Source organism: Rosa chinensis, chromosome 7 (assembly GCF_002994745.2).
Source record: "Rosa chinensis cultivar Old Blush chromosome 7, RchiOBHm-V2, whole genome shotgun sequence".
NCBI classification, from domain to species: Eukaryota; Viridiplantae; Streptophyta; class Magnoliopsida; order Rosales; family Rosaceae; genus Rosa; species Rosa chinensis.
The window spans coordinates 4,812,586-5,045,454 of NC_037094.1; the positions used below are offsets into that span (position 1 = coordinate 4,812,586).

General features: G+C 38.8%; 39 protein-coding genes, 1 long non-coding RNA gene and 1 pseudogene across 61 annotated transcripts in view; 22 read left to right on the forward strand and 19 right to left on the reverse strand.

Annotated features, from left to right (window-relative positions):
- Positions 1-2,411, forward strand: part of LOC112176153 (LAG1 longevity assurance homolog 3) — a 3,238-nt gene extending 827 nt beyond the window's left edge. The window contains exons 2-8 of one of the 11 annotated variants that reach the window (XR_002926827.2): positions 333-556; positions 687-842; positions 1,031-1,216; positions 1,547-1,731; positions 1,890-1,970; positions 2,051-2,113; positions 2,198-2,411. Coding sequence is in view for 4 of the 11 variants with exons in the window: in XM_024313978.2 (XP_024169746.1) it covers positions 333-556; positions 687-842; positions 1,031-1,216; positions 1,547-1,731; positions 1,890-1,924 (786 nt within the window). In the remaining 7 variants the exon portion in view is untranslated. Of the gene's footprint in view, positions 1-332; positions 557-686; positions 843-1,030; positions 1,217-1,546; positions 1,732-1,889 lie in introns of all 11 variants that reach the window. The other 10 variants (XR_002926829.2, XR_005803876.1, XR_005803877.1 and 7 more) reach the window with 10 other exon arrangements.
- Positions 2,412-3,046: 635 nt separating this feature from the next.
- On the reverse strand, positions 3,047-6,185 carry LOC112176152 (serine/threonine-protein kinase 16). Its single transcript, XM_024313976.2, has 6 exons — positions 5,819-6,185; positions 5,321-5,463; positions 4,850-4,993; positions 4,359-4,544; positions 3,935-4,059; positions 3,047-3,580 (listed from the first exon to the last, which is right to left on the reverse strand). Exons 1-6 carry the CDS (start codon positions 6,024-6,026, stop codon positions 3,355-3,357), a joined length of 1,032 nt encoding a protein of 343 aa, XP_024169744.1. The 5' UTR covers positions 6,027-6,185; the 3' UTR covers positions 3,047-3,354.
- Positions 6,186-7,576: 1,391 nt separating this feature from the next.
- On the reverse strand, positions 7,577-10,785 carry LOC112176151 (agmatine deiminase). The gene is made up of 10 exons (XM_024313974.2): positions 10,570-10,785; positions 10,123-10,236; positions 9,931-10,020; positions 9,761-9,842; positions 9,529-9,584; positions 9,339-9,417; positions 9,114-9,248; positions 8,769-9,001; positions 8,381-8,536; positions 7,577-8,013 (listed from the first exon to the last, which is right to left on the reverse strand). The coding sequence occupies exons 1-10, from the start codon at positions 10,654-10,656 to the stop codon at positions 7,918-7,920; spliced, it is 1,128 nt and encodes a 375-aa protein (XP_024169742.1). The 5' UTR covers positions 10,657-10,785; the 3' UTR covers positions 7,577-7,917.
- A 596-nt stretch (positions 10,786-11,381) lies between these two features.
- Positions 11,382-17,337, forward strand: LOC112176149 (inorganic pyrophosphatase TTM1). 5 transcript variants are annotated; one of them, XM_024313968.2, is made up of 12 exons: positions 11,382-11,559; positions 12,255-12,624; positions 12,880-12,994; positions 13,241-13,436; positions 13,545-13,658; positions 13,768-13,941; positions 14,929-15,123; positions 15,610-15,732; positions 15,800-15,912; positions 16,143-16,266; positions 16,368-16,640; positions 16,821-17,337. In XM_024313968.2, exons 2-12 carry the CDS (start codon positions 12,288-12,290, stop codon positions 17,034-17,036), a joined length of 1,980 nt encoding a protein of 659 aa, XP_024169736.1. In that variant the 5' UTR covers positions 11,382-11,559; positions 12,255-12,287; the 3' UTR covers positions 17,037-17,337. The 5 variants fall into 5 exon arrangements, with proteins under 5 accessions (XP_024169736.1, XP_024169739.1, XP_024169740.1 ...); XM_024313971.2 differs by having other exon boundaries at positions 11,388-11,559; positions 16,173-16,266; XM_024313969.2 differs by having other exon boundaries at positions 11,550-11,617.
- Positions 17,338-17,457: 120 nt separating this feature from the next.
- Positions 17,458-18,835, reverse strand: LOC112176155 (H/ACA ribonucleoprotein complex subunit 2-like protein). Its single transcript, XM_024313980.2, has 4 exons — positions 18,657-18,835; positions 18,501-18,570; positions 18,021-18,126; positions 17,458-17,823 (listed from the first exon to the last, which is right to left on the reverse strand). Exons 1-4 carry the CDS (start codon positions 18,790-18,792, stop codon positions 17,659-17,661), a joined length of 477 nt encoding a protein of 158 aa, XP_024169748.1. The 5' UTR covers positions 18,793-18,835; the 3' UTR covers positions 17,458-17,658.
- A 196-nt stretch (positions 18,836-19,031) lies between these two features.
- LOC112176150 (phenylalanine--tRNA ligase beta subunit, cytoplasmic) lies at positions 19,032-24,374 on the forward strand. The gene is made up of 19 exons (XM_024313973.2): positions 19,032-19,176; positions 19,280-19,374; positions 19,465-19,565; positions 19,873-20,002; positions 20,095-20,210; positions 20,353-20,419; positions 20,825-20,866; positions 21,280-21,321; positions 21,521-21,597; positions 21,730-21,856; positions 21,949-22,116; positions 22,361-22,489; positions 22,577-22,690; positions 22,816-23,025; positions 23,139-23,246; positions 23,539-23,634; positions 23,739-23,822; positions 23,947-24,022; positions 24,123-24,374. Exons 1-18 carry the CDS (start codon positions 19,119-19,121, stop codon positions 24,013-24,015), a joined length of 1,833 nt encoding a protein of 610 aa, XP_024169741.1. The 5' UTR covers positions 19,032-19,118; the 3' UTR covers positions 24,016-24,022; positions 24,123-24,374.
- LOC112176154 lies at positions 24,236-28,341 on the reverse strand (annotated as a pseudogene).
- An 11,539-nt stretch (positions 28,342-39,880) lies between these two features.
- LOC112177286 (F-box protein CPR1) lies at positions 39,881-41,047 on the forward strand. Its single transcript, XM_024315587.1, has one exon. The coding sequence runs from the start codon at positions 39,881-39,883 to the stop codon at positions 41,045-41,047; it is 1,167 nt and encodes a 388-aa protein (XP_024171355.1).
- An 8,067-nt stretch (positions 41,048-49,114) lies between these two features.
- Positions 49,115-51,743, reverse strand: LOC112179742 (protein MIS12 homolog). Its single transcript, XM_024318221.2, has 7 exons — positions 51,466-51,743; positions 51,283-51,340; positions 50,868-50,987; positions 50,606-50,701; positions 50,387-50,525; positions 49,484-49,621; positions 49,115-49,379 (listed from the first exon to the last, which is right to left on the reverse strand). Exons 1-7 carry the CDS (start codon positions 51,585-51,587, stop codon positions 49,318-49,320), a joined length of 735 nt encoding a protein of 244 aa, XP_024173989.1. The 5' UTR covers positions 51,588-51,743; the 3' UTR covers positions 49,115-49,317.
- A 601-nt stretch (positions 51,744-52,344) lies between these two features.
- On the forward strand, positions 52,345-54,919 carry LOC112177087 (plant cysteine oxidase 3). Its single transcript, XM_024315282.2, has 5 exons — positions 52,345-52,617; positions 53,342-53,490; positions 53,864-54,020; positions 54,170-54,370; positions 54,480-54,919. The coding sequence occupies exons 1-5, from the start codon at positions 52,419-52,421 to the stop codon at positions 54,593-54,595; spliced, it is 822 nt and encodes a 273-aa protein (XP_024171050.1). The 5' UTR covers positions 52,345-52,418; the 3' UTR covers positions 54,596-54,919.
- A 123-nt stretch (positions 54,920-55,042) lies between these two features.
- Positions 55,043-58,452, reverse strand: LOC112177086 (enolase 1, chloroplastic). The gene is made up of 7 exons (XM_024315281.2): positions 57,844-58,452; positions 57,095-57,402; positions 56,643-56,797; positions 56,238-56,555; positions 55,759-55,905; positions 55,621-55,671; positions 55,043-55,456 (listed from the first exon to the last, which is right to left on the reverse strand). Exons 1-7 carry the CDS (start codon positions 58,248-58,250, stop codon positions 55,391-55,393), a joined length of 1,452 nt encoding a protein of 483 aa, XP_024171049.1. The 5' UTR covers positions 58,251-58,452; the 3' UTR covers positions 55,043-55,390.
- Positions 58,453-62,790: 4,338 nt separating this feature from the next.
- On the forward strand, positions 62,791-64,932 carry LOC121050583. The gene is made up of 4 exons (XM_040511255.1): positions 62,791-62,831; positions 63,494-63,691; positions 63,793-63,848; positions 64,445-64,932. Exons 1-4 carry the CDS (start codon positions 62,791-62,793, stop codon positions 64,510-64,512), a joined length of 363 nt encoding a protein of 120 aa, XP_040367189.1. The 3' UTR covers positions 64,513-64,932.
- Positions 64,933-67,713: 2,781 nt separating this feature from the next.
- On the forward strand, positions 67,714-69,337 carry LOC112175993 (tetraspanin-11). The gene is made up of 2 exons (XM_024313790.2): positions 67,714-68,351; positions 69,020-69,337. The coding sequence occupies exons 1-2, from the start codon at positions 67,848-67,850 to the stop codon at positions 69,335-69,337; spliced, it is 822 nt and encodes a 273-aa protein (XP_024169558.1). The 5' UTR covers positions 67,714-67,847.
- A 433-nt stretch (positions 69,338-69,770) lies between these two features.
- LOC112176699 (protein CHAPERONE-LIKE PROTEIN OF POR1, chloroplastic) lies at positions 69,771-72,110 on the reverse strand. Its single transcript, XM_024314748.2, has 5 exons — positions 71,944-72,110; positions 71,787-71,866; positions 70,650-71,032; positions 70,206-70,282; positions 69,771-70,116 (listed from the first exon to the last, which is right to left on the reverse strand). Exons 1-5 carry the CDS (start codon positions 72,000-72,002, stop codon positions 69,966-69,968), a joined length of 750 nt encoding a protein of 249 aa, XP_024170516.1. The 5' UTR covers positions 72,003-72,110; the 3' UTR covers positions 69,771-69,965.
- Positions 72,111-72,308: 198 nt separating this feature from the next.
- Positions 72,309-78,108, reverse strand: LOC112176698 (probable acyl-activating enzyme 17, peroxisomal). 2 transcript variants are annotated; one of them, XM_024314746.2, is made up of 14 exons: positions 77,759-78,103; positions 77,177-77,306; positions 76,799-77,067; positions 76,475-76,679; positions 76,311-76,351; positions 76,102-76,227; positions 75,608-75,678; positions 74,682-74,902; positions 74,159-74,253; positions 73,765-73,981; positions 73,388-73,513; positions 73,214-73,312; positions 72,671-72,883; positions 72,309-72,568 (listed from the first exon to the last, which is right to left on the reverse strand). In XM_024314746.2, the coding sequence occupies exons 1-14, from the start codon at positions 78,010-78,012 to the stop codon at positions 72,458-72,460; spliced, it is 2,178 nt and encodes a 725-aa protein (XP_024170514.1). In that variant the 5' UTR covers positions 78,013-78,103; the 3' UTR covers positions 72,309-72,457. The 2 variants fall into 2 exon arrangements, with proteins under 2 accessions (XP_024170514.1, XP_024170515.1); XM_024314747.2 differs by lacking the exons at positions 72,309-72,568; positions 72,671-72,883 and adding an exon at positions 72,978-73,118 and having other exon boundaries at positions 77,759-78,108.
- Positions 78,109-80,655: 2,547 nt separating this feature from the next.
- Positions 80,656-83,175, reverse strand: LOC112175870 (calcium sensing receptor, chloroplastic). The gene is made up of 6 exons (XM_024313615.2): positions 82,787-83,175; positions 82,411-82,656; positions 81,770-81,962; positions 81,389-81,530; positions 81,167-81,298; positions 80,656-81,036 (listed from the first exon to the last, which is right to left on the reverse strand). The coding sequence occupies exons 1-6, from the start codon at positions 83,045-83,047 to the stop codon at positions 80,802-80,804; spliced, it is 1,209 nt and encodes a 402-aa protein (XP_024169383.1). The 5' UTR covers positions 83,048-83,175; the 3' UTR covers positions 80,656-80,801.
- A 276-nt stretch (positions 83,176-83,451) lies between these two features.
- Positions 83,452-88,727, forward strand: LOC112177287. The gene is made up of 4 exons (XM_040511256.1): positions 83,452-83,486; positions 87,488-87,982; positions 88,077-88,155; positions 88,500-88,727. The coding sequence occupies exons 1-4, from the start codon at positions 83,452-83,454 to the stop codon at positions 88,506-88,508; spliced, it is 618 nt and encodes a 205-aa protein (XP_040367190.1). The 3' UTR covers positions 88,509-88,727.
- A 5,229-nt stretch (positions 88,728-93,956) lies between these two features.
- Positions 93,957-94,779, forward strand: LOC112175871 (ethylene-responsive transcription factor ERN2). Its single transcript, XM_024313616.2, has one exon. It carries the CDS (start codon positions 94,027-94,029, stop codon positions 94,669-94,671), a length of 645 nt encoding a protein of 214 aa, XP_024169384.1. The 5' UTR covers positions 93,957-94,026; the 3' UTR covers positions 94,672-94,779.
- A 3,185-nt stretch (positions 94,780-97,964) lies between these two features.
- LOC112175872 lies at positions 97,965-99,765 on the reverse strand. The gene is made up of 2 exons (XR_002926686.2): positions 99,042-99,765; positions 97,965-98,223 (listed from the first exon to the last, which is right to left on the reverse strand). It is a non-coding gene; the product is annotated as an uncharacterized LOC112175872 (long non-coding RNA).
- A 1,790-nt stretch (positions 99,766-101,555) lies between these two features.
- On the forward strand, positions 101,556-102,320 carry LOC112175874 (probable calcium-binding protein CML15). The gene has a single exon (XM_024313619.2). It carries the CDS (start codon positions 101,796-101,798, stop codon positions 102,276-102,278), a length of 483 nt encoding a protein of 160 aa, XP_024169387.1. The 5' UTR covers positions 101,556-101,795; the 3' UTR covers positions 102,279-102,320.
- Positions 102,321-102,682: 362 nt separating this feature from the next.
- Positions 102,683-108,431, reverse strand: LOC112175873 (putative phospholipid-transporting ATPase 9). Of its 3 annotated transcripts, none has more exons than XM_024313618.2 (12): positions 108,209-108,431; positions 107,404-107,946; positions 105,882-107,233; positions 105,639-105,749; positions 105,248-105,524; positions 105,000-105,088; positions 104,793-104,901; positions 104,470-104,679; positions 104,218-104,343; positions 104,011-104,109; positions 103,692-103,883; positions 102,683-103,597 (listed from the first exon to the last, which is right to left on the reverse strand). In XM_024313618.2, the coding sequence occupies exons 2-12, from the start codon at positions 107,797-107,799 to the stop codon at positions 102,968-102,970; spliced, it is 3,591 nt and encodes a 1,196-aa protein (XP_024169386.1). In that variant the 5' UTR covers positions 107,800-107,946; positions 108,209-108,431; the 3' UTR covers positions 102,683-102,967. The 3 variants fall into 3 exon arrangements, with proteins under 3 accessions (XP_024169386.1, XP_040366456.1, XP_024169385.1); XM_040510522.1 differs by having other exon boundaries at positions 108,088-108,431; XM_024313617.2 differs by having other exon boundaries at positions 107,404-107,997; positions 108,088-108,431.
- A 2,069-nt stretch (positions 108,432-110,500) lies between these two features.
- LOC112175875 (G patch domain-containing protein TGH) lies at positions 110,501-118,696 on the reverse strand. Its single transcript, XM_024313621.2, has 16 exons — positions 118,325-118,696; positions 117,827-117,917; positions 117,626-117,720; positions 116,717-116,820; positions 116,569-116,630; positions 116,409-116,483; positions 115,856-116,007; positions 115,619-115,694; positions 115,443-115,529; positions 115,227-115,304; positions 114,405-114,549; positions 113,434-113,923; positions 112,962-113,222; positions 112,754-112,882; positions 112,365-112,583; positions 110,501-111,691 (listed from the first exon to the last, which is right to left on the reverse strand). Exons 1-16 carry the CDS (start codon positions 118,460-118,462, stop codon positions 110,927-110,929), a joined length of 2,967 nt encoding a protein of 988 aa, XP_024169389.1. The 5' UTR covers positions 118,463-118,696; the 3' UTR covers positions 110,501-110,926.
- Positions 118,697-124,507: 5,811 nt separating this feature from the next.
- Positions 124,508-127,455, forward strand: LOC112177114 (protein Dr1 homolog). Its single transcript, XM_024315320.2, has 6 exons — positions 124,508-124,692; positions 124,794-124,855; positions 125,496-125,585; positions 126,171-126,265; positions 126,825-126,893; positions 127,056-127,455. Exons 2-6 carry the CDS (start codon positions 124,801-124,803, stop codon positions 127,215-127,217), a joined length of 471 nt encoding a protein of 156 aa, XP_024171088.1. The 5' UTR covers positions 124,508-124,692; positions 124,794-124,800; the 3' UTR covers positions 127,218-127,455.
- Positions 127,456-127,620: 165 nt separating this feature from the next.
- LOC112177113 (protein MIZU-KUSSEI 1) lies at positions 127,621-129,475 on the forward strand. The gene has a single exon (XM_024315319.2). It carries the CDS (start codon positions 128,328-128,330, stop codon positions 129,168-129,170), a length of 843 nt encoding a protein of 280 aa, XP_024171087.1. The 5' UTR covers positions 127,621-128,327; the 3' UTR covers positions 129,171-129,475.
- A 3,657-nt stretch (positions 129,476-133,132) lies between these two features.
- Positions 133,133-137,968, reverse strand: LOC112175535 (kinesin-like protein KIN-8A). Of its 3 annotated transcripts, none has more exons than XM_024313211.2 (7): positions 136,852-137,968; positions 136,027-136,300; positions 135,505-135,555; positions 135,302-135,394; positions 134,849-135,214; positions 133,834-134,520; positions 133,133-133,645 (listed from the first exon to the last, which is right to left on the reverse strand). In XM_024313211.2, exons 1-7 carry the CDS (start codon positions 137,694-137,696, stop codon positions 133,550-133,552), a joined length of 2,412 nt encoding a protein of 803 aa, XP_024168979.1. In that variant the 5' UTR covers positions 137,697-137,968; the 3' UTR covers positions 133,133-133,549. The 3 variants fall into 3 exon arrangements, with proteins under 3 accessions (XP_024168979.1, XP_024168982.1, XP_024168981.1); XM_024313214.2 differs by having other exon boundaries at positions 133,133-133,579; positions 136,852-137,967; XM_024313213.2 differs by having other exon boundaries at positions 133,135-133,583; positions 136,852-137,965.
- Positions 137,969-139,553: 1,585 nt separating this feature from the next.
- Positions 139,554-143,874, forward strand: LOC112179988 (DEAD-box ATP-dependent RNA helicase 51). Its single transcript, XM_024318469.2, has 12 exons — positions 139,554-140,063; positions 140,153-140,338; positions 140,749-140,934; positions 141,180-141,263; positions 141,759-141,800; positions 142,016-142,087; positions 142,213-142,512; positions 142,674-142,712; positions 142,815-142,919; positions 143,055-143,123; positions 143,207-143,332; positions 143,464-143,874. Exons 1-12 carry the CDS (start codon positions 139,635-139,637, stop codon positions 143,647-143,649), a joined length of 1,824 nt encoding a protein of 607 aa, XP_024174237.1. The 5' UTR covers positions 139,554-139,634; the 3' UTR covers positions 143,650-143,874.
- Positions 143,875-144,026: 152 nt separating this feature from the next.
- LOC121048769 (mavicyanin-like) lies at positions 144,027-145,007 on the reverse strand. Its single transcript, XM_040511870.1, has 2 exons — positions 144,712-145,007; positions 144,027-144,599 (listed from the first exon to the last, which is right to left on the reverse strand). Exons 1-2 carry the CDS (start codon positions 144,884-144,886, stop codon positions 144,274-144,276), a joined length of 501 nt encoding a protein of 166 aa, XP_040367804.1. The 5' UTR covers positions 144,887-145,007; the 3' UTR covers positions 144,027-144,273.
- Positions 145,008-145,529: 522 nt separating this feature from the next.
- Positions 145,530-146,890, reverse strand: LOC112177289 (piriformospora indica-insensitive protein 2). The gene is made up of 2 exons (XM_040511868.1): positions 146,777-146,890; positions 145,530-146,681 (listed from the first exon to the last, which is right to left on the reverse strand). Exons 1-2 carry the CDS (start codon positions 146,885-146,887, stop codon positions 145,599-145,601), a joined length of 1,194 nt encoding a protein of 397 aa, XP_040367802.1. The 5' UTR covers positions 146,888-146,890; the 3' UTR covers positions 145,530-145,598.
- Positions 146,891-148,017: 1,127 nt separating this feature from the next.
- Positions 148,018-152,570, forward strand: LOC112176616. Its single transcript, XM_024314639.2, has 7 exons — positions 148,018-148,177; positions 148,388-148,601; positions 149,023-149,146; positions 149,267-149,604; positions 149,913-150,876; positions 151,415-151,593; positions 151,762-152,570. Exons 1-7 carry the CDS (start codon positions 148,092-148,094, stop codon positions 151,858-151,860), a joined length of 2,004 nt encoding a protein of 667 aa, XP_024170407.1. The 5' UTR covers positions 148,018-148,091; the 3' UTR covers positions 151,861-152,570.
- LOC112176617 (peptidyl-prolyl cis-trans isomerase CYP26-2, chloroplastic) lies at positions 152,073-153,662 on the reverse strand. The gene is made up of 2 exons (XM_024314640.2): positions 152,632-153,662; positions 152,073-152,321 (listed from the first exon to the last, which is right to left on the reverse strand). The coding sequence occupies exons 1-2, from the start codon at positions 153,522-153,524 to the stop codon at positions 152,219-152,221; spliced, it is 996 nt and encodes a 331-aa protein (XP_024170408.1). The 5' UTR covers positions 153,525-153,662; the 3' UTR covers positions 152,073-152,218.
- A 112-nt stretch (positions 153,663-153,774) lies between these two features.
- Positions 153,775-155,595, reverse strand: LOC112176618 (single-stranded DNA-binding protein, mitochondrial). Its single transcript, XM_024314643.2, has 4 exons — positions 155,278-155,595; positions 154,928-155,154; positions 154,102-154,202; positions 153,775-153,988 (listed from the first exon to the last, which is right to left on the reverse strand). Exons 1-4 carry the CDS (start codon positions 155,539-155,541, stop codon positions 153,912-153,914), a joined length of 669 nt encoding a protein of 222 aa, XP_024170411.1. The 5' UTR covers positions 155,542-155,595; the 3' UTR covers positions 153,775-153,911.
- A 2,390-nt stretch (positions 155,596-157,985) lies between these two features.
- Positions 157,986-163,249, forward strand: LOC112175909. 2 transcript variants are annotated; one of them, XR_005802733.1, is made up of 5 exons: positions 157,986-158,314; positions 158,449-158,570; positions 159,949-160,131; positions 160,355-160,882; positions 163,197-163,249. XR_005802733.1 is itself a non-coding variant. In XM_024313649.2 (4 exons), the coding sequence occupies exons 1-4, from the start codon at positions 158,093-158,095 to the stop codon at positions 160,446-160,448; spliced, it is 621 nt and encodes a 206-aa protein (XP_024169417.1). In that variant the 5' UTR covers positions 157,986-158,092; the 3' UTR covers positions 160,449-160,993. The 2 variants fall into 2 exon arrangements, 1 of the variants encoding a protein (XP_024169417.1); XM_024313649.2 differs by lacking the exon at positions 163,197-163,249 and having other exon boundaries at positions 160,355-160,993.
- Positions 163,250-163,577: 328 nt separating this feature from the next.
- On the forward strand, positions 163,578-166,718 carry LOC112175362 (zinc finger BED domain-containing protein DAYSLEEPER). Its single transcript, XM_024313034.2, has 4 exons — positions 163,578-164,084; positions 164,237-164,467; positions 164,558-165,414; positions 165,516-166,718. Exons 1-4 carry the CDS (start codon positions 164,045-164,047, stop codon positions 166,425-166,427), a joined length of 2,040 nt encoding a protein of 679 aa, XP_024168802.1. The 5' UTR covers positions 163,578-164,044; the 3' UTR covers positions 166,428-166,718.
- A 190-nt stretch (positions 166,719-166,908) lies between these two features.
- On the reverse strand, positions 166,909-170,884 carry LOC112175363 (translation initiation factor eIF-2B subunit delta). Its single transcript, XM_024313035.2, has 7 exons — positions 170,202-170,884; positions 169,921-170,055; positions 169,110-169,477; positions 167,853-168,597; positions 167,656-167,752; positions 167,519-167,573; positions 166,909-167,286 (listed from the first exon to the last, which is right to left on the reverse strand). The coding sequence occupies exons 1-7, from the start codon at positions 170,692-170,694 to the stop codon at positions 167,227-167,229; spliced, it is 1,953 nt and encodes a 650-aa protein (XP_024168803.1). The 5' UTR covers positions 170,695-170,884; the 3' UTR covers positions 166,909-167,226.
- Positions 170,885-171,791: 907 nt separating this feature from the next.
- Positions 171,792-174,129, forward strand: LOC112178821 (protein CHUP1, chloroplastic). 2 transcript variants are annotated; one of them, XM_040511619.1, is made up of 4 exons: positions 171,792-171,937; positions 172,017-172,133; positions 172,230-172,882; positions 173,121-174,129. In XM_040511619.1, exons 2-4 carry the CDS (start codon positions 172,022-172,024, stop codon positions 174,003-174,005), a joined length of 1,650 nt encoding a protein of 549 aa, XP_040367553.1. In that variant the 5' UTR covers positions 171,792-171,937; positions 172,017-172,021; the 3' UTR covers positions 174,006-174,129. The 2 variants fall into 2 exon arrangements, with proteins under 2 accessions (XP_040367553.1, XP_024172821.1); XM_024317053.2 differs by having other exon boundaries at positions 171,816-172,133.
- A 544-nt stretch (positions 174,130-174,673) lies between these two features.
- Positions 174,674-175,528, forward strand: LOC112178869 (oleosin G). The gene has a single exon (XM_024317120.2). It carries the CDS (start codon positions 174,717-174,719, stop codon positions 175,269-175,271), a length of 555 nt encoding a protein of 184 aa, XP_024172888.1. The 5' UTR covers positions 174,674-174,716; the 3' UTR covers positions 175,272-175,528.
- A 6,017-nt stretch (positions 175,529-181,545) lies between these two features.
- LOC112177290 lies at positions 181,546-182,802 on the forward strand. The gene has a single exon (XM_024315591.1). It carries the CDS (start codon positions 181,546-181,548, stop codon positions 182,800-182,802), a length of 1,257 nt encoding a protein of 418 aa, XP_024171359.1.
- Positions 182,803-185,854: 3,052 nt separating this feature from the next.
- Positions 185,855-187,282, forward strand: LOC112177291 (F-box/FBD/LRR-repeat protein At1g13570). Its single transcript, XM_024315592.1, has one exon. It carries the CDS (start codon positions 185,855-185,857, stop codon positions 187,280-187,282), a length of 1,428 nt encoding a protein of 475 aa, XP_024171360.1.
- A 16,879-nt stretch (positions 187,283-204,161) lies between these two features.
- On the forward strand, positions 204,162-207,084 carry LOC112180730. Its single transcript, XM_024319286.2, has 3 exons — positions 204,162-204,672; positions 205,359-205,458; positions 206,530-207,084. The coding sequence occupies exons 1-3, from the start codon at positions 204,457-204,459 to the stop codon at positions 206,589-206,591; spliced, it is 378 nt and encodes a 125-aa protein (XP_024175054.1). The 5' UTR covers positions 204,162-204,456; the 3' UTR covers positions 206,592-207,084.
- A 4,581-nt stretch (positions 207,085-211,665) lies between these two features.
- Positions 211,666-212,779, reverse strand: LOC112180696. The gene has a single exon (XM_024319257.2). The coding sequence runs from the start codon at positions 212,480-212,482 to the stop codon at positions 212,021-212,023; it is 462 nt and encodes a 153-aa protein (XP_024175025.1). The 5' UTR covers positions 212,483-212,779; the 3' UTR covers positions 211,666-212,020.
- A 5,468-nt stretch (positions 212,780-218,247) lies between these two features.
- LOC112179463 (protein DELETION OF SUV3 SUPPRESSOR 1(I)) lies at positions 218,248-218,800 on the forward strand. Its single transcript, XM_024317882.2, has one exon. It carries the CDS (start codon positions 218,318-218,320, stop codon positions 218,543-218,545), a length of 228 nt encoding a protein of 75 aa, XP_024173650.1. The 5' UTR covers positions 218,248-218,317; the 3' UTR covers positions 218,546-218,800.
- The last annotated feature ends 14,069 nt before the right edge of the window (positions 218,801-232,869 follow it).

Here is a 232,869-nt window from a genome sequence, read left to right on the forward strand (position 1 = left end):
TTCGAACCCCGAAGCTATCAAAATGGCCAAGCACTGTGCTGCAATGCACAGTTGGAGCATTTCACATGCGCCGAAGGGGTTTATCTTGGCCTAGGAAGCCTTTGCGTTTCCCTTGACAAAGTCAAAAAAAAAAAAAAGTTTGTTGTCATTTGGAAGTAATAAGCTATCATAACTTCTTTTCGTGGATAAGTAGACTAACTACTACTGGTCACACTGACTAGGAATGCAAATCTCAGCATTCTGAAGGTCTTCTCTGATGTGCATTTTGTGACAGACTTTTTTTAAAAAAAAGAGTGGTTTTAATCAATTTCAGTGGCATCTGTGTTTTGCAGAGATTAGCAAGATTGCTTATTGTTGGAAAGGGACAGAAGAAAGTTGAGACACATGATGAGCGGAAAAAAATTACTAAATTTAAAGAGTCGGCATGGAAATGCCTATACTTTTTTTCCGCAGAGGCTTTGGCGCTTTCCATAACATACAATGAGCCTTGGTTCTCAAAAACAAAACACTTTTGGGTAGGGCCTGGCGATCAGGTTTGGCCCGACCAGAAAACGAAGTTCGTCCCTTTACTCACTAGAAGAGATGTTTACTTTGATGTCTGATTCATGAGTATTCATTCTACAAGCAATTTATTTTTGCATATCATCTGGCTACACATAATTTGACAATTATTCCTTGATTGTCAGATTAAAATTGAAGGCACTCTACATGTATTCTGCTGGGTTTTACATGTACTCCAGCTTTGCTTTGGTGTTTTGGGAAACAAGGCGTTCTGACTTTTGGGTATCAATGGCTCATCATGTAGCAACAACAATATTGATTGTGTTCTCTTACACAGCGAGGCAAGTTTCTAAGGGTTTCTGCTTTTTTTTCTTGGTGTTCAGACTGCTTAGGAAGTATAGTATGAAATCCTCACATTTTTTCATGGTGCATGCTCATGATTCTCAAACAAAGGTTTGTTCAAATTTGGGCTAAAGCGCGAGATACCCTTTTATTCCCCGTGTTTTAATTTTCTGTTTCATCCCTGCAGGTTTTCCCGAGTTGGTTCAATCATTTTAGCCCTCCATGAAGGATCTGATGTGTTTTTAGAAATTGCGAAACTGTCAAAATATTGTGGCTTAGAACTGATTGCTAGCGTTTCTTTTGTTATCTTTGTTCTTTCTTGGACAGTTCTACGTCTTATTTACTTTCCCTTCTGGATAATTTGGAGTACCAGGTGAGTTTAATTTCCACAGATTTTTTATTTTTGTTTTTGTTGAAATCTGCACAGAGAATGTGACAATATAGTTGTTGGGTTTCCTCTTTAAACGATACAACATAGTTTCATAATCAACCCTGAATATGCATATCAGAACTTCAACAAAAAATTTACGAACATTAACATGCGAATAAGTAACAGATTCCTCTTTACCGCCCTTATTATCTGGTATATGAACAACTTAGCCCGTGTCTTATCTTTTGCCTCTTCCTTTTAAGCCCTGCTTTTGTTTACTTAGTACCATATACTACAATAAGATTCATCTTTGCTTTATTTTCTTATTGGCAGCTATGAATCTCTTTTGAATTTGGACAAGGAAAAGCACATGGTGGATGGATCTATATACTATTACTTGTTTAATACTCTTCTAATTTGCTTGCTCATTCTTCATATTTATTGGTGGAAGTTGATGGTTTGGATGCTCATAAAGCAAATCCGCTCATGGGGGAAACTTGATGATGATGTTCGATCTGGTAATTAGTTAAATTGTGTTGATTTTGTATTTATATATTATATCTTAAACTATAACTATAAAAACAGATGAAGGTTCTCACTTGTATGAAGAAACAGTTTCTGAAAGAAACATCATACATTGCTTTCCCTCTTACATGGTATTTTGTGTGGACTGCAGATTCCGAAAGTGATGATGATGAACACGATGATTGACATTAAGAAGATAGTTTTAAATGTGAGGCACCTCTGTATTCTCAAGGTTATAGTGAAACAACAATCACCATGCTTTCTAGCCTATTTAAGCGATATATACAGTGTTTTATTCCTTTCTCCATGCAGATTGAATATTTATACAGGCAAGTGTGTATATCCAGATTATATCCAAAATTCATACATACACAGGTTAGATTTGTTCAAAGACTTGCCCCGATAAAATACCATTGAGTTTCCTGAAATGGGATTGTATTATTGATGTCCATGGCACAGTTGCTTGAACAGGTAGGATCAGGCAGAGAAACTTAATTCATTATTCATTGCCCAAGCTTTGGGAAGCATAATAAACAGCCACCAAAAATATTGGTTATAGAACATTACTATTGCTTGAGGTGTCACTGAGCCTGTATTACATTGTTATTGTTGGTGTAAATTACAATATTTCTCTTTATTCATACTATCCGAGAAAGGTGAATCACTTGTTTCATTATATAGTCGCTGATTAAATGAACATAGACAATGGAGGCCTCTGACCTGATTTTTATTTCACTCTTCCTCATTTCTTGCCATGTTCAGCTTCAGGCACACTTGAATTTTAATTGTAAATTGTACTGCTACAAAATGTAATTTCAAGGTAAATCCTAAGCTGGGCAGTGATCCAGTTAGTTGCATGAAGCGAAACCTAAGCGGGTGTGGTGTGGTGGTCTTGGTCACTTCACCACTGGTGAAAATTGTTGCTATGCACACTTCTGCCTCTTGGGTTAGTAGCGCTCCCCACCCACAACAGGTGGGTTGCAAATCAGTGAACCACACGGAGTTGAAGGATAAGACTAAAAATGGTTTGTTATCCTCTTGAACAACTCTGGTCTTTTGTTGTTCTCTTCACAAAACGTCACGATTTATCCTCCATGGGAGTTCAACCCGCCTTGCTTTAGCAAAGGGAAACACAAAATGCACAAATAGCTTTTTGATCAGGTGGCATTGGATTGTAGACCGAAAGGATAGCAGCTACTGTTTACCTTTCTGAACTGAAAGATGCATGCAACACAATGAACTACCTTGTAAATGACGGGAAGAGAATGATAACTTTACAAGCTCTTGGAGTGAGAGACAGGATTGTGTATCACAATTATTGTATTGAAGTATTCATAGAAATCCAAGACAAGCGGAGACTAGGAGTTCCATAAATTACAAATACAAAATCGAATGGTTGAGACAGAAAAATGTATTAACAATAAACCAAATGCACAAACTGTCAAACCTAACCCAAACAGTACTGTGAAATAATGGAGGAGCTGCTATAAATTCAATTGCCCTATTGAGTCGGAAGTACAAAAGGAACGGTGTATGATAAACCGACTTTTAAGGAGTTTTGCTGGAATGTGCAAAGTCAGCACATGCAAAGAAAGTTCATTTCATTCTATATTATCTCATTGAGAGAACTTTGAAATCAACTTGTCCACATGTATTATGATATCGTCAATTCGTGGACGGACTGCAGCTTGTGGCTGAAGCATCCATGTAATAAACTGATGAAGAGCATCTGGATATGGAGGCTTAGGTCCAGCTGGCCACTTAATCTGCACATTGACTATTGCCAATTGTAGGCTTCCTCCAGATTCACCAAGCGCATATTCAAATGGAGATACTCCATACCTATAAAAAGATCAGGCATAAGTATTTGGGGTAAAATAGCTACAGATATGATGATGAGGAATTGAGGATAATGATGCTCATAATGATACTAATTGAGTATATCTGGCAGCAAACCATTAAAACATGAGGTAACACAGATGCTTTATATTGTGTAGTGTTTAGTTATGCAAAAATAAACCTTTGGTGTCACCTCTGAGCAAGGACACAACAAAGATGCCACATGCATGCCCGATACAGATATGCGTACATGTACTTACACAGTTTCTTAAACAATGCAACAGATGCATTCACTAGTGAAACAGAAGGCACACCCCATATGACACTCAAATGTAAGTAGTCAGGATCAGTACTCACAGTATGGCATACAAAGTGCATCCCAAAGACCATATATCCGTTCTCTCGTCAATATCTGCCTGGCTTGGGCAATCCCACAACTCTGGAGCTCGAAATGGTGCAGAACAATGCTCAGATGCCCATTCCTACATAACAAGCAAGAAAAGAAACACTTCACTAAATTTTCTTCTAAAATTTGCTGATAAGAGAAGAGCTCAGACCTCATATCAATCCCCACATATTGGTTGAGCACCTTCCCAATAGTGCAATTAACATGCAAAGGTCATTAAATGATAGAAATACATATGTTGCTTAAAGGTGTGTATTCTACATGCTGAAACATTTTGCAATTATTGCAAAAAAGAAAAAAAAATTGAAAAAAAGAGAAAGAAAAACACACACACACACATGCATGTAGAAACCAGAGGTGATAAAGAAGATATACCTGCAACTGCAGTGCCTCAGAACGAGTGCGAATTTGTTTCCTTGCAGGTCGAGCACTGCCAAAATCCATCAATATGGCTAGAGGTGGTTGCCCTTTTCTATGAGTAATCAGGACATTACCAGGTTTGATATCATTATGTGCATATGGTGGTTCAAAATTGTGCATGTGCTTGAGTCCTGCACAAAGCTGTGGCATTGATTTTTCTAAGTTAACATGTGTTTGTTGCTTCCAATCCTGTTCTAGTAACGAAGTAAATCTTGTGGGATGTGGAAGAACAGCTGGGGCATGGTATATCAATTACCCCAGAAGGGGAAAAATTAAAAGTTACCATTCTTTTAAACATGCATGTTGTGCATTTCAATTTATTTGCCTTGAGCAGATAACAGCAAAGTCTTTTAGTGTGATATCAGTCAATTAAAAGTTACCCTTTTTTAAAAAGAGAAATTGTATCAAATTAAAAGGGGGATCAATAGGATGAAATCTTCATTCACCTGCCGGAATATTTGAAGAACATCTGTGGTTGAATAGAACTCCTTTTTAGTTTTCATAACCTTTGCATTATCCAGTAAAGTTCCATCGAGATGAACTGGAAATAATAAATATGCTTCATGGTTCCAAGATTGGTCTTGTGTAGGCTGCCAAAGTAGATAGGATAGATGAATTAATGGCATCGAGTATTAAGAAAAAAACATAGGACACATGAAAATAGGAAAAATAAAGCTTCTAACGGGAAGTTACTGTCCTATAATAGAAGTTCATGGACAGAACATGCTACTGTAAGAGAAGTGGTTGGTACTACTGAAAATAAAGAAGCCTAGATCGTAATGATTTGAAGAAACCAAATTAAAGATATAACTTTGGAACTAATAATATGAAGCAGCGTAGTAATAATATGAAGCATCTCAACTCAAAGCAGGTAAATACTATGACCCAAGCAAAGTAAAGAATTTCAGGATGTCAACCTTAACGGAAATAATGGCATGATCAAGAAGGGGAAGCAGATTAGGATGAGTGAAAAGTGATGAAACTCGGATCTCCTCCTTGACCAACTCCAGCTGTTCGCTATTCTGAATGAGAACTTTTTTCATGGCATAAGTTCCATCATCTGCAAGAGAACAGTAAAAACAAAGCTGAACTCACGTCTATAGCTTAATTGCAAACCAAACCAGAACCAACAATCATCTCAAATCCGTAAACGTAATACAATATCCCATTCGAAAATCCAATACCACACGCAAAGAACAACAAAGCCAAACTCGACAAATCGTACAAACCCAACCAGATCACAAATTCCGAAACCAAAACCGGTCCGGCACAATAAGAACAAAGCTTTAACTAAATCACATTCATACAATACAAATTAACCATTTCAGATTCACATCTACAGGGACCAGATAGCAGAATCGAAAAGCAAAGCAGGGAAATTGAAATGAGGAGAGAGAGAGAGAGAGGAAGCAGACCAGAAAGGTGAGAAGGGTCCTTGAGTTTCTTGGCGAGAGAGGTAGAGGAGGAGGAGTCGGGGACGACCTCCTTGACCAAAAAGACAAAGGCGAAGCCACCCTCGCCGAGCTGCCTGACGATCTTGAACCGGTTCTCGTTGATCCACACGTCACCTCCGCCGTTAACGGCGTCGTACAGAGCGTTCAGACCAGAGAATGAACACCCCATCTTCTTTTCTCCAACAAGATCACCGAGCTGAGTTCATGTCAAGAGAGAGAGAGAGAGAGAGTGTGATTTGAGAATTAATAATATTATTACAAGGAAGGAAAGCAGCAGTATTTTTGGTGTTGGGAATTGGGATCTCTCAAATCTCAGCCAAACACATGGATCGTTTTTGGTATTGCTGGCTGGTTTTCAGGGACCGTCACTCTCACTTCTTCCCCCCACCTCCATTTTTTTAATTAATTAATTTTTTTGCATTTTTCAAGTTTTTTTTTTTTCTCTGAACGACAATATAACACTTCTAAATAAGATTTTATTTTTATTATATATAATACATATAATGTCTGTATTTTGCAATGAAGTGTCCTTAATTTCTATTTGAGGTTGAAAAATTTATATTTAGATAAGATCCCACACATATCATCATATAGGAGAATGATTTTAGTATTCTAAGTCCATATCTTACACATTGTATTTATAATTTTGGTATTATGTCAATTAAAACACAATCTAAATACCATACTTTACAAATACTGAGATTAATAAACAAGATAATTTGAATAAGAATGAGTTTTGCATGGTTTAATACGTTTGGGAGATGTCATAAGTGGTACTCATGGACTACAATGACATGCTGAAACATGTTGAACCTTATTAACACTACTTTTCATGCTACCCTTCCATCAAATTTGCTACTTTAGGCTTTCAAGATTAATAATTTTGATTCCCTAAATTTTCATAATTAGCCATTTGTTATCTTAAATTTTAAAAATTAATCAATGTTTGGATGGAGAAATTGACAAATTAATATGATGAAATGGTAGTAAATTGACTAATTTTGAAAACATAAAGATATCAAATTGGCATAGATAACACTTAGAGTAGTTGATTGACTAATTGTGAAAATCTAAGTTAGCAAATTTGTTAACATAAAACTTAGAGTAGTTGATTGACACTAATGTAAAACCGAGGACATCAAAACTGACTATTATGCCGAATATTAAACAAAAATTATTGATTTGATTACAAATACTTGTCCGAGGATTAGTACTTTATGTTCTCCTATAATCTTCTAGTTTTGTTTTCTGAGATGAAGTTGATTTTTGGTGTTGCATATGATTAAGCCCAACTTAGAAAATGTAATCCTTGATGCGAAGATCTTGATTTCAGGACCAATCATTTCATTGGACATGTCAAGGGGTTGGCGTCAAAGCATTTATACTTTATTGGGGTTATGGTCTCCCTCAAACTTTAGAGAGATAGGTGAGCTGTGCCTATATACCAATGGTGATCAGTCAACTCCAATGGTGAAAAAATCAACTTTCTCCTTTCTTCTCTTCTAGGTAAACATTGCAGCCAAACAACATTCCTACCATTGGTAAATCCAGTAAAAGATGGAATAGCTACTGTGAACTGTGAAGTTCACATCACTTCCAATCAGTTACTGTCAGTCAGTTTGCCAAACGGACTTGCAGGTAGCTAAACCAGCCAGGTATATGAAGAAGTTGAATACTGCTGACAATGCTTGATATAATGAATTCCATTAGCAGAACAGATTGCATGAGAAAACTCAAAAAGTGAGAAGGAATTGGATTTTCAGTTATAAGAGAACCTGCTCAAGTTAACCTAAAACGCAAGTGTATCAGACCAAAGATACGTTCAGCTGTTTCTGCAAAAACATTATGCAACTTGATAAACCTAGATTTCGTTAACAATTACCCACTGAAACTCAATTAACTAGCTCTATCGCAAAATCTCTGGTCTCTGTTGCAACAATGCCTGCATAAATTGGAGACTTTCCATCTCTGCTTGCGAGTGCCCTGGATCCGAAACAAATGGAACCGATAAAGTGAGCGATGAAATTTATGTCTTCGCTATGCTGCCTGCACCAATGTCATCATGGTTGGACAATACCGCGCGGTTGTTGCTGAGTTATGCAGTGTATGTTTCCACCCGCTAGAACAATCTCCCTAGCACCTTCAATTCTCACCACCTGAGCCAACAATACATTAACAGCTTGTTCACCAATATAAAAATAGTGCCAGAAATGAACAATCAATAAAGATAGAGAGTATGAATCCGTCTTGACCTTCAATTTTAATGCAATCGTCCTTTTTTGTTTACAATAGCATTGAGAACATCGAGACCATTCTGTTTTATATTTGATTCCAGTTAACAATCTATAATAAGCCTAGCACAGCACACACTAGTGATTGTTTGTATAGTAAAAGCAGCTCATAAGAATCACAATATCACAAAGTTCATGGTATGGAACGGCTTATAGGACACAAACTTTAGGACCATTGAACTTGATATCAATTATGAATTTATGATTATAAAAGTTAATAAGCTCAGCTTACTTCATGGTTCGGAAAGGCTTTCGATAGGACACGAACAGCCTCATCGTCCCATTTCTGGTCCCCAAATTGTGGTGCAATGATTGCTCCATTGGCAATGTAGAAATTCACATAAGAAGCTGCAAGTCTTGTGCCTGCAAGTCTCGGTTTAGCATCGTCCTGTAAAAACAATAAATCCCAGGATTGAGAAAACGTACCACACATTCTGAAATTTAATAGTTCTCCAATTTAACAATAAAAGGAGTAACTAGTCTATGTAGATACAAGTTTCAAGACCTGTAGCTAGGGGTTTAAACTTTCCTGATATAAGTAGCTCTCGAGTTGTATGTAGTTTGTACAGAAGAGTTGGTTTAAGTATTGTAAAAGTTGAATCTAGGTCTGCAGTGTTTACCTGAGAAACTCCAGCAGCCTCTTCCTCTGTCATGTATAGTGGGCCTGGCACATGAAGCTTAATCACTTCCAACTTTCTACCCTTGGCATCAGTAGTATTGCTGAGGACGGAAAGGGCTTCTACAGCTCGTTCATACTGAGGATCTGTTTCATCATCAGTCCAGGACAACAAAACCACACCAGGCTTCACAAAACAGCACATATTGTCGATGTGACCATTAGTATCATCATCTCCTGCCAAGCATGTTGGTACTCAGTTCAGGTTAAAGTAAAAAATAGGTGACCTAATTCCCCAAATGAAAGAAAGTAAACCAATCATTAGATAGTAGTCAAGTATAGTTCTTACCATATAATCCACGAGGCAACCAAATAATCTTCGTCACTCCAAGATATGCCTTAAGTTGATCCTCTATTTGCTCCTTGGTCAAATTAGGGTTCCTGTTTTTATTTAGGAGGCACTCCTCAGTAGTGAGGCAAGTCCCTAAAGGAAGAAAGCAATTTATGATAAACAAAATAAGATGACAACTGTGCTTGCACAGAGAATGAGCTTTCATAGTGTCTTCATTGTTACCTTCTCCATCTACATGGATGCTTCCACCTTCGAGAATCATGGTATGTGGAAACCTTGGAAGCTTCTCAATTGCCAGAATCTGCAGATTGCGAGTGTCAAGAAAACCTTTAAGCAGTGTCTCAGAAACACAAACGCACAAAGCACATATCCGATAAAATAAAAAAAATATGATCTGTTTAGTTCCTCCAACCTTCCGTGCCACAAGGAGGTCATGACTCCAGTCTGGATAACAACCATCATCAACACCTACAAATACCAAGATTAAGCATTAAATGTGATTATGCACCTTAAAACATAAAAAAGATGCCCTAACCACAAAAAGATTCTAGTGTTCTGTTGCTTGAAAGATTGAGCATACAGTTGATCTATAGAAAACGACAACTTCAATATAGACATCAGCTTTGCAAAACTATAGAGCGTACCTCCCCAACTGTTAAAATTCCAATCAATGCCAGCAACCTTTGGCTCTGGCTGAGAACATGATGCACTTCTTCCTATGACAATCTAAAAGAATAACAAGTTTTAATCAGATAGTATCCTACTAATGAATAATTTATCAGATTTCCAGAAATGAGTCAAAGAAGAAGCTCACCGTCGGGCCTGTATCACGAAACCAAGAATCATTCAAACTCATCTCGACAACCCTGACATTTTCTGGTAGCTGACTTCGTGCATTTGCCCACTGAGTGTAATGAATTCAAACTTAAATCTCTTCCGACACTGATAAAAAGACCAGTATGTACTAAAGACTCTGAGAGCCTCATCTCTTACAAATATTACTAACCTGAGCACCACTGGCACACACGGTGACAGGCTCAAACTTTGAGATTGCAGATGCTACCCTTGCAAACACCAACTGACCAGGCACTGCATTGTTTCTCCAGTTATCTGGGCGCTCCTATAACTCATCATGAAGATGAGATTGTAATCAGAGACTGAACTAAGTAGATTAAACCTTCTATATGACAAAACGTTAGAGAACTGAGTATCAGATTCAAAGTCCAATACATATCTCACTATTCTCTAAAAGCTCAAAATTTTCTGACACAAGCTTAATCACTTTGCTGTGTCAAAATTTGCCAAAAACCATCAATATAAGCTGGCTGTGTCACATAATCAAATATATTGGTTTCACATGATCTTGGGAATAGCAAAAAACACAGATTCCAAGAGACCCATCAACCTAAAGATGCAAAATTGATATAAATCTGATGAGAAAAAAGTGACTTACAGGCCATCCAATCCAGCACTGTGAATGAGGTTCCCACTCTGCAGGCATGTAGTATCCATGGAGACTCGGCGTGCCTTCCATATCCATAGCTCTCTCAATTCAGGCTCAAACCCTCTGAACTGAGAAAAAAGGCTACAATTTCTCAAACCCTCTGAACTGGGTCAGTTGTGTAGTGGGTTAGTTGGTCAAGTTAGTGTTGCCTGCAGAAGTCAGGGTTTCTAGCTTTTTTGGGCCACACAGCTGACTCGACTATGAACAAAAGGACAAGTGTGAAAAGCAAAACTATTAAAGTAGTGACAAACAAAGAAAGAACAATCAACAAATAACCGAAATTGGGTAATCCAATAATTGCAATTTATTATTTATGTGCTGCGAATCTGGTACAGAGTTTTATCCAAAATGCAATTTATGTGTCTGTCATGAAAAAGACCACAACTTTTTTTTTTGATAAAAAAAAAGACCACAACTTTGGGTTACCAAAAGAGTGAAAGGTTCCTTTCAAAAACAAAAAAACAAAAAAGAGTGAAAAGAGCAAGACCCACGCATCAAAAACAAGACCACACCTTTCATCAAGCTCTGTAATTTTTACACTAGTGTGCAGTAAAATTCATCGCCAAAAAGAATCTGGGCAAGCCTTTACCAACTTCCAGAAGATGCTATCAGGTAAAAGATAAAAAGAAGCAGAGCAAAAACTTACACAAACAGAATTTACATTATATGCCAAAATGGATCTGAACCAATGAAATGACCTACAGAAAGAGAGTCTTACTTAACACGAATTTTGCAGCAGATCTTTTCTCGCGCGTACGTCTTCAGACTTGACCAACCAGGCTGCACCATGTGTCACCGCTCTCACCATTCACAAGATGCCAAGAATCATAGCAGGAATGCGACCCCGTTAAACTTTTCCCGGAATCTACTAGCAAGTACGTCTTCAAGAAATTCAGAGATAAATTTGCGACTCTGGCTCAAGTTTCTCTATTGGGAAAGGTTTGGTCTTTGTGCCCCAACCACTATTTTCTTTGTTTTTAGATCACTGTTCCATCTGGTATCTCCTTTTTTCAGTTGTTTACATCAGAATGATGATTGTTAGTCTCTTGACTTTGATTTTTTTTTTTCTCTTTAGATTTCTGACTTTAGGGGATTGGAATGTTGACTTAGAACATGGAAATTTGTTAGTTACAGCATGACTACAGATGGTTAAAGTTCTGTAATTTCATTGCTGTTTGGTTCTTCTCTATATGAGCACATTCAAAAGTGTTGCTTTTGGTGTTTATAGAAAAATCTGCATGTATGTGCTTCTTGGGGAAATGGGCTCTTGATAGTTTTGTGATACTAATTTATGAATTAGTGTTTCTTGATGACTTGTTGTTCTGGGTACCTCCATTCCACTTATTATATTGAGAATGATGATAGTTGCTAGTTAAAGTTTCGTGTCTTTGTTAATTTCATTACTTTAGGAAGGGGAAAAGGAGTTTATGAATGCTGTCTGCGTGTTTATAATTTCGATAAACTCTTGGTTCTGGCATATGTACTTGATCTTCAAGCATGGATGTACTTGATCTTCAAGCAAGGACATTGATCCCTTAGGCAATCAAGAATTTAAATTCACACTTTAAAGTTCTGCAATTTTATTACTGTTTGATTCTTCTTTATGTAATGTTTCCTTTACTATGTGTGTACAGCGTACAAAGAATGATATAGACTTTTAGCACTAAATGGCTAAAGATACAAATGATGCTGAGTCGCCTAGGCCACGTTCTGGTCTATTGCGAGATCAGGTCCAACTAGTTAAAAGGAAGGACTGTGACCGATATGAAATTGCCCCCATTCCAGATATACTTTCGTTTGAGAAAGGTTTCTTTATAGTGATACGGGCATGCCAGTTGTTGGCTCAAAAGAATGATGGGATAGTACTCGTTGGAGTAGCAGGCCCATCTGGAGCAGGCAAGACTGTTTTCACGGAGAAGGTGCTGAACTTTATGCCCAGCATTGCTGTCATTACAATGGATAACTACAATGATGCTAGTCGTATCATTGACGGCAACTTCGATGGTAAGCAATCTCACTCTCACTTGGATCAACTATTAATTTCTCCAGTTTATCAACATCTACTTTTTATTTTATTAAATTTTTCTCCCTATGTGATGCATCATTCTTCAGTACCACTAATTGTTTATATTTTTCTCAAAACTGAAAGTGTAATTCTATTGTCTTCCTCCATCATATGTTTTCCTTTGTCGTCAATTAGTTCAATGAATGATTATAGATCAGAGCACTCACTGTAATGGTTGTAATGCTTTGAAACAGATCCACGCCTGACAGATTATGAGACATTTCTTGAAAACATACATGGCTTAAAAGCGGGGAAGGCTGTTGAGGTTCCAATATATGATTTCAAATCTAGCTCTCGCATAGGCTACAGGTAGTGCATTTGTGCATGATGTGGAAAATCCTTTGCCATGTTAACTTCCCATCCTCCTTAAATTCAATTTCTACTGTTGACTTGCTTATGTTATTGTTGATGTGATACGAAATTTAACTGACTCCTAGATGAGGCTCATCATGTCTAGACTTCTTCTTTTTGTGCCTTGTGAATAATTTTAGTTGCTCGTGTGTCTTCTGATATTGCTGTACTGTATATTCTTGGTCATTCGCATGCTTCTAACAGGACAGTGGAGGTCCCTAGCTCCCGAATTGTAATAATTGAGGGCATATATGCCTTAAATGAGAAATTGCGGCCTTTGCTGGATCTTCGTGTGTCTATAACTGGTGGAGTTCACTTTGACCTTGTCAAACGGGTTTTACGAGACATCCAACGTGCAGGCCAAGAGCCTGAAGAAATTATTCATCAAATCTCTGAAACGGTTACCCCTCTATCCTGTGCTACAATTTCTTTTTGTTTCTGTTCTGTAACATGTAATGATTGGCAAACAAAGGGTTTCTGGTGCTTGACATCTATATTTTTGATACAGGTGTATCCTATGTACAAGGCCTTTATTGAGCCAGATCTCCAGACAGCACATATTAAAATTACCAATAAATTTAATCCCTTCACTGGTTTTCAGAATCCGACTTATATATTAAAGGTTTGCCATAAATTTTTTTTGTTTAGGTCTTTCATTTTGCTCAGTTTGTATGCTTCAGGTAACACCTATTTATGCAAGCTATTTCTCTGTTCATTTTTCCTTATTACAGTCAAATAGGGCAGTGACAGTGGATCAAATCAAGGCTGTTGTTTTTGAAGAGCACAAAGAAACCAGAGAAGAAACTTATGACATATATCTTTTACCACCAGGTGAAGATCCTGAAGCATGTCAATCGTATCTAAGGATGAGGAACAGGGATGGCAAATACAATCTCATGTTTGAGGTTGGACATTTTTTAAACTAAAGATCCTTAAATTAATGTGTATTTGAGTTAATTCTACCAGCGTCCTAGGGTGTTTTCAGTAATTGATCAATACTAAATAAATCAATCAATTTATAAGGTTTATTTCAAATTTTCCTCACTATGAGAGGTGTCTCACACCTCATACTAATGTGCTCCTGTTCTAATGGACAGAGTTGTAATTATCATCATTATCTTACTTGATGCCCTAAGTGTTTGACTCTTCTTTGTCAGCCACCACTATGCATTACTAACTGCTGTAGATCCAAAAGAGAGCTGCAGTTCATGAGTGCTTTTTTACAATTTTTTTCTTGTGTACTTTACGTTAATGAACTATATGAAGTTAGCAATGCCTTGAAAACATCAGATATTCCTAACCTATAACTACTTGATTTGTTTAGTTCTACTCACTGGGTTTCAGTTCCTTATATTTATTGCTATAAGTTCTGTATACTAGTGGAGTTGAAAATTGTGGTAGTGAGGCTTAACCTATACGTCCTGAAATATACCGTCAGTCCTTAGTCGATTAAAGTGACAGTTTAAATGTGCCTATCCATTTCAAATTGGCAACTTGGTATTTTATTTAATGAAAGGAACTTTGGGTACATAGACACTACGGGAGAGGGATATACTCCTTGATTTTTGTAATTGCCGAAATTGTACGACGAACCTTTTTGTTCTTAGAAATACGCTTTGCTCCGCACTTGGATAATCAACTTTTTTTTAAGGCAAAGATTTGAAGATCGTGACTTAGGGAGTTTGATGGGAGCACTTTCTTACATGTCTGGAAAGTCATTAACAGCTTACATGGTTGTTTTTTCAGTTACATGGGGGTGCAGGTGAATATTTCCATAATTAGTGTTTAGGATTCTGATGATATGTGCTTGGTCCCAGATTAGACTTAGATATTAATCATATTATAGATAGTACCCAGAGAAGGATTTCTGACTAGTTTTACCTCTCTTTCAGGAGTGGGTTTCGGATAGTCCCTTCATAATATCACCAAGAATAACTTTTGTAGTTAGTGTGCGCCTTCTTGGAGGTCTCATGGCTCTGGGGTATACAATTGCAGCCATCCTAAAAAGAAGCAGTCATATTTTCAGTGATGATAGGGTCTGCGTGAAAACTGATTGGCTGGAGCAGCTTAATCGTCAATATGTTCAGGTATCATGACATGTTGTCCATTCAGTTGTTGAGATTGTTTTGGAATTCGTGGGATTTTTTTTTTTCATTTATAATATGTGATGTTTTGAAGTAGTCTGAGATGATCTTTGGTCTTCTGTAAAGGATGCAAGCATATATAATTGCTCACTTCAAGTTGGAAACACCAGTTCTAAGATTAACTGATTTTCATTTTTTCCTTTTTCTCCTGAATTTTTTTTTCTTCGAAATACCTATATTACGATTTACTGATATTGTGTACATTTCATACCAAAAAAAGAAGAAGAAGATTGTATACATTTGAGTTTTAGGGTAGTTATCACATTGGCTGTGCAGCTCAGCCCAATGATAGGGTAGTAATTTTAGTTCTATGGTCAGCTGTAAAATATTCTACATCATCAAGAAAAAGAAAACGAAAGACTACAAGTGTTTCATTTTCTGGGAGAATTTTGCAATGCTTAGTACTAATTCATTGAACTGGGTATGAAGGTACAAGGAAAGGATCGTCTATATGTTAAATATATCGCGGAGCAGCTGGGCCTGGAAGGTTCATATGTTCCCCGTACTTACATTGAACAAATTCAGCTGGAGAAACTTGTAAATGATGTTATGGTATGACTCTTTCAATTGATCATGCATTCTCCTACTCGTGGATGGTTCTAATGTGATCATTATTCAGGCCTTACCAGATGATTTGAAGACAAAGCTCAGCATAGATGATGATTTTGTTTCAAGCCCTAAAGAAGCCCTTTCCCGAGCCTCAGCAGATAGGAGAAGCAAGTATCTCAACCGGTACTTTTCATTAACAGCTATTTGCTCAGAATAGAAAGGAATTTAAAGTAAAAGGGAAGGAAGGGAAATGAGGTAAAAATGAAAAACCAAACTTACATAAAGAAAAGGAAGCCACACTGAATTAAACGGCTTTTTTTAAGTTGTCCTAATCAATAAATTATCATCCAGCTGATCATGGTTTGTTATGTACTGATTGGTTCATTTAACTGAACATTCTCTACACTGGGCAGCGATATGTCACGCTCTTTCTCAAATCACAGGGACAAGACTCTTTCCAAGTTAACAAGGCTTTCTGTTAACAATAGAATGTTTGATGGGAGAGCCCTGGAATCACCTGCTACAATTTCAAACCAGGTGTGTCAACTCTTCCTTGTGAATGGCTGTGATATGTGTAGAAATTCCATGTTAATATGGAATTGTTTGTCACCAAAAACTCCTGTCCTGTATTATTTTAGGGAGTTATCACCCAGCTTTCAGAACAGATATCTACGCTGAATGAGAGGATGGATGAGTTTACGTCTCGTGTTGAAGAGCTCAACTCCAAGGTCTTGGTCAGAAAAACTTCAGCTAGCCAGCAGAACTTGGCTTTGCAGGGTGAAGCGTGCAATGGACCTGCACCTACTTCACTTTTTGTTACTGGATTAAGCAACGGTGCGTTGACAGGATCCCTACTGCCAAGTTCTGCATCTTCTTCACAATTAGCCAAGGAATCTCCATTGATGGAAGAGGTATTTTCTGATGAATGACACACTCATAAAACTGGAGTAACAACTCTGCTGGACTGAAGCTACAATTTCCATACCAAAATACTGCATTTCATTGCGAAATACGTCCTGTCTGTGATTTTATCATATAAAACTGTCTGTCAGAGGTGGTTTGATCTGTTCTTTTCTCTAATTTTCTGACAGATACAAGCAATCACACGAAGCCAACGCCAGATCATGCACCAAATAGACAATTTGAGCAACCTTCTACGGGAGTACTCAGCCGAGAGACTTCGCCTAGGAAGAGCAGATAGTACTGGCCGAGTGAATGATATCAACTCCATTGGTCCAATTATACTTGCTTTGGCAATTGGTGGTGTAGGTGTCTTGTTCTTCAGGAGTTTGACCTCCCAAAAATAATGTATTGCCAAGCAGCTAACTTACAGCATAAAATCTGATACCAAAAGAATACATGACGGAAGAGCCAGGAGTTCTGCTTTTCAACAAGGGTGTAGCCCGCTTATGTGTCGAAGGGAGGCAAATATAGAGTTCTCTCATATTGTAAATGGTATAACTTGGGTAGCAGGTTCTGTTATCACTGTTTTACTCGCATTGTTTTGAATGCTTACAAGCATACAAGTGCAAGAGTTGTAGTTAAGCCAGTCAATCCGATCCATCTGCTTTTACTTGACAGATTCTTACACGGTGATTCTTAGTTTCATTTGGCAGTGCAAGTAACATATAAATCAATTCGTAGGTGTTCCTAGTACCGTATTTATAATGTTCAAAACCATATCTATGATGAAGCATTACCAAAAGAAAAAGGCTTCCACAAAGAAAATTAAGTAGTAAAACAAGGATCTCATATTCCATCGAGAAAAGCAAATCTGCTGATGTTCTACTCCAATAGGTACACAAACAAACACATTGTGTCTTAACATTTGCTGAAACAAACTACATAGCCCAGCACTCGAGGCACCAAAAAGGAAAAACCTCATACAAGATAGTCAGTAGTACAGGGACAAGTAAATTTTTCCAGCCTTCAGAAAAGAGTGGAGGAAAAAAGCTCAGAAACTTCTCCTGCAACCTGATCATAATCTGCCTTTAGTTTCTCTTGTTCTTCTTGTGCCAACTCACCCTTGGTCGGCTTGGTTATCACCAGAACGCAGCATGTTGGCCTCTTGGTTGCCCCCGCATTTGCAAGATCCTGAAGTACACATTAATTTTATTAAAATACTGCTTTTCTAATACTGAATGAAGAAAACTTCCAAAATTATGAGGAATTCAACAGATAAGTTCAATAAAATATGGTATTATGTTTGATTAATTAGTTGTTGATTTCTGTTTCCAACATGTACATACAAATATATGTATTGCACTTTTTTTTTTAAACCGAAAACTTACTTCTTTGGAGGACACATAAACATATGGAATTTCAGCCTCTTCACATAAGATTGGAACATGAGTGATCACATCGATAGGAGAAATGTTCCCAGCTATAACACATAATCTGCACTCACAATGAAAAAGTATACACGATCATTAAAAGTTCATCAAAAAGCCACAAAAGTAACTCCACTGCAGAACAATCTACACACGAAGCCGCTTCCATGAACTAGAGTTAAATTAAGTTCTTCTCGGCATAGGTGACTCGACTTCAAAAGGGCTTCCCTTGGAACCCGAAATATCATTTTCTTATACATTATTTATCAACTTAGAAATTCCGATTAATCTAAAAATGAACAAGCTGCATATATGACTGTGTCTCAGTGATTCTACTATCAAAGTTGGGCTCTTTCCTTTCTATTGAATCTTTTAAGGTCGCAAATGAATTTTCCCTTCCAAAATATCGAAAAGAAATAAAGAACAGAGTACAAAACTGACCCCTTTTGACCTCGCCTTATGCTTTTAACTACCTCCTTCACTCCTCTCTTCAAGCATTTGTGTTCAGCAGCTACAAGACACAGCATATACACATCAAAATCAAATTCCCCCACATTATTCCTAAAATCAGTGTATCAAATTCCCTCAAATTATTACCTCTGCGGACAAGCTTGAGAGTTCGCTTTCCGAGCTTCTTGCCGGCGAGGGGCTTCGCTATCGGAGCCAGAGCCTGTGTCTTCTTCCTCTCTCTCTCCTTCTGGTGCGACTTCTCTACTTCGCTATCGCTCCCCATCCCTCTCTTCTTTTACTCTCTGTGGAGACTAGGGTTTTTCTCTCTCGCTCGCGCCTCACACTAAGATTTAGGTCTTTTATTGGAAGGGTTTAAGAGTTACGGGCCTCGAATGGGCTTTGACCGACACTTGTAATCAACCCAAGCTAACTAAAGGCCCAATTAACTTTAGGTGTGTCCGCCTGGCATGGCCTTTTCCATCACACATATGATGCGACAAACCTAACTAAGGGCCCCCAATAAGAGTCGGTAAAAACCAGAGGAATATAACAAAACCCTACTCTGTGTTGCTGTGTGCGTTATCGGAGAAGGAAGAATCAGAGTCCACCATGCCGACCGTCAGCGTAGGACGGGATCGTCTGTTCGCAGCCCTAGGCAAAAGTTACAGTGAGCTCTCGATTTTCTCAATCCTCGCTCTCCGATTTTGATCCATGTATTTATTAACTGCGAAAAAAATTCACTGATGCTCTTTTTTAACTGAATCTGGCAGCTAAGGAAGAGCTGAAGAAGAAGGAAGTGAGTGAGAAAGCTGAGAAAGAGTTTGAAGATGAGTGCTTCCGTTTCGGAATTGAGCTAGACGACGTCGTAAGCACTTGGATTTCTCTAGTTTTGTGCAGTTTCGTCTGAAAATTTTTGTGTTAAAAACTGTGCTGATTATGAATGTGTGTGTTTTAGACAACTGAGAAAGCAATTATAAGGAAAGAAAAACATCTGGATGAAGAAGAAGGCGACGAAGATGAAGAAGTTATATACAAAATTGACATTCCTGCTAATAGGTATGGGAAACTTGTTTTTTCGTATAATGTAACGGTTAATGTAAGTTTCGATGAGGTGAATTTAGATTTTGATATCAACATAACCTGTAATTATATACAAAATCGACATTCCTGCTCATAGGTATGGAGCACTTGTTTTTTCGTATAATGCATCAGTTGATATTACTTTCGATGTGTTGAATTTAGATTTTGATATCAACATAAGCTGAAAATACAGAGTAGCAGGGTGTACCTTGAGGAACATGAGTAATTGTAATGTAATATCTATATAGAGCAGTGAAAGGATTCTGATTTAATTTAAATGCAGATACGATTTGCTTTGCCTTGAAGGACTTTCTCAAGCTCTCCGTATTTTCGAAAAGAAAGATGAGGTTCCTCAATATAAGTTGGCAAATGTTAGCAAGGAGTCTATGATGAAAATGCACGTGAAACCAGAGGTAGCTATGTTAGAGACTAAAAGGACTCCCTTAGGTGCTTTTTATATTTAGTGCTACAGTTGATTTTACAAAGAAATTTGTTCCACTTGCAGACATCTTTGATTCGACCTCATGTCGTTTGTGCTGTGTTAAGAGGGATGACTTTCACCGAAGCAAGCTATAACAGCTTTATTGACCTCCAAGACAAGCTCCATCAAAATATCTGCCGGTAATGTTTTCTAACTAAAATAGCCTGAAGTGCTTGTTTATGCAACTGTCCAACCCATGCATTCCTGATCTTCCGAGTCCTTATTTCTTTTCTGTGTCTTATGTATTAAAGTCCTTACATATATATACCATTTGTTTTACAGGCGACGAACCCTAGTTGCCATTGGGACTCATGACTTGGACACAATTCAAGCTCCTTTCTCATATGAGGTGGGCTTTTGTAATACTTGTTCTATTTGCTATTATATGTATTCTGCATTTTCTTATAGTATTTTGGATCATGTAAATTTATTTCAGTTGTTGAGACCCTCTGCTAAATTTGTTTCAGTTCTTCAAATCTTATATTGAAACTCTCGTCTTTAGGAATGAAAAAATGAAAATTTTCACCAATCCCGAAACCGTTTGCTTACCATATCAGTTCGGTGTCTTGTGATGGTTTTATACGCATTTGCAGAAAACCACTTTTGAAGGTTTTCTATGGTAATTAATGTTCACCTAAGTAGTTGCTTCTCAAGAACTCTCTACTCATTGTTTGCACTGAAATAGTTTGAATGCTAAGTTCTTTTTCAAGTGTAGTGTCAATACTACTGGTTACTTATATCTTTCTATTTTCAGGCTTTGCCACCCTCAAGCATAAGTTTTGTGCCACTGAAACAGGTAATCTGAATTTGCCTTTATTTGTTTAGTGATGAAGTGTTTTAATGTATGGTTCCACTTGGATGGGTTCTTTAACAAGGAATGTAGATTTCAAGATGTGACCTCTTTGGGTTGTTTTAAGATATGAGTCTTTCTCCTGTTAATTTAAATAATCTGCAAACTACTCAGAGTAGTAGTGTTGAGTTTTCAATCGGCCTATCTGAGGTGTATCCGGGAAAGTATGTTAGGTTTGGTTGCTTTTGATATTTGGTTCATCTACTTGTTTATACTGTAAACCAGTGAAGCATCTGCTGTTTCACTAGGGCATCATGTTCTATTGTCAAATTAGTAGTTTATGTGAATATATTTCTGCAAAATCTCTTTCTCAGTTTATAGATATCACTAATTTCATATTATTTTGATATCTTTATTAGACGAAGAACTTCAGAGCTGATGAACTCATGGAATTTTACAAAGTAAGTTCATTATAGTTTTTCTTTTCTTTTTCTTTTTCCCTTTCTGAGGAAGGGTTCAGACCAATAAGAATTTGGCATTTATTAGACCATCAGAATTGTTTACCAGTATCCTGTTTTATTGAGCTAGTAATTATGCAGCGCATGAAGACACGTGGTAAATATAGTAACTTGATCGCTTTTTCTCTTTTGCATCTTTTAGTCAGATTTGAAGCTGAAGAAGTTCTTGCATATAATAGAGAACTCCAAGGTTTTTCCTGTTATATATGATAACAACAGGTACAATATTTTTCTTTTCTTGTACATTTATTACTATGATAATTTCTATTTGTCTTTTGTACAGAGGAGTGCATGTATAATTGCCTGTCCATGTAATATAGCTCTATTGATAGGAATTCTTCAATTTGGCAGAACTGTTTTGTCGTTACCTCCAATTATAAATGGTGCTCATTCAGCAATCACTTTAAAGACGAAGAATGTTTTCATAGAATGTACAGCTACTGATTTGACAAAGGCCAAGATTGTTCTGAACACAATAGTAAGAAACTGAAATGAAACTTTGGGGTGCATTTATTTGCTAGTTATAGTTTTTTACTTTTTGGACCTGACATAATCTTTTACTGTTTTTAGGTGACAGCATTTTCATCATATTGTGAAAGAAAGTTTGAGATTGAACCTGTTGAAGTGTTATATCCTGATGGAAAGTCGTATGTGTATCCTGATTTATCAATCTACAACATGGACGTTTCGCTATCATACATTAATCGCAAAATTGGACTATCTTTAGGGGCTGATGAGGTATGTCAATGCACAAGTGCTAATAAATATTACTGCCCTAAAATATATAGCAGATATAGTTTATTCCGTGTTTTGAAAATTCCTCTCTGGTGTCATCTACTGGCCGATGCTTCCCCCACACCCAACAAAAAAAAGAACAGGAAAAAAGAAAAAGGTTGTTGGCAAAAGCACGGGTTAGGTGTGATTTATTTTATAACTTTATATATTGTAACTTTACTTTTCCTCATCATTTCTTACTTTGTAGGTCATTGATTTATTGAATAAGATGCAATTGGGGGCTCAGCAGTCTGTATCAGGCAATAAGCAGGACAATATCACTGTACTTATACCTCCAACAAGAAGTGACATCCTTCACCCTTGTGATGTCATGGAGGTAGAACTCAATTTTTCATATTGATCTTTCTGGCTTAGTACACCAAATCCTAGTGTTTCATTGACAAGGCATGTTCTTGCTTTCAAGGATGTTGCAATTGCATATGGATACAACAATATTCCGCGCACGAAGCCAGCATCTTTGCCTGGATCTTTGAAGCCACTTGTCTTGAATGAGCTTAGCGATGTCCTCAGATCTGAGGTATAGAACAAAAAATCGTCATTTAATATTTAAGATATCATGCTCTGTCCTTCCATTCTTAGTGATGGATGCATGGTTTTAAAATGCTTATTATTTTAATTTCTGACACCTCAAACTTGTCATAGATTGCAATGAATGGGTATACAGAGGTGTTGAATTTCATCTTGTGCTCGTGGCGAGAAAACTTTGACATGTTACGTCGTAGAGATGACAAATCAAAGGCCGTTGTTGTTGGAAATCCTCGCTCATCTGATTTTGAGCTTGTGCGAACCACTCTGATGCCTGGCATATTGAAATCCGTGGGTCACAACAAAGATCACCCAAAGCCCATAAAGGTATATGTTAGAATTTCATTTTGTTTCTAGTTTTTCATTATGTTTATACTAACATTTAATTTTCTTATAACCTCATTTGAAAATTATTGACCTTTATTCACTTCGCTATATAGGTTTTCGAAGTGGGTGATGTGACTATGTTGGATGAGAAAAAAGATGTTGGTGCAACGAACCGTCGCCAATTAGCAGCATTATACTGTGGGGCTAGCTCTGGATTTGAGGTACAAATACCAATTTCCTGGTGTACACAAGTTCATGTATAAGGAAATCTTTTGCTCAAGTAGTATACTATGTTTATTATTTGATTGTTAGTCTACTGCTACATGGGAGACCTCTAACTTAAATTGTTAGCTCAATATACTTACTGTCCAAGGTCTTAAATCTTGTATTCTGTCACAAGATCTATGAGATATATCATATACATGGTTGTTCTCCTTCTCTTATCAACTTAATTGTTGAAGAGGGTGTTAATGAGATAATATTTATCGGTTACATTCTGGTTTCTGATTGCAGTTGATTCATGGGCTGGTGGATAGAATCATGGAAGTACTTGGGGCTGCTTTTGTTCCTATTGGTGACAATGCAGGCTACTATTTACAACATGCAGAGGTGAGCATATTGGCTTGCTAGCTTTTTATAATATAGGGTTCTTTTTCACGGGCTTTTGTGGTTGGTATAAATGATGCACTCACCCATTTGTCATCCTACTGAAGGAGCCTGAGTTTCTGCCTGGTGTACAAGCAAGCATCTATTATAAAGGGAAGCAAATTGGAAATTTTGGTATTTTGCACCCTGAGGTATATATCACAACGCTATCTTCTGCTAAGATTAGGGTCTATATAGTTGCATCTGAAGCTTTTGTTCATGCTACTCTCATCTGCGCAATTATTTGATCAAATTGTGTTTTCACGTCTTTTCCAGGTCTTAAAGAACTTTGATATTCCTGATCCTTGCTCGTATGTGGAAATGAACATCGAGAGTTTCTTGTAGTTCTAATGTAAGATTCTTATCTTTTCAATTTGAAGATTTCTCATGTGAAAAGAATATAGTTATGATGACCATTGCTGATGCTCTACTTCAATTATGATAAATAATAGGTACACTTCTCAAGGGACTGCTGTAAGAGATGAAGAATTAGTGCTAGGCCTATAACTACCCAAAAAGAAATTGTGGAAACAACATATGGTGCATTTTAAAGAGGGTGCAATCATTTTATTGTTATTTTTTTTTCACTGTTTTGGAATTGCCTTCTCCAAGGAGAAAGTTATTGGTTTTGTTAATGAGAATCTGTAAGAGGGATGGTATTGCACAAATAATGCAAAGAAACAGTATCATTCAGGCATTTTTTTTAATTTGAACAGAAATACACCATCACATTTGCGAGTCAATCCAACTAATAAATTCTGTGCTTCTGTTTAAAAGTAAGAACAAAGAGAATGCGATATTTTTAGTCTCTTGAATCAAAACTTTGCTCCTGGGTTTGGCTTTGTTGACCTTGAGAGAGCTTCATAGTTTAGCTATGAACTTTTTCTCTGCCCTTGCGATGACTCCTAAGGAAGACCAAGCTTCCCCAGGTTGCTCGCGGACCCACCACTTGAGGAAGTAGATTTTCCTTTCGGCCTGCTTCAGCGTACTCCTAATTTCAGCTCTTCTTGATTTTCGTGGTTTCTCTGATTTCAGCTCGGTCTCCCCGGCCTGGACCATCCTCTGCAGATCACAAAGCAAGCACAGCAATGCGGTTCCTAATGTTAATAGGGTTATTACATCGTCTACGAGACCTAGTCCAAACTGCAAGCCACCCATCTGTCTGAAAGCTGGAGAGCAGGTCTGCTCCAAGCAATAAGATAGAGCTTCCAGGACAGTCTCCGGCTGCCCTCCTTGACCCAATACTGATGACACGGAGAGCACGACCATAGCTGAGCCTGTGGCATCTGATTGCCAATCACTATTGTAGAGACTAAGAGCGAAGCAGTAGCTGTATATAATGTCAACCAGATGAACAGCTAAGAATGGTGATGGCTTTGCGGAACTAAGCTTGCTGAGGGGAGGCAGTGGTGTCTCAGGACCTGGTGGAATCTCACTTGCTTGACTGCTTTCTTGATCATCTTCTGGTGACATTGGTTCGTCCTATTTGGCAAGCGGTTGGATTAGTTGGGTTCCTTCTTTGCTGAACGATATTGTCCTGGCAGACGGCTTCAACCACCAAGGATCCCAAGGCTTAATCGTCTTGCTCAGTTCTCCAGAAGCAACAGCTCTTTGGAATAGTTTCTTTTCTTCTGCAGATAGATAATCAAAACTAACTTCAGGTCCAGCCAGCACTTTTTGGATAGTCTCGTCAGACAGTGCAGAATCAGCATCCACATCCCCATCCATGCCATGAGCTTCTTCTTCAGAGTGAAAACTGCTTCTGGACGATGCGGGAAGGAGGGTCGAGAGGGGACGAGGTGGAGGGTTTCTCAGAGGTGATTATGGAGTCCGCCATGGCCGGAATCTATTGGGATTTCCGTATCAATCAAGCATTTATCAACTGCAAAAGTGATCTATTGACCATCCCTCTTTTATCTGGAATAGTTTCATGAGTATCTATAAGAGGGATGGTATTACACAAATAATGCAAAGAAAACAGTATTAATCAAGTATTTAAATAACTCTCGACAAGATCAAATTAAACGAAATTCTCAAAATTTACTCCAAACATCAAAATATCCTTGACGTCCATGCAAAAGTAGTCATAGCTTGGATCACACTCAAATTAAACAAAATTCTCAAAATTTTGCTCCAAATAAAAAAAGTCATAGCAGACAATTGGATCACAGATGAAGATGCACAAACAAAAACAAATAATCACGAAATGCTTCACAGCTTCACTGGAATCCTTATGTAGTCATAGCTTGGAACAAGGAGTTAAGCAAGGGCCAGGAGATTGATGGTAGAACCTGGCCGAAGTCTGGTCCTCTGAGAAGAATCTGCAACAAACAACACAATGTTTCTACTTAGATCGAAGCCTCAACAACAAAAGAAAAATACCAACACTGCATAAAAGCAGTAGCAAGGTTCCCAGGTAGAAAAATATTCTAACACCCACAGCACCCACATATACAGCACCAAAACTTCATGCACCGAAATTCAAACCAATCAACCAAATAAATATCAAACAATGTGCCAGGTATAAAAGTATTTGAAAATAAAATGAGAGGAAAAAAGAATAAAGCGGTACTCGTAAATTAGAGCCAGCAGAGAATCTAAAAGTATTCAATAGAGAACTACAGTAACAGTCTCATTGAAATAAAACAGAAATTGTGTACGTAATTATAACAAAATGATCAAATGTTCCTATAGTTATTAGCCTTCCATACTCGCAACAGAAAGCTTCTCTCCTAAATATCATTACTAAAATACCAGAAAATGGGATTTAAAACCATATCAGAGTGATGCTGAGGGAACACCAACATAAAGGAATTCATGCTGGTGTCACCAATAGTTCAATGCAATCTAACCCTACGATAGTCCCAAAAGGATCAGTCATATGGTACAAGAGTAATAAGCATTTTTTGATGGTACAACAAGCTGCTCTCCCAATAATATTTGCTCACCGAACAACCAACAATTCTATGTTTAACATCACTGGAATTGAGGAACTCGATATGACAGAATAACCTAGGACCTGTATACAACACCTCCCCCCACATGCTAAATTTTCAAAGAGCAACACTGAACTACTAATCCTAAACACTGTCCGAATCTTAAAGTCAAGTTAACCACTGTCGGCATCAATAAAATTGACTTGCAGATATATAACATATCTATTCGAATGCAAAAGACCCTGCAGTTTCTACATATGCATTTAGAGCTTCATCCAGATAAGATCCAAATGTGTTTTCGGCAGTGATTACCATGCCAATGAGTTCCTCAACTGAAACTATAAACCAGTATATGATTCGATATTCCATGCAGCCCACTCCTTCCGGTGTTAACTTAACACGTTAGACTAGAACTCTCATATCAAAAAAAAAATAAAACAACTTCTGGATCACATGTTCAGGCCTTCAGGGCTATGAACTTGAATTCAACATAATGTTGTCCATCAACAAAGTAAAGAAGTACTGTAGCTCGAGCGGAATGATAACTACAGATTTCATTATTCAAAGCAGTGAAACACACAAAGGAACAGAAAACTCTGCTAGACTATGACATACAACAGTTTCTATGTTTGGGAAAGAAATCGCATTATAAGAAATCCAAACTGGCATTGAAATTACCTCACACTTGATGACATTTGTCCATTGAAATGCTGTTTGCTTCGGCGAACTTGTGAATTGCAAGAACTAGCTCCTTGTCCTTGTCCAGGTCATGGCACTGGGCACGGGGTTTCAGAAACCCGGCCTTGGCCAATCGATCCACAATCAGGATATCGTCGAATCCCCTCACCTTCTGATAGAGGCGAGGGTGCCCCTCCCCATCCATGTAGCTTTCGGCATTCTCTTTAAGTCGGTAAAGCATCTCTGTCACATGAAAGATTGCGCATTTGAGGCTTGCGTTGGTGGAGTAGAATTCCACAGACGGCTCGAGCTCCTCAGAGGAGTTGACGTCTCCGGTGATGAAACTAAGCTGCAGGAGTTTGCAGAGCTCGGAGGAGAAGAACTCGGCCTTCTTGGCTTCATCCACAAGTTCCTGAAGAGGACTTGTGATGCTATGGACCAGTGCAAAAAAATTAACAAAGCGAAGTTTCGAAATTAAAAAATTAACAGAACGAAAAGTTTTCGAAATCAAAATTAGCAACGAGTACTCACACAGGAGCGGCAGGAGTGACCGGAGTGTTGGGAAGAGAACTCCTGCGGCTAGGGCGGAGATTATCTACAGCTGCAAGCACACTGGTGAGACTCTCGGCTATGGAGTCTATATGTGCTTCTTCCGCCTCGGAATTCGGGGTTTGCGGAAGAGTGACGGAGAGGTTGTTCTCGTCCATGGTGAAAATTGGAGAAAAGAAGAAGCAACAATGGGAAGAAGCAGGTGGGTGAAAATTGGGGAGCAAAGAAGAAGCAGTTGGAAGTGAGAGAAAGAGTAGGCGAGGGGTCTGAATTGAGAGTTCGGAATGCGAGAATATAGAGGCGTAGGCGGTTAGAGGGGAGTGGGACCCCACTCCCTCCCCCGACGCGCATCGCAGTGGTGGTGGACTGGTGGCTATGGAGTGAGAGCCTCGTGAGAGGGAGGGTTTTTTCTTTTCTGTTTTAATTTTTTTTTTCTCGCCTTCCGCACCGATACAAGTGTCGTGCTTGTTATCCAAAAAAGGAAAAAAAGAGTATCGTGACTATTCCTATTTATTTTGGGGGAGGTTCCCCTCCTGCACGATTCTTGGCTACGTGTCACGGGCCGAACTTTGCAATGCGCAAAGCGGACCGTGCGGCACTTGCTAGCAAACAAGTCAGCTAAGTGAGTACCTTGCAAGGAACAATGAAAGTCACACGATATTAAAATAGTGTTAGCAACAAGTAAGAACACAATTATATAAACGTTGGGCAACTGCGAAGAACAATGAATAATCAAAAGGAAAGATCAAAGGGCAATCTCACGAGACACAAATGATTGAATAATTCATCTTTTATTGATGGTAAGACGGCAAGAGAGGCAAAAGTACATGTGCTTACCTATACTAGTTCACTAGTCCAAACTATGCCGACTAGGAACTCCTCCCCAAAGAGCATATCGGCCTTACATGAACATGACAGGAGGAAACATGAAAAAGGCCGAGGAGACTAATGCTAAAATAAAATAAATTACATAATTTGTAAATTACCAAAACATTCCTAGCACACAAGCAAACCAACCAAAGGCTTGACTAATGACCTTGGACAAGGTTGCTTGCAGCATTACAAGTGTGGCCCCTAACATCCTCCCCCACTTAAACTGTCAGCATTCTCGACAACAACTTTGGCCTTGAAGTCTTCAATCTTCTGCTGGAACTTCTTCTTCAGGTCTTCAACATTCTCCCAACTGGTTTCTTCATCTCCAAGACCTTTCCACTTGACCAGGAACTGCTGGCATGGGCGCCTTGACACTCTGGTTACTCTCTCTGCTAGGATCTCCTCCACTTCTTTCGGCTTGGGTGGTCTGATGTCGACGTGCTCTCGAACAGGCTGGTTGCGTGCTTGATCTTCATGGTCTGGCTGGTGCGGCTTGAGGTTGCTGACATGGAAGACCGGGTGGACTCTCATCCGGGAGGGAATATCGACTTTGTAGGAGCATTTCCCCACTTTAGAAATGATGGGGAGCGGTCATTCATACTTCTGGAATAGTCGCTTGTCTCTAGAGCGCAGGAACCTGAGTTATTCCGGGAACAGCTTGACAAGGACCATGTCTCCTACTTTAAACTCCCTGGGCTTGCGGCCTTCATATGCCCATTTCTTCATTCTCCCCGCCGCTTTCTTTAGGTAGGCTTGAGCAATCTCGGCATTGGTCTTCCACTCTGAAGTTGAAAGCACGCGGATTCGCCCCTTTGTAGACTTCTTGCACAGTATGAGGCAAGAGAGGTTGTTGGCCAATGACAATTTCAAAAGCACTCTTGTTGGTGGATGAGCTCTTCTTCGAGTTGAAACAAAATTGTGCAACATCTAGCAATTGTGCCAATTCTGCTGATTGGCATGAACGAAATGGCGCAAGTATTCCTCCAACATCCCGTTGAACCTTTCTGTTTACCCACAAGTCTGTGGATGATAACTTGAAGATATGTTGAGCTCAGACCTGAGCAGCTTGAATAGCTCGGTCCAGAATGTTCCCGTGAACCTAGTGTCCCGATCACTGACAATGTTCTGAGGCACACCCCAATACTTCACCACATGTTTGAAGAAGAGGCTTGTTGTGTCTTCTGCCAAGCAATTAATACTTTGGAGTTGGCACAAAGGTGGCATACTTTGAAAACCTGTCAACCACTACCAGGATGTCTGATAAGTCTCCCACCTTTGGGAGGTTAGTAATAAAGTCAAGGGAGACACTCTCCCACGGACGAGTCAGATTGGATAGTGGTTCTAATAGCCCTGGAGTCTTTTGACGCTCAATCTTGTCTTGCTGGCATGTTAAGCAAGTCTTGGTGTATTCCGTGACATCGTCCCGCATCTGAGGCCAATAGTAACCCTGCTTGAGAAGTGCGTGGGTTCTTTGCCATCCTAGGTGACCTACCCACAGGGTGTCGTGACACTCCCTTATGAGCATTCTTCGTAGTCCGTCAGCTCGCGGAACAAACACTCGTCCTCCTTTGGCCATCAATATGTCATCCTCCATCCAAAACTGACGACTCTTCCCTTCCTTCACCATTTTTATGAGGGATTGCGCCATGAGATCCTTCTCTAAACTCTCCTTGATACGTTGCTTGATGTCTGTGGCAATGATACTGCTCGACAAAGCGGCCAACACCTTGAGGGTGGCAAGGTCTGCCTTGCGACTTAGAGCATCAGCAACTTGGTTTGTGTGCCCAGCCTTGTGTTCGAACTGGAAGTCGAACTCTGCAAGAAACTCCTGCCACCGAGCCTGCTTTGGAGTTAACTTTGGCTGGGTCAGGAAGTGGCTGACTGCAGAATTGTCTGTCTTCACAAGAAACTTTGACCCCAACAAATAGTGTCGCCACGTCCTCAAACAGTGAATCACGGCTAGCAACTCTTTCTCTTGAGCCGTGTACTTTCTCTCAGCTTCCAAGAGTTTATGACTTTCATACGCAACTGGATGCCCCCGTTGCAGCAGAACACCTCCTAAGGCGAAGTCAGAAGCATCTATCTGAACTTCAAACGGCTAATTCAGGTCAGGTAAGGTAAGGACCGGATCTTCCACCACGGCCTTCTTCAAATCTTGAAAGGTCTTCTCACAATCAATACTCCAGTCCTATGTCACTCCCTTCTTCAAGAGCTCTTTTAATGGGGTTGTCTTCTTTGAGTAGTTCTCAATGAAACGTCAGTAGTAATTAACCAACCCAAGAAAAGAACATAGCTCTTTCACATTCTTGGGGTTTTGCCACTCTTTTATGGCTTCTACTTTCTCCATATCCATCCTGATTTGACCCATTTCAATAACGTGACCTAGAAACTTAATGGTCAGTTGCGCGAAGGAGCACTTCTCGCGCTTGACATACAACTGGTTGTCCCGTAATCGTTGGAACACCAGCTTTAGGTGCTCTATGTGTTCTTCTAGGGTGGAGCTGTATACCACAATGTCATCCAGATAGACTACCACAAACTTATCCAAGTACTCGTGGAAGACTTGGTTCATCAAGGTGCATAATGTGGCTGGCGCGTTGGTCAACTTGAACTGCATCACCAGGAACTCAAAGGCTCCATAACGGGTGACGCACGCAGTCTTGGGTTCATCGCCTTCTGCAATGTGAACTTGATAGTACCCCGAGCGAAGATCTAGCTTTGTGAAATACTTGGCACCACTGAGTTGGTCAAACAGATCTGCAATCAGAGGGATCGGGTACTTGTTGCGCACAGTGACTTTGTTAAGAGCCCGATAGTCCACACACAATCTCCAACTTCCATCGTGCTTCTTTTGAAACAACACGGGTGCACCAAAGGGGGCTTTAGATGGCCTAATGAATCCTGCCTTGAGCAGGTCCTCAAGCTACTTTCAAAGTTCCGCCAGTTCTGGGGGAGCCATTTTGTAAGGCGCCTTTGCAGGCGGTCTGGCCCCCGGAAGCAGTTCAATCTCATGGTCCACACTCCTTCTCAGGGGTAATTCCTTAGGAAGTTCGGGAGGCATCACATCTACATAGCTCTCCAATACCCCCTCGATCTCCTTCGGAATCACTTCTCCTTTAATCTCATCCCTTATCAAGGGCATTAAGTGGTGGACGATTGTTGGAATCTCAAATCCAACGTAGTTGGCCATTCGTTTGTAATGACTCATCATAGAGTGCTATGGCAGCGCAATTAGCACATAAGTGGCACACTCAAAGATGCGTAAGTACGATACTTGTACCCAGTCTCTAGCTGTAACGCAGAGGTAGATTGAGTGTGGGTCGTAAACGAATTAGCATAGCTGCATGAAATATTGCATTACCCCAAGCGGATATAAGGAGATTGGTGCGCATTACCAATGTCTTGACTACCATTGTAGACATTTCCGCGAGACCATTTGGGTGTGTTCATGAGAATGTGATGTCCAACATCAGTCCCAATGCAATAACCATCAAAATTTTTCGATGTAAACTCGCTAGCATCGTCAAGTCCAATTGACGGAATAGGATGATCTGGGGAGTGAGCATGTTGTCATATGATATGTGTTAGGAGTGGAGCATAAGCAGCATTTAGAGGTGGACAATGGCACAACACGTGACCTGCGTGTTTGCGTGTCAACCAACATCATGAAATATTTAAACGTCCGCAGGTTGGTTGAAACAGTCCACAGAATCCCCACGGATTCTATGTAAGAATAGAATGAGTATTTTCATATCCTTTGCATAGGACGGTCGCAGTCCTAATTTTCCTAAGGAACGGGCTTTGTAAAATGAGCGAGAGGCTTTAGAAGAAACCAATGAGAATTTTGGTTAGGCCTGAGCGTCTGAAACGCTATTTGAAGCAAGTTGGTGATTCCAGCATCACATGGGGCGCCATCACCATGATGTACGCCATCCATGGGGTTATGGATAGGGACTGCGCCAGCCCTAGGCTGGTGGTGGACGGAGGCGGTGCCCTAAGCAGCTGGGTCGGTCACACTTAGTCCAGAAATCAATTTTTGATTCATGCTTCGTTTCGCTCGAAAGAAATGATGTCCATGTGAAGTCTTTAGTAGACGGATCATCATATCATGAGTAAGATGATATATCCTGTCGTGACAAAGCCAATATGTGTCTAAATCCAAGAGAGACACATAAACTTCTCTAAGATGCGCTTTCGTTCGCAATCATTAGAGGTATTGCAAAGGAGGTCATTTCCGTTCTCTACATGCATTTTCGCATGGAATCCGTTGGCTATTCATAGGTGTGATTCTCCCTAGAAGCGTAGAGAGTTTCTGTGACAGTAATTAAGGTGCCATTTGGCAAGTGGAACTTAGGCTATTCCATGTCCTTGAATTAATACTGATGGCCCAGCCATCGTAGTCACAAAAGTCATATGCTCAGAATCAAAATGGAGTCATAAAGAACTAGAAATTTTATTCATAAACCAATGGAGTTACATCTTTGTCTCTTTGACTAAACAAAATCTTATCCAAAATGATATCTAATGCAAAACAATGGTAGTCGTCTAACTTATTTCGGTAATTCCAAAATAAATGTGACCAGGTAAGTAGAGAGATGTCGGTGGAGTAAGGCTCGCTTAAGTACCACTAATCTCATAACCTTCCTAGACATCACTCTTACTTTGAGTGAGCCTACTTTGAAGAAAAGCTAAACCATTGGCATTTACTACAAAAATATATGGCAATTGCCTATTACATCTCTTGGAAAAATAAAGACTTACATAGAATTGGCGATCTATTGATCTCATCCAGATTTGTAATCTTTAACCCTTTACTCTAGATCATCTTCTTGATCTTCTTGTTCCGCATAGTGAGCTTCTCTTGCTTCACAATATGTTTTGTAGGCAGTGACAATTTCTTCACGAGCTCTACAAATGTGTGCCCAATGATTAGACACTCCACATCGAGAACATACATCTCTTTGCTCAAATTCCATGCATTGAGGCGCTTTGAAAGTGTCATTTAGATGGCTCTTAGCTAGTGTTGGTGGTGCCACCAACATGGCTAGAGGCGTTGCCTCCCTCTCTCTTTCCACGTTGACCTTTTCGGTTTCGTATTGGCCTATATTGGCTGTTACCTTCCCAAGTAGAGCTATTATATGGACAATATCCAGAAGTATCCCTAAGGTTAGGGTTTCGTTCTTGGCGCCTTCTCTTAGGGGCGCGACTATAATTGGATTCCGGAATATGCTCTATTTCCACGGATCTCTAATTATAGCTATTCACAAGGATGTTGTCATGCTTTTCAGCGACATTCATAGCTCCAATGAGCTCATGAAACCTTGTGATCCGTCATGTAGTAACAACGATTCAATATTTCTTAGCAACCATCAATGCAGAGATGGGGAAGGTAGAGAGAGTCTTCTCAATCAACATCGCATGTGTGATCTCTTTACCACGGAATTCCATTAAGCATTTAATGCGAAGTGCTTCTGAGTTGTAGTCAAGAACTGACTTGAAATCACAGAAGTGGAGGTTATGCCATCTCACTTCTAGGTCAGGAAGCAGAGAGTCATAGACGTTGCCAAATCTATCTTCGAGTGAGACCCACAGTCTTCTGTGGTTTTCTTCATTCATACACTCGTACTGGAGCGAATCATCCATATGGCCAGTCATTATGATGATGGCTTTCGCCTTATTTGCCTCTAAGGCTGCTCTATTTGCTTCCAAAGCTGGAGCTTGCTCAACAGTTAGCACGTCCTGGCTAGGCTCAAGAATCGTATCAAAGATTCTATCGGCCTTGAGATGCTAACGGACATCACGAACCCACCTGTGATATCCAGAGCCAGTTGTTCCCAATGAAGCAAAGTCTAATATGTTCAGGTTTCTCATCCTGAAAGAGAACAATAAATTAGGGTTAGTTTCGGAGCGAAAAAGGCTACCACGAAAACATATAAATTTTTTTAGCATAGTCGCTTCCAAGAAATTAGGAATTTCTGAACGTAATCGCTTCCAAGAAATTAAATTCCAAAAGGTATTGGATTAGATCGGAACAATGACGTAAGTGGTCGATCATAAATTCTCTACAAACTCTGAGTTTGGAGATCTCAACAAGCTCCAAGCTTGGAGTGAGCACGAACCCCCACTATTCTACTTAATTAGGTCTCCTCTATGATGAAGAAAGGGGGATAGAAGAAAGGATGTTGCAAGTCCCCGAGAAATAAGAGAAATTGAAAAAAAAACAGGAACGTTTAATAAAAAATACCTCGAAATAGGTTGCCGGAAAATTTGACAGAAAAAAGTGGTTGGAAAAAGTCGCCGGAAGGTGACCGGAAAGTTGCAGGAAAAGTCGTTGACCGGGGGTGCTGACGTGGCAATGGGTCCTACTGTTGATGTGTCAGTGGGTTCCTGTGCTGACGTGGCTGTGGGTCCTGCTGTTGATGTGTCAGTGGGTTCCTGTGCTGACGTGGCTGTGGGTCCTCCTGATGACGTGGCAGTGGGCCTGCGTCAGTGGGCCTCTGCCTTGGGCTTGGTCTTGGACTTCTTTTTCTTTCCCTTTTTTCTTTTCTTTTTTCTTTTCCTTCTGCTGGTTTTTTTGCAGGATTATGAGTCAGCCGGTTCAGCAAGTTTTGCACCGATTTTTGGACTTTTTATTCCGGTTCCTGAAATGTCAGATGAAGAGGCTTCTGCTACCAAAATTTGGTGAAAATTGGAGGTCCGGAAGATGGTGAACCGGTGGAATATTTGCTGCGAGTTGTATGGAGCTTCCGGTGGTCGGTTCGGTGGGTTTCCGGTCAGTTCTTAGGGTGGGGCCGCCGCTTCTGGACTCCTGGGATCGAGTTCTTCAAGGTTTGAGGTGGAGGCAGAAAAGGCTTCAAGGTTTTGTATTCGGATTCAAGGTTTTTAGCTTCTTGAATCAAGGTTTGGCTATTTGTTTCAGGTGCTAATAACATGTTTTAGGGAATCAAAAATTAAGAGAAATTTGTTGTGTATTCTCATTGATAATAGGGGCCTCTTTATATAGAGGATTACAGTGCATAGAATCTCAATCATACAAGGAAAATAATCGTACATTGAATAGGAATCTAGATCCTTCTAATTTAACCCTAGGATTAATTTCAGTTTACCCCCCTGAGGTTTGGGGGTGTCATCATTTCACCCCCTCTACTTTCAATTTTGAATTTTTACCCCCTAAACTTTCCAATTTCAATCAACCGTGTCCAATTTCTCTTATTCCGTCCAAAGTCAACGTTAACTTTGACTTTTGAGGGGCAAAATGGTCTTTTCAAGATAAAAAATATATTAAAAAAAAAATTCGTTTTTTTTTTCTATTTCTTCATTTTTTTTTGTCTTCAACCTATACACCAAAAGTTATAATAGGTTTATAAAAACAAAAAAATATTCTAGGTGGTTGAAAGCCGCTTGCTGGTCTACGATATTTGTGATATATCTCCGATAAAGTGAAGAATTTTAGGATATATCCCCAATAAAGTGAAGAAATATCTGTAAAAAATAATTTTACACTTTATCTAGAAATAAATATCTGTAAAAAAATAATTTTACACACTCGCTGGTCTACGATATTTGTGATATATCTCTGATAAAGTGAAGAATTTTAGGATTCCCTATTAAAGTGAAGAAATATCTGTAAAAAATTATTTTACACTTTATCTGTAAATAAATATCAGTATATTCCCAATAAAGTGAAGAAATATCTGTGTAAAATCATTTTTGGTCTACGATATTTGTGATATATCTCCAATAAAGTGAAAAAATTTAGGATATATCCCCAATAAAGTGAACCAATATCTGTAAAAATGATTTTACAATTTATCTGTAAATATCTGTATATCCCCAATAAAGTGAAGAAATATCTGTGTAAAATCATTTTTTACAGATATTTATTTACAGATAGTGTAAAATTAATTTTTACAGATATTTCTTCACTTTATCAGAGATATATCACAAATATCGTAGACCAGCGAGTGTGTAAAATCATTTTTTACAGATATTTATTTCTAGATAAAGTGTAAAATTATTTTTTACAGATATTTCTTCACTTTATTGGGGATATATCCTAAAATTCTTCACTTTATCGGAGATATATCACAAATATCGTAGACCAGCAAGCGGCTTTCAACCACCTAGGGTATTTTTTTTTGTTTTTATAAACCTATTATAACTTTTGGTGTATAGGTTGAAGACAAAAAAAATGAAGAAATAGAAAGAAAAAAAAAAAAAAACGAAGAAACAGAAAAAAAAAAAAAAAAAAAAACAGAAATTTTTTTATTTTATTTGTTTTATATATATTTTTTATCTTGAAAAGACCATTTTACCCTTCAAAAGTCAAAATTAACGTTGACTTTGGACGGAATAGGAGAAATTGGACACGGTTGATTGAAATTGGAAAGTTTAGGGGGTAAAAATTCAAAATTAAAAGTAGGGGGGTGAAATGATGACACCCCCAAACCTCAGGGGGTAAACTGAAATTAATCCTTAACCCTATTACCACTATGTCAAGTAACCTAGAGTTTTGGCCAAACACAAATTAGGGTTTACTTGAACATAAAGATCTTTTTGTTAATCCAAATCATATGTTTTCTTTTGGCAATATGGACAGTTGTGAAAAGAGATTTTTTTTTTTTGCACATCCTTATTTGTTTAATACACACCCCTTAATTTTTTTCGCAATTTTTTCTCCATTTTTTCCTTTATTACCCTTGGTTCTCTCTTCCTCCTCCTTTTATCTCTCCAACTTTCAAAGTCGAATTGCAATCCTTTTATCTTCCCGTCTGCAGCAACAACAATTGTCCTTAATTTCTTCTCTCTCTTTGGTAAACTGATTATGGGAGGAAGAACTTGATAGTATTAGGAAGACTACTAGATATCGTATATTCGATATGTATGAAGAATAAACCAAACTAAAGATGATTAAGTAATTTTGATGAAATGAAAGATATCATCATGTTTTGGCATCAACAAATCAATTGTAGTCAATAAATCCAATCTAAAAAAAAAGTGAGCTGAAACATTTTGAGTGTAACTCGTAGGTTATTGCTAATTATGCCTAATACTTAAACTTAAAATTGCAGGTTACTTGATTTATTATCAATCTTCACTTGCAGCAGAGACATCGGCGGATCCACATAAAGGCCAGCTTAGGAACTTGCCTAGACTGAATTTTTGAGTCTATACAAGTTTGGTATAAGTAAGGTCTGTGAAATTGACATAAATAGGGCACAATCAAGTGAATTGTTGAAGAAAATGGCAGAAATAGGGCAAAACCAGGGCAAAATTAGGGCAAACTTTTCACAATTGCCTCTAAAATCTCTCCAAAATCTTCACAATTGCCTCCAAAATCTATAGCTTCCCTCTAATTTTCCTTCCTTCCCATTTTCCTTCAACCTGCCATTGTCTTGCCTTACCTGAAAAAAATTTATGGATCCGCCACTGAGCAGAGATGTAGGTTTTTTTTTTTTTTTTTTTGGCTAGAAAAGAGGGAGAAAATAGGAATTATAAATTTTAAAAAGTGGGGTGTGTATTTAGAAAAATGACATGTGTAGATAAAATCTCTCTTACAAAAAAGAATTTGGTTCTTAAATAAATAAATAATATATAATATATTGATTAAATCTAATTAAAAGGAGTTGACCTTGGATCTTAATTGGTAATAACTATACCAAAATATTCAATGAATTTAGTTTAAGAAAATTCCAAGTTAGAACATTTTGTGTTAAATAATGGGGTCATGTATAGAAATTAATTATTTCTGAGTGCGGCTATTGCTACCTTACAATTTTTTTTGTTCACCCTACTAAGCCTACTTGCTCATTGCACCTATATTTTAATTTCAATTATTAAATTTACTTATCTAACCCATTTTTCTTTCTAGTAATATCCTTATATATTCAATTAAAAAAGATTCTTTTTCAGGGAAATGATGTAAAAAGTCACATTAGAGTGTGAAAAGATAAAAAAGTCACTTAGTTTCCCACTTGATAAAAATGTCCATTATAAATTGTTAGCAACATTAATTTAGTCCTTATTAATAATGAAGTGATGTTAAAAAAGGTCGGTTTACAAATTATAAAACTATATAGGCAATATAAGGAAATTTCAGAAAAAAAAAATTTTAATTGAATTGAATGTTATATTTGGGGGAGGTAAGAAGAGTAATTTTTTTCTCTCATTTTTCTCTCTTTGTTCATATTTGTCTTTTCATATAATTTGACAAAGTCTATTAATAATTGAAAAAATCGGAGACCCAAATATCAAATGTGGAGGTCCAACTAGAATCATCTAAAAAAGTAATAATAAAAAGCTTCTCAAACTACCCCGTCAATTTTCCATATTATCTTATAAAAGTGCAAGGCCACTCTCTAATAATTTTTTTTTTTTTCAAAACAAATAACTTACTCAAAACTAACAAATAATCCCGAGTCTTAGCATGGATGGAGCTTTAGTAGATGAAGCAAAGGTACTCTTAAGTCAGTTTCAGTCTGTTAGTTGGGGTTTTGTCCCTAGAGAGTGTAATAAGGCTGCTCATTGTGTGGCCAGAGCAGCGTTGTCACTATCCTACCTTACTTATTGGTGGATGATGGCGCCGGATTGGCTTGCTCAAATTTTAGTCAATGAGTCTGGTAGTTGAATGTTTGTGAAATGGAGTGTGGCACTCTTCCCAACCGATTGTGGTGGGTTTAATGAGGCCACTATATACTCCTTGATGTAGTTTTTTTTTTTTTTTTTTTGTTCCAAAAGGGGCAACAGCCCAGAAAAAACAAAACAAAAAGAAACTAGCCAGCATTGCTGGCATTGAAACTCCTAACTTTAGGGGCTCCAATAATGTCATCTAAAAGAGCTTCAGTGATCAAAGCTGGAGGATCATGTAGGATGCATATTCCTTTAGCATGACGCGTGCTATTCTTGGCCAGCAGATCAGCAACCATGTTGCGTTCACGAGGTTTCTTTGATTATCAATGAATCATTCTTTCGATCAAAAAAAAAAAAAATTCCCGAGCATTTTCCTATTTTGAAATTTAGAGCGAAGCGATAGGCATTTCCTTTTCCAAATTGATTAAGGATTAATGCTCTATAAAAGGTAGCACTAGCCTTTCATTTGATGCAATTAACCCTAATCACCTCCCCATCAACATTTCACTGTCGAAAATCTGTCAGAAGCTCTCAAACAGTCGTCAATGGAGTACCTCCCGCAGGACCTAATACATGAAATTGTTTTAAGACTCCCTGTGAAGTGTCTAATCCGATTTTCTTTCGTTTCAAAGCTATGGAAGGCTGTCATCCACAGCAAAGACTTCATTCGAAAGCATCGTCAACGCTTTAATCTCAACCACTTAAATGATTTTGCCCTCATTCGCCATCATGTTGAATCTGATCCTCATGATCACTTCTATTCAGTAACCTTTTCTGGTGATGATACCACGTTAGAAGAAGAACGATTGAAGCATCCATTATATTCCCTTGAAGAAAGTGATAGACTTGGGCTTCAATCTGGCATCGTTGCTTTTTGCAATGGATTGATTTTACTTCATGTTAGAAGTAAGAAATATGATCTTGGTCTCTTTTTATGGAACCCCATGATTTCAAAGCATAAAATTATACCCACCCCCTTCAAATGGGCACGAGGACAATTCTCGAATCGGATGTACGGATTGGGCTATCATTCTGCTGAAGATGACTTGAAGGTGTTGGTTCTTACCGAAGATCATGATAATAGGTCGCATTCTCTTTTTGGACAAATAAATTTGACGATGGATTTAAAAGTCTACAGCGTAGCATTAAACAGATGGAAAAGGATAGAAAAGCTTCCACCCAGTAATCTTCGAATTTATGTAAATCATCAATCGAATATGGTGTCAATGAACGATTCTCGTGTAGCTTGGCTTATGAGAGACAATGATCAATTAGATCTGTACATGGTTGTGACTTTTGATCTTGTGAAGGAGGAGTATCAGTTTTTTCGTGTTCCGATTCTTATTCGGGGTCCGGGAGTAGTAAAACTGATGGCATTCGGAGGCTTCTTATGCTTTTTGCGCTGTTATACAGGTGACTGTATAAATGTTTGGTTTACAAAAGATTGCGATTCTTGCTGGTCGTTGGAGCCTGTTGTGTTGAATTGCGAGCCTTTATTCTTTGATGGTGAGAGGTTTCTCTTGAACCATGATGGCAATGATAAACTGATTTGGTACAATATAAAGACACAAAAACATGATTATGGGACTGAAATTCGTTGGCATACTCGCAGCAATCGGTGTACAGAAACAACTCTATGTGTGGGAGACCTCAGTCTTCTACTTGATGCTGATCCTGATGGTCGTCGTAGCTACTTTGGCCATTTATTTTAGTTTTAATTCAATGTAACTAGGCTATATATAAAAGTTGTCCGATGCAGAATTAACCTTTGCTAGCTTATGTAATCGCAACGTACTCATAAGTGATTAAAGTCCCCATTTGTACTTAGATCCTTCAATCTCTAACAATTTCTACTGTCCGGCGTGGATTTGTTTTTTCAGGTGTTCTGAATAGAGTTATAATAATAATATGTACCTCTTTTTTATAGAATCTGGCGATTGCAAAGCACAGATTACGTACAGATACATATTCCATCCCATATTGTCAAGAGGAGAAGACCCGCTGACCCGCATTTTACGTATGGAATAGGTTATCATTGTGATGAAGATGACTTGAAGGTGTTGGTTTTGAAGGAATGAAGGTGCATGGCAAAAGGCCGCCATTGAAAATCTAATTAGTAGTTTACATCTTAGCATCGATCAATGGAAAAGGATAACAAAACTTCCACCTAGTAATCTTCGAGTTGATAAATTTTCTAAATCGGATATGGTCTCCTTGAGCGATTCTCGTGTAGCTTGGTTGATGAGAGACATGTTGATTACCTGGATCTGTGCCATGTTTTGACTTTTGACCTTCACTTTTGGGTTCCAATTCTTAATCGTGGTCTAGGGAAGATGACACTCATGGAATTGGAATTGAGAGGCTTCGTGTGCTTTTGGCACGGTAAAAATATGTGGTTCATGAAGGGTTCTTCTTGGACGACCGAGCCTATTACGTACGGTGAATTCCAGGTTCTTATTTAATGGTGAGAGGTTTCTGTTGAGCAGGTTTTCGGGAAATAATAATAAGCTCTTTTTTTTTTTTTTTTTTTGATATAATAATAATAAGCTCTTTCAGTACAACATAAAAGACACAAAATATGTGACACAAACTAATAATAGAACCAGCTCGAAGCGGTGGGGTACACTCACAGAGCTTTAATTTGTGGAGGAAACCTCAGTCTTCTCCTTGATGGTCAACCAACTAATCTGTTTTGCGTACTTATATCGTCCCTAAACCCTAGTTTCAAGTCTCGATCTCCTTGAATTATTGGGAAAAGCCCTAGCTAACTAATGGCTTCTGTTTTATGCAAATTTTTAATACACAAACTATGACCAAATCCAAATTTTGGTTGTTTTAATGCAACATATACATTTGATAATTGATACTTCCAGAACAAAGCGTGTGCTTGTTTTAATTACATAGTATTTATGCAAGTTTTTTTGTACGTTTAGTGATTTTTACTTTAGTGCAGTGTCTTGTTAGGGCTTAAATCCTAAATGTGAGTGGAAAATGTGAATTACGTACTCACATTCTTGTTGAACGTTGTAGTATTTTGCATGTATATTTAAGATTATACTCAATCCCTACATCTTTTATTGAAAACCATAACTATCAAATGAAATATTTCATTATTTTGATACTGTTTTAGGGAAACGAGAATTGAGAGAAATTAGCTGTGTATTCTCATTGATAATAGGGACCTCTATATATAGAGGATTACAATGCATAGAGTTAGAATCATACAAAGAAAGAGAATCTCTAGATTCTTCTAATTGAACCCTATTACCACTAGGTCAAGTAACCTAGAGTTTGGATTAAACACAAATAGAGATATCCTTAAACACTTCCCTTGTGTTGTCCAAACACGGTGCTTCTCTCGTTGCCTCGTTAAAAACCTTGCCGAGTAACAAAAACCCAGTGGGACAAAAATAACCTCAGTCGAAGGGGAAAAAGAGCACAACACACCCTTCACGATTCGATGTGAACATGTAGACATCTCACCCTGATGTCTGCGCCTCCCCCTGATGACTACGATCATGGGAGTTCAGATAATTTCCGCAAGTCAATTCTTGCCACATGTTTCTCGAACGTGGATTTGGGCAATGACTTAGTAAACAAGTCCGCCTCACTGTCCTCAGATTGAATCTAGTTCACTTTGATCTCGAGGAGAGTCTGTTGTTGCTGATTATGCTTGGTGTTGTCGCTTTTGATGTAGCCTTGCCTTATTTGTTCAAAACAAGCAGCATTATCCTAAATGCTCGTAGGCTTATCTGTGTTAGACTTCAAACCACAATTATTCGAACATGTGTAATTATGAATCCAATCCATATTCATTCACGAACCACTTCATGAAGAGCAATGATCTCTGCATTGTTCGAAGATATAGCGACGGTCTATTCTGTAGACCTCCAAGATATCATGGTCTTTTCCCATGGTGAACACTTAACCAGTTTGGAAGTGACCTTTGTGTGGGTCAGAGAGATACCCAACATCAGCAAAACCTTCCAAAACACATGTCGTTTTGGGATGGGGATAGAGAACGCAGGCCAGCGTTGGCGGCGTCCTGGTGTGTGATGGGTTTGAATCCATCATCTCTTTGTAGGGATAGAACAAGCCCATATCAATCGTACATCTCAAGTACTGAAAGATATCTTTTACACCAATCTAATGGCGTCGCGTTGGCGCAGAGCTATATCTTAGCTAATAAGTTCACAACATATGAGATGTCCGGTCTTGTGCATTGGGATAAGTACAATAATGCGCCTATTGTACTAAGTAAGGCACTTCTGCCTCTAGCACATCTTCGTCATCATCCTTTCGACGAAGGGGATCCTTTTCAGGATCAAGACTTCGGACGATCATGGGGGTGCTTGAAGGCTTGACCTTGTCAAAATGCATAAGCATCTATCGACACGATGCTCAAGTTCCAAACCGAGACATAATCGTGTTCTCCCAAAATCCTTCATCTCAAACTCGGATTTCAAGTGTTCAGCGGTTTCCCTTAACTCTTTAAGGGCTTCTAATGAAGATCATGTCCAACATGAACCGCGATAGAATCCGAAACTTGTTATAGAAACGCGTGGGCATATCCCTTCCCAATCAAGTAGTCACTTTAGTGAGCGTTTCAACCTTATTGTAAACGCGCTCCGTGGTCTAGAACCTCTTGACTTGGGTAAATGAATTTCGCCATGAACCTTCATGTATATTCCGTATCTAGATCCCTATAGAGATACGTAGTTACCACATTTGTAAGCTGCATGTTCAGTTATTCGGAAACTACCAAACTGACAGGGTAGTGGAGTGCAATGACATCCATTACGAGAGAATATGTCTCATCGTAGTCGATTCCAGGACATTTTGTGAGAAGCCTTGTGCCATAAGGCGAGATTACCATCTCTTTTTCTCACTACGCTTTCTAACGAAGCCCCATTAGTCAACAGGTTTTATGTTATGAGGTGTTGGCTTCTCTAGCTCTAAAACCTTCCTCTTCGTTAGAGAATCCATCTTAACCTGGATCGCATCTTTCCATTTGGGCCAAAAACTCTCTACATTGGCATTCATTTATCAACGGAGCGTGGTTCGATATCATCTGACTCAACAAACTCATGCGCAACGAAATACGCAACTACATCATCAATTATGATGGGATTTCTATCCCACGTCTCATGTACACTAGTGTAAGTTTCATAGAGCTCTATATTCTCAGGAATAGGTTCTGATGTTGAGGCGTCCCCGAACGATAACCATAACCCGGAAGATACTCATGAGACAGATTTTGAGTCTTGATGATCAAAGGATTGGAATGTGCCAAAGTATCATTCGAACCCACGGGCCTCCCACGCATCCTAGCTGGGGCCATGGCCTGTAACGCCAGAGTGCCACTCTCTTTGGCATTGGCGCCATGCCTACCTCCGTGTAGGGTGGCGCTACATCCTCTCGTAGGGACGTCCTTCCTTGCAAGCATGTTTGCAGCATATTTGTGTGATCTCATCACTTTAATAGGGATCGAGATGAGACATAGTGGGGACAGACCACGACAATTCCTGTCTTTCCTGTTGAACATCTGTGTTCTTATCTCCCCCGAACGACGGGAAGACTGTCTCATCAAAGTGACAACCCGCAAATCTAGCGGTAAAGAGATTGCCTTGCAAGGGCATTAAGTGGCAGACGATTGTTGGAGTCTCAAATCCAACGTAGTTGCCCATTCGTCTGTAAGGACCCATCATAGAGCGCTGTGGCGGCGCAATTGGCACATAAATGGCTCACTCAAATGTGCGTAAGTACAAAATACGTGTACCCAGTCACTAGCTGTAACGCAGAGGTACATTGAGTGGCAGTGGGTCGTAGACGAATTAGCATAGCTGCATGCGATATTGCATCACCCCAAGCGGATGTAAGAAGATTGGTGCTCATTACCAATGTCCGGACTACCATCGTAGTCATTTCCGCGAGACCAAATGGATGTGTACATGGGAATGTGATGTCCAACATCAGGCCCATTGCAATATCCATCGAAAGTCTTTCAATGTAAACTCTCTAGTATAGTCAAATCCAATTGACTGAATATGATGATTCGGGGAGTGAGTTCGTTGTCATATGATAAGTGCAAGGAGTGTAGCGTAAGTAACATTTATAGGTGGACAATGGCACAACACGTGACCAGCGTGTTTGCGTGTCAACCAACATCATGAAATATTTAAGCGTCCGCAAGTTGGTTGAATCAATCCACAAAATCCCTACGGATTCTTTGTAAGAACAGAATTAGTATTGTTATATCCTTTGCATAGGACTGTCTCAGTCCTAGTTTCCCTAAGGAACGGGCTTTGTAAAACGAGCGAGAGGCCTTAGAAGCAACCATTGAGTATTTTGGTTAGGCCTGAGCGTCTAAAACGCTATTCGAAGCAAGTTGGTGATTGCAACATCACCTGGGGCGCCATCACCATGATGGACGCCATCCATGGCGCCATGGATAGGGACTGCACCAGCCCTAGGCTGGTGGTGGACGGAGGCAGTGCCCTAGGCAGCTGCGTCGGTCATACTTAGTCCGGAAATCAATTTTTTGATTCATGCTTCTTTTCGCTCGAGAGAAAGGATGTCCATATGAAGTCTTTGTAGACGGATCATCATATCATGACCAGAATGACCTATCCTGTCGTGACAAAGCCAATATGTGTCTAAATCGAAGAGATCTTCTTTCGTAACTTTATTGGATTAATAGCTCGAATAGTGACATAGAATCCACTAGAGAGACACATAAACTTCTCTAAGATGCGCCTTTATTCGCAATCATTAGAGGAAATGCAAAGGAACTCATTTCCGTTCTCTACATGCATTTTCACATGGAATTCGTTGGCTATCCATAGGGTACGATTTGCCCTAAGAGCGTAGAGAGTTTATGTGACAGCTGTAATCAAGGTGTCATTTGGTAAGTAGAACTTGGGCTATTCCATGTCCTTGAATTAATACTGATGGCCCAGCCACCGTAGTCACAAAGTCATAAGTTCAAAATCAAAATTAAGTCATGAAAAGAACTCGAAATTTTATTCATAAGCCAATGGAGTACATCATTGTTTCTTTGATCAAAGAAAATCTAATTCAATAAAAAGTAATATGGCAATCGCCTACATCTCTTGGAAAATAAAAAGACTTAATCAAAATCGCCAGTTTTTGGGTCTTGATCCTTGTAGTCTTCCACCCTTAGATCTAGATCGCCATCTTGATCTTCTTGTTCCATGTAATTTGCTTCCCTTGCTTCACGATACAGATTGTATACGTTTGCAACATTCTGGGGTGTTGTACATGTTTTAGCCCAATGTTCAGTTGATCCACATCGAAAACAAACACCATTATGGTCAGGCTCCCTTGATCGAGGCGCCATTGGGGTGCTATTTGGACGACCCATGCTCTTGGTGGCGTTGCCACCATGGTCGGAGGCTCCGCCTCTGTCTCTCTTCACACGTTGACCTCCACGGTTCCGTGCACGCCTCTCTCGGCGATTTCCTTCCTCTTGAGGGCGAACATATGGACCAGAATGCCTAGAATTGTCCCTACTCTTAGGGTTTCGCTCCTTGCGTCCTCCATTCCGGGCGCGACTATGGTTAGACTCCGGAATAGGCTTAGTTCCCACGGGTCTAGCATTATAGTTCTTCACAAGAATATTGTCGTGCTTTTCAGCTACGTTCATGGCGCCAATGAGCTCATGAAACCTTGTGATACGTCCTGCATTTACATCAATCCGATAATTCTTTGAAATCATCAGTGTAGAGACAGGGAAGGTAGAGAGAGTCTTTTCGATCAACATCGTATCAGTTATGGTTTGGCCACAAAACTCCATTAGAGACTTGATACGAAGAGCTTCCGAGTTATAATCAAGCACAGACTTGAAATCACAAAAGCGGAGGCTATGCCATCACACTTCTAAATCAGGAAGCAGGGAGTCACGAACGTTGCCAAATCGCTGCTCAAGTTCTACCCATAGCTTTCTTGGGTCTTCCTCATTGAGGTATTCATCTTGGAGCGCGTCATTCATGTGCATTGTCATGAGAATTATGGCTTTAGCTTGTTTTTCTTCAAAAGCAGTAGCTTGCTCAATGGAGAGCACGTTCTCTCTTGGATGGCTTCCAGAAGTCCATCAGCCTTAAGATGTTGGCGCACATCTCGGACCCACCTATGGCATCATGCGCCAGTTGTCTCTAGTGGAACAAAGTTCAGCTTGTTCAGGTAACTCATCCTGAAAAACAACACAAGATTAGAGTTAGTTTCGGAGCGAAAAGGGCTACCACGAAAAACTATTAAATTTCTGAGCGTAGTCGTTTCCAAGAAATTAGGGATTTTTCTGAGCGTAGTCGCTTCCAAGAAAATCCGATTCCAAGAGGGGTTTTGGATTAGATCGAAATAATGATGTATGTGGTCGATCGTTTTCTTCTCAACAAACTCTAAGTTTGGAGGACTCTACAAGCTCCAAGCTTGGAGTGAGCACGAACCCCCACAGTTCGGCTTTTGGTCTCCCCTATAAATAAGAAAGGGGGGTAGAAGAAGGGATGTTGGAAGTCCCCGAGAAAAGAAGAAGAAATAAAAAAAAACTTCAAAAACGGGAACTTTTAGAAAAAATTACCTTAAAAAGATGGCTGGAAAACTTGACCGAAAGTTGGCCGGAAAGTGACGGAAAAGTGTTGACCGGCCGTTGATTGATCGTTGACCGGAGGTGCTGACGTGGCAGAGCAGTTTGGCGGATTGGCGGCTTGGATGGGGCCTGCTGCACGTGGGCTCAACTTTTGGGCTGCAGCAAGTGGGCTTGGGCTGCAACAAGTGGGCTGCACAGGATCTCCTCCCCCTTTTTTTTTTTTTTTTTTTTTTTTTTCTTTCTGCCGATTCAGGTTAGGAAGACCCCGGTGGCAGGTTCGGTGGAATTTTGGCCGGTTCCGGTGATGAAATTTCCGGTTCTAGGTTTCTGGGGTGGAGACGCTGCAGGTGGTCGAGTATGGCTGCAGGAGGTGGTGAGGAAGGCTTTGAACCAGGCAGAGGGACTTTTGCTACTTCCGGTGGCCGGTTCGGTGGTTTGCCCGCCGGTTCTGGGGGTGGGGCCGCCGGTTCTGGACTTCTGGAGTTGAGATCTTCAAGGTGGGCGGCGGTGGTTTCTGGGATTTGAAGGCTAAGAATTTAAGATTTCAGAGTTAGGGCTTCGTGCTGATAACGTGTTTTAGGGAAACGAGAATTGAGAGAAATTTGCTGTGTATTCTCATTGATAATAGGGACCTCTATATATAGAGGATTACAATGCATAGAGTTAGAATCATACAAGGAAAGAGAATCTCTAGATTCTTCTAATTGAACCTTATTACCACTAGGTCAAGTAACCTAGAATTTGGATTAAACACAAATAGAGATATCCTTAAACAAATCCCACTAAAAAAATAGGTTGTTGTGGAATTAAGATTTTTATTTCTTTTATTCCATTTCCTATAAATTTCTAACTTAAAATTATTTTTTAAATTTTTTTAAATGACAAACTTATCCTCACACATGACTAGTAGTCTTGCACTTATGAAAGTTTTTGCCAAAATTAACTTTTTGACCAACTTTGATCAATTTGCCAAATCACAACGGTAAACGTAAAACTAAACATTTTAAAATCCTATCGAGCAACATTCCAAATCACAAGAATCATTATAACTTTTACCTCTTCTTTTTTAGTTTCAGTGGAACGGTTGGTCGGAGAACTTCAACTCTCTTAAGAGTCGGACTAGACAGTTAAACACTAGAAGTATACACGTCTGTTGTAAATTCACCTTACAACATTGACCAAGCCAACAGAAGTATCATCAGTAGGCATTAGTGCATGACACAAGCTTAAGATTTTACAATCACAGTTATTCTCAGCAAATCAGCGTAAAATCCATGTTCAACATTGGCAGTTTGCTGAACTGGATGACAAACACTTACAACTGCCAAACTGTGCGAATTGGGAGCGCTGCAAGACTGAAGAAATTATATGGATAGTTCACATTGTTTTCATATTGTCTAAAAATTCTTGAAGATCTTCCAACTTTGCACCAGAGAGACCTGCAAAAGAGAGTATATTGTAACACAAACATGGAAATGCAATGTTTCCTGTTAAATTCCACTTGCAAAACCACCGACTATCATGAACATTTTATAGCTGTTACCATTGCTATCATTCATCACAGATGAATCTCTGTATCGATTGTAGATCTTATCTATCTTATTCTGTTTCGCTTCTTCAGCCTTTCTGGTCTTCAGCTTTGCTGTTTTCATCCTAAGTTGTGATGATGTTTTAACCATCTCTGCACAACACAATAATTTACAATGAGTTTTGATATAAAATATGTCAACAGATACTGCCACCCAACAACAAAAGACAGACACTCAAAACAACTTCAATATGTGGTAATTGTAAGGATTTTCCTATTCATTAGCCTTCAATCATGAAACCAGATAGAGTAAAATTGCACATAACAAAATATAAGCTTGTCTGTTCAACAAATATAATTGTAGAGGGCCAAAAGAAAGGAGAAGTAAATTATATCTCATGGGAGCCAAACAAACAATAATAGAGGACAAGAAGTCCTCAACCAAGCCTAAGAACACTCAACAGTAACAAGAAGAAAAAAACACTTCAAGATAACAACATTAGTCAAGTAATAGCAGTTTTCCAATCTTATGATAGGGCTGATAAGAAGTGATGTCTAAACTCTAGAGCGACTGATGCCCACAGAGCAGACCAAAAAATGATTCGATCCCAAAACATAACTACAAAAAGGAGTACTATTTAAAACTGATATAAGGTAAGTTCCAAAATGACAGGGAAGGAAGGATATGGGATAAGAATTGACTAAATATGAGGAAAAAACAGTTATTGAACTTATGGTGTATTCGTAAACACACATGCAAATCATTTCTGACTCACTAGTATATATCACAAATAATAAAAACCTTCATACATCTAAACCCATGCTTCCTAAATTAATATTATTCATTAGCAGCACTACAAATGGATGCTATAGCACTTAAAAATTGAATATAATTCGAAATTGTGTCTAGTTAATTACCCTGGAACATCTCATGAAAAGAGCTTCGGTCATATAACTGCAATGTCTCATTGACAAGCACAGATAAACGGTTACTAGAAGCAGACTGTTGTTCCAATAATTGGAGCTCTCGGTTCAGTGCAGCAGATTCCTCACCAACCTGTAATCACACTTCCATTAGAAGAAAAGTACAATTTCATGCAAACAAGAGATCCTTGCATCTTATAGGATTGCAATTACCTTGGTGAGTTTGTTCCTCAACGAATCCAACTTGGCATCCACTTCTGGATCACAGATTGCATTTTGACATACAGAACTATCAACAGGTGTTTCACCCTATAAAATCACTTGCTCAGATTATTAAGTTATCAATAGAGAATATAATTACTTCCTAAATCAAGTAACTTCTTTCACATTTTACTTCTTTGTACTTTACACTACCAGACTCCAAAACTGAAATAAAAGCAGAACAAGAAACATCAAATAACTGAAAGGGACCTACACTTTTGGGCAGCACAAACCCCTCTGGAACTTCAAAACAGTGGTCAAGACAGTACCGCTCCCACATAACCAGCCGCTTATCAACATTCGATTGAACCATTTTGCGAATGAGATTAACGCCCTGCAGATAAGTAAATAAACACCCGATATAAGGACTCAAATAAAAGCTACATTGCATCTTCCTACTATATGTCTATATCACAATCCTCAAGCCAATCATCCATCAGAATCTAATATTACAAAATACGAAAGCTAAATATTTCTTTTTCGCTAAGTTAAAAAAGAAATGCGTTCCCAGACACACACACACACTCGAAATCACAAAAGCAATACAGAAATTCATGGAGCCTGTATAAACTGAAACAAAGCAAATTGGGGGAAATCAATAGAAAAAGAAAATTAAGCAAAGATAGTACCTTGGCTAGATCTTGAGCTCTGTCAGTGCCTTCGACTTTCAAAGAGGTCGATGCTTCCCTGAAGATAAAATCACCACAGAAATTAACAATTTCGGGTTTGAAAAGTAAGATTTTTCAAAATTACAAATCTCACACATTAGTCTTTCATACAAGTACAGATCCGAAAGAGAGAAAGAGAGTTACTGCTGGAAGTAATCGAACGCATCGTCGACCAAATCGTCGACGGTGTTGATGACCTCGTTGATGAACAGCTGCGGATTCAGGTTCACCGAATCAAACACCGCCTCGCTTTCCCTCCCTTCCATTCCTCTCCCCCACTCAAAACCCTATCCCTCGCACACCACCAGAGCCGCTCGAATTTCAGATTAGGGTTTAGGGATTTTCCCGCGCAAAAATTGAGTTTGGGAAAGAGAAGGTCTTTGAATTTTGATTCTGGAAAATGAAAATAAAAAGTGCTAGTACCACACAGTAAAGGGGAACACGTGGTGAGATTCCGTTGTCTGCCACGTGTATGAGGATCAGACGGACGGCTAAAGTACCCATATTAGAAAACCAGGCGTTAATTTTTTTGTTTATTTTTTTCAAAACGTGGTAGACAAAACGCATCAAATTGAACGTCAAGAGGGCAAAGCTCTCAAACCCACCAAATATTTTGTATAATTCAAGAGATGAAGCAGCAACTTAGAAACCGTCGCAAGGTGCACACCAAAAAACACACCTACCTACGCATTGGGTTGAAGAAAGAAAATGTTAACGAGAGATCTTATTTATTTATAGTGTTAATAATATGACTGTGAGTTTTGGACTTAGTTCTAATTAATTCTTATTTATAATAGATAACAAATACAGAAATCTGATTGAAACATAAAGAATTCTTAATACATCACTAACGTAAAAACATGCGCCAACGGTTTCCCTTGATTTGATGCTTATCCAACGAACACAGTTTCTTTGAAATTTTGCTGTTGGGAAGTGAAAATAAAAGTAGTAATACTGCACATAGAGTCGTGGACATTTCATTGTCTGCCACGCGTATGAGGATCGGACGGCGATGAGTAGAGGTACTGGAAAACCAGGCTCTCTGGAATTTTTTTTTTTTTTTCTTCAGTGAGAAAGAAACAGTGGTTTTTCTGAGAATGTTACAAAAAGCTAGCGATAAGTTTCGGGTGTTTTTAGTGAAGAGAGTGCGTTTTGGTGTGTCGCGGAGCCAAACAAGCATGGCGAGGCAGAGCTCCAAAGTCGAGGCTATCTATGAACTCTGCAAAAAGACCTTTTCGCCCTCCGGGTCTCCTCCCCCTTCTGCTGAAGCTGTCAGCAAGCTTTCTTCTCTTTTGGGTATTACCCTGTTCGTTTTAGCTGGTTTATGATCAAGTTGTTTGTTTAAGTGTGTGAATTTTTGGGTTGGAAGTTTGTTTGAGCTAAGTTTGGTATGTGGGTTTTGCAAATTGTGATGAAACTTGAATTGGGTTTGCTTGTCTTGGTGCTGTTTTTAATAAAGAACTGGATGGTCTAGTTTTTGTAACTTACTGCTTTTGTAGTCTGGTTTTGGATTCAGGAATCTGAGCTCTTAAGTCTTAATAGAATATCCTGCATTGACAGTTAATTTGATAGTGAAGTGGTTTAGTAGGAAATATGTGAACTTGAAGTTACAGCAATTAAGGTTTATCCCAAGCATGCTTAAATCACATTTCTTTTCTTTCTGCTGTTTCTGGCGACTGGATTGATGGGGTTTTGTTCTTTATTGATGATACCATAGTAATGCAAACCGATGATAATTCTAATACAGATCCATGTGGTATGTGGGAACAGCTTGATTGAGTAATGTCGTCTGAGATTGGCTAAGTGTACAAAGATGTCTTTGCTTTTTGTCTTATTGTATGTCTGTTCAGAAATTAACTTAATAGAGGTTTATCTTTTCTTAATGATGATTCCTGTTTAAAGTTTACTCAATCCAAAAGGTAAGATCTTAAGAGTCTGAGTCAGAATGGTATGAAAGTTTCTGTTTCTTATAGTGACATTAGCATGACTTTACGTTTCTGATCTTGGTTGGAATTTACAGACGCAATCCATCCTGCTGATGTTGGACTTAAAGAGGAAAATCCAGATGATGATCGAGGGCTTGGATTTTTCAGAGACAATCTAAATAGAGTTTCTCGATGGACTCAACCAATAACATACTTAAATTTATATGAAGGTGATAGTTTTACGGTAAGCATTTAGCAGAAAGGACAGATATTTTTCCTTCAATACCATCACTTTACTGCCAAATAGAAATGCTAACTTTTTCTTTTTCTTCTTCCCTACTTGTTCTTATGGATTTTATATTGTGAAACTTTGAAGCAATCGTTGGTAACAGTGTTCTTACTGCCTTGACTGTGTATATGTGAATGTAAAATAAATCGAGTTTCTCTTAATGAACTTTTGATATTATGTAGATTATATTTTGTGTACTTCTCCATGATATGATTGTTGGAATCATCATTCATCTGAGTTGCCACTTAACAATTTATTAAGATTCTTGTTGTGTTAAAAAAGCTCTCATATATTATTACTAAATGATTAGGTAAATGGTTTTATGCAGATGTGTATATTCTGTTTTCCTACTTCCTCAGTCATTCCACTTCATGATCACCCTGGCATGACTGTTTTTAGCAAAGTTCTGTATGGTTCTTTGCATGTGAGAGCTTACGATTGGGTGGAGCCTTCTCAGGAAAGCAAGGGATCAAATTACTTTCCAGGTCTGCTTTCTCATTGAAATTTCAGCTTTTGCATGGTTTACGCTTCTTAACAAATAACTATTTTCATATTGCTCTTAGTTCCTAAACACAATGTTCTCATGATCTGAGGTCAAATTATGTGGTAACTGATGGTGTGCTCTCCAATGCAGTAAGATTGGCAAAGCTGGCAGCTGACAAAGTTGTAACGGCACCATGTGGGACATCAGTTTTGTACCCAAACAGTGGGGGGAATCTGCATTCTTTCACTGCAGTCACCCCGTGCGCTGTTCTTGACATTCTCACTCCACCTTACAGAGAAGATTTGGGCAGAAAATGCACATACTATTGTGACTACCCATATACTGCCTTCCGTAAGAACTTTCATTTCTTGTTATAGTTTTCTTTGCTTTGTGAATTTATTTGGATGGCAAGAAAAAGAGATAATAATAAGAGTGGTTTTGCTTGACCCATAAATTGCAGCTACAGAAATTAAGGTAGAGGAGGAAAAAGAAGAGGAATATGCATGGCTTGGTGAGACCGAACCTAATATCTACATGCGAGAGGGAAACTACACTGGACCGACTATTCAGATCTAATCTCCATCAATTGCCAGTGACAATCATTCAATGAGCCCTTGCTTATGGTATATGGTTAAGCATTGGATCCTATGAAGCATTTTATTTTGGTCGACTGCAGAAGCCTAATAGAGGTAACAAAGGTGCTGCAACCATGCAGAAAAGCTCTTTTATGAAGGCTTTCGTGATAAGCTTTCTTGCAAAGTTCGATAGATAGTTGAGTAGCTACAAATTAATATGATTGTACCCTCCCTCCAATTTCGATTTCCCAGTGGTGTTACGATCTCCTTTCGCCGTTCTGGCATTGCCCATGTGCAGGAATCTTATGCTTGCAATGACGTGTCATATCTTCCTTGTAGCCACTATTAAGTTAGAAGTTATGGTGGAGGAACACAGAACAACTAATTGATGTGCTTTTGATGGTCTTTCTGTGATAATCCATTATATCCGGCAGAGCTCATGCACACCCAAAAAGCACAATAATATAGTCTGAAAAGTATGGTGGAGGTGAAATGTAGAGGACATGGTACATTACATTCCGGTACAACATAACAACTATAAAGTTGGAACTGATGAGAAGGTCAGCAGTCGACAATTTGAAAGCATAACTTCGTTATTGACTGACAAACATTTCCAATAAAGATGAAGACTTGTTCCATCTTATTCCGGGCATTTCATTCCGGGCATTTCGGCAAATGGAATTATCCAATAACATCAAAAATTTCTGTAGATGTTCCCAGAAACCCAAGTTGGACTTGAAGCTCAGAAAACGTGATGAATGATTGATTGACGTATTCCTTAAACATGTAGAAGTACTTAAGGAGCTCTGAAAGCTTCACCAGCATAACGGACATTACCAAGTTCCTCTTCAATGCGCAGAAGCTGAAATCAAATGGGAACAGATATAAATAGATTAAAGGCTGGCTAATGATACTATTTCATCCACTTTACTTTTACAATTGTAAGTATTCATTCATTATCCGCATGTGGGAAAGCAAGACATAAGTGCACAGTAGGGAATAAAATGTTCTGGTACTTTTGCTTACCTGATTATACTTGGCCAAACGCTCACTTCGGCAGGGAGCTCCTGTCTTGATCTATATAAACAAAAAGCTAGTATCAAGTTTGTAGTTCCAACAAAAAAAATTGATAGAAAACAGAAATTTAGAAATCAGCTTATAAACCTGTCCACTGGCCAAGCCAACAGAAAGATCAGCAATGAAGTTATCCTCAGTTTCCCCACTCCGGTGACTAACCATCACACCCCAACCTGCAGCTTTTGAGTCAAGTGCTGCCTGAATAGATTCAGTGATAGTGCCAATCTGGTTAACCTGCAAGTCAAAGAAAGAAAATGAGCTCAATCAACACACATAATCGTATCTTTATTTTATTTTCCTACCAAATTCCATTATTAGCTATAAGCCTATAATATGTACAATACAAGCACGCATTACCTTACAACTACAGTTATTTCAGATCTACCAGAATGCGATAAAGAATAAATGATATTTATGTGTTTAGCATCTAAGTCTCTGGCATGCCCTGACAAATGGATAAAAATAGGCAAAACTTGAATGCTAATGAAATGTAAATCTCAACTCCGTTATATAAGATAAAATGAATTAAAAGAAAGAGCGAAAAAAAGAAAAGAAAAGATGCTTGCCTTTAAAAGTAAAGCATTGCACGCCTTCTTCCCAATGGCTTCAGAAATTTTCTTTGGATTTGTAACCAATAAGTCATCTCCTACAATTTGGATATCAACTGAAGATTGAAGTGAAGCCCACGAGCTCCAATCATCTTGGTCAAAGGGATCTTCAATGGACACAATAGGGAAATCTCTGATAAACTCCTTGTACAGGTCGCCAAGGCTCTGAGGTGAGCGCACATGTGCCCCGTCATTTGGTTGTTTCTTAAAGTTAAGATCATAATTCCCCTCCTTAGTGAGAAATTCCGAAGCAGCAACATCCATTCCGATTTTGATCTGCATGATTGTTTTGATTTCACGTCACACATTTGTTCAAACGAATTTGCAAGAGAACAATAATGCCAGGGTATACTGTGGTCCTACCTTGCCTGTATAACCAGCCTTTTCAATAGCATCAATGAGCAAAACCAGTCCTTCCCTGTTATCCTGTACGTTGGGAGCAAATCCCCCTTCATCTCCAACATTGCAAGCATCTTGTCCATACTTTTTCTTGATAATTCCCTTTAGCATGTGATAAACTGTTCAAGCAATGGAGAACAGTTATGGATTACCAATGATCCAAAAACTCCAGAAACATACTAAAGTATGACGATAGTTTGATAAAATTCAATTGTTTCTGGTCTATGTGATCTTAGATTCTCATGTCACTAAACTATATATTGGAAAATGTAGAATATCAAATTCAACCAACAACTTTGAATTCTGAAAATGATTCACAATCTCAATCCTTATTTTGAAGTAAAGTAATGAATTTAAGATAAATACACCGCATAAAAGAAACATCACTTTTATAAAACCACAGTTAAATTACTAACCTTCACTACCCATCCTGAGTGCCTCGGAAAATGAGGAGGCACCTACGGGCAATATCATAAATTCTTGCATGGCGAGATTATTTCCAGCATGGCTTCCTCCATTTATGACATTAAAAGCCGGAACAGGCATAACAAGCTCCTTCGTTCCAGACACTTCCTGGATGTGCTTGTATAGGGGAATTCCCTTTGCCCCTGCTCCTGCTCTGCACACACTAAGAGACACTCCCAATATGGCATTGGCCCCCAGTTTAGACTTGTTTGGTGTTCCGTCAATTTCCAACATGACTGCATCGACATCATTTTGATTTCTAGATATCAACAAGGCAAAACGTCAGAACTTCATCATAACCAGCATACATACAATAAACAAACAGCATACAATTCACATAAGCAAAATAAACATCAAGGCTAACAAAAACTTTACCATGAGGTAAACAAGGACAGTGTAACTAACTTGCCAAAGTGTAAAGTAACTACTAGAACCAGCAACAGTAAAAATAACCGACATGCCATGTAAAACTATCTCTAAATGCTTTCAAATGCCTAATAATCACACCTAGAGTCTTGTAACTAAACTAACTATCAAATACACATTTTTTGTTTTTACATGTTTAAAAACTAGTAAAACAATTCTAATACAAATTCATGATAATTCTTTCATGTCATACCGATCAATGAAGATTAGTTACCAAGGTTACAATAATTATAAGCGAAGTAAAACTAAACAGTAAAAACGCAGCAAAATTAACCTGACATCGACGCCAATAAGCTTAGGACCCAAAATGTCATTGATATTCTTGACAGCATTGAGCACACCCTTGCCTCCATAAACGGCGTTATCACCATCCCTCAGCTCCAACGCCTCGTAGATTCCGGTAGATGCTCCACTCGGAACCGCCGATCGGTACAGATCGTCGGTGATCAGATCAACCTCGACGGTGGGATTCCCCCTGCTGTCAATAATCTGCCTCGCCTTGACCGACTTCACCTTGTACTCCTTGGACGCTTTGGTCGCCGCGGACGGCGCGACGGCGACGGAGCATTGGGTGGAGAAACGGCGCCGTTGCGGGATCGAGGCGGAGGGCTTGGGCTGGGGCTTGGAGGAAATGAAGGGGTTCTGGAGGAGGGTAGTGGAGGGCTGGGTGGCCAAGGCCATTTTTTTTTTTTCTTTGATTTGGGTTTGAAAGGGAGGAGAGGAGGGTTTGGAGGGAGAAAGATAGGTGGGATTTGATTATAAAGGAGGGAGTGGGGAGAAAAAGTGTGGGAAGGTCCGCCGACGAGCGATGAAAATAAAGAGGGAGTTGGTTGGTACTTGGTAGTCTCGGCGAGGTAGCTGCGACTGCTCTTGTGTCTAGGTGTGCATGCACACTTATAAATTATTAATATACTCTTCTTGTGGGGTCCTCTTTACTGCTTCAGCCTTCAGGTAGATGGAGGGATGGGGCCTCTGTTCAGTTGCACTTCGGATGTACTAGAAAAGTTGCCCGCACTCTGCTACGGGTTTGTTTTCTTCTTAAATTCTAGGAGTGATATAATTCACAAAATATCGGTTTATTTTTTCATTCTAGATGTCTATACTATTATTAAGAGAAGAGACTTTGTTAGCCAAAGTGGACGTGAAAAGACGACTTGATCCTTAAACCATAGATTATCTAAATATATTTTTTAATAAATGGATGTCATAATCGTAATAAACAAAATAATAGAATAAAATTTTAATTTATTTCCCCCAAAAATCTCTCTCTATAACTTCCCGCTTCTACAGTTCCACAGCAAAAGAGGAGGAAAAAAAATACAAATTCCAAAACTCCCCACATTTCTCCAATGATTATTTTGTTTTTTTTTTTCTTTTAAAAATTAAACCCACACACAAAGTGTGTGTTTTGGTCTAGTGTAATGTAACAGAAGCCGTTTTTATTTTACAAATTGCAAAAACTAGCGTTCTAACCAGACTTGTGTACTTACAAATTTCAAAATAGTCGAAAATTACAAATTTGGTACTAAATTTGGCTAACTAATGTGAGTAAAACTGGAGCACAATAATTTAGATCAGCACAGAGATTGAATAGGTAGCTCAATTTTCATAGTTCTGGAAGTACACCTACAACATCCAAGGCATAAACTTTCCTGCAAATGCAAATCATGATCATTGCATGAGTTTGATATTGAAGGTAAAGTATGGTTCTTCAGCGTGGCATTAAAGTAAAAACATTGACAGTAAGAGGCTAAATGACAGAACATTCACATTTGATGAAGGGGTTGTACTCGCCATTGTCGAATGCGGTGGAGTCACTGGCAGCTCCACTACATGGGTCTCGAGTTATATTCCATTGCTTCATATTGGCCTTAATACTCCACTGCCCAAAGAATAAATTCAAAGCTTTCACTATACCATCAAATTGTAAGGAATTAATATGTCATTTACATAAACAAATGGGTTTCTTTTTCCTATATTTGGGAAACATATATGTGCCCTAATGATTTAGTAACTGAATAGGTTGAATACCTGAAATTAACTTTCTTTGTATAACAGGTATCAAAATTCAACCTTGCAGATGAGCCATTTGCAAGTGCTGCAGAACCAATTATCCTCTGTGACAATCAAATTTGACGTTCTCATAGAGGTTCAATTCAAAAAGGGTCAAAATAGCAAACAAAATTATAAATTGACACCTGCATCTAATTATGAAAATGCATGCCGAAACTTCAGAGGATTATTAAATACATAGCTTCTTGAATTTTGACTGCTTGCATTATAATATACACTCATTGCAGCCCTTACACTTTTCATTAATACATTAAAAGCCTGCTTGCATTATAAGATATATTCATGTAATGACTCCAGTACATTAAAATAAAAAACACTTCACTTTATAATGCCATATTTCTATATTCTATAAGCCTAGATCATCATCCAATTGACTTAATGTGATAAATCAACATTTATCTGCTAAAGAGTTTCTGAATACAAAATATCCAAAGTTTCTAAGAATACAATTGGAAGTACTTAATTCCTAATACTTCACAATTACACCAAAACAAAACTTCATATCATTCTTATCCATCTCAGATAATTTTCATAATGAAGCCTCTCATAGCATTAAACCTCCTTTGATGCCTAAACCATGACCTCTCATGCTCATACTTGATCTATATATGCCTTTTCCTGAAACACAAATACTAAATGCTCATAGTATAGTATACCCTGGCCAACTTTCTTGTTTGTTTCAATAGGCATATCTCAGGATACAGGGTGAGTCATACATTACTCATTGCGAGCTTCATAATGGGGCAAAACCCAAATAAAAAAGTCTATGCACAATTGTATTTAAGCTACAGTTTGGATTCATATACTCAACAACGATACCCAAAATCTTCAGAAATTCATATCAGAAATAGGAATTGGTTAATGTTAATATTACTTCTTTGCTCGATTTTTTTTTGCAATTTCTTATCATCCTAGTTGTTGTTGTTGTTTTTTTTTTTTTTGTTCTTCCACCAAAATAGATAGATATGTGAAGTACTACATATATATACCAATCTTTCTTATCATATGGAGCTAGCTAGTTACTATATATGAATGTTGAGGAAAGTCACTGCTCATGAGTGATACAATTTGAATATTGATTACGAATGTGTGCAAAAAGGATTCACAGAGGTACCTTCAACCGGTAGCTATAACCCTTGAGTTTAAGCTCACCAGCAAACTGAACTTCATTGTTCCTATGTCTTTACTGCAGTAAATTAAACGTACCAATCAAAGTAATTAACAAAGAACACTTATAACCAGACATAACTACAATAAGCAGAAGCTGCAAAAGAGTGATAAAAAAAATAAAGGAATTTCCCTTGTGAAGTTTGGAATTACACTTAACAAAAACTTGGTTGTGCCTTGTAAAATAAACATTAAAAATTACAATTTTTATAAATAAAATTAGAGGGGGGGAGAAAAGGATTAGAGTGATTGAGAAAGAGGGAGTACATTTTTTAGCGCGGTGCATACAAAGAGGCTTTCGATTATCAAATTCCAATAATCCCAACTCAAAACTCAGTAATATTTGCAGTACAGTCTGCTAATCCTGAACATGTTCACCCTCGTGAATTTCATTTTTCCGTTCTTCCACCTTACCATCCGCCCATTGTTGTTCAAATTGAGTTTCAACCTGCCACAGAACCACCATATATAATTTAAATATTTTGAAATCCATGCCTAGCATTTGAAGAAAGTGATTCATTTAGTTACATATAAACCCTTGCTAAAATGAAGATTAGCCTAAACCTACAGCTTCAATCAAGGTTGGTGAAATAAAGCAATATACTATTAGCTTATAGGATTCAAAAAGCTAGCTTCTTTATCATAATAATAGCCCAAAAAATGTAAAGACATTAGCTCTAAATCAAAATTAGCTTAAGCATGTTTTAAAAGTATATATACCTGAAACAATCCAATTCATTATTCAGCAATACTCAAACGAAGAAATTAAACAATGTTATGAATATCAAAGAAAGCAAGAAAGATGGGCAAGTAGCAACCATTGTTTCCAGTCCAAACCTCTCCCTAATAATGTCAAACAACTTGATTTTCAGAGAATAGCCCTTACATCCACATATAGAAACTCAAATCTAAATTCGCTGCACAAAATTAGAAAATCGATCAAAGCATTTGACGACGTGAAAAATAAAAGGAAAAAAAAAAACAGGAATGGAAAACCAACTAACCATATAAGTTTTCAGCTTCCTCAAATTAAAATCCAATCACTGAGATTCGTCAGATCAGTCTGGAAACGAAGAGGAGAGTTAATAACAATACTAAAAATGATTAAAGAAGAAAGAAGGAAACGGCAAAAGTCAATCACAAAAACAACAATCATGTCCCTCACAACCTATAATCTGAGAACCGAACCAATAGGAAATCATAAACAGCAAAGCTTTTGATTATTGTAAGCTACTAAGCTACAAAACTAGTAAAGTTCATCGATTTTCATAGTCACTTGCTATCTAGCTATCCTTTACCTCAGCCACAGTGGCTTCTTCCAATCATTTTCAATTAACTAACTGGAGCTCTTCTATTTGTGGCCTGAAGCTAGAACCCTATTAGAACATACACAATTTTCAACTGATCAATTAAACAAAGATGGTGGCTTTGTGCTCGTCTGAGAAAACCAGCTTCTAGGCCAGCTCTGTTTTGAAAGCTATGGTCGTCAACACTATTCTTGTTGCTCACAATTCTCTTTCTCTGTAGCTCTTTTAAGAAGAGAGGAGAATCTGATCGATACACAGCAGAACAAAAAAAAATCTCAAATGAGGGCAGAACGGTCTTTTCCAGCCCCACGAAGTGTTCCTTACTGATCCCAAGCCCCGCAAACTGTTCCTTACTGTTGCCTTAGGAACAGTGGCACAATAGAACTCAACTTTCTTATATAGTAAATTTGGAAGAATGTAGATGTTTGATGGATCATGACTCCTATCAGAGCAAGTTCACTCGTTGGGTCACCGGGTCACTTACTATTCACTACTTTTTAGTGTATATTTTCATTCTCTGGGTCACGAAATACACTGTGCTCGTGAACCAGGGCACGAAATACACTGTGCAGGTTACCATAGTGACCCAGAACACTGTACATGGTGACCTAGGGCACGAAATACACTGTGCTCGTGACCCAGATGGTGAAATTAACACTAAAAAGCAGTGAATAATGGGTGACTTGGTGACCCAACGGGTGAACTTGCTCTCATGGTAGTATGAAAAATTGGGCTGCTAAAAGTAAAAAGCTGGAAAATTGAAATGGGTCTTGTGAAATCTAAAAAACTTAGATGGCCCAATAGTTTCGGTGGAGGCCCATTACCGAATCAAACCAACTAAACAATCGGCATTCCGAAAATTCAGTTTGGGCCTTCCTCGGCCCGATTTCGGTTAGAGTTTGGGCTTACCAACCCATTTCGGTTCGGTAGTGGTTTGGCCCATTTGTGGACGGTTTTGTGCCAAATCCAAACCCTATAGGATAGGGCTGGATATCTAACACTTACCTCCTTTAGAGCCCAAAGTTCAGTCTTTAGAAATACCCCAATTGCATAGCAGAGACGATAACCATATGGGATCTTGACTCAATGCCCAAATTTGAGCCAATATACTCTCACTTACTCTGTCAATAAATTTTTATTCTCATTCACCCAATTTAAGCATCAAATGACAGTTTTGCCATCAATCTAATTAATAAACTACAAACTCGTCGATCTCTCTCTGACTCTATCTCAAACTCTTCTCTCTCTCTCTAGAAGGCACCAGCCAAGGGCGGATCTAGGTAGTGGCTTGGGCGGGCTCCAGCCCGTTCGAGATTTTTGAGCTTAAAAAAAAAATTACATGTATACTTAATTGGGTATATATTGTCCATATTGAAGCCCAGTCCCCACTCCCGACTCCAGAACTCTACGGCCTATTCGAACTGCCGAACTGGAGAATCGTCTCTCCTCCTCCTCTTCCTCTCGCCTCCTGCAGCTCTTCCCTTCTCCACTTATCTCAGAGATCAAGACATCAAGACATCAAGTTGTATCTACTTCTCTTACTCTCCCTCTTCAATTTGGAGCAATGAATTCAATGTAAGTTCAATTTTGTTTAATTGAATCAATCCAATTTGGGGCAAGTTATAGGGTTAAGGAGTGATGTGAAATTCAATTTCGTAAGTTGTATTGGATTGAAGATTTCGTGGATTGAAGAATGAAGGTTGCAGTCAAATTCTCTTGCTCTGGAAATCTGGTATGCAACATTCTCTCCGTCTCCTTGTTCTGCAAATCTACAATATATTGTTTAATTGATGTGGGTAAGTGGGTTTAATTGATTTCAAAACTTATCAAGGTCGATCAGTGGGTCTTCTTTCTGCTGTGCAATTGTTGTGGGTTTAATTGATTTCAATGCTTATCAATTGTTGATTTGTTGTGCTATCTCATTATCTCGGCCAGGAGCTTGGCCTCATTCGAATGTCGAGTAATCAGTTCAAGTTTATAGAGTTAACTTTGCAGATTGGGGTTGGGTTTATTTGCTAGCTATTTCGTCCTATCCGTAGCTTTATATTCTGAACTCGTCATTGTTTTGAAAATGGCAAAGTACTATATTCAGGGTACTTAATGGTAGGTTTATGCATTTTTTGTTTTCTGTTAAATTGTGAATGACTCCTTGTGTAATTTTGAGGCTCATCTTCACTTCTTCAGTGGGTTTAATTAACATATAACGCAACAATTGTTGTGCTAATGAGTAATCAAATTTGGGTTAAATCAAGTTGTATAACGATGCTAGGCTAATCAACTTTGGGTTTAATTAAAGTGTTGTGCTAATCAACTTTGTGCTTCAAACAGGAGGCTTGTTTCTATCTGTTTGTTTAATTGTGAATCACTATGAATTGGAACTACGAACTGGAGCATAAAGTGAATGGCAAAAGCTTGAGTCCATTATTAGAGTAGCTAAAATTTTGTTGTTTAAGAAATCCAAGCCCACCCAAGGTTTCAATTCTTGATCCGCCCCTGGCGCCAGCGCCGATGTCAATGACCACCTACCACCACCATCACAATCCTCATTCATCTCCTAACTCGACTTTCACCTCGAAACATGAGACGAAGCAGCAGGAGTAGGATGGAGGCCTCATCCTTGTCTTCGAAGAGTCGACGCCGATTTCGACGGCCGCGACTCGTCTCCGGCGAGGTGTTCTGGCAAGGGCAAGTCTCTCTCTCTCTCTCTCTCTTCACTTCGTCGCAAGCTTCCTTGCTCACAACCACCTCCACCGCCTAAAATCTATTTTCCGGCAAATCCAATTTCACGTGGGAACTGAATTGCAGTGTGAGTTAGGTTTTTGTTTTGGTGCTGGTCTCTTCGTTTTGGGGTCTGCAATTGGGAAATCAAGGTGTTGGAGCTTGGCTTTGATAGTGAAGATCTTAATTTCATTATGTTTTTTAGCCTCTGCATTTTTTTTTTTGACGGAAAGCCTCGATCTCCATGTCTTTTTCTTTTGTCTGAGCCTCTCCATGTCGAATGGTACAGTTTCTATAACAATCTTTGCAATTTTATATTCAAAGATTTTGGCTTTGAGTTGACTTGGTCCTACTCTGTATGATTCCCATTTGTATTAATTGTGTTGATTTGGTGCAATTTGGCACCGACGAACCAGAGAGGATTTTAAGGGAGTTGTTTAGCGTATCAACTCAGCAGCATCTCTCAATATGTGGCTATGAAACTAGAAAGCATCTCTATGGGCATGAAACAAGAAATGAAGAAATTATGTGTGTTTGTGCTATTCCATCCTTTCTCTCGCTTGCTTACTCTCAGAGACTAAAAATAAATATCTGGGTTTTGGTGAATTATATATGTGTTTTGTGAGTTAATGTGAAACATGTGTTTTGTGAGTTAATGTGAAACATAATGAGTAGTTTATAGGTAAGTCTTGGTGTAAATATAATTGCATTATATTTGGGTTTTGACCTTTTGGAGATAATTGTTGGATGTTAAAGAGTTTTCTTTCTGAATAAGGTTTTTTTTATTGAGAGGCAATAAATATTTTATTGGGGGTAATGAACTTTTTATTGGGGGGAAATAAACTTATTATTAGGGAGCAATAAACTTATTATTAGGGGTCAATAAACATGTTATTGGGGGTTCAATATATAAACTTATTATTGGGGAGGGGGGGGGGAATAAACTTTTTATTAGAGGGCAATAATATTCTCTGGTGATCTATGAGATCTCCGACGACCTCTTTAGGGACATCTAGTGACCTTTAGCTAGGTTTTCAGCTACCGATGACCGGAGTCCGGAAAAGTCTCCGATGACTTATCTCTCCAAGTGACAAAGAGAGTGTGGCAAAATTGTCTCAAAAACAATAAAAAAAAAAAAAAACTTAATTGGGTATTAGGCTAACAAATATATAATTTGTTGGGTAAGTGGACAATCATATAAGATATTTAGGTAAGCGGGGTTAGTGTAGCTTTAATTTGGGTAAATGGACATTTTCCTAACCATATTGACTAGATGTTTAGACAACAATGGTGTAGTTCAGGTGGTCAGTTGATCTTTTTGTCAATTATGGTAAGCTATTGTTGGATTTAGATTCATGACACGTTTACTTACTTGGAATGGAAAATAATCATGAATCGGAGACAAGTGGAATGGGAGAAGAAATGACTCGGTATTGATTCCGGAGGAATGATTCCTAAACCCATCTCCCCCCTTTGTAATCGAATTCCTGAGTATTCAGGAATCGATTCCTGATAAATAGGTGGGACCTATACCAATTCCGATTCTTTCATGTGTTAGTAAACACACGAATTCTTTTACCTGGAATCATTCCGATTCCTTTATGTGTTAGTAAACACAGGGGTGTTTTTACTCCGTAATCATTCCATTACATTCCATTCCATTCCAAGTAAGTAAACATGCGGAATTCTAAAAAATAATAGGGCAATTGGAATGCTTGTTATTTTTCATCCTTAAATTTAAATTCAACAACAATTATGCACATTAATTAATTAATTACGGATTATGATTAGATTAAGTTAGGATTTGACCGATTTATTCTAAACATTTTTATGCCTTGATGCCTATGTTGACTACTGCCCTGTGGTTTGAGTCATATAAAACGTACGTGTGTGGCTTGGTTACAACATAGACAACTTTTGATGCGACATTGTGGATTAACAACATTGCTAGCTAGCTAGATGATAAACAAGACTGTTATAAAAGCACTAGCTTACATTGCCATTAATAGTATGGTCATTTTCCTACTCCCAAGTGCAAATCCCTATAGTTTCTCATCCTCACTTTGACCACATAATGTACGCATTGAAGTGTTTACTTATCCACTTTGATACTATGATAGACTGATAGTATGAAACTATGAATCTCACACCCTTCCTTCACTTAATTTGAACATCTTCAATTTCCTCTCCCAGCTCTCAACTCCCATTTTATGGTGAACGGTGAACCTCGTCACTTCTAATTAATGCTCAACAGATATATATAGTTGAGAACCTTCAACCCATTGAAACACCAAAACAAAAGAAAAACAAGTATTCCCGGCCAGCTAAAGCCTAAAGCTAAACAAACACAAATGAAGATCCACAACCAATTAAGTGACAACAAAGGTAAACGCACCTACTAAAGGAACATTACTAGCCAGTATCCAAAACCAATTACACATATATAAATCCTGTTTTGTCACCTTTCCATATATAACCATCCTTTAAAACCAAGGTAGTAAAATCCATGGTAAAATTATACTGGGATAAATTCCACGTTAGGTTCACGTCAACTAAACCCAACCGTCGCCTCTGAACATGAGGCGTCCACTACGTGCATGAACGACTCAGTTACCCACGTCCTTTTTCAAATCGCCCTCCAAGGCCATTTCAGTACTTTCAGCCCTCACACACAACGGGCAATGATGACATGTCAACCTCTCCACCCGCCACCTGTCGTCAAACGCCCAATCCATCTCATACTAGAATCCCAAACTTTGTAAATAAGTTCAAATCCAAGTCCCATTTTCCAAAGGATTCAAAAACCCAATGCAACCGTTTTACGTAGGCATTCAACTCCTTCTATAAAACAGTTTCTCAGTCCAGATAAGAACGTACAGAACCGTCTCCTCTCTCTAATCTTTCATCTCTTCACCAACAACAAGAACATAATCCTAGGGTTTCGTTTCCCAATCCCCACAATTCCTTAATCCCAAGACAAGACAACCTCCGACCTAGTCGTGGTTTTTTCACAATGTTACGCATAAGCAACACCGTGATCGGGATCCTCAATGCGATGTTCCTCCTCCTGGGACTCGCCTCCATCGGCGCGTCGATCTACTTCCACCTCCACGGCGGCACAGTCTGCCAGAAGGTCCTCCAGAACCCTCTCCTCTTCGCCGGACTCTTCTTCGTTGTCGTGTCCGTCCTCGGCCTCGCCGGATCGTGCTGCCGACTCAACTCTCTCCTTTACACCTACCTCGTCTTAATCTTTCTCCTCATCCTCGGACTCATCGCGTTCACCGTGTTCGCGCTTTTCGTGACCAACAAGGGGATCGGACAGGCCGTGTCGGGACGAGGGTACAAGGAGTACAAGGTTGGAGACTTCTCGCATTGGCTCCAGCATTACGTTGTTAATGGGAAGAACTGGGAGCCGATCAAGAGTTGTCTCATTGATGCTCAGGTTTGCCAGAGTCTCGGCGGCGATGTTCATCAGACCAAGTCCGATTTTTACAAGAAGAACTTGTCTCCGATTCAGGTATGTGGGTTTTTCACATTTTTAATTTACTAATATATTTATTTCTTGGTTAATTGGTATATTTTTTTTGGAATAAATATCTTTTTTGTATATAAGATAACAAATGTATATGTATCTGATCCATAGGGAGGTTTTGAATTGAGATTTGTTAATTGAGTTACTTCATTAAAAACAATTAAAATGGTAATCAGTATTTTTGGACTACTGCCTTGTTAAAGTTTGAACCAAGTGGATTTGCCTGTATCTCTGTATTCATCGTACGAGATTTGGTTCTTCTATGTTCAAATACCTGATTTTCTATGTTTCATACGAATCTAACAAGAATGTTATATATAGATAAACCTCTTTTCATTTATGGAGATACATTAATTGAAATCAAGAATAAGAACTTTTATAATTAATGATGAATTGGAGTTTCAGTTATAAAAGTAATTTGACTTGCATACTGATGTGGTTTGAGATTTAATATTTTTCATTTCAAATAATCAAGTTCAAAAGGATCCAAATGTTGCTGAATTTTTTTTTACATGGAATACACTTATCAGGATTATAATCATCCTCATGAATTCCTTTTACTAGTACTTGTATATGCATATATGCCATTTTTATACATTCTGATGGGACTGTGTACTAATCATATGCTTTTCTGTGTGTTTGATATGGAACAGTCCGGTTGCTGCAAGCCACCATCCTACTGCGGATATGAATTCAAGAATGCAACATATTGGGTTGTTCCAAAGTCGGGACCTAAAGAGCCGGACAGTGATTGCATGACTTGGAGCAACAAGCAGAACAAGTTGTGTTATGACTGCAAGTCATGCAAAGGAGGAATGCTGGCGAACATTCGCAAAGAGTGGAGGTCTCTGGCCATACTCAACTGCTGTATTCTCGTTCTCCTTACCCTCGTCTACTGCGTTGGTTGCTGTGCGACCAAGAACAATCGCTTCAGTACTTACAATTACAACAAGTACAGAGGAGGCGCTTGATTAACTCCAGTATTGTTTTTAGTTAGTTATTAAGCTAATGCAAGTGAGATTTATTCTTCATGGTGTAGGTGTGTTGTTTTTACATTCAACTTAATTACTTTAGCTATTCGAAATACTTGAAAAGGAATTATTGATTAGAACTCTTTTCAATTTATAATGTCTGTTCGAGCTCATCAAAACCAGTTTTTGATGCACAAAAGAGTATCTGGATGAAGAGGGCTTGAAATGAAAGAGAAACCAATAACCTCAAACTGTTTCCTTTAAAAAGTTAATTTGCAAACTCTCTGTAAATAGTTCGTAAGAAAAGTCTGGACTTTCATTATTGGTGACCAAAAAGTGTGAACCTACACAAACCAAACCTACCTCTTAGCTTATCATACATGAACAAAGTATAGATAGTATCCCGAATGTGCATAAGCAAAGAAACACCCAATCAAAAAGAATGATTCTAACGTGCGAGCTATTTGATGAAGACGATTGTTACAAAGATACACAATTGGGATGTCAAACTCCCAAGTTTTCGAAAACCCAAAATATAAACCTCAATGCAAGTAGAATATGGAGCTTGGCTCACTTTGCAAACTTCCAAATAACATAAATTCTAATGATGAGTTCTGACAAAATAGTTTTACTTGAGAAAAGTGCAAGCAAGGAACAGGAACACATAAACTACTAGTGATGTTAGAAGTTCGAGAGTCCACGTCGGGTTTAATAGCATTGACGGAATATTTGGGACCAAAATCGAACCACACACCCAACCAGTAACAAGTGCTCCAAGTCTGCAATTAAACCCATGGGAAAATAAGAGATGAGAAGAGGGGGAAAAGCAGAGAACTACAGCCACAGTTACTATTCACAGAAATCTTACCCATAAATGGAAGCTCTAGCCAAGCTCTTTGTCTTCTCGTTGAGGAAATATATGCAAGCTGCCAAGGACACTGCCACCTGTAGTAACAGATACTTCATTTAGTATAGAGAGCAAGGGGGACCAACATTCCAAACATAGATGATATTTGAAGCTGAATTTATCAGCAATGAAGGAAGTGCAAGTATCTAGTATGGTGGAAAAGCACTTGAAGGATGAAGCTGATCTAGAATTCACTTATTATTTAGTAGGACAGTTGAGTCTTGTGCAAAAGGTAGGCAGGGTATGCTAAGTGCATAGAGGTCTAGGTCCATCTCAAAGTCTAATACTGCCTGTCTTAAATTTGATTAATATAACTGAAGATTCACTTTGATAATAGAGCTGATAAGATGCATGAAGATGAAATAGAAGGGCATCATTGATCAATGTGTAAAAGTTAGAACGGACCTGAAAAGCAGGTCCACCTTCCGCTGAGTTCATAATACTCCAGCCACCCATGAATGCAAAGAGGAACAATCTTCTAAAAATAACTTCAGTCGCTGGAAGTTCCACGAAATTAAGCAAATTCTTAACCCAAGGTGGAGACTCTTCTACTTTCTTCTTTAACCTGCTCTTCAAGTTGATTTTTGTTTTCTTCCTCTGCTGGAAGCTTGTCATCAATATTTTCTCAAAAGCAGCTTCAATTGACTCTTCACTTCTCTCATGTCCAGCATACTGTTGCAAGAGAAAGTTGCGCGATCCCCATATCTCCTCCTCAGAAGCATCTTGGTTCACACCAAGACGCTTATAGGGATCCCAAACACTGACCCGGGGAAACTTCGGAGCATTACCTACAGAATGTGGAGAAGAAATGAAAAACAGCAGAAATCACCAAACCACATTACATCTTCAGAAGGAGCTTCAAAGCTTGACATATATAAACTACCTATTCAGTCCTAAAAAGATATCACACCTATTCTCAACCAATAATTGAATCAATGCAACTACTACAGCACAACTTCGTTCATCAGGGAGAAATTTTCATCAACTAATTCACAATTAGCAGCGACAGCCGGAAACAAAAGATTTAGGAATTGTCAAAAATACATATATCTATACACAAGGAAACCGAAGCCCCCCAATTTCCCTCAAATTCTTCACTCTCTGAACAAAGGAGGAGCTAATTTTCAGAAGGAGCATATATAATTATATATATATATATATATATGTATATGGGTGTCAGCATCGACACTCTTCAGAAGGAGCTTTGAAGCCTGACATATAAACTACCTATACCTATCCAATCCTAAAAATATGTCCACTTATTCTCAACCATTAATCGAATCAACAAAATTAAAAAGAGCAGAGTAATCAATACATTCACAATCAGCAGCGAAAGCCGGCACCAAAAGAATTAGGAATTGTAAATTGTAGGCAGTAACATATACCGAAGCCTACAATTTCCCTGAAATTCTTCACTCTCTGAACACACAGGACGAGCTAATATTCATTTGGAGAACACAACCCAATCCGTTTGCATAATCTACATATCTAATTATATAATCAAAGCAATGAGCATCCATCTAAAAAGGTCGAAAGGAATACCTCCGTAGGATAGAGCTGCACATCTAGGGCTTCGCCGAAAGAAGCAACAGTTTTGCCGCTTGGTATTTTCACGAAAAGTACTAGCAAGAACAAAAGAAATCGAAATCAATTTACATAATCACACAGAGAGAGAGAGAGAGAGAGAGAGAGAGCTTACATTTTTTTGCCGATGAAAGAGGTGGTGAAATTGGGCGCAGCTATGGAGAGAGAGGCCATGGTTTTGTGAGAGAACTGAGTGAGGACGCAGCAAAACCCTAACTGGAAAGATTGGGGGAAGCCAACGGAGCAGCTAACTATCTCCGCTGCCTCCTGTCTTTCAACTACGAACCGACTTATACTCTCTTATGCTACGAACGCGCACAGCATATTGTTTCTTTGTTTACTGGGCTTTTTGTGCTTTACTTTATGTTTTGGTGTAATTGGGCCATAGGCCCAATTTTTTTTTTGTTTTTCCTTCTTGTACTTTTCTTGCTTAATATTAGAGTCTGTTTCTGAAATGCCTTGAAAGATTCGTATTCATCATTCTTTCAAGAGTAGAAATGCTGATGAATATTGAAAGTTTGTAACGAATCTGTACAAAAAGTTTATTATTGGACGATAACAAATGGTTGAACATTTTATGCATCAAGTAAGGTGCTTGGCATTGCCTTTATTCAAGAGTAACTCTTCTTTCATAGCTTAGCACCTTGGTCTACTTGAGCAAACTGCTGCCGCAGAATCCTTCTCATGACCTTATTTGTTGCTGTTCTTGGAAGAGAAGGGAGGGGCACAACTCTAGAAACCTGCAGAGACGAGGAAATATTAAGCGCGTAATGAACTGTGGATATCTAATGGTAGGGGTTGTTGTTCTAAAATTTTCACCGTTCTAGAGCCGAAATCCATACCTTAAACAAGGGATTTAGTTTCTTCTGCACAGCTGAATTGAAGGATGCTCTTAATTGATTCAAATCTGCAGGTGGATTATCTGAATTCTTAAATACAACAGCAATTACCAGCTGCTCTGGTCCGCCTCCAGCAGGCGGCACCCCAATGGCAGCTGTCTCGAGGATGTTGGTGTCAATTGCATTACAGATTCGTTCAATCTCAACAGAACTAACCTGCCCAAACAAAATAAGAGTATCAGAGAACCAACTAGAATCATAATCAATGAGTTCATATCAGGTGATATTGTGTCTACTAGCAAGTATTGGGAGTTTAGATTGTTTAGAATGAAGCAACAGTCAGAAGGCTTAGTCGATTGGGATAAAGTAAAAAATGCATACTCTATAGTCTATATGATATCTATATATAGAATACCTTTCATAAACAGAGATTCAGAATGGTGCTATCGGCCTATGACAGTCAGGACTCGGGAGGTTAGATTTCATGTGCATACATACCACTAACATTCATCATACAGTTTCTTCCCAAAAGAAAATTTCCTATACCTTGATGCCTCCAAGATTCATTGTATCATCTGCTCGACCATGAGCATGATAGTAACCCCTGGATGTCCGCTCAAACAAATCCCCATGTCTTCTCAAAACCTGCAAGTGAAAAACAGAAATTATAAGTGTTTTAGAAGGTCGACTGGTTTGAAAGTGGAGAAGAAAGTTGTTTACCTTCCCATTCCATAATGGCATTCCCTTAAAATAGACCTCATAATGATCAGCATTCAACAGTGTACTCGAAGCTCCAAACATGAGGGGACCAAGCGCCAGTTCACCAACCCCTGGTTCATTTTGTGGCTGCAAGAGAAGATGGAGATTAGAGTAACTAAAAATGAGCCATAAAAGTTCCAAAAACAGGAAAAAAAAATATCTTTAAAAATTACTCAACAATGGTAACAGCCAATCAAAATTGTTGACAAATGAACCCAATTGGTTCTACACTCAAATGTACTCCGTTGCACATCTAATGAACACTTACAATCTAGTATAAATTGATGAGTAAGAAGAACAAAAAAGTTCATTTGAAGGTGAGGTCCATTGGTGCTTACAATAGGACTTCCATCAGTGCCAAGAATAAACAAACTGCAGCCCATAGCTGGAGTGCTAAAAGAAGCCAAAGACTGAGCCTGCAACAATGACCCAGAAACAAAGGCACCGCCAATTTCTGTACCACCACAATACTCTATGATAGGCTTGTATCCAGCCCTCCCCATCAGCCATAGGTATTCGTCTACATTTGATGCTTCACCGGTGGAGCTAAAGCAACTACCAGATTTCATTGGGAAGGAGAAAAAAAGAGAGTTATGGCTTGATATAATATATAAAGCAACACCATTAGCAAAACTCATGATTGACCTAATACATATCACACTAAAGTGCAATCCGTGAAACCAGATGTTCAGACCAATATGATTAATGCCAAGAAAGACAGCTGAAACTTACCGGATGGCTGACCAATCATAGCCTGAAGTAGAATTTGTACTTTTCCATGTCCGAACAATACTAGGGATTACGCCAAGCATTGTTACTTTGGCATCCTAGAGAGATAGATAGATACATTTTCAATGGTCAAGAAAACATTCACAACTAAAACTTCCTGAATGCCTAAAATCTACTAAACTTCAATTTGTGTACTAATATACTATGGACATGTGTAACAATTCTGTTAGGAGTCAATTATGCAGTTTCCAAAACATTTTATTTGAGTCTTTGTGGTAAAAGCTGAGTTTACATATCTGCTGGGGAAAACTATGATGCATGCAGGTAGAAAATTATTGAAAGTATATAGGAAGGTCTGCTTGAACATAAATATTCAAGCATTCACAGAGGGGTAGATACTCTAGTTGGCACACAGCTAGGGGTAACTTGAGCAATATGAAAAACAACAAAACCTAGTGAGAATTGTAAATGCACATTGTTCTGTGAAGCCAACTATTTTTGTTTTCACCATATATAGTAGAATTACCTGAACAAACTTGGAAAAGCCAGGTCCAAGTGGAGATCCATTGTATAGGGCAATGGAAGCAACATTTAACAACGAAGCATACACCAACCAAGGACCCATCATCCACCCAAGATTTGTGGGCCAAGCAATAACATCACCTTTACGAATGTCCATGTGGCACCAGGCATCTGCAGCTGCTTTGAAAGGAGTTGAATGGGTCCATGGAATTGCCTTTGGGTCCCCTACAATAAGATCAAGGCCACAATTAAGACTGTTGCTGGAGTCATGTAACCTCTGGCAAGTTTTGAAGGCAGCAGCCATTTGGTAAGCTAGGAATTGGTCGAAATGGTTTTATATCTTCTAGTCTAACCAGATGCAGCAAGGTCATCCAGATAAATTTAAGCTTGGGAAAAAAAAATACGGTGGTTGTTTTGAAATTCCATTGAGAGGAAAGCAAAGGAAATTACACTAGAAACTATCCTAGATGCCAAATTGAGCCTGGTCAAGATAACATCCAAAAGCCTTTCCTCATTTTGTATGATCAAATATGAAATTTAGTAATTCCAGTTTAGCATGCACAACCGAAAAGGTAAGTGAGAAAAGCCAGTCATTAACATTACCAGGTCTAATTAGCACAGCCAATACTACACATCAATGTGGAAGATAGTGACATGGTACTCTAAAAGAAAATTTCCTCTCACTTGCAAGCGCTTTAGAATCTTCTGACAACAGACAAGCTCTAATTCTAGGCCATTACTATGTCTCAGTACAATACTCATGTGCATTTCCTTCATTTTATTTTATAATGATGAAATGAAGATATATAGAAATTTAAAAACTTAATCTCAAATACTTGGAAATTTTTGTTAAAGAAATTTACTTTGTCATGTAAAAACGTGGAGTTGCTCCTAAACACTTTTCAAGCTAAGCTTCAATGTTCAAATTACCAGTAGTTCCAGATGAGAAGAGGATATTTGTAAATGCTTCTACAGGTTGTTCCACAGCAGCGAATTCATCTCTGCAGGATTGAGAGAAATACAAACAGATGCTACATTAAAATTAGAGCCTCACTGATTATTAGGTTCTTTCAACGTAATGGGGTTATGAATCAAGTAATTCTAACAACACACACAGGCTCAGCATTCACAAGGTTAAAAAGGATCTGATCTGATATAACAAAGTCAAAGAAGAAACTAGTCCATACTCCATAACAAGAAGGGGGGCACTAGATTCAGTTTGTATGCCAAGAGTTTTCAAAATGATTCTGAATCACAACTCCATATATATGAATGAAACATATATCAAGCATAACTTCACTGTATAATTCCACAAGTATAATCTAAAGGAAAATAAAGTGTGCTTCATAACCTTAGTAAATTACATACCAATAAAAAGTAAAATTTAAAAGTAAATAATAAAAGAATAAAAGAAGAGTAGATACTTGAAATCTTTTACTGTGTTTAGAAAATCATGCCAAGAAATGTCACCATCACGCAATTTCACACTAGATTTGGAGCCCCTTGTAAGGAGAACAATGGCCATAGGAGATTGAGCATCCACGATTTTACTGCACAATTGACACTACAATGAGACACACAGGAAAACAAAAGCAGAAATAGACTATGCCATCTCATAGCTAGAGTACTTCACCTATACAAGGGTAGACTTTTCTCACCACGAACTATTACATCCTACCATCATAAAAACAAAAAGAAAAAGAAACTGAGAACAAAAAGGTAGAATTTATAAAAGCCAGAATACACACAATATGAAGAAGAAGAAAATTTCAGCTTTTCCAACAAAAGGGTATGAACCTGGGTAAATATGGCTTTTGCCTCCGAAATTTTTAGTCTGGTTGATATTTCAGGGGGAGCAAAACTATCAGCGATTGATACAACTACGTAACCTGCCAGAACAATAGCCAGGTAGATAACTACAGAAATGACATTCATTGGCATATCGATTGCGATTGCAGATCCTTTCTCCAGACCTTGTGCTTGGAGAGCATGTGCAACTAACCTACAGATTATAGCATCAAAAGAATCTCTCATTAGAAACACATATAATCACTTGAGTTTATTATAACCATTGGAAATGACTTCAACAGGACAAAGTTTAGAGGATCATGAATAGCATACCAAACCTCTGCACGCAATTCTTTAAGTGTCATCTTATTCAAAGGCAGATCATCCTTTCCTTCGTCACGCCATACTACCATTGTATCATTCAAGCTCCTCTTAGAATTTAAACTCAAGCAATTCTTTGCTGGATTCACACATGCTCCAGGAAGCCATTGAACTCCTGGAACTAATAAATGCCCATCTCCAGACAGATTCTCACGTAAAATACATTGGGGCGGCTTGTAAAACGACACATTCATCTCATCTAGTACAGTTTTCCAATAAACCTGACCATTAAACAGGAAGTAGATATGTACAATGACCAGAAAACAAATAAATTGGACTTTTTGTTGTTCTTCTCCAAACAGATAAATCTTGGTGTTTGACAAATCCTACCTCTGGGTTTGACACCGAAAACTCCTGAAAATCGGAAAAGCTAGATATGGGATCCTTATATTGAGAACCCAAAAACTCTTTTCCCCGCCTCTCCAGTAGCTGGCCGGCATTTGTTAAAACCGCAGTCTCCCTTACCACACAACAAGATACCGAACTCAGACGTTTATACAAAATACACACAAAACCAACAGGTCTAATTCTTCAAAAACTTCAAAACTTTAACACCTCAATAGTAACCAAGTTGTTAACTCTCCAAATTGTTCATTCTGTTAAGCCGATTACAAGTACTAAACAACATTTTATATATGAATTTGGTGATTGCAGGACAGAATATAACAATCAAATCATACATCAGCCTATAAATTCAAGCAGTAAAAAATATAAAAAAATTAATCTCTGAACCTGAGGATTCTTCTTACACAAGGAATTCCAAATAACACAAAAAAAAAAAAAGAGAAGTAACTATCTTTAATCAGAACAGAGTACAGATTAATAAGCTTAAGCTAATTCTTTTGGTAATGATTAAAATTAAGCTACTTGTTTCATTTCGCGGTCTAATTTCAAAAAAGAGTGAGAGCTTACGGGTCGGGGAGCCAGGCGGGCGGGTCGGGTCCGAAGTCCTTATAGCAACCGTAGTACATCATCTGGTGGAAGGAGAAGGGGAGGTCCGGGCTGAGCACGTGCCCAGTGATACTGCGCCACGTGTCCGGAGTGGCAGCGCCGTGATCGGCGATGATCTTAGCGAGACTTCCATGGAGTCTGTTGGCGAGCTCCGGCTCAATCCCGAGAGCTGCGATGTCGGCGACCGTAACGGCGTCGAGGCTCTTGTACGACATCGCCGGTAATTATGACGGCGAGAGAGTGTGACTAAGTGTAGGAGAGATTATTATATTTTTTTTTTTTTGGTCCTAGGAGAGATTCTTATCGAGCTGGAAGATAACGGCTTTGGCTGGTGAGTTAGGTGGTTCGTCGATTTCTCGTGTGTCGTTTTGTTATGAAATTTCTGCGTTTTGGGTTTCATAGGATATTACTATATTAGGATTTCTTGTGTCACAAATATGGGCACACATACTGTGAGACACGTTATGCTGCGGTGTTAGCTGATTCTATCTGCAAAAATGTCGTCGTTTTATGAAATGGATGGTGTTAGTCCCACTTTCGATAAGCGTTGAGATAGAAAGAGATGGAATGTAACACAGGTGGTGGTAAAACACATTGAGATAGAAAGAGAAAAAACAAACTGCAGAACAGGAGTCCAGTGGCTGGTATATATACATTTGATTACAATATTGTTACTAAACTCTTTGGCTAGCCAGTCTCGTAAACGGTAAACCTTAAGCTCGACTGTGTAACCCTCAGAATGTAATTGAAGCCCTTAAAAGATGCAATCAAAATATATAAAAAAAAAAAATTGCAATTGAGACGTATTGAGTTTCTAGCGCTTGCTAGAAAAACAGACTTATCATAGTTCGAAGTCAATGGTGCACCAAAGTCATAGATCCGACCATCAGGAAAAATTGAAGTAGTACGTTATTCCTCCATCAGAGCAAGAATAAAGGGTGGCACCTATTCATCTTAAACGAAAGCTTTAGCGTCGACCAAGAAGAATCCTTTATAATCCAAACAGTTGTAGAATCATTTCCATCACGCCAATAGCACAAGGAGTCAAGGAGCTAGCCTCTCAATGCAAGCAATTTAGAATGTGCTACATCGTTAACCTCAACTGGAATTGGAACGCGCGAAGCGACTAGCAGAGTCATCAGCATCACTCATCAGCCAAGCTACACAAGAATTGTTGAACCAGACCATACGACCAAAACTTGGATCAAATTGAAGATTACTATAGGTGGAAGTTTTTCTATCATTTTCCAGGTCCCTGGTACCTGATGCTAAGCTATAAACTTTTAATTTGCTAGTCAATTTCGACTTAACTCCCCCAGCTTCCACAAATCCTCCCGTTGCACAAATCAGAGTACCTTCATGTCATCTTCATCAGAGTGATAACCAAGTCCATAAATCCGAGCCCATACTCCTGGTTTCCATGTTCTGGCCCCATAGGGTATCTTTTTGTGCTTTAATTTGCAATCATTGGATTCCACAAAAATAGGTAGCCCTTACCCTCAGTCAACATATGGCGGTTTGTTTCAACGTCAAGTAAAATCAATAGCAGTAATGACATAGTATCAAGCCCAAGTCGATCCCTCTCTTCGGCAGAATATATTGGATGCTTGAGTGGCTCTTCGTTGCTGAACGTATCAGAACAAGCTGAAAATGCCAATGAAGAGAAATGATCACGAAAACAACTAATATATATGAGGGTGCAATCATTGTTGGTAGTGATGGCGCGTTGGTTATGCTCTTTGATGAACAGTTTGCTGCGGACGATGCTATTCCACAGTTTGGAAACCGATGTGCATCTGATTAAGTCCTTTACCGGAAGCCAGGAGAGGATGCCGGATATTAGCTCCGCCAGGAGGTATTGCATGCTTGCTGCAGCGTACTAGCTAGGTTTAGGCCGGAGTTGTGCTTCAGAATTACTGATACAAAAGAAGTAATAACAATTCAATAATATTCATATAATACGTACATGCACAAATTAAAAGAAACAGGATTAGTTGTCAAAGAAATAAGAGGGGATTAAAACTTATTAGAGATCAAACAAAGGATCAACAGCACGGGATCAAAATTCTTAGGTAGCTAGCTTCATGTTTTTTATAGAATAGTACAATAAAGAACAGGCAGAACCCAGTAAACCCAGAATCAACCACTACCTGTATTAACAAATCAAATATCGATCGTACCTGAGGTGATAAGTAGCCGAAGAAGAACGAAACACTTCTTACTACCACACGGTCGTGTGTTGTAAGAATGGCCGGCCGTCTAGGGTCTTCTCTTCGGGGGTGTCAACTGTGCTCATCTTTCACCTTCCCGCTGGGGCTGCGAAATCGCTAAACAATTTCGTATCTCATGTGTCTAAGTTACAATCGTAACAGATTTTTAAAAAAAATTAATGTCAAATTATGCATGGGATCGATATCAAGCACAATAAACTTGTATGAGTGTATCAGTTCAGTTGTATGATTTTTATAGTTCTCCATCATAATTTATAGGCATTATGTTGTACCAAACTGGGAAACAGGAATGTAAACGTGTTTAGCTAAGAATAGAAAACCAAATCAAACTAGACTAAGTAATGAAATTCAACCGGAAAAGATCAATTTGTTTTGTGACCGTCAACAAATTCAAGCAACTCCAATCACACGGTGGTCGTGATGGACAACATAGTTAGGGTTTTGAATACAGGGGTTTAGGGGTGAGCTGATATATAAATCTGCTGTTTTATTTGTTTCATGCCTACTTCATCGAGTAGGAGCAAAACTAGTCTAAAGTACGTGACCCTTTATTTTTTATAACTCAAAGTTCAGTGACTTCATTTGTGCTCGACGCATATGGTCATGTCATTCCATGGAATGGTCTGGTTATGGCACTAAGCGTGAGGATAATTATTTTATAGACAAAGGTGCAAGAAATGAATTACAAAATATACAAATAGATCGACTAACAACAATAACAAAGTACTAGATAATTTTGAAAAAGAAAATAAAAGACGGAGCTTTGAATTAAGTTATTCTGAAAGAAGCTTTCGACCAGACTGAGCTGTAGTACCAAAACGTCTGGTAGCTGCTGGGATGATTCTTGACGGTGAAATCACCTCAGCAAAGGAGAAATTGTATGAATCTGTCCCTAAACGACTCTGTAACCACCCTTTGTTTCCGGAGAACCCGTCTGCTACAATCCAGGTGTTCTTAAAGCCTAGATTAGTTAGTGCTCTTGCCACTATTTTACCTGAATCAGAGTACCTATGTACACAAACAAAAACAAGAGCAGCATAAGAAAGAGGATAAAATGAACACCCTTTAGGTACCTATATATGATCAAAAGAGCTGAAATTTGGAAAGAATGATGAATGAGATCAAGCTAAGAACCCACGAGTCCAAGATGACGATGTTGGTGCCTTTGTTAACTCTCTTGAGATAAGCAATTTTCAAAGCTGCTATCTCAGCCTCTACTTTCTTCACATTTCTGACTAGGCCTTTCAATTTGCTTGGTAGTTCTTCCAAGCTGCAAAGTTAGGGGAGGCAACAGAATTCATTGTCATCATGCAGACAAAGCCACAAAAGGTACAGAAGGGTTGAGGCAAATGCAACTCACGGAATAGCAATCAATTTGCTTTTGGCACTAGATGGAAGACGAGGAATGCCGGCCTTGTCCTTTTCCTTCTCTGGTCGAATATCGATCAGAAGGTGGTTCTTCGTAGAAACGAGATCAAGGGTTTGAGCAGGAGTGAGGGCACCTGAGTAGTACAACCATAGCACATTAGCTATTAGTACATCCATGTCCATGTTATACAGACAGCTTGATAAAATTATGTATGTTAAGCCAAAACCGAAAACGTGCAATCTTTAAACTGGTTTATATCATCCAAAGACCAAGTACTTGAATTGTAGAACCGCAATACAAGCAGAAAAACTCGCATTGTTGATTTATGGATTTTCTTGAAGCAATGTCATATCACAATAAGCTTGTACTTACCTTTGTATCCTCTGAGGTTAAAAGAGATAGCAGACCAAATTGGAGGAAGAAGGAAGTATGTGAGGAATATTACTCCAGCAGTTCCAGCAATCACAACAGGATCCGCTGATGAAATGGTCTCGACAGTTGATGAAGCAATGGGCTTGGCATCTTGAATTACTTTGGTGGTCTGTCCTGCTGCATCACCTATCGTCTGGGACCAAATATATCACTCAATAAACATTCTGAATTTAACAAATGGGTGAATAGTATACAAATCCACCTTATAGTTATCTATTGCCAATACCTCAATTTTCCCACAATAAAGTATATGAAAATAGTTTGAATGTTCCACTAGTGATGAATGAGTCCATTTCATAGTGAACGCAATACAACTATACTTGCAACTGTTTTAAATGTTTAGATTTCACTGATGTTCTGAAGGTTGTCAGGCAATGGACATTGAATCCCCAATTCAAAGTTTCAAACCACACTAGCTACTTATCTCAAGTTAAAACTTAACAGGTTCCATCAATTGCAAGTAATTATGCGCCAGAAATCAACTACTAGACTAAGCTTTAATTCACTTTAAAACTGTGCAGATTATTGCAGCCATGGATGGCCTAGCTCAAAATAAGAGGAAATTGGAGCAAAGAAAAAACCTTTGCAGCTCTGTAAACAGGCTCTGTGTCAATCCCGGAACTTTGAATTGCTTCTTGGGCTTTCTTTGAAACCTCAGAAATTGCAGGAGAAGCTATCTTCAGTGCTTGTTCTCCAGCCTGCTTAGCAATTGGCAATGCCACATCCATGCCAGGCTTCACTGCATTTAAAAAAGCTTCAAGAAAACGCTGTGTGTTATCAAAAACACTGGAACCCACTTGCTGAACTTGATCAATTGTCTGCTCCACCTATCAATTCAAGAAAAGAAGAAAGACAATTTAACAAATGGGTGCCAAACAAAATCAAAGAAAAGTTAGAAAACAATTAGAAACACTCTAAATGAAAATGTTTTCATGCATGGGAATGGAATGTACTTACTTCAGTGAGGGAAGAAACTATTTGATCCTTGGAGAGGCTAAAGGCCTTGGCTTCAAAGGGAGTGGTGAAGAGGGCCAAGAGAGAGAGGGTAGTTGATGTTGGGAGTGATACAGAGATGGGTCTGAATTGGGGTTTGAAAGAAAATTTAGGTGTGGATGATGATGATGATGATGAAGAAGAAGAAGGAGGAGGAGGAGGAGGAGGAAGAGAAATATGAGGTCTTGGGGTGACTGAAGCTCTGATAGCCATCTCCACTGCCATCTTTGCCACCTGAGCCTTTCAAAAAGTGGCACAAAGTTGAAACTTGAAAGTTCAGTGAGTGTGTTTCACTGTTTCTTTGGTTGATGGATCAAAATTCAAAAGGAATTTTATGTGATGAGAATTAAGTGGCCAAGATAAGGAACTTTTGGCCAATGATGAACAGTAGTTTCTATCATAGCCTCATAGGCTTAAGATATCTTATGTGGCATTTTCAGTAATATTTAATGCAACTCATACATCAAGCAATCTAGGTGGCCTGGCCTGCTTAATGCTTAGACCAAGTTCACTCGTTGGGTCACTAGATCGCCCACTATTCACTGCTTTTTAGTGTTAATTTCCACATTCTGGATCATGGGCACAGTTTTCATGGTGGCCTGGGTCACCAGGTTACTTTGCATGTCACGATGGTAACTCAAAAAGTGACTCCGGGTGACCCAGGGTACGAAATACAATAAAAAATAGTGAATAGTGGGTGACCTAGTGACCCAGAATTTACTGATCACATTTTTATGTTGGAACAAAAAAAAGCCTTTAGGCTTTAACCTTGAAACCTCTATGTATTTATATGTTTATAAAATGAAATGGCAGTGTAAGGAATCAAACTAGACCTTTTAAGTGACCAGGGAGGCATATTTGGGCTTACTCGACAATATTGATGAGTGTAATTCATACTGTTTTGCTGCTGCATCAGCTTAATTTCAGCAATTATGCAGGACAGTCTTCCTATGCTCCAGAAATTGCTCTATACCTTAACCCAATATATGAGACTAAAATCTGTATACAATCTGCATCACTTACTAGAGTTGCTAATCGACTTATACTACGATGATTATAAGACTACAATCTGTCACATAGCTAATCTACTTAAGCTAGGATGGTTATAAGACTATAATCTGTCTCCAATCTGCATGTATAAGTTTGAGGACTGGAATTGCACTCTGCTAAACTAATTAGCATGGACTAATTCCTGTTTCTAATGAACCTCTAACTTCTTCCCTTTGCATACTTGTTTGCTGTATCAGACATTGTGACAGTATTGGAAAGGAATCAACTTCACATGTGGGACTATAGTACAAATAGTGTCTGTAAAATGATGTGACAACTTGTATGGTACAGTGTCTGTAAAATGATTTTTGTATGGTAGCTAGTATATGCTTACAATCATCAGCTTCTAGATTCAAATCTCATAAGTCATAACAGAGTGGGATTCCAAAGAGGAAAGAGGACTGGACCGGGCTAGTTTTCAAGTTGGGCTTGCTATGGCAAATATATGAGAATTTTGGGAGCTGGAAGTTTCATTGTTTCAATGCTTTTATAACAAACTTGAGCTTTGGCTTTTCTTTTATTTCATATTGTTCTGATTTAAATCATATATGTAGGCATTTGTGGACAGTCTAGCTTACTTATCTTTATGAAAGCAGTTGTACTGAGAGTACTAAACTGGTATAATTCTAGCTGCTCAATGTTTTCCTTCTTCTCCGGTTTTTCATCATAATATATATATATATATATATATATATATATATATATATAGAAGCACATATTTCTTACTAGCATGACATGAAGGTCTATATATAGATATAGAAGAATTACACAAAACAATACTGCCTTGTTATATTAGAAGTGCCATGAGCGATGAAAAATCAAGAATCACTATATATATATATACACACACACACACACACACACACACACACAGTCCGTCTCAGGTGCAGATGTCCGTACCGAGCGGATGGTACGGATTTCCTGTTTTCGACCACTTTCCGGCCACATTTTTACATCTTAACCGTTCAGTTTTTAGGTCCTAGTGTACTGAGAGTACTAAACTGGTATAATTCTAGCTGCTCAATGTTTTCCTTCTTCTCCGGTTTTTCATCATAATATATATATATATATATATATATATATATATATAGAAGCACATATTTCTTACTAGCATGACATGAAGGTCTATATATAGATATAGAAGAATTACACAAAACAATACTGCCTTGTTATATTAGAAGTGCCATGAGCGATGAAAAATCAAGAATCACTTAGGCCTCATCAAAAAGCCCGCGGATCAAGTGGGCCGATGGAGGCCCGCCGGCCCGGAGGGCTTTTAGCCCGGCCCGGCCCGTCAAAAAACCCGTAAAAGCCCGCCTTGGTGGGCCGAGGGCCGGCCCGCCTAAAGCCCGCAAAAACCCGGCCCGGCCCGTAGGCCCGGCCCGCCAAAGGCCCGCTAGGCCCGGCCCGTAAAAGCCCGTAAAATATTATATATATATATATATATATTTGTAGTTATGTGTGTGTGTGTTTATAAATATATATACACACACATAGATATATATATTTGTGTGTGTTTATATATATATATATATATATGTGTGTGTGTTTATATATATAATATATATAGAGATATATATATGTGTGTGTGTGTGTGTGTTTATATATATGTATATATATATTTATATATGTGTGTGTGTTTATATATATATATAATATATATATATATATAGATATATATATATATATATATATGTGTGTGTGTGTGTGTGTGTGTTTATATAGAGGATATATATATAGAGATATATATATATATATATGTGTGTGTGTGTGTGTTTATATATATAATATATATATAGAGATATATATATGTGTGTGTGTGTGTTTATATATATGTATATATATATTTATATATGTGTGTGTGTTTATATATATAATATATATATAGAGATATATATGTGTGTGTGTGTGTGTGTTTATATATATGTATATATATATTTATATATGTGTGTGTGTGTTTATATATATAATATATATATAGAGATATATATATATGTCAATATGTGTGTGTGTGTTTATATATATAATATAATAATATATATAGAGATATATATATATATGTATATGTGTGTGTGTGTGTGTGTGGAAGTTCTTATACTTCTATTATTCTATATAGAATATGTGCATATATATATATATATATTCTACATATCGGTAATCAGTTGACCAATTAGATCGGGTTCAAAACTATGGTGAAATTGACTAAATTTTTAACCACACGCATAATTTATTGTAATAAACTCATCCAACGGTCGGTTTTTCCATTTTATTTGAATTGATATGGGTTGCTCTTTGGAGTTTATGATATATAAATATAGGTTTATAAGAGTAACTAAGTTTGACTTAGTTGATCGAATTCTAAACGATAACCAAATTAGCTGAATTTTCTACAACCACCATATAACATTACAATCTCTCAATCGAGCGGTTGGTTTTTCTGAATTCATTTTCCACTTCATGGTTGCTTTAGAATGAACCTAAACAATTTAAATGCAATGTATATGTCATACAACTTTAGGAGTAAAATTGGTATATGTCAATGTGTTTGTAATTAAAATTATTTTTTTGTATCTTATGTCCAAGTACATCCATAGATGGGATATATACAAACGTAATGTGAAAAAATAAGCACGTTTCGAGGTTGTCACGCCATTGGTCAACCAAAAAAACATATAAGTGACTACGGTTGACCAATTAGATCGGGTTCAAAACTATGGTGAAATTGACTAAATTTTTAACCACACGCATAATTTATTGTAATAAACTCATCCAACGGTCGGTTTTTCCATTTTATTTGAATTGATATGGGTTGCTCTTTGGAGTGTATGATATATAAATATAGGTTTATAAGAGTAACTAAGTTTGACCTAGTTGATCAAATTCTAAACGATAACCAAATTAGCTGAATTTTCTACAACCACCATAAAACATTACAATCTCTCAATCGAGCGGTTGGTTTTTCTGAATTCATTTTCCACTTCATGGTTGCTTTAGAATGAACCTAAACAATTTAAATGCAATGTATATGTCATACAACTTTAGGAGTAAAATTGGTATATGTCAATGTGTTTGTAATTAAAATTATTTTTTTGTATCTTATGTCCAAGTACATCCATAGATGGGATATATACAAACGTGATGTGAAAAAATAAGCACGTTTCGAGGTTGTCACGCCATTGGTCAACCAAGAAAACATATAAGTGACTACGGTTGACCAATTAGATCGGGTTCAAAACTATGGTGAAATTTACTAAATTTTTAACCACACGCACAATTTATTGTAATAAACTCATCCAACGGTCGGTTTTTCCATTTTATTTGAATTGATATGGGTTGCTCTTTGGAGTGTGTGTGATATTATGTAAAATACAAAAATGATATATATGTTTTTAGAAATTAGAATGATATAAAAATAACCGTTGGATTTGGAAAGGGAATCCAATGATTCCAATCCTAATTTTCTACCGTTGGATTTGGAAAATGGATACCACCTGTCTCACTCTCACAGTCTCACTCTCACACCAGCGTAAACGTATTGCCGTATTTGACCTAAAATCAAAACCCTATCTCCCTATCGCTATTTCACATTTTCACGACTTTTCTCTCTCGACTCAGGTCACTCAGCCGCTGTCTCCAAGACTCCAACCCTCCATCCATTGCCTCCAGGCCTCCATCTCAGTCTCGACCACGGCCTCAGTCTCCGATCGACCACGGCCTCAGTCCATTCTCTCAGATCGACCACGGGCTCTGTCTCATTCTCTCAGATCGACTCACTCTCACACGGCCTCCGTCTCAGTCTCGACCACGGCCTCAGTCTCCGATCGACCACGGCCTCAGTCCATTCTCTCAGATCGACCACGGGCTCTGTCTCATTCTCTCAGATCGACTCACTCTCACACGGCCTCCGTCTCAGTCTCGACCACGGCCTCAGTCTCCGATCGACCACGGCCTCAGTCTCCGATCGACCACGGCCTCAGTCCATTCTCTCAGTCTCGACTCACTCTCACACGGCCTCCGTCTCAGTCTCGACCACGGCCTCAGTCTCCGACCACCACGGCCTCAGTCCAGCCCTTCGACTCTGTCTCAGTCTCGACCAAGTCTTTTTCGATTGTAATGGAGTTTTGATCTGCCACTTATTAATTTTTATGTAGTTGTTGTACGATTAATTATTTGCTTGTTTTGATTGTGATCTCTTACATTGCAGGATGAGTAAGAGCAAACAAAGGATCAGCCTTGGTTTGAGAAAAATCAAAACTTTGTTTTCTGAGGTGTTAATCGAGCAGGTACTGGTTTTGTTGATGTTTTTGGTCAGTGGTTTTGTTGATGTTTTTGGTCAGTGGTTTTGTTTCACATTTGTTGTTAAGATTATAAGGAGTTATATGTGTGAAGATGATAACGGGTACCTGTGGTCTTTGGTCTTTGGTCTTTGGTCTTTGGTCTTTGGTCTGAGAGTACTGGACCTTTGTTTTCTGAGGTGATAAGATGATAAAGTTCAATAAAGTTGTTGATTGTGCAATTTTTTTTTACTCTGTGCCTGATAATAACAAAGAATTACAGTCAATTACTCTGTGCCTGATAATAATAATGAATTAGATTCTTGTTTTGATTGTGATCTCTTACATTGCAGGATGAGTAAGAGCAAACAAAGGAATGGACAGTAGCATCTCTGCGAATAAGTTTTAGCTTGCTCATTCAAAACTCTCAAGTAATATCTTAACTTTGTTTATTTCCAGCTAGAAATGGATGATATTAATGCTGATAACTTGACAGAAGCTGGAGCTTCATCTATTAAAATTTGCAGATTAGATATATGTAACAGTAATAAGCATGTTCAATTTTATGCCCAAGTAGAAATAAAGCTGGAGTTTTAGGTATTCTGTGTAGTCCGTGACTCCGTGCATTACAAATAAGTGGCTCATTTCAAGAATTTTTTGCAGGGATGTACCAATTATGCAGGGCTGCAGGCAGATTCTAAGTGTGAACCTCAATGATACCAAGTCTGAATGGAAGACAATATGCTTAATTAGATAAATTCATAGAAATTGTATTAATAATTTGCTTTCGTTCTAAGTTGTAATTTGTAAATTGGGACACTTTGTATTTTGTCTTTTTATTTTAGTACATTAAAACGGGCGTGGGGATGAGCCTCCTAGTTCGGCTAGGTTCCAAACCCCTTAAAATTTTAAAAGGAAAAAAATAGCATCCTTAATGACCTGAGATGATCTAGAACTAGAAGCAAGATGAGTTGAATGAGGTTGAGTAAAATTAGTTGATGTGGATGAGGCTAAATATTGCACAATAAAATGCATTATAGAAAAGCCCGGCCCGGCCCGAAAAAAGGTGGGCTACCCGGCCCGGCCCGAAAAAGCCCGCAAGGCCCGCCTTATATGGACGGGCTTGGATCCGTTGATTTACAATGAAGCCCGGCCCGGCCCGGCCCGTGACTGTTTAAAAATGTAATTAGGCCCGGCCCGGCCCGGCCCGTTGATGAGGCCAATCACTATATATATATATACACACACACACACACACACAGTCCGTCTCAGGTGCAGATGTCCGTACCGAGCGGATGGTACGGATTTCCTGTTTTCGACCACTTTCCGGCCACATTTTTACATCTTAACCGTTCAGATTTTAGGTCCTAGTGTATAGATCACCTATGCAAAATTTCAGCCAATTTGGTGATCGTGAAGGCATCCAAAACTGCAATTTACCATTATAAATACGAACGGTTCCGGTTCGACAGATTCGGTCCGTTCTTGTAAAATGCAGTCTTGGATGCCTTAACGATCACCAAATTGGCTGAAATTTTGTAGAGATGATCTATACACTAGGACCTAAAAACTGAACGGTTAAGATGTAAAAATGTGGCCGGAAAATGGTGGAAAACAGGAAATCCGTACCAAAAATTCGGTACGAACGTCCGCACCTGAGAAAATTCCTATATATATATATAAAAGCACATATTTCTTACTAGCATGACATGAAGGTCTATATATAGGTATAGAAGAATTACACAAACCAATACTGCCTTGTTATATTAGAAGTGCCATGAGCGATGAAAAATCAAGAATCACAGAAGCCAGTAAGTATAGATAATGGATTTTGATTATAAATGTCTACACATCAGCTAGATATATAGGCAAAAAAATCAGAGACAGATTTTATAACTGTAAGAGTCTTTGTCTTCTCTTAATATGTAAATGGAATATGAGAATTGGAACAGTCTTCTATATATGTAATTTTGTATCACATGAGACTCAATTGTTAACCTTAAATTATGAGTCTTATGGCTAAAGTTTCAATCTTTATAAGAACAGTAAGGAAGAAGTTTCATCACAAAACATAAAGCAAGAAAACCTTGCTATATAGCCCACTGGCTGACTCACGTTGGGACGAGTGGGGGCTACTGCCGCCAGTGAATTTTTTTCATTTGTTCAACAGCTTCATATATATATATATATATATATATATATATATATATACTATGTTCATCGGTTTTGCCCCCAGAAGAAGAGGAATATATATGCCGCCCCATGACTTGACTATTGTGTGATATGCTGCCTCACAGAGTCACAGCAATGCAATTAAACTAAGGAAACTTACACGTGTAAATTTATGCAACCATTTGTGTAGACACCAAAAATTTAATGAAAATAAATTCATTAAATAATTCGGTCAACACTCAAAATTATGACTGAACAAATTTAGTCTGCATGTGGGTCCCACAAAATGTCCACGTGGCTTGTGAGTCAGCAAAATCACACAGACTCAGAGAATGACACTTGGCGACACATGAAAGGCCCGACGGCAATAAATGAATTTGCTCTGGCTAAATCAATTGATATTAAAGAGGATCAATCAAATTAAATAAATTGATTCCAAGTCAAATCAAGTATTAAATCTCGTCTGCTGATTAGATATCAATTTATAATCAAGACGATAATCAGTCATCAAAATAATTTGCTGATTCCTTAAATAGTCGTGATTAAATCAGCTAATTAACGCTGATGGATTTGATTATGTTATTAAGGAAAATGTGATTAAAATCAGCCATTAAATTGATTGGCTAATTCCTTAATGATCGTGATTAAATCAGTTAATTAACGCTGATTAATTTGATTACGTAATTAAGGAAAATACAATTAATTACTTGTCATCAAGGCGTTCCAAATTGAGAGAGACGCCGACACTATAAATACCCCCTCTCAAATCAAGAGAAGGACTTCGGCCGGAGAGAAAAATCACTCCTAAAGTTCATAAGTCTTCAAGCGCGTGAAGAGCCATCAAGCTGCCAAATAGCCGGTTCATCACCAACCTCAAGTCAAAGCACTCGTCACGTGTCAACTCTCGTGGCCATCATACGACTCAAGATCAAGCGTCAATCGCCCTTGAGCCAAGTACACCATCGAGGACGACGACAGACAGAGGGACGCAAGAAGAAGGAAGAAACCTCTCCAAAGCTCAGAAGTCTCTCAAGCTCGTGAAGAACCATCAAGCTGCCAAATAGCCGGTCTCTTCACCTCGCCGACTTCAGACAAGCAAGGGAAATCACCTACAAGCTCGGAAGTAGTCAAACATGCGGAGGATCAACAAGCACCAAACACATGTGCTGATTCATCCACCATCAAAAGCCATACTTGCCACGTGACACCGCTCGTGGTTCAAATCTGATCAAGTTCAAGCCTCTACAACCCTTGATCATCCATCGTCTTCAAGTCGTCAACAAAGCAAAACTTCTGCCAAAGTTCTTCATCAAGCTCGTGGAGAATCAACAAGTACCAAACACATGTGCTGGTTCATCCCCTACCAAAGCCGAAGAACGCTCACCACGTGACACCACTCGTGGCCCTAAATCTGATCAATATCAAGCTTCTACAGCCCTTGGTCAATTGTCTTCCTCAAATCATCAACATAGCAAGAAGCTCACACTACAACCGTTTGATTCAAGATCAAGTGCTCGCCATCCTTGGATTAAATCAACGTCAGAGATCGAATCAGAGGAGAATCTTATGAAAGAGCATCTACAGAGATTGTAACCCGCATTTAAATTAATAAAATATATTATTTTGTACACGTGTCCTTCTTTCATTCGTTGCAGGATTTTTCGTGTTTACAATTTGACTTATCTACAAGTCGCAAGTCTTTCTCTTCTTAATTATATATTTCTACTTTATAAAAGTTTCACATGTACATGATTTCATAATTAATCAGTTTTAACTTTTTTTTTTTTTATGAACTACATGATGATCGCTAACATTAAATTGTAATAAGGTGGGGTGGTAAGGCTTTGGTCTCTCATTTTGAGAGGTCAGGAGTTTGAGCTCTATCAAAGGCAACAGTGGGTTTCTTTTTAATGCATGATGATTTTGTATTTTCATTTTTTTGTTTTGCTAGGAAATATAGTAAGTGTACTTTATGGTAAATAGATAGAAATAAAATATGTGTCAAGAAATATATTGATTTAAAGTTAGTTTATGTGTTAGGAAGTTATAATATGCATTCATTAAAAATATTATCCATGTCAAAATATTGAAAAATTATATTTCATTCATCGTAGTATTTTATATTTGTTTGTTCAATCTTTTTTTTTTGCCCCCACTCACAAAAATTTATGCTTCCCTCACTGACATAGCCTAGCTATAAGAGAAGCCCCATGAAAATCAGACAAGCTAGTTATCATGGAATCATGTACAGTGGATTATGATGATGATCCATGTCTACAAAAGAGCAAGAATCAGAGGCAAAAACTAGAGTCAAAGAAAGGATATAGTAAAAGGACCAATCAGAGACTCAGAAAGTACAAAAAGAATCCAACCAAAAAGGCTAAAAAGTTCTGATTAATTTTCAGAGACAAGAATTCTGCAGGTGCTCATTTAAATTTGAACAGCAAGTAAACCAAAGAAAACAGAACATGCATGCTCTGAATGAAGGAAATAAAAAAACATAAACCAGTATGTGACAGGTGCCAAACTTTGTGTTTTATAATTTGAAGCAATGTGAGGATGAATATATGTTAGAAAGAAACACTGTAGGTTCTGTTTGGTTTTGGGCTTTTGAGGTGTGAGTTTTGTTTCCTGGCAATTGGAGTTATACCGCTCGGAGAATTAATTGGGGTGAACAGTGAGTTTAATACTTATATTATTCACAATAAACTAGCATCTGTCGACACCTCACTGTTTAATTTGGACACTTATGCAGCTATACTTCTGCTAATATTCCATTCCAGATCATCAACTTCGCAGACTCTTCCTGTGAAAGTACTAAACCAACCCTAGATTTTCATGATGAATTTGGAGCCACATCAATTATTGAAGGGATCTAGCCCCATTCATGAGGGAGAATTCCAAATAAATGATCTTTCTCAACCTTTTCTGCTGTGCCAAAACCCTTGGAATTAAACATCATATATATGTACGTAGCTATTACATGTATGCATCCTACCTATATAAAATGACAACCCAACTTAATTTGCTAGCTAGCTACTTTAAGTAATATTTTTCTCTATATTCTACCTTTCAAGTTCCCCATAATGGAAAAAATCTCTTACTTTAACCTATATATATATATATATATATATATATGTCATCAGAGTAATACTTATTCATTGAAATACTTCAAATCATTAACTTAGGATGATTAAGGTAAGAAGTAAAAATAGATATACAGTTTGATCTATATGACTTGGAACTATCTCATATTAAATTCTTGATAGTCTTGTATTCCTAAAGACTTCGAATTAGGAGGCTGCTGATCTATTAGGTACACAAATGAGGATGGCAATTAGTATATATTTATGCCAATTTGATTTGCATGCTTAGCTTCAGTACATATATACCGCTCACCCGTGCCTTTCCATAATATTACACTCAATCTCTTTTTATTAAGTAATTAAATCGAGAACAAAACATTAATTTGGCGTTATGTAAACCAAACCAACTCAAGATTAGTTTAAAATTTCAACTTATTATAATGTTATTACTTGGGAAACAAACAAACCCTAATGAGACGGCCAACATGCCATTATCCCTGTCATCATTCTTATAGTACTCACTAACTCTATAATAACAGTGCAGATGCCTTCCCTTCCCTTTCACTAACTCTAATCATTCCAAAAAAATTAGCAAAGCTAAACCAAACCCTTCTCTACTCTCATGGACAGCCTACAGAGCTCAACACCAAACCAAAAAGAAACTTTCCATGAAAATAAAGAGAGTGGTTGTACTAGTACTAGGGCGATCAAGGTTCCGAAAAAAGCAAAGATTAATGGAAGGAGGTTCCTAGGAGTGAGACAAAGGCCATCAGGAAGATGGGTGGCTGAGATCAAGGACTCATCACAGAATCTGAGACTATGGTTGGGAACTTTTGATAGAGCAGAAGAGGCTGCATTGGCTTATGATAAGGCTGCAAGGGTTTTGAGAGGAAGGAATGCAAAGACCAACTTCCCATCATCTCATCAGCAGCATGGAATGAACTTCATGAATATACATGAAGAAAATTGCAACATATTGAAGAAGAATCCGCGGCTTTATCAGCTGCTTCAGCACGCGATCATGAAGAATCATGCAGCAATTGCAAGGTCCTCATCATCGTCGACGATCATAGGATCAAAGGGGGGTCAGTTTGATTCAAACAATAACTTTGATGCACTTGTTGAAGAAACTATAGTGTGCTCTTCATCAACAAGTACTGCTTCTGATGTTCAAGATCATGATGATTACCATTGCGCACTTTCGTTTGGTACTTCTAAGGTTTATTCTTCTGTTGTTGTTGCTCCTACCTTCAGTGCTACTTCATGATGATCAATGTGAACGAAAAAAGGTTATCAAGAGGCGTCCATAGTCACTTCATTAAGTTGCTTTGTGTTGAATCCTAGCATGTTTTGAGATAAATATGATGATCAAAGAAGAGTATTAAATGTAGTCCTTGTGATTAATTGTGTTTTCTTTTTCTACCTTTGAAAATAATTACCAAATTATTGTGTGTTTTCTGCTGGGGAAATTTTGTTCACACATTGCTAAATACTAGATACACATCCCCTACTGAATACACCACATATTAACTTTTTTATTTTAAAATTTTACTAGAAGCACAACCCCAAACTTCCTAAGCTATCCTCATTCACAATACACCATACATATTCTGTAAATACACAGGTTCAAATCTTGTGTCCCACACTCCTAATCAATTATCGATACCTTTTCTTTTTCTTATGAAATTAAACTTCTTAATTAAAAGAACTATATTTTTCCTCCATCAAGGTCGTCCTCTGTCCCATCTGCTCCATGATCCACTATCAAATATCAAACAACATGGGTCATGAGCAATCTTCCATGGAATGAGACGAGCAATATGTATACTTCTCTATTTGACTATTTTCGATCAATCCATGAAACCCCTGATCTATGATATCACAAATAAAGTAGTCCTGATTTCAAGCAAACTCCAACAACCCAGATGATGGTTATGGCCATATGGGCATAAGAGAAAAAACAATCTGGAAACGAAAATCAATTAAGCTCTCCACATCTACAACTTTCATGATTCTTCTACCATGAGCAGAAGGTGAAGAAAGAGAAGGACCCAATGTTATGCATAACTGCATAAGTGCTTTAGAGATCAAAAACTCAGAATTCATTTGACTATGTTTGTATAGTGTTGTAGACGAGTTGTTAACTATTTGTAACTAGGGCTCTAAGTTTGCATCTTCATTCATGTAGTGGAGAAGAAAACGCTAAAGCAGTAAAATCCAACTATGTTTCTTTAATTTTGATATAAATGTCTCTTTTGATAATTTTATGTACCCATAAAATCTGATGTTGGATGTATAAAAAAATGGATGTGTATTTACTATTTAGAGGTGTGTGAATAAAATTTATATTTCTGCTGTCACTAATTATTATGAAATTGATTATGATGGCTGAGAATATTACATGACTCCTTAATTACTAAGATAATTGTTTACTAATTTTTGGCCAGGAAAGTGCCTCAGATATAGTTCTTTTCAATTTACAATACAGAAATTTCCCCCCATTAGTACGTGTGAAACTTCAGGAAATAAAACTAATCATATATATATGGATTTTTATATAAAGTATATATGTCTAGGTTATATCATACACAGTGCTGTCTCATTACTATATGCGAAAAAAGAAGCACCTTTTTATGCAGAGTGAGGGATGATGCGATGTTAATTTTGTACAGGCATGTATAGCTTGTTTAACATCTTACTAGACATGGTTCGAATCGTTAGAGAGAAAGAAAAGGACAACAATATAAAGCCTATTGCTCATGATATTGCTACAGCCTCGATCACAATGAAACAAGTTGTAGGCATATACAGTTCATAACATGAATCAAATAGGCTAGGGCAATCCTCTTCGCACTCGAAAAGTAGCTATCTTTGATATAGTTCATGATCAGAAAAGATTTAAGAGTTAGACAAAGTAGAATTGTATATATGGGAAATGATCGAAAACCTACGGTACGTGTGTTTGTCGAACTTCTTATGATCATATAATTAGTAGCTACTACAATATTAGGATTTGCATATCTTCATTAATTATATGGACATACCAATTGGTTTCAACCGATTTTAATAGATAAGTTCCAACATATTGTCAAGGATTCACTGCTCCGGCGCATATTGTCTTTGCCTTTTAATTGTTGTGCAAGTTTTAGTCTGTAGTTGAGGCAAGGCCTTTTTTGACTTCGTCAGTCAGTCATCTTGGAGTTCCAGTGTGAAGTCCAGTGATCATTTTTGTGTATGAGATGTTGTCAAAACTCATTATATCAAGTTTATTATTAATGAAGTTTCTTCTTGATAAAAAAAAAAAAAGTTCCAACATATTACATAAACGTACATATTTAACGAGACAATTAACAAAAATTCTAACTACAACATGACAATAAAAACAACATGCAAAACAAAACAAAATTAAAGCGGATAAAAGTCACACTAACAACTACCAATCTCACATCACCAAAATAAATAGACTTGAACTTCAGCCAATTACACATAATCCAAAACCACTCGGAACGTTTTCCCTTTGTTAAGATCGAAGAACAAATAAACTACGATATCATACCTGAAGCACACAGATTACACTAGTATATACTAATATTCTGTATGTAGGATCAATATAGCCTAAGCTAAGATCAAATTTCAAAAGTAGTTGCTTAAGATATAATTGACAAACAATGATTCCCTACGCATGCAATTCTGCCTAATTTTTGTACCATGACAAATTGTCGTTCGTTATCACAAAAATCAAAATCATCACGTAATGCCGTGGTGGTCATTTTCAGTGGCACACATTAACCATAGTGTCAACGCTCCCACCATGAATGACCATGCATCGTGATATTGCTAGCTAGTTTTGGATTTATAGCCATCGTCAATGTCGTTTTCATTATCAGCACCTAACTGTTTGTCAAAATAAAAAGGGAGCATCCTTCCTGGGGGAGCTGTACATATGATGTACCAAACAATAGACCATAATTCAGTAAACAAATAGCTGAAGTGGATTTGCCATTTATCGGGTGATTTGGGTCTATGATGCTTAACTTGTACGTACACAGAAATGTTTATATAGATATTACCTTACCTTCAATTCCCTCTGTTCTGGGGCATCGATCATTTTCTTATCAAGTAGGTTTATCTTTAAACTCTGCTTAGTTCCTATAGATTGGATATACTTTAAACCTCAGTTCATAGCCTGAAAATTCAAGCAGGTATAGAAAGGTTTTAATTCCCTCCTTACTGGGGCGTCATTTTCCTACAAAGCAAGTTTATTTTTCACGAGTTTGCAGTTACTGAAATGGAAAGGGAAACTGTTTTCCCATTCTCAAGCATCGAATCTATTTAATTCAAGAACCAAACACCGATATTTACTCAAGTAAGAACAGGGATTTCTTGCATCGAATCAGGATATTTACTCAGTTGGAGAACCAGATGAATTCTTAGTACTAACATAAAGGTAAATTTCTGTTACACGCGACCAAAAATGGCACCATTTTAATGCGTATCAAAAGCTAATAAATAGTCGGAAAGATTATAACCACTGAACCAGAATAGCAGCCAACCAGAATATCCATAGCATACTAACATCGTCATACTTGAATTTCCACTATATGATTAGTTCCGATAATAGACTACAATCTTCTTTCTGCTTTAATGGACTAAAATTCTAATTGGGTGCAACGAATTTGATGCCAGATTCTAGAAGGTTACATCAAGTATAAAGATTCTCAGGCACCTTGGGCTACTCCATAACTGTAATTTCCTTCCACTTTCGCGCAGTAACGACACTGTGTCTCCCCAATTGAAGCCTTTCGAAGACACTTATTCCCTTATTAAGAAAGCAACAAGTTCAAACTTTTTGACCACCAGCTCAAGAAAATGACAAATAATTGGCAACCAAATTACCTTACTACTGAAGTCCAATTTCTAAAATTACACAAGGGAAAAAGGAAGAAGAAGAAGAAGAAGAAGAAGAAGAAAATGAGCCTAGGCAACTAAAACAGACCTAATAAATACAGAGCAGGACTACTAAAGTAAACTATAGCAACCTTTACAGTTACGTAACAGTGTATACATATACACTTGGTAGATAAAGAATTGCACTAAGAGACAAGCAAAATGATTAAAGAACATAACTTGATGATCAGGTACTTAGCATGATATACAGCTTGGCCGAGAGGGAGAGGGAAAGAACAAGACCTAGCTCTAGTTAAAAAGATTTTCCATCACAAAGTCTACAATTACGGGTTATTTGAAGATACAATCTATCCACATAAAAGCATTTCAAGTAATCGATTGACACCAAAGCTTTGGTTATCTGGATCACTAGATATAGAAATTGAAACTCCAGGCTTGCTGTTGTCATCTTCAGGGTCATGATCATGATGATGAACTTGATATATTCCCACCCCAAATGGCTAATACAGCTATAAAATATAGACCAAAGCCTCAATATTTGACCGCACAACAAAACTACAAACAGATAATATAGAACAATCTACCATTGTTTAGTTATCTGTAAAGGATAACTTCCCAAAGATACAACCTTTATATAGGACATATAACAAAGTCACATGCTGTGAATTCACACCAAACCTAAAAAAAAATATATAAAAAAAAATACAGTAAAAAATACTGCTTCTTTACCTTGTAGAAACCAAGTTAGAGAACTTTTTGCCTTCTGGGTCCCGATCAGAACCTCAAACAAACATAGACAAAGAAAAAGTTGAGATACCAATAAAGAACACAAATTTAGAACAAAAGAAAATGAAAGTGAGCGAGCGCTGGATGCAGAGGTTTATCGACCGATTCATGTTTTTGTGCTTTTCACAGACAAAATCTCAGGAAGAGATCGATGAACCGCTGCCTCCAGTGACTCCATCCCACACAACCAAAACTAAAATAATCATAACAAAAAAAAAGAAAAAAAAAATCTTAAAGAAACAAAAATCCAAAGTCAGTGAGTGGCAAGTAGCACAGATCTAAGAACCAATAATCTCATTACAGAATGTAATCACTGAAATGAAACTGTAATTGTTTCTTAGATCCGGCTTCTTCAACATAAATATACATATATTAATATAGTTGATGCATGTGTAGGTATAGGGTGAGAGAGAGAAGAGAAACAGATTAAAACCAGGAATATCCAACGATTTTTTGCTCTACTCATCACGACTCACTGTCTCTTTGGACTTTTACTGCTTTCTTTGTTTGCTCAGAAACGGAAACGACAATTAATGGGGGGGCACTTACCCCTTAAGGGGGTATTTTGGGGTTTTCGTATTCGGGGTTCTGTGTGGAGCTTACCTTCTTACCCCTGTTTGATTCCTGTAAGTCTGTAAGGTTTAGGAGCACGACGTGTCGTTTGAAGACTAGCTGATTGCCTGATTCTGCTGGCGAAATGACTGTTATGGGCGTATTGATTCGGATATCGTCTTATATTCCATTTTCGTACGAATAATAATAATTGGTTGAATCAGTATGGGGACCCCACTCTGCTGAATCGTCCGCGGTCATGAGCTCCGGCCCAGAATCACTGGATGGACCGATGGAGTGAGCAAGGTTGGGCCTTATATATATAAATTCTTGTTTGTAATATACTCGTTGGGCCTCTTTTTTTGCCTTTTTTTTTTTAGGAGATAATTTGAAATGTTAGTTTTTAACCGAGTAAAATGCATGTTATATTAGAATCGACTGACAAGTTTTCAAAAATTATGTATCGAAATTCGACGCATTTGTTATGATGTATAAATTTAGAGAAAATAGATTTTGATGGATTCCAGTTTACTTTGGTGGTAAGGAGTTAGAAGGTTTGTGAAGAATGAAGATAGATATACATAACATTAACAACTTATGCAAGGGGAGTAAGGAAGGCCTGCTTTCTTGATGAGAAGGGTATGCATTAAGCAAACTAGACATATCTTACCTCAAAGCATATTAGAGTTAAAAGAAAGAAAAGAAATGAAAAGGAAAAAAAAGTCACTACTTTAGCTCCTTTCCATGTTGTCTCCCACTCATTCCTGCACTTGAGGCCAGCAAACTGTCCCTTTATCACTATTACACAATGCTTATTTGTACCTTTTGATGCTTTTATATAGCTCCAATTGTTCAATCTATATGGACTTGTTTTTCCTTCCAACACATTACACATAGCTAGCTAGCAATGGCAACAACACCACAAACACTGCCTAATTATCAGCCAGCAGGAGAGAGCTTGAGTACTAATCCGATTCCTGAAGCAGTTCCGATCAGTTCTTCTGGATCAATTGGCCCTTTCTTTGCGGTGATCTCCGTCTTAACCATCCTTGCATTTCTTTCATGCTTGTTGGGTCGAATTTTGACCCGGGATCAGGTGGTGCTGACACCATTGGAGGGCATTAGAGATCAAAGAAGCTGTCTCACATGGCTGAAGCACAAGTGCAGGTTTTGGTGTGTATCTGGCGATCATTGTCCTCATCCTGATCTGGAAGTTGGATCAGCAAAGGTTAAGGGTTTTGGCCAAAGAGGAAATGATATTGCCAAGGTTAAAGAAGGTGATGAGGTTCCTCCCCAAGAGGGTTAAGTTACATTTGCAAAGCTGTGCTTGTAACATAGTTTGAGAGGTATTTTGAATGAATGGAACCATTGCCTTGGAGCAGAGATGTACTTGAAACTTCTAATATGTAAGGCAAATTTTAGGAAGGGAATCAAACACCAGAACAGATAGTTATGCAACATGGATTATTCATTTTCTTAGCCCTACTATGTGTAGAAATATTTATCCAATAGAGATATGAAATAATTAGATGATGCAATTTTGACCATTGAGCCACGACCAGGCTACCTCAAATGAGCTGTAGATAAGGCAAGTTGGCTAAAATTATACTAAACACAAGAAGAAATTTAGACTCAATAATATATTTAATGGTGAAAAATGATTTTTATGAAAAACTCAAAATGTCTATAACTTCGAGATCACATATTCCGGAATATGATGGTATAACTTTCTATAGCTCTTGTGGTGCCGGAGTTATCTAATATCAATCATAAGACATGCAATGCAAATTGACTAAATTTACTCACCAAAAGAAATTCCAAAATTCTAGCTTCCTTCCTAGAAAGCTCACATGAAAAGAGAACCTTCCATGTGTGTGACAAAATAAGAAAAAGAAAACCACCGACTCTTAGTTGTCTCCACAAACCAAATTTAGCCTTCAAATCTTACAATCGTTCACCACCCAAAACACCAACCCTCATTTTTCCAAAGCAAATCAAACCACAACAACCCTTCTGCTCCTCCTCCTCCGCTGCCACCACCACCACCACCACCGTCAGCATAGTCATTGTGTTATTCACAATCTGTTTCTCATATATTGTGCACATTCATTGTTTGTGTCATTGTTGTTTATAGTACTAGTACTAATGCCTGCATTACAAGTTGAGCAACTCAACCAACTAAGGGCCATCTTCGCAAGATTCGACATGGACTCAGATGGCAGCCTCACCATTCTGGAGCTCGGGGCGCTTCTTCGGTCCCTAGGACTCAGGCCCTCAGGTGACCAAATGCATGTTCTGCTAAGCAACATTGACGCAAACGGCAATGGCTCTGTTGAATTTGATGAGTTGGTCAAGGCCATTTTGCCTGACATGAATGAAGAGATCTTTATAAACCAGCAGCAACTCATGGAGGTTTTTCAGTCCTTTGATCGCGACGGCAATGGCTACATTACTGCAGCAGAGCTGGCAAAATCCATGGCCAAAATGGGCCAACCGTTGTCGTATAAGGAGCTCACAGAGATGATCAAAGAGGCTGACACAGATGGAGATGGTGTGATCAGCTTTAATGAATTTGCAACTATAATGGCAAAGTCTGCCTCAGGTTATCTAGGCCTTGGTCTCTCATGACCAAAAGGTAATGATGTCTAAGCTAACATGCTCATACCTCTATTGATGCATCACCCAGACAAATTCTGATCTGCTTCCAGTAATTTTTAGATCATAGACAAGTTTACTTTGTTTTCTAGCTTGTTCTTTCTTTCATTTGGTGGTTCTGTAGATTGTAAAAAAATTTTGTTTCTGACCAGCAAATGAAATATGTCCACTACTTTTTTGCTTCAAGAATTTTGTTCGTATGAGTTTTATATATACCAATTATTGAAGAAGAATCTCTTCTCATGCATATTTCATAATCTACAGGAACATTATAGTTTGCAGATAATTTCAGACGGCTTCTTAATAACTCATGTTGGCATATTGTTTTTCAGATGCCACAGAATGAAACAACACCAATAATAATTGTTATGTTTACCTAGAAAACAAAAGAATTTTGTTGACTAATTGAATAGAATAATATTGGTGATGTTGTACATCTGACGCATCATCATCATCATACATGATACAATTGGTTGACCATATAACTGTATATCCTAAGCAAAAAGTTGGAAGGACATGAGCTGATCAGTTTTGCTGCATCCTCTCCTCTAATATATGGAGAACTAATTAACATATAATACAAGGCGAAAATACTTCTCTTACTTTTGAAATAATGTACACTACGGCTATGACAATAATGTAGAAATTAACTGGTGCATTCATCAATGACTACTCTCGGGCTTCTCTTCAAAGCGTTTAGATGTTGCAATGCGAGCTGTGTAGCCTACTGTTGTGGGTCTTATCGATCTCTGCCTCACCATGCGACAGAACTCAGGGTCATCTGATTGCCCATCTGTTCTCATCCATTGTATCATCTGATGATACATGGGGAAGAACCGCATTTGGAAGGCGGCATAAGTGAAATAAGGTAGGAGAGAAGTGACTACTACCAAGAGTGTGAGAAGCCAATAAAATGGGGCTGGTGCACAGGCTTCAATGAAGACCTTATAGGCAGTGGTTGATATGGAAGGGTCCAAGGCTCCATATGCCAGCTGGAATATGTACCAGAACACAATGCCACCCCAGATGAAGAGATGTTGTATGTAAGTGAAGTAACTGATGGATAGTGCCATCTGACAGTTGACAACCCATACCACAATTGAGTACATTGTGGCGCCAAAGATTTCGAAGCCAACAACTTCCCCTCCTTTGCGAAAGGCTTGACTACCTATTGCCAGGATGCAGCAGAAGAAGATTATCATAGCAGACACAATGCCGTTCAGCGACCATCCAAGTATCCGGACCCAGCTAAATAAGACATTTTGTGCACCCTCTTGGTACAAGAGTGGGAACTGTTACATCGAAACAACTAGATAATAAGGATCATATGCTGTGAAGTTTTCACTAAGTAAGAAAACAATATCTCTATGTACTTAAAGGACATACCTTGAGGCAGAATCTGGCTGAGACATCTTGGTCAAACACTCCCAATGCAATTACAGGAAGTGATGTGAAGAAGACATTATAGAGTGATAGATACCAATCATTATATGCAGATTGACCCGAGAATGAAGCATACATCTCATAGAAAAAGATAGTGAAGCCAAAAGTAATGTTCTTGTAAAAGAAATAGCATATCTGTCAAACAAGAAAGGAGTGTGTCAAATTTTTTTTTTAGTGCATTGGGTCACAGTTAATTAGTAGTCCAAGAAATGGTCATCACAGAGCTATATATGAGTTGAATTCTCTAAAGGACAGAACTTACCATTGATGAGATTCTTCTGTAACACCAATGTCCATGTACGAGTAGCAGGCGCTCCAGAAAACGAAACTGTGCAATTGCAATGTCACTTGACATGACTGCCTGAAATTTGAGATAGGCAGATAGAATAAGTGAGAATTCACTTGGCAAAACATATTTCCAAATGGAAGTAACTGATGATGCATTTAGTGAAATTTATGAAGTATTTACCTGCATTCCTTCAACACCGCTGATACCAACACCAATATCTGCTTCTTGAAGCATTCCTACATCATTTGCCCCATCACCAATTGCCAGAGTTGTTTTACCAGTTTTAATTTTTACCAGTCTTGTGACCTGCATTTATTTTAAGTAAGAACTCTTTTCGTATTAATTCTATTGAAATCATAGAAGTGAGCAAATAAATTAAACCAACAACCTCATAAAAAGTTAAAAACAATCCAAGATTGGTGGAATACTTACAAGTGCTTTCTGTTTGGGAGATGAACGACAGCATATAACAGATGCACAGCCAATGGCAAGCTCTAGAAAGAGGTCCTGGACATCTACCTCTAAGGCATAAGCAAGTGAATTCCCATCAATGATCAAAGCCAATGCTTCGGAGTTCTGATCTGGTGAAGCAAGATATGCCTTTGCCTCACTTATTTGATGGAAAACACTTTCCTTCAATGCCTAAATAATCATTAAAGAACCATTTTTAGCACCACAGCATGAATCACATACTATGATTACTATCTATAAGATAACCACTGAAAAACTAATCTTGCATATGAAATTTAGTATACCATGGCAACTTTGGACTTGTCCTCCACCTTGTCTAATGCTTTAGCTTCTGGGGTTTCTGAGCTTATTATTATTTGTTTCATTCCTTGCCGAAGCAAACTGCAGGCATATCTGGAAGCAAAATAAATAAAAAAGAAGAAGCATATGGTTAGCAATGTTTATATACTGATATAAGTATGCTGATACAAAAGTCAAGATAGTAACCATACCCAATATTAATTGCTGTCTCCATTTTATCTCCAGTCAAAACCCATAGTTTAATTCCAGCCTGAGCAAGCTTGTCAATGCAGTCAGGAACCTATTCAGCACAAAGAAAATGATGTTTAGTTTTAATATACAAAATCTCTGTCAATGTTCTTTCACTTGGTGACAAATGAACATTGGAATAGAATATCTGCAGTAATACTGTGCAATTATAATTATCGGTAATAGTTTTGCTGATTGTCTTAAAACATACCCCATTTTGAAGTTTGTCTTCAACTGCAGTAGCACCAAGAAGAATCAAGTTCCTCTCTATCTTCTCAGCCACTTCCTCGACAGCTTCCTCTCGATCTGAACTAACCAAGTTCTTGGCCTCAGTATATTCTTTGTTAAATTCAAAATACTCTTCTTCATCAAGTTCCCGATATGCAAGTACTAAAGTCCTCAAACCAGCATCAGCATACTCATTAATGTGCTCCCGGGTCTTCTCTTCAAACTCCCTTCCATCCCTTGCAAGTCTTTGGAACATGACACTGCTTGTGGAATAGAAGTATGAATATGATTCTTTGTTTTTCATCCATCCAAAATGAGGAGCAAAGTGCTCAGTTATTTTTGTAGTACAGAGAGAAAGGAAGGAGTTTACAAACCTGTCAGCACCTTTACTGAGCAATAGTATCTTTCCCTCCTCATTTCTTACAATCACAGACATTCGCTTCCTTGAGCTACTAAACTCCAATACATTCAAAATCTTATAAGATCTGAAAACAGAAAGTAAACAGCAGCTTGAGAACAGCATATATCAAGAAATTCAGCATGCCATAAAAGAGATTTCGAAATAGTTCCATTTTACTATTTTGTTAATAATTGGAAGTGTTAAACAAGAAGTATACCTTTCAACTCTCCTTCCAGACATTGGATCAAACTCGTGCAGGGAGATGCTTGTTTGAGCCCTTTCATAAAATTCAAAACCAAGCTCTCTTGCTGCAATCACAAAAGCTGCTTCATCTGGTGATTCAGCCTCATATGAAACTCTTCCAGATTCTTCATCAACTTCAGGTATTGCTGTATGACAGACGGCGAGTAACTGTAGAAACTTCCGGATTACATCTGCACGAGGCTCCTTAACCCAATTGCCATCCATTATTCTTTCATCCATGAAGTTAAAGCCTTTTATTGATGTCTTGGCTTCAGTAGATTCTTCAACTTGGCCTTCTTCTTCTGTCACCCCTTCAAACAAAGATGAGCCTTTGCCACTGGACAAAGCTCTCTCAACTTCTGTAACTCCGCGCCCAAAAGCAGTCCCGGCAATAGAACACTTGATAAACTCCATTGAGTTGCAAGTTAAGGTTCCTGTTTTGTCAGATAGAATAGTATCAACTTGGCCAAGTTCTTCATTCAAGTTTGAGGTACGTGCTCGAGCTGGCTTGTCAGTTTCCTCATAGTACATGTGCAGATCCTGGTTGATGAAAATGCTCTGGAGCACTTTGACAATCTCTATCGACACATACAAGGAAATGGGAATCAAATAACTGTACAACATAACGGCTGTTAAGAACTGCAAAATGGCTGCAAGTGGCGCTCTTGTTGGATCATAGTAAACTGTAGTATCATCTGGTCTAAGGTACCATCTTATCAATTGCCCATCTTCTATGTCTTCGCTAGTGGTAACCCCAAAGACAATAGCACCAACAAAAGACATCACAACTAAGAGGAAAAACAAGAAGTAGACTATCTTATCCATCCTTTTCTCAATTTTGCTTCTCTTGGAAGGTGGTTCAGTTGAGTTTTGCATAACTTTTGTATCATGACCTGTGAAGATTACAACCCCATATATAAAATCAGTGTTTCTCAGCTTAGAGTCCCTAAGCAGAAGCTGCTGAGGTGAAAGAGGGTATGATTCCCCTTCAAACTCCAGACTCCCTACGAATGAGTACAGACTTGCATTCGGGTCTTCACATCTGATCAAAGCCTTGAAATCTTTGAAGCCCGAGTCTTCATGAAGATTAGAAGTTGCTTCCAGAGATTGTTTTATTTTCAAATTAGTTTCCCCATCAAGGTTGGTGGTCTCTACATAGCAAAGTGCTTCATCATAGCTTGATGAAAGTAAGATAAGATCAGCAGGAAAAAATTGGTCCTTTTCCACTTTCACTATATCCCCAACTTTCAAATCCCTCCACTTGGTAAAATCAAATTCACCTTCCGATCGATGCACCAGAACTTTTCTGTTGTTCACATCCATATCCTGATAACAGTTTTACAAACTACATTACACAACTTGATTATTATTATTATTTTTTGGATATTCATTACACAACTTGATTACTACTAAAATCACTAACTACAGCCTAATATAGAAACTTAAAATCAGGAAATGCATCAAACATGGTCTGGATATATATTCAGAAAATTTACCTGCTTTTTGCGCCGCCAATCTTCAAGGGCCTCTTTTCCCATTGTAACTCCAACCACAACCACAAGAGGGACAACATTACTGACAGCAGAGTAAGGCGAAAGCGGTGTAAATGACAGTATTGCACAAATGAGGAAATACAGATTTGCAACCCTTCTGAATTGCTCAAACACTGCCTTAGGTAAGAATGTAGCGAGTGTATACTTGGTGGTTCTAACATAATTGCTTTCATAGTTCTTAGCAGTGGCCTCAAGGCATTCAGGGTCATTGCAATGGACTACTCTAGAGAATCCGGGGCCTCCGATCTGCGAATGCTCCTCATCTACGGATGGTTTTCCACGGTGAAAGGCATGGATTCTCCCAAAATGCTGCCTCTTCCTTCTACCACCACCACCCATATATTACACAATTTTTTTTCCGCTCAAAGAGCGAAGAGCGTACTTTAGCAAAGAGTTTTTCCAGAAACAACCGAGCAAGTTTCAGTTCCTCCAAACTCAGAAACTTACCCAACTGAGAACTCAATCACTCCAGTCCCCCAGAAGCAACTGTTTTACAACAACAAAACAGAAACTCATCCCAGAAAAGGCAAGGTGAATCTAGAAACAGTGTGAAAAGACAAACTCTTGAGTCAAAATATATATATGAGCTAGAACAAAAGTGGAGATCTTTGGAACTGAAGCTTGTACCCAAAACCCAGAGATAGGCAGGAAATGAAAGTTGCTCCCGTACTTCTTCTATTCTCTTCTCTTGCTTCTCTTTTTTTGTGATGCACAACAACTCAACAAGGCTAAAGAGAGATGGCTACACCTTCCCAGCTTTGACTTGTAGCTAAAGGTCTAGAAGCACCAAACTTTGAACGAGGAAATATGGGCAATGGACTCTTGGGCTCGCCAAAAAGAACCAACTCAACTACTTCTTGAGAGAAGGGAGAAATGCCAAAGAGGGTATCAAACAAACAATCAACCCATTTGAAAATTGTATCTGACACAAAACTAGAATATTAAGCTTTTACAGAAACTGGAAGATACGATATACACCAAGGGATCTGGATTGTGATTCGAGTTAAAGGTTTTGAGTACGGACCAAGTCTTCTAGAAGGTCAAGAAATAGCTATAATTAGAGTATTAGTACAGTAAATATAAAATATCAAAGTAAACACCTTTCTCGTGTTTTTTGGTCAGTATATTTCCATTCTGGTTCATAAGTAATACGGACCAAATTATATGCACGAGGGTAATAAGAAAGTGAGGGGTAGCTGTGAAATGAAGCAGTCAGCAAGATAAAATTATGAAATAGCCGTCAGAGCTGACGTACTGGAAGTTGAGATAAATATCCTGAATTTAAAGTTGCTGGCATTATAAAAAAGTAAAAAACGTAAGGTGGGTAAGCTGAGGCCGATAGCTTAAGGTGGGTAAGTGTACGCTTTGTTAATAATTTAATACAATGATTGCGAGGTTGGCCAATTAAGTTTGACCAGCAAGTAGTACTGTCTGTTCTTGACCAAATAAAAGCCAACCAAGTCTCGTTTCAGGAAGAAAAATAGGCTGTCAAGACGTAAGGGATGAGTTGACAAAAAAAAAAGACGTAAGGGATGAGATTAAAAGTCAGGAACAGCCAATAAGAAAGACTAGCTAAAAGCAGATCCAGATTCAGAAAAATATCTATCGAGTCGATCAAAAAACAAAATGAATATTGCAAATTATATAATTTCCTTAAAAAATCTGCATACCGTTTATGTTTTAGTACAATGAATTGGATAATTTGGGCTATGAAAATCCAACATGAAAATGACAGAGCCTATTTATCCAATCTAAGGGAGGTGTATTGTATATGGAATTAGTAGAATTTTTAAAGAAATCTATGGAATTTAAAAGTCTGGATGTATTCAATACAGACTTTTAACAGTCCATGAAAGTTTTGAGATATTCAATTAGGATTTTTAAAGACTTCATGAATTCCACAAAAATCTAGGGGTATTCAATTAAGACTTTTAAAAATGAATAAAAATACAGAGGTATTCAAAATATCATTCATACTTATGGAATTAGAAAATCATAGATAATCATGGACTTGTAGTGTTAACTATACATATCAAACTCCAATAATTTTCCAGCCTCCAGACCAAAGATTTCAAAAAGTCTATCAAAGTTTCCTCTTCAAAAAGAAAAAGTCTATCAAAGTTTTTCTCTCTACGCACGAAGAAGTTTGTCCTTCATCATCTCTCTTTCTTAATTTTTTGTCTTTTCTCTAATCTTTTATGATATCAACCTTTTTTGATACCCAATAAGTTCATTGTAGTTGTTGAATGTGATTTTTCTTTTGTTTTGTTTTTTTTTCAATTGTGATACTTCCCCTAATAGCAATAAAAATGATTTATGAAACCTTAAAACTCAAATATTGTGGTCTAACCCTAAGACCTTGAACCATACTATATTTTATCTTATAATTAATTATTCTCATTAATTTGAGTTTATATTATGGTTCAAAAAAAGGTTGAACAATTGAATTTCAATTGATTGATTATAGATCAAGACATTGACCAATATTGCTACAATATATGTTAATCAGCGAAAACAAAATTGATGAGAATAATTAACCATAAACATCAAGTGATCTATATTGTATATTTATGTTGTTGGGAGATTAGGAATGAGAACAAACTCGCTAGACAGATTAACAATAATTTATTTGAGTCAATTTATGTTAGAAGATACTGGAGTATTGAAGAAACAATAAGTTATTATTTTGTTTTGTGTTTAGGCTACATTTGTTTTATTTTATTTTATTTTTTTTAATTTTTTTTTTAAAATTTTTTTTTGTACATCCTAGGAAATCTGTAGAAGTCATTCATAATAAAATATATAGATTTTCATAAATCAATAAAAATCTGTTGCTAAAATCAATGGTTTTAAGAAATCCATAACAGTCTATCAACTTTTTAAAGAGTCTGTGGACTTTTCAAAAAGTCTGTCATTTAAAAAAAGTCTGCACAAATCCAAATACAATACACCCCCCTAAACCTCTTATTGAATCAGGAGGGCAAGAACAGGGAGCAAATATGGGAAAATGATTTTTGAACCAAGAGCAAAGCAGAAATAAAAAAAGAAAATAAAAAAGAAAAGGGGATTGAAAAGCAAAACTTCAACAGACAAAAAGAAAAAAAGTAAAATTTCAAAGCCTAATGTTACCAGCAAACTGTACATATATTTTGTGACAACATTACATTAAACTGCAGCAATAACCCAAGCTCTCTATAGCAATGCACTTGATCATATTGGCATCCCTCTCTAGTTGTCTAACATTTCACTTCTGAAACTATAGATCATGCAGATGCATCCAACCTCTATTAAGTACAATCTAATTTCACTTTAAATTCCTCCAAACAAGAGCAAGAAGACAAAGCTTCCCCGATTCAGGACAGGATTCTCCACAATTCTATGCAAATTGACATTCCAGCTTAATGATGTTTTTTCTGGACTTTTTTGTGACAGCTATAGTTTCAAGGGTGGGAAGCAAACCTCATGTTCAATCCCTCCTTTTGTGCTTATCTCTCTTGGTTTCTGTGCGTTCCTTCTCAGGGGAATAATCATATCTACTTGGGGAGTCTCTGCTTCTACGCTTGTGATGTTTTGAGTGACTTCTGCTACTACTGCTCTTTTCTCGTGAGGATCCTTTCTTCTTCCCTTTAGACCTAGAATGATATCGGTCTTGATGATCACTGGATGAATCACTATCTGAATCGCTGTGTCTGTGTCGACGTCGCCTGGAGCGCTTTCTACTCCTTTCATCTTCTGATGATGAGCTGCTGCTTCGGTGCCGCCTTGAGGGGGTTTTAAATTTCCTATCCTGTAGAGGTCCTTTCTCTGAGATATTTTTATCAACCTGATTCCCTAAAGAAGCAGTCTCGGCGTATGTGCTATTACTTCTGGCTGAGTTACCTATTAAGTTACCATTAACAGGCTCCCTTTTTTCAGATGAACGATCTTGAACAATCTCCCGGCCGTGAGGGACATTAAGAGTGGAAGAATCTTCAACTGAATAAGTACTGTAAATTCTTGAATTGGCACTGGCAGTTTCTTTGGGAGGTGCAGAATTCATGGCTTTGTTTGTTGAGGAAGACAACTCGGGCGGAACCTCTAAGCCAAGTTCTTTACCCAAGGATTCCAAAAAGTCACCTGCAATTAAACGGTTTAATGTTGTATTAGCTGCTTCAGCCTTCTTCTCGGGATTACCAACTTCATTAGGAATAGAGGTATCCTCTTCATCATCTGAATCATCAGAAAAGATAGCCTGCACAGGAATGAAGATATATGAGGCCCCATAAACAGCATTTGCATATAAAACCATAACATTGGGTTGTGTCTGCTATCAGGTGAGTGGATACATCTCTGTTGTTTCATTGATGCTCTAATTATTGGATTTTTTTTTTCCTGGTTGGGGGGTGAAGTATGTACATGGGAAGTGCCAAACGAGTTAAAAGTCTCACAGTTATGTATCTATCATGATGCACATTAATGATAGTGAACTAATCAGATGCCATCTCACATTTAGCAAACTGGCACAACTCTTAAGATTTCCTGATCCAAGATGCATACTAAGTACTAACATGGACTTGTTCAATATTTGGCACATTGAAGGAACAAGCAATTGCTTTATGCAAAGAGACTAGGTATATAAGAGTTGAAGATACACAGGTAGTCTAGGAGCATAAATGAAAAGTCATAGCCAACTGCACATATTATCAACATGGTTAATTACCTATAACGGTAAAAAGTTGTGAAGGTTGATGAACTTCTTAATTACAACACTACAAGTAGTCAAGTACCATATTATGAATGATATAAGGCCTTTATTTGGTGGGAATTACACATGCTGCTTGGCACTATGCAAGAATGAACTATGAAGTGTACAACCACTTCTGGGGAACTTTTATATTTAATAGAGCAAGTCTGGTTCAAAGTACCTTGTAAAGGTCAACAGGCCTCTCCACATTTTCAACTTCCACCTCACCACCACTTTCATTGTCAGCTGCATCTTTGCTTATTCCTTGGGCCTCAGGTTGAGGCATCTGATATGAGTCTCTCTTTACGATTATAGTTTCTTCTTCTTTAGTCGCTTTTACAGAATCGGATGTGAAAATGAGTGTTTCAATTTTACTCTTCGATCGTGGAGCCGGTGCTGGCTGCAAGTGGCAATGACATATAATCAAGCCATGATATTGGGCAAAAGTACGTTCACTTACAGCTTTTCCAATGAATCAAGTAAAAATGGTGTACTTCATGTTCTAGTTTGAGAGTTACCAAGTAATGCAGATAAACAGAACAAGAATTAGAAGAAAGCGTTTGACTGTACCTTCCCCATATAAGGATCAATCAGATCAAACCGTTTGCATAGGATAGGTGAAGGACGCCATTGATATTCTGTTCGTTTTACGTGGACTTCCTTTGGGATCGCATCTTGAGCTTGAGTATCTTTAGCTTGCTGTTTTGATAATTAAGAAACCAATCAGAATCGACATCTACATACTCAAAATGTGAAAACAATATGAACAAAGGCATACCACAAATCCCCCAGAAGTAAATTCCATCCCTCCAGTAAGTGATGTAGAGATTTCTTTACTCCATTTCCCTTTTTTTATTGCCTCAGCTGCAGCTTCAAAGTCTAATCTCTCAAGAGCACGAGCTGCTTCTGACATATGACTAGCTCTACCAGAGTCAGTAGATCGAAGCCCTCCTTGGTACTTGTCCTTAAGAAACTGCTCAAATCTTTCTTGCTTTGCTGTATCATGTATGAAGGGTTTCGCGACTACTGGCATCTCACTCTACATTCAACACATAAATAATTTTCAAAAGGAAGAGAAATCCATCACTTCCACAGTCCAGAGAAAACTACAATTAAGGGTATTTTAAAACAATTTATAGTGATAAAGCAGTATCAAACTAAAACCAAAGCCAGTAATTACAATTTGGATTCCATGAAACTCGTAAAGGTTAGCATATGAAAAAAGCACAATAATGAGGGATGGTACTCACATATGATGAGGGATCAGTAAATGTATCTGAAAGATTGTACTGAAGATGAATCGCATCTGTAGAAGGAATTGATGTACTCAAGTCCTTAGAGCTTCGCTCCAAAGGCCTTTCCCCTAAAATTTTTCCACGACTCTCTGCTGTCATTTTCTGTGTTCTTGGAGACAATTTACCATCTAATTGCAGCTTGGTTTGATCTCCTCTCTTCTGTTGCTCCTCCCACAACTTCCTTGTGTAATACTCATGACCATTTCCTCCAACAAGAAAACTAAACAATGGATTTGATTGATTTTTCTCTCTTGAGAGATCCTCAAATAATTTGCCACATCGAGCTACTAAAGTTGCAACCCCATCAATTAACAGTTTCAGATTATTATCCTGAGGAGGTGGGACTTCCGGGGGACCTGGATCTCCAAGCTTGTAGCTAGTCTCAGGAGGCCCAAGAAATTTATGATGGGGTACAAAATCCTTTGGAACAACAGGGGGATCAAATCTAGAAGATATCCCAAAGGAGTATTTATCAGTTCTATATTCAGCAAAAATAGAAGGGAAAAAAAAAAAAAAAGTAAGAACATTGTTTTGTTATGTAAAGTATATGTAACTTCATCATGGACTCATCCTTAAACATTCAGAAGCATAAAATTTCAGCATATGCACATGCATATAAAACAGGTAAAACTGCCACTTGTGTTGTTGTACGTATATCAATAGTGTCGAAGGGTTCTTTAGGCTAAACTTTCAAATACCAAAGGATATCTCTGTTAACCAAAATGCTCAAAGACCTACAAGTTACAACTCATACTACTGAGAGCAAAATGGTAAAAGAAAGCAGTTTAAAAACTTCAAAATCAAAAACATAAATGCAGAAATCCACAACCCACTTTATTTGGTATTCTTGTCCTACTTTAAGCTATAACAACTTCTACTTTATAAAATAAAAATTTGTGTATCAGAAAACTAAAATCTCTAATTACCTTTCAAGCTGGTAGTCAGAATTTGATGCAAGTCTAAATCCAGAGAGAGCACCTGCTTCCTTTTGAACTGACTTTTGCTTACTATCCATGATCAATTTTGTTGGCTCATCAATATCTTCAGCATACGTCTCCTCGAAGTCATAGCCTGAACAGGACGGGGGGAAGAGAGAAAGAACTTAGAACATATGAAGGGTGAACTGAGAGGTGTCAGCTAGACCATATAATTAAATTTTGTTTGCATCGTGTCGACGACCTGGAAAGAATCCCACTGATATCTAATCACCAGAAAAAATATATATAATCTGTTAAAGCACCCCCCCCCCCCCCCCAAAAAAAAAACAACCAAACAAACACACACAACAAAAGCATCAGTTGCAGAGCTGACACAAATGGAATGCCCACTGAGTTAGCTCAAAATAAACCATACTACGTATATCTTAAAAGCCTAGAATTTTCACTTCAAAAGGAAAAACAAAATAATAATAATAATAAAACAAACCTAGAAGTTTATGGCTTCTTAGGAACTTATAGTGTGGGGACTGGGAGGACGGAAATAACTGGAAGAAATATCATGTAAAAGAAAACTGTTACAACTATAAAAGCAATCCAAATGAGGGGGGAAAGAAAAACACAGATCAACTGTGTTACTAATCGATGGCAGCAGTTTCTTCCACAATGCATGTAGCAAAGGGCAGCACAAAAACAGAGTGGTTTATGCAATGATATCATATGCCTCTAAAACACCTATAAATTCCAGCCTTGGATTCATAACTCATGGCACCAGTACTAACCAAAGGCTTGACCAAAGAAAAGAATACTAACCAGAGGCATAGACATCCTCATCTTCAGCATCAAAATCTTCAAGTGCTCCAATTCCAAAACCAGGAGCAGCTTTTCCTGCTGATGAATAACAAGCCAGATCAACCATAAGTTGAGACATAAAAAATCCATGCAATCAAATAAAACAATAAGAGGAGGATGGTGACCTCATCGATAAATCAAAAAAGGAATGCCTACTAAATGAATCATAAATCTTACATTTGAAGCCAAAAAGACTATTGTTCATTAAAAGAGCACTTTTGTTTCCAGGGCCCCTATTATCAGATACACGTGATCTTTTCTTTTCTGAAAATAAACAATTAAGAAAAAGTAATGGTCAGATGACATCCATACTAGTAATCAGAAATACATGACCAAACCAAGAAACTGCATACCCCTAAACTCAGGAGCATGCTTAAAAGGATCAAAGCCTAATCCATGCAGATCCTGCTTTGGGTTCAGTACATAAACCTGAAAAGTAGATGTGAGACAGCAGTTAGGGTTTAGCATGTATATAAATTCCAAGATCCATCTGATGAAGATATCTACTGATTTGCTAATAAACTGAAAACAACTAAACATGCAGTTATGATCACTAGTAAGAAAATGCTAAGAGAACAGGATTTACTTACAGGTGTATTTTGTGAAGACTGGACATCATCACTTGCAGGCTGCTCTGTAAAATTCTCAGATTTATCATGAATGGGTTCAGAGTCAGCCAGCTGTGTTTTCGCATCATTAGTAGAAAATGCTAAGAAAGCTTTTCTAGCCTCCCTTCGAGCATCTGTAAGGAAAGACATGATGTTAAATCCTCCAATGATATTACTTCCAACTTTATTGCACACATACACATTCCATGAAGTATCTTACTCTCCTCCATACCCCGGTTTGGGGAGTAGGGCAGGGGGGGCAGTTACACATGTAGTGCTAAGCATGGATTGAACATAGCATTGCCGTACGAACTTGCATATACTACTACTATTTTGTAAGAGATGTATACAGGTAAGTCTACACTCTATGCATAATTTGAAAACGTTAAAAGTTACAGCATGGGACCTCATACAACATTTCTAAGTTCTAGCCTGAAAGAGAAAGGCCACTTACAATGAACTAATATATCTTAGAAAAGAAGCAACCGCAGTATTAATATGAAAACAATCTTGAATTTGCATTTGCAACACATACCATATGCTACATCAGTATGTGAATCCTTAATTGATCGACCACGCCGCCATCCCATCTTCAGCAGCAACTTTACACCTAATCCAGAAGGGCAAGTCGGGGTTAAATGATGTGCAACTGCAAACTATTTCAACAATTGCTAATCCAAAATTAGGAAACATACCTATAGAATCTGTGGCCGGAAGTACCAATTCATCAGGAACAGGTCCAGGAATAGCTGATGGCCTATAATACATGCAAAACCAACTTAGTCATCAAGTTGACTGACATGAATATCAAGCAAACAACGATCACAGATGATCAACACTAACCTTTTCTGATGTTCCTTTTCTGCATGTTTTCGAGCGTGATCTGCAGCTGTAAACCCAAATGTATCAAACTGCGAAGATGTCCCCAAAGATTGACCTTCCAATTCCTAAATATAGTCAAAAAGAGAATTGCAAATCTGAATTAGAATGTTAAAGTAAAATCAAAGTTACTAAGACAACTACTTAAGAATCTCATTTGACTCAAAAAGGGAAGATTATTGCTAAATATATGTGTGTTTTTGTCCTTGATTAGGCTAAATCGTTAAATGTGTTAAGAAATATAGTATGTTTCTTAGACACGTTAATGAGCAAACCTAACAGAATATGATTTTAGAAAGATGACGCTTTGGTTGACTTCTGTACAGCAGTACAAATTTTTGCCAAATTCAAATCAGCCTTTTCACTAAGTAAAGTTTCATCTTCAGGTCCTTTTGGAGTTAGAATTTCAAACAAATAAAAAAAGAAAGGAAAAAAAATAAAAAATCATTCTTCCACCTAGATTTACAGTTAACTTATCTCCAAGGCAAGAGCACCTTCTGTCAACTTCATAAATCCTAAAACTATGATTCTATTGACATCCTTAGCGATTATCCTAATTTTGTTTAGCTGGACAACTGTAATAAACATAGATAACCTTCTTTCCAACTTCTACTTTGCCCCTTATTCTATGTTTTGCAAAGTGAATAAGAATTATACATATGATTGAACCTTAACTGTGAAAAGGTGTATGACTTTCACCACCAATGGATTTTCAGTCAGTTCATAGGCAGAAAAACTAAGCATGTGATTGACCATTTCCTAAATGCCCTAATTCCCATATTGACAACTGAAACACTTCACACATTTGAAAGATAAAAACTGAGAGAATTTGAAATAAATCTAAGGTCCAGGTAAGATCAAATTAAAACATACAGCTCTTTCATCTTCATCTAGAAAGTTCAAAATGTCCTGCTGTTTGACTTCAGCTCTGTTCTTACGGGAAGACACAAAGGTCTGTGGTGTCCAACCTGCACATTTGTTTCACATCACAAGAACCATTACCTACCTGAGAAAGAAAAAAAATAAATAGAAAAGCAATGAAACACTCTAGTTCATAGGAATGCGTAGCAATACCCTCTTTCGATCCCACTGTATTGTAGTAGCCAGCAGAAAACCCTCCGCTAAAGGCCCCGTGAAATCTTCTTCTCCCTTCTTCATCTCTAACCTGGAGAGAGAGAAAAATCAAGAGAATGTTCATCCAAAATTGCTCATGTAAACCTCATCAGGCACATAACATCATTATTATTAATCCGCAAGTAAAACGAATTAAAATCAAATGTTGCTTAACAGTAATGTATGAAGTTAGAGTTCTCTAAATTATGTTCTAAGCAGTACATCTAGCTACGCAGGCTTGATTTCCAGAGTAACAAAACAGATTATTAATCACAAATGTCAAACTCTTCCTAATCTAAAGTCTTCGATAAACCATAGAAGCTCAACTAGTCAAAATTACCGATACCAAAACTCTGCCAAGCTCAAAAACACGAGATTCATAATCTCCATTGCTTCCATTTTCTGGAGCAAATAAACGATATACGGAAGAAGAAGAAGAAATAGGAGGCTCGGAACTACCTCTTGCTTCCAAGGAGCGAGAGTGCGGAGCTGACCGGAGGCTTCGGCGACGGACTTCTTCTTCCGGCTGGTGTTGACGTCATCCTCGCGCGCTATTGGCGTTCCGTAGAAAACGAAGTCTTCTTCGTCGGAATCCATTTTTGTTTTTTTGTTTTTTTTAACTTACGAGCTTGAGATTAACAGCAATGCTGTGTAATCGGAATTGGAAAAGAAAACCTAGTGCAATCGAGATGGAGAAGATAAAACGCTTATGAATTCTGTACAGGAATTAGGATTGAAGTTGCAGAGCAAAAGCCCTCCTTCGAGGGAGAGAGAGCGAGGTAGAAGAAAGCGAAGGAAGGAAAGGGGTGCTCCTGTGAAACGGACTCGGAGGCCCGCAATTTGCCCCGCAAAAGATAAATGAAAGAGGTTGTTACGGCCCACTGGCTACTCGTCCCACTATCCAACCCAAAAAAAAATAAATTATTTTTCACCGTGACCTATTAATTTTTCACCGTGAACTATTAATATTGTCTATGACCATTTACGGCACGTTTACTTACTTGGAATGAAAAATAATCATGAATCGGAGACAAGTGGAATGGGAGAATAAAGGAATCGGTATTGATTCCGGAGGAATGATTCCTAAACTCATCTCCCACCTTCGTAATTGAATTCCTGAGTATTCAGGAATCGACTCCTGATAAGGAGGTGAGACCTACATCCATTCGGATTCCTTCATGTGTTAGTAAACGCATTAATTCTTTTACCCGAAATCATTCCGATTCCTCTATGTGTTAGTAAACACATGAATGTTTTTATCCCGTAATCATTCTTTTTCCTTCAAAGTAAGTAAACGTGCCCTTAGTGTACCTACATGAGTGAAAGGTCTGAATTCGACTCCCATAGTTGTATAATAGTTGTTTGTATAAAACCTAAAATGCAATTTTGAGAAGTGAGAGTGAATTAAAGAAACTACGTACAAACGGAAACTTTAATTATTGATGGATACTTTGCAATGAGACAAGCTAGCACATATTAATTATCCATAAGACCATTTGGTCTCTTTTAAGTGGGAGACTGGAAGGTATGAGTTAGAAGTCTCTCATAGTTGTATAATAGTTGTTTGTAAATTAAATAAAAACTAAAATGAAAATGTTAAGTGAATTGAAGAATTTAGGTACAAACCAAAACGAAGACTTTAGTTACTGATGTTAAATGGAGAAGATTGAGATTTCCCACACATAAAATTGTCTCTCTAAATTAACTTATTATTTCGAGTGCACCGATGAGTTTCAATCTCATATTCATGATTTTGTACCTTTTTCGAAACTCTCATCTTTAATGTGCTCTAATCAAAATTGTGTGATAGAGTCGGTCTGTGACAGTTTAAAATCACTAACAAATCCCACATCACTACAACGAGTCTCTCTCTTTTTCACACTCAAATTCTTCAACTTCTTTTTCTCTGTCAAACTCATTATTCTTCTATCTCTCACTATATGTACTCATGGCATAGAACAATCAGCTCGTCCTTACTTTAATTGATGAGTAATTTGCAAATGTCAATTTTGCATACGATCATCTAGCCGCATAAGTAATGATCTTATGCAGCATAAATCTTTATCTCTACCTCTACTACTGTAAAGGGAAGCCTAGGTTTTAGTGTCATGGGCTTCACTAAAATTTGAAATACCTAAAATATCATTTATTTAATAAATTATCACATCGGCATATTTTTATTTTTGTAAAACATAGTTTTATTTTTAATTGTTAGATAAAAATAAAAATAAAACAAACAAAATTAATTGAACAATCACAGTATCACACGTTCTTCTCTTCACGAGCTCTACAAATGTGTGCCCAATAACCGGATACTCCACATCGAAAACATACATTTATTTGCTTAGACTTCATTGATTGAGGCGCTTTGAAAGCGTCATTTAGATGCCTCTTAGTGTTGGTGGCGCCACCAACATGGTCAGAGGCGTTACCTCCCTCTCTCTTTCCACGTTTACCTCTTCGGTTCCGTGTTCGCCTATTTTGGCGGTTACATTCCCAAGTAGAGCAATTATATGGACCAAAACATCTAGAAGTATCCCTAAGATTAGGGTTTCACTCTTGGTGCCCTCTCTTAGGGGCGTGGCTATAATTGAATTCCGGAATATGCTCTGTTTCCACGGATCTCGAATTATAGTTCTTCACAAGGATGTTGTTATGCTTTTCAGCAACATTCATAGCTCCAATGAGCTCATGAAACCTTGTAATCCGTCCTGCAGTAATATCGATTCGATAGTTCTTAGCAACCATCAATGCAGAGACGGGAAAGGTAGAGAGAATCTTCTCAATCAACATCGCATTTGTGATATCTTTACCACAGAATTTCATTAAGGATTTAATGTGAAGTGCTTCCGAGTTGTAGTCAAGAATTGACTTGAAATCACATAAGCATAAGCTATGCCATCTCACTTCTAGGTCAGGAAGTAGGGAGTCACGGACGTTGCCAAATCTTTCTTCGAGTGAGACGCACAGTCTTCTGGGGTCTTCTTCATTCATACACTCGTACTGGAGCGAATCATCCATATGACGAGTCATTAGGATGATGACTTTCCCCTTATTTGCCTATAAGGCTGCTCTATTTGCTTCCAAAGCTTGAGATTGCTCAACAGTTAGCACGTCCTGGCTAGCCTCGAGAATTGTATCCAGGATTCCATCGGCCTTGAGATGCTGGCGGACATCACGAACCCACCTGTGATATCTAGAGCCAGTTGTTCCCAATTGAGCAAAATCTAATTTGTTCAGGTTACTAATCCTGAAAGAGAACAAGAAATTATGATTAGTTTCAGAGCGAAAAAGGCTACCACGAAAACAATAAAAAAAATTTGAGCGTAATCGCTTCCAAGAAATTCAATTCTAAGAGGTATTGGATTTGATCGAAATAATGACGTAAGTGGTCGATCATAAATTATCTACAAACTCTAAGTTTGGAGTTCTCAACAAGCTCTAAGCTTGGAGTGAGCACGAACCCCCACAGTTCGGCTTAATCAGGTCTCCCTTGTGATGAAAAAAATGGAGTTGAAGAAGGGAGTTTGCAAGTCCCAGATAAAAAGAAGAGAAAAGAAAGAAAAACTTCAAAAAAAGGAACTAAAAGAGCCTTGAAAACATACCTAAAAAAGTGTCAATAATTTACCAGAAAAGTCCTCGGAAAAGTGTCGAAAAGTTGCCTGAATTTGGTCGACGAAGGTGGCCGGAAAACGGTGGTGGCCTGCGGTGGTCACTGGCCGGAGCTATTGCAGGGCTGCTGCGGGGCTACTGTAGAGTGCTACCGAGAGGTGCTGGCGAGGGCCTGCGCTGGTGCTGGCAAGGTGCTGTCGACAGATGCGCATGAGGGCTACCTAGACACTGTCGACATATGAGCGCGAGGGCTGTCGAGACGCTGTCAACAGATGCGGGCGGGAGCTGCCGAGGCTCTGTCGAGGGTCTGCGCGCAGGTACTTCCAAGGGTGCTAGACGAGGCGGTTCAAGGGTCTATTACTGTTTCGGTGGCTGGTTCAGTCAATTTCTGGCCGGTTCTAGACGATTTGTCTCCGGTTATTGGTTTTTAGGTTTAGGTTACTTACGGAGGTCAACTATTACGGTTAGTGGCTGTCTGGAAGGTGGTGAACAGGGCAGGAAACCTGATTATCTTCTAGAGGCCGGTTCGGTGCCTTGCCAGCCGGTTCTGGTGATGTAGCCGTCGGTTCTGGACTCCTGGGATCTTTAACTTCAAGGTGGAGGACAATAGTTGTTAGGTTTTGAAGGCTACGATTTGAGGATTTTAGAGTTAGGGCTTCGTGCTGATAACGTGTTTAAGGAAAACTGAATTGGAAGAGAATTGAGTTGTGCTTTCATTGAAAATAGGGACCTCTTTATATAAAGGATTACAAGACATAGATACAGAGTTGTACAAGGAAAGATAATTGTACAATTAATCGGATATCTATGAATATTTCAAAGAATATTTCTAATTCTAAACCTTATTACAACTAGGTCAAGTAACCTAGAGTTTGGGCCAGACACATATTCTAGATTTACTTGAACAAAAACAAATTTTTTAATATAAATGATACTAAGTAGGACCTTAAATGCTTGGTTGTAGGAGACATTTATTTTTCCATTGTTTTTATTATATATATATAGTCCTTCCACTAAGGGATCTTTTTTTTTGTCTTTTCTAGGGATAGGGTATTAGACCGACTTTTTGATCACATTTCGGCATCTCAACTGTTCAGTTTTTAAGTTTTAATGTGTAGATCATTTCTACAATTTTTCAGCCAAATCGATGATCGTTAAGGTATCAAGCTAGATTAAATCAATAGATGAACCAAATCTTCAAACTTGAACCGTTCATACTTATTCTTAGATCGCCATTTTGAATGTCTTAACGATAATCAATTTGGCTGAAAATTTGCATAAATGATCTACACATTAGGACCTAAAAACGGAACGGTTGAGATGCCAAAATATAATCGAAAAGTTGGTCTAATTCTCTATCCATAGAAAATACCAAAAAAAGAGATCATTCACTAAAAGGACCCCACACACACACACACACACAAAACAAAACTACAAAAGAAAACCCCTAACACAACTCCCTCATAGCTGATCCAGACGGAACGCTCGGGACACAGACAATGGGAGGCAATTAAACCAAATAGACCTATTACTAGTAACATGGTCTAAAGAAGCAAGATGATCAACTACAAAGTTAGCTTCTCTGTATATATGCCTGAAGAAGATCGAAGAAAATTGAAGGGATATAGTTTTGATATCAGCCACAAGAGCTTGAATTCTCCAAAGAACATCCATTTTGCCAAGAATAAGTCAATCACAATCTTTGAGTAGCCTTCAGCAAATAACTTCGAGTAATTGTAGAATAAAGCAGCCTGAAGACTATCTCTAAGGGCAATAGCTTCAGCAACAATAACACTGTAGAGCCAATCTTTTTTAGAAGTAGGAAAGGGTGGATTACCATCACCATTTCTTATCACATGGTCAATTGAGGCAACTCCACTGCGAACAGAACCATCAAAATTTAATTTCACATAATCATTATATGGAGGCTGCAACTTGATATGAAAAAATTTGGAGATTTTGGATTAGCTTGACAATACCTAATTACCAAAATAGCAGCCCCAAAGAAGGTTTGAGAATGGGAACTAGCTAATTGATCATGAGTATTCCAAAAGGACCAAGATAACATAAAAATTCTAGCAAAATTTTCAGAATTATTGTTATGTTTCGTACCTTAATTTACTGGTTTACTAGTCATTTGGACGGTAAACGACAACTATTGTTACTTTTTACCTCTGTTTCAAACTTTTAGTGGACCTAAAAGCTGATTTTTTCGTACGTTCCTTTTTTTAGAAAACTTCATTGAGGAAAGTTACAGAGGACATTAAACCGAGTCTATAGACATGTGACATACTTAAATTGAAGTTTGTACGCATAAGTTATGTTCTAAAAACCAAAATTTATTGTTTTTGGAAAACTTACTATAAATAGCAAATCTATGCAAGATAACTTTTCATTTTCAGAAAACTACCCAAATACTATTTTAATTTTCTCTTGCCCTAACCTGTTTATCCAACCCAACCCGAATTGGAGACCTGATGGGTTTTTCGCTGTCGGCTGTCTCACTCTCGGCATAGCCTTTAAATTTGGCCCCAGCTTCCACCAACAATTGACCACAGCATAAAATCGACTAAAAACCATCTCGACAGTTAGCACAACTCGACCTAGTCGGAACTCGACTTTCAAAATTATGTTGATATAACTATATCAGTGTGACAAAATCAAGGCAACATAAAACATCCATTTTCAAAAGTTTTCTTATATGCATTTTTTTTTTTTCAGAATGTTCCAACTCCTAAGGAATTTCACCTGCAACAATGAGATCTTTTCCAGAACTAGCGACCGAAGTTTCAGTGAAATTAAAAAAAAAACTCCCAGCAGAGAAAACTGTTTTTACTTTAAATTTTTACTAGAATTAGAATTTTAACCAACTTTCGCATCAGTCTCGCCCGATGACGCGCGCCTATCCCACGTGGACAACACCCCCGAAACGCACCTAACCGCGGGCGTAGACTCTGCTCCGAAACGCGTAAAATCAGCGCGTGGTAGAATCGTAAAATCAACGCGCTTTAGGGGGTCTTGTTGTTGTGCCCTAATCGCCTGCTAGCGAGATCTGCCTGTCTTATCCTGAAGAACCAATCAACTCCGCCCTCGTCTGATAAATCCGTATATCAACCATGTCCCTCCTGCAACTCGGATCGTCAGTCCGTTCAGATTCGTCGTGTTCCGCTGTCTGACTCACGCCCTCCGGTACCCCGATCCAACTCAGTAACCCGGTGAGTCCGATCGATCTCGCTCTGCTCCAGATCTGTTAGATTTTGCTCGATTTTCCATAGTTTCTGTATTGATTTTTTTTGGCTTGGTATGGTTGACGCAGGTCAAGGATGGAGCCGATGGACATCGTCGGAAAGTCAAAAGAAGACGCCTCGCTTCCGAAAGGTAGATTTGATTTTGTGGTTATTTTTGAAAGTTAGGTTAAATCGGTTTTGTGGCTTTTGAATTCGATGTGGTCTGTGTGGTGATGAATTTTTCCGTACTTTTTCTTGGTGAGTTGATGTGATCGAACGATTGACTGTATAGGTTATCATAGAGTCTGGGGATTATCAGTGTTGAAAGGATTCATAGGTGATATAATAAGTTAGTGGAGTTTTGTTGAAATCAACAGTGGACTAAATCTTGTAAATAGAGTAAGAAACTTAAATAGAAGACTAGCATTTTGTTGAATTCGACGGTTTTCCCTGTAGTTTTAGTTGGATGGAGACTGTTGAAGCCTAAAAGATGTGTAAGTAGATATACATGGTTTGCTCATTGGTTTGGGGTAGCAATTTTGCTTTCACTCTGTGTCAACCTTTTATAATTTACTCGACGCATCTTTTTAACAATTTTGTTGATTAAACAATTTCTTAATCAAATATCTTGGAGGTTTCCAAATACAATATATAGCTTGCTTGGAACTTGTACTGGTTTTCATTTCAAATCAGAGCGTCAGTGCTTAGATAACATAATTATGTGCGACACCTTATTAGTTCTCATATTGAAGGTGAATACTGAATGGTTTAAACTTACTGTTTCTTCTCAGCAACCATGACCAAGATCATTAAGGAGATGTTGCCTCCAGATGTACGCGTTGCAAGAGATGCTCAAGATCTTCTCATCGAGTGTTGTGTAGGTGAGAATAAATGAATATATAGTTTAGTTTATGTTCTGCTATTGACGTATGCATTCACAGACACACTTTGCCAGATATATTCACTGGTATATTATTGGTTTGTGAGTAGTTCAAAGCCTTATCTATAGAACTTTAAGCCAAAACCTTTTCTGCATGTGAAACCTAATTGTTTCAATGAACTGCAGTTGAATTATTGGCGATGCATTTACTGAGTTGATTACAAATGGAATTTAAAGGAATAATAATTTCTTAGTATTTTCAATTGAATAAGTTTGAAGCAAAAATAAAGCAAAGTTATGTTTCTGATTTTGAGGGATTTTGTTTCTAATACAAGTACGCCATTTGTACCATTTGTGTTGATTATTGATTACCCTTTAGGTACTGATTAGACCTTTTTTGAGAGTCATTGATGCCATTTACATATGTATTGCTATCCCTCATGTAGCTTGAAGTTCAATGTATTTCAATTGTTTTAATGTGTTCCTGAATCCCATAACACTGCTTCTGTACTGTCTGGATGATAACCTGTGACAGATGTTATATGTTTTTCCAAACTGATTTAGTAATTATATCTCACCTTTGCAGAGTTTATAAATCTCATCTCATCGGAGTCCAATGAAGTTTGTAGCAGAGAGGAGAAAAGAACAATAGCACCTGAGCATGTGCTCAAGGCTTTACAGGTTTTGATCCTGACCATAATTCAATGTCGAAATTTGGTTTTTGTTCTTTGTGTAGTGTGGGTGTTGCTCTAAATGGTTTTAGTCCATAGTGCACCTGGGCTTCCATATTGTGGTTTATTAGTGAATCGAGTCTTCCTGTCAATCTATGCATCTGCATCTTTTACTTGCATAATTTTTATGAGATTTGGTTCGTCTTTCTATATTTCTGAAATAGGATGGTTACAGTGATGTTGATTATATAACCTTAAAAGGTATATCTGTTAAATAAGCCTTAAAGTGATCAATATTTTGTACCTGGCCAACTTTATTTCATTGGGGTGTGAATCAATAAATACAGATGGCTCTGTGGTGACATGGGATGAATACAACAGTATATAGGTGAAATGTGTAGAGACAGCCTAGTGGTCTTCTTCATTATTTAACAGGCCTACGGCAGCATTACTAATCTCATTAGTCTGCTTCTTGTAGACATCTTACAGAAAACTAGCAAAACTTTCTATAGAGTGTTGTACATGTTTGAAATGGCTGTACTTTGACACTTATTATATTCTGTTATCAGGTTCTTGGGTTCAGCGAGTACATTGAGGAAGTTTATGCAGCATATGAACAACACAAGATTGAGACTGTGGTAAGTCTTCATCATGTTATGCTTTGTATGTCTAAACAAGTAGTGCAAGATTGTAGTTGCTCAAACTGAGAACTATGGCGGTATCTATGTTTATACGAGTATGGCCTTTTCTGTGAACTTGCCACATAAACAATGTACTGATGAGTGCTGAATCTTTTTCAGCATGATGTAGCAAAAAGTGTCAAATGGGGCAATGGAGCAGAGATGACAGAGGAAGAAGCCTTGGCCGAGCAGCAGAGGATGTTTGCCGAGGCACGTGCCAGAATGAATGGAGGCGCCACCGCGCCCAAGCAACCAGACCCAGACCAAAGTTTAGAGAGCTAACTCTTTAGGATCCTTTATTTTCCTGCAACCGTAGGCAAAGCATCGCTCATCGATTGTGCTTCTAATATCTCTACAATTTATGTACAAAATCATTTGACTAGTTTGCTGGCCTATGCCAATATGCACTCTAAGTTGTATTCTCGTTATGGATCCATGTCTATAAGTGAATGTAATTAGTGCAAGTTTGTCCGAATCCTGGTCTCACAACTTTATGTAATTATCTGGTCTTGTTATTTTAGTTATAGCTTGCTAGCATTTAGCACTGTCACTGGCTTTACTGTGTAGTATCTGTGCGATGCAATGCTTATGAATGAAATCCCTCTTCTAGCTTCGATCGTTGATTCTTTCTGGGTTTACATCTCCAATCCACGTTCGTCTGATAAGATAGTTCCACTAAATGAATCGTTTTGATTAAGATGCTTCAATGTTTTAGTGGTTTAGTGGTTGGGGGTCCCCCACAAACATTGAAGTGCCAGTTCGCAGGTAGGTGAAGATCGAAATGTTAACTCTGTGCCCAACATAAGCCATGCCCATGAGAGCTCAGGGACTTTGATATTGGAATGGAGACCTGTTTGAGAGCCCCAATAAACACCACCACCACCATTACCTCCTCTGGCACTAGAAGAAGACATGGGTATAGTGTGAATTGCTCACATCAGCATGTCTAGTGTGAATAGTGATGGCTTTGCTCTTTCTCCAGTGTGGGTTTTGGGCGCAAATCCCTTTACTGTTTTTGTGATTGAAGTCAAAAAGAGGCAGTCAAGCAAAAATCCCTCCTCTACAACCTTGCTTTGCTTACCCCACCAGAAAGTGAACTCACAACCCCATTGTCTCCTCAGATTCCCCATCTTCACCTCCATTGTTACAGTTTGGTGGGTCAGTCTATGTTTCTTTTGTCAGGATTCTCTTGGGCTACTAGAAACAAAGAGAGAATTAATGTACAAACACTACCTCTCCCCACACACCACCACCACCTCTTCCTCAATAAAAGAGAAGAGACCAGAACTACTCTCTCTCTCTGTCTCTCTTTACTCCACCAACCACCCTCTTTAAGAACACTGCCTCTTCCCCTTGATTGCTTTCAACCTCTTATGATACACACCTACACTCATGGCAAAGAGCTTGCAGGACTCCTCTTCCAAAAGACACTTCCACTGGACCAACAAAGTTGGCAATGAAGATTATCATGATCATGATAACCATGAAGATGGAGTTGGAGTTGGAGTTGGAGTAGGTCTTCCAACCTTGAAATCTTCTCTGTCAAAAGCAGTTTCTGATGAGGAAGAGAAGAGAAAGGAGGGTCAAGCGACTCAAAGGGTTCAGCTACAGAGAAGGAAGCTCCAGGCAGCAGCAATGTCGAGGCTCCGGTCGGTGCTGACCGCGTTTGGGAAGAACAGGTCAGGGCTCCCACTGGGTCTGGGGCCGAGAGTTATAGGGACCCTTTTTGGGTCTAAGAAAGGGCATGTGCATTTTGCTCTCCAGAGAGACCCAAATTCACACCCGGCGTTCCTGATTGAGCTTGCTACTCCAATTAGTGGGCTGGTGAAGGAAATGGCTTCCGGGCTTGTGAGGATTGCTTTGGAGTGTGACAAGGAGAAGGAGGAGGAGAAGAAAACAGAGGATTCGAAATCGAAGTCGAAAAGTTCAGCTGTGAGGTTGCTGGAGGAGCCTGTGTGGAGGACTTACTGCAATGGGAAGAAGTCTGGGTTTGCTAGCCGGAGGGAATGTGGGCCCAAAGAGTGGAAGGTGTTGAAGGCTGTTGAGCCCATTTCAATGGGTGCTGGGGTCTTGCCTCCTGCGAATGAAGGTGAAGCTGGGTGTGATGGTGAGCTCATGTATATGAGGGCCAAGTTTGAGAGGGTTGTTGGGTCCAGAGACTCTGAGGCTTTCTACATGATGAACCCAGATAGCAATGGAGCTCCTGAACTCAGTATCTACTTGCTTCGAGTTTAACTGAGCTCGGATTAGCCACTCTGTGCTTCAAGTTCTTGAAGAGTAAGCTCTTCTTGGAAGCTTAGTTCTCTCCTAGTATTTTTGTTTCCTTTTTTTCTTTTTCTTTTTTCCTTAGGTTGGAATATTTGGGGAAAATGGTTAGTGGGATTATGTCTTTCATATTGTGTTAGTGTAGGTGGGGGGGGGCAATACATTAGAACATGATGGTAGGTGGTGGGGGCATGAAGGTGTACATGTATAGCTTTTTCCAATCCTTAATGAAGTGATGATGAGACCTAATGTTAATGCAATCCTGATTGTCATCTTTACTAATGCTGCTTAATCTGTCAAGTTTATGATGGACTTGTTTGTTTTTTGACATGAAAAGAGGTTTAAATTGTTGGATAAATTATATATGCTTCTTTTATATACGCCAAGTTAGCAGGGAAAGCAGAGGAATTTGTGATATATTCAGTTTGTAAATCAAATTTTGGTACAATGCTTTTAGAATATCCAGTTATCCATCATGCTATCATTCAGTATGTTTTGTGATTCTATACGCTTGACTTGCCATATCAAGAAAAGAAAATAATATTATTCTCTCATATATTACCGGTTGCGTACAATTATGTATTTATCTCTCTTATCATGTGATTCTAAGAGCGATAAATACAAAATTATGATAAACGACGATTTCTCTATCTCTCTCATCACGAGACTTAGCATATAATGACCGTAAACAATCAGCGGTGGTGAGGAAAGGTCTTTACTTCAATGTCATACTCCAGATCAGTAGACTAGTACGATGATTCGTTTGCTATTTGTAAGGGGCCTCCCCCTGCATAATGTTTTTGGTAATTATAACTCTTGGGACATCAACATGTAAAACACATAAATTGCTTTTCTTCTCTGTAGCTGAAAGATCTGTGCTTTAATCATATGATAGCTTCAATGCATAGCCAAAAAGAAAAAACTTAATGACACAAAGATGCAATTCTCTTTTTTCCTTTTGTCTGTGTGGGTCTTTCTCTTCTATATAGGATAGCTTCAATCATAGGTTTGATGTCTCTTTTTTGCTTTACTGTTAATTTCCTTTCCTGTTTAACTTGTTTCCTTCTCTGCAGTAATGGTGATTCACACACATTCATACAATAAAAAAAACCAGCATTTGGTCCAAAAGTATAGGCTATTCCAGTTTCCAATCATTGCTTTTGATATATAATTTTGTGTTAGAATGATCCCAAGATTAGTTTACTAAAGTAATCATAGAAGTCACCAAAAGCTAAATATAAAATGAAAACCCAAATCCAATTCCTGACAGCAGAATTTTGGCTTTTGCTTATAATTGACTGCTTTTTTTTCTCTGTTCTTCTTTTGTTTTTCATTTTCTTCTGCTAAATGTAAATCTTGTTGACTGCTTTTTCCCCCTTGGCATTTGATTCCCTACTGAATTTAAATGACTACTGCTTAAATTCTATTCACTATGTGAATCTGCATCAGCAATCTGAAATGACATCCTTAAACCCAGAAATGAAATCCAGATGACATTCTTACAAGGGTAGTTCGGTCATGTTCTGTAGCTTGTGTTACAGTCCTGGTGTGCCAGACTGCCAGTGTCGGTCTTCCCCTTTTATCCTAGTTTCAAGGCTTTCATGTATGAAGTATATGCCTTTTCTTTCTTTCCTCTCTCTCTGCAACCACAATGAGAAAGAATAATGGGAAGGAGAAGGCCCAGAGGACAATTTGAAAGGGTGCTAATGGATGTGTTACAGCTAGGATTATGTTATCGCAGGAATCGAGGTTCATTTTGATGATCATCCCCCCATCATTCTTCAAAGGCTTCAAAAGTTGGTGGTGGCTCTACCTAAAGTAAGGCCACTGCTTTGCTCAATCATTATTTCAATTAGTACAATCATATATCTCATTTGATTTGCGGATTACAGAGTTGAAACCAGAATATAGTTTCGTGTTTGTGAGAAAAAGGAAATCGAGACCATTAAGCTCTTTCGGGTTTGCCTTTTTCTTTTCTTCAAAAATATTCCGCGAACTCAACGGGATCTTAGTACAGGTGGACAATCATACAACCCAGAAAAGGCAACACATATAGGAGGATTGAACTACAAGTTAATCCTAGACTACACACAAAGAACAGCATTGAATTGATTGCGTGTTGCCCAGAGCTCTAGTGCATTGGTCCAAGGTTGGTTGTAATAAATTACGACTATAATGACTACTGCTATCTCAGGTCCAAAGTTGGGTGCATGCTGCCATATTATTGTAGGGCAATCGTACCTTCTCTATTGGGAACATACATGTAGATAGCTATGTGACCTCAAGAAAGTTAATGGAGTGAATGAGAGATGTGAAACATGTAGGGTTTGTCCCGTGGAATATTAAATTTTTGAGAGAATTACACAAATGGTCACTCAACTATGACTCATTCAACACTTTGGTTACTGAAGTTTCAAATATATCATTTTGGTCACTCAATTATTACACCGTCAATCACTTAAGTCACCCAAAGAGTATTTTTATAATTTTTTTCATTAAAAAAATTAACAAAGTGACTTAAGTGATTGACAGTGTAATAGTTGAGTGACCAAAGTGATATATTTGAAACTTCAGTGACCAAAGTGTCGAATGAGTCATAGTTGAGTGACAATTTGTGAAATTTATATAGGGCACACTTACCATACCATCAATAGCCTCATTAACCATATAACGGTTAAATAATAATCATATATTTAAAACATAAAACCGTTAAACCATAAATAAAGAAATAAACACAAAATAAAAATAACCCCCAAAATAAATAAATAAAATATATTTTAATTTTAAATCATAAAATTTCCAACAATTATTTGCCAAGTGATTGCTACAGAAGATTACATATTTAAGCTGTTGTTAATTGTTATGGGAGGGGACCAGACTAAAGACTCTGAGCCCCGTGCGCGGAAGAGCTGATCATATTGCTCAGACTTTAAGCTCAGCAGGAGGCCCTGAAATGCAGAAAAGCCTTTAGCTTTTTCTTCTCTTAATGTCTTAATCTGTGGGCGGCCATTAATCTTTTCCTTAATTGGACAAGAGGACGAAATATATGATATCTACAAGTGGAAGTTAATAAGCTTAAAATGCTTAATTATATAGAAGCAGAAGCAGGGCCGGATTAGCTAGAAGTGGACTAGCTTTTTGATCAAGTGGTGCTGTAGTGGTGAAGCTTATTTGGTATTTCATGCACACAATGGGTTTGGATTATCATCATCATGGTTTCAGTGTTTGATAATCTTAAGACTTCCAGAAGGAAAAAGGAAACTGAAAAAAGATAAACAAAAGAGAAACAACTATTAATAATCTATATATGTACCCACAGACTATTTCTTTTTCTTTCTTTTTTTAGCCAAAGGGCGCCAGCTCCAGCTCTCTCAATGATTTGGATTTCCCATTACTGTGAATCACAAATAGAAATTTCCTTCCAGATGGTGGAATTTTTATTCTTCTGTAACTCAAGGATTGATATGTAAGGCTGTGAGCTTAACTCCATTTGGTTTTGGTTCACTGGAGCTCATTCTGCAGTTTATAGTCTAGAAGTGAGTAATGCTGCATTGGGCCTGTTGGGGTTTATTACTGTATATTGATTCGTTTAGTGATGCAAAACATATCATTGCTGCTTGTTCTTTTCTTTCGCTGCCATTCATCGCAAATTCACGACTGCTGTTCTTGCTTTAGTTTCCAGCAATACTCTTTAGTTTGGAAGAAAAGATGAAGAGCCCCTAAAAGAAAAGGACTTTGAGTTTGAGCCGTTTTCAGTCCCTTATTAAGCATCATGGGGGTAAAATTTGGAAGTAAAGATAATTAAAAATAAAAAAATAAAACCAGCAAAAAAAGTACTCAAGCACTTTTACTTTTAGTAACCTTTTCTGAACTCCCACTTGAGAAAAAAAGGCTCGTTATGTAAACTTGAGCTTACCACCAAAAAAATAAAAAAGACCTCACACACTTACGTACATGATTTTGAATGCTGCAACGTAAAAAATGTGCTCGCTTCTTCTTTCTAAAATAACAAGAACAAGCAATAATGCATTCATCTGGGTGAGCACTGATGATCTCTAAATGAGCTTGGAATAAGTAACACATTATTCTGAAGAAGAAACAAAATATTAAACTAATGAACTGTGTTTTGCTGACTATACAGAAGAAACAGTATGTAGAAAGAATGATGTGATGAACACAGACTCCATTATGATCACAGCAGCACATGACATAAAATACAAGTAACAGCAGCCCCACTCCTACCCAGTAATAATATTTCCACCAGGTAATAGCCATAATCTTTCCATTTTGCAGACAACTCCAAGTAGTCCTTTTCTCTTTCCCTTCATCTTCATCCTTCCTGTGTTACTTCAGACGCTCGGGCTTTTGTCGTGCAAAACCTGGCTGGTATAATTGATGATGTGCGGTCCAAAAAATATCACAAAGCAGAAACATGGATAGGCAAGCTGCATCAGTTGCAGAACAAAGAAACAAGGCATACATAAAAGATTAAAGAGAGCATGTTTTCATGGGAGGATATTTTAGTGATAGGTCCTGTAAATTATTTTTAGAAGTTTCATATGAGGGCCTGTTTTAAACCATACACATTTTTCAGAAAGTATTTAAGGGAAGACAATGAGAAAAATTAGACTACCTGGAGAAGCATGGAGGGAACAGCAGGTGGTTCACAAATAACATGACTTCTAGTTTTCCTTCCATTGTGTGTAGTAACTGATGGGCTATTTGCGGTTGTTATGTCCCAAAAGCTTCGTTTTTTCGCTGTTGGGACTGGTGACCTGAAACGATGGCTTGGACTCTTCAACTCACCTGTGCTTGGCTCCTTTGGTCTCAAGCTAGCCCTTGTGACTAGCCTCTTTGTCCCCTCCCTCCCCACTGTTGGTGCTGGTGTTTGGTCACTTTTCCGTGAAAGATCACGAATAAGATTATCCTTCTGCTTTAGCTGTGAAGTATGATCCTTCTTCATCCTTTCTATTTCTGCTTCTAATGCTTTTACTGTCTTTTGAAGCTCTCTAACTCCTTCATCAGCCCCTCTTCTTTTGGATTCAGGTGTGAAACAATTCCTAGCCAAGAAAGATGGTCTGGGTTTTCTCTTCTCATTTGCTTGGGCAGACGACGGAGGAGTCAAGAGAGAGGTAGCTGAAGAAGGGGTTGGAGATGCATTGGCAGCCAAGGATTGTGCTTGGACAACTAATAGTTTCTGTTGATGACGTGCCAGTTGTACTCGAAGTTCACGGTTCTCTTTCTGTAGTTCAAGTAATAGTTTGGCACGATCAGTTTCAGATTCAGGTACTTCCACTACTTCCTCGTTCACCTCAGAGGCCTGCAATTGTGTAAGTTGGTAAATATTATTTTTATCATTATGAATTGCCATTAAAATTACAGTGCAACTTTTGGAACTGACATGTTGAAAGAAGAAAACCAAGCATGGAATTTTGAGAAAGACGAAGACCAATGCCTGTTGCTTATGATAGTTCAATGAAACTAGCAACATACTGACATGAAACTCTCTGATGGGCAGAGTAATACACAATGTAAAAAAAGAAGGATAGAGCATTACATGTGACACTTCAACAGTTGGATATATGACTACATTTTACACCATCAATGAATGAGTGGAAATTGAAGAATGATATGTAAGGAGGACTGACCTTGGTCCTAATTTCCTTTGCTCGATCAGCCCAGTGAAGGGTGTTTTGGGTTTCACCAAATGAGAGGTTACATGGGCTGATGTTGGCAATCATTACAGTGTTACAATCTCCTCCTAGAGAATCCTTGAGAAGTTGGGTCAACTTTGAATTTCGATAAGGTATGTGCTTCTTTCCCTCCACGAGAGCATTGATGCAGCTGCTCAGTGCTAGGAGTGACCGATTTATATTGGCACCCTCAATAGATCTTACTGTTCTCTGATCCGTGGCAAGGGCTCTCTCGGACCCGGCAAGATCAATAAGTGAAAGCTTGCCTACTCTGTTGACCACATTCATAGAAGCATCTCTTACCTGGTATTCAACCACAACCTGGATACAGAAGAGAGGTATAAAAAAGAAAGAAGAAAAAACTGAATGGTACAATTGTAAGTTTTGACTTGAGAGCTCTATTGTTACCTGTAAAATAGCATGGGAGCGAGAAGAAGTTTCATTACAGCGAGTTGGTTCAGTAGTTCGGTTTTGGTTTCCCTGCTGAAGCAATTGCATAACCTGCCACAAGACAAAGAAACAGCAAAAAATATATTACCTTCTGGAAACCTATATCTAACCTATCAAAATCCAAATCACCTAAAGAGGGGAGTTAGAATTTAGAAACGTACTTCATCGGTGGAATAAGCTCTGTATTGTGTAAGACCGGCTGCCACCATTCCCTGTAATATACATTTCAAAAAATATCTTTAACACACTCTAAAGATTTGTATCAAGTAAAAATAAATATAAAAGTTTTCTTGGAATTTTAACTATTGCTAACAAATAACTATTGCATGTATCAGAAGTTTTTTCCAGGTATATGAATGGGATATGTAAGATATTGAGCTACCATTTATAGAGAAAAGATGCACAAAAAACATGTTTCTTTGTTTCAGAGTAATAGCATATCGCTCTTACATTTACTCAGAGTGACCTTAATAAATATTGGTACATTTTAGAGAATAAATTCCATTTCTGAAAAGCCAGTTACATCCTTCCTGGTTAGTAAAACCATCGCGGTATTTAAGGAAATTTTGACACACTATATATGACAGCAACATAACTTACAGAGAACTTAGTAGCTTTTAGTTTGTTTATCCTGCCAAATGTGGCAAGTAAATTATTGTGAGATACAAGATAGAGAGGCAGACCTGTTTATCTTCTCTAAGAACCAGAGGCCGTCCGGGGGAGAGCAAATCCCTGACAGTTTCATTATAGACTTCAAGATAGGACAGATGAACCGCATGATTTCCATCACAGCTCCTCTGCCTTATCTTTGTAAAGAGGTCCTTGATCGCCAAAACCATCACTCCCGGACTCTCCAGAGTGCCCAGCATTGTGTACGTTTTCCCAGCTCCCGTGGCACCATAGCAGAAAACTGATCCATTCCTCCCCTGCAGAACTGCTTCCACAAGCTCAGCTGTACTGAAAAAAACAAATAGTGTACCCTTTTTGTAAAGCCTTCCTTATCAAAGGAATGAACAGGTTCGTGAAACTTTTTCCAAATCACACAATGACTTATTTCAAATATGGAAATCTCAGCTCTTCTAAGTTCTAACACACAACTTTAGTAACAATTCTCTCATAGCTGCACTAAATAACCAAAATGGGCACCTTTTTCTTAAACTTTCCTCGATAAATGAAGGAACAAGTTCATGGAAGTTTCTCCAAACCACACAAATCACACAATGACTTGTTTCAAATATGGAAATTTCAGCTCTTCCAACACACAGCATTACTAACAATTCTTTCATAGCTGCACTCAATAACCAAATGGGGTTACCCTTGTTTCTTATTTCCTCATTCAATGAACAACCACGAACAATTTCCTAACCAACCCAACAAAACCCTAATTACATCTACAATCAAGTAAAACTAAAGCAAAACAAGCACATTCATGATGCTAATGAAGAATTTGAACACCCAAAACTTCAAGGTCAAAACTTTAAGGCAAAAATAAAAAACCCAAAACTGACCTGGTGGAATAAACTTCCTGCTGACAAGTAGAATCTGGAAACGAAGCATCAAACGTGAAATGCCGTCCCCTCAGCCTCTTCAGCCTCAGATAATCGTTCTCGTTCGCAAACTCCGTCAAGTACACGTCACGCCGGTTCACGATCCTCACACAGCACCGAGAACCCCCCTCCTTCTCCTTCTTGCTCATCGGCCGAAGCCTCACAAACACCATAATCCGGCTCCCACAATTTGGGACTTTCGTCTCCGATACCCCCAATTTCGTCTCCGAAGCCCCAAATTTCGTCTCCAATTCTCGCACATTCTCCATCTCCGGCGCCACGTGAGAAATCTGACCTCCTCCTCCGCCGAGGGAGAGCCGCCGCGCCACCGTGGCCGTCGAGGACCTGGCCTTTCTTGGAAGCGAAGTGAAGCTGAGAATCCGGTCGGTGGTGGTGGTTCCGGCGACCGCCGCATTCTCCTTCGCGTCGTCGTGGGCTTGCCGTTGGGCCTGGGCCTGAAACTGGGCCGGAGCCGGAGGCAGAGGCAGAGCGTAGGTTCTTGTAACGGCGGAGTTGTGCACCGCGTTGTTCTCTCTCATCACGACCCGGCTTCCGGGTCGGAGCCCCGACTCGTGCTCTTCTTTTCTACACTTCTGGGTCCCGAGTCGGAGCTCCGACGGGTCCGGGGGCTTCGAGTTTCGCAGAGCTGCGGAGGCTTGCTTCTGCTGCTCGTAGAGTAGAGTCAAAGCTTTCATCTTTTCCTTCAATCCATGGTGTGGGTTTCGCAGAGGAAGAAGATTCGAGTGGGTCTGTTCTTGATCCGACCTGGGTTTCCGTTCACTTTGCGACCGAGTTGATACGGGCATTTTAGGGTTTTGAGTTTTTGAACATGCCCAGAAGCAATTGAAGGAGACCCAGTTGACTAAACTGATAGATTTTCAGAAAGACTGAAGCTTTTTCCAGAATTGTAGAGCAGAAATACAAGTTTGGGAAGATCAAGATTGTGGTTTTGGGTGTTTAGTTTGGAGGGGATTTTGAGCCGTTGGATTGGGGGAGATGAGTTGGGTGTTGGTTTTGAAAGTTGATACTGACACTCCAGATTCTGCTACTTGCGCTCCAGTTAAGTGGGTTCTTTAGTTTGAATTTGGGGTTGACTGGAGTGGAAGAAGCAATTGAGAGGAGGGGCGGTACGGTTATTAGGTTATTGCTTTTTGAAAATTTTGAATTATCTATTTGTAACGGTCAAAAATGTTGTCAGACTTTGTTAGCCGGTAGGGAGAGAGCTGTGGGATCCATTTAAACCACGTGGAAGCTTCTTCTTTTTTGTAAGGTGAAATTATTAAAGACGTATTCTTTTGAATTTTTAAAGTAAAAGTAGTAAAATAAAGTAAAAGGATTGTATTTTTGTGCATTGATGTAAGTATCAAACAATTACTTCATGAATCAAGGGGTTTAGATCCATCTTTTTATGGTGTTTAATGGATAATCTACTAATTTAATGATGAGCACGTGAAAATATATTATTTTATGATATGTGATGCGATAATATTGATTATTTTTTTAAATTAAGACTGCGCACCTGAAATCACAAAATTTTTATAACTATTAGACTTAAAGAGATTATATACCATATTTTTGTTTATCTTATATGGTCAATGAAATGATGTTATGTTGGTCCACGTGTATTTGACTATGATCTGCATGATTTTGTTTGTTGCAGTGAGTGGAACATAATTGCAAGCATTGGCTATGATTATATTTTTGTAACCTATTTTACATGAAAATGCCTTCTAAGAGAGGCCGTTAGAGTATCCTAATTATGAAAATTCATGCACATGTAGTAGAGTTGACAAGTCATGATCATGCTCCCATATCTTAGTGCGCAAGTTAAGCACAATTGACCCTCCCATAATGAAACTTGATCATAAAAGGGACTTGTAGCTTTCGAGATATATATAGCAGAGGTTGGTGCCACATTTGCTAAACTATGGCATTCATTTGCCACTAAGTAATAGCATAATGCAAATGGCTATGAATCCTGCACCAAATAATATAAAGAATAGAGCTGGGGTTCTTCTAATTATGTTTATGTCTGCACATTACATAGTAATTGATTTAGACTGCAGTTATCTCTAGTATGATTAACTAAGTTGGTGAAATATTGAAGTTGCAAACACAATTCACACCTACTCACTTCCCTATAATTTCAAGCTTTGTAGCATCATTGCCACTCAACAATCCTTCAAAGACACGCCATTGCATTTGTTGTTTTCACTTTTGAAAAACTCAAAGCATTTTGAGAAATGCCTAAGGAAAAATTATGAGAATAGTATATAAAAAATCAGATACAGAGGTACAACTGCGAGTTAAGCTATCGTCCGAAACTACACCGAATGTTATCACATGTTTTTAATTATTTATTTTCTGCACATGTTTTCAAATATCAGACCTGAAAACATTACAAGTGGATCCGAATCACAATCTAATTTTCAAATATCAACAATACATTACATGGTGGGCTAAGTGAGTGTCTAGTTGGTTCAATCCAGAGTGTAAATGGGCTGAGTTCAATCATTGTCATGGGGTTCAAAATTAGAGTAACCCAAAAATGGGCTGGGAGTATAGTAGTTTCAGGCTTTGAGGCCCAAACAGATTTCATATTGTTGGGTCGAGCCCAAACCCGAGACCGTTGGCGATCAACTAGGGTTTAAGTTTAACGACCAAACCCTACACAGAATCACTACTTTCTCACCGTTTCTGAGACCCGAAAACCCTAACCCGCCAAAACACTAGAACCAGTCGCCATGACCGACCCAATCTCCCACGCATCTCCCATGGACGACGCGAAGAAGAGGAAGCGCAAGAGAAACAGAGCGAAGAAGCCATCGGAATCGGAAGTTGCAGAGCAACCGGAGCCTCAAATTGAAGAAGAAGCGGAAAACGGAGAAGGCGAGGAGCAGGCTAAGAAGAAGGAGAAGAAGAGGAAGAAGTCGAAGAAATTGAAGGGAGAGGAGGAAGCAGCAGAGGCTGAAATCCCTAGCGAGACCAAAGAAGAAGAAGATGAAGATGCAGAAGAGGAAGAGGAGAAGGAAGAGAAGGAAGAGAAGAAAGAGAAGAAGGTGAGGAGTGGTGGGGGGACTGGGATTATGAGCACAGTGACCTTTGTTTCATTGAATTTATCGGAGAAAACTTTCTCGGCCATTCAAGAATTGGGCTTTCAGCACATGACTCAGGTATGTAGTAGTGATTGTGATTTTGTTAGCTTCTAATTGTTAATGTGTAGTTTGTAATGAGTAATGAGGTTTCGAAATTGCGAATGCAGATTCAATCCAGAGCAATCCCACCGCTTTTGATCGGAAGAGATGTCCTTGGAGCTGCAAGGACAGGGTCCGGGAAGACTCTTGCTTTTCTGGTGCCAGCTGTGGAGTTGTTATATAACGCAAGCTTTTCGCCTCGTAATGGAACTGGTGTTGTTGTCATTTGCCCAACTAGGGAACTCGCAATACAGGTGAAGACCCTTGCTTATTAATGAATAATGGTACTACGAGTTACTTAGGTTTGGTATGGTATTTGTTCTTAGTGTAGTCGAGCTTGATCCAATTTGGGCTTGTTAGAAGGTATTGCCTTTTGTTCGTTTAACGTCTAGGACTACATGATCATTATACCTGTCTTGGAAATGGGTTTTGTGAATAATGTTCCTTCTGATATCTCTGCCATCAGAAAGTTAACTTCTCAATTTAATGCAAAATGTTTGGAAAGAATGATCTATGTATTTGCAGAAAGTTGACCTGTGTATGTGAGAAATTATGCTTTATGTCTAATCCAAGTTAGAAAGAAAGAAAATCTGTTGTTGCAATTGGTGATTTGCATTTGAAGTTCATACTTCTGTCCTGACCAATTCACTGTTGGAATAATCAGTCCCATGCCGTGGCCAAGGACCTTCTCAAGAATCACTCGCAGACTCTTGGTTTGGTTATTGGTGGTTCGGCTAGAAGAGGAGAAGCAGAGCGTCTTGCAAAAGGAGTAAACCTATTGGTTGCAACTCCTGGTCGCCTTCTTGACCATCTGCAGAACACCAAGGGATTTGTATATAAGAACTTGAAGGTATTTGTTTCATCATTGTTGCCGTATTGTTTCAATTTTTCTTTTTTGTGTTTACTTTTTGACTTGTGAGACTTACTATTTACTGAATTGTAGTTCGAGTCTTTGAGATGTTATGCAATTTGTGTTGCTACTTAAGTTAACTTGGTCAGATTAAGGACATGTCTTTGATTAAGACGACATAGCCTTTATAATGGCCTCACAACATTTGACAATTTTTTAATTTCTTTATTCTCTTTGGTTTGTAGTGCCTCATCATTGATGAAGCTGACAGGATACTGGAAGCAAACTTTGAGGAAGAAATGAAACAAATCATTAACATTCTACCAAAGGTAAACGATATGATTGGTTGAAGTCTTGATGATGCTAATCATGTATGATTACTTCACCGTTTATCTTGAGCCTGTTTGTTTTAGCTGAAGTCTTGTTGCATTAACCGGCTTCCATCAACTTCTCTTGGTTTCATGGGATAAGGCAAACAGCTGCTTGTTTTAGTTGTAGTCTTGTTGCATCAAATCACTTGCATTAACCGTCTTAGTATATTTTGTTTTATTCTTTAACAGATAAATAATTTGAACAAACTGGGTAGTTGTGTAGTATTTTACAACACAAAGATATTGCCACTTAAGAAGTGACATCAAGTATGAACCATGATGCATACAGCACTCAACATATGTTTCTGGTTTTCTTCTAGTAGCTGGACCTGGACTACAGTAGTTCAAATTAACTTATATGATTTTTTTTCTTTTGTGGTGTTTGCTGTAATTACAAGTGGACTTTCACCTTGTTATATGCTTTAGCTGATCGAGTTTCTATTGAATGTGCAGAATAGGCAAACAGCTTTATTTTCTGCAACCCAGACTAAGAAGGTTTGTGCATTTTATCTCTATCTCATAGCAGTTATTCAGTCAATCTCTTGCTTTCCACATTATTTTCCATTGTTATAGCATAATTTATGAACTTGACTTGCTGCCATAGTGTTGTAGTGTCTAAATGTTTTTCTCTCTCTTCTTTGCATGGTTGCGCTGCCCATATGTTACGTGGTTTACTTCTTATAATAATACTTTTCCCATTAAACCTGTAGGTTGAAGATCTTGCTCGCTTGTCCTTCCAGACAACGCCTATGTATATAGATGTGGATGATGGGAGAACTAAGGTACTGGTCTTTTGGATTCCACATTAATATTCATATATTAAGTCCACTTTATACTTATAAAGATTTATTTATTCTTGTATTTTAGTGGTAATCTTTAGAACCTGACAAGATTGTCTGCACTACAGGTCACGAATGAAGGGCTGCAACAAGGCTATTGTCTTGTGCCAAGTGCCAAGAGATTTATTCTCCTATATTCCTTCCTGACGAAGAATCTATCAAAGAAAGTGATGGTCTTCTTCTCTTCTTGTAACTCAGTGAAATTCCACTCCGACCTTCTTAGATACATTAATGTGGATTGCTTTGATATCCATGGAAAGCAAAAGCAGCAGAAGAGGACAAGTACTTTTTTTGACTACTGCAAAGCAGAGAAAGGAATCTTACTTTGTACTGATGTTGCTGCTCGTGGCTTGGATATCCCCGCCGTGGTATGTTTTTTTTCCTTCTCTTTTTAGTTGTCTCTGTGATCTCAATAGGGGAAAAAAAATTGAACAGTATGCTATGTCAATATGCTTCTTTATTAAAAATGTTTGTGTTGAGCGGTCATATAAATTGTAAGCTTCCTTCTGTTTCCTTTCTGTGCTTGTAGGACTGGATTGTGCAGTTTGATCCTCCAGATGAACCCAAGGTGTGATATTTTTTCTTATTCATACTTTATTTGATTCTGGTCTCTTGTTATCTTGTTAATCCATATGCTGAATACTGCATACCATGGGATTGGTTCTTGCAGGAATATATCCACAGGGTTGGTCGAACAGCTCGTGGGGAAGGTGGAAAAGGAAATGCACTACTTTTCCTCATTCCTGAAGAGTTGCAGTTTCTTCGCTATTTGAGGGTATGGTTCATACTGATGAAAAGAATCCTAATATAAGCTCTACTAACTTTGTCCGTTTCAGTCTTATGTGGAAGCTATGTAATACGTGTAGGTTTAGGGACTTGCTTTCTATTTCATATTTCATTTTGTTTTCAGGAAGCAAAAGTCCCTGTTAAAGAGTACGAATTTAATGAGAAGAAGCTAAAAAATGTGCAATCTCAGCTGGTACGTTTCTGTTCCTTATTGTTAATTATTAGATAGTAACTGATTTCATGAAAATTTAAGTTAAATTTCTTCGACCGATGCAGGAGAAGTTGGTTGCCAACAACTACCATCTGAACCGTGCAGCAAAAGATGCATATAGGTCTTATCTATTAGCATATAATTCACACTCTATGAAGGACATCTTTAACGTTCACCGACTCGATCTCCAGGTACTTATTGTTTTCTTGTCCAACGATAATTAAGTATTGCTAAAATCTAAATTCATCTCTAGTCCTTGGATATGTTTCAAACTCTAATAACTTTGTGGAATTCTGATTTAATTGCTATGTTGTTCATACAGGCAGTTGCTTCTTCATTTTGCTTTTCCAATCCACCGAAGGTAAATCTAAACTTGGACAGCAGTGCATCAAAGTTCCGGAAGAACATGCGTAAAGTGGATGGAGTCCGACATGGAATCAATCCTAACAATCCTTATGGAAGGCAAAGAGGTGGAGATGATGACATGAGACAATTTGTGAGACATTAGGAGAGCCTCGCCCTGCAGCTCTGCAGTAATTCTGCACAAGTTTTGTATTTCTTTTTCTTTTGGCTGATGGAAACAAATCAGTGTAGCAATTATCATGAGATTGGAGACACGGTAAACCTTATAAATTTTTTATTTAGTGTATTTGATACAATGATACATGTCTTCTTGACTACTTATGTGGGTAAGCAAAAAAAAACTTAAATCATATGAATGTGTAATTGTGTATCTTACATGTGGATACAGTATTATGTCTCATGTCTATCCTGCGTCTACATGTAGTTCATCTAGACTCTGTACCGACGAAGATTCCTTCGCAACGATGTGATTTTATCTATTTTTCTGTGTTGGAGATTTTGACTAATTTACCGGTAAAAGTGTCTTTATTTATATATTTTAAAATTTTAATACCCATGAAAATTTTGTCCGCAATAAGTTATGAGAAAACTAATGATAAATAATCACATCTAGAAATTATGAGTAAATTAAAATGACATCTTCAACATATACCAATTTTTAAAATATAAGTTGAATACTTATAATGTTAAATAGTCTGTCTTGCTCCCTAAAATAAAATACACCTACTCATCCAAGAATTCTAAGAATTCTACGTACTAGAACAATTACTTAGAACAGGAAAACCGCAAGGAATGACACAACGCAAAGCATAACAGTTGCAGAAGAAACAGCAGCAGCCATTGCAGCAGCACCATTCTTTTTCTGCGAGTCTATAGAAGGCTGAGGAGGGCTCGCCGGTTCCAACACCTTGATGATCATCTTCTGGCCTCTCGGACAGTGCCCTTTCACCCCACTTATGAAGTAGAACAACCCCGGCCGGGCCAACTTGTACTCAGTGTTTCCATTGTTGTTGAAGAAGATCGGACGTGCCGAATGGCACTTGTCATACTCGTCCTCCGTTACCACCATCACCGAGTCTTCCTTGTAGCTGAAATCTGAGTTGCATAGAAACAAAAACATTACAAGAGTAAATAGCAATGTGAAGCAAGAAAAAGTGTACAGGCCCTTGTTAGGGTTACTGTGCTAGTAGTAAGCCCTAGTACTTACGAACAGTGTCGTTTACTTTGAACCGGTTTGTTGATGCCCATTGGTTGTAGTCATCCTTTGATTTAGGGACCTCCCATCCACTCTTCCCTCCAACTTCAAACTGGATGCAAGTCGCAACAAGGAAATGGAAGGTGGAAAGAAGAAAAAGCAAGACAAACACCTTGGAGGTTTCCATGGAAGTAGAAAAATTATTGGATTTTGAAGGGAGCTCTCTCTTTTTAGGGTTTTTGTAGATCTCTAGCTAGCTTTGAAAGAATGAGATGAAGTTCGTAAAGGTTTGGGGGGGTTATATAGGAGGGCTGAGGTTGAAGTTCGTTGTTAGTGCTGAGAGAAATGCGTGAGGATTCATGGGAGTGAAAAGTGGAGGTAGTGGGGCTTGTGGAGTAAAAACCCATCTCTTTGACTTGGTACAACTGTTTTTCAAATGGCAAGCTGCGGTAAATAAAGGACAACCTTATCCGGTAAATTCTTGTAACAAACTGTGTTTTCTGAAATAAAATAAAAAATCTGATCTGCTCTGAAGAACTGGTGAAGCAGAATTGGTACACCGTACACTGGTGTACTGGTTTGATCACATGGTAAAGTCATATGCATATGGGCTACTGAATACAGAACAAGCTCTTTGACCAAACAAATGAATCAACAATATCTTTTACAGGTTCATAGGTTGTACAACAAGAAAATATGTAGGGTAAAAAATTTGATTCTGATTCCTTTATAGACAAGTATATGATAGGAATTGCTTATAGAGGAAATAATTTGGGGCAATTTTTGACAGGGGAGAAGTTAATATAGTAACTTCATTAATTTCATTCAACGTTACAAGTTAGAGGCTTATGATCTCTAAAGGTTACATTTCAAAGAAGAACAGAAAAACAACCAACATACTATAATTTGGAATTTGGAAAATTATAAGAGGAAATAGCTGTTTCTTGCTGGCATGGTTTTACCCCATAAGGAACATACTGTGGTGAACTTGATTCAGCTCGGTAACATAGATTCGGGTTGTTCCAAGCTCCAAATCGCCTCCCCATTTTCCAATAGAACCCTTCTGAGAATTTAACTTCTCCTGTGAAATTGTTTCCATAGAGGTAAAGAGCACCAATGCAAGGCAGAGATTCCAGCATTGGAGATATTCTTCCTGAGAGATTGTTATTGTTGAGCCCCAAAAACCTTAGTCTTTTCATTTCTGCCAAGGACTTAGGAATGTGCCCTGTCAAAAATGTGCTTGAAAGGTCCAAAATTTCCAGCTTGTGTAGATTATGCCACTGAATTCTGACGAGGCCACCCCCAATTGGATTGTTGGATATCACCAATTCTTTCAAAGAAACCATTTCTTGAAGTGACTGGACCAAGCCACCTGAAATTTTGTTACTTCCAAGATCTAATAGTGTGAGACTTTTTAGCCTTCCAAGCTCTACAGGAAACTTCCCCTCTATCATATTGTTGCTTAAATCAAGCTTTAGAAGTGAAATCAAAGATCCAAAAGTCAGAGGTAATGAACCAGATAGCTTGTTTCTGCTTGCATCAAGTATTAAAAGCTTAGTCAATCTTCCAAGACTTACTGGAATCTTACCAGAAAGATTGTTTCCTGCTAGGACAAGACGCCTCAAGTTCACTAGATTGCCCATTTGATTAGGCAACTTGCCTTGTAACCCATTTTGTAGCAGCACTAGAGATTGCAGCTTTGTAAGGTAACCAAAAGTGTTCGGAATTCTCCCAATGAGACCTGGGTTTGATCGAAACTCCAAGGATTCTATACTGTTTGAAAGCCTTTCCCAGTTTAAATGGGAAATTGTAATTGGCGAGAGGAAGCAATTGAAGAATGAGAGGACCTTTAAGTGCTTGAGCTTGAATAGGTAATGTGAAAATTCTGCATTTGGGGTGCAAGGAAGATAGTTGTCATAAAGCGGCCCAATGTTTATAACAGCAACATACCAGAAACCATTGTAGAGATCACAATAAACTCCCTGTGCATAACCAATACATCATTTATGAGTTTCTTAATAGAGGGTTCAATTTAAACATTGTAATTTGAGTACTATGTCAAGATTTGAATAATTACCTGTATCGGAGTCCAGCCACAAGGATCTGGATAGAGATCTGAACCATTCCACCAGTTCCCCACAAAGCCTTGGATAGTAGAGTAAAGGGCTTGTTGCTCTTTTTCCTGCATAGGTGAAATTGAAGGGTCTGCTTGTACTACAAGCAATACAAAAAAGGCGCTGCACCAGAAGAACAATAACAGAACAAAACGCTTCATGGCTGGTACAACTAGTACAAAATGAAGAAGCGCTTCTTCACAAAATGCTTCACAAAGAGAATTGAAGCAAGCAAGTTTAGAATGAAAGGGTCTGTTTTAGAATGATTTGTAGTTAAGGAACAACAGCAATATCAACAATAATAGATATGAGAGCAGTTGGGAGTCAGCTAATTATTTATGGCTTATGAAAAGGAGTATACATAGGATTAGGAGGGTTACAGACTACATACATATATATAGCTAGTATAGGCTGCAGTAAAATAATTGTGGAATTTATGGTTTTATGGTGAAGACTTGCAAAAGTTAATTACCAAAAAAGAAGAAACAAGTGGAGTAGACTAGACCAGCTTTGTAGTCGATCTGGGCTGGATTAAAGGATTATGTGTTATGAATTCAAAGCAGAATTTTCAGCAATGGTTTTTGCAGGAATGCTGCAGAAAAGTCTATTAATATTAGAACAGGCAGGCATGTGCATGAAATTAAATGAATGCAAGGATGGTAAGCATGGCTAGCTAGTCATCTAATTAGAACTGTAAAAGTGGAAGCTTATTATAAAGCAAAGTGCAGGCCTACTACTTCTCATGTCATTTCCTACTACGTACTTTGGCAAGTTCCCAAATATGTAGTTTTGCCGATATATTCCACGGCTATAAGTTTTTAACCTATTACTTAGGCTCTTGTTGGTAATTTAAAGAAAAACAATAATTCAAATCGCAGAAAAACTAGACCCCATAACTTAAAAAAAAAAATAATAATTAAACTTTCTCAGAACCATGATTTTTACGCCATACTGTGGACTATGGCACAATAACCAAAATCACATCTTTTTAGTTTGTCAGAATAATTTTCTCACCCTCATATAATAATTTTAAAATACTTTTCGAATCAATGAAACTCAAAAATTCCCTCCTTTGTTTTTACAATTTTCTAAAGTCAGAAAACAATAAAATTTGAGTAAGGCCCATAGAAACCAGGTCCAATAATATCTGCTGGCCCATCTTTAGATGAGCTGGGTCGGTAAGGCTTGGGGCACCTGCCCAAGATCTCATAGCCCATTTCTAGACGAGTCGAAATGCTATCTTGAGCAGCTGAGTTTCTCTCTCAAAACTCTAAAACAATGGCGAAAGATTCCGAGAAGAGGTTCAATTCCGTCATGGACAAGCTCTTCTACGCTCCCAAACCTTCACCGACCTCCACTTCCAGGTTCGTTACCCTTTCGCTTTCCTCCCTGCACACAATTTTTTAGGTTTCTGAGGCTCCGCCGGAGCTCACAGAATCGCCGCCTCAGTTTTAGTTATTGTTTTAGAAAAAAAATCTATATATGAATTTTGTGATAGCTAGCTAGCGTATTGTTGCATATGAAGAAAATTTAACTTTAGGTAAATTATATGAGTTTCGTTTTTGTTTGAACAGTGTAGAAGCATCGAGGGGTAAAAAGCGAGCGCATCCGTCTTCTGCGTTGGCGCTGGTGGAGCCGAAATGGAGAGGTGTTAGAGAGCAGGGGTTTCGGCATTGCTCAGCTCCGGCTTCACCGTCTCAGCCTCCGGTGTGTAGGCCGTGGGACCGAGGGGATCTTATGAGGAGAGTAGCTACATTCAAGTCCATGACTTGGTTTGCGAAGCCCAAGGTTAGGATTATGTCATGCAATCAGAATTAGGCTCGGAATGTGGTACTTTGCGATAGAGAAAGTGTATGGTTTGTTTTGGTAATGCTGCACCTGGCTCAAAGTTTGTGTTGTAAGACCAGGAATCAAAGTCACAATTCAGACATATTCGGTTGTTTAGTTTGTTTTTGACTATATGTCAAACTGAGCTTCACATAGAGGAGACGGTTATAGTTTGATAAACTGCTTCTTTGAACAAGTACTATGGAACCTCTTCGTCCTCTAATCTGAACTCCCATTGCGTGTTGATATCAGTAGGATACGACTAAGTCCATTTTCCCCACTTTTATTAGGTGTCTTAAGGCTATATGTTTTACTTTTGGTGAAGTGATATTTGATACTTCATTGTTTTTGGCTGGATGATAATATCTCCAATTTTTAACAGGTGGTAAGTGCTTTAAATTGTGCCAGGAGAGGTTGGGTCAACATAGATGTGGATACAATAGCCTGTGAGTCATGCAGGGCACGCGTCCTGTTTTCTACTCCGTCATCTTGGAATCAGCAGCAAGGCATGTTATGTTACTCTTTATGCTAAGTATTCTAACAATTAAACCGGTGCTGTAAGTTATGCAGCAATATTTGGTTATGTACATACTAAACAAAGGCTATTTCCTGTCTTCTTTTTTCAGTTGAGAAGGCAGCTTTGGTATTTAGTTTAAAGCTAGACAATGGACATAAAATGCTTTGTCCATGGATTGACAATGCCTGTGATGAAATGCTGGCAGAGTTCCCGCCTACACCACCTCCAGTTTTAGTGGATAAATTTAGAGAGCGCTGCTCTGCGATTTTACAACTTCCAGTTCTTCCTGTGATATCTTCTTCAGCCATTGAGTACATGAAAAGCCCTCAGCTTGATCAATTTCTTGGACAGTCTTCGATATTTTTTGGCAATGGGTCTACTGAAATTTCTAGAATAGAACACTCTGATGATGAAGGCAGTGCAGAGTCTGCTAAGTTGTATTATCAGGTTTGGTGATTATACTATTGCACATCTAACAGTCCGAATTGTTTTGCGTGTTGTGTTGGAAATCTTCATATATAAATATCAAGTTAGTCATTGCTAATTATTTACTTTTATTGAGATATGTGAGTCCTTTTACTTTCCAATGATTTTTATTTGTGCTTTCTTCATTGGCATATTGTAGTTATGTGCGCATCACTCTGGTTAATTCTGATCTTCTTACTCCAATTAAACAATTTTTCCTTCGTCCTACAGATTTTATAGCATTCTTGCTTTCTTAAGCGGACAAATGATGTTTTGAAGTATTTATGCAGGCACAGAAGCTTATAAGCTTATGCGGTTGGGAACCTCGCTCACTACCTTATATTGTCGACTCTGAGAAGAGGTTGAATCAGTCTACACCTAAGGCAAATGTTTTGAGTTCATCTCATTTAACTGCTAACAGCCAATATCCTATCATCAGTGTGCAATATGCCAGTAATCATGACCTAATTGAGGCAAATGAAACTTTCAGCAGTTCTAGTGCTCTACAGTCTGAATCCAATTCTGTGGTTTTAGATTGCAAGCTTTGTGGAGCTAGTGTTGGATTATGGGCTTTCACTACCGTTCCACGGCCTGTTGAATTATTTCAATTAGTTGGATATGCAGAAGAAAATTCTGAAACTCATCTTGGAACCCATGATTCAAGCACTGAAAGTCATCTTGGCAATAGGACAGATGTGGTAAGTGCTGGCTCAGATGGTGCAACAGCGTCAAAGAATAGATTTTCAAATTTAAATTTGACAATTGCAGGGGGTCCCACACCAACAAAACAGAACTTTAAAGCAAAGATTTCCTTACCTGTTATTGGCCAGAATTTAAGAGCTCAGTTTTCATATAATTCTGAATTCAGAGAATGTTTATCTTTTAGCCAAGAAGACATGCAATCTGGATCCCAAAAAGAGAATTTGCTTCAGGGGGGAGAATGTTACCTAGAAAATGCAGAAAATGTTGGATTGGAGAATTCAGAAGTCAGTGACCCTGGTCATTCCACAGCCCGTGATGCCAATAACACATATAAAGGCGGCGAAGACAACAATAACTTGCTGGTGATGGCTTCTAGCAATGGAGATTTGTTAGATTCAGGAACAGTTGTGGAACACAGGCAGTCTCAAGAGTCTCCATGTGCTCCATCTAGCTTGGAAGCCAGTGCAGTTACCCATTGCACCTCAAACCATGAAGTTCGTCAAGAGAAACTGCAGATTCCTGTAAACAATGAACTTGTGGCCTGCAATACTGGTAAGCATTTTATTTGCATGGGAGCCTGTATTATTATTTGACCAGTAGAATGCATGGATGTTATTATTCTTGGCTTGAATTAGAAATTTAACTTGTATTATACTTGTCCCAACTGTTTTAGCATTCTTACTTGTTTTACTCATTAATTGAGGTAATCGACATATAAATGTTGGCTGATGTTAGCTGACGGCTTACTAAGTATGGTGGTCAACTGCAATGTTAGAAGACTCTTTAACCTGATGGCTAAAAATTTATAGGTTCTTTTTGAGTTGAATTTAGTACCACAACCTGGTAGTAAGACACATTGATAAGGTATCTTTCTGGAAAGTGAAAACCATGTAAGCAAACTAAGTCAATCTGTGAACAAAAACTTTTCCTGTCCAAGTTTTTGTTTTATCTGGATATACCTCATGAGTCATGACACTTAGAAGCATTGCTTTTTTATATGAGGCGATTAATCCATCTATACTCCCTCATTGACTTTTTGTATTTCATCAGAAAAATGGGTGTAATTGATTTTCTTTGTCTATTCTTCTAGGGAAAGATCTAAGGCATGCATCCCCAGGTGGCACGATGGAGTTTGATTCTATTAAGCAGCATAGACATTTCTGCCCCTGGATTGCATCAACAGGTAATGGAGCACCTGGATGGAAACAAACACTCTCAGCTTTACAACGTCAAGATGGGTGTTCTCCTTCATCTGCATCCATAATCAAGGTATTTGTGAAGCCAACTTATACTGTACTATTAAAGCCTTTGTAACAAATGCATGCATGTTTGCAAGCATGTTGTCTCTGTGTTTTGCATGTATATTTTGGGTTTGTTTATGGTTGTATAACTTTTTCCTGAAGAGAATAATCATTTAGCCTGCGATCATTTGTACAGGTTGATGACCCCATTACTTCAATAAGAAATCTTTTCATGTCTCCATCTCCGAAAAGAATGAAGCCCACAGTTTTAACAACTCGGAGTCCTCAACAATAGCTGATTGGTCTTGTAAAAGGATCTCCAAGCAGGTCCAGGAGTGTTGTGATTATGATATTGAAGTGGACAGTAGCATTCCCATTCGAAGCCTTAAAGTTGTTGTAGTCATAGTACAAGATTAGACCTGTGACTTTCCTTTGATACCTCTACTGCCAAAGTGCAGCTCCAGCACTGAAGACATCAAACTATAGCATTCACCTGGTTGATTAAGCAACTTACTATTTGAAGAAACATGGTATTTAGGTTTTTGAGGGATTGAAGCTGATTGGACTATTACAAGATTAGATGTATCGCCTGGAAGTGTCTCTGACTCTCTTACAAAAATGTAGAACAAGAAAAAGGCTGGGAAAGTGTTCTTTTACTGTATCAGGCCACAGTTTGTGACAACTACCTTGGCGTAAGGGCGGTTGAATCCTCTTTCTGCGACGACAGCTCTCTTATCTCCTATCAGCTTGGCCACCCTGCCAATAAAACAGCACCTGCTTTTAGTGTATATCATCACAATGGTGGAAGGAACTCTAGGAGGATTGAAGTATAAGAAGCTGCAGATGATTTTATCCTTATGTGATTGTACTCTGCTTCGTTAATTCCTGTATTTGTTTTGACAAGGTCGTAAAACACTAATTTTGATCACTCGGACTAGTTACGAGTGTTATATCAGTGTATGCGAACAATGGAAATGGTCATATGTCTTCATAGGATTTTCCATATAAAAGAGTTGTGGTATAACATGTGTTTGCATATATGGAGATATAGAGTTAAAGCACTCACCTAAAATAAGGCGAACTAGTGTTCTCTTGCACGGTTTTCACCTGGCCAAGCCTCTCCACGACCTCCATACCTTCCAAAACTCTTCCAACCACCAAAGTCGAAGCATCGAGCTCAGGTGAATCTTTGGTAGAAATCACAAACTCTGTTCCGTTAGGGGCCGTACCAACCTCCTCTTGATCAATCTCCAGCTTCCCTTTCCGCGCAACCAGCTTGATTTTCGGCGGTGGTTTTGAAGGGTCTCTCACAATAATCCCCACAGTGCCAGCCTTGTTCTTGATGCCTGGACATTTTTCATACAAACTCTCCCACTCTTCAGTGAGCTTATCAACTTCCAAACTGCTTCCTGTGCTCTTTGCGAGCTCAGCATCTACACCATAAGATCTCACACCACCATGTTGCACATAATTTGGCGTAATTTTAACAAACTCTTTCCTTCTGTAGCTCACCCCAGCAGCTCCACTGACAAGATTACGAAATCGAGCAGCCCCAACAGGAGCATCATCTTCCTGTATCCCGATGACAATGCGGCCAACAGGCGCTCCGTCAATTGATATATCAAGAAATGCACGCTTTGTTGGGCTCTTATCACCGCAAGTAGGAGTAGCGTTTGAACTTTGTTCTTGTGCATTGCTACCGGCATCAACCACATCCTCCTCGGCCTCTGCTTTAGACGGTAGAAAAGCCTCAATGCTCTGCGAGCCCAGGAGGAGAAGTAACAGAGAATTGCTTCGAATTGCAAGTTCTCTACGTGATAGCTTACAGCATTGTTTGATGGAAGGAAAAGATGAAGAAGTAGGTACACCTGGGACTTGTAGAATGGGTAGTGGCGGTTGCAGCGTCGGAGGATGAAGGCATTGAGTGGAGGACTGCAAGAATTTTGGGATTTGTAACATGGCGAAGGAGTCTGTTTTTCCCTGGGTATAGTTAATATGAAATTTTGGCCAGAGAACCACTCTGATACTATGAGCTCCGTTTCCTCTACCTTTTGGGTGTTGAGATTTTGTGGATAAGAAAGATCCAAAGCCTATCCAAATGCATTGGAATGCCTCATTTTTGTGGCAGTTAAAAACCAGGCCAACCCTGGGGACCCAGCATATGATTTTGAGAACCCAGAGTAGTAAGAAAACGTTTACCACATCAGGATAAATTAATTGGTCTTTCACTCGGTCTAAATTAATTGAAGAATTGAAGCACCAGAACAGAATATCAATTAATTACAAAAGCTAAAATATTGGTCTTTCATCATCTAAAACCTTTGATACAGCCTTAGAACAAAACTTTCAGAAGTAGCCAACACCTCTGAGCCCCGTTACTGTTGGCTCAGCATCGTTTCCTTTACCCAAAAACACAAGGCGACCTGCAAATTACAGCAAAGAGTATTTAACACGAGGAAAAAGGAAAATGTAAATGCAAAATACCAAGAATTAATATAGGTTGATAGCACAAAGTTTAAATAGACAAGTGGTATACCATTTCTGCGAATAGCAATCTCTCTAACTCGTCGAACAAGCCCAGTTGTTGGGTCAGTGAAGATTTTGGTCTCCAGATTACCTTCCAAGTATAAAATTGAACTACAAGAAAGGAAATGTCGACGTCAATTCATTATTGCCAGGTGAAGAGTTCATTAGAAATCTCCAATACAAAGGAAAAAAACCAAGATTTCACAATCAAGGAAAGCAGTAGAACATGATCAAAATGAAGACGAAGCAGCAAGAGGATATTAAAGTTTTCTTGACATTAATGACAGAAGACGCTCAAAATGTAATGATTTGCCTATGATGCCCCGTACAAACCAGGGTCATTTAAAAACCATTGCAACCTTGGAACACAAGCCGATGAAGCAATGGAGGCAATATTTTCAATTCAACACATAGATTTCCACGACAGATGCTCATCATAAGGTTCCATATTACTACAACCTCACACAACAACTCTGCTTCCATGGATTTGCTACATCCCCTAACCCTCCTCCATCAACCTGTCATCCCCATTGCATAGCCTTCATGGTTACATCTTGCTACTGAATTACTCTAATCACATCTCCACTGCGTTGTTCCTCCTGTCCCATTTCAATCCTAATAGTCGTAATGAAAAAATTTCTACTCTTACAAATCTATAATACTTGCTACTGAGCTATTAGTCACGAAAGAGCCCATTCAGCCATTCAATTACACTCTTATTTGTACCGAAAAGAGTAAAACATGATCTGTTTAGTGTTCATATCATATAATCACAGATAATCGGAACGAAAAACAAATGGTGCCATGAACAAAGCTAAAGAAAGAAGCTCTCTTACCCAGGCAAAGCATTCTGCACCGCAATCTTGCCGAGCCTCTCCGGATAAACACAAACCCTGTGCCACTGAACCACACAGCGGTTGGCATACTCCGTCGGGTTCTCGGTCTCAAAGGGCCTCCGGTTGTTTCGAATGCCGCCGGTCCCAATTGAGAACATGGTCACCTGCGCCCCGCTCTTCAGTCTCTTCTGCAACGGACTCTGCCCCACCTGCCCCACCAGTATCGCCTACTACCCAACAACAATTAAAACGCTAAACCCTAAAAATCGAAATTGAACAAAATGCACAATCAAAAACCCTAGACCCTAAAATTGAACTGAAGGAAATGCCCGGTGGCGCGTGAAATGCACCTTATAAATGCCGACGTCGACTCCGTTCTCGAGCGGCTGATCGTAGATACCGCGGACCGGGTTGGGGGCGGAGGGCTGTGATGGGGTCGGGTCGGACTCTAGGTCCGAGGTGATGGGCTCGTCTGAGTCGGAGGTGACGTGGGGGGTGGTGGTGGTGGTGGTGCAGAAGCGCGTGGAGAGCACGGTGCTGGGGTTTGAGTGGTAGAGAGAGCGAGAGAGGAGTAGTCTCCTTGAGAGTGAAGCCATGGAGGAGGAGGCTGACATTTTCAGGCAGCAAAAATGGAGCTCTAGCTTTGTGGAGGTTTTGGGGAGCTTAAACCCTTGGTGGTGGTGAGAAATGGGTTTTGGGGTCTGAAATTTTGACCCGAGCCCATTATTGTTGGGCCTCTGTTTGGATTTGCAAGTGAGAGAGCCAATCATTTTTAACAGTGGGTCTCAACTATTTCGAGCTGAAAAATTAATTCAGAACTCTGTTATATAGATGAAAATAGAATCAAAAAGAGATTCGACGGTTAAATAGAATAAAAAATAGAGTGTAATTTTTTTTTGTAGTGGGGAATGTAAAATATGTGACGTTAATAAGTACTTAAAAAAAAAAAAAACATGGAATGTGGATTGTAAAATGTGGGGTGTGAATTCCACTTCCCTAAAAACTACTAATGTTTCAAACAAGATCGAATTGATACTTTTTTTTTTTTTTTTTTAGGTTTGGATGACAATAGTAAACACACACACACACCCTCATGCAGTGTATGACAGCGTAACCAGACTAATCACTTCACCGCAGACGCAAGAACCTTGGTGTTTAATCAACCTAGGTCCCTCAAATCTGTTGGTCACAGGGTGGAGCTAGGATTCGAATGCTAGACTTGGGGGTTCCAAACTAGGCCGCTCGACCAACACACTACACCACGTGGTTATCGAATTGATACTTTAACAGAATATATAATTTTGTCCAAAATATCAATACTATAATTGAGACTTTGATCGAGAACATGTTATAACAACAAAATTAATTAGGCACTCATAAACTTAGTTGAATGTTCAAATGCGAATTTAGAAGAAATTAATTAGGCACTCATAAACTTAGTTGAATGTTCAAATGCGAATTTAGAAGAGTATGAAATTTCTTCTAAATTACTTTTGTCTCTTGCATATAAAAAACACCGGTATCTTTGTCAATGCAATTGCATTGATTGTACGCTAAATCGTTTGTGCAATTAGCCTCACATACATTAATGTAATTTGACGCCTTTAGAGAGAACGAAGACCTTTTACCCAAAATCGATCGAAGTTCTACTCCCCAAGTCCTTCATCTCCTTCCAAACTTCAACCCGCGAAATTGTCGTGGCTTCACATTTCCATAAACGCATTACTCACGACAGTAAATAGTGTGGGAATCAAACATAGATGTTAGAACAAGATGCTTCACACATTCAACCGTGGAACTTACTCTTTCTCCGAGATTTACGGTTGAAAAATTTGGAAACATGATGGCTTGAAAGATATAGCGTTACGTGTTACTTAGGGTCCAGCAATACATCTCACCACATGAAAAACGTCAGAGATGAATCCAAGTAAGACCTGCAATAACTGAAGTCATCTGGCTGCTGCTGATATGGATTCTACTTCCTTTCTTTGCTCCCATTATAAATATTAGCGTCTGCTGAGGTTCAGTACGTAGTGGTTCATGAATCTGATACAAATAATATTATAGCTAAGGAAGGAAGTGTCACTATAAGTTAGTGACTTGGAACCAACAACAATGAGGACAAACAAGAATATAATACATACATTTGCAGGAAGCAAAGAGACAATGACTGAAATCCAGAACCTGCTGAGGACACTAGCGCTTTCCTCTCGTCATATCTGGACTTTTGAAACTCAAACCTAGCGCCACATCATGAATGAATGATTTCGTTCCATCCTTTTTCTTTTCTTTTTTTACTTTTGGCAAAGTCATATCCTTTTCATTTAATCTCTACATTTATTCGTTTTAACTTTTAAATAGTTACTAGATTAGTGGATCATATAGTTATTGTTGACAGAATTTAGAAGGGGGGGGGGGGGGGGGAATTGATAGAGTCAATTTTGGATGAAGATAATTTCAAAAACAAATGGATGCCATTTTGATAGGTCTAAACAAAGATCCTAAAGCACTAAAAGGCATGATCGAATTTAAAAGTTCAAAACAGCTTTTATTTTTCAATTATAATGAACAAAATCTCATCACATCATAAGAAAATCCTCTGCCAAAGTCAAATGCGATTAGGCCAATTATGTATTGTAACTTCAAAACAGAAAAATTAGTTTAAGGATTCATACCAATTCGATTGAAAGGCTAGGTAGTCTTCTCGCTTGATCTATAATAATCATAATATAAAGAAATCCGAAAAACTTAAAACCAATGGAGAAATACAATAGTGCTCCACTAGATCATCCTTTGGCATCTACTGTCTAGGACCACATTTTGTTATAGCAAATACATTTAGGATAATTTATTTTGTTGTTTGTTATATTATTGGATTGTTGTTTTTATTTTGGAAAATTATTTCATTTGGTTATGTCCCTCCCAATCCATAGTACCCTTTTGGCCACATTAATGACCTCATAGCTAATATAGTAATATATGCTTCATCACGTACACTATTATTTAGCATCATCTATGGGGTGAGTTAGTAGTAGCAATGTGATTGATGGTGATTGATTGATCCACAAATCAAACTAATTTAAAAGAACCAAAGACAGACAACTTTCACAAGCACTCACACACAATCTGTGTTTTCAGAGGGGCAGAGAAACAAGAGGTGTGGTTATGGATGTGAGGAGAATAGTAGTGGTAGTTGAAGATGTTGAAGCCGCAAGAACAGCTCTGAAATGGGCTCTCCAAAACCTCATACGATTTGGGGATTTCATTACTCTTCTCCATGTTTTCCCAAGTTCAAGATCTAAGAACAAGAACAAAACCAGGCTTCTGCGCTTGAAAGGGTTCAAATTGGCCCTGTCCTTCAAGGACATCTGCGACTCCTTCCCCAATGTAAGCAAAAAGCTTAGTTTGGATTCAAAGTTTCAAACTTTGTGTTATTTGGGTACCCAATTCAGATATATAGTCGCCCATTTGATTAGTTTTTATGATCAAACCAGTGTATGTGATGATTGATGCCAATACAGACAAAGGTTGAAATGGTTGTGACAGAAGGAGATGAAGAAGGGAAGAAGATTGCAGCAATGGTGAGGGAGATTGGGGCTTCTGAGCTTGTTCTTGGACTCCATGATCACAGCTTTCTTTACAGGTAAGTTTTGAATGGACATTGGTTAGCAAATTTGATTAGAATCATTGATTAGGTGACTGATTATGTGTTTGATTTTCATTATTATGGTTAAGATGTTTGGGGTTGTTGATATTGGGATAAGAATTCAATGCATGATGAAACAGTCAGAGATAAGGTGAGCTTCCTAGGAAAGTCCTGTTCTACAAGAAAGAACTAGTCAAACTGACAGATAGGTTTAGGTGAATCAATTCACATTATTTGCTGAACTCATAAAAATCATGTTCTTTTCTTATTCTTGTTAATATATATGTATATTGCGTTTATATCACTAAATCAATAACTAATTAGTGGTTAAAATGTACTTTTTACTTAATAAGCTTTGAGGAAAGTTTCTGGTAATAGCATGGTCTTGGTGGGAAATGGGGACCCTGTATGGTTCATCTGAGTCACTGTGCATGTGACATGTTGGTGATATAGGATAGCTACTCACAAGTTTTTAGGGCTCCACTTAGTCAATAGTTTGAGACATATACGTAGTATTGTTGGGTGACTCTGTAAAGTATAGCATCTTCTTCAATGAATAAGAATACCTCTTTTGGCTATTGACAATGAATCATAGGCCAATTGATTCCAGAAAATGTGAGGCAATCCCGTATTTCATAGTGCCATTCTCATTTTCATGATTCTTCGTGTTAAATCCAGCTATTGACAGATAGAGGTAGGAAGAGTTTATTTTATTTGTTGTTCATTTATATGATTCTTTAATTTTAACGGATGGTCCCCTTTTATTTTATCCATCAAACTATATAATGTCTCAATGTTTGCACACACATACATGTATATATTATAAGTTTAGGAGTTTAGATAGATGAGTAGATCTGTCCTCTGTTTTGGAATTAACATAGCTTTGGAATATTTCCTCGCTTTGCTCGAAGTCTTTTTAATCCTTGATGTATTGTTTACTCTAAACAAGTTAAAATAAGCTAATTAATAAATAGTACCTGCTAGATTTGACTTTCTCATTTCAAAAAATGGCTTTAGTACTTATACAAAAAACATTTCCATGGAAGTTGAGACATTGTTTAAGGCCATATACTTATCACATAAAAAATGCTACCGACTTCTTATGCATTATAATAAACATGCAGAACACAAATTCTTTCTTAATAATTTCCCCAAGTATATAAGACTTGTCATTTACTAGTTCAAATAATTAAGAAAAGACTGGGAATCTCATTTGAGGCAAGCTCTAGTAAGGAAGCCGTATATATTCATTCCAGATACCGATTAAGATTTATCTATTACTTTTGACTGCCATGTTTGGATTCTTGTGAAGTAGTAAGGTTCAATTAGGAACAGAAAATCGGCAGTGTTTTTATTCATCATCTGGTTTATATAGGTTGGCAATGGCCCAGGGCAACAATATTGCAAACAACTTCATGAATTGCAGAGTCCTAGCCATCAAGCAACCTTCTTCTTCACCTTTGAGGATCAACAAGGCCAGTGCTCCTGCTCCAGCAACACCAGTCTTGGACTGTTCAACCAACTTAGACTTTTCGCAGATTGATGTTGCTGGTTTACAGTAAGACTTTTGTTTTGACCACATTTGACCGATCAATTACCTTGTTCGTATATGCTTCCTAATTTTCAAGTTTTTGGGTTTCTTCCAAGACAAGTATTACTTCTATATCACAAGCTTTATTCAAGTATATGCATGCTTCTTTCTTTGATCATGCGACTTAGGTTATAATTATACAGTCTCCGCCATCCCATTTGATTTTGTACATGAATTTATGGAATTGCAGGATTCCTGATGTGCCTCCACCAAAAATTCCATACAAAATCTGCCCAAACCCTTATGGCATCATCTGGAAATCAAGGAGGTCAAGAAGGAGGTAGTAGGGTAGCAAGTAGTGAAGTGGTTGAAAGGCGTCAGCCTATCAGTTACTGTTTTACATATTCAAAGCTAGGCACGGAGCAGGTTCAGCTGATTGAGCCACATTTAGGGCAAAAAAAATTGATTGATTTGGGGCATGGCATGGGTTCTGCTACAGCTTTAATTATTAGTTTAGTTTTTTTTTCCCCTTCTTCTGGTTGATCTCACATAACACACACCCACATACACAGATAGCAAACAAATAGTAGAGAATTATTGACATCGTATACATTTTGGGTTTTTCATAACATCATCTTATGTCATGGTTTTTTGTCCTCAAGTTGAGAAGAATTTGAGTGACCACATTATGTTTGATTGTTTGTATCAAACTACATGCGTGAGCGAGCAACCTACAGAGGGGCACTCATCATCCTTATGAAAGGACAAATTACAAAGGGTACTTGTAAATCTATCTTTGACTTTCGTGCGATTTTTGAGTGAACTTTATATCGCATGTCATTATCTGTAAAATAATTTGGATAAACAGCCAATGTGCGATTAAGGTATTCATCTGCAATCAAGTGTACTATTATTTGACATGTGATACCCAAAAGCAAAAAAAAAAAAAAAAAAAAAAGAAGGAAAGAAAAAGAGAGGAAGGAACTTTCCACCATGTCCCCATCGAGTCACCATATGTCTCCTATAACCAAAAGAAATGCATCTCGTCTAAATTTGAATTCAGAAATTATTACCGAAAATTATCACAACTCATACAGTTAGCTAGTTTTTTTTTGAAATAGAAGTTGAATTAATTAGATCAACAGCAAATAGGCTGAAGTCTACCAAAACTTACATAAGAAATCCGGCAAGAAAATCCGGAGTAACCTACCTAAGCTAAAGCAAACCTTTAAAGATCACTGGGTCGCTCACATTTAAGCGAGCCTATACAAGAATGAAAAAACCTCGCCTCCTACGGAAAGAAATCATTCAACTAGCCCTCACTTGCCAATCACGCAATTGTGGTACAAGCAAGATACTAGAAACATCATAGAAGACTCATAGAAGTTAATCCAACCTCACACAGGCTCAAACCCTAATACATTAGGGCCCCAATTGCCTTGACCTGAGCCCGAGCCCGTAGGCCCAAGCCCAAGTCCAGTCTTGTCTAGCAGAAAGAAAATCAAACAGGCCCATCAGCCCAAGAATGAGCCCAGGCCCAATCCCAAGCCAACAGAAGAGAATCCTCATGTTGCTCCTTCACCTCCGCCGCCGTCATACTCCCCGGCGGCAAGGCCTTTAACCACAGCTCTGGTGGCCGGCCATTCCAGCAGTGCGACAACATCAGGACCTGTTGCCTTTCTGCTACTTGGTCAACAATCCTCCGGATCAAGAGAGATGAGCCTGCACTGAGAGCTGGCCGGAAAGGTTTCTAAACAACCAGATCTCACTACCGCGCACCTACAGATCGGGAGAAACCGACCTCAAGCTACTGCAAGCTGTCGATCGATCAAGCACCAGGAAGAAGCAATTTCTGCCTCCCCGACCCACTACAATCTGCTTCCTCGATACCGGACGCCGAGACGCACCACACTGCCCAGCCGAAGCCGATCTAGTTTGCCCTCAAATCGGAGACGATTCAATCTTCAGGCACCACCAATCCCTTTGAAGCACGATGCCCAAAGTTCCCCAGCCACAACGAGGCACCTCACCGGTCTAAACGACCAAACGGCAACCGGAAGTTTTCCTCTGGTGCCGCCACACACTGCTCAAAACCCTAGGGTTCTGCTAGGATATTTCACTTGCTTCATTTGTCATTCCCTCTCTCATATTCTTTCTCAATCTCATTCAATATACAGTTAGCTAGTTTATTCTTAAAACTGCCTTGAATATAATTTAAATAACTCTCAAAACTCACAAAAATTTCCAAACCTAATTTTTCAGTATAAAAGATATGAAATCATCAAACAACTTGCTATCTGAAAACTCTGCCCAATCAAAGCTATAGCTAGGGCATGGGGCTCAACAAATGAGTGACCACCCGCCAACTTGGTCGAGCCGCCAAGCCTAAACCAAACAGTCGTACACTTGAGCCACTCGCTAGCTCACTAAACTCAGGCCAGTAGGTAAAGCTGATGAGTCGGTCTCGCTTGGCTAGTTGCTGCTTCTCCCTATGAAATACTTTATTACAAATGCTGAGAAAATTAAGCATTGATTTCCCTACAGGTTTAGGTTCTCCACGAAAATGCTTATGAAGCTTGAGTCAACAAAACTCTCTATATTCTAGCGTCCCTAACCTATAATTCACCAGATATATATATATACATGTTTTTCCGTTTTTGTATTCGATTCAGTACACAAAGTAAAGTTCACGCAGCATGATGATTATTTACACTTCAATTTGTTTTTCTGTGTGGCTATATATATATAGCTAGTGTACGTGCTACCATCATAGACAAGTTATTGGAATGAGTACGTTTCTTCTATGATTTCTGCCAAAAGTGAATATGAGGCTTCCAGGATATTAACAAAAGTATGAAGATGAGGGGGTTCTGATGTAATATGAAATCCATTTATATATTATTCCTAGCTGAATCTTGAAAATGAGTTTTGCTAGCTGTAATATGAAAGGCTCAATTCGCTTAAAGTGTTTTGATTTTCTAATAATATATCTCTATGTAGTACGTGTTGTTGATATGTTTATTTGATATGCATCCATATCCTTTTATTACAATTTCGTATCACGCTGAGAAAAGCATTGTTTTTCTCTACAGGTAACAGATCCAGCTTATTGACGAGGAACTTTAACTCATAGCCAAATTTTGATGGAAGGAATACGAGTTTAAAGTACCCTTTCCACCCGTCAAAAGTCCCAGCAAGATGAAATCCCACTTAGACGCCCTTTTCCTCATTTGGCGGGAAATAATAGCTTTGGGCTGAAAAAGAATATAAACGTGGGCTGATGAAAGTCCTTAGCCCAATCCAATCCAATCCAATGCTCTATAGCAGTTGGGCCTGGGGCTCATCAATTAGCGACCACCAACTCCAAGTTGCTCGAGCCGGCCAAGCCTACTTAGCCAAGCTCGCTGAACCCAGCCCAGCAGGTAAAGCCGATCAAATCAGTCTCGCTTGGCTACATGCTCCCTTCTCTCTCTCTCTCTCTCTCTCCCCTGTGTCCGAATCTCAGCGTTTACTATATTGTTCCCTATCCTTTCTAGATCTAATCCCCTTGCTTGTAGTGAGTGAGTCAGATTAGCTCAGAGGCGTCGCTCGCGGCTCTGCTCCAAACTCCAAAAAAAAAAAAAAAAAAACCCAGACTCCAAAATTCAAGCTCAGCTAGCTCCATCCCCACCCCCACACCCCCCTCCCTCCTCTTTCTTCGATCCGGCTCCGATCCGGCTCACTATTCGCGCCGATCCGATTACAGCTTCCACCTCTCTCTCTCCCTCCATTTCTTTCCCTCTTCTTTCCTAGCAACTGACTCAGCCACTGTCATTCCATTCCTTTCAACCAAACCCTTTTCTTCTTCTTCTTCTTCGATTTTTTTTATGAATTTCAGTTTTGGTTTCCCGGAAAATGTGAAAGGAGATTCCTTGGCTGGAACAGTAACAGTAAAAAAAGGATGGACTGGGCTGCAAGTAACGCCTTCAAAAATTTCAAAGGTAACTTAGTACCACCGGTAATAAATTTCAACTAGTTTCCTGCTTTGAAATGGTGTTCTTCTATATATATGTGTGAGTTACCGATTTGAATAGGGTGCCGGTAAATGTTAGTTGTATTAATATTTTTGATACGAGAATGTGTTGCTGTACAGATGTGGAACCCAAGTCCATGATGGAAATGGGAATCATTCCGCACATTGATGCAGGCGATATTGGTTTGGGGTCCTCAGACAAGGGGAACGCTGCTACTACTCCTCCTTCAACAAAACCGAGAAAGAAGACCATGACGTCCGTTTATCTCAAGTTTTTCGAGACAGCTCCGGATGGAAAAAGCCGCCGGTGCAAGTTCTGTGGACAAAGCTATTCCATTGCTACTGCCACTGGTAATCATTATTTTTGTGTGGTTTTTCTGTATCACATTGCCTCTGCTATTATCATCCACTTACGTACTGGTCTTCCTCTGTTGGGTCTAGGCAATCTGGGGAGGCACCTAGGTAATCGGCATCCAGGGTATGATAAGTCGGGGGATGTTGTTACTGTTTCCAATCCTTCACCACAGCCCATCACTGTAGTCAGGAAGCATCAATCTCAAGCAAAAGCATCTCAAGTGGATTATGAACATTTAAATTGGCTGCTCGTTAAATGGCTTGCTTTAGCTTCGCTCCCTCCTTCGACCTTGGAAGAAATGTGGCTCGCCAACTCTTTTAAGTTTTTGAACCCGTCAATACAGCTCTGGCCGACTGAGGATTACAAGAAAATATTTCGTGATGTTCTCAGGAGTATGCAGGAAGTAGTAAGAGCATCTATGGAAAACGTTTCTTCAAAGCTCTCAATCACACTTGACTTTTGGACTTCTTATGAAAGGATTTTTTATATGAGTGTCACCTGTCACTGGATTGACGACAACTGGTCTTTCCAAAAGGCAATGCTTGATGTTTGTCACATTCCTTTCCCTTGTGGGGTTGTCGAGATCTACAACTCTCTAGTGAAGGTTCTTAGGTTGTACAACATTGAGACTAGAATACTCTCCTGCACCCATGATAACAGTCAAAGTGCCTTACAGAACTTGGATGGTCAGAATGTGGGGCACTTCTGTTATATCCCCTGTTCCGCTCACACTTTGAGCTTGATCATAGATGATGGATTGAGAACCATAGAACAAGTAATCGCTAAGATCAGAGAGTTTGTATTATGTTTAAATGCATCATCAGAGATCTCAGAGGAATTTACTCAATTGACTGCAGCTTACCACGAAGGCACTTGGAAAATTCCACTTGATGCCTCTACACGGTGGAGTGGCAACTATCAGATGCTTGATATTGTATGCAAGGTACTTGCTGTTGTGCTTTTTTAAGTAATTACTTGATAAGTGAGGCATCGCCGATGGATGAGTGACAGAGATTACATTTGTTTTTTTCCTTCCCTTTGCAGGCTTCTAAGTCCATGGATGCTGTTATCAGGAAGTATGAGATACTAGGCAATAGAATGCTGCTGAGCTCTGTGGAGAAGAATGCAGTCAATAATGTGCATCGATATCTAGAACCCTTCTACAAAACCACAAACAACATGTGCACAAACAAGGTGCCCACAGTGGGGCTGGTTCTCTTCTTCATGGATCACATTTCTGAGACGATTGCTAATTGCAGAGATTCTCACCTTTATCCAGAGTTGAAGAATGCTGCTGAAGACATGGCTAAAAAGGTTAGAAACTACAATAGCCAGGTCTGCAACATATTTACCTACATGACAGCAATTCTTGATCCTCGAATTAAAGGAGAGCTAATTCCTGAGAGCCTTAATTCAGACAATTTTCTTGAGGAAGCGAGAACCCATTTCATTAGAAACTATTCTATCAATCATTTCCCATCCATGACTGGTGGATACAGCAATCAAGAAATAGAGGAGGGAGGTAATGTCTCTTTTGCTGAGGAAATTGCCCGAAAGAAAAGAAGGGCAAACACGAACAATTCCAGTGATGAGCTCACTCAATATCTGTCAGAGCCTCCAGCTCCATTAGCAACAGATGTTCTCGAGTGGTGGAAGGTCAATAGTATGCGCTACCCGCGACTTTCTGTAATGGCTCGGGATTTCTTGGCTGTGCAGGCAAATTCAGTGGCACCAGAAGAACTGTTCTGTGGCAAAGGTGCTGAAATTGATAAGCAGCGATTCTGCATGCCACATGATACCACACAAGCTCTCCTTTGCATAAGGTCATGGTTACAAAGCGGGATGAAGTTGAAGTACAAGACAACCGAAATAGATTTTGAGCGTCTGATGGAATTGGCAACTAGTGCTGATAATCATAGTAGTAATGCTGGTTCGGAGAAGAAACAAAGACAATGACAGAAACACAGCATCGCCAGGGTCTGGGAACTATTCCCACTTCAAAGAGGGAAAATGGCATTGTAACTGTTTTAAAGGGCTTTGTTGTAACTTTAGGCCATGTTTTCATATATGGATGTACAGTTCAAAATTGTGATAGTGCTAACCAGAGTAAGAGACATCAATCACCAGATTGATGTTTACTGGGCCATGTTTGGACCCATTGTTTCTGTTGTATGTGTATCCCTTGTGGATTTGTTTGTATCGCTCTGGGCTAGTTGGCCGTTTTAATGGATTTTCCATCCTTTGATATTTGTCAGTGAAGAGAATATAAACCTAACATTCCGGGACAGAGTGTTCTGGATATGGAGTCCAAGATCGGGAATGACGATACCACTGATTTGGTAAATGTGAATGCTCAATTCAGTCCTTTGCTTAATCCACTTATATTCCAATAAAATAGATATAATGTTCTCATTTTTGTATACCTGCTGGGTAAGTATTGAACAAAAGAGTTTGTCAATAATTCAGGTCAAAATAGCAAGTTACTTGACAAAATTCAATAACTACATGATACACGAAAGCACCTCCAAAACTGTCAGGAGAGGCTACAAAATGCACTCTTCACTGAGCATATTTACTAAGAAAATTGCAAACTCCAGCTACTATGAGTTGTTAACAATCGATCAAAAATAGGGTTTTGAAGGAGTCCCCAATCCAATGTGTAAAAAAAAAAAATTAGAAGTCTTATTCTCCAGTAAAACAACCACTAGTCTGTAAGATGCATCTGTCCATTTAAGTGCTTTATCATCCAATGATGTCAATACAGGTGTTCTCTGCCATATTCCCGTACAATGACGGGCACGCTGGTGGGTGGAATCTACAGTAAAGCAAAACACAATATCAAAACTAGTAATTATCCAGAAGAGTAACACAACTTTTTCACCACTGATCACATAAAGAATTGAGAATTTTCGATTTGGCACATTAACATTTGAGATGCTCACCATTTAGCTCTAAAAAGAGATAAATGCCTATAATATGTCAAGCCATAGATAATGCTAATTATGAAAAGTTCGAGAAATCTTCCCAGAGGGCAAAAAATGACTTACCATGCCATAATCAGTGACAATCATGGAGACATAATCCGCTGGCGTAGCATCATACCTGTTACAGGGCAGAAGGGCATTCAGAATCTTCTAGACAAGTGATCAATTCGTTCCATTGTTATAATCATATGAAAGCTTACATTAAATTCAGAAGTTGCAGATTTTCCTTATTTGCCCAATTTTCCAGATAGTTTATATCAGTTCTTCCAGAAACTTTTGCAATAGCATCTGGATCACCTGCAAGAAATATGAAGATGTTGTGTAGTCTATCAGGTTATGCAAATAAAAGAGCAAAACAAAAACACAATCTCACAGTTGCATGCAACAATAAGCATACCTAGTTCGTTAGAGCAAATGGAATCAAGCTGTACTCTTTCATGAAACTTGTACGCTTCACAGCACACTAAGACTGGAACGCAAAATGCATGAGCAACCATAGCAACACATGCAGTGCCAACTCTCGAATATACAGTTCCATTAGATAACACCGAGGCAGCTCCCAAAAACACTCGTGTTACTTCATGCATGATATAAGACACGGCATTTATATGAGTATATGTACAAGTCAGGCCCTTTGCTACCAGCCTATGAAGTAATGCTTGGCCTTCAAGCTTTGGACGCGAGTCTACAATCACAACACGAAACTGTTTCCCGAGTTCATGGGCGTGTAGAAAAATCATCTCAACAACACATGATGATCCATATGTGAGTAGAACATCACCATCCCTAATCTTTGTAGCAGCATGCCTAACTATCACCTTATCAGCAATAATTATCTTGTCATTTATAAATCGGTCAATTTCTGAACAAAGCGTGGATTTAGCTTCAGATTCGGAAAGGCTCAATGGCAATTTCGCAACACGACTCTTTATAAACCTAACTGCATTTCCCATGCTAATAGAAAGTGGCCTGCATTCTATAAAAAATGAGACGTAACTACTGATTTTTGCTGTTAAATCTCGAACAAGAGTTTTCTCTGGTGGCGTAGAGTAGTCTCTAATGGCTTCCTGAAATGCGTTAAGCATCGCAATACAACGAGCATTACCCCCCGATATATCCCCAGCCAAATACTTCAGTCCAACCTGTAAATATGCACAAAATATATATACATTTTTTTTAACAATATACAGAAAAGAACCAAAAAGAAAAAAAAGAAAAAACCATTGACATTACTTTGGACATGTGTTGAAGAATGACACTCATCCGTGAAATCTGTCTAAATTATTCTATATCCTCACACTTCAAAACTACTTAAACCAGCATGTGCACAGAGGCCTAGTGGAAGCTTTGATTACTTCATTTTGTAACTAACTTGATGCTCAATTTCTTCATGTGTATTACTTATCTATATATAATAGACACAACACTTGGTATTGAATTGTGTTTATATGCATGGGCCAGTAACTTAGCTATCAGTAACAATGATTTCAGTCATCACATGAGTCCAACCAGATACAAGCATGTCTTTAGTGTCATGTCCAATATCTGGTAATTCTACATTGAAATACTAATCAAGAGAAACATTTGAAATTGAAAGTTGATCAAATAAGCACTAATGATGAAGCAACAAGGATTAGTTTCCTTAAGGGAGTACCTTATAAATGGCAGGATGCATGGGATCAAGTTGAAAAAACTTTGACTCGAGATCTGGAAGCTGAGTTCCCCGTTCATATTGAGGCAAATGCCGGAACAATTCAACTCTGTTTTTAGCTTCTGTTTGATTGACCACAGCACGCCTTTTTGCCTTTTCCACTCGGCTCTTATCATCAAACTGCATACGTGGAGGAGGAACATCTTTCCTCCTATCTGTTGGTCGATCACCACCCTTCTTGTCAGAAGCAACCACTGAAGATGCAACGCCAGGAGTATCTTTCTTTTGCATCTCTTTCTTTTGGGAAGACTGCTTTACAGGTTTACTCGTAGCTCCTCCTCCAGATACAGGGGTAGGTTTTCTTCCCTCAGCTATAATTTTGTAACGGGGAAAAAAAAAAGTGGTTTACATCTGTGACTAGGGGAAATTCCACATACACTAGAAATCAAATGTGAAGAAGGTCAAGAAAACACAAATACTTCAAAAGCTTATTGAATTCAGCTTCTAGTTATTGCTTCCAAGGTAATGTTTCCACAAATCACCGCAACTAATTCAACAGTTACATTTGGAAGTTGCAATTGAACTTGCGTGATCACCAACACACACACAAACTGAATGGAAGAACCAAAACACTTCTATCTCAACATTCAGCGGTGCTAAAAACAAGTCCAACCAAAATGCCATTAAGATTGTTTACAAACCGTTCAGTGACTATAGCTTTTATTTCCTCATAGACTACATGAGACATTAATCAGCTAATAGCAGCTAGACTTCCAAAATATATAAAAAAGAAAAGCAGAGATCATGTCCAAACCTTTGGCAGCGGCTTTCGCAGCACGTTGAGCCTCCTGCAGGGCACGCCTTTCGGCCTTAGTCGGCCTAGCTTTCGACTGTTCTGAACTTGTAGGAACTTCATTCTGCGCTTTCGGAACCACCTCTGCACTTTTTTCTGCAGAACAAAATCGGCACAACAACTCACTCAGCTCATTGATACGCACTTCTATCAAGCTCAATTTGAATCGTATTCTCAATCAATCAAACTAATCCAACAAGTTCGAATTCAATTTCTGCAATTCAATCAAGCACTCAGCATACCTGGAACTTCAAGAGGCGTTCTCAAAGCGGCGGATTCAAATCCTCCGCCGGGCAAACTCGAGGCCATCTTGCCGGAGCCGCTTCGCCGGTACCACTGGACCGAGGAGTTCTCCTCCGAGAACCCCAGAGTCCCATCCTCGACCCTGCTCGACGGCGACGAGGCCACCGGAGAGGACCCTAACAACGACTCCGACGGGTTGTAACTCCCCACCGGCACTTGCTCGCCGGAATCCATCCGCCGCATCGCCGATTCCGGAACCGGCACGGCGGCCGTGCGGATCGCGACGGTGTCTGAAAGGTGACGCGAGGGGGGGATCATGACGGGAGAGAGTGAGTTGCCGGCTGGAGATTCGGAGAGAGGAACAGAGGAGGTTGGGACTGCGGGTCCGGATTGGGTCCGAACCGGTAAGGGCTCGGCGGGGATGGGAGTGAAGAAGCCGACCTGGCGGACCTTCGGGTCGATCACGGTTCGGGAAGCGCGACGCGCGTCCATGGAGAGTGAGAATCAGTCGTTAGGGTTTTCCGGGAGGACCTTAAAAGCTGCGTTAATGGCAGAGGAGGATTTAAGAGATTGCTTGGAGGGTTTTTTGTTTTTCCGAGGAAATTTAGGTTATCGTATTGCTCAAGCCTCAAGTTTAAAGCTCTGGCCTCTGGGTTTTGGTCAGTTACAGATTTAAAAATAAAAATAAAAAATTTCAAGTTAAAAAAGAAAATAAAACTCTTTTGTATTTATAGAACTGATAGAAGAGAAATCAAATTTGTCACCCTCTTCTACTTGGAACCAAATTCAAGAGTGATGCAAATAAGTAAGAATTTGTGGCCCAATTTTATTTTATATATATATATATATATATATTACGGATAGTGATTAAATAAAACAAAAGAAAATAAGACTAATTTTAAATTATTTAAATTATTTTTTGACTATTTAAATTTTATGTTTTATACTTTTATATCATGATTTATAATTATCATTAACATAAAATGTGAAGTTTAGTTGGGTCGATTGTACTGCGATAGTAATCATGTTGGTGCTCTTGCAGACTTTTGCTCCACAACTCATTGTTAATGAAGTTCCTATTTGATCAAAGATTTTTTTCGGGTCCCATTTAGCCACAGTTGCACATAAATTCTTGTTTAACAGTAAGTGAAAGTTCCACTTCTTCTCATTGCCATGAAGAAGTTGTTCAAGTCTGAATGATCAACTTGGATTGATAGCTCCACATCTATCCTTCGCTTCTATTTCTAGGATGTTTCTGAGGGTCCTAGTTGTTTAACAATAGGGTGAAATGCCCCTTCTTCTCAGTTGCCGTGAAGTTGTTATAGTCTGAATAATCAACTTGGATACTTGGATTGATAGTTCCATATCTGCTTAATAATTCACATGAAACTTTAGCTAAATCCTTGACCCAGAAAGTTCTTTATGTATTTGGTTTTTTTATCCACAATGTGCATCCTTTAAACTCATGATTAGGACCCCTCTAATCATATTTTGGACCACCACTTCTAATCCATGGACTATCAAAGTGGCAAAATATCCTGCTTGTCTTCTTGGCTACCTGCTAAAAAGAATGGGGCCAAAACATCAATTTGTTTTAATTAAGAAAAAAGAAAAACAAAGGAACAGAAGAAGCTCACAGAAGTAAATTATAACATGTTCTTCCAATAACATTAATGCCATTGTATGGGATAAGTCATACAAAATCAACCACTCCATGTTCATCTTCACCAGTATTGCTTATACAGAGAATTCCAGAGCTTCTGATACCTGCAATGTCCACCAAGTCTGGCTTTGAGCTTTTCTAACATCTTAAGGCTAGATGATAATTAAAGTAAGCTTTCTGGCTGCAGCTACAATTGCAGCATATGCAGTTTCACACAAAAACAGGTGCAATTCCATCAAGAACCAATCCACCATCATCAACCCTCCAGGTACTTCATTCAATCTTTGCCAAATTTACTGAGAAAAGTAGCAAGTTTTGCTTTCTATATGTGAATATGATGGTGTTTAATTTTTCTGTACTCAAGAGAATGATGACTCAAACTTCCAACAACAACAAATTGAAGGAGAGATGGAAGATGAGAAGAAGTCTGAAATTATTAGAAGCAAAGAATTGATAAGGGTGAATGAAATAGAAGTGTTACATAATCTAGTGAGGGAGGTGCAGCAGAGGAAGCTGAGTCTTAAGAGGAAATTGCTAGAGCTATGTGAGCTACGAGAAGAGAGATCTTTTATGTCTCACTTGCAAAGGCATCTAGACGACAAGTCGTTGGAGATTGAAATGCTCAATGCCACCATTGCTTCAATGCGGACTGAGAGAAAAGATCTTCATGAAGATGCCAAGCAATGTGTCTTGGCAAGGAAGCAACTGGAAACGGCGAGGAAAGTGATAGCAGAATTGCAGAAGAAGATGAATTATTGTAATGAGAGCAACATGAAGGTGAAGGGAAGGCTGTTGATTGTGGAAGAACAAGTTTCCAACCTGCCTAGGGATATAGATGAAGGAAGCTCAGTTAGAGATGCTATAGTTGAGAAGAAGCTCAAAGGTGTGAGAGATGTTGAGTTACAAATTTTGAAGATGAAGAGGAGAAACAAAGAGCTTGAGCTTGGAAAGAGAGAATTAGCAGTCAAATTGGTTTCTGCTCAAGATAAAATTACTGCCCTTTCCAACATAACTGAGGTACATCGAAATTTCATTTATTCCTCTACTTTTTTTTTTTTTTGAAAATTTGTTCCTATTGCACGAATTGATGCTACATTTTATAGTAGTAGTTTATTTGTTGAAAATAGTAGGCTTAGTTCCATCATTTGGTACACAAATTTGTGTTCCTAAAAGTACTTGTGAAAGTGAACTCGCACATATAGTCAAATTATTTTCAATATGAGTAAATTACAGAGTTGTCCTGTTTCCATTTCAGAGTGAAAGCATTGCCAAGATTGGAGAGGAGATCAGCAAGTTGAGGCATACTAATGAAGACTTGTCGAGACAAGTCGAGAGGTTACAGAACAACAGATTAGATATGGTCCAACAGCTTGTGTACCAGCGCTGGCTCCACACTTGTTTGAGACTTGAAATTCAATCCCACAATAGCAGCAAGATTTCAAATCCCACCTATGACAGTGCGTCCCCTCAGACATCTACGACTACTCTGAGTGATGAAATGTTCGAGACAACTACCGTGGAGTTGGATAGCTCATCTTCAAGTAGCCACAGAAGTAGCAGTACTGATAAGAAATCTGGTTTCATGCATGGTATTAAAAGGTGGGGTATTAGAAAAAGCAAGGATGCAAGGTCCTCTGAAGGTAACTCCTTCAGCAAGAAAGGCCTAGTTCGCAGGTTTTCGACATCAATGGTTCCGGAGAAAGCTTCAATACTGAGAAACAAAGGTGACAATGCAGTCAAATCAAGAGGAAGGAGAGTCTCATTTACTGATTCAGTTGGATCAACAGTTCAATCCGAATGTGTATTCGATGATCATAAGGAAATAGAAGCTGATGAGAGGTCTGACTGCAACGTTAACTCAACGACTAATTCACCTCAAAATGGTAACATTGAAATCAAAGGGGAGACACACGATGAGCCTGCATCATCACCTGAAGTGACTATTTCTTGTACAACTCCACACATCATCAAGGAAGAAAGCAGCATTACTCAAGTAAACAAGACTGAAATAGCTATGTCTTCCTTTGGTAATCAGGAAAACAAGGTTGACACCAATGCTGTAGGACTTGTTGCTGCTTTGTTTTTCATTCTCTTCGTCTTAGTTGCCTGTTCTACATTTTATTCAGCTAGACCCCTGTGAGGAATTAGAACAAAGCTAGCTAGGACGTTAACACCAAAATTACCAACTCTGTCTTGTTTATCATTAAACATATGATGCGATCCGCGCGTGAATCCAATAACAAATAAGAGGGCAATTACTTAATTAATTTTCATCAACCACCCCACCATTGCAGGTGGATGGATGGTTGCATTGAACTATCATGACTATGATGTATCGGATGTGAAGGCCACCAAAAGAATATCCACTCGAAACAGATAAGAGCACGAACACTTACAACAAATCAAAATATTTTATGATTAGATACAAGTAACACAACTTAATCTTCATATAGATGATAATTACTCGTTAAAGACAGTAAATTAGTAAAGTTTAATATTAAACTAAATCATTTTGTCTCCCTCACTATTATAAAGTCCGGTTTATACGCTTCATCAAAATTTCAAATGTCTAAACTATCCCAACATGAAATAAACATTCCTTAGCAAAAGTTTCACCAAAAGTTCCTCTAGCCGGAAAAGACCACAGCTCCTATAGTGCAGCTGCGCCACAGAGAATCCGATACCAAAGTCCTATCAGGTCAGAGCTAGAACAAGTCAGTCTCTGATCCGACACCCATCTAGGAGTCCCAAACCCCTCTTCCCTCCACGTGTCCCTTTGCATGTCATCATCCCCACACGTGTCCCTTGGCTCCATTTTTATTTACTCACCCTCTCTCCCCCTCGCTTCTCTATGACACTCTCTCTCTCCGTCCCCCGCTCTCTCCAACTCATCTCCTCCATGGCGGACCGTCACCAGCAACCCCACCAGGCCCAGAACCACCAGCAACACCGATTATCAGCCCAAACCAGACCCTCCCACACCTCGTTCCTAAGTAAACTCCAAGGCCACGTCCCAAATTCCACTCAACTCATCGGACTACTCACCCTCCTCGTCTCCGGCGGTATTCTCCTACTCCTGACAGGAATCACGATCACCGTTACGGTTCTGGGACTCATCTTCTTCACTCCAATCCTCATAGTTTCCAGCCCGATATGGGTCCCACTCGGGACGGTGCTGTTCCTGACCGCGGCCGGGTTCGTGTCCATGTGCGGGTTCGGGGCCGCCGTCGTGGGCGGGTTGTCGTGGATGTACAGGTACTTCAAGGGGATGCACCCGCCCGGTTCGGACCGGGTTGATTATGCTCGGAGCAGGATTTACGACACGGCTAGCCACGTCAAGGACTATGCTAAAGAGTACGGTGGGTATTTGCATGGTAAGGTCAAGGATGCAGCTCCGGGAGCTTAGCCGGAGCGGTGAGATCTGGTTGGCTGTTGAACCGGAAAAGATGTTGGACCGGGTTTTTTAATATTTTTTTAATTTACATTTCGCGTCTGGTATTTGGTGTGTTTCTCTTTTCTTACTTTTAACTTTTTAAGGTTTTATGTTTTTTTGGCGCCGAAAATTAAAGAGGTTTATTGAGTACATGGACTTGCTCTTTGTTTCTGTGATGGAATCTGCCTTGCTTTGTGCATCAATGGAGTAGTAACTGTTGGATTTATGTCCTTATTTTCTTAGTATTTGGATACCAGATTAAAGTTTATTTCAAACTGAAAATCAAAATGTAAAGAGGAACCGAAGTATCAATTTAATGAAAGCACAAAAGAAACCAAACAGATTTTCAGTATTTGGCAGGAAAATATTGTGCTTTGAGAGAAGGCATTGTGTTATTTTCTTTGAAATTGTAGAATAGCTGTAAATCTTATGTAATTATGATTCTTATTTATTTAGGTTATCATGTAATTATATGAATGATTGTTTCCTATTAGGGTTAGACTACTCCTCTTGTCCTTGTATATATACCCCTTTGTGGGATTAATATAATATATTATTGAAAACCCTAAATCAAAGTATTCTTTTCTACTTGGTGAACTTGCCTGCATCCTTTGAATCCTGAATCTTGAATCCTGAATCCTAAAGCACACACAAACCGCTGCGTACCACCACCATTAAAATCAAGTCATCCCTGAATTTTTTTTGAAACCCTAGAGAAACCAAACCTGAAAAAAAAAAAAAAAAAAAATAAAATAAAAAAAAACCCCAAATTCCTCAATGGCCGGACCTGCAATTGAAGGCGAACAGTCAAATCCCGAGAAGACAATGGTGTCATCCTCACCGATCATCCATCACCACTACACCACCCAACAAGACAACTCTGCTTTCCCCACAAGTGTTGTCTTGAATGAATCCAACTACACCATATGGGCTCCTCTTATGCGAATGCGCATTGGAGCACGAGGGAAGGTTGGTTATCTGACCGGAGTAAAGGCTGAACCCGCCATGAATTCTGCAGAGTATGAAGCTTGGGCCAGGGACAATGAAAAGGTGAAAAGTTGGCTAATTGACTCCATGGAATCCTCTCTCATGAACCAGTATATTCGTCTTCCTACTGCCAAAGATATTTGGGAAGCTGTAGAGAAAACCTTTTATGATGATTCTGATGAAACCCGAATCTTTGAGTTGAATAAAAAGTGTTTTGAAGCAAAGCAGAATGGAAGGCCCATTCCGACCTACTTCAATGAGTTAGTGGCAATGTTCCAGGAGATTGATCAAAGGGTGGCCTCTCAACATGATAATGTTGCAGCTGTCGTTCAAGAAACTTCAGCAATGTCCCGGATGCGTGTTCACTTGTTTTTTAGTGGACTTGACCCAGAGTATGATCAGGTGCGTGGAGAAATCCTACGCAAGAAGCCTAAATTCTCCTTGGAGCAGAGCTATGCTTACATTCGCAAGGTGCAATCAGAGAAACAAGCTATGGGGCGTTCGGTACCTACCGAATCTTCTGTTATGGCCGTTCAACGCCGACCAGGTCCTCCTCCAGGCTTTTCAGGTCCTTCTCCACGCCGTCCTCATGACAAACCAAACCCATACGCAAACAAAAAAATGTGTTGTCTGTGGGGAAGTAGGTCATACCAAGGAGCGGTGCTATGAAGTGATTGGCTACCCTGATTGGTGGGACTTCACTAGGAAACCGCGAAAGAATCCGGGCAAGGCGGCTATTGCTACTACAGAGGAAGAGCATCTAGACAATGCCTCCGCTAATGTAGCGCAGTCAGGTATGAAGGATAAGGCTACTTTGAATAATACATGGATAATTGATACAGGTGCATCTGATCATATGACCAATGACCCTAGTCTTGTGAAAAACCTTAGACGTTCCTCTCAAAATATTGTCTCTACTGCTGATGGTACTCCAACTCCGGTCACCGGAGAAGGTTCTATTGTTGTATCTGATACCTTAACCCTTGAATCTGTCCTTGTTGTTCCCTCACTAGCTTATAATCTTCTATCTGTTGGTCAGATTATTTTAGCACTTGCATGTATTGTGACCTTCTATCCATCTTTCTGTGTGTTTCAGGACATTCTAACTCGGCTGATTCTTGGTTATGGTGTTAGAAGGGGAAAATTATACTACCTGGATCTGACAGAGACTGGAGAAAACCAGAAGCATCTTTTGGGGCAAGCTAATCAGATTAATGGGGTAGAGAATGCAAAGGAAGCAGTATGGTTATGGCATCGCCGTTTCGGTCATCTATTTTTTAGTTATCTTAAGAAGCTGCAACCTCATTTGTTTTCGGTTGTCAGTGATTTGGATTTCCATTGTGACATTTGTGATCTGGCCAAGAGCCACCGTATTTCATATTCACCAAGTCTTAATAAAAGTCATGTTCCTTTTATGAAAATTCACTCTGATGTCTGGGGTCCTACAAAGATTCCTTCTCTTTCTGGAGCTCGGTATTTTGTAACGTTTATTGATTATTGCACTCGCATGACATGGGTGTCATTACTGAAGAATAAGAGTGATGTATTTGGAATGTTTACCGAATTTCACAAAATGGTGGCAACTCGATCAGTATCAACAATCCATCAGAGTGTTTCAGTCTGACAATGGTGGAGAGTTTGTGAATGGCCCTATGATTGAGTTTTGCCGGTCACATGGAATTAGTCATCAAACCTCCAATTCTTATACTCCTCAACAGAATGGTTTAGCAGAACGGAAGAACAGGCAGTTGATGGAAGTTGTTCGTGCTTCCTTATTTGGCATGAATGTACCTCGGTCCTATTGGGGAGAAACAGTAAAATCAGCAGCATATCTTATCAACAGTACTCCTTCACGGGTGATTGAGTTTCAGAATCCTCATCAGAAGCTTCATACACTGTTGACCATCCCTTCTATGCCTAATTTGGAGCCCCGGGTGTTTGGGTGCACAGCCTATGTTCATATTCCCAAGCCTCAACGCAGCAAGCTTGATCCCTGTGCCCGTAAGTGTATCTTTGTTGGTTATGCTGACTTCCAGAAGGGTTATCGATGTTATGATCCCCTTACTGGCACTTTACATGTCTCTCTTGATGTTGCTTTTCGTGAATCCGAGCCTTATTACTCAGGGGGAGCTTCTCAGTCTTCCCTTCAGGGGGGAGAGAGGTTGTGAAGGGAATCCTCGTTCTATTATTGATTTTGATGTCTTTGAAGACTTGGAAAATTTGGAGGATACATTTGAGGGTAGAAATTTGGAAACAGAAAAAGCAGTTGCCGAACAGAGCATTGTGAATTCCGAAATAGACAATGCGGCTGCCGAACGAAGTGTTGCGAATTCCGAAACAGAAAATGCGACTGCCGAACAGAGTGTTGTGAATTCCGAGACAGAAGAGACGACTTTTTCTGGATAGTTTGAATCAAAATCAAGACGTATCTGAAGCTCACACACAAGATATTCCCCCTTCTGCATCACCAACTGAAGATCCCGGTCAGAATGATCCTCCTCAGGTACCCCTAAACTTTAAGGAATCTTCTGGGTTAGAAAGTGTCGAACCTAGGAAATCACAAAGGGTTACCAAGGGAATTCCTAAGAAACAATATGAACCAGATATCAAAGCCAAAGCTAAATACCCTATAGCTAATTTTATGTCTAACCATAGGATTTTTGGGTCACATGCACTTGTTATTAATCAATTATACACTGTATCTGTTCCTAGTAACGTGCAAGATGCATTGACGGATCCAAAATGGACAAAGGCGATGAATGAAGAATTGGAAGCTGTTCAAAAGAATGCAACATGGGAGCTAGTACCTATGCCGGTTGGAAAGAAGACTGTAAGGTGTCGTTGGGTATTTATTGTGAAGCTTAATGCAGATGGAACTATTAATAGATACAAGGAGAGGTTGGTTGCCAAAGGATACACACAACGTTATGGGATTGATTATGAGGAGACTTTTGCACCCGTGGCAAAGATCAATACTGTTCGGATTCTAATCTCACTTGCAGCAAACAAAGATTGGCCCTTGCACCAGTTTGATGTGAAGAATGCGTTTCTTAATGGGAATTTGGAGGAAGAAGTGTACATGGATGTGCCCCCAGGTGTTAAGAATTACCCAAGTGAAGTTGGCAAGGTGTGTAAATTGAAGAAGCCTTTGTACGGCCTGAAGCAATCTCCAAGAGCCTGGTTTGGGAGATTTTCAAAGTCCATGAGAGCCTTTGGGTACAGACAGAGCAATTCTGACCATACCTTGTTTATCAAGCGCAAGAATGGTAAGATTACAGCTCTTATTGTGTATGTTGATGACATGATTGTTACAGGGGATGATCCGAAAGAGATGAATGAGTTACAAAAGTATCTGTCAAAGGAGTTTGAAATGAAGAATCTGGGGCAACTGAAGTATTTTCTGGGTATTGAAGTTGCGAGGTCTAAGAAGGGAATTTCACTGTCACAGAGGAAGTATGTTCTTGACTTACTTACTGAAACGGGGATGCTGGACTGCAGTCCAATTGAAACACCCATTGAGATGAATCACAGACTTGCCATTTATCCTTATCAAATTCCAACTGATAAAGGAAGGTATCAACGTCTTGTAGGAATGTTGATTTATCTTTCACATACTAGACCTGATATTGCTTATGCTGTGAGTGTTGTCAGTCAGTTTATGCATTGTCCTAGTGAAGAACATATGGATGCAGTTTTTCAAATTTTGAGGTATTTGAAGATGGCGCCAGGTAAAGGATTACTGTTTGAGAAAAAGGATGAATTGGAAGTTGGGGGATACACAGATGCAGATTGGGCTGGTGATAAAACTGACAGGCGTTCTACATCTGGGTACTTCACTTTTGTAGGAGGGAACTTTGTCACTTGGCGTAGCAAGAAACAGAAAGTTGTGGCCAGATCAAGTGCAGAAGCTGAATTTCGAGGTATGGCACATGGAGTCTGTGAAATGTTATGGATTCGTAATGTCCTGAAAGATCTAGGTTACAAGCTTAAACAACCTATGAATTTGCATTGTGATAATAAAGCTGCAATTGAGATTGCACATAATCCAGTTCAGCATGATAGGACAAAGCATGTGGAGGTTGACGGTCATTTTATTAAAGAAAATCTTGACAGAAAGGTTATTCGTTTTCCATTTGTAAACTCAGAAGAGCAGTTAGCTGATGTTCTTACTAAAGGAGTGTCCAGGAACATATTCGACAGCTCAGTTGACAAGTTGGGCATGATAGATATCTATGCACCAACTTGAGGGGGAGTGTAGAATAGCTGTAAATCTTATGTAATTATGATTCTTATTTATTTAGGTTATCATGTAATTATAGGAATGATTGTTTCCTATTAGGGTTAGACTAGTCCTCTTGTCCTTGTATATATACCCCTTTGTGGGATGAATAGAATATATTATTGAAAACCCTAAATCAAAGTATTCTTTTCTACTGAAATATGTAGTTCTTCAATGATGAGATATATATGGAGTGTGGTCTGTCTCTGGGTTTTTACGACGAAGCACTAGTGTGCTCCTTCTGGGTATGACCGGTGGGTTTAGACAGAATTCATAAATGTTCACGTCTGTTTCTTATGTGACAAAAAAGTTGGTTTCAGATCAAAAACAATATAAACGATCGATCCTGCATTATATAGCCCTAAGTAAGTAGTTAGTACTTAAAGCAACTTTGTTGCCGTGGCCTGCATTCCTCTCAATAGGGTTTATGCCTTCATGAGGACAAGGTTTCAGCTTTGGCTGGGGCTGGAATATACTCTATTTCCCAACAGTGATCTTCACCTCTTTAATAGAGTTTTTTTTTTTTTTTTTTTTTTTCACAACCCTAGCTAGTTAAATTAGGTTTTATATCCATCATGTTTCCTAATCTCAGTTTGATTATGTTTCCTAAATTTACCGAGAATTCTTTAGTTTTTACAAATTACACCAATATAAAAATCCAAAGCCCTAACGTCGAAAGCACAATATTGTTTATAGAAAAGAAAAAGTACTCTGTCCAACATAAAAGAGATAGCACGCCATCATTGTACTTATAGAGCCTTCACGCCGGCGTCACCAATAGCTGAACCAGCCTCCCGGATCTAATGAAGAGAAAGGTATGTCCGACTTCTGAAATTGACGACCAGAACAAATCGATAAAATTAGAGTCAGTGGATCGAATTAGTGAGTTGTCAGATGATATTATTTCAAGCATATTGTCCCTCTTGCCGCTAAAGGAAGCCGAAGCTACTAGTATTCTCTCTAGTCGATCGATGGCGGTATATGTGGGCATTTTCAACTAGGAATCTTTATTTTGATGCTGATGAATGTCTACGTCACTTTCCGACCCTCAGTCGAGAACTGAGAGACCAGAAAAGTCGCAGATATGTTGATTGGGTCGATCATGTGGTGGAACAACATAGGGGATCAAGCATTGAACAATTTAGGGTTTGCTTTTGTTTAAATAGTCGTTTTGCAAGTTCCCTTGATAAATGGATTGAGTTTGCACTGGAAAAGAGGGCTCAGGTCCTTGTTTTGGAGCTCTTGCCGCCAAGTGATGAGTGTTTTAGGAAAGAGTCTTATGCTTTTCCCCAGAAACTATTAGATCTAAACTACTCTAATGGACGCATTGGTTTTGAGTCGCTCAAAGTTCTTGAATTGACTAATGTCGATGTGACTGATGAAGTTGTTCAGCAATTCTTGTCCAAATGTCCAGTTCTTGAACGATTATCCATATATTATGCTAGAAATCTGGTCAATTTTAAAGCCGCCGGTCAGTCAATTGCGTTGAAGCATTTGGTGATCAAGCATTGTTTTGCCTTGAAAAGCATTGAGGTTTGTGACGTAGCTGGTCTCATTTCGTTTACTTTTGCGGGTTATGGAGATGAAGTAAGTTTGTTATTCTTTAATGTACCACTTCTCGTTGGGATCCATGCATGCATATACATTCACAAGTTCCCTCTCATCCGTGGTTCTTTTGGCCAACTCTCACTCTCTAGTTGTCTTCCTCAGCTAGAGACCCTAGGGTTGTCGATCAGTAGTCACTTATATTTTGACTTTGAGCGGCTGAATGACATGTTTCCAATTCCTACATTGCTACCAAATCTAAAGCATTTGCAACTAGCAGTACTCGAAACAGATGCTTATGGTCTTCAAAAATTATCTTCTTTCTTGAAGGCATCTCCTCATTTGCAGATACTTGTATTACAGTGTATATTCTCATCTACCGAGCCGCCCTTTGAAGAACAATTAGGGCAAGCTGGTGAATGCAAACATCATAATCTTAAGGTGGTACAAGTGGTAGGGTATCGGGCGAGAAAAACTATTGCCCCGTATGTCAACTACTTGATAGAGAATGTTTTATCACTTGAGAAGATTGTTATTGATCCTCGTCGACGGGAATTTCATAATACTGGAATGGACAAGCGTATTGAAGAGGTGGAGGAGGAAAGGAAGGCAAGAGATCACGCAATGCATCAACTGAAGAAACAAGTTCCTTCAACTATTGAATGTGTATGTAATTATGTAGATGTCGAGTAAAGATTGTGTTAATTACTAGGGTTTTATACTTTTATTATTTGTTGTTGGCCTGGTTTTTGTTTTTTTAGCGATGTAACAAATCTTTTTTGATTATACATGTGATTTTGACTTTCATTGATATTTTTCTTGATCTTTGGAGATAATTTTTCACATATGCGAGATGTATACTTTTCACATGTCGAATAATTTTGTTTATCAGGGCTTGAGTCACATATTCACCAGAATATAGGACAAACACCTAACTTGTTCTTCAGGTGATTATCGTATATGACATTAGTACTTCAAGGGGATGCACCCGCCCGGTTCGGACCGGGTTGATTATGCTCGGAGCAGGATTTACTACACGGCTAGCCACGTCAAGGACTGTGCTAAAGAGTAAGGTGGGTATTTGCATAGTAAGGTCAAGGATGCAGCTCCGGGAGCTTAGCCGGAGCGGTGAGATCTGGTTGGCTGTTGAACCGGGTTTTTTTATTTATTTACATTTCGTGTCTTGGTATTTGGTGTGTTTCTTTTGTTACTTTGAACTTTATAAGGTTTTACGTTTTGTGGCGCCCAAAATGAAAGAGGTTTATTGAGTACATGGACTTGTTCTTTGATTTTTTTATGGGATTTGTGATGGAATCTGCCTTGCTTTATGCATCAAAATGGAGTAGTAACTGTTGGATTTTTGTCCTTATTTTCTTAGTATTTGGATACGAGATGAAAGTTTATTTTAAACTAAAAATTAAAATGTTAACAGGAACGGAATTATCAATTTAACGAAAACATGAAAGAAACGAAACCAACTTTCAGTGTTTGGCAGTGAAATATTGTGCTTTGAGAGAAGGCATTGTGATGTTGTCTTTGAAATATGTAGTTCTTCAATGATGAGATATGGAGTGTGGTCTGTCTGTGAGTTTTTACGACGAAGCACTAGTGTGCTACTTCTGGGTTATGACGGGTGCTACAGAATTCATAAATGTTCACTTCTGTTTCTTATCAGATTTCCAGATCAAAAACAATATAAAGGATCGATCCCGCATTATATAGCCTAACTAAGTAGTTAGTACTTAAAGCAACTTTGTTGCCATAGCCTGCATTCCTCTCAATAGGGTTTATGCCTTTATGAGGACTAGGTTTTAGCTAGCTTAATTTGGCTGGGGCTGGGATATACTCTATTCCCAACAGTGATCTTCACCTCTTCAACACTTAATATATTGCTGGGACCTTTAGAGCTCAAGGGCGAGGAGTGTCTTGCGACCGTCATCTAGCCACAATTAACTTGGCAATGGATTACCCGTAACTATTATGGGATCCATTGAGCCAATTTGCATGGGACCACATCCCGGCTGATATACCTGGAAATCTGGTAAACTGTTCCCAATCCTAGACTGATAAAGTGTTAATTTTTTTTTTGGGATTTTGTTCATTTACCCCATTTTTAGGGATTTTTTTCCCACTTACCCCATTAAGTTTTTTTAATTCTCTCTTACCCAATACACTCTAAGGGAGTCTTCCCTAATACCCCATTAAGGTTTTTTTTTTGTTTTTAATTTTTTTTTAATACCATTTTACCCCTCACCCCTTTGTTACTTAGAGAGAGAGATAGAGAAAATGGAAGAGAGAGAAACCATAGGAGACTTCGCCGGAGCCCGTCACCAGTCGCCGGAATCCGGTCACCGGTCATCGGCGACCGGAATCCGCCCACTTTCGCCGGAATCAGGTCACCGGTCGCCGGATTCCGGTCACCGATAGCCGGATTCCTGTCACCGGCTGCCGCCCACCTAAATTTGCTGAAAATCTCAACGGAAAGTTTTTTTTTGCCCCCAATAGACATCTATTGCCCCCTAATAGACGTCTATTGGGGGCAATAGACGTTTAGATTACCGAAATGGTAATTAATCTTCCTAAAACTACACAAATAAAACTTTGATTAAAGAAAAAAAACGAGGAGATTACATCAATTCAAAACGTCTATTGCCCCTCAATAGATGTCTATTACCCCCCAATAGAACTTTCCGTAGCCGGAATGAAAACTAATTTTCCTAAAATTAGACAAATTTTTTTTTCTTTCCTTCTGTACTCATTACCAAAAAAAAAAAAAACATTGATTTGGGCACCCAGAAAATGATCTGGGCACCCACCTATCTCTCAAGCGGAGGTCGAACTGGGCACCAGATTGCAGGGACATGGGCGGGTGTGCTGGAGGTCGAACTGGACAATTGGACGGTGCCCATGTTGAGAGAAGAGATTGCCCAACTTGATTAAACCTCTGAGAAGCTCCTGCACTAGAAGCCGACGAGCTTGACCTGAAACCAGCGTTGGGAAGGAAGGCTGGCTTCGACGCCGGCGACGCTAGATCTCAGACTCCACGACCTTCACTACGGCCTCGCTGGAGACAGCTTCCAATACGACAACGGCAGGGAAGCTGATCATAGAGGTCGGACCTTGAATTTTTCTCGCCGGGTTCGGAATCCGGCAGGGGGGAGAGTGATAGAGAGAGAGAAGCTGATTGTAGAGGTCGAATTCGGAATCCGGCAGGAGAGAGAGAGGAGAGAGAGAGAGAGAGAGAGAGAGAGAAGCTAATCGTAGTGGTCGGATTCGGAATCCGGCATGGGAGAGAGAGAGATGGCTGTGAATCATGACTGGAGAGAGGGGAGAGAGATTTGCATGGCAATATTGTAGTTTAATAATTAAGCTGAGGGTATATGTGTTATTTCTCTTTAAATTGTGTTAATGGGAATAAAAATCTTTTGCTGGAGTAAATGGGATAATTTTCTCTCATTTTGGTGCTTTGGGTCAAGCCTTTTTTTTTCTTTCTGGTAAGTCACAACCCTAGTTTAATGAGGTTTTATATCCATCATGTTTCCTAATCACAGTTTGATTATGTTTCCTAACTTTGCCAAGAATTCTTTAGTTCTTACAAATTACACCAATATAAAAATCCAAAGCCCAATATCGTTTATAGAAAAGAAAAGCTACTAATTTGTCCAACATAAAAGAGATAGTACGCCGTCTCTGTACCTATAGAGCCTTCCGGCGTCACCAATAGCTGAACCAGCCTCCGGATCTAATGAAGAGAAAGGTATGTCAGACTTCTGAAATTGACGACCAGAACAAATCGATAAAATTAGAGTCAGTGGATCGAATTAGTGAGTTGTCAGATGATATTATTTCAAGCATATTGTCCCTCTTGCCGATAAAGGAAGCCGAAGCTACTAGTATTCTCTCTAGTCGATGGCGGTATATGTGGGCATTTTCAACTAGGAATCTTTATTTTGATGCTGAAGAATGTCTACGTGCCTTTCCGGCCCTCAGTCGAGAACTGAGGGACCAGAAAAGTCTCAGATATGTTGATTGGGTCGATCATGTGGTGGAACAATATAGGGGATCAGGCATCGAACAATTCAGGGTTTGCTTTCGTTTAAATCGACGTTTTGCAAGTTCCATTGATAAATGGATTCAGTTTGCATTGGAAAAGAGGACTCAGGTCCTTGTTTTGGAGCTCTTGCTGCTAATTGATGAGTCGTCTAGGAAAGATTCTTATACTTTTCCCCAGAAACTATTAGATCTAAACTACTCTAATGGATGCATCGGTTTTGAGTCGCTCAAAGTTCTTGAATTGAGGAATGTTGATGTGACTGATGAAGTTGTTCAGCACTTCTTGTCCAAATGTCCAGTTCTTGAACGACTATCGATATGTTATGCTACAAATCTGGTCAATTTTAAAGCCGCAGGTCCGTCAATTGCGTTGAAGCATTTGGTGATCAAGAATTGTTTTGCCTTGAAAAGCATTGAGGTTTGTGACACTTCTGGTCTTGTTTCGTTTACTTTTGATGGGTTTGGAGATGAAATAAGTTTGTCACTCTGTAATCTACCACTTCTCGTTAGGATTGATGTATCCATACACTTCTGCGAGTTCCCTCTCATCAGTGGTTCTTTCGGCCGACTCTCACTCTCACGTTCTCTTCCTCAGCTTGAGACCCTAGGGTTAGCGATCCATAGCTCCTATTTGGACTTTAAGCGGTTCAATGATGTGTTTCCAATTCCTACACTGCTACCAAATCTAAAGCATTTGGAATTAGCAGTACTCGAAACAGATGCTCATGGTCTTCGAAAATTATATTCCTTCTTGAAGGCATCTCCTCATTTGCAGAGACTTGTATTACAGTGTGAATTCTCATTTAACGAGCAGCCCTTTGATGAATCATTACAGCAAGCTGGTGAATGCAAACATCATAATCTTAAGGTGGTACAAGTGGTAGGATATCGTGCGAGAAAAATTATTGCCACGTGTGTCAACTACTTGATAGAGAATGTTTTATCACTTGAGAAGATTGTTATTGATCCTCGTCGACCAGGCTTTCATTATACTGGAATGGGAAAGCGCATTGAAGAGGTGGAGGAGGAAAGGAAGGCAAGAGATCACGCAATGCATCAACTCAAGAAACAAGTGCCTTCAACTATTGAATGTCTATGCAATTATGTAGACCTCGAGTAAAGATTGTGTTAATTTCTAGGGTTTATTTGTTGTTGGTTTTTGTGGTTTTAGCCATGTGACAGGAACAGACTCAATTTTTTTTTTCTCGATTATACATGTGATTTTGACTTTCATTGATATGTTTCTTGATATTGGGAATTAATTTTTCACATATGAGAAATGTTGGTTACAATCATACAAATTTGCTGCCGCCCCAGATTAGGTTGGGCATACGCCCACTGTCTGAAAGATTAAAACGTATGACATGAAATAATCATGATTAACATCAATAAATTCTTTAATATTTTAATCCTTTTCTGTTTTTTTTTTAATAAGAAATTTTTTTAATCTCTCTCTTCTAAAATTGAACTATTCGCCAGGGCTAACAATCCCATGTTCTTCTCTTCACTGGAAACTCCATAGGTTTGATGGACAAATGATATACAAATATATATGATAATCACTGTTGGAAAATTAATGTATACAAGGATACAACATCCTTGTTGTTTCACCTTTCAAACTAATGTTCATTGAGATTGGGAGCTTTCAGATATTTGTGCGTCCATAAAACAAGTTCAGTTATAATTCTCAGAAAAAAACAAAAAAACAAAAAACAAGTTCAGTTATACTTAAACCCAAGCCAGTTTCATCATATCCACTGTGGCACCGTCTAAGATACCACAAGACCATTGCTCCTCCTGTCAGACAACTAAAACTCGCATTCTTCGTTTTTATATTACAGAGGCAAGTAGCAAAAGATCCATCGATCTTTGAATCAACCAAAATAACTTGCTCGGATAGCCATGAGGAAGAGGAGGACTGATGGAAAGTGATAATAATACACAAATCAACGTTTGCAGCGAAATTCAGATAATAAAGAATAGAAAGAAGATGATCATATTCAAATCAAGGTAGCCAAGGTGATATGACAATTTCAAAAATGAGTCATATGTGCGAATAATATCACTCTGGATCATTGTGTGTACTATGGACCGGACCATGTAACAATTTCTTAGTAGAGGGGGTGTGTGAATGGAGAAAATGAGTGTGCCAATAACAGCACCTGAGTATTGTTATTAACCCACCTTAAATCTCTATTCACACACCTTTTTTTCATTTTTTATTCTTTAAAAATTAAAATTCATATATACTAGTTTACACTTTCGAAGGCTCCGCAAAAACAGGAAAAGAGTTTGGCAGTTGACACTTTGGGTTTCTTTGCTCGTCCGGCGGCGCCTCTACGCCGGTGTTGGCTTCTGGCCGCGTCGGTGTGGCTTAGGTGTGGCCGGACATGCTGGTTTGTTTCCCCGGTCGATGTATAAGTAGGTTGGTAGGTGGTGGCATTCTTCTTATTTTTCTCGGATCGTTGGTAGCGGCTGGTTTTCACGATTGGATTAGGTTGCTTGAGATCTCTTCAACAGATTGCAGATGGATCGGGTTGTTCAGGATCTTCGAATAGTTCTTCAACATCTGGTTCTCTTAGATCTCTGGCCGAAGATCTCTTTTCTCAATCTAATGCTTTGGATTGGTCCCTCAGAGGCAGGGATTGCCGGCTTGGTATTTGAAGGGACATGGATTGTTTTGATACGGCTGATGGCGGCCAGGGACGGTGGAAATGGGGTGCATTTGCTTTCAATGGGTTTGCAGGATTGGTGCCGTCAACAGCAGATTCTTGATGTCCTTTTGACACTGGCTTTGGTCTTCAGTAATTGCTATTCACTGTCCGTTGTTGGCTAATTCGAGAATCAAGGCGTTCGCGACTACTTGTTTTTTGTTTTATTAGGGTTTTATTTTGTTTTTTTTGGTGTGTTTTATGTGGTAATCAGTCCTTGCTCTTATGAGCTAGGGTTGTTTGTGCCATGTTATGGTGTCATCCTCATGGACAAGTTGCTTTTCAATTTTTGGTATTTTGAGATGCCTCTACACGTATACTATCGACACTTATGGGGTAGGTTGTTTGTCTGTAGGTTACAATTGAGCCCCTATCGGCTCATGGTGTTTGTAATTGCTGGTTTTATATTAGGGGTATGAGTGAGTCATTTTCTCTAATTGGAGTAGTTAGGATTTACAGTTTCATCCAGTTGTATTTTCTTGGATCAATAAATTGTCTTTTTCCTCAAAAAAAAAAAAAATCACATGCTGTTTTTTTTTTTTTTATCGGGTAGTTAGGTTAGTAACGCACACACCCATGGGAGTGGTATCCCAGCCCCTGCACCGACATTGCGGGGAAAGCCAAACTAATCCACTGCACCGCAGAGGCACGAACTCAAGGGGTCCTTCAAATATGCTGGCCATGAGATGGAATTGGGATTTGAACGCTAGACTTAGAGGTTCCAGACTAGGGCGTTCGACCTGCACACCACACCAAGTGGTGAAAATCACATGCTACTTAAGTTTGTTAACCAAAATAAATATGGATTTAAAGAATAAAAAAATGAGAAAGGGTTATATAGTAAATAGTACGTAAGAGTGTTGTTATTAAAGCACCTTAAATTTCTATTCACACACCATTTCTTATTTTTTATTCTTAACAACACCCATATATATATTGATTAAGTACATTTCCTTGCAAGTTGCAAATAAAAAGATAATCAGCATATATTTCCCACAAGGTTCTAAAAATCGCTAGGCTAGCGTCAGGCGGTGGCTAGAGGACTAGCGCCCAGGTGCCTAGGCGGTTTCAATTGTTTAATTTTAAATTTATTTTTATAGCATATGAATATATAATAAGAGTTTAAATATACTTAAAAGGATACATAAAGAGTTAAAGACTATAATTTATAATTAAGAATAATAAAATATTCTATAAGAAAAATAAAATAATAAAATATAGATTCCAATGCCAATCGAACACACCTTATGGGTTCCCTAATCCTTATTCAACACCAACCCAACAGATAACCTGGAGACCAGCAAAAAATAAATTGGAATGATCGGTTCCTTTCAAGATCTCATCCAATTTCCTCTTCCAGTAATAATCCAAATTACTGGGCTGTTTGTTCTTCTCATGTTCTCATAATAGCTTAGCTTGTGGTCAAACTTGAGTCTTTACAGAAGTTCGGCAAATAAATTTTGCGTCTTTCAAACTTGGTTTTGGTGCCGTCGGCGACGATGAAGAGAAGACATACGGTGGAGCTGCAGTGGAGCAGCGGGGATGAAAAGCTGTGGTCTGTTTTGGCCTTTCGGGAATCGATGTCTTGGTCTTCTACCTCGGTCGCCCAGCTCGCCCAACCCGCCCAAGCCTCCTAAGCACCTGCCTAAATCCTGACCGCCCAATACCTCCGATTACGCATTACTCATTTCGGCTTGCTGTCGCCCAGCGCCTAGGCGTCTCCTAGGCCACCTGGGCGGCCATTTTTTAGATTGATTTCCCAGCACATAAAACACATGCTGTCAATTATACATTTATCCCATTTTCTCCCGACTGCCTTTTCTCTCTCAAGAGGGCTACACCACTTCTCATAGAAAGGGCAGCTATCCCATCCTCTTTTTGCTCCGTCCAACGGCAAGTCAACACGACGTCGTCGTCAGACGGGCCTATTTTTTTTAAAAAAAGATGTGGGTGAATCTTTATTGATTCATGATTTCATTCTATAGAAACAACGTAAGTAGTAGAATTTCTTGTTTTATTGAGGCGAAGTAGGTTTTTTTGTTTTCTGTTGAGATCGTTTATACGTGGTTTGAAGTCAAAACAAGGATATATGATTAATATGTGAACTCATTTAACAAAAACGAATATTACACTAGTGATTTCATTTTATAGAAACAGTGTAAATAGCAGAATTTCTTGTTTTCTTATAGAGAAGCAAGTTCCTTTTCTTTTCTATTGAAACCGTTTGTACGTGGTCTAGGGTCAAAACAAGGATATAAGATTAATATGTGAAACTCATTTAACAAAAATTTAAAATTACACTAAGAGCCACAGCCCCCACTCGTCCCTATTTGCGTCCGCTATTGCCTCTCCCAAAAACATCACCAAATTAATAGCCACCACAATCACCGGCCAAGAAAACAGACCCGAGAGCAGTTGAAAGGCAAGAACTAGAGGCGTTGCACCTCGAAGGCCCTTCGCTCAGGGTCGGCCCAATGGTAAGCCAACCAAGACAACTGCCTTGAGCCTCAACCTTGAGCAAGCCTCATTTTCAAAAAGACTATAATACAAATATGGAAAAGTAGAAATGGCATGAGAAAGAGAATAATATTAAAAAGCCAAATGGGTATTATTCAGAAGATCTCATCATGTGTTGGACCTCTTATACAATTTTTAGGGAGAATTCCACAAATAGTCACTCAATTATGACTCATTCGACACTTTGGTCACTCAATTTTCAAATATATCACTTTGATCACTCAACTATTATTCTGTCAATCATTTTAGTTAGTCATCCAAAGGGCATTTTATCTCAATTTAATCACTTTTCTCAATAATTCTAATACAAATTTCTCAATTTTTTACAATTGGTTGGATGAAAATATCATTAATATTGTGGCAAATGTTTAAGGAAAACTGAATTGGGAGAGAATTGAGTCGTACTTTCATTGATAATAGGGGACTCTTTATATAGAGGATTACAAGCATAGAGATAGAGTTGTACATGGAAACATAATCGTACATTGATTGGATATCTCCTAAGATTCTCCGAGAATATATCTAATATAAACCCTATTTCAACTAGAGCAAATAACCTCGAGTTTGGGCCAGACACATATTCTGGATTTACTTGAACACTCCCCCTTGTGTCGCCCAAACGTGGTGCTCATCTCGTTGCCTCATTAAAAACCTTGCTGAGTAACAAAAACCCAGTGAGACAAAAGTAACCTCGATCGAAGGGAAAAAAGAGCATAATACACCCTTCACATTTCGAGACCATACATGTAGACACCTCCCTCTTATGTCTGCATCTCCCCCTGACGACTACGGTCATTAGAGTTCGGATAACTTCCGCAAATGATGCTACCAACATGTTTCTCGAAAGTGGAATTTAGGCAATGACTTAGTGAGCAAGCCTGCCGCACTGTCCTCAGATTGAACCTAGTTCACTTTGATCTTGAGGAGAGTTTGTTGTTGCTGATTATACTTGGTGTGGTCGCTTTTGATGTAGCCTTGCTTCAAAACAAGCAGCATTATCCTATATGCTCGTAGGCTCATCTGTGGTAAACTTTAAACCACAGTTGTTCGAACATGCGTAATTATAGATCCAATCCATATACATTCACAAACCACTTCGTGAAGAGCAAGAATCTCTACATTATTCGAAGATATAGCAACTAAGGTCTGTTCTGTAGACCTCCAAGATATCACGGTCTTTACCCATGGTGAGCACTTAACCAGTTTAGGAATGACCTTTGTAAGGGTCAGAGAGATACCCAACATCAGCAAAACCTTCCAAAACACATGTCGTTTTGGGATAGGGATAGTGGACTGATAGGAGCATTTTAATGCGGTATTTTAATAGTTAATTTCTCACATTTTGCTTAGTTAATTCCTTAACTGAATCGATTTTTAATTCAATTTCTATTTTTAGGTACATTGGAGTAAATGAAGGTGAAATGAGCTGAAACTCTGCAGATCCATTCTAGACACCCAAAGGATCATTTCTTATGAAGAGTACCAGAGAAAAATATGAGTGGAAGGCCTTCAAACAATCAGCCCAATTTTCTACAGAAGCAAAACCGGAAAACTGGACCTGTAAGAGGTCCAGCAGCATTTCCGGCCCAACCACATGGAATAAAGCTCTGAAAATTTGTGAGGATGATCTACACTCATAGTGGAACATTTTTTATGAAGAAGTCGAAGGCTCATTCTGAAGTTTTGATGGAGAAATAATTGAAGGAATAAAGGGGAAGAAACTGACTTTAAAACAGCTCAACACCACATATTCATGTTTCCCACCCATATGAAGAAAGCATTTCTTTTTCCTTGGATACATTTTTTCTACCCTAAAAGATCATCATCACTTCCACATTTCTTCACCTTCATGCTTTGCTTTCATCATTACCTCATCTTTTACATATTTTACAAACCACTCTCATACTCCACTTTCATTATTTTTCTTCATCTCATCATTTCACTCTTCTTTTTCTTCCCTATTTAAACACCTTCTCCTCTCACTCTCAATCACCAATTCCTTCATCCATTCCATCTTCTTTGTCTCTCCATTTCCTCTCCATATTTCTTTTTCATTCTCTAGTTTTCTTGTTCTTCATTTTCAAGCCAAGAGAAAGAGAAGCCATGCAATGCATCAATTTCCTAACCGCCATCCACCCTTGTGTCGTCCCTAGAAGATTGCTTGCTTTCAAGGATCTTCAAGTTCTTCGTCTCAAGGCTTTATCATTCATCTTTCAAGGTGTATTATATCCTTTCTCTTGTTTTCTTTGTTTGATTTTGTAAGACTATGAATTCTAGTTAACAAATAATGTTAAGGGCAAAGTTTAAAGCCCGTTTATATGTTTTGAGATAAAGTTGTGATTTCTATATGTTGATTTTTATGTTGCTTATGTGGGTTTGTTTAATTAAATTTGCATGATAGAAAACTTTTGTATTTTAATCTTATGTGGTTGCAAACACTTAGGGTTTTGATATAATTGGTGCTAGGTTTAAGAACATGAAATCGACTTTTCGTTTTGTGTAAACTTGAATCAAAGTAGTAAAGGTTTTGTGCAAAGACCGAATTTAATTAAAGAGGATTGCAATTAGGTGGACTTTTCCATACTAAGTTGTACACTTGAGTTGATAGCCTTTCTCTATGTGTAATGCGTTGAACATGACATGATTGACTAGCTTTCTAGGGCTTGATTGCATGTTTGATAGGATTAATCTAGGTGCTTTCGCTTAGGTTAATTAGCATTGAAAAGTAAAAAATGGGAATTCATTTGCTTTCGAATGTTTCACATGATCAACTCCTCTCTCATGACATTTAAAATCAACTATAGGAATTGTAATTGGATTTCTTGCATATGGATTTGTGGTTTTGATCTTTGTTCCTTGCGATCCACCCTTGTATATATGTTTTTACATTTTCTTTATTTTATTTATCTTAATTTTCAATTCTATAATTCTTAAACCCCCCTCCCTTTTTATTTTGTTACTTGTATATATTTCTATTCTTTATTTTATTTTTGTAAATAATACTTTATTATTTTAATTCTTTATTTGTTTATACAATTGTATATATTTATATTCTTTATTTTATTTTTGTAAATAATACTTTTCTTTATTTGTTTCACAATTACAAGTGTACCCTCAATCCCCGGATAGAACGATCCCTATTTGCTTATACTACTAACGATATTTCAGGGTTAAATTGTGCGCTTCCCAAAAGCGACGTCATGGACGCAGGCCAGTGTTGCCGTGTTGGCGGCGTTCCTGGTGTGTGATGGGTCCGAATCCATCATTTCTTTGTAGGGATAGAACAAGCCCATATCAATCATACATCTCAAGTATCGAAATATATCTTTTACACCAATCCAATGACGTCGTGTTGGCGCAGAGCTATAGCTAGCTAACAAGTTCATGGAAAATGAGATGTCCGGTCTTGTGCATTGAGCTAAGTACAATAATGCGCCTATTGTACTCAAGTAAGGCACTTCTGCCTCTAGCATATCTTCATTATCATCCTTTCAATGAAGAGGATCATTTTCAGGATCAAGACTATGGACAATCATGGGGGTGTTTGAAGGCTTGACCTTGTCAAAATGCCTAAGTATCTATCGACACGATGCTCAAGTTCCAAACCGAGACATAATCGTGTTCCCCCATAATCCTTCATCTCAAAATCAAATTTCAAGTGTTCAGCGGTTTCCATTAACTCTTTAAGGGCTTCTAATGAAGATAATGTCCAACATGAACCTCGATAGAATCCGAAACTTGTTATGGAAACGCGTGGGCATATCCCTTTCCAATCAAGTAGTTTAGTGAGCATTTCAGCCTCTTTGTAAACGTGCTCTGTGATCTAGAGCCTCTTGACTTGGATAAATGAAGTTCACCATGAACCTTTGTATATATTCCGTATCTAGATCCATATAGAGATACGTAGTTACCACATTTGTAAGCTGCACGTTCAGTTATTCGGAAACTACCAAACTGACAGGGTAGTGGAGTGCAATGACATCCATTACGAGAGAATATGTCTCATCGTAGTCGATTCCAGGGCGTTTTATGAGAAGCCTTACGCCATAAAGCAAGATTACCACCTCTTTTTCTCACTACGCTTTCTAATGGGGACCCATTAGTCAACAAGTTTTTTGTTAGGAGGTGTTAGCATCACTAGCTCGAAAACCTTCCTCTTCGTTCGAGAATCCATCTTAACCTGGATCGCATCTTTCCATTTAGGCCAAATCTCTTTACGTTGGCATTCATTCATCAACGGAGTATGGTTCGATATCATCTGACTCAACAAACTCATACGCAACTACATCATCAATTATAATGGAGTTTCTATCGCACGTCTCATGTACACTAGTGTAATTTTCATAGAGCTCTATATTCTCAGGAATAGTTTCTGACGTTGAGGCGTCCCCCAATGATAACCATAATCCGGAAGATTCTCATGAGACGGATTTTGAGTCTTGATGATCAAATGATTGGAATGTGCCAAAGTATCATTCGAACTCATGGGCCTCCCACGCATCCTAGCTAGGGTCATGGCCTGTAACGCCAAAGTGCCACTCTTTATGGCGTTGGCACCATGCCTACCTTTATGTAAGGTGGCGCAACGTCCTCTCGTCGGGACGTCCATCCTTGCAGGCATGTTTGCAGCATATTTGTGTGATCTCGTCACTTTAACAGGGACCAAGATGAGACATAGTGGGGACAGATTACGACAATTCCTGTCGTTCCTATTGAACATTCGTGTTCTTATCTCCCCCTAACTATGGGAAGACTGTCTCATCAAAGTGATATCCGCAAATCTAGCGGTAAGGAGATCTCCTAGCAAGGGCATTAGGTGGCGGACGATTGTTGGAATCTCAAATCCAACGTAGTTGGCCATTCGTTTGTAAGGACTCATCATAAAGCGCTGTGGCGGCGCAATTGGCACATTAGTGACACACTCAAAAATGCGTAAGTACGATACTTGTACCCAGTCACTAGTTGTAACGTAGAGGTAGATTAAGTGTGGGTCGTAGATGAATTAGCATAGTTGCATGAGATATTACATTAGCGCAAGAGGATATAAGGAGATTGGTGCTCATTACCAATGTCTTGACTACCATCGTAGTAGTTTTCGCGAGACCATTTGGGTGTGTCCATGAGAATATAATGTCCAACATCAATCCCATTGCAATATCCATCGAAAATCTTCGATATAAACTCTCTAGCATCGTCAAGTCCAATTGACGGAATAAGATGATCCGGAGAGTGAGCCCGTTGTCATATAATATTTGCTAGGAGTGTAGCATAAGCAGCATTACAAGTGGACAATGGCAAAACACGTGACCAACGTGTTTGCGTATCAACCAATATCATGAGTTATTTAAACGTCCGCAAGTTAGTTGAATCAGTCCATAGAATCCCCATGGATTCTATGTAAGAACATAATGAGTATTTTCATATCCTTTGCATAGGACGGTCTCAGTCCTAATTTCCCTAAGGAATGGGCTTTGTAAAACGAGCTAGAGGCTTTAAAATCAACCAATGAGAATTTTGGTTGGGACTGAGCATCTGAAACGCTATTTGAAGCAAGTTGGTGATTGTAGCATCACCTGGGGCTCCATCACCATGATGGACGCTATCCATGGTGTCATGGATAGGGACTGTGTTAGCCCTAGGCTGGTGGTGGACGGAGACGGTGCCCTAGGCAGCTGCGTCGGTCACACTTAGTCCAGAAATCAATTTTTGATTCATGCTTCGTTTCGCTCGAAATAAATGATGTCCATGTGAAGTCTTTAGTAAACGGCTCATCATATCATGACTAGGATGATCTATCATGTCGTGGAAAAGCCAATATGTGTCTAAATCCAAAAGATCTTCTCTCATAACTTTATTGGATTAATAGCTCGAATAGTGACATAGAATCCACTAGAGAGACACATAAACTTCTCTAAGATGCGCCTTCATTCGCAATCATTAGAGATATTGCAAAGGAACTCATTTCCATTCTCTACATGCGATTTCGCATAGAATTCGTTGGCTATTCATAGGTGCGATTGGCCCTAGGAGCGTAGAGAGCTTCTGTGACAGTAATTAAGGTGCCATTTGGCAAGTGAAACTTGGGCTATTCCATGTCCTTGAATTAATACTGATGGACTAACCATCGTAGTCACAAAAGTCATATGCTCATAATCAAAATGGAGTCATAAAGGACTAGAAATTTTATTCATAAGCCAACGGAGTTACATCATTGTCTCTTTGACTAAACAAAATCTAATCCAAAATGATAGCTAATGCAAAACAATGGTAGTCGTCTAACTTCTTTCGGTAATTCCAAAATAAAAGTGACCAGGTGAGTAGAGAGATGTCGGTGGAGCAAGACTCGCTTAAGTACCACTAATCTCATAACCTTCCTAGACATCACACTTACTTTGAGTGAGCCTACTTTGAAGAAAGACTAAACAATTGGCATTTACTACAAAAATATATGGCAATTGCCTATTACATCTCTTGGAAAAATAAAGACTTAAACAGAATTGGCGATCTATTGATCCCAACCATATTTGTAGTGTTCAACCTGTTTGGCTCCAATTTTGTTGCACCTGGTCAACAGTCTCTTTTCTTGCGCGGGCGTGCCAGCACAGTTCGGGTGTGGTTGTCGGGGGTGTCCCTTGACCTTACTTCTTTCAAGAGATTGTGGATGAGGAGAGCACCAACCTCGTCGTGGGATTCTTTGTGCCTCATGGCGAGGACTTTTGCTGAGCTTCTTGAAAATCACAATCGATACTCGATGTTGTAGATCGAGCAGAGCGAGAACCACTAGGAAGTGAGGAGAACTTGCTAAAGCATGACTTTAGCTTGGCTGGGTTGCTAGGGCGTGACTTTAGCTTGGCTGGGTCTGTAACCGTTGTGGTCGCGGCACTACCGTCGGCTCCTAAGGAGACTAGGACCGAAGTAAGTTGGCAGAGGGTTTGGTGGCACTGAAAGTCGGATTCTGAGAAGACTAGGACTAGGAGTGTGATCACCGGTAAGAGAAAGAGAATGAGAGGAGTTTCTCTTAGAGAGGTTGCTCTAGAGAGAACTTAGATCATCTTAGAGATGTTTTGATGTTGTGGATGTGTCTATGTCTTTCGTGGTCGTGGTACTACAATCGGCTCCCAAGGAGACTAGGACCGAAGTACGTTGACAGAGGATTTGGTGGCACTGATAGTCGGCTCTTGAGGAGACTAGGACTAGGAGTGTGATCACCGATAAGAGAAAGAGAAGGAAATGAGTTGCTCTTAGAGAGGTTGCTATAGAGAGAACTTAGATCATCTTAGAGATGTTGTTGTTGTTGTGAATGTTTTTGGTGTCTTTGTTGTCTTGTTTTTGCCTCTATATATAGGCTTCCAAGCAACACTATTTGGCCTTTAAACAAATCATAATGGGTTAGGTTTGAGCACTTAAACACTTAATGGATTTGTTAGGTGAGAGCACTTTCTGCTCCTTTATTCCTTTAATTTTTATCTCCACTAAGAACTCAGATTTAGCCTTCTACTTATTCATATGAAATGATACACCATGAATGTAGATTGTTGTGGTAAAATTTAAGAATTTATTTCCATGTGGTTGGGCCGGAAATGCTGCTGGACCTCTTACAGGTCTAGTTTTCCAGTTTTGCTTCTGCAGAAAATTGGACTGATTGTTTGAAGGCTTTCTGCTCAAAAAAAGCTCTTGTACTCTTCATAATAAATGATTCTTAGGATGTCTACAATGAATCTGGAAAGTTTCAACTCATTTGGAGTTCGGATGGTTAGTCTGCCACCCTTCATTTCTTGTCTAGCTCGCTTTCTCCTAACCGAAATAGAAAAATATGCTAAAGTTGACTTTTCATTTCCATGCTTCCATCATTTCATTTTCTTGCAGCTCGCGTAATCTTCCATAATTCTGCAAGTAGGCTTTATTTAGCCTCTAAATAATATATTTCGAACTTGTCGACAATATATAGCTTGAGCCACTGATATTGGCTCAATTTCTCCAAGACACGCCTTGTCAGGCCAAAATGCTCATTTTTGGTTCAAACACAACCCTTCACTCTAGATCATCTTCTTGATCTTCTTGTTCCATATAGTGAGTTTCTCTTGCTTCACAATATGTTTTGTAAGCGGTGACAATTTCTTCACGAGCTCTACAAATGTGTGCCCAATGATCAGACACTCAGCATCGAGAACATACATCTCTTTGCTCAAACTTCATTGATTGAGGCGCTTTGAAAGTGTCATTTAGATGGCTTTTAGTGTTGGTGGCGCCACCAACATGGCCAGAAGCGTTGCCTCCCTCTCTCTTTCCACGTTAACCTCTTCGGTTCCGTGTTCACCTATTTTGGCGATTACCTTCCCAAGTAGAGCGATTATATGGACCAGAACGTCCAAATGTTTTCCTAAGATTAGGGTTTCGCTCTTGGCGCCCCCCTCTTTGGAGAGGGATTATAATTGGATTCCGGAATATGCTTTGTTCCCACAGATCTCGAATTATAGTTCTTCACAAGGATGTTGTCATGCTTTTCAGCTACATTCATAGCTCCAATGAGCTCATGAAACCTTGTGATTCGTCTTGCCGTAACATCGATTCGATAGTTCTTAGCAACCATCAATGCATGAAGGTAGAAAGAGTCTTCTCAATCAACATCGCATTTGTGATCTCTTTACCACAAAATTCCATTAAGGATTTAATGCGAAGTGCTTCCTAGTTGTAGTCAAGAACTGACTTGAAATCACAGAAGCAGAGGCTATGCCATCTCACTTCTAGGTTAGGAAGCAGGGAGTCACAGACATTGACAAATCTTTCATCGAGTGAGACCCACAGCCTTCTGGGGTCTTCTTCATTCATACACTCGTACTGAAGTGGATCATCCATATGACAAGTCATTAGGATGATGGCTTTCGCCTTATTTGTCTCTAAGGCTGCTCTATTGGCTTCCAAAGCTTGAGCTTGCTCAACAGTTAGCACATCCTGGCTAGGCTAGAGAATCGAATCTAGGATTCCATCGGCTTTGAGATGCTGGCGGACATCACTAACCCACCTGTGATATCCAGAGCCAGTTGTTCCCAATGAAGCAAAGTCCAATTTGTTCAGGTTACTCATGTTGAAAGAGAACAAGAAATTATGGTTAGTTTCGAAGCGTAAAAGGCTACCACCAAAACAAATTATGGTTGACCAGGCGTTGACTGGAAGGCTGACGTGGCACTGATGCTGACGTGGCAGTGGGTCCCTGTAATGACGTGGTTGTGGGTTCTTCTGCTGACGTGGCAGTGGGCCTCTGCCTTGGGCTTCTAAGCTTCTTTTCCTTTCCCTTTTTTTTCTTTTCTTTTCTTCTTCTTTCTTTTCTGCCGGTTCAAGGTGAAGCTTCTCAGGTGGCCGATTCACGTATTTTTAGGCCTTTTTTTGGACTTTTTCTTGCGGTTCCTGAAACTTCAGATAAAGAGGCTTCTCCTACCAAAATTTGGTTGAAATTGAAGGTCCGGAAGATGGTGAACCGGTGGAGCTTCCGGTGGCCGGTTCAGTGGGTTTTCGGCCGGTTCAGTGGGTTTTCGGCCGGTTCTTGGGGTGGGGCCGCCGGTTCTGGACTCCTGGGATCGAGTTCTTCAATTTGTGAGGTGGAGGCATAAAAGACTTTAAGGTTTTGTATTCGGATTCAAGGTTTTTAGCTTCTTGAATCAGGGTTTGGCTATTTGTTTTAGGGTTAGGGCTTCGTGCTGATAACGTGTTTAAGAAAAAATGAATTGGGAGAGAATTGAGTCGTACTTTCATTGATAATAAGGGCCTCCTTATATAGAGGATTACAAGCATAGAGATAGAGTTGTACATGGAAACATAATCGTACATTGATTGAATATCTCCTAAGATTCTCCGAGAATATCTCTAATATAAACTCTATTTCAACTAGAGCAAGTAACCTCGAGTTTGGGCCAGACACATATTCTGGATTTACTTGAACAGCAAATAATTTTTTTTATTGAAAAAAATTTAGGAAGTGACTAAAGTGAATAACAGAGTTAAAGTTGAGTGACTAAAGTGATATATTTAAAAGGTGAATGACCAAAGTGTCAAATAGGTAAAAATTGAGTGATCATTTGAGATATTCTCCCATGTTTTTATTATGAGAGTATGTATAAGGGCCTTATTTTCAGCTTTTGGTTGGATTTAAGAACTGGCTAATGAAACTGATTTTTTTTTCTTTTCTTGTTTGGTAACGTCTTTAGTATAGGAACAAAGTAAAGTAAAATTTAGGGTTTTTGTCCATTTACACTATTTTTAGAGATTTTTTTCCCACTTACCCCATTAAGTTTTTTTTAATTCTCTCTTACCCAAAACACTCTAAGAAGGTATTCCCTAATAACCCATTAAGATTTTTTTTTTTGTTTTTTATATTTTTTTAATACCATTTTACCCTCACCCTTTTGTTACTTAGAGAGAGAAAAAAAAATAAGAGAAAGAGAAACCGTAGGAGACTTCGCCGGAGCCCCGTCACCGATCACCGGCAACGAGAATCCGGCCAAATTTAGCCTGATTCACGTCACCGGCCGCCGCTCACCGGACTTTTATGAAAACCTCACCGGAAAGGTTTATTGCCCCAATCGACCTCTATTGCCCTCCAATAGACGTCTATTGCCCTCCAATAGAACTTTCGGTTGCCGGAATGGAAACTAATCTTCATAAAATTAGACAAATAAAAATTTGATTAAATAAAAAAAACCCAGAGATTATATCAATTCAAAATGTCTATTGCTCTCCAATAAATGTTTATTGCCCCCCAATAGACATTCAAAACTTTTTCTTCTTCTTTCCTTCCGTCCCATTTCCCAAAAAAAAAAATAAATAAGAAGAAAGAAATGAAGAAGGGTCAATAAGCTCATAACTAGTTCAAGGTTGCACGAAACATAGAATATTGGAATTGGAAGAACCAATAGCTTCATTTTAAGATTGATGTGCAGAACTTCTTATAAAAAATTAAAAAAACCAAACAAAACAAAAGAATTGATGTGCAGAGCTAGTGCAAACTAAAACAAATGTCATTATTAACAACATGTGGCTCTAAGCCACAAGCAATCATTTACCGAAACACATCCATGCAAAGCCATCATTCTCCAGTTGACAACATTTAACTCAATCTTCCACTCCCTTATCTTTTTAATTAAACTAATAGCATTCTCAAATCTAACAATCTGAGAATAACCAGTAACCATAGCATTCCATGAAACCACATCCTTATCTTCATCCTATCAAACAAAAATTGGATCGATCATGACCATTATCTCACAAGTTCCACAACCTAGCACAGCCCACGAATTAATGGTGAGAATGCTCTACGACCACCTTATCTCCGGCTCCGTCAGCGGCATCATCCACCCCAAGCTCACCGGCCGCCTCCACTTCATGGACTCCCTCCTCGAGTAGTAGTGACGGGCCATCAAGAGCTCCTCCATCAACCACAGCGACCGCTCCGTCACCTTCATCGACTCACCGGGGCACATAGACTTCTGCAGCGAAGTCTGCACCGCCGCGACTCGGACTCCAGAGCTCTGACGAGAGAGAGAGAACAGTCGGTGAGCAAAATAGGCTCCGGTTTACATATCGGAGGGATGAGAGAGAGAGAGAGAGAGAGAGAGGGAGGCCGAAGGGATGAGATATAGGGAGAGTGGCATGATAGTAGTTTATTAATTAAGTTGAGGGCAAAATTATCATTTCATTTTAAATTGAGTTAGTGAGAATAAAAATTTGTTGTTGGGGTAAATGAGTTAATTTTAACTAATTTTGGTGTTTTGGGTTAAGGATCCTAAAATTTATTTAAAGTTGAGGCTATAGTTTAAAAATCAAGGACCCTTTAAAATTTCGCCTTATACTCGCTTGTCCTTGGGACCTTAGCACCTGCATCCCACCCGCCATTGGAGAGAGAATCTCGACCCGAACGAACCGGATCCCACCGGTCTCCGTCGCCTACAACTCATGAAGTTGTTGACCAAGCCACCCCAGAAACCAAAAAATTGTCATCACAGACCGCATAACAGTAAAGAACTAAGGACAACAATGTCGCAGCCTATTACATGAACTCATGAAGAATGGTTATTTTATGCATGTCATAGACTCATAGGCGTCATACTTTCAAACGGTGGGGGCAATTAACCCAAGGTGGGCAGCAAGTTTGTATCTGGAAATGTTAACTTTTCACATTTCGAATAGTTTTGTTTAAAATTTAGGGCTTCAGGCACATATTTAGGTGGATTTTTGACGTGATTAGTGTACACGATAGTTGTCGTCAGGGTTCAGTCTGATTGACCTCAATTTCTCAAACCTAATTAACTTAGAAGACAAGGAACTTCAGAGTTACACCAAGTCACTAATCAGTAATCACGCAGGTGGAGTTTTGGTTAAGAATTTTATTCTCAATGCATGCATGTATGAGCATCATTCATTGCGTTGTTCGGGTTCATCGACCTGTTATCTGGAGGTGCCTCCAACTACGACATGGTCAAAAAGTGTCCTCCATTCACATCGCCCTTCAACTGGGTTCTATGGTCTAAACAGAAGGCTAATATGCAATGGTTATGATTTTTAGCGGCACATCCATCCCTAATCTCCAGTTGCTGTCCGCTTTGAGGATCGTTCTAGGGTTTGGAGGTAAAATGGGCCGGAGTCCAATTACAATACTATCTGGATCCAAAAGTCAAGGCCCAACAAGTAAATTAGATATTTTTTGCGTACCAAAACCTAAGACGACGTCAGCCGCACATTAACACAGAATTATATTTAGGCAAGAAGACAAAAACATTTTGCTTTAACCAGATCGCACTTATAGAAAGCTCTCTCTCTCTCTCACCCAACGCAAGTACGCAACTATGGCCAAGAAAGGCTCTTCAGATCTCAGAAGCTGCATGCACCAACATTTAATACCAGCAAGAGTTTTGGCATCAACCATGGCCTCCAGGGCAGAAAAGGCTTCAACCATGGAGGCCATGAGATCGATCTCGATCAGCAGATGCACTCCAGGCAGAGGTTGAGTTGTTTCTTTCCAGAAACCATGGCCTAGGGCTTAGGGAGGCCCTTCAAGTCCTCAGAAGATTCAAGGATGGGGCTCAACCAAGTCTTCAGATTCAAGGTCCGCCCGGAAACAAGAGTTGAAGGAAGAGGTGGTCTCTGGCCAAAGGGCAACAAAAAAAACACGAGAAAGAAGAAGAAGACGACTAGAAGAGGGTGTTCTGACTGGGCCGAATGGATAGCTCAGTTTGGGCTTTCCTTGTACTACCAATCTGCACTCAGGCAGGCCCAAATCGATTTTAATTCGGTAAGATCTAAAGCACTTTTTTTTTTTTTGGAGAGGAGCTTTAATCTCAGTTACTTTGATTTACTACGTAAACAAAGAAAATTCACATTTTATTACAAGGTATTTCTGAGCGTATCAACTCTATTTCCAAACACTTAGGGCTTGTCTGGTAACGTTTTTAAAAATGATTTTTCAAAAACAGATTTTGAAAATAAAAACGAGAAAACAAGATTGAATTTTTGAGATCAGAAAATGTGTCCGATAGCTTATTCTGAAAACAATTTTCAAAAACGAGAGAAGATTGCGACTAGAGATGAGAGAGAGACCTGAGAAGAAAATAGAGACATGAGAAAATGGAAGAAGAGAGCACATTCGTTTTTTTCTTTGTTTTGGAAAATATATCTCCATGTTTTCTAAAATATGAGAATGAAAAGGTGAAAATGTCTATTTGTCGTTTTCCTGTTTTACGAGTAAAATAAAAAATTATTTTCAAAACTTATATTCTGCATTTTTGAAAACAGACCAACGAACGCATTTTCAAGTCATTTTCATTTTATAAAATGAAAATGATGACTTGAAAACCTTACCGAACGCCCCCTTAACTTCACCTCAATGTAATTTGCAGAAGTTCTTTTTTTTTTTTTTTAAATGTAATGTGCAGAAGTCCAAAAGAATTGTATTATGACTTGGCATTATGGAGATTTCAGGGTTTTATAGGGTTGGGGCACCAAAGTGGAGGTTTAGCTCTGAATTCTAATAGGAGGTCTTGCACCCATTGCTCTGCGTCTTCTTCTCTGCTATCATCAGGTAGTTCTTCTTCTTTGGGTATCAAGATTTTGGCTTGTGTCTTCCTTTCTTTTATAAAAATTGTTTGTTCATTTCCTTGTAATCTTGTGCTTCTTATTTGTATCATACATCAGGTTCATTTCTGTTGTTTGTTTCCTCCTTATGTTTTGCAATCATTTCTATTGATTGAAAGGACACAGAGAGAGAAGTATATTGGTCACTTTATGGAGTTGTGGGATTTTGTAGTGTGGGCTGTTTGGGTATGTGAAGAGAATGAGAAAATGAGGTGGGTGCTAGTCAGAAATGGACTCTGTGTGAATTTCAAGGGAGGGTTTCTCTCTTTTTGGTCTTTCTAACCCAAAATTGAGGGTTTTCTATCTGTTGTAGGCATTATGTAATTCACTCTGTCACACAATGCTAGTACTTTAGAGGGTGATGACCTGATGCAATTTCATCAGTACAATTTCAACTTCTTAGATAAAACAGTCAAATTGCTTGGCATGACTCATTGTTTCTTGTCAGTGTCTGGTAAGGGTTACATTATCCCTTCCATCATGTGATAGTTCTTGTCTTACGCTTATTGTTTGGCCTCATTTCATTTTTATAACTTAGAAGTAAAGAATAAGGTTTCCTGGTTCTTGTTGTATGTATGGGGATCTGTAATTTGAGGAAAATACAACTTCTCTGGCATATCAATTCATATGAAATGATATAGTTTTTATATGTAAACTGGTTTAGTATGTGGATGTTTAGTTTGGGGAAAATAGGATTGGTTGGCTTTCAAATTATTTCAAATTAGCTGGTTTTTATATGTAATCTGTTGAGAACCAACCCCAGATATCAACTATAGGTTCTCCTTCCGTCTCATATTTAGAGATGTAGAATTAATCAGGTAGGAATTCTGTAGGCAGAAGTAGTACACAGAAATGTTCAAGACGAACACATGTTTTCATGATTGATAAACATGTTTGCCTTAAATAATTAGGTTATTGAACACAATTGATTAGCATGTTAAGTTTCTCTTGTAATTTTGTGAAGTTGTGAAATTGTGAAATTGTTTGCATAAAACTCTAATTTGTGTCTCCTCAACAGGATGGCCGTGGCATCTTTGGAGAGACTACGATACTTTACGACAGCTTATTGCGAACGAATAATGGCAGAAAGTACTTTTTGCACCTTTGCAGAGCGGTACAATATGCCTTCAATTTTCAGGGAGGATATTATTGACCACACTATCAGAGAGGAGATGATAGAGGGATATAATGAGCTGGTAAGGGAAGTACGGGCAACTCAGAATAATTTGGACTATCAAGGTTATGAGCTCCTTTTGCATGATGTGATCACTGTGGAGACATAATGATTTTCTGATGGTTCTCAAATTCAAGTCTGGGCCTTGGGGTTGGGATGGTGAAGTTCATTTGATGCCTGTATTTGGCGAGGAGGATATGGAGCGCATCATGGAAAAAGCTGCTCATCATGGAATTCGATTGGCTGACGAATGATGATTTTACCTTTTCTATCTCATGTTTTTGGTTGTCTTGGAAGTTGTTTTTTGTGACAGGTTAGTTGTATTGTTAAAATGTGATTGTTATTCTGAAGTTGTTAATGTAATTAATATGGGAATGAATGGATTACTCTTTAAGAACAGAATAATCACTTACTCGTCATAATAGGATAATTACTTGCCCAGAGAAAGTGGTTTTGTAATTAGGACTGTATCTTTTTTAGTCAAAAAAATAGTAGATAATTTCAATTACAGATTTCCTAATAACATTTTTCAATAGTCGGGGATTTTTTTCCTTTTTTTGAAAAGTTGGTTTTATTCTTACCTCTTGTTTTATCATTTGGACCCTCCTCAATTTTTCGTAAAATTTTGTCTTATTTCACCATCTCCAATCTTACACGCACTACGCAAAAAAATCTTACCTGCACTATTGAACTGTTTTCTGGTGATATTGAGTCATTTCCTCTCTTAAATGAGTGGATATGGTGAAAAAAGGACAGTCCCTTTTAATGTGATTGTATACACCAATTCTGAAAATTTCAATACGACAACTAGTCGAACGCAGATCAAAGTCTTGGAAATTTCTTTCTTTGTATTAGTTGGAGTCTTGGAGAAACACAAACTCGGTACTCCTAATTTATTAGAACCATTTGTTTGGTGCAACTCTAACTGTGATTATTATGAGATAGCTCTTCGTAAAAGTAAATCATTATATGTGATCAAATCTTCAAGAAAAACAAAAGTTGGATATAGGGTGATGGGCATGTGGAAATTATTCTATGCACCGACGGTGTAAGTGACCCAACCCCTATAAAATAATCTCAACCCTTGAGGATAGAGGATTTTGCTGTGATGTGATCAATTGTTGAGATTAAAGTCTCGTTTGGGATTGTTTCGCTTCAAAAAAAAAAAAACTTTTATCAAAATTTTTAAATGTGAGCTTCTATTTATACCTCCAAAATTAGCATGTGATCAATTGTTGAGATTAAAGTCCCGTTTGGGATTGCTTCGCTTCAAAACAAAAAAAAAAACTTTTATCAAAATTTTTAAATGCGAGCTTCTATTTATACTTCCAAAATTAGCATTTAGACCTCTCTTACTTTTTTTAAGTAATGATTGACTTTGTCAACTCACATAAAATGACAAATAAAGACACAATATGTAAAAATGATAATAATAAATATAAGGGAGTGATATTCGCACTCCCACTTTTACATTTTGCACTCCCATTTCAATCTTTATATTATTTTATTGTGTGAAATTTCACTTTTGGCCCAACAACTGTGCAATGCTTCTCCTTTCTTCGCTCTCCAGTTCTGGTCTTCTGCGATGACTTCTTCTTCGAAAACGTAATGTTTGTACTTTGTATTGGAATTCAACCACTTGGCCGCTGCAAATTCAAGGCTCTTCATTTTCAAATACGCTCTCTTTCTCTCACTCTCACAATGGAATTCAGTATTTTGAAAGATGATGAAACTGTATATGCACAAAGGTTCTACAGTCTCGACTGCAATTTTCTATAGTTTTAGTCTTTTAGATCGGGAAGACATGAAAGATTGCCAAGATTGTAACTCTAGGCTCAGTAGCAAAGAACTTAAGAATGGGGTCTGATTTTTCTATATTAATAGAATTATTTGAATGATTCTGACAAATACTTCTTTGTAATTATTGCCTACGAGTATGTTCTTAGTTCTTGATTATATGTTGGATGTGTAAATTTTTTTTATCAACAATATTTCTTGAGAGAAATGGAGCACAACAAGAAAAAGATATCGAAGGCCAGACTCATTGATCCAATAAAAACAACAAGAAAATTTTCAAATCACAAACTCAATCTTTCTTAGTTTCAGCTAAATCCCAATCCAATCAACAGTTTTTCAAAGCTCCAACTCATTGATGCCATAAAAGCTTGAACCTTGTAAACCCAATAGATCAAACTGAAATTTACAAAGTTGGAAATTAGAGAGGTTCTCTCTGCAAGAGATTCGTTGTGTGAAACAACCCAGAAGAAGAGAGTCAAAAAAATTAAGGAAAAAAAAAAAAAAAAAAAGAAGAAAGACCACTCTTTGTGTGAATCTTCATTTGTCTTATAACCATTGTTAGCCAAGAGAAGATGGCGACAAGTTTCGAGGACCAACACTTTCCTTCTCTTCAGTAGAAGAATTTGGTGAAGGTTTGCTGCAAACTAGAGAGATGTTGAGTGTTATTGACTTAAGGGCAAATTTGGAAACTCAAGTTCCAAAACATGAGTGGGAATGCAGAATGCAAAAAGGGGAGTGCAAATTTTATTCCCCTAAATATAAATTCTCTTCTTACCTCCCCCACCATCTTTTACAAACCGAGGTATGTTTTCATGTTTCATTTTACCCGGCAAAAAAAGAAGATGATAATGAAGAAAAGGCTATCCTTTTTCTGTCATTTGGATTTCACATATGACAACTTCAAATTTTATAGTAATTATATTCATTTTTTCATGATTCAAGAATCAATTTTGAAAACCTACCTAAAATCATATGCAAACAATATAGAAAAAGTGATGTTCAAAATTGTATCTATTGTATGGTAGCTTGGTTGTGACCATTTGTCTTTATCCAGATCTTTAGTCCTTTCATTAGCATGTAATTGTGCATGCTCATATTCTTAAGTTTTCATCTGCATTTTTTTTTCATCATTTTTGTCGTCATGTTGGAATCCTAATCAAGATGAATGGCACGTTTTCAACCTCATGCAAAACCTTTGTTCATACCTTCGAAAGAAATAACATTTCTCGTTGAAATGAATTCTGACTACCCCTTCATGAGGTTAAACCTCAGTTTTAATATGAGATGCGATCATCTTCCTATTACTCAAAGCAGAGACGTTCAAAAACCTAGGTATAAATCCATTGCCATAATCAGTAGCTAGCAATAGCTCTCCTTAATTGTGTTAGACTCTCAAGAAAAGTTGAACTTATCATTTGGTAGTTGAAGCATGGAGTGGAACTCACCCGGTGGTCGCTTGAAATTCAATGCTTTTGTTGAAAACCCCTAAGTTTGATGATTATGTTGGCATTTAGGGAACATTTGGGATGTGTAGCAAATTGAGTATTTGAAAAGTAAGTTAGAGGTCTAATATACAAGGAGGTCCAAATGCCAATTTTGGAGGTATGAATAGAAACAGCATTTTAAAATTCTATTGTGTTTGGTAAATAATAAATAAATAAAAACAGCTTTAATTAAAAATTAAAGCAAATGATGAAAAATGTCATTTTAGATAGTGAAATAATAAAAATGCCACCTAGTTATCCACTTGATCAAAAGATCCATAATGAATTGTTAATAATATTAATTTAGTTCTTATGAATAATGAGGTGATGTTAAAAAAGATCAGTTTTTAATTTTTTGATTCCGATTATGCCCTTAAAGCCTAAAAACTGATCAATACGTACATAGATTCACCAACCCAAACCCTTACCCCTCTCTCTCCCTCCTTGTCTCTCATTTTGCAGACCCTGCATTTCTCGAAACCCTAGAAATCTCTCTCACTCTCTCTCCGTCTGGCTCTCCCCTGTGCCATTCTCGTAATCTGCAAGTGTTCGCTTGCAGAAAGCTAATTTTGATTTCAATTCAGTCAAATTCCTGCAATTGATTCGTTGATGATGGCCCACGGAAAAGTCAGTCTTGCTCAAAAACAAACTTAAATTTTTTTTTTTTTTAATTTTCTACTTAAGCTGTGATTATTGCCATCCTATATTTTTTAATTTTCAAAATCACTCGTTTTAATGGTGGTTAAATGTGGTAAACTGAATATTGAGTGATAGTTTAGCCCATTAGTATATGTTGTTTGGAAATAGGGTTGGAATGGCTCATGAGCTCTGTCACATCATTGCTGTATGATCTTTCTTCAGGTCAAGTTATCACTTTAATCTTCTTCTTCTTCTTTTTTTTTTTTGTGGGAAAGTTACATGTTTAATCAAGAAAAGAAAGGAAATTCCCCTAAAGTTTAAATAGTTGCTACAGGATGCTTGCCATCCAAAATACAAAATGTTTCCGTATATTAACAAACGGGAATGACCGTGCACAAAGTCATAAGTTCGAGTCACCATGGAGGCATGAGTGAAACCCTTTGATTAGGGCTGCACACGGATTGGGTTGGATCGGTTTTGACTCCAAACCATCTCTATGCCAAAGTGAGCGGTTTAGGCTTTTTAGAAAACAGGTCAACAAAAAAAATGAGCTCAATCCAATCGAATCTAATCCAATTAAAGATTGTTTGGTTTGGTCAGTTAGGCGGTTTTCACCTATATAATATTAACATGATATTTATGAATTAAATTATCAAAATTTAAAATTCAATAATTAAAATCCAAAACATATAGTCCAAAACTAAAACCTAAATTAGATTTAAAGTGATTCACTTATTTAACGACTTAGCCATCAATACTAGCTTAATATGATAGTATTAAAGGTCAAAGAATGAGAGATTGAGAGATCAAAGATGTGATATGAAAGGATAAAAAAAATTGTAGCGATTATCTACTAAGGTTTTAGGCCTTTGAGCGATTTAATATGATAGTATATCATTTGAGAATAAAGTTATAATTGGAGATTTAAAACTTACTTAGAACAAACCGGACAAATGAATATATATTTATTATGTGTGTGTGTGTATATATAACAACAAAAAAACCTTTTCTCTTATGTTTCAAACATACCGGTAGGTTCGGGTTCCGTGGTTTAAGTACAAGAGAAACATAACCAACCCAGTTCATAAATTGTTTGGTTCAGTATTGAACCGATTTTCAATTTTTAAAATTAAAAAATCCTAACCAAACCATATTTATCGGTCAATTTTGGCCAGTTTGACCGGTTTGTAACATATTTTGCACACTCCTACCTTCGATCATCTTTTCAACAGAAGAGAAAAAAAACAAAAGGGAATGACCGCGTAACACTGCGTGCGTACTAATTACTTATGCCACACCAACAAAATGCCAAAAAAAAGAGAAGGAAACCATATTTGGTAACAAAACGTTAAAATCTCCTAACCTCCAATTAAACATTGAAAATTGACTGTGACCTACGGAACGGAGACCTCCGGTCAGATTTTCTGAGCCCTCTCCAGGTACCCAGGCAAGGGACTCGCACGTGGCGACCTGAGAGGAGCCCCGTTCAGCTGCTGCCCCTTACTATCGTAATATATTACGCCCGAGAAATCCAACGGCTCGCACTTGTCCCCCATTAGAATCGACCGCTGCCACACCCCGCCGTCTCCCCACTCCTCCTCCTCAAGGGCCCCACCACCCTTGGGTCCCGCACCGCCGCCGGCCACCTTCTTCCGGTGCATGAGCGTGATGGCCTTGTTGCTTATGGTCGCCATCAGCTGCTTGGGCCTGTTCAACGACGACGTCTTGATCATAGGCTTGGCCTTGAGCTTATGGGTTAGGCGGCTGGCTATGTCCATGAGGGCCGAGACGGAGGCGAGCAACCTCGCCTTCGAGCTCAGCCGTATCGGATAGCTGTCCGAGTCGGCTTCGGAGTTTGTTCGGAGCCGACGGACCATGCTTTGTTGAGGAGGATGGAAGAACGGGTGGTGTTTTGTGTATTTGTAATGGAAACGAAATGTAAGTTTTCAGTTGGCAGAGAAGACTTGGCTTCTAGGGTGCTTCTAGGGTGATCATATATAAGAGAAGAGAAGGGGGTGCGCAGGTGACCGGGTATAGCCGGTGGCTGGTTTTGCTGTTTTGGTTAGAGAATTTAGGGCTAAGGGGTGGACTGGTGGCTAGCTTCTAGCTAGGGTTGACTTCCTCTTCTTTGGTCATTTCTGTATTATAGGACTAGAAGGGAGATATATAATAGGGTTTGGATGAAAATGATGGATGCTTATTATTGGTAATCCTAGCAGGAGAAGAAGCAGAAAGCATTATATAATAGGGGTTGGATGAAAATGTTGGTAATCCTAATCACAACTCACTCACCACCTAATTAAGGGATTGGTGTCCTGCACTTTCTTGATAAGCACAAACCACAAATTTGGTTGGTATCCCCAAAAACTTTGTTAAGTAATCCCCAAAAGTTGCATGTATTTGGAACTGTCATTATTCTTATCAATTTGGTTGGATTTTTTTCCTTAATTTATAGTGATGAATAAGAAAGAAAAACATATTTTTTGAATGAGAAAGAAAAACATATTTTGTTGAACTTGAAATTGTTTTCCTTAATGGTTAAAAATGAATTTACAAACTTTCGTAGTTTGATAAACAAGACTAATTTTTTCCTTAATTTATACTAATGAATAAGAAAGAAAAACTTATTTTGTTGAACTTGAAATTGTTTTCCTTAATGGTTAAAAATGAATTTACAAACTTTCTTAATTTGATAAACAAGATTAATTTTTTCCTGAATTTATACAAATGAAAAAGAAAGAAAAACTTATTTTGTTGAACTTGAAATTGTTTTCCTTAATGGTTAAAAATGAATTTACAAACTTTCTTAAATTGATAAACAAGATTAATTTTTTCCTTAATTTATACTAATGAATTTGAAAGAAAAACCAATTTTGTGGAACTTGAAATTGTTTTCCTTAATGGTTAAAAATGAATTTACAAACTTTCGTGATTTAATTAACAAGATTAATTTTTTCCTTAATTTATATTAATGAATAAGAAAGAAAAACCTATATTGTTGAACTTGAAATTGTTTTCCTTAATGGTTTAAATTTTTAAAATGTATTTACAAACTTTCTTAAATTGATAAACAAGATTAATTTAGTAATTTATCTTGTGGATGAATCAACGTTTTGGGTACCTGATCGATAACCTGAAAAAGCACTATTTTGAGCATCTCCAACAGAGTAGCTAAATTTAATTTTTAGCTATATTTAACTATTTTTGAAGCAAAATTCAGCTCCAACAGACTAGCTATAGCTTAGCTATATTTAACTTTAGCTAAATTGGCTAGCTATATTTAGCTAGAGAATCCTACATAGCTAAAGCAAAAGTTATATTTCTCTCTTCTCTTTTGTCCACATGTCAGTTTACGATTCGATGAAACATAATATATCACTTACAAATAACTATCATTGATGGAGCAACATTGTTAAATCAATAGCTATAATTCACAAGTTTAGCTAAATTTAACTAAAAAATAAATTCTACTGTTAGAGATGCTCTTAGTCAAATAAAAATGAGGCATTTGATTATCAAATTTCCAATCATTACAGCGTGCTTATTGCTCTATGTGTAATATAATGCATGGTGGACTGAGAATAGTTATGGCTAATACTATCTTCAAATTTCAAAATATAATAAATTAAACAAAGAGAGATCGAAGACCTTACTATCTTGGAATGCAACTAAATAATGAAGTGGTGGCTGAGTCAACCTGCAACTTGTTTCACTGAGGTACTTAACGAGTTAACGATGTCTGCAAATTAGAGCTTTTGATGATAGAATAGAGATGAATGGCCAAGTCTTCGGTTTTTTAGCTAACTGGGGTCAGAATGGTGCTGAGGTCTGACGTTGGACTCGGGAATTTCAACCGGAGAACTTGTGTATCTCATTCATCGAGGACCCAGATATCAAATATTGACTCGGTCTTCGACTGCCCCTTCCCATACTCCTATAGACTTTTCGTAACTGTCCCAATGATCTGTCGTCTGTTTAATAGTTTAATGTTCATGGACCATGCCATCGTATATTCGTATACGTATGCAGATATGTGTGTGGGTATATATATAGGGCCCTTCCACTAATGAATTTCTTTTTTTGGATTATTATAGGGATATGACATTAGATCAACTTTTTAATCACATTTCAGCATCTCAACCGTTCAGTTTTTAGGTCCTAATGTGTAGATTATTTCTGCGAATTTTCAGCCAAATCGGTGATTGTTAAGGTATTAAATTAGATTAAATCAATGGACGAACTAAATCTGTCAAACTTGAATTGTTCATATTTATAATCTTAAGTCGCCGTTTTGAATGCCCTAACGAATAACGATAATCAATTTGATTGAAAATTTTCAGAAGTGATCTACACATTAGAATATAAAAACTGAACGATTAGGATGTTAAAATATGATTGAAAAGTTAGTCTAATTCTCTATCCCTAAAAAAGACCCAAAATAAGAATTTCTCACTAGAAGGGCTATCAATATTATGTATATGTAAATGAGGGATGGACTTATGAATTTAGTTACAAAAACAATGGTACCGGTGTTGGAACAATGCTTTTACATCATTCAAATGGTGCAACAATTTGCGAGTTTATAAAGATCACAAACTTTGCTTTAATTAGAATTATGTATGATCGATCGTGAAATATTCATGTTTTATTAGATTGATCGAAATGTGTTGTTATATTTTTTTTTTTGAGTGATGCAAAAAATTCGAGAGTCTAAACCTCGAAGACCACATACTAGCTAATTAGCGTTATATGGATTCTGAAACGTACGTAGTTTCATTCCCATCTAGCTTTTCAAAATAGGTCACCGAGCATTAATCAATCATCATTGCTCTGGTTTGGCCACCTGCACAACACGTTTGAACAACTTGTTGAGCCCTAATTGGGATGAAATCCACTATCGATCACTAATTCAATAAGTCTCAAATATCGGTTTAGTCATGATTGTGCACAAAACTTCCAACCTAATAGAGACTTCTAATCGCGTATATATGGACACCGCCCTAATTTAGCTTGACCTTATCTAGTCATCATCAGACGTCATCTTCCAAATTAAGGGCCTAAAGGCAACCACGTACTAAATCTTGTACCTTGTTTACTTTATGAAGAAAACGATGTTAAGCGTCTTAAGCCACTAAAACTCCCAACGTTGGAGGTACATTGGAGTTTTGAACTTTTGATGATAATGTGGCCGGTGAGAGGACTATTTAGGGCAGATCGATTTGGTCGATTTGAATAGACAGATTAGCTTCCAATAGTTGGTACTTCCAATAGTTGGTATATATATTTGGTCAGGTAAACTAGCTAGCTATTATTCATTCGCTCTCATAAAATTCTATTTCTACTTCCACTTGTGACAAGCTTTTAACTTATACCTGTATATCAATGTCATCATAATTGTTTTATACAGAGGTCTCTGATCATATAATTTTAATTATTTGGCGGCAAAGTTGACGGGATCGAAAAGGAAGAGTGCGTGGTTGAAAGACTTGGATTTATAATTAGGAGATGGAATATTATCATTAATTTTCAGTGATGTGGGTACTTACGGTTTAAAATATAGTGTTGAATTAATTTGATGTTACAGAAGTTGGAGATGCCGGGTGAGCTGTGCTCCTTTGGCTTTAATAATGGTGCATTACTTTTCTTTTTTTTTTCTCGATAAGATAAAAAATTATAACTTAAAACCTCTAATATAATTTATACAATGAAAAATAAAAGTAAAGACATTTGCTGCAGTGAGTGGTAGAGCTTCATTCCAGCTTTCAAGCCCCATTGAATGTCATTGCTAGCTAGAGTGCCTTAAAAATTTTGATATAGTTAGAAGTGGCTCTTTATAGATTCATAGTTTCAAACTTTATAACTCATTAGTGGCGCGTCAGACTTTATAATACCTACACACACACACACTAGGGGTACGTACGTTTGCAGTTTCAACTTTTTTGAAAACATGCATGGCTGATGGCTCATACTCTATCAATCTATCCTGGTTATCTATGTTACATATATATACACACACACACACACACACCTAGAAACAGAACGGTCGAGTTCAGTTTTTGATCATTTTGCAGAGTCGATCTATACACTAGAACCTTAAAACTGAACGGTCGAGATGTGGATATGCGACCGAAAAGTGACCAAAAATTCAAACTTCACACATTAATTTTCAAAACGGAGATCCGCTCTAGATAGGATCTGATATATATATATATATATATATATATATATATTAATGAACTAAATGACTGATAACCAAGTTCTTATTTATATTCATGAAATAATGAAGGGTGGGTGTGTTTTGATCGAAAGTGTCATCAATCCTTCTCAAGTTCTCTCGATCTTGCCGCCTCGTGATGATGTTAGCAACTATTATCACGATGGCGTCGATGATACTTCTGCGTTCTTCTCACTGGGAGAAAAATTCAGCTACCCTCCCCACACTATGCTGCCAAGGCCAATTTGATACCCGAACTCTCAAAAGTATCAATGTGATACCCAAACACATATTTTGACATCAACGTGATACTTCCGTCCAAAATTTCTGACGGCGCCGTTTCTTTGCTGACGTGGCAAGCATGTGAAGACCAAAAATAAATAAAAAGACCAATTTGCCCTTTTCTTTTGTTAATTGTTTTTTTTTTCCTTCTTCTTCATCTTCTTATTCCTTCTTCTCAGATGATCTGGGGACTTTCCCAGAAAACTTGGAATCATCATCATCAGGAGAGTCGATGATGCTTAAGCCTACTTTACTACTAGCCCAGCTCCTCATTCGCAGATCGAGAAGGCGAACGAGACAGGTCTGACGACGGGTGTGGGCTCGGATCTGGTCGGCGACCGGCGAAGCAACTGGGGAGTCGAATGAACTGTTGGTCCCAATGGGCTCGGGTTTTGTGGTGGTTCGGAGTCTGAGTTGGGGTGGGGGTGGTTGTTGTCGGAGTCGGCGTCGGAGAGGCCGATGAATTCCCAGAGAGACTTGATCAGAGTCTTCGAATTGCAAGAATTGGAGGACGACCCTCGCAATTGGGCCCGCCTCCGTCATCTCCGATCTTGTCTCCGCCGCCTCCTCCGAGCCTCCCGGCGGCTGGTCCTCCCTCCACAAGCTCGCCGTCTTCTGCCCCAGCCTCCTCCAATCCGGCGTCCTCTTCGAGATAATGGTTTCAGCATCGAACACGAGCTCAGCCTGATGACACTTACCGCCCCTAATCCCAATCGGAGCCCTCCTCCAGCCAAATTTACTAACCACCCCCCCCCCCAATCCCAATCGGCACACCTTAGGTACAGTCTTCTTCTATTTGTTTTTTTTTTGCTCTGCATATTTTGTGTCCGTGTTGCCTTTCTGTTCTGCTTTTTTGGGTTTCTGAGGATTTTTGGTGATTCTGGAATAGGCCCCAAAGTTTGATTCTTTTGCTTGAATAGTTTTTATTGACAAAGAACGAGACTTTGACATGTTTGATGATCGTTTTTTTGTTTCTGTGCAATGCAAAAGCTTTGTTTTTTTTTTGGTTTGTAGTTTATTGTGTGGTGATTTTGATTCTGGGTTTTGAGAAGTAGAGTTTAGGCTGATAATTGGGAGAGAGAGCTCTTCTTCAGTTGGGAGAGAGAGCTCTGTTCATGGGCATAAGAGGAGCTGGGGTAGTTTGAACTCGTGGAGCGTCTTTCCGTCTGAACCACAAGGCTAGAGGATCACCATCGCCCCCTGAAATCCGTTTGAGATGGCGGCGACGGAGCCCAAGGCAGTGACTGAGGTCGCCAAGATGGACCTGTTCGAAGACGATGACGAGTTCGAAGAGTTTGAAATCAATGAAGAATGGGAGGACAAAGAGGAAGGCAAGGAAGTGACACAACAGTGGGAGGATGACTGGGATGATGATGACGTTAATGATGACTTCTCTCTGCAGCTGAGGAGGGAACTGGAAAACCACACTGAGAAGAAAGATTAGTCTGCAGGCTCAGTCATTTGCTCATCCCTTTCTGTTCTCTGCACCATATGAGTTGGTTGAAGTTGAGATGGGTTTGCTTGATTTTCTTTTCAAACCATCAGATGCCTGTTAGAGACATACGATGTTGTTGACATTTCTAATGAAGTTCTGTATTAAAGATTCTGTAGTTTGAGTTCTTAAGTCTTTTCGACTTCCCCTAAACGTTGTTAACTAGCAGTTGATCATTTGGTTAATTTCGTATAGAGCAGTTTGCAAGTGCTTGCATTCTATGGCTTGGTCTTAATAGGGAGGAAGTGAGATAATTCCTTTCTATAATAATATTATCATGAATATGAAAAAAAAAAAAAAGGAGCTGGGGTAGTAGTAAAGTAGGCTTAAGCATCATCGACTCTCCTGATGATGATGATTCCAAGTTTTCTGGGAAAGTCCCCAGATCATCTGAGAAGAAGGAATAAGAAGATGAAGAAGGAAAAAAAAAACAATTAACAAAAGAAAAGGGCAAATTGGTATTTTTCTTTATTTTTGGTCTTCACATGCTTGCCACGTCAGCAAAGAAACGGCGCCGTCAGAAATTTTGGACGGAAGTATCACGTTGATGTCAAAATATGTGTTTGGGTATCACATTGATACTTTTGAGAGTTCGGGTATCAAATTGGCCTTGGCAGCATAGTGTGGGGAGGGTAGCTGAATTTTTCTCTCTCACTGGTATCTGGGTTGCTGTTTTTGGTGGTTAAGTTATGGACTTGCCTAGTTTGAGCACATTCAGTTTGCTTTCGTTTGCTTTGTTGTTGTTCGGTGCCTTTGTTTTTTAGCCTTTTTTCTTTTCTTTTTGTATTGGATGGAACAGTTGGGTCCTCCTTTTGTATAAACCTGTTCTTGCCAAAAATAAATAAATAAAATGACTAATAACCAAGTAATATAAGCTTAATAATCAAAGGGATTGAAATTTACACTACATTTTACAATCCACACTCCATGTTTCATTTTCTGGTAACTTTAATTATCTTTAATAGCTTAACTTTTGTATCTTTATAAGAACTACAACCAAAAATAGAAAAATGAGTTTGACTTGTAAAATGAGAAATGTGGATTTCACTCTCCACAATCAAATAGAAAGGTTTGTCATAGAAGATCACTCGGGTCAGCTATCTCATAGCTCAATGGAGTAACTTGGGCTATATGTCTATAATCATTAATTATCACTGAGGCTATCTATCTCTTAGCCCAGTGAAGTAACTTGGGCGGTTGGGCCTATACCTAATTGACTGAAAATGTCAGCCCAAATGGAGTTGCTTCAAATGAAATATTGTTCATTAATTGATATTACTCAATAATTTTCATCCTCTTATTTTTTTTTTTTTTTTTTTAGGTGAAAAAGTCAATCTCATTCAGCATTTCAGCAAGCAGTACAATAATGACTTGCCCAGAGGGCCATCAGTAGAAGTCATTATATAGAGCACACAACTCTAGCACACCCCTCACACGAGCATACTACATAGCATACCCCTAGCACACCCACCTTTTTCTATTAAGCGCAAAAACAAGAAACAAAGTAACCCCGAAATCAATAAATTACCTACGAGGCTACTAGTTACTTGTCAATCTTCCCCACTCAAATAAAGAAGATAATAAGGCCATCATCATTTCGTGAAAAATGATAATAACCCAAAGCTAAAATAAAAACAATAAACCTAAACATTTCATGAGCCCAAGTTAATCCAGCCCACACTAACCCAACAAGCCCAATTATGAGAAACCCTAGCAAAAGCCCAAAGCCACCAAGAACCTTGCTGGTGGTCTCCAACCCACCACCGCCGCTGTAGCCAACAAGGCTGCCGCTAGTGAGAACACCATAGCCACCATCATCCTTGTACGGAGAAGTGCACAACCGTATAAGATCAAAGCCATCATAGCCTTCGGAAGGGACCAGACCTTGACCACCGATCGAAAAGCCAAAACCCGACGCCGACGCCCAGTCATCCAAACATGTAGCTCCATCGTCTTCCTCAGGAACAGGATCACCCACCACAGCGACATCATGGAGAAGGAAGCCCGATTTGGATGCATCACCGCCTCCAGTAGGAGAGCCTCCCTCCACAACACAACTCCACACCTCTAATCTTGATCCGAAGACACAAGCATGACCACCATCACCATCGGCGCTGCCATAACAGCTGCCGCCTAGAAGAGGAGTAGAAGGGAAAGCACCCTCGCCCTTCTGATTCCAAGGTACAAGACCACCATCAACTAAAGTCGATCGTCGTCGAGAGATCTCCCTTGCGAGAGTCGAGACGAGAAGGTGAAGGATTGCTCCTACGCCGCCATCGTCAATACAACCAGAAGGTAAGGGATGCCCGCCCATGCTGGTCGAAACTTCAGAGCCGCCATGAGTCACCACAGTAAGAAACTCTAGAATAACCCGGAGGATAGAAGAAGAGGACAACTTCTATAGGATAAAGAGAACCACGGACCCCCCAAAAGTTAAATCCTATATTCTTATTTAATCTTAACATGGCTGGTAATTGGGAAAGAGGAACCCTAATATTAGTATAAGATTATTAATGTTATGAATTACTCATTAGAGTTAAAATAATTAGAGTTTTAGAATGACAGGAATAGTTTAAATATCGTCAACTTTTGGCTCTGCTAGGGTTTCTTTGCCCTAGCCATCCGGATTGATCGAGTTTGTGATGGCAGGGGAGATGGTGGCTCCTTCTGCACCTTTTGAGGAGGCTTTTGTGAGCCTTGTTGGCGGAGAAGATGCGATGCATGATTTGTTTTTCTACCTTTGTGGGCGGCTACTGTCTAAGAAGGTGGTGGTGCTCCCATCATTCTCGGCGGCGATCTCCAATGTGTGGGGACTAAGGGAGAGAGTTTTGATCGACAAGAGGAGGACGATATCTTCGTCTTTCAATTCAAAGATAGGGCTATCAAGGATAGGATTCTTTCAGGGGGTCCATGGTTCTATAACAATTCCATGTTGTTGTTGGCCGACTATGATGGCGTTTCTGATCTCAAGGCCGCTCCGCTCCATCTCCTTAAGGTATGGGTGGCGGTGAAGGGTTTGCGCATCGCTATGCGCAATGAGAAAGCTTTAACTCTGATCGGACGGGCGTTGGGGACCTTTGTTCGGGTTGATCAGGGGGCGGTGCAGAGGAAGGACCCGGTTCAGAGGGTCCGTGTGTTGCATGATATTCGTCGGAGGATCTGGGCAAAACGGGTGTTTGTTTCAACAGCCGTGTCGGTGTCGGTTGAGCTCCAGTACGAGAAGTGCCATAGGCTCTGTGCTGCGTGTGGTTTCTTTGGACATGGTGGAGGTGTGTGTGATAGGAGGTTGGAGATGAAGGCACTGCCGCTGGCAGTGTCGAACTGTGAAAGTACAGATCGAGGTGGGCTGAGATCGACGCCGTGTTCGCCGACTTCTGTGGCTGCGTTCTGCGGTCTGGGGACGTCCCATGAGGCGTCGAAGGGGTTGGCGGTGCTGGAAGGGGCGGAAGAAGCGGTGACGGGCTTGGGATCAGCAGCTGCTGCAAGTGTAACTCGGGTAATTCCGGAAATCTAGGCGGGAAACCCTAATTCAAAATTAGGGTTGACTGCTGGGGTGGATGGGTTGACCGGGCCAGAGCTGCCGATTGGTGGGTTGGGCCTCAATTATGCTGGTGCAGACCTGGGGCCTCTTTCTGCTGAGAGACATTTGAAGGCGGCCTTGGTTGTGAAGAGAGAGCAGTTCAAGCCAAGTTTAGCTATTATACCACCGGAGTTTCAGCTCGGTGAATTGGTGGAGGTTCCGGTTTCTTTGGGGCCAACTCCAAAGAAAAGGGGTCATCCTCGCAAGTATACGTTGGCAAAAGAAATTGAAGGTCATAATGCAGGTTCAGATATAAGCTCCAACTCGATAGGGAAGGAGCTGTTTATTGTTTAGTTGTTCTAGATGGGGTTTCAGCCTGTGTGAGTGTGATTAAGTTTCTATGAGTTTTTTATGACGTTTCTAGTCTATTGCTTGTACCACAATTGCGTGATTGGCAAGTGAGAGCTAGTTGAATGATTTCTTTCCGTAGGAGGCGAACCTTGGTCATTCTTGGATAGGCTTGCTTAAATGTGAGCTTCCCAATGATTTTAATTAGTTTGCTTTAGCTTGGATAGATTTTTCCGAATTTTCTTGCCGAAATTATTGTGTAAGTTTTGTAAGCTATGGCCTATTGGCTGTTGATTATTGAATAACAATCAACTTCTATTAAAAAAAAAAAAAATAGTTAAAATGATGTTATATATTATGGAACATCGGGTGGGTGTAGTGTAAAAGTAGAACTTTTGCATATTTGTACCCTCATTAAATATTAGGGTCTCCTTTCAAAAAAAAAGAAAAAAAATAAATAAATATATATATATTGTTGTAGTAAATAGGTAAAATGTCTATATCATGGAGTATGCACTTAAGAAGTGGAGAATGTGTGGTTTGTATGAAATGCACATTGAGAGGTAGAGAAATTGTGTAGCAAATATACTAATGTATGTAGGGCAAATTTACACTACTTTGTAACCCTATATAAACCCCCTCAATATGAGAAGAAGACTCACCAATTCACTCTTCAGTTTCTCTGAAACACGTTATCAGCACGAAATCGCTCTAGAATTAGAATCGAAATCGATTAGAGTAGTGAAAGTTCATGATCCGAACTAGGTCATTTTACCAACCTTACAAGAAACCCCCAAATCCTATCACATATCAAAGCCCTTGATCCCAGAAGCTCAGAACCGGTCTCAGAACCTCCAAAACCGGCCAAAAACAGCCTGAACCGGCCTCTGGAATTCCTGAACCGCTGCCGAACCGCTGCCGAGCAGCTGCCGAGGCCCCTGCACACCACCTGCCGAGACCTGCCGAGCACCTGCCGAGAGCCCTGCACATCACCTGCCGAGCAGCTGCCGAGGCCCCTGCACACCACCTGCCGAGACCTGCCGAGCACCTGCCGAGAGCCCTGCAGACCCCCTGCCGAGCACCTGCCGACAGCTGCCGAGCCCCCTGCCGAGCACCTGCCGACAGCCTGCCGAGCACCTGCCGAGCATCTGCCGGCAGATCTGCCGAGCCATTTTCCGGCCACTTTTCCGGCCACTTTTTCGGCAACTTTTCCGGCCACTTTTCGGACACTTTTCCGGTGACTTTCGGACACTTTTCCGGCGACTTTTCGGACACTTTTCCGGCGACTTTTCGGACACTTTTCCGGCGACTTTCGGACACTTTTCCGGCGACTTTCGGACACTTTTCCGGCGACTTTTCGAACACTTTTCCGGCGACTTTCGGACACTTTTCCGGCGACTTTCCGGACACTTTTTCCGGTCAATTCTTAAGGTAAACTTTTCTAAAAGTTCCCGTTTTTGAAGTTTTTATTACTTTTCTCTTCTTTTCACGGGGACTTCCAACATCCCTTATTCTACCCCCCTTTCTTCTTCATAGGGGAGACCAAAAAGGCCGAACTGTGGGGGTTCGTGCTCACTCCAAGCTTGGAGCTTGTAGAGTCCTCCAAACTTAGAATTTGTTGAGAAGAAAACAATCGACCACATACATCATTGTTTCGATTTAATCCAAAACCCCTCTTGGAATCAAGATTTTCTTGGAAGCGACTACGCTCAGAAAATCCCTAATTTCTTGAAAGCGATTACGCTCAGAAAGTTTATAGTTTTTCGTGGTAGCCTTTTTCGCTCCGAAACTAACCCTATTTTCTTGTTGTTCTTCAGGATGAGTAACCTGAACAAATTGAGCTTCAACCCACTAGGGACAACAGGCGCAGGATACCACAGGTGGATCCGTGATATGCGCCAGCATCTTAAGGCTGATGGGATCCTGAGTACGATCCAAGAGCCGAGTCAGGACGTGCTTACTCCTCAACAAGCTCTTGCTTTTGAAGCAAATAGAGCAAAGAGAGAGGCTAATGAAGCAAAAGCCATCATTCTCATGACAAGGCACATGAATGACGCGCTCCAAAATGAGTACCTCAATGAGGAAGACCCAAGAAAGCTATGGGTAGAACTCGAGCAGCGTTTTGGCAACGTCCGTGATTCCCTGCTTCCCGACTTAGAAGAGAGATGGCAAAGCCTCCGCTTCTGTGATTTCAAGACAGTTCTTGACTACAATTCGGAAGCACTTCGTATCAAGTCTATGATGGAATTCTGTGGACATCAAATCACTGATACGATGTTGATCGAGAAAACTCTCTCTACCTTCCCTGTCTCTGCATTAATGATAGCTAAAAACTATCGAATTGATATCAATGCTAGACGCATCACAAGATTTCATGAGCTAATTGGTGTCATGAACGTAGCTGAAAAGCACGACAACATACTTGTGAAGAACTATAACTCTAGACCCGTGGGAACCAAGTCAATTCCGGAGTCTAATTATAGTCGCACCTCCAAGGGAGGACGCAAGGAGCGAAACCCTAAAAGAAGGGATAATTATGGACGTTCAGGTCCATATTCTCGCCCTAAAGAGGAAGGAAACCGCCAAGATAGGCGTGCACGGAACCGTGGTGGTAAACGTGTGAAGAGAGAGCGAGGCCAAGCCTCCGGTTATGGTGGTAACACCACCAATGGAAACAACCGTTTTCAAAGTGCTCCTAAAGCACCTCGATCAAGGGAACCTGACCATAATGATGCTTGTCTCCGATGTGGACTACCTGGACATTGGGCAAGGGCATGTAAAGCATCCCAGAATGTTGCAAACGCGTACAAAATGTATCGTGAAGCAAGGGAGGCAAATTACATGGAACAAGAAGATCAAGATGGCAATCTCGATCTAAGGGTGGAAGACGACAAAAATCAAAACCCAGAAACTGGCGATTTTGATTAAGTCTTTTCATTTTCCAAGAGATGTAGGCAATCGCCACATTATCCTATAGTAGATGCCAATGGGATTAATCTTTCTTCAAAAGTAGGCGTACTCAATGTAATTGTGATGTCTAGGAAGGTTTTGAGATAATTGGTACTTAAGCGAGCCTTTGCTCCACCAACATCTCTCTACTCACCTGGTCACCTTTGCATTGGAATTACCGAAAGAAGTTAGACGACTACCATTGCTTTGCATTGACTAAGTTTATTGGATTACGCTTTCTTTGATGAAATAAATGATGATGTAATTCCGTTTGGCTTATTAATAAAAGTTGAGTTCTTTCCTTTATGACTCCTTTTTAATTACGAGCTTTTCTCTTAAGGAATGGATGAACTACAATGTCTCGCTGATAGTGCGACTACGCACACCATTCTACGACATAGGCAATTATTCTTGGAGATGTTGCCTACATATTCCACTATGACTACGATGGCTGGGCCATCAGGTTTAGTTCAAGGACATGGAATGGCCCAATTCCTATTGCCAAATGGCACCTTGATTAAAGTCACTGAAGCTCTCTATGCTCCTAAGGCAAATCGAACCTTATTGAGCTTTAAAGATTTAAGAGCCAACGGATTCCATGCGGAAACGCATACTGAGAACGGAAAAGAGTTCCTTTGCATTACCTCTAATGATTGCGGACGAAAGCGCATCTTAGAGAAACTTATGTGTCAATCTAGTGGACTTTATGTCACTACAATTCGACCAATTGAATCCAATAATGTCATAAGAGAAGATCTCTTGGATTCTGACACATATTGGCTTTGGCATGACCGACTAGGGCACCCTGGTCGTGATATGATGCTCCGTATACTAAAGACTTCACACGGACATCCATTCTTCAGAGTGAGAAGAAGCAAGAATCGAGAATTGATTCCTGGACTTAACAAGACCGCAACAATTGCAGCATCTGGTGCTGCAGCCGTCTTGGGGCGCCATAAGGCTGCCCAAGTCCCATGTAATGACACCAACCATGAGCATAACGCGATGATTGTTCCTCCCAATGGCTACAATGCCATAGAAGGAGATGTAGTCACACATTTTGCTTCTAATAGCGCTACAGACGCTCAGGCCCAACCAAAATCCTCATTGGTTGCTTCCGAGGCCCCTCGCTCATTTTGCAAAGCCTGTTCCTTCGGGAAATTAGGACCGAGACCGTCCTACGCAAAGGATCCTAAAATACTCATTCCGTTCTTACAGAGAATCCAAGGGGATATCTGTGGACCAATTCAACCATCATGCGGACCTTTCAAATACTTTATGGTATTGGTTGATGCGTCGACACGCTGGTCACATGTCGCGCTGTTATCCACTCGAAATGCTGCTTATGCTAAACTCCTAGCCCAGATTATCCGTCTACGGGCTCACTACCCTGACCATCCAATTAAGTCAATTCGACTTGATAATGCTGGGGAGTTTACATCGAAAACATTCGATGACTATTGCATGTCACTGGGGATTGATGTAGAACATCCAGTTCCCCATGTTCATACCCAAAATGGTCTCGCAGAAGCTGCTATCAAAAGACTACAAATGATAGCACGGACATTAGTAATGCACACTAATCTTCCTGTTTCTGCTTGGGGATATGCAATATTACATGCAGCGACGCTAATTCGTCTACGACCCACTGCAACCCAATCTTACTCTGCGTTACAGCTAGTGACTGGGTACGAGCCTGATATCTCGCACTTACGCATTTTTGGGTGTACTATTTATGTGCCTATTACGCCACCACAGCGTACTAAGATGGGTCCACAACGACGAATGAGCATTTATGTTGGATATGAATCTCCAACTATCGTCCGCTATCTTGAACCCTTGACAGGCGATCTCTTTACCGCTAGATTTGCGGATTGTCACTTTGATGAGACAGTCTTCCCATCATTAGGGGGAGATAAGAACACAAATGTTCAACAGGAACGACAGGAATTGTCGTGGTCTGTCCCCACTATGTCTCATCTCGATCCCCATACCGCACAGTCCGAACTTGAAGTGCGAAGAATAATCGAGCTCCAGAACGTAGCAGACACTCTGCCTGATGCGTTTTCTGATATTGCTAAAGTGACGAGATCACACATACCTGCTGCAAACGTGCCTGCAAGGATTGATGTCCCGAATAACGGACATAACGCCACTCCTATAACGCCAGGAGATGGCACCATTGCTCAACATGGCAATAATGTGGCATCTATGGCTGCAGGTCCCGCAAGGAAGCGCGGTAGACCGATTGGTTCGAAGGATACTCGCCCTAGAAAAAGAGCGAATGAGGCACAAATAAATCCTTTGATCATCGATACTCAAAATCCGTCCCATGAGAATGTTCCGGATTATGGTTATGTCCAAGAGACATCATTGGGGGACGCCTCAGTGTTAGAACCTATCCATGAGAACATAGAGATCTCTGTAAATTACACTAGTGTACATGGGACGTGGGAAAGAAACTCCATCATCATTGATGATGTATTCGCGTATTCAGTGGCGCGTGAGATTATTGAGACCGGTGACATCGAACCACGCTCCGTTGATGAATGTCAACGTAGAGCTGATTGGCCAAAATGGAAAGATGCGATCCAGGCAGAACTTGATTCTCTAACGAAAAGAAAGGTATTTGGCAAAATTGTACCAATACCACCCAACACCAAACCAGTTGGTCACAAATGGGTATTCGTTAGAAAGCGTAATGAGAAAAACGAGATTGTAAGATACAAAGCTCGTCTCGTGGCGCAAGGCTTCTCACAACGCCCTGGAATCGACTACGAGGAGACCTACTCTCCCGTAATGGACGTTATTACGTTCCGCTACCTTGTCAGTTTGGTAGTTTCCGAAAAACTGAACATGCAGCTTATGGATGTGGTTACTGCATATCTATATGGGGATCTAGATACGGAGATATACATGAATATTCCAGATGGAATTCAACTACCCAAATCAAGTGGCTCTAATCCACGGAGCGCGTTTGCAATTAGATTGAAACGCTCACTATATGGATTAAAACAATCCGGACGGATGTGGTATAACCGTCTAAGTGACTACTTGATTGGTAAGGGATATGTCAATAACGAACTATGCCCATGTGTGTTCATAAAAAGGACAAGTTCCGGATTTTCAATAGTAGCGGTTTATGTCGATGACATGAACATAATTGGCACCCTTAAAGAGTTAAGGGAAACCGCTGAACACTTGAAATCCGAGTTTGAGATGAAAGATCTTGGGAAAACACGGTTTTGCCTCGGTTTAGAACTTGAGCACCGTAGAGATGGTATCCTGATTCATCAATCAGCTTATACCCAAAAGATGCTTAGGCGTTTCAACACTGACAAAATTAAGCCTTCAAGCACCCCAATGGTCGTCCGTAGTCTTGATCCAGAGAAGGATCCATTTCGTCCAAAAGATGACGATGAAGAAGTGCTAGAGGCAGAAGTGCCCTACCTAAGTGCAATAGGTGCATTATTGTACTTAGCACAATGCACGAGACCAGACATCTCATTCGCTGTGAACTTGCTAGCTAGATATAGCTCTGCGCCAACACGACGCCATTGGGCTGGTGTTAAAGATATCTTTCGATACCTAAGTAGTACGATCGATATGGGCTTGTTCTATCCCTACAGAAAGAAGATGGATTCGGACCCATCAAGTGTCAGGAACGCCACACATAGTGGATTGCGTTCCCTCTCCCCATCCCAAAACGATATAAGTGTTTTGAAAGGTTTTGCTGATGCTGGGTACCTCTCTGACCCACACAAAGGTCGCTCCCAAACTGGTTATGTTTTCACCATGGGAAAAACCGCGATATCTTGGAGGTCTACAAAGCAGACCCTAGTCGCTACCTCTTCAAATCATGCAGAGATTATTGCTCTTCACGAAGCAGTTCGTGAATGTATATGGCTTCGATCCATAATTACGCATGTTCGAAGCAATTGTGGTTTGAAGTCTACCACAGATGAGCCAACAAGCATTTATGAAGATAATGCTGCTTGCATTGAACAAATGAAGCAAGGTTACATCAAAGGCGACAACACCAAGCACATATCCCCCAAATTCTTCTACAATCAGCAACAACAGAAGCTCCTCAAGATCAAAGTGAACCAGGTTCGATCTGAGGACAATGTGGCAGACTTGTTCACTAAGTCATTGCCCAAATCCACGTTCGAGAAACATGTGGCAAGAATTGGCTTGCGGAAATTATCTGAACTCCCATGATCGTTGTCATCAGGGGGAGACACAGACATCAGGGGGAGATGTCTACATGTTCATCTCAAAAGCGTGAAGGGTGTGTTGTGCTCTTTTTCCCTTTCGACCGAGGTTATTTTTATCCCACTGGGTTTTTGTTACTCGGCAAGGTTTTTAATGAGGCAACAAGAGAAGCACCATGTTATCCAGAAACAAACTCCACACTCAACGCGCGTTGTGCTCTTTTTCTCCTTCGACCAAGGTTGTTTTTCCCACAGGGTTTTATTACTTGGCAAGGTTTTTAACGAGGCAAATTAGAAGCGCACCTCCAAGACAATACTACTGACATGATATATCCAAGGGGGAGTGTTGTAGTAAATAGGTAAAATGTCTATATCATGGAGTATGCACTTAAGAAGTGGAGAATATGTGGTTTGTATGAAATGCACATTGAGAGGTAGAGAAATTGTGTAGCAAATATACTAATGTATGTAGGGCAAATTTACACTACTTTGTAACCCTATATAAACCCCCTCAATATGAGAAGAAGACTCACCAATTCACTCTTCAGTTTCTCTGAAACATATATATATATATGTAATAATAAATATTAGGGTCAGTGGAGTAGTCTGTTCCTGGTGGGGCTATTCATTGCTCTAGCTGTTGTTGGTTGATCCGTAGGTTAGGTCAATCCATTTGAACTTTGCAGGCTGCCACTCCCAGCCCTAGCCTTTCGCGCCAAACCTTTACATGGAGGATCCGAACCGCCGCAACTGTTGATGGGGCGGTGCGAACACCGCAATCATTCTTGATGAGGGGTGCGAATCTCGTACCCTTTCGTTAGTGTTGATTGTATTGTGTCACTATACATAATTTTATTTCTCTGATGATGAGAAGAATAATACTTCTTAAAATATTAAAGGAGTTCTATAAAAAAATTCTCTCTCTCTTTTCTATCTAATTTTAAGATGCTACACAGAGCAAACAAAAAAAAAAATGCTGCAGTTGATATATTCAGTCCTTTGATAGAAAGTCAACGATGCATGTACAAATTCAAATTCAAAATCCAATCCTCTTCCAATTTCCGATTTGGAGAATGACACATTCACATTGCAAATAATCAGAGGATTTTCATTGGATGTCTAATTATCTCCAATGATGTTAGCTCACGTGTTAGCTTCAGATTACCAGCAAATATGGCAATTGAAAGTCTAACATGGAGGTTCAACATACTCTGACTTTTTTTTTCTCTGAAATACCAACCCCCATTTTGGAAAGCTATTAGACTCACAAAAACCCAGAAGAATCCTAGAAATTTTCTCAAGACATCCCATTAGTCCATTACTGCTCAGCATGTGTTTGTGAGAAAATTTGCCCTTTTAAATCTAATTTTGTGTCTCAAGTCAACCCTTTCTAGAAATGCCTTGCATCATGTTAATACAAAAGTAAAAACCTAATACATGAATTTCAAAGCCTCTTATCATATTCATGATTTCAGTGTGCTCTTTCATTATCCAGGTTCTTGCTTTACGTCTATTTCGAAAAAAAATTAGGTCATAATTCTTATTTTAAAAGACAATAATTTTTTATATTCATGCATAAGGATATAGACCTTAATATATACAAACGAAAGGACTTTCTCTACATGAAGTACTGATATAGCATATATTATTATTCTCTACTGTTACTCATACTCCGATTCCCATGGCATAACGTGCCGTCACAACCACTCTAGTTGCTTTCCTAGCTAGCCTAGCAATATTAATTAACTATATGACGGCAAGAACAAGTATATAATTCAGTGAGATTTACTGTATTTCTGGTCAAGATTTTCAATGATAGATCCATCAACATGTTGCACGTATAGTGAAATGGCCGTAGTTCAATGGAAATTTTCAAACATTGAAAAATTAAATAATTAAAGTACCAAAGATAAGGTAAAGGTTGGCACAGAAAATAGTTTTAAAAATCAAATTTATGTACTCATTCACATAACATTAGACATATATTCACAATGAATCCAAATGAGGAGTATACAATAAATCTGGATTAATTTCATGAACATTTCGATCACTAGACATATATTATGTGATTTTTTTCCCCCTTTTTGGTGAAGAAGAAGAAGAGGAAGAAGAAATAAAGAAGTTGATGAATATTACAATAGCATGAACACACAAAAAGCGTATGAAAGCAAAAAATGAAAGAACCTCATCATCAATGGTGCAATGGGTTTGGACCAGTGGGAACAAGGCGCTGTTCGACGCCATAACGAGGGTCGAGCTCTCTTTTGCCCGGCTCCGGCTGCGGTGGGGAATGTCTGTGCTGGTGATGCTGGCGTTGTTGACGCCGGCGGACAAATGGCGTGAAGTCGAATTTGGTAGTACTCAATAGCTTCCGGTTGCTCGTGTTAATGGGGATGGTGCTGTGCTTGGGATTAGAGAAATGGAACCAGCCATGAAGGAACAAGAAGAGCAAAGATAGGTAGAGAATGAGATTAAAAAGATGAGAAAGCTTGGAAGGCATGGTGGGGAAGAGAGTGGCAGTGCATGGAGCTAGAACAGAAAGAAAGAATTTGATTGATGAAATGTGGGTGGAAAAGTAGTGGGGTTTTTGTTTGTGTATATACTTTTGGAGATGATGATCAATAGAATGGGGGGTGGAGGGTTCTGGAAGTTTGACAGCTTAAATGTGATGGAGCACAAGAAATGTTAATGGAGGAGAAGAGAAGAGGTTGACATGGGCTGGCTATAATGGCTTGTGCTTGCTTCAAGTATGAGAGAGATTTCAGAGATTCAGAGAAGAGGTTGATGATGATTTTTATTTTATGATGAGAATTGTGAAGGCAGAGGCCAGTTGATGCGGAGAGGGGGGGCAGCATTGTCGACCATTCTTCTTCCAATGAAAGCTCCCTTTGCGTTCAAGCAACCAATAAATTAATTAGGGCAAGTTTTTCAATTTATGGGGAATTTTGGATGGTTGACCTTTGAGCAATTGTATATTGTGAGTTTATATCAGGGGCAGTGATTCTGTGACATTACTGTTACACATGATGACTTACTGGGTTAGCTAAGTGGCATTAGGAATTTTGGGTTTGTAAAAATGAAACTTGACGTAATGATGAGGTAATATATATGTCAGCGATGAATTTTCCCAAATATAGTGGTGGAAATTAAAAAACTCAGTATCGTTAGAAAGCAGAGCTAGTACAATTATGATTATTTTTGTCAAGAGATAGATTGTCATTGTAACAAATTTCATACCTATAGAG

Coding starts and splice junctions, on each gene's coding strand:
- LOC112179988 (XM_024318469.2), top strand. CDS start 139,635: ATGACCGACCCAATCTCCCACGCATCTCCCATGGACGACGCGAAGAAG. Junction 143,124..143,206: donor AAAATGTGCAATCTCAGCTG/GTACGTTTCTGT, acceptor CGACCGATGCAG/GAGAAGTTGGTTGCCAACAA. Junction 143,333..143,463: donor TTCACCGACTCGATCTCCAG/GTACTTATTGTT, acceptor TTGTTCATACAG/GCAGTTGCTTCTTCATTTTG.
- LOC112178869 (XM_024317120.2), top strand. CDS start 174,717: ATGACACTCTCTCTCTCCGTCCCCCGCTCTCTCCAACTCATCTCCTCC.
- LOC112177087 (XM_024315282.2), top strand. CDS start 52,419: ATGTTACAAAAAGCTAGCGATAAGTTTCGGGTGTTTTTAGTGAAGAGA. Junction 52,618..53,341: donor CAAGCTTTCTTCTCTTTTGG/GTATTACCCTGT, acceptor TGGAATTTACAG/ACGCAATCCATCCTGCTGAT. Junction 54,371..54,479: donor CTACCCATATACTGCCTTCC/GTAAGAACTTTC, acceptor CATAAATTGCAG/CTACAGAAATTAAGGTAGAG.
- LOC121050583 (XM_040511255.1), top strand. CDS start 62,791: ATGGGTGACTTGGTGACCCAACGGGTGAACTTGCTCTCATG. Junction 63,692..63,792: donor TTTGGAGCAATGAATTCAAT/GTAAGTTCAATT, acceptor ATTGGATTGAAG/ATTTCGTGGATTGAAGAATG. Junction 63,849..64,444: donor TCTCTTGCTCTGGAAATCTG/GTATGCAACATT, acceptor TGCTTCAAACAG/GAGGCTTGTTTCTATCTGTT.
- LOC112175871 (XM_024313616.2), top strand. CDS start 94,027: ATGGACAGCCTACAGAGCTCAACACCAAACCAAAAAGAAACTTTCCAT.
- LOC112176618 (XM_024314643.2), bottom strand. CDS start 155,541: ATGTCAGCCTCCTCCTCCATGGCTTCACTCTCAAGGAGACTACTCCTC. Junction 155,155..155,277: donor TCGACGTCGGCATTTATAAG/GTGCATTTCACG, acceptor GTTGGGTAGTAG/GCGATACTGGTGGGGCAGGT. Junction 153,989..154,101: donor GATTGCTATTCGCAGAAATG/GTATACCACTTG, acceptor TGTAATTTGCAG/GTCGCCTTGTGTTTTTGGGT.
- LOC112178821 (XM_040511619.1), top strand. CDS start 172,022: ATGATAATTAAAGTAAGCTTTCTGGCTGCAGCTACAATTGCAGCATAT. Junction 172,134..172,229: donor CACCATCATCAACCCTCCAG/GTACTTCATTCA, acceptor TCTGTACTCAAG/AGAATGATGACTCAAACTTC. Junction 172,883..173,120: donor CCCTTTCCAACATAACTGAG/GTACATCGAAAT, acceptor TTTCCATTTCAG/AGTGAAAGCATTGCCAAGAT.
- LOC112175993 (XM_024313790.2), top strand. CDS start 67,848: ATGTTACGCATAAGCAACACCGTGATCGGGATCCTCAATGCGATGTTC. Junction 68,352..69,019: donor AGAACTTGTCTCCGATTCAG/GTATGTGGGTTT, acceptor GATATGGAACAG/TCCGGTTGCTGCAAGCCACC.
- LOC112176699 (XM_024314748.2), bottom strand. CDS start 72,002: ATGGCCTCTCTCTCCATAGCTGCGCCCAATTTCACCACCTCTTTCATC. Junction 70,283..70,649: donor AAGGTGGACCTGCTTTTCAG/GTCCGTTCTAAC, acceptor CTGTTACTACAG/GTGGCAGTGTCCTTGGCAGC. Junction 70,117..70,205: donor GCTAGAGCTTCCATTTATGG/GTAAGATTTCTG, acceptor GTTTAATTGCAG/ACTTGGAGCACTTGTTACTG.
- LOC112175535 (XM_024313211.2), bottom strand. CDS start 137,696: ATGCCCGTATCAACTCGGTCGCAAAGTGAACGGAAACCCAGGTCGGAT. Junction 135,556..136,026: donor TTCTTAGAGAAGATAAACAG/GTCTGCCTCTCT, acceptor TGTATATTACAG/GGAATGGTGGCAGCCGGTCT. Junction 135,215..135,301: donor GCTCCCATGCTATTTTACAG/GTAACAATAGAG, acceptor TTCTGTATCCAG/GTTGTGGTTGAATACCAGGT.
- LOC112176698 (XM_024314746.2), bottom strand. CDS start 78,012: ATGTCGTACAAGAGCCTCGACGCCGTTACGGTCGCCGACATCGCAGCT. Junction 77,307..77,758: donor CCCGCCTGGCTCCCCGACCC/GTAAGCTCTCAC, acceptor TTGTGTGGTAAG/GGAGACTGCGGTTTTAACAA. Junction 77,068..77,176: donor TTTCGGTGTCAAACCCAGAG/GTAGGATTTGTC, acceptor TTTAATGGTCAG/GTTTATTGGAAAACTGTACT.
- LOC112175909 (XM_024313649.2), top strand. CDS start 158,093: ATGGATGTGAGGAGAATAGTAGTGGTAGTTGAAGATGTTGAAGCCGCA. Junction 158,571..159,948: donor GATCACAGCTTTCTTTACAG/GTAAGTTTTGAA, acceptor TGGTTTATATAG/GTTGGCAATGGCCCAGGGCA. Junction 160,132..160,354: donor ATTGATGTTGCTGGTTTACA/GTAAGACTTTTG, acceptor ATGGAATTGCAG/GATTCCTGATGTGCCTCCAC.
- LOC112176155 (XM_024313980.2), bottom strand. CDS start 18,792: ATGGGGAGCGATAGCGAAGTAGAGAAGTCGCACCAGAAGGAGAGAGAG. Junction 18,571..18,656: donor TCTCAAGCTTGTCCGCAGAG/GTAATAATTTGA, acceptor TGTGTCTTGTAG/CTGCTGAACACAAATGCTTG. Junction 18,127..18,500: donor ATAAGGCGAGGTCAAAAGGG/GTCAGTTTTGTA, acceptor TTGTGAGTGCAG/ATTATGTGTTATAGCTGGGA.
- LOC112176151 (XM_024313974.2), bottom strand. CDS start 10,656: ATGGATATGGAAGGCACGCCGAGTCTCCATGGATACTACATGCCTGCA. Junction 10,237..10,569: donor AGTGCTGGATTGGATGGCCT/GTAAGTCACTTT, acceptor GATGAGTTATAG/GAGCGCCCAGATAACTGGAG. Junction 9,418..9,528: donor ACCTCCTTGTGGCACGGAAG/GTTGGAGGAACT, acceptor CGCAATCTGCAG/ATTCTGGCAATTGAGAAGCT.
- LOC112176616 (XM_024314639.2), top strand. CDS start 148,092: ATGGCGAAAGATTCCGAGAAGAGGTTCAATTCCGTCATGGACAAGCTC. Junction 148,602..149,022: donor CTTGGTTTGCGAAGCCCAAG/GTTAGGATTATG, acceptor AATTTTTAACAG/GTGGTAAGTGCTTTAAATTG. Junction 149,147..149,266: donor ATCTTGGAATCAGCAGCAAG/GCATGTTATGTT, acceptor TTCTTTTTTCAG/TTGAGAAGGCAGCTTTGGTA.
- LOC112176617 (XM_024314640.2), bottom strand. CDS start 153,524: ATGTTACAAATCCCAAAATTCTTGCAGTCCTCCACTCAATGCCTTCAT. Junction 152,322..152,631: donor ACTAGTTCGCCTTATTTTAG/GTGAGTGCTTTA, acceptor TTTTATTGGCAG/GGTGGCCAAGCTGATAGGAG.
- LOC112177291 (XM_024315592.1), top strand. CDS start 185,855: ATGAAGAGAAAGGTATGTCAGACTTCTGAAATTGACGACCAGAACAAA.
- LOC112177114 (XM_024315320.2), top strand. CDS start 124,801: ATGGAGCCGATGGACATCGTCGGAAAGTCAAAAGAAGACGCCTCGCTT. Junction 125,586..126,170: donor TCTCATCGAGTGTTGTGTAG/GTGAGAATAAAT, acceptor TCACCTTTGCAG/AGTTTATAAATCTCATCTCA. Junction 126,266..126,824: donor ATGTGCTCAAGGCTTTACAG/GTTTTGATCCTG, acceptor TTCTGTTATCAG/GTTCTTGGGTTCAGCGAGTA.
- LOC112175874 (XM_024313619.2), top strand. CDS start 101,796: ATGCCTGCATTACAAGTTGAGCAACTCAACCAACTAAGGGCCATCTTC.
- LOC112175870 (XM_024313615.2), bottom strand. CDS start 83,047: ATGGCAGTGGAGATGGCTATCAGAGCTTCAGTCACCCCAAGACCTCAT. Junction 81,531..81,769: donor TAACCTCAGAGGATACAAAG/GTAAGTACAAGC, acceptor TGTACTACTCAG/GTGCCCTCACTCCTGCTCAA. Junction 81,037..81,166: donor AACATCGTCATCTTGGACTC/GTGGGTTCTTAG, acceptor TTGTGTACATAG/GTACTCTGATTCAGGTAAAA.
- LOC112175873 (XM_024313618.2), bottom strand. CDS start 107,799: ATGGGTGGTGGTGGTAGAAGGAAGAGGCAGCATTTTGGGAGAATCCAT. Junction 105,089..105,247: donor AAGACAAACTTCAAAATGGG/GTATGTTTTAAG, acceptor TGTGCTGAATAG/GTTCCTGACTGCATTGACAA. Junction 104,680..104,792: donor ACAAGTCCAAAGTTGCCATG/GTATACTAAATT, acceptor ATGATTATTTAG/GCATTGAAGGAAAGTGTTTT.
- LOC112180696 (XM_024319257.2), bottom strand. CDS start 212,482: ATGGTCCGTCGGCTCCGAACAAACTCCGAAGCCGACTCGGACAGCTAT.
- LOC112177289 (XM_040511868.1), bottom strand. CDS start 146,887: ATGCAGGAAAAAGAGCAACAAGCCCTTTACTCTACTATCCAAGGCTTT. Junction 146,682..146,776: donor GTGGCTGGACTCCGATACAG/GTAATTATTCAA, acceptor GGTTATGCACAG/GGAGTTTATTGTGATCTCTA.
- LOC112176152 (XM_024313976.2), bottom strand. CDS start 6,026: ATGGGGTGTTCATTCTCTGGTCTGAACGCTCTGTACGACGCCGTTAAC. Junction 5,464..5,818: donor GGACCCTTCTCACCTTTCTG/GTCTGCTTCCTC, acceptor GTTCTCTTGCAG/ATGATGGAACTTATGCCATG. Junction 3,581..3,934: donor TGCACTTTGTATGCCATACT/GTGAGTACTGAT, acceptor ATCTTTTTATAG/GTATGGAGTATCTCCATTTG.
- LOC112177290 (XM_024315591.1), top strand. CDS start 181,546: ATGTGGGCATTTTCAACTAGGAATCTTTATTTTGATGCTGATGAATGT.
- LOC112177287 (XM_040511256.1), top strand. CDS start 83,452: ATGGTAACTCAAAAAGTGACTCCGGGTGACCCAGG. Junction 83,487..87,487: donor GTGACTCCGGGTGACCCAGG/GTACGAAATACA, acceptor CTCTCGACTCAG/GTCACTCAGCCGCTGTCTCC. Junction 87,983..88,076: donor CGACCAAGTCTTTTTCGATT/GTAATGGAGTTT, acceptor CTTACATTGCAG/GATGAGTAAGAGCAAACAAA.
- LOC112179463 (XM_024317882.2), top strand. CDS start 218,318: ATGGCGGCGACGGAGCCCAAGGCAGTGACTGAGGTCGCCAAGATGGAC.
- LOC112175875 (XM_024313621.2), bottom strand. CDS start 118,462: ATGGATTCCGACGAAGAAGACTTCGTTTTCTACGGAACGCCAATAGCG. Junction 116,631..116,716: donor GAAAAGGAACATCAGAAAAG/GTTAGTGTTGAT, acceptor CATGTATTATAG/GCCATCAGCTATTCCTGGAC. Junction 115,530..115,618: donor GCATGCTCCTGAGTTTAGGG/GTATGCAGTTTC, acceptor GTTTATTTTCAG/AAAAGAAAAGATCACGTGTA.
- LOC112177113 (XM_024315319.2), top strand. CDS start 128,328: ATGGCAAAGAGCTTGCAGGACTCCTCTTCCAAAAGACACTTCCACTGG.
- LOC112175362 (XM_024313034.2), top strand. CDS start 164,045: ATGGACTGGGCTGCAAGTAACGCCTTCAAAAATTTCAAAG. Junction 164,085..164,236: donor CGCCTTCAAAAATTTCAAAG/GTAACTTAGTAC, acceptor GTTGCTGTACAG/ATGTGGAACCCAAGTCCATG. Junction 164,468..164,557: donor TTCCATTGCTACTGCCACTG/GTAATCATTATT, acceptor TGTTGGGTCTAG/GCAATCTGGGGAGGCACCTA.
- LOC112180730 (XM_024319286.2), top strand. CDS start 204,457: ATGGGGCTCAACCAAGTCTTCAGATTCAAGGTCCGCCCGGAAACAAGA. Junction 204,673..205,358: donor CCCAAATCGATTTTAATTCG/GTAAGATCTAAA, acceptor TGGAGATTTCAG/GGTTTTATAGGGTTGGGGCA. Junction 205,459..206,529: donor TTCTTCTCTGCTATCATCAG/GTAGTTCTTCTT, acceptor TCTCCTCAACAG/GATGGCCGTGGCATCTTTGG.
- LOC112176149 (XM_024313968.2), top strand. CDS start 12,288: ATGGCTAAAGATACAAATGATGCTGAGTCGCCTAGGCCACGTTCTGGT. Junction 16,267..16,367: donor CTGCTACAATTTCAAACCAG/GTGTGTCAACTC, acceptor GTATTATTTTAG/GGAGTTATCACCCAGCTTTC. Junction 16,641..16,820: donor AATCTCCATTGATGGAAGAG/GTATTTTCTGAT, acceptor ATTTTCTGACAG/ATACAAGCAATCACACGAAG.
- LOC112175363 (XM_024313035.2), bottom strand. CDS start 170,694: ATGGACGCGCGTCGCGCTTCCCGAACCGTGATCGACCCGAAGGTCCGC. Junction 169,478..169,920: donor TGCGAAAGCCGCTGCCAAAG/GTTTGGACATGA, acceptor ACAAAATTATAG/CTGAGGGAAGAAAACCTACC. Junction 167,574..167,655: donor CTGCAACTTCTGAATTTAAT/GTAAGCTTTCAT, acceptor GCCCTGTAACAG/GTATGATGCTACGCCAGCGG.
- LOC112179742 (XM_024318221.2), bottom strand. CDS start 51,587: ATGGAAGGGAGGGAAAGCGAGGCGGTGTTTGATTCGGTGAACCTGAAT. Junction 50,988..51,282: donor GAGCTCAAGATCTAGCCAAG/GTACTATCTTTG, acceptor ACTTATCTGCAG/GGCGTTAATCTCATTCGCAA. Junction 50,526..50,605: donor TGAGGAACAAACTCACCAAG/GTAATTGCAATC, acceptor GTGTGATTACAG/GTTGGTGAGGAATCTGCTGC.
- LOC112176150 (XM_024313973.2), top strand. CDS start 19,119: ATGCCGACCGTCAGCGTAGGACGGGATCGTCTGTTCGCAGCCCTAGGC. Junction 20,003..20,094: donor AAATGCACGTGAAACCAGAG/GTAGCTATGTTA, acceptor TTCCACTTGCAG/ACATCTTTGATTCGACCTCA. Junction 23,635..23,738: donor ACTATTTACAACATGCAGAG/GTGAGCATATTG, acceptor ATCCTACTGAAG/GAGCCTGAGTTTCTGCCTGG.
- LOC112177086 (XM_024315281.2), bottom strand. CDS start 58,250: ATGGCCTTGGCCACCCAGCCCTCCACTACCCTCCTCCAGAACCCCTTC. Junction 55,906..56,237: donor GCAATGCTTTACTTTTAAAG/GCAAGCATCTTT, acceptor TTTGACTTGCAG/GTTAACCAGATTGGCACTAT. Junction 55,672..55,758: donor TTGGCTTGGCCAGTGGACAG/GTTTATAAGCTG, acceptor TTGTTTATATAG/ATCAAGACAGGAGCTCCCTG.
- LOC112177286 (XM_024315587.1), top strand. CDS start 39,881: ATGGAGTACCTCCCGCAGGACCTAATACATGAAATTGTTTTAAGACTC.
- LOC121048769 (XM_040511870.1), bottom strand. CDS start 144,886: ATGGAAACCTCCAAGGTGTTTGTCTTGCTTTTTCTTCTTTCCACCTTC. Junction 144,600..144,711: donor CAAAGTAAACGACACTGTTC/GTAAGTACTAGG, acceptor TATGCAACTCAG/ATTTCAGCTACAAGGAAGAC.